Below are 288,358 nucleotides of genomic sequence, written 5' to 3' on the forward strand. Positions count from 1 at the left end.
AAAATCTCCACAATCACCACAGATAAAGCCACTGCAGCATGTTTACTTCTTCTGTTGTCCAATCTCCAGCTCACTTTTTGCCAGCACCAACGTTGGCTTTTGCAGTCCCCCTGACTTTCTTCATTCTGTTCTTGCATTCCTTTCGCTGTTTTCTTGACATCTTTTTCTTCTCATACAGGTCATGTTTGCAAGTCTATGTTTGGGTTCATTTTTCTTTGCATAATCCAAGGAATCATATATCATGCCAAAGCCAATTGTCTTGCCACTAACAAAATGGGTTCTGAATCCAAATCCAAATATGACATCTGATGTGGTCTTGTACATTTTGGCTAGTTTTTCCCAAATTTCTGTCTTAGGTACTGTTGTCTTTCCAGGGTGAAGGACATAATTGACCATCTGTTTCCGCTGAAGTAGTCGGTTGGTCATGAACTTCCTGGTCCGGATAGTTACTGTGTCGTTCATGATGGCGGCCAAGCTTCACGCAGTCGGGGAGGAAAAGGGCAGGCTTTTATTTATTTATTTGAGAGAGAGAGAGAGATAGCTAGAGAGAACTAAAAATGAGGGGGGAGAGGGAGAAGCAGGCTTCTCACTGAACAGGGAGCCTGATGTGGGACTCGATCCCAGGGCCCTGGGATCATGACCTGAGCTGAAGGCAGACACTTAAGCTACTGAGTCACCCAGGTGCACCTGTTCTTTTTTGTTAGCAAATTTTTGTTTCATGTTTGGGATATCTTTACTCTCTGAATGTAATAATGACAGTTAAGAAAAAAAAAATGTTTGTTTTCTTCTCCCTGTGTAGTTTGTTTCTTGTAAGTTGCCTTTTTGTTGTGTTTATTTTGGTCCCTATCTTCCATTGTGAAACTATCTCTTGGTTTGGGGCTGCCTGCTATTGGGCATTAAGTAGGTGATCGGTCTCTCCGGGTTCCTGAACAAGACTTGTAGGTCCTGGGTTTGAGGGTAAGGTGATCTGGCTTTTTCAATATCAACATTTTAGTTTTGTTTTGTTTTTCTTGGGTTGGTCAAATTCTTGAGAGATGGATCTTTCAGTCCCCTGCTTTCTAGGTATTCTTGCTTTTATAGGCCTGGCTGTCCACATTCTGGGAACCAAGGAAGGGGAAGATGGGAAACCTTACCATTCATGATGTAAACAGCTAATGAATTTCTCTGCTTGCAATAGGAAGTCACCTTCAAATGTACTTACTGTCCTGTACTAAGAGATTGTCCAGTTTCCTTCCCTAGAGAAATCACCTCAGTCTTCTGTGCAGAGCTAGGGAGGGAATTGAAACCTAATTCCTTTTTATTTTTATTTTATTTATTTATTTATTTTGAAAGATTTTATTTATTTATTTGACAGAGAGAGCACAAGCAGGGGTAGCGGCAGGCAGAGGGAGAGGGAGAAGCAGGCTCCCCACTGAGCAGGGAGCCTGGTGTGGGGCTCAATCCCAGAACCCTGGGATCATGACCTGGGCTGAAGGCAGACACTTAACCGACTGAGCCACCCAGGTGCCCCAACCTAATTCCTTTTTAGGTAGACTTTCAACCAATCTTCCTGGTTTGAACCTCACTTTCTGTATCCACAGATACCTGGTGTCAAGTCTTGAGGTTTTGGAAGTTCTGTAGTAGAATTAGGTTCTTCTTGGCTTTCCCTACTGCGAGCTTAGCAACCAGCTTTCTCAGATCTGCAAGATCAGTTATCACGATACAGCCTCTCAACTCCTATTTGTCCTTGTGGATTTATCTCTTTATTGTAATTTTAGTAGCATGGGGAGGAAGTAAGAATGAATGAATGTTCATTCAGACCACTGAATTATGTACTTTAAAAGGGCGAACTTTATGGTAGGTGAATTATATCTCAATAAAATAAAATTTTAAAGTGAATGAATGTGCGCAATGTGCCATCTTTCTCCCAATGCGTGCCTCCTAATTTTAGAGGTGTGACTAGTGAGCCTGAGAAGCCCGGAATGGTGATGGTTTTAAGTGATTACTTTTAAGTGAGAGTGCAGCTAAATCCACTCAGGTGTTCTGAGTTGTATCTGGCCTTGCAGAGTTGCATTTTTGGTGAAAGTGACACAGACTTCTGTTCCTTGGCCCTGACCTTGGGCACTTGCCATTCTAGCCTACACCATTTAGGAGAGGGGCACTGGTGCTCTGGAAAACTAACCATCCTTGCAGGGATGAAATTGTCTGCGGGTCACTGAGTCAGATGCCAGTTGAAAAATGTACAAATGGGGCGCCTGGGTGGCTCAGTCGGTTAAGCGTCTGCCTTTGGCTCAGGTCATGATCCCAGGGTCCTGGGATCGAGTCCCACATCAGGCTCCCTGCTCTGCGGGGAGCCTGCTTCTCCCTCTCCCACTCCCCCTGCTTGTGTTCCCTCTCTTGCTGTATCTCTCTCTGTTAAATAAATAAATAAAAATCTTAAAAAAAAGAAAAAGAAAAAGAAAAATGTACAAATGTTAAGTCACTTCAATATTGGATCTACATATAATTGATACAGTTTATACCATACAATAGTCTAAAGGACAGATGAAAATATTTGAGAACAGTGATGGCGGAGAGTCCAGGGCAAAAAGAACTATGGCTCCCCCTGTTCTTCCCTCCCCACCCAGCTCCCATGATGTAACTTGATAAACACACAGAGTTCAAAATGACTTAAAAAAAATACAAGGGGGCGCCTGGGTGGCTCAGTCGTTAAGTGTCTGCCTTCAGCTCAGGTCATGATCCCAGGGTCCTGGGATCGAGTCCCACATCGGGCTCCCTGCTCTGCGGGAAGCCTGCTTCTCCCTCTCCCACTCCCCCTGCTTGTGTTCCCTCTCTCGCTGTCTCTCTCCCTCTGTTGAAAAATAAATAAAAAATCTTAAAAAAAAAAAATACAAGGAAGATTAAGTGGTCTATGGCTTTTCTTAACATAGCCCAAATCAATAAAGTGAGATTACTTTCTGTTAACATTCAGGGATTTACACGTCTCCCTTCCATTAGTATGAAGTACTCTTTCCTGCCAATACCCACTTTTACACATTTTATTTTACTTATTTATTTTTTTAAAAAGATTTTATTTATTTGACAGAGGGAGAGCGACCATAAGCAGGGGGAGCATCAGGTGGAGGGCGAGGGAGAAGCAGGCTTCCAGCCAAGCAGGGAGCCCAATGCGGGGCTTGATCCCAGGACCCTGGGATCATGACCTGAGCCAAAGGCAGACGCTTAATCGACTGAGCACCCAGGCGCCCCCATTTTTACACATTTTATAAGGTGTTTATTTCATACTCACAGTCTGTCTTTTACATGGCTGAGAATATAGATGGTCATGATATTTTCTTAAGCAATTAAGTATTAATTACCAGACATTAAATCAATATTTCTCCAAGACTTGTTTTTGGTTTCTTGGGCTTCCAAACCCTCCCCCAGTATATGTATCTAGTTTACTTGCACAGTTCAAGCATTAAGAGTCTCTCTTTCTGCTGGAATATGATCACTTTTTTCAAAGTTGTGGTGTCATATGCCTTCATATGCCTTCAGTTATTTGACTAATCCGGGAGCCAGAACTGCCCTTAGGAACACTTTGGATTGAGAGAGTTGGCAAATAAAAGGCCCCCATGAAGAATTTCAGATAAATAATGAATAATTTATTTTAGTATAAGCATGTTGCAAGTATTATAGGGGATATACTTATACTAACAATTACTTGTTGTTTATCTGAGATTCAAATTGAACTGGGTGTCCCATATCTTACCTGGCAACTCTAGACCCAAGCTATTGGGGACTCCCTTACTGGGCCCCGGGCTTTAGAGACTGCCCACCAGTGTCCCAGCTCAGGGTGAGGAGTCTTTGGTGCCAAGTGGACATACCCATCCATTCCTGCACCCTGTTTATAGACCATGCACTGTGTACCTGCAGGTCCAAATATCTCCCATCTAAACCTATGTTTTCAGGGCGCCTGGGTGGCTCAATTGTTGAGCGTCTGCCTTCAGCTTGGGTCATGATCCAGGGGTCCTGGGATAGAGCTCCTCATAGGGCTCCCTGCTTGGCGGGAAGCCTGCTTCTCCCTCTCCCACTCCCCCTGCTTCTGTTCCCTCTCTCTCTCTCTGTCAAATAAATAAATTAAAAAAAAGAAATCTTAAAAAAAACCAACCTATGTTTTCCGGGCCTTTGGCCTTTTCCCCAAGAGAGTCTTTTTGAGTGCAACCCTAGTCCAGAGGTATGACCATGGGGTGGCTGATGGGAAGGGGTGGATAAAGAAGAGGTATGTGGTTAAGCTGCTCATACAGAGAAGCATGCCAGGCCCACATGGATATAGGACAGAGCCCTAGGTGAAAAGACGGAGCCCGAAGAGAAAGCCAGGGCCCTCCATTTGTACCCTTGTTCCAGGCCCCACAAATGAGAAGAGTGGGTCTACAGAGAGCATCTGACCACCCATACATTTTGTGTGCTTTCTGCTGGCTATCTGATGGGGAATGAGGACAATGAGGACAGAGTGTAGAAGTTTCCACTTATAATGTAGAGCTTCTATTTCTATCCTTTCCAATATTTTCATTTGCTTCATTCATCTGCTTTTGGGGAAGTTTCCTTGTATAAATTTCACCAATGGATGGATATTTGAAAAAAAAAAATCCATGTCACCATTAACAACAACACTACAAAGTAAATCTAGTGTCTCTCTCCTGTATTGAGTGAGCCTTTTAAGGGATGATTCAGCTAAATGTACCCAGGTGCTCTGTTTAAGTGCTAGCTATTCTCCAGAGATTCCTCAGAGTGCTAAAACATAAGCTCTGTTTACATCAGACGTAACACAGTGTGAGTTATAAGTGTAGATTCTGTTTGTCAGGGAACAAAAATTAAGTAGAAGGAAGACACAAGAGAAAAGCAGGCTTATGTGGAAATATCATTTGCTGGGTTGTTTATGGAGTGAACAGTGCTTATTTAACCTCATACAGAAAATTAAGTTAATATTTGCCTAAGGCTCAGGATTGCATGAAGCCACCTATGTTGGTGCAGGCCAGACAGGGATTTTTAAATGGCACATTGCATCAGTTAAGATTGCTTTTGTCTCCATGTAACAGGAAACTAACTATAATGGCTTTAAAAACTCAGGCATTTATTTTATTCCTGTAAGAAGCTCCACAATGCCACTGAAGACCCGGGTTCTTTCTGCCTTTCTACTCTGCCATCCTTGCTTGCGGCTTTCTTCCGCATGCTTGCAAGATGGCTGCTGCCCTTCTAGGTGGGAAGGGGGAGGGTGAAGAACAAAAGAAGACAAGTCTGTCTTCTTTTAAAATGATTTATTGAAGGTTCCAGCTGGCAAACCTGGCTCATATCTCATTGGTCACTAATGTGTCAGAGAGGCATGCCCAGCTGCAAGGGAGCCTGAAGTGACCAGTGAGGTTTCAGCTGTACACATTGCTATCCCAAACAATATTTGGGTTTTTAGGAAGGAACATGGGAAAACTGGATATTGGGTAGGCTATTAGCCATCTCTGCCACAGATGTGAACAAGCAACTAAATTCTTCAAAAAGAAACCAGGGCATTTTTTTCTTCCAACATACAATTAAAGTCATCTAGCATATTAAATAGATACAAATAGAATAAATACTGTTTTCAACAACACAATTTTCAAGGGCTGTTTATGTGTCTACAAGTTAGTCTATACGTTGAGAGTTTATCTCTCCAGATTTTTATCTCTGTACAAGAGATCTAAACAGCAGTGAGTAAAAAATTCTTTACCAGATTATAGAATTTTCTGCCAATGCCAAAATTTACCTTACATTTAAAAAATCACTTAAAAAATTTTTTTAAATTTACATTTAAAAAATCACTTAAAAAAAAGCCTATCATTGTACCTCTTTGTTACAAACACTAGATTGTTAGTGAATCCAATATAACTTGTTTTAAAATTTAAACCTGAAAGCTATACTTAAAATGTTTATTAAATGCATGGTCTAATGAAAGGGATGAAAAGGTGAGCAAAATGATCCTTGACCTCTTCTAGCTTATAAGCTACTAGGTTCTAACTTAGGGCCGTGAAACACGTAAAGCTATGGCCGTAGCAGGCTGGCTGGAGAGATGAATGCTAGGTCAGTGCCACCAGGGAGGCCAAGCGCAGTGGGAGTAGGAGAAATCAAAGAGGAGAGATGTCCTCTGGTTGGGGTACACAGAATAAACTTCACCGAGAAGACGTTGGAGACGCAGGCAAGGAGCTACACCTCGCTTACAGTGCAATGGCATGGAGGAGATGTGGAGTCGCTTCAGGTACCTATGGATAATTTTAAAGTATATTAATAAATGCCTAGTGCGTGTGGAGTACTATACTATGCTGAAAGATGAAGGTCAAGTCAGAGTCTCCAGGTACATGACACAAACGGAAGGTTGCTTCACTCGCAGACGTAGATGGCTTATGGTTACTTCGTATGACATTGTTTGGGCCACAGCTCGTAGGGCTCCGATTAGGGCGTATTTTGAGTTTGAAGCTCGACGTACCCCCCCAGAACGACATATTCAAAGTGGTTCTATGGGAAACGAGTAAATGCAAAAACCACTTTTTTTTAAAAAAGATTTTATTTATTTATTCATGAGAGATAGAGAGAGAGAGGCAGAGGCAGAGGGAGAAGCAGGCTCCCCGCGGAGCAGGGAGCCCGATGAGGGACTCGATCCCAGGACCCTGGGATCATGACCTGAGCCGAAGGCAGACGCTTAACCGACTGAGCCACCCAGGCGTCCTGCAAAAACCACTTTGAAGACAGAGTGCAGATGATAATAATTAAAAGTATTGGGTGCCTGGGTGGCTCAGTTGGTTAAGCGACTGCCTTCGGCTCAGGTCATGATCCTGGAGTCCCGGGATCGAGTCCGCATCGGGCCCCCTGCTCTGCAGGGAGTCTGCTCCTCCCTCTGACCCTCCCCCCTCTCATGTGTTCTCTCTCTCATTCTCTCTCAAATAAATAAATAAAATCTTTAAAAAAAAAAAGTTTTATTCCAGGAACTTCGAACTGTTTGTTGATCAGTGACTATGAAGCCTCAAAATACATTCCTAATTTGTCACCGAAAAACCCGCAATGTCTGTGAAAAGAGAGATTCTTTGTAATCTCCCCCTCTTTGCTTGTTTTGCTAGTTATTGAAGATATCAGAGGATGTTGTTTTCGGCAGTAGGAGACTACGAAGACTCTAAGCGAAGAAAGAGCCACTGGCATTTCTAAGGAACCTTCCAGCGTTTTCTACTCAGTAAGTACACAAGAGCAGGTGCTTGCGGAGGCAGAGAAAGGGCATCTTCCATGCCTCCGAGGGAACTTCTGATATTATAAATAACTTGAGGGTGGGACGTGAACGCCAGCCGGCTTCGCGAGCGGTCTGCACGCAGCCTCCATGCTCGATTCCACCTCCTCGCCACCCGGCTCTTCCCTCCCGGCGCCGGAGTTCCGCCGGGCGCGAGCCGGCCCGCCCAGCCCTCCTCGCCGGGCGCCGCCCGCCGCGCCGACGTGGCCGAGCGCACAGGTCGGCCGGGTCAGGTGGTTGGGTGACGCCCCGGGAAAGCGCTCCCCGCCGAGGGCGGGCGGCGCCGCCGCGCCCGACGCCTCCGGGGGAGGGGACTTCGCGGGAGTCGCGGGCGGAGGCGAGGAGGAGCGCGGCGCGGTGCGGAGCGGAGCGGCGGGCGTGCGTGCGATCCGAGCGGGACGGGCTGCAGGCGGCGGAGGCGCAGAGGACGCGAGGCGGCGGGCGGGAGACATGGACCGCGGCGAGCAAGGTGAGGGCGCCGGGAGCGCCGGCGCGGCGTCTCCGGGGTGGGCGCTGGCGCGGGGTCGGGCGCGGCGCCGGGCTGCAGGCGGCCCGGCGCCCGAACAGGTGCACCGCGTCCCCGGCCGGCGCCCCAGCGGGAGGCGAGCCTTCCTCAAGTTGCATCTTCCGGATCGGGTTCTGGCATCCTGGTGGGGCCGAGCCGCAGGGAGCGGCTCTGGCGGGCGGAGCGGGCTGATGGGGCCGCGTGTGCGCGCGCGCGCGCGCGCCTCTGTGTGTGTGTGTGTGTGTGTGTGTGTGTGTGTGTGAAAGAGAGAGAGAGAAAGGGGAGAGAGAGAGAGACGTGCAGACGGAGAGACCGAGAGGCAGAGGGAAAGAGACAGAGAAGGGGGTGGGGAGGGAGAGAAGGAAAGAAGGTTCTGGGTGGCGGCGGAGGGGCTGGCAGCAGGCTCGCGGAGCTGGGGCTGTGGACCGTGATGCGCTTTGGGTAGAAGGCAGCGCGAAGGGAATACTGTCCAGCTAGCTCCTGTAACTGGTGGAAACTGAGGAACTGACGACAGTGGGTCGTTTCGCCACTCAGGAGGGGAACATGACTACGCCCCCACCCTCCCTTCCAATATTGAGACTTTCTGCCCTCTTCTAGTTAACGTGGGTAGGATTTTTGGTGGCGTCTGATCCTGTGGCGATGGTTTTGGGCGTATATATGTAACATGAGAGGTGTCCCTAAATTATGTTCTGGTGTCTGTGGGTTTATTTTGGGGGAGGGGAGCTTTTCATAGTAAGGGTCGTCTTTTACTCATCAAGGTGAAACCCCATAGTCTCATTACTACTGCTTTGGATGCATTTGTTTCTGAAAACAGTATCTCAAGTCAAATTGTTTCCACTAGAATTATTATTATTATTTTTTAAGATTTATTTATTTGACAGAGAGAGACACAGCGAGAGAGGGAACACAAGCAGGGGGAGTGGGAGAGGGAGAAGCAGGCATCCCGCAGAGCAGGGAGCCCGATGCGGGGCTCAATCCCAGGACCCAGGGATCATGACCTGAGCCGAAGGCAGACGCTTAACGACTGAGCCACCCAGGCGCCCCTAGAATTATTGTTTAAGAGAGATGTAAACAGGAGGGCATGGCTTAAAGATTTAAATATTCAATATTTAAATATTGCTTCATCTTTGTGATAATAACCCAGTAACTGTAATACAGTTGCGTGGCACGCTTTTTATTTTTTATTTTTTTTAAGATTTTATTTATTTGAGAGGGGGCACGCTCATGATGGGGGGGTGGGGAGCGGCAGAGGGAGAGGGAGAAGCAGACTCCCTCTGAGCAGGGAGACCTATGCTGGGCTGGACTCGGGGCTCCATCCCAGTACCCTGGGATCATGACCTGATCTGAAGGCAGACCCTTAATCGACTGAGCCACCCAGGTGCCCCGCGTGGTCGCTTTTTAAAAGATACATAAGTGGTTAAAAAAAAAGGTTAACAATATTAAGGTAAATTTTAGGAAGTGGGGATAGGAATTGCTTATATTTTGAATTCAAACACAACAGTTTTAATTTTTGCTTACTACTCTTTGCATTTGCCTTTATGCGTACTTTTTATGTAAATGAAACCATATTCCATATATATTATTTTGTATTTTACTTTTGATAAGTTGTAGGGATCTTTGGAACCTTCCAGCCCTTCCTTTCTCCCCACCCCTCAAATTGATTCACACTTAACATATAAGTGCTTATACTGTAAACATTATATACAGTATGTAATTGTATATGTATATATGTACAATAAGTAATATATCATATTTCTATATTATATGCCCCCATGTTGTTTAGACTTTAAGCTTATTGAGGTTAGAAGCATGTACTTCATCTTTGTCCATGGTTGGGTAACATGGTGATTTGAACATGGTAGATAATTTAAATGTTTGAGTCTGAAAGCTCATCTCAGATCTTAAATGTATTTTTAGGAGAAGGCCTAGGAGCCACCATGTAAGCCAGTATTATTCTGTCTTTTAATGAGTGTGTCCGGGGTGTCAAACATGTAAACATGCATATTTGTATCTGCCTTACATTGTCATATTTAACATAATGGTGTTTTTAGAGTAGCTGTGTTTGGTACTTGTCAAACTAGATTAAATAGCTGTTTGACTAGGTGAATGGAGTGACGAATTTTATTAGATTTGGTATTCTAGTTTGGCTGGTGAGAATCACAGTCATTAGTACCTCTGTGCTGATGGCACCTTGTGTGGTTTTTGTAGGACTAGTTTTTCATGTATGTGGCTAAGACATATTTTATAAGTTCTTTGGCTTACAAGAGGAGTCTTTCTGTTTCTAACTTTCAGATGTTTTCCTTGGTAGTCGTGTTCATTCTTGTTTTTAATTGTTACTCCTCGAGGGCAAGGGAAGTCCATCCTCTTAAAGTGGGGAGTTTGGAGACTCAGCTCAGAATGAAAAATGAGTCACCTGCCTTGGGAAGGTCAGCTGGCTCACTCAGCTTTGCTGTGTTGCAGCCACGTGGGCTTTCCTTACACTTTTGGTTCCATCTGCCTATCTCTTTTGCATTTTCACCTTTATGTTCCCATGGCACAAAGAAGGTGCTCAGAAATGTTTGTGGACTGCCAGAGATGGAAAGGAAAAGTGACCAAGAGCACATTCCGGCTGTTGGAACCTCTGATGTCCTCCCTTGGTTCCCACTTACTCGTATTTTTTTCCCTCAGTATTTTTTTTTTTAATTTAATTTAATTTTTTTTTTAAAGATTTTATTTATTTGGCAGACAGAGACACAGCGAGAGAGGGAACACAAGCAGGGGGAGTGGGAGAGGGAGAAGCAGACTCCCCGTGGAGCAGGGAGCCCGATGCAGGGCTGGATCCCAGGACCCTGGGACCATGACCTGAGTTGAAGGCAGACACTTAACGACTGAGCCACCCAGGTGCCCCTTCCCTCAGTATTTTAAAGGAGCAGAACTCTGTGCTTAGAGAAAGTTGTTAATAAGGTCTTGTTGGACTTGGAGGGTAAGTTTACATCTAAGGTCTTTGAACTAGCAGAGTGGATGGCTCAGTCTTCATTGAATCCACAGTGAGACTTCTTGCTTAAAGGAAGAGGAAGTTGGGATTGTAAAACTGCATGTTCACTACCAAACAATGTTGGCTGAAAGAAGGCTTATGAAACTCTGTGATTGTCTCTTGCATTGTGATTTTTGTAAAGCACTTAAAGCCACATAAGAACATTTTAGGGTTTGTTTGACTTACTTTTTAGTATGCATGGAGTTGCATCTGTCTGTCCCTTAAGGAAAAAAAAAAAACCATACAACTCTATATGTAAAATTAAATACCCTACCTCTTGTCTTAACTGCATTTCTTTATTGAAAATGTCTCCTTGTATCTTCCTTATATGAAGTCATCAAAATCTATCCTTTGCTACTTTTTTTATTTAACAGAGCTATAAAGTTTTAGAAGTTTTCCTTGTGTTTTATATGATGTATTCTAATACTCTTCAGTATCTGGCTCAGATTCTTGTTTTCCCCACTTCTCCTGTACCCAGACTTTCTACACGATACTCTGTTTATTTATTTTTTAAAGATTTATTTATTTATTTATTTATTTGAGAGAGAGCATGAGAGGGGGGAAGGGCAGAGGGAGAAACAGACTCCCCGCTGAGCAGGGAGCCTGATGTGGGACTTGACCCCGGGACTCCAGGATCATGACCTGAGCCGAAGGCAGTCGCTTAACCAACTGAGCCACCCAGGCGCCCCATGATACTCTGTTTATATTGAGAGCTCAGTCCACAGTAATTGATTTAAAACATACCTTAAAAAAATAAAAATAAAAATAAATAAAAACATACCATAAACTGTGTAGTACCTCTCAAGAGTTTTTACCCAGAAACCCAGCATAGCACATTGAATGTGTCTGGTGCTTCCTACTTTGAAAGTGTAGTGTGGCATGCTAACTAGAGCGTACATTGTGTAAAAAACCTCCTGGCTGCCTATTATGGTGCTGAATCAATATTTATACTTGAGTAGTGTCTTATGTTAGTAGTAACCTGTAGTTTAACACCATATTGAAGTGGCAGTCCCCTTAACCGTTAGTGCATTTTATCTGTGTTTGAATTCACACACACACACACATACACCCCCCCCCCAAAACTTTTTGTTCAGGGAGAGGAGAGGAGAAGGCTGCAAGAAAAGTAACACAATGCTATGTCACTGTAATTTCAGCATTGTAATTATGCCTTCGAAATAATAGAACTGTGAGATGTCACTTATTTAAAAGTAAAACAAAGGTAGAGATGAATGGATAACAGTATGGAGGGTCTGCTCACAGATCCCAGGGTTTGACCCACCCCAGTTGTGGGTTTCCTTGGTCGAGTCTTGCTTTCCATATGGTGCTAATGTCTTTGTTGTTGGAATTCACTTCCTGTATTTATTTTTATGCGGCAGCCTGCCTGGTCTCTAGGGCACAAGCTGAGTGGTAGGAGGGGTTGTGATCTTTTAGCAGGATCTCAAAACAGAATAATCCATGCGTACAGTAAAAGCAAATATACTCTCAGTTTGAAACCAAAAAGAACAGCAAAATCTCCTGAATTTATGTGCTTCTAGTCCTTTTATTGTAGGCTAAGATTATTTTATTTTCCTTTGGGGTCCATTATTTCCGTTTTAATTGTTGACTGTTAAAGTCTCTCCCAAATTTTATTTGCATATGGTAGAGAAACCATAATCTTAGCAATGTATTTTTATTAGAAAAATAACCAAGGAATCAAATGATTTAATGTTTAGTTGAAGTTAAAAAAATGTTTAAATTAAAAATACTTTTTGTTAGCTGTGAATCGTTCATTTTAGAAAAATCAGAAAATACAGACAGAAAAAGGATAGATACATATATGGATGGGTATAAACCTATATGCTAATAATGATTTTTCAGAGTAGGTTTATGGGTGATTTTTTCTTTTAAACAAGTCACAAAATAATCTTATTGAATATTTCATATTATAACTCCTTTTTAAATTTTTTAAAAGTTTTTTTAATTTATTTAAATGATCTCTACACCCTACATGGGGCTCGAACTCATGACCCAGAGATCGAGTCGCATGCTCTTCCGACTGGCGCCAGGCGCCCCTTATAACTCCTTTTGAAAAACAAAACAAAACAAAAAGCCTCAATATATTTTAAAAATATACTTCTCCAACATCATTTTGACTACTGTGACCAGGTAGTTAATGCATATGATCAAAATTCAAATGGACTAAAAGATTGCAAAATGTAAATCTTCCTCCCATTCCTGTCTCCCCTGGGGCGGGGGTGGGGGGGGGGGGGACTATTTCCCTTGGATAACAGTGCTACCCTTGTAGCAGTTTCTACTCTTTCCACCCAGAGAGATTCTATGCATGTAGGTATCCATGCACTTATATTTGAATATATATGTGTGTGGATATATTATATAAACTGTAGCATACAAAGCCTTTAGCACCTGACTTCCTCCACTTAAATACAGTATATGAGATTATTCAACATAATGTTGTATAGAGCTGCTTCATTTTTAATGGCTGTTTGTAGGTGTACCATGTTATGTATCATAAAAGGTGATATTTGATTTGTTCCCTTTTTGATGGCCATTTAGGTTTCCCCTGATATGTTGCTTCTAAAACAAATCTGCAGCAAATACATTTGTATGCAAGTCATTCGATAAACGTACCAGTATGTCTATAGGAAGGATTCTTAGAAGAATGTGACTGTTCAGTTTGGATAGTGCGAAATCCTGCTTGGGAGACGTTCTGCCAGTTCTACTCCACCAGCGATGTGTGGGCATCTGCTTCCCTCCATAATTCGGCCTGGGTGTTGTCACACTTTTTCCTCTCTGCTTATCCTATACCGGGAAGAGGGGTTCCTTAGCATATGTTTTATTATATATATATTTTAATATGAAGGTGGTTTGGTAAGTTTAAGATTTATATTTCATATTCTGTGAAATGTCAGATCATATACTTTGCCCAATTTCTGTTTTGTACTTTTTTCCCTCGATTTGCAGAATGTAGCCCTCTGTCCGCGATATGAATTGCTAATGTATTTTTTCCCTCATTTGTCTTCACTCTTTTGACTTGATAGTGATTTTTTTTCCAAGTAGAAATACTAATGGATGGCTGTTTTCATTTTTAGCTTCTAGCTTTTGAATCATTCCTAGAAATGCCATCCTCACTTTGAGTTTCTGTTTTTATGGTTTTATTTTTTACATTTAAATCTTTCATCCATCTGGAGTTTATTTTGATAAAAAGTGCGAGGTATGAATCTTAACCCCCCCCCCATTGGCTACTCAGTTGCCCAATACCAGTCACTGAATAATGGATTATTCCTCTACTGATTTGAAATACTGCTGTTGTCATATACTAAATTTCTATTTTCTTTTCCATTGATCTATCTGTGCATTCCCAGCAACTAAACTAAGTTATTGTAGCTTCATAATATGTAAAAATACCTGGAAGGGCTTGTCTCCCCTGATTACTCTATTTTTCTTTCTTTCTTTCTTTCTTTTTTTTTTTTTAAGTAGGTCCCATGCCCATCATGGAGCTTGAACTCATGACCCTGAGATCAAGAATCACATGCTCCACCAACTGAGCCAGCCAGGCGCCCCTCTATTTTTCTTTTTATTGTTAGATTTTTTTCCCCTAGCTATTCTTGCCAGATTTCATTTCCAAAGGAATATTAGAATCAATTTGGATGAAAATTCAACAGAAATCCTGTTGGCATAGCTTTTCTCCTTCTCCTTCTCTACCTCCCTGTTCCCATCCCTATCCCCCATTTCTCTCCCTCCCTTTCTCTTTCTCTCTCCCTGCCTTTTTCTTTCTTTCTCTTTCTTTCTTGATTTCTTTCTCCTTCCTTCCTTCCTTTCTTTCTTTCTGAGGGAGGGGTAGGAGGGGCAGACGGGGACAGAGAGAGAGAATCTTAAGCAGGCTCCACCCTGCAGGGAGCTGATGCAAGGATTGATCACAACAACCCTTAGATCGTGATCTGAGCTGAAACCAAGAGTTGGTTGCTCAACTGACTGAACCACCGAGGTGCTTCCCACCAGTTGTTTTAAAGGGAAAAGGGAAGGCATGAGGAGGGGAGCAAAAAATGGATAGGGGAGGTTGAAAGGGTTCTTATTTCTCTGCATCCTCAGCAACACTTGTTATTGTTTTTTTGTTTTCATTTTTATTTAATTAATTAACTTACTTTTTTTTTTTTTATAGTGGCTGTCCTAATGGGTGTGAGGTGATAGCTCATTGTGGTTTTGATTTGCACTTCCCTGATGATGAGTGATGTAGAGTATTTTTTTTTTTTTAAGATTGTATTTATTTATTTGACAGAGAGGGACACAGCGAGAGAGGGAACACAAACGGGGAGTGGGAGAGGAAGAAGCAGGTTTCCCGCTGAGCAGGGAGCCTGACTTGGGGCTCTGTCCCAGGACCCTGGAATCATGACCCGAGCTGAAGGCAGATGCTTAACGAGTGAGCCACCCAGGTGCCCCTAGAGTATGTTTTTATATGCTTGTTGGCCATCTGTATGTCTTCTCTAGAGAAATGTCTGTTGAAGTCCTTTGCCCATTATGGATTGGATTATTTGTTTTTGTTACTGTTGTCAAGTTGTAGGAGTTCTTTATATGGTTTGCACATAATTTCTCCCATTCAGTAGGTTGTCTTTTCACTCTTGTAAGTTGTTTCCTTTGCTGCACAGATGTCATTGCCTTAATAAAAAAAATATTACGATCTTTGTGGGGGAAAATGCCATCTCTTTTCATTTAAAATTTCTCCATTTACTAGAGAGGCTATATATATTATTAGCCATTTTTCTTCCCCTCTTGAGATTGTTACTCACTTTTTTTACACTTGGGATCTTGGTGTGTCTTGGCCTTCTCATCATCCCCGCCTCATGCTCTTATTAAACCTTTGTGTTTTGTGGCAAATATTTATTTTTCCTGTTTTTATTTTCATTTTGGTTATATTGGACCTTCATAATGTTTTTACTAACAAAATACAGTATTAAGAGCAAATATTTTCTAGGGGACATTTTTTTTGGAGTAATTTGCATGGCTCTGAGTAGCTTTCAGTTCTTCCTTCTCTGTCTTTAAGTCTTCTCTTAAGACACTTTTGTAATCAGTCAGTACTAAAAATAGTGGTTTTAGTCAGGACTGTTAATTTACATGCCTGGGCTTATAGGCATGGTGTATTTCATGTTACAGCTATGCAAACATAAATGTCAGTTTAAAAAATTATATAAGGGGCGCCTGGGTGGCTCAGTTGTTAAGCGTCTCAGGTCATGATCCTGGGGTCCTGGAAATCGAGCCCCACATCAGGCTCCCTGCTCAGCAGGAAGCCTGCTTCTCCCTCTCCCACTCCCTTCCCTGCTTGTGTTCCCTCTCTCGCTATGTCTCTCTGTCAGATAAATAAATAAAAATTATATAAAATGTGACCTTGATAAAATTTTGGATTGGGAGTTTACTATTAGGATCAAACTTCAGGGGCACCTGGGTGGCTCAGTTGTTAAGCGTCTGCCTTCGGCTCAGGTCATGATCCCAGGTCCTGGGATTGAGCCCCACATCGGGCTCCCTGCTCAGCAGGAAGCCTGCTTCTCCCTCTCCCACTCCCCCTTCTTGTGTTCCCTCTCTCACTGTGTCTCTCTCTGTCAAATAAATAAAATCTTTAAAAAAAAAAATATATATAGGATCAGACTTCACCCATTGTATTCTGAGCATTGTTGGAAGCATTGTAGTGTGAAAAGGAACATATGGTGCAATCAACAGGGCTATAGGAATAGAGATAGTAGTTTATCCCACTGGGACCTGTACTTGGCTAGAAATAAAGTGTCACTAGAACAGAAGAATGTTCTTAAATTTGTATCCCTAGCATTCAGTTGCGTACGTAGCAGGCGCTCCATAAATGTTTGTCGTATTGTACATAATTGATCGGAAAGATTTCTAGCACAGATAGTCAGATGGGATTAGATAGAATGGGTAAGAACTTGGGAAGGATAATGGTTTGGCAGGAAGACAAGAATATATGTTCCAAATGTGCTTATAGTTTTATATAAAATCACTGAAAATCTGTAAAGAGAAGCCAAATTGTTACTTTACTTCTGAAGTATTATGTGGATTGTGTGTATACATACATGTACAGGTAGAGGAAGAGGCAGTGGGGATACAGTTCTGTTCCCTAAAGCATGTTGGAGGCAGTGCTCGATAAGTACTTTCATAAGTGCATTTCCTATGTTCTACCAAAGGTAGTGATTTGCTTTGACTGTATCCTGAGCTTAGGAGGCATGGATGGTCTCAATACATTTTAGAAGTTCTCTTTTTTTTTTTTTTTTAATTTTATTTATTTATTTGAGAGAGAGAGAATGAGAGACAGAGAGCACGAGAGGGAAGAGGGCAGAGGGAGAAGCAGACCCCCTGCCGAGCAGGGAGCCCGACGCGGGACTCGATCCCGGGACTCCAGGATCATGACCTGAGCCGAAGGCAGTCGCCCAACCAACTGAGCCACCCAGGCGCCCGTAGAAGTTCTCTTTGAATACAGTTGAGAAGGGCAAGGGGTATGTTGACAGTGGTGGAAAGTACATACTACTCGTTAACCGGAATGAGAATTCTGGAAAAAAAAAAATGCAGAAAAATGCAAACATCTTGGCTGTTGAGGCACTTAGCAAAAGGATGACCAGCCTGTTGTTTTGGTGTTGAGTGAGTATATCACTGTTCGTGTATCACCTTATTAGAACTCAGAATGATGTTGGTGATGATGCCACCACCTGGCTTTTGCAAAACTCTTATTAATTTTTCTACACGTTATTTCGTTTGAGCCTTTTAATGCTGCTGGGTGATAGGACTGGTATCATGTTCGTTATATACACGAGGAAACAGAGGCTGATTGATCACGACTTCCCCGTACAAAATGTGCCAGATGTGGTGAGTGGTACAAGAACTGCGTCCCACACCTCTTGTCTCTAAGAGAAGCACTGGGAGCCCCAGGAAAATTGAAGCTACATTTGTTAACCAGTTTAAAGCCCTGGGGATACTTCATACTTCTTAAAAATGTTTTTTTTTTTTTTTCCCCAACTAATTAAAATTGGAATCTGAAGGGACACAGCTTCAGCCCTGCATTATAATTACCTAAGTTTTCCAGCTGGGGTTTTTACTGGGTCACTGTTAAGAAATACTCCTCCTACTCCTCCTAATACCAGCGACAGGGTTTGCTGAGTGTATTTCATGTGCCAGGTTATGTTCTAAATGCTTTTCGTGTTTCATTTTTCTAATACCTTCACAAGAAACCCATGAGCAGTGCTCTTAATATCCCTGCTTTACACATGAAGAAACAAGGTGTAAAGGGATAGAAGAATAAATTCTCCAGGGGCACAGAGCTTTGATACAGACACATCTTGGTCTTAAATTTGGGATATTTGGCTACAGAATACATGTCCTTACACAACATACTATACTACCTAAAAGTTATATGCAGTCTCCTTTTTTCTTTCAAAGGGGTGGTTCAAAAGAGCAGTGTGCTCTGGGAGCTGCCATGGGAGTGGGGCGCTAAAGGGTGTATCTTTGCCAGAATATGGCCGTGTGTCTGTCCTTGTGCCGAAGCACTGATTGTAAATGTTTAGGGCAAAGAGTGCTGGACTTGAAGTTATATCTGGGTTCAAAATTTGGCTTCATCATTTTCTGGTTATGAGACACTGGATAGGTCACTACATCTCCTGGAGGCTGATAATACTCCAGATATCTTAGAAAATTAAGTTAAAATCTGTGACCAGCTCAGGTGCTGAATAGTATTGATTCTGAAACTGAATATTAGATATTTCTGTAAAAGGCTCACTTAGTGGTTTCCAGTTCAAATTAAACATTTAATTTATTTGGGGGCAAACCTGATAGGATGCCTGCCCTCAGGCTCACAGGCCAGACCGGAGGAACAGAGACTAGGTCACTGTAGTGAAATGGGTGTTGTAAGGGCTTGCATAACTGATGGCGGAGGAAGTGAGCAAGTCCGGTTGGGTCATCAGAAAAGATTCTCAAAGTACATAACCTTTGAACTTGGACTTGAAGGCTAAGCAGGATTCTTTGTAAGCAGGGAGAGAAAGAAGGATGAAGAAGGGAATTTACGGAGGAGAGTCAACATGTGCAAAGGTGCTGTGGCATGAAAGGGCAAAAAGGTGTTTGTGAATCCTCAGAAGTCCCTGGATCCAGAGTCTCGGGTAGTCACCCAGGTGGGGGAGGGGCGGTGGTGTGAACAGTCTTGTGTGTCAGGATCAGGAGTCAGGACTGTATTCTGTAGGCAATTAGTTGGTGGTTAGGTGTGCGGGAGTTCAGTTTTAGAATATTATTTTGGCAGTTGAATAGAAGGTACTAGCAAACCAGGTGAAGGGTGTCACTGTATTCCTAGCCAGTGTTAACCTTAAGAAATAAGACTACCAGTTATTTTACCAGCAAAAGATGGGTTTATTTGGGAATAACAGAGAATTGCAATCCAGGACAGGCAAACTATGGCAAAACCCCAGGCAAGTCCACCAAACAAAGAAGAAGAATACTCTTGTAGAAGAAAGTGGGAAGCTGGGAAGACTGTCATAAACAAAAAGTCTATTGGAGTAAACTGGAAGTTCCTTTTTTTTAAGATTTTATTTATTTATTTTAGAGAGAGAGAGAGAGAGAGAGAGAGCATGCGCGGGAGCAGGGGGAGAAGCAGAGGGAGAGGGAGGGGAAAGAATCTCAAACAGCCTCTGCCCTGAGCACAGAGTCCTGTACCAGGCTCCATCCTACCACCCTGAGATCATGACCTGAGCTGAAGCCAAGAGTCCGATGCTCAACAGACTGAGCCACCTATGTGCCCCTAAACTGGGAGTTCTAAGTTATAGTGGCTTTTCATTGGTTGAGCTGGGCCTGTCTCTCATTGGCTGGGCTGTTGGGGCAGGAGGAAGCCTTCCTTCTTCCTGCTGGAATAGTAAAGTAGTATCTGTGTGCAAGGTCCTGTCTCTTCCTGTTGGGTCTGCAATTAACTACGAGAGTGGTAGCGCAAGAGAGTTCCCCCTGCCCCCAACCCTCCCAACTCCCATTTTAGTGAGGTTTCCCTTTATTAATTTTCACACCAGAGGTGGGGTGCTGGGTTCCTGAGAGACCACTGGGTTACAGTGTGTCAGATGTCAGGGGTGGGGGGGATCTGAGGGTAGAGAACAGTAGAGAAGGACTTTCAGATTGCATGGAAAAGGAACTGGGATAGAAAATCTAGAAAGAAGACCAGATGAGGGAGGGAGATAATGAATTTAGTTTGGGGTATGTCACATTTGAGGTCTTTCCAGTTGTCCAGAGCTGTATAACAAATCATGTTAAAACCTAGTGGTTTAGGGGTGCCTGTGTGGCTCAGTCAGCTGAACGTTTGCTTTCGGCTCAGGTCATGAGCCCGGGGTCCTGGGATCGAGCCCCCTCATTGGGCTCCCTGCTCCGCGGGGAAGCCTGCTTCTCCCTCTCCTACTCCCCCTGCTTGTGTTCCCTCTCTCACTATGTCTCTCTCTGTCAAATAAATAAATAAAATCTTTAAAAAACAAACAAACAAACAAAAACCTTAAAAAAAAACTCAACCTAGTGGTTTAAAATAACAGCCTTTATTATGGTCATAGATCTGTCATTTGGGCAGGGCTTGGTGGGGACAGCTTGTCTCTGCTCAGCCTCAGCCAGGGCGGCTTGAAGTATGAGGCGGGGATCATCTGAAGGCTTACTCACTCCCTTGAGGGGCAGTTGTACTGGGAAGACCCAAGCAGTAGGGGCTTCTCGACATCCGTCTCTATCTGCATGGTCTCCAGAAAAAAAAAAAACCCTGTTTGATCGTTATTTGCTTGCCTACGTTGAGTATTGCTTTTCGCCAGAGGCTGTGCCGTAGACCCTGCCTTCTTACGTGTTGCCTACGGGCTCCCAAGGTGTGACTCCTAAGAGAGAGGCAGGCAGAAGCTGTGTGGCTTTTTATGACTTAGCCTCGGGCATCACCTCCTCCACATTCTGTTAGAAATGTGCCTCGAAGGCCAGCACATATTCAAGGAGAGGGAGGTGAGACTCCACTTTTGGTGGGAAGAGTGTCCGTGACTGTGTGCACGTGTTTTAAAACCACTACCCAGTTCTCCTGGGACGTTTATGTGGGTAGGTTTGGGAGTGAAATACGGATCTCTAAGAGAAGGAGTGGGGCAGGATATCGAGGTTTGGGAGACATGTGATATTGGAAGCTATTAAGTTGCTGAGATGGTCCAGGAAAAAAATGTGGAGTAAAAGGAGAGCAGAACTTGGATGTTGAACATTTCAGGGCTGGGAGAGGAAGGTGAGTTAAGCCACAGGGAGTTCAACTTTCAAGGTCTGTGGAGAGGCCAAGGGGATTGGGCGGAAAGAGTAGATATTGGCCTGTGCTTGACTACCCATGGTCGGTAATGCTGAGAGATTCAGGCTCCGTGGGTTGGGGTGGGGTGGGCTTTGCTTGCCTGTATTGAGTGTTGGTTTTTGTTTTTGAGCACAGAGGGGGTGGTAGCTTGACCTTTGTGCGCATTTGTAAAATGAGGGAAGAAACCAGAGGCGGGGGAGAGTAACTGGCTTAGCTGTTACTCTGTATATCACTGGTTTTAGTTAAGATGCTTTTAATGCAAAGTGTATTTTAATAGTCATATCCTAGAGTTTGACCTTCAAGGAGCTCAAGTCTGTGAGCAATAATTCACTTTAATGGTAACAGCCTTGCAGAGAAGAAGTACTTACTAAATATTTGCAAAATGAAAGTGTAGTATTACACATTCTCTGGGTGGTTTGAGAGCCAGAGAAGCAATTTTGCCTGGAGGTTACATTTGAGCCAAATCCTGATGATGATGATGATGATGATTTTTTTTAAACTGGTGATTTCTCAGGGCAAACCTGAAGTTGTGAGTGCTCACAAACCTGAAGTTTGTGTCTCAGCTATGGGATTCATGTGTGCAGCATGTCTGGATTTGTCAAATATTCTCACCCAGGTTCTCTTAAGAAACGATTTTCAGTCCAGAGTGGCAGGTCCCAAACTGGAGTCCATCAGTTATTTCTCTCGGATCGTTGTTGGAAGGGAAACCATACCTTTCAATCGGTTCTTCCGGTGATTTTTAAATGGATTGCTCATTGCTTCAGGGATTAAATGAAAATTTGGACTAATAGTAAAGATAACATAACAGGTTTCTCTTGGTTTAGGGGCTTTTATTTTTCCCAGAATTATAATCCGTTCTCAAATTTCCTCTTTTTAACCTCCAGAAGGGACTCCAGCCCTGGGACTCTTGCTGTTTTGCTGGTTTGCCTCTGGCTGGGGCTTTGGTCACTGCAGTTGGTCTGATGACGTTTTCCTAGTCTGATTATTCTATTTATAATGGCAACTGTAGCTGTTAAGTTTGAAAAGCAGTGAACTCTGCTGAAACAACCAACTTTTCAAAGTGCACTGGATAACTTTGATAATTCCCTAAAATCCAAAGTGAAGCGTAAACCTCAAATCACACATCTGTCTTTCAGCTCCTCTCAGTTTTCTCTTGGCATGCTGCATTTTTCTGTGGGTCTGTCATCCAGCTTTGCTCTTCCCCCGCCCTTTAGCTTTTCTCTCCTTTCCTGTCTTTCTTCTCCACCGAATTTCCATTTTCGTCTTCTCTTTTTATCTTTCCCTATTTAGGGCCATAAAATGGAACTCAAGAATTTTTTTGTTCTTGTTCTTTTTATTTTGCTTTTACTTAAGGGATTTATTCAAGATATTTTATGTTTCCTATTAGTGTTAGCTTTTTTCCTGTGGAAATAAAAAACCCCCGAGAAACAGATTTCCTAGTTTGTTCATTTATTATTAATTAATTTCATTGCTTTTGTGACGTTAACTTATAGGTCTTTCTCTCTTTTTGGCATGTGTAATGATTCAAAGCTTAGAAAAAATTTCAAATCATTAATTGGGCATTTTCAAAACTCACACTTTTTAACTCTTTGGGTCTCTGTATGGATGCTCGGCAAAGCAGAAACACTTAGAGGCTGCATAATTTTTAAAATTTACTGGAAGATGAAGAGGAACTTTTGATTTTTCTTTATCAATTAAAGGAATTGAGGGAAGTGGTTGTTCATTTGCGGTTCTAATCCTGTGCCATTCCAGGGTATGGGCATTTGTCACATTGTCACTTCCACCTTGGACTGGCCACCAAACATGAGACATGTTGGCTACCAGCAAGTGCTCCAGCTCCCTGAGCTGAGGAAGAGGCTGTGGGGTGGGTGGCCCCTCCCATCTGGGCTCCCGGGGGCTTTCACCCACGTTTGCCCACGTGGCACTGTAACAGGAGCCCCCAGGCACTCTGAGAACTCTCCTGCTTCTCTTGACCCCGGGTCCTGTTCACCCAGTCACTCTTTTGCTTTTGGCAATAAAAGGCAGTTTGGGGAAATTTTTTAAGTAGGCTCCATACCCAGCGTGGAGCCCAGTGTGGGACTTGAACTCATGACCCTGAGATCAAGACCTGAGCTGAGATCAGGAGCCGGGATACTCAATCGACTAAGCCCCCCAGGTGCCCCATTGGGGAGTTTTTAATGTGTGTTCATTTTCCCATTAATACCACTACCTCACATCTGTATTTTCTATGCTGAACAAAAGAAAAATGTTACTGGGCCCTTCACGGTGCGCCCCGCCACAGAGAATGTGGTAGTTCTGCCCTTTTCTTTAGAGGTCAGAAAGGTGATTGGAAGCATGCAGAAGGTGAGATGCGGATGGTTTGGGCCTTTTAGCTTTGGAAGAATTTGAAATTCTTAGTTCTTTTCAACCTGTATCGAGTGGGAAGGAGGAATTTTATTTGGCAGTGATGCTCACAATCTATTCAGTGCACCCCTGGTCCTGGCCCCAGCCAAGCAAGTCAGGGCAGCAAATGCCTTATTTGAGCCTCCCTTTAGCTCTGCTCAGATGTACTCTTCCTTTCCCATCTTAACCAGTGAGGGAGTGTGAAGTGTGGGGGGCTTAAAGAACTACCCAATATCCTATAGTTTACAGTATTTTACCACCTCTCAATCATGTAGAAAGACCTTATTTTATTTTACTTTAATTAATTTATTTACTTAGAGAGAGTGTGCACTCCCGGGAGGGGAGAAGGGGAGAGAGCATCTCAAGCAGACTCCTCGCTGAGTGGGGAGCCCGATCCAGGCCTCCATCCCAGGACCCTGAGACCATGACCTGAGCCGAAACCAAGAGTCGGACGCCTAACCCACTGAGCCACCCAGGTGCCCGGAGAGACCTTATCTTAAATGGATTTGTTACAGACATACCTTTGCTAAAATGCAGATTTATTTAATAATACCAGGATTTCAACGTATGGAATTTTGCCTGCGAATCTTTGTGCTCACCACGGGTGAGTGAAATGTTTGGATGCCAGTCCAGCAGAGCTTTTGGGTCTGTAGTTACAGTCTTGGCGATTGCTGTTCTGGGGAGAAGGCCACGCTGGGATGTGGAAGTGCTGGAAACGAAGCACTCCCCTCACCCCTGTCTGGCCTGCCTGGGGAAGCTGGAACACCTTTTGAGGAATTAGTTTTTCCCTTCCAGCAGAAGCCAGTGGGCAGCCCCCCTGGGGCTTATTGGGAAGCAGCTACGGCTGTCATTCACTTCCTTCTGTGACCTGGCATCTTGAGGTTCAAGCAGCTGTACTTAGTGTGTTTGGTCTTTTCTTGTGCTTTGTAGTAATTCTTCACCATTTTTTCCCCCATAAATTAAACATCATCTTAGTAGGTGAAAATGTGTAAAAGCAAAGCAGTAAAACATTTCTTTTAAGTAAAAAGGCCTAGAGATCCCTGTCATCTTCAGCACCCTTCTCCCACATTGATTTGTCTGTGTCCCAGCATCATCCTTTCTTTGAAAATACCTGTTAATTAAGGGACACATATACTACGGGAAACATAAGCACATTTTAATGAAAGTAAAAACCTAAGTACAGACCTCATTTCCTGTATTCACTAACATTTGTCCGCTTGCCCTCCCCCCTCTCCCCTGCACACACCCTGTCCAGTCACTATTCAGGTTCTTAATCACAAGCATGGACTCGAAACACAGGCTGCTTTCTTTGGCAGGCCTTCAGGATATCAAGTTTCCTCTGTTCAAAGGGAACCCGAGACCTGCTTGTGCCTGACTTCTTTCACAGAAGAGATCTTCTTTAAAGCTGGATTTGCCAGTCACAGTTTTGGATATTAAATGCAGTTGGTGTTGGGGGGGTGTGGGTGTTGAGGAAGGGAGCATTTCGGACCTTGACCGGGAGCTGCAGCTGCCTTCGGTGGCTTCATGGCAGCCCAGGGGCGGTTGGCTTCCGCCCGCGTGATTCTGTCAGTCACTGTTGCAGGCTGGCCTGGTCCTCCCGCCCTCCTCCCCCCCCAAGGTCAAGGCTGGCCCCTCATCTCCGGATGGAGCTGGAGCGGGGAGTGGGGAAGGAAAAACATGTTCAGGATTGACCTGCTTCTGAGGTGTGCAGCAGTGGGGGAGGTAGAGGCAGGTTCCTGAGTATTCAGGAATGTCTGTTCTAGAAGGTGCCCCAGGAAGGGAGAGGCCTCCCAGGGTTGCAGCATTCTGTTAAAGTAACAGAGAGGTGCAGGGCTCTTGTTTATATTGCAGGCTGCTTATCGGTCAGTGCTCAGGCCTTGAAGGCCATTCTACCCCGTCTGGCTTTTAACTGGCTTCCTAACTCATTTAGGAATAGATCTGTTACAGTGGGGGCATGTTACAAAATGATCTCTTCATATAACTTACACCTTACACTGTGGTCTTTTTCTCAAGTTTTAAATCTGTTCTCTTTAGAGGTAAATCATGTTTTTCTTTATTACTTTTGATGTAGTGCTAAATCTTTTCTTTTTAAAAAACTGGATATTTCTGTTATATGAGGCTATAACTTTTTGTTTCATCTTCTCTAGGTAAAGGACACAAGCTTCTAAATGGATGTAGCTAAAAATTTGGTCTTGTTAAAGGAAGAAAAATTGGCTGAATGGTGGGAGATGAGAAGGAAAACTGTGCTTGCTTTCAGGCTAAAAAGGGATGATTTTTCTCTGTACCATGGAGAAGCATGGCCCAGATAATTGAATGGCACACAGCTGTTTCTTTGTAGGCCTGCAGTCACTTTGAGCATGGGGTTCTGCTTGTGTCAAAGAACAAGTGGGTTGTGATGATCTCGCAATATCCAAGAGAATAAAGCTTGAAACTGAAGAAGCTGATGTTCCCAAAACCCAGGAGTGAGAATGTACTCTTATTTTGCTTTTTCTCTTCAGTGAAACTGAAGAGTACTTGCTATAGAGAGTGAAACTTCTTCTTGATCTCTTATCGCAAAGTTAAGGTAAGGATATCTAGGCTGTTTTAGATGTTGGCTTTTTAAGCTGTTCTAGGATGTGTGTCAAGGGTGAGGCCTGCATTTTTGACATCAGATCAGCTGTATTCTCACTTAAAAAATTTAGAAGTGGAAAATTCATAATTCTTTATAAAATACCACATATTTTTATTCCTAGTTTGGAACATGACTTGTAGCAATAATAGGGAGATTAAAAGGTTATCTCTTACTGACATCTCTCAGCTGAAAATTAAGTATAGCTGATCCTATTTTTATATTACAGGTTTCCATTACCTTATTTTAAAGTGGATTCCAGACTACCTTTGTGCGTTTATGTTCATAAATATTGGCAGTAATGGTTGATTTTACTTCTGTGAAGTTAATGAGAAATAAAATACAGGTGTGTGTGTGTGTATGTGTGAGAGAGAGAGAGAGAGAGAGAGTTTATGCATTTCTAGGCCCCGCAACCTGGAAAGGAGATGTCAAGGCTTCGAGGGATAGTGGCTACTATCATTTGTCCCTAACATTTGTTACTTAGATTTCAAAGCCCTCTTTTCTGTCTCCTTTTCCCTGCTGTCCAGGCAAACAGCCCCAGCAAATACAAGATGACAGTGTCGGCTGGGAGCAGCATTGGCCCCTGCAGTGTGTAGGGCTAAGGAATCAACAAAACAGGACAACAAAAGACTTTGTGACACTTTAGCTTTTCCAAAACAATGTCTGCATTATTCTTTTTTTATTCTTTGGTAGGTGGCTGTCCAGCGTACAGGAGTTGACTGTTGCGCACGCTCTGAGATCAGCTGAACTCACTGAGACACTAGTGAGAGTTCTGAAGTAAAATTCCTACTTGGCTTGTTTTTCATGATTTTTGTGACCTCCAACCTTTCAGTAGCTCACAGGGAACCTCCATTCTCCTATTCCATCAGCTTTTCCTCTACCGTAATTGCATGGCTAACCATTCCTCTAGTCCCCTCCTAATATCTGTAGTATCTAAAAAAAGTTACTTTTAATTTATGAGAGTGATGCCTGAATACACTCTCCTTGTCAAAAAAAGGCAGGGAGGAGAGTGAGAGAATATAGATAAAGATATTTGCTCAGAGACCTCAGTTGGTGACAGTCCTGTCCTTTTTTTAGGGACCTGAATACAGGTCTGTGTAGACCAGCAGTTCTCAAGCTTTTGCTTGCATCCAAGGACTTGTTCAAACATACTGCTTTATGCAGATTGCTGATTCAGTGGTCTGGGGTGGGGCCTGAGAATTTGCATTTTTAGCAAGTTCCCAGGTGATGTCAATGCTCTGGTTCTGGGACCACACATTGGGAGCACTCCTAGAATTGATTTTTGCCTATTGTGTGACTTTCAAAAAGGCAAATACTCTCATACTATATGCACTTCTGTATTTTTCATCTGGCTGTCTTAGGAGAGCTTTCAAATAGTAATTTTTTTTTTTTTAAGAGAGAGTTGGGGAGGAGGACAGGGCAGAGGGAGAGGGCGAGAGAGAATCTTAAGCAGGTTCCATGCTCAGCTCAGTGCAGAGCCCTATGTGGGGCTCAATCTCACGATTCTGGGATCATGACCTGAGCTGAAATCAAGAGTTGGACGCTTAACCGACTGAGCCACCCAGGCACCCCATGATCATTTCATTCTTTTTAACTGCTGCACAGTGTTTCAGAGTAGTATAAATATGCTTTAATTTAAATTCTGTTAATGGGCATTTTGGTTCTTTACAGTATTTTTTTTTTTTTAAAGATTTTATTTATTTATTTGTGAGAGAGAGAATGAGAGAGAGTACATGAGAGGGGGGAGGGTCAGAGGGAGAAGCAGACTCCCTGCCGAGCAGGGAGCCCGATGCGGGACTCGATCCAGGGACTCCGGGATCATGACCTGAGCCGAAGGCAGTCGCTTACCCAACTGAGCCACCCAGGCGCCCGGTTCTTTACAGTATTTTTAAAAACTGTTATAAATAAATGCTGCACTGAATATCTTTGTTTATTCCTCCTTTAGGCAAGCATGTTGGCCTAGGGTAATATGGAGAAGTGAAATTGCTGAGCATGTATATATTTTATTTTAGTTTTGTTCTGATTGGTAATGTCACCCTGACTCTTTATGATGTTCACCACATTAACACCTAGCCCTGAGTAATTTGTTTTATTATCCTCCTAAGCTGGGCCTAAACCAGAGTTGCTAGGAAAGTTGTAAAAATGTGCTGATTGGGTTCTTTGGAAATTCAGCCTGAAATGGGCTTTGGGCTGCTGGCCAGTCTTTTTTCATTTTTTGTAGACTTCCTAAAACTGATACTTAACTGTTTTTTCCGCTCTCAGTACACTCGATGGATGAGAATTGCCCTCAGTAACAATGGCTCACTTATGTCAAGTTTCTAGAGGATATAAGTCCAAAGGTGTCTTTTTATGTGAAGTCGTTGTTAGACTTCTCCATTCTGGATGTTCTTCCCTCCTGTCAGACTCTACATATTGATAACCAAATGTAGCATTTCTTGCGTCCTCCACTTTCTAAACCAGTTATTCCTCTTTTCCTGTTTTGCCCTGGGCAGTGATATGTGTTGCGTGAGTCTGGCAGGTGTCATGTGGGGCTGCAGTCATAGTTAGGTGGTGGCAGGGTAAGTGGGTGTTACATCTCAGCACTACCATTGCTAATACGTTTGATGGGTAAAATTAAAATTAGGGGTGGGGAGCTCACGCTGAGTTGTCAGTTCCTTGTTCTGCCAAATCGTTAAAATCAACCAACATAAAGCCCCACCATCTTCTTTATAAATATGCGATTTTTAACACCCCCTCTCAAATCAGGGAGGACATAATCTGAGAGTAAAGGACATTTACTTTTAAGTTCAGTTTCAAAAAAAATTTTTTTTTTCTCCTTTGTCTCTGGCAATTGAAAATACTGATTAGTCTGGAGTGATCCTAGTGTATATATATATAGAGAGAGAGAGAGAGGGACCTGCCATTTCTTGAGTAAAAAAATGTGATGTTGGGGCGCCTGGGTGGCTCAGATGGTTGGGTGTCTGCCTTCGGCTCGGGCCATGGTCCCGGGGTCCTGGGATCGAGCCCCATGTCGGGCTCTCTGCTCGGTGGGAAGCCTGTTTCTCCCTCTCCCCCTGGTTGTGTTCTGTCTCTCTCTTTCAAATAAATAAGTAAAATATTTAAAAAAAAAAAAAAAAAAAAAAAAAAAAAAAAAAAAAAATGTGATGCGTGCGTGAGGTTTTCCTAGTTTCCCATGCTGCTGCTGGTGCTCCCCAAAGTGACTGCTGGACGTGGGGGTGGTCCTCTACTGGGCAGCTCTCCTGAAGGAGAAAAATTCTTAGGATCCTTGGTCCCTTGTCCTCAGTCTTTGAGCACGTGCTGGGTGCCAGGCATTGAGCAAGGTTCTAGATAAAAGAAGCAGAGGAAGGAGTTCTTGCGTTTCAGCAGCTCCTGGAGAGTCCTGCTTCGTCTATACTTTGCAAACTGCTTTGCGTTGAAAATGTGTTCAGATTTGTGTGTGATGACAACTGCCATGTGTGCTCAGAGATCACTTGCCGTCCAGATCTACTTAGATCGGTCACTTTTGGCTACAAGCTGTGCTTAAACAAGGTTGCTGTTGTATCTCTGAGCTTCTTGGGAGCATCTCCTTTTAAAGCCAAGAAACTCTGTTGTGAGGACACCCGAGTTACCTATTACTTACTTTTGTGCTTTTCTGTTCTGGGATGTGAAAATACCCAATAAATGATGACAACATTTGTGCTGATTTTAACAGCAGGGCTCCCCCAGAATAGAGTGAACCTCGTCCTCCTCCTCCAGGAGAACTTCAGCAGAGCCTAAGACAGTTGTACCTTTGGAACCTCATGTGATGTGTGGAAACAAATTAAAAAGTAACCCACAGAGTAAGTCATTACGGTGTTAATTCTTTCCAAACAACCAAGATCTAAGGGGCTTATTAGGTTTTAAATAGATAATAGTGCTTTATTAGATTTTTTTTTTCTGTTACGACTTACTGGATGAGATGCTGAAGGGATTTAGATGACCTAAAAAAATTGAAAACCCTTCGGTTTGATTAAAACGGGCACTGAACACCATGTGGAAGGCAGTTCCACAGCCTCAAGGAACCAGTTGTGGGTTTATTTCAGTGAACCTGATAGAAAAGGTATTTTGAAGAAAGGGCAATAGGCTCTAAACCATGTGTGCATCCTGTAAACTTCCCCCCAAGACCACTATCTTGAAACCTAATAAATATTTAATATAAGGGGAGGCATCTGAGGCTTTTGCTAGTGCTAAGGGGCTTGCTGCAGTTGCTATGGAAAAGCTCGTGCTGGTCTCAGCTGTGTGACAAGGACACTGTAGACCTTTCAGGAAGGGGAGCAGGAGTGGAGGGTCAGTGAACCTCAGTGAGCTTGAAGAGCCCTGTTGGTTCTGATGAGTATTGATCAGTTTCTTTATGGTTTCCCATATTGTAAAATGTCTGCTGTTTTTTACTGTTCAGTATTTTTTAAAGTCCTTATTTTACTTGGAATTTGGCTTCCATGTTGCAGAATCCTAACCTTGTATGTTGGTAAAATTAGGATGTAATTTAGTTACTAATTATTTGTATTGTTATCATGATATTCTTCATAATAGAGAAAAGGACAAAATACTACACAAAACGTTTGCCTGACAAGGATTATTTTCATTTGAAGAAACATAAATGACCTGGTTGGTTCTGACCGTTCCTTGAACTTGTTTCTTTAAAGCTAATTACAGAATTTGTTATATATAACTTAAATATTGGAGTCTTTTCCATGGAATTCACCTTACAGAGTAGTCTGCAAATAAACTGTGACTTTTATGATTGTTTAAAAATTTAATATGTATGTTTCATGAATGAGAGCATAAATAACATTTTTTTGAAAAGTGTTTTGTTTTTTTGTCTGCTCTGGTGCTTAATACGGTGGAATGTATTAGAATCTTAATAAACATTTAACACGTGTACTTCATGTTGAAAGTGGAACTATCCAATCTTCAGTAGGTTTATTAATCTTTATATACTCTTAGTCCCTAGCGTAGGTTTTTGTGATACCTGTAAATTCTAGAAATGATAATTTTTGGTTGATTGATCAGTTGGTTGTTTTTAATGTGGCAGACATTGCTAACTATGAAGCTGAAAAAAAAGAATTAGCCTGGGGGCACCTGGGTGGCTCAGTCGTTAAGCGCCTGCCTTCGGCTCAGGTCATGATCCCAGGGTCCTGGGATCGAGCCCCACATCAGGCTCCCTGCTCGGCGGGAGGCCTGCTTCTCCCTCTCCCACTCCCCCTGCTTGTGTTCCCTCTCTCACTGTGTCTCTCTCTGTCAAATAAATAAATAAAATCTTTAAAAAAAAAAAAAGAATTAGTCTGGACTGTGCTTATGGGTGGCCTGTTGCTAAGTTTTAATGAGTTCAAAGGGGGGGATGTGTGTTCCAGAAATAACCAAACCTTTTTTTTTTTTTTTTTAAGACTTTATTCATTTATTTGAGAGAACAAGCCAGGGGGAAGAGGCAGAGGGAGAAGCAGACTCCCCGCCGAGCAGGGAGCCTGATGTGGGGCTCAGTCCTAGGACCCTGAGATCATGACCTGAGCTGAGGGCAGACACTTAACCAACTGAGCCACCCAGGAGTCCCCAAAGTAACCAAACTCTTAAATTGGAGCTGTATATGGTATATAAGTGAATTTGAAGGTTGTCTTTCCAACCCTAGAGCCTCTTTTTTTTTTTTTTTAAGATTTATTTATTTATTTTAGAGAGAGAGTGTGAGCAGGGGAAGGGGCAGATGGAGCTGGTGGGGGGATGGGTAGAATCCTCAGGCAGATTCCCCTCTTGAGTGTGGAGCCTGATGTGGGCCTGGATCCCAGGATCCCGAGATCATGACCTGCTGAAAGCTAGAGTTGGCTGCTTAACTGACTGAGCCACCCAGGTGCCCCACCTAGAGCCTCTTTTGGGAATTATAGCAACAAAGGCAAATAGAGATGACTTGACTTTGGGTCCTCGTGTTAGGGTTTAGACCCTCCTATTTGGGGCACAGCTCCTGAAGGCTGGCTCCGGTGAGGGGAAGAGAAGGGAATGAGATACCAAGCAGCCTTCTAGATGTTTCACATGAACTTGTACATTGTCTCATTTAGTCCTTTCAAAAGCTGCCTTAGTAAGTTACAGTAATTTGCAGGTGGGAAATGTGAAGGCCCAAGAAGTGGATGCTTCGTTCCTTGGTCTTATGGTTCCTAAATGTGGAATCAAGATACAATCCAGATCAGTTTGTGCTCTGTGACCACTGCCATCAGCTGCTGGGAGTCATTGCAGCTGACTTGGGGGGTGGTGTTCAGTTGACTCCTGAACCACCTGCTTTATCTCATTTCCTCTGTGAATGTGTGAACGCATGTTTCCATCAATTCCGTCAATGATTCCTCCTCCTCCATTCTCTTCTGGAGGGGTTATAAGAGAAAGTGTAGGGGTAGGGAAAGTTCTGCCCGGGACCAGTCTGTTTTTTGTTTTTTGTTTTTTTTTTCCTTTTTCCTCTTTCTCTGACTCTCCCCATTTTCCAAACGTGGTCCCTGACTACAGCAGGCCCTCTCCACAGTTAATCAAGTTTTTATTACTGGGGATCAGCCCAACCCTAACTAATGGCCAGTAATATCACTCCCTAGTTTTTTCTGTACACAGATGTGGGATGGCTGAGAATCCTTGATTTGACTAGGCCAGACTGGTGTTAATGAGAAGATGGAGACCTAATCTGTGCCTTGGGGAGCTAATGGCTTGTCTGGGATGCAGGCCTCTGAGCCTTCACTGTACCATAAGACGGACTGACCTCATTGTTAAAGTGACTCACACAATTTGAATTAAGGGAAAGGAGTAAGTAATTCTGGTGAGGGAGAATCCAAAGCATTTTCACAAAAGATAAGCCCCACTGGATCTCAAGCTTTAGAATTTTGATAGGTCAGCTTAGGAAAGAATATTCTAGATAAAGGTGATATGGAGATTGCCTTACATATGGTAACAAATTCATATATATTTTTTTGTTGCCTAACATATTATCCTAAAACTTAGCAGCTTAAAAAAAAAAACCAAACATTTGTTACCTTACACAGTTTCTGAAGGCCAGGAATCTGAGACTGGCTAGCTACATAGTTCTGGCTCAGGGTCTCTCATGGGTTTGCAGTAAAGCCGTTGGCTGGAGCGTTAGTCATCTCAAAGCTTGACTTGGGTAGTCTTTGGCAGGAGGTATCAGTTTCTTACTCCATGGGCCTTTCCATAAGGCTGCCAATGACCTAATTTTCATCGATCCTACAGAGAGAGAACCCAAGAGCTGTATTTTATTGGTCGTACAGATTGTCCCGGGTACAGGTGTGTGACTTCCAGCAATCAGTGAAGCCGTCTTGGAGGCCATCTTGTGGGTCACCATAGAGATGACCTGGTGTGTAATGTGTGTGTGGAAAAGGTGCAGAGCCTCTGTACCTGGAACTTAGGCAATGAGGAGTGATATCTGGGAGGTGAAGTTGATGTTGATGTGGTGTGAATTCCATGAGATTGAATGTGATGTGGAATTAACCTTCAAACAGCTTAGTCTAGTAGGAGTTATATTTTGTATGTATGATCCCAGGTGGAAGGCAAAATGCGTACAGAGGTATGAGTTATAAATATGAGAGTTCAGAGGTTATTGCTAGTGGGAAGCAGAGTCAGATTTGTTGGAGAGGTGGGGTTTGTGTTTGAAGGAAATGGTCCAGGTGTTGCTCACATTGAGGTGAGGTGGTGTGGTTCATCGGCACCTTATAATGCTGTGGACTGCTGTTAATCTCTTTATTGGTTTATTCTTCCTGCCAGGATGAGAGAACCTGTAATGAATACTGGATTTTAAGGTTAAATTTGAGGAAATTTCACTAGTTGGTTTGATAGTGTTGACCCCTCCAACTTTTTTCTATTTTTGAGGAAGAATGGCGGATGATAGAAATGGTTTAATTTCTTTTTTTTTTTTTTAAAGATTTTATTTATTTTATTTGACAGAGAGAATGAGAGAGAGAGCACATGAGAGGGGGGAGGGTCAGAGGGAGAAGCAGACTCCCTGCTGAGCAGGGAGCCCCATGCGGGACTCGATCCAGGGACTCCAGGATCATGACCTGAGCCGAAGGCAGTTGCTTAACCAACTGAGCCACCCAGGCGCCCCAGAAATGTTTAATTTCTTTGAGTACGGAGCACTAACCATTTTATTTATGTCGTATAAAATTTGTTACCATATGTAACCAGTGCATATAAAAATAGAGTACCTGTGGGGAAGTGTGTGTGTGTGTGTGTGTGTGTGTTATCTAACTGAGCATCAATGTTCTGTGTCCTGCACTGAGGTGGTTTTCTGTAACTATAGGGGGAACCTTCACCATCGTTACCCACAATAGATTACTTTTCAGAATTCGTTAATCCCTTCAAGGCCATTAAAGGCTTAGTGACTAATGAGTAAACCCACTGAATACTACCTTATTTTCTGAAAAAAAGAGTTAATGTTCCCGGAAAAGGTGAGCTGTTTTCTCTGGTTAACAAGGTGGAGCCGGGTGTTCCCAATGGTTCAGGCTATAATAAGCGCTTGGTGAATAAGAAACGATGTTATTCTGGAGACAGCTGTTAAGTAATTAGAATTTACCTCATTTTAATTAAAATATTCTAACTCTAACCTGTCTTCGCAACCGTTGAGCAAGGCACAGGTACTTCTTGTCAGTCAGGTTCCATTACCAACTCTGAGGGTGACCTCAGGGGAACCTAGGATTTGGGTTTAGAGAGGGCTCACGTTCTCTCCACTAAACAAAGAACATTTACCCAGGCCTTTGAATCAGTGTCCGTGTGTCACAGCTGGACCAGTGCTGACAAAATCTCCAGGGCCTTTGCGTAAAACAAAGGCATGTTTTGTTGTGCGGAGAACATAAATAGGCTTCTTTTCTTTTCTTTTTCCATTCAGATATGAAATTGGAATTGCTTAATGGTAACACACAGCCTTCTCATCGAGCTGCTTGTGTACTTCTCCCGTGACGGAATAGTGAGAAAGTGCGGGTCCAGGAAAAAGACGGAGGGTCAGAAGAGCTGGGCTGGGGGACCCGCCTAGGTGACTGGGTGGGTCAGGCACGTGTCCCTGAACTTCAGGCTCCTTCTTGTAAATGCTCTGTATGCCTGTCTAGAGGCTTAGAAAAAAACCATTGTATTTGAGTGCATTTAAAAGCCATGAGGCGCTTTCCAGATACAAACTGCTCTTTATTGTTGCTTGTTATCTTAATAGTTGTGCTGAATTTTTCCCCCAAGGGAAAACTTTACCTCTGTCCTTTAAACTGCATGGCCCCAACAGTGGGTAATTATTAACTGTATTAATCTAGATCACATACTATACAGTGTTTGGATAACATGAGCGCCTTATCACTTTAAATGTTCTAAAAGTTTGCAAGTCTGAAACTAAAAAAAAAAATTTTTTTTCCCACAAAAACACTACTCTAGATGCTAATAGGTATGAGACTTCTTTTGGGGCAATGAAAAGTTCTAAAATTAAATTGTAGTAATGGTTTCACAACTGTGAGTATATGAAAAATGTTAAAAAGTGTGGTTTTTATTGTATGCGAAGTTTGTGTCAGTGAAGCTGCTATTAAAAAACAAAACACTGTCCTTAAATGTTGTCTACAAGGGGCGCCTGGGTGGCTCAGTTGGTTAAGCGACTGCCTTCGGCTCAGGTCATGATCCTGGAGTCCCTGGATCGAGTCCCGCATCGTGCTCCCTGCTCGGCAGGGAGTCTGCTTCTCCCTCTGACCCTCCTCCCTCTCATGCTCTCTGTCTCTCATTCTCTCTGTCTCAAATAAATAAATAAAATCTTAAAAAAAAAAAAATGTTGTCTACAAAAATTCCATCGTTTCCTCCCTCCCTGTCAGTGTCCCGGACAGAGCAGGTGTGTACATATAGGTGACTGAATGTTGAATAGTGTAGTTGAGATCATCCAAGTAGCACCATGAGATGAGGATAGAAAAAGGGGCTGTAGTGGTGGGGGTAAAACTCCAGGGGGCGAGCTCTGCAGGGAGGGGCAGAGTGGGGGGTTTGGTTGGTAGTTGGGGGGCTTGTGGCAAGATTGGCCCTGCTGGTGGATGTTTGTCAGGCATGGCTTCGGAGGGAGGAAGAAGAAGATGCTCCACAAGCAAGTGAGGATCTGGGTGGGAAGGGGCCACAAGTAATCTTGGATGCAGGTTAGATGTGTCTTGGGTGTGAAGTTGGGAATGCTAGTATTTTGTGGTCCAAATTCTGGTGACCTTGGCCTTCGGAATCAGGAAGCCCTGTGATGACGGAGTGGGCTTAAGGCCAGAGGATGGCTGCATTTTGGGAAAGTGGGGCAGAGGGGGATTCAGGGAGCTACAGATTCTTAATTTTCGGAGTGTCTGTGTCCTTGAGTAGCAAGGTGAAGAGCTCGATCAGGTACTTAGATGAACAAAAGCCAAGAGATGAGGTGAGGCAAGAAGGCAGAAGCCAGGCCAGGATCTGGGCAGCTACCAGAGATCTGGTTACAGACTTTGGGAGTATGGTGTTCAGTGGCCCTTTGGGTTCATTTCTAGTTTTTTCACTTGTGTATTCTTTTTACTTTTAATAAATTTTGTTGAGTATATTTTCGATTTTCTAGATGCATGTGGTCTTGTGTTTGCTCAGAATGTATTGAATACCTTTCAGATGTATAATTGTGAAGCAGAAACCACTCCATTTTGTTCCAGCACCTGCAGAAGCTGACTACTAAAACTTAAGAAACCAACCACATTTTGCTCCTTAAAGGTCGTTCAAATTATCTTCCTGTTGGGTTTTGTGCACTGAGGTTTCAGGGTAGATTTCTGTCACTTTAGGTATCTTATTGTTCAAGACCGTCACCTTTTTAACATTGTCTTCTGAGAAATATTTAAATTCTTTTTTTTTTTTTTAAGATTTTATTTATTTATTCATGAGAGACAGAGAGACAGAGAGAGAGAGAGAGAGGCAGAGGGAGAAGCAGGCTCCCAAGGAGCAGGGAGCCCGATGCGGGACTCGATCCCAGGACCCTGGGATCATGACCTGAGCCGAAGGCAGACGCTTAACCATCTGAGCCACCCAGGCACCCAGAAATATTTAAATTCTGAAGGACAGTGCTAGCCCCTTCCTCAAAAGACAGTATTAATTAGCACCGTAATTAACTACTGTGAGGGTCCTCCTTCTGAGGGCTCCTAACCAACTTATTTTCATATGCTCAAGGCAAAAGAATTCAAACAATACAAAAGGGAATGCGGTTAAAATCAAATTTCTTGAAAAGAAAAAAAAATCAAATTTCTTCCGCCTTGACTCATTTCCCAGAGACACCTGTTATGATCAAGCTCCTTGGGTGTCCTTTAAGAAGTGTCGGTAATGGTAAATGTATAACCATTTAAAAATGCAAGTGGGAACATGTCATACACATTATTCTGCACTTTGTTTTATCTAACATGTATCTTCTTGGATGTTTTTCCTCATCTAACACAGATGGATAAATCTTTCTTTTTTTTTTTTTTAAAGATTTTATTTATTTATTCATGACAGACAGAGAGAAAGAGAGAGAGAAAGAGGCAGAGGGAGAAGCAGGCTCCCAAGGAGCAGGGAGCCCGAGGCGGGACTCGAACCCAGGACCCTGAGATCATGACCTGAGCCGAAGGCAGACGCTTAACCATCTGAGCCACCCAGGCGCCCAAATCTTTCTTTTTTTAAAAAAACAGCTTTATTAATTAAAACAAAACAAAACAAAACCGGGGCACCTGGGTGGCTCACTTGGTTAAGCCTCTGCCTTCGGCTCAGGTCATGCATGATCCTAGGACTCTGGGATCCAGCCTCATGGCTGCCTCCCTGCTCAGCAGGGAGTTTGCCTCTCCCTCTCCCTCTGCCTCTCCCCCGTGCTTCTGCCTCCCGGCAAATAAATAAATAAAATCTTGAAAAAATAAAAAAATAAAAAAAACAGCTTTACTGAGATATAATTTACAATAAATAATTGCCGTACAAATTACCTTGCAATTCAGTTATTTAAAGTGTACAATTCAATTTTTAGTAAACTTACAGAGTTGTGATACTACCACCACCATCCAGTTTGGGAACTTTTCCATTAGCCCTGTGCCTGTTTGCAGTCACTCTGCATTCCCACCCTTAGGCCACCGCTAATCTACTTTCTGCCTCCGCAGATTGATTTTACTCTTTTTAACTGCAACCAGTGGTCCGTTTTGTGGAAGTACAAAAAAATGTGTTATAGGTCTCTGTCCAGGCAAATCTAGATTTTTGCCGATGTTTTATTTTGCGGCCTTCTTAACTTCCTTTTAAAAAATTTGACAAGATTGAAAATTTGCCTTTGAGGCAGACTTGGTTAAGAGTGAGAAGGGGGGGCGCCTGGGTGGCTCAGTTGGTTAAGCGACTGTCTTCGGCTCAGGTCATGATCCTGGAGTCCTGGGATCGAGTCCCATGTCGGGCTCCTTGCTCAGCAGGGGGTCTGCTTCTCCCTCTGACCCTCCCCCCTCTCATGTGCTCTCTCTCTCTCAAATAAATAAATAAAAAATCTTAAAAAAAAAAAAAAAGAGTGAGAAGGGGATTCTAGGGAGGGTTGTTTGTGGATTTTCCAGTCATTAGCTGTAGGACTGGAGGAATTTTAGGGCCTGGGTAATTATCTGTATTTGAATAGAAACTGCCTGAGGCCATCCTGGACTAGGTTGAAACCTAAGCCTTAATGTGTATTTTATACATGTGGGGAAATGAAAATCTTGTTTACATAAGATTGAGGGGAATTTATTATTTTGGTCTTTTTTTTTTTTTTTTTTCATTTTGTCTCTAAGTAGGATTTCAGGAGTATGTCTTAGGGTATATTTTCAAACTATATTTTGGGACCCATATTGAGTCATGGATTCTAACCAGCTGTTATTTAAAAAAAAATGAAATAGAATAATACCAAAATGCTATGCACACACACTATAATGGTGAGTGTTGTTTGCTGAAAAATCAGTTTTAATTGTAAATTGTGTGTGTGTGTGTGTTTCTGGTGTAAACATTAGGAATGTTGAAAAGTCAGTGCCCTAGGAGTTCGTTTCTCAATTTCAGTCGGGGGAACAGATAGATTATACTACAGCTTTCTCTTCATTTGAACTGTACTAGAACTCTTCTTAGGGGCAGGTAGGATGAGAGGACTGAGGGAGGGTGGTTCACTGAGATAAACATTTGTTGGATATCAGCTGGGAAGGTGAGCCAAGCGGTCTGGGAGAGTAGGAGGTAGAAATGAAAATGTTCAGGGAAGCTTCCTGTGTCACCACTTTTCTCTGTCAAAATACTGAATTATTTCCAAAGTTCTAATGAGGAGGCTTTGGATACATTTTAGTCAGTTTATCAACTATCTGTTTATAGTTTATCAACTCTTCCATTCTGGCTTTTTTGAGACCAGTATATATATATATATACCTATATATATCTATATATCTAATCTAGATTGAGGAGAACTTTAGAACAATTACATTTGTTGGATGTGGTGGTTGGAAGTTACTTAAAGGTACCATACATACATCCCTGCTGTAATCTCTCCGACGCTTCTTCTCCCTACACTTGCCTACGTCTGCTAAAGGGGAGTTCGTTCTCTCTCCAGGCATCCCCGTTGTTCTCCAGCTTCTTCATGTGGAGGACCTTCAGGCTTCCTGTGTCTGTGGTTTCTGGATTGGGCAGTTGTACTGTTCTCTATTATTGTATGACACATTTCCTCAAAACTTAACAGCTTAGAATGACAAACGTTTATTATGTGAAGAGTAAGTCGGGAATCTTGGAGCAGCTTCTGTGGGTGGTGTGGCCTAGGGCTCTCATGAGATGTGGTGAAGTTGCGGATTGGGGGAGCCATTTGAAGGCTGAATGGACCACAGGGTTCATTTTCAAGATGGCTCACTCAGGGCGCCTGGGTGGCTCATTCGGTTAAGCGACTGCCTTCGGCTCAGGTCATGATCCTGGAGTCCCGGGATCGAGTCCCGCATCGGGCTCCCTGCTCGGCAGGGAGTCTGCTTCCTCCTCTGACCCTCCCCCCTCTCATGCGTTCTCTCTCATTCTCTCTCTCTCAAAATAAATAAATAAAATCTTAAAAAAAAAAAAAAAAAAAAAGATGGCTCACTCATACAGTTGTTGGCCGGAGGCCTCAGTTCCTGCCTGTTTGAATGCCAGCGTGCATCTGCTTGTTTTCGGGACAGCCCTCTGTGGGATCAAGAGAAGCAGAAAGACAGAAGCCAGAATGTCTTTCATGGGTTGTGGTAAGGATCAAGGGAGAGAATACCTGTCTGTCACAGAGCACAGTGCCTGGCACATAGTAAATGCACAGTTAACAGCTACTGTTACTGTTCTTGAAATAATTATGACCATGGATTAGGGTTCATATGTGTCTACTGTGTCATCAACTGTATGGAATACTATGTATAGGGAAACAGTTTCATTTGTTATTTTTTATATTTGGATGACTTAACCGATCTCAAGTCCAACCATAACTTCTAGACCCCTGTGTATTCATCCTCTTGTGCTGATACAAGATAACAGAAACTTAAGTCCTAAAAAAATAACAGTGGTCGTGTTGTTCTTCTTTGCTGTGTTTTAGCTGTTGTTCCCCCTCATTGCCCAGGTTCCTCCGAATGTACCAATGTCCATTTCTTTTTATAAACATCAGTAGTATTGGGCACCTGGGTGGCTCAGATGGTTAAGCGTCTGCCTTCGGCTCAGGTCATGATCCCAGGGTCCTGGGATCGAGTCCCGCATCAGGCTCTCTGCTCTTTGGGAGCCTGCTTCTCCCTCTGCCTCTCTCTCTCTCTGTCTCTCATGAATAAATAAATAAAATCTTTAAAAAAAAAAAAAAAGAGATAAACATCAGTAGTATTGTCAAGTTCCTGGACTCCAGGTTGGAAAATTCAGACAGTTTCTATAGATAATTCATTTACAATTGAGGAGGTGAAGAGGACTAGGGCTAAGGTGTGGTAGGAGGGATGGAAGGAAGAAATGGGCCCGAAGGAGCCTGAAGGATTCTGGCTGAATTGGTAGATGGATAGAAAGAAGTAAAAAGTATGGAAGTTTTAATTTTAAGCCTGTGAGTAGAGAAAGTGGTGGTACGATTAATAAGAAGTCAGGAAGGGGGCTCCTGGGTGGTTCAGTTGGTTGAGCGTCCGACTCTTGGTTTCTGTCAGGTCATAATCTCGGGGGCGTGAGATTTAGCCCCGCATCAGGCTCTGCGCTTAGCAGGGAGTTTGCTTGGGATTCTAGGCCTCTGCTCCTCCCCCCGCTCTCTCTCCCAAATAAATAAATCTTAAAAAAAAAAAAAAAAAAAGTCAGACGGAACACAAATGAATAGAAGAAAGAATATATGGTTTTGGAAGGAAGAAGTAGAATTCGGTTTCAATTTTGACTTTGAGGGAGGTTGGTATCCACCAGGGAGTTATACATGGGTTACCCATGGTTGGCCAGAGTGCTCCTTGCAGTCATCCCTGGAACCTCTCAGGGCCAGACACAGGGCGTAAAGTCTTTGTTTGCCAGAGTGTGCTGTACCCTAAGATAATACCTGCAGTGATTTAGGAAGAGGGACCTATAGTTTACTGAAGGAAAGTGAAGGAAACAAACATTGAGCGTCAGGGACTGGTGCTTTTAAATGTCCGGTTTATTCCTAGTAGTAGCCTATACAAGGTATATGTGCTTACCTCAGTTTTACAAATATAGGAAAAAAGGACCAGAGAGATCAGGTGATCTGTCCAAAGTCACGTAGCTACCAGTAGGTGCTGCAGCTAAGATCTGAATTTATCTTTATGAATGAATGTATCTTCTTTTCCCGTGAGCATCAAAGGGCATATGTATGGCTGGTTGAATTGCTAGAATCTGAATACCTATGAAGTAACTCAAAAGTGGCCACTGGTAACTAATTAGTTACTCAGGGTAACTAATTGCCAGGTTATGTTTCATGCCTCTTTTCTTCCAGCCCGTTAAGTTCTGTTGCTAGAGGACTTCCTCAAGTGGCACTGTATCTCCTTAAGCTTGTGCTTGTTGCTCTGATCAGTAGGGGGTGGCAGAGAACAGCACAAGAATATCTCCTTTCAAATCCTGTCCTTAAAAACTGAGGCTTCATAACTCCCCTTCCCTCTTGGCACCTCTCCCATCCTCACCATGGTGTCTTGTCCGCCCAAGCAGCACTAGTCTGTGGCCCCTGGCCATTGTGTGGTGTCAGCGTGGAGGTTGGTTTACAGATCAGTTTGCCCATAGGAACCCGAATCCTCCCAACAGTAGCCATCATAGCTCCAAGGATCAATTACGGAACACGAACCGTGCACGGAATGACTTGCAAACATGGAAAGATTTGATCCTCACAACAACCGATTGCGGTAGATTCTTAGTGCAGTTTTATTCATGAGGAACTTGAGGTTCAGAGTGTTTAAGTTGTAGAATTTCACACATCTAGTAAGTGGTAGAGCCAGGTTAGCATTCCTGGTTTTTCTGACCTGACAGCTCTGTTCTTAACTAGGATGCCGGATTGCTTGTTTACACAAAGCCTCTCCCCAGACAAAAGCTTTTCCCATCCGTCTCTACTCTTACGCCATCTGGGAGAGGTGGATGCCCCATGGAGTAGCTGGAAGGGGATGTATGGCTGTGAGTGGCCACGGAGGACCTGGTCGCTCTGGGTTAAGTCTTCTCATAGGCGGCACTGAAGGGTACCTGGTCCCAAGGAAAATTGGATGTGGCCAAATGTCAGCACTGTTTTGTGGGGCTGGAAGAAAATGAACAGTTTAACAGTGGTCCAAGGACTCTTTGTTTTGTTTTTGAAGATTTATTTATTTTAGAGAGGAAAGCATGTGTGAATCAGTGGGAGGGGGCACAGAGGGAGAGAATCTTCAAGCAGACTCCTCGCTGATTGGGGCTCATTCCCACGACCCATAAGATCATGACCTGAGCAAAAATCAAGAGCCTGAGGCTTAACCGACTGAGCCACCCAGGCGCGCCCTCACCCCCACCTTTTTTTCTTTTTCCCTTTTTTTTTTAAAAAAAGATTTATTCATTTATTTTAGAGAGAACAGTGGTCCAAGGACTCTTGCTACAAAAGCTATTTGTTGATAGTACCAGTTATTAACTCTGGAAAATTCAGCTAGAGTCTGGCCCCGGAGTAGTAGGAATGGAGGATTTTGGAGACCTCCTGATCTTTTGATGACAAAAGAGGATTCACCTGGATATTAGCTAATATCAGATTAGCACTTAAAAGAGCCTGTCTTCCTTAGTGTACCAGTTAGCATTTGTGCTAGGTGTTTTGCTGTGAAAAATGTATACTGGGATTAACAAAACAGATTTATCAGAATAAAAATTTAGTAATACCAAGGGAAACATAACAGTTGGGCAGAATGGAATCATTGGGCTGGTCAGTCACCTGTTTCTCCTCCAGTAGGAAGCCATTTTGGATATCTCAGTGGGTCCACTGAGTCTTCCTTATTATTTTAACACTAAGCTTTCTTCTTGGCCTTCCTCTCCTTTCTATTTATACTTTTTCTTTAGGTGATCCTTCCCTAAATGGATTTAAATGCCATTCAGTCATTGACTCCTAAAAGTATCACTCCTTTTCCCTCACCACCTTCAGCAGTTTCCGGAAGACACTACTCTGTATGTGAATGGAAAGGAAAAAAAAAACCCCACTAGGGACTTGGGAAAACTCTGGGAGAGGTTTTGGGAAAATACTTTTTTCCTCAATCCCTCCCTCCCTCCTTCCCCCTCTCTCCCTTTCGTCCGTTCGTTCTTTCTTTCTTTGAAAGTTAGACTTAAAAAAAAAACAACCAACCTTTTATTTGTTTATTTTTAAGTAGGCTCTGGGCCCATTGTGGGGCTTGAACTCATGACCCTGAGATCAAGAGTTGCATGCTCTACCAACTGAGCCAGCCAGGCACCCCCAATCTCTTTAAAAAAAAAATTTTTTTTTTTTTTTTAGTACTTAGATTGAATACTCATTTATTTTGATGGTGAACATAGTTTAAACATGATAAAATGGTTCTTTTTTTGGTTAACAGAATCATGGAATCAGATATTTATTTCCTGTCCTTTAGTGGAAACTGTAGTGAATTGAAGACTGTTGTTGGGAAGAAAATATTTCCAGTGGATTGGATTAAGGTCGAACTATCTTTTTTTTTTTTTTTTTTTTTAAGATTTTATTTATTTATGTGACACAGAGAGAGATAGCGAGAGCAGGAACACAAGCAGGGGGAGTGGGAGAGAGAGAAGCAGGCCTCCCGCTGAGCAGGGAGCCCCATGCGGGGCTCGATCCCAGGACCCCGGGATCACGACCTGAGTCGAAGGCAGACGCTTAACGACTGAGCCACTCAGGTGCCCCAAGGTCGAACTATCTTGAGGGCAGGCAAGGTTCAACTAGCCTCAGTTAGACATCTCTGAACGGTCCATCTGGTCACTCTACATTTTAATGTTGACTCATACCATAGACTGTTACTTCAAGCTATAAACTTGCAGTTTTTTTTCTAGTATCTTCTTGTGATTTCTAGCCTTCATATCATCCATCTCAACCTAAGGGAGTAACTAAAAATCCCTGCTATAGGCAAGAAGAGTGCTCTGGAAGGAACAGCATGTGTAAAGTCCTGAAGGTTAGTAGCTCTTTGGAAAACTGCTCACCAACCAGGATGGTTAGCATGTAGAAAGTGCTGGGATTGATATGCAGAAGCCAGAGGAATATAATGGGCTAAGGGTCTTATGTACCACATTAAAGGAGTAACCTTGTTCCTAAGAGTGGTGGGGAGCCCTTATAGAGTTTTAAGCTGTGCAGTGACATGATTTGGCTTTTGTTTGCCACTCAGCATTGCAGAATGAGTTAGAAGTTTTTTAAAAGTGGTTTCATGAGCCTGTAATACAGACCTTCTGTGCTTTACTTTGTGTCAGTTCTTGCCCTTATCCTTCCTTCTCATAGTGTCTATGCCAAACTTACATAACTTTTTCAAGCCCCATATTTAGTCTTTCCTTCTTCCTTTCAACAGATGCTCTTACCTCCTTTCACCCAAATTTGAGCCAATCAGGTGTGAGCTCCTCAGCTTTTTGCCTTTAAAGCTGAATCTCTTTCCTTCTTCAGAGCATGTATGAGCCGGCCATTCTCATCCGGGGTAAACATTTAGAAATATAGCAAGAGAATTGGGATTTGAGAGATATAGGGGAATTTCTGCCACTTCCAACCCTAGCTAAAATCAGCTGGACAAACCAGGGAACATAAATTGTGGTTCCTTAGGGAAAAATAAAACAATAACATCAAAAACATAAAGATAGAGTACAAGAGCAGAGAAAACCTGTCAGCACTTAGGTATATCTCACCCAACAAATTCCAATGTTGACATTTCTGTTTGGCATTCTGTTTGTAGTACACAGTAATTTGTTCATATTGGTGCCTCAACAGATTTTGTAATGCTTATATGTGAATTTCATGTAAATTTAGTGGATATATAACTTTTAAAATAATATTTAATATAACTTAAATTTTTTAAATACAAATTACATACTCCGATGAAAAATTTATGTAATATTTTGTGTGTGGTTTGATTTTTAAAATAATAGCAATTATTTAAAAATTGTTCTTTTTTTTTAAGGTTCATGTTCTGAGGCAAGCAGATAGGAGTAGTAGGAACAATCAAGAACTTTTCACTAGTAATAAACTCATGTATATTTAAGATAAATAAGGAGATGAGAATGAGGAAGTGTCAAGCAGGGATCTTATTTATACATTTTAATTACAAAATATAAATGAAGGAACATGTCAACCAAAATTTACTTGCTAGTTACAGGACATTAATGGAAGCCTCAAAGGTTTAAAGTTTTATAAAGTGGACACCTGGGTGGTTAAGTTGGTTAAGCGTCTGCCTTCGGCTCAGGTCATGATCCCAGGGTCCTGGGATGGAGTCCTGCATTGGGCTCCTTGCTGAGTGGGGAGTGCTTCTCCCTCTCCCTCTGCCCCTCCCCTCTGCTTTTGTGCTCTCTCTGACAAATAAATAAAGTCTTTAAAAAAAGTAAAGTTTTATAAAGGTCCTATAATTTATATTTTTTATAGTTGGAACATAACACTACAAAGGATGAAGTCATTCTGGTAGTATTCTGTCCTCTCTCCTTCCCAAAAAATCCAGATGGGAAAATGATCTGGAGAAATTTAGAAAACATGAAAGATGAAAAGGTGAATGTTTTAAAAATTATTGCAAGTTTTGAGAGAAAAAGTAAAACGTTCAATAAGTTATTATCTATTCATGTAAAATAGAAGAATCAGAATGTCCTCCTAGTTCACAAATATTTTATTGAAAACGGAATTTATCATTTTATGTCATGATATGTCTTTTCCTTCTTTGCATAAAGATAAGTATTAGAATATTAAAGGTAAAAATAAAGAAAGCTAAATGTAAAAAATTTCGTTTTATGAATCTTAAAATTCATAAAAGATTAACTTAAGCGAATATGTACAAAATGAAGAAATTTCAAGGGAAATAAAGGCTGAAATGTAGGGCGTTATAAATGAGATAACTGTTTCTTCTGTTTGTTTTTTTAAATTTTATTTACTTACTTGAGAGCATGTGGGCTCGTGTGCACGAGCGGGGGAGGGGCAGAGAGAGAGAGAGAGAATCTCAAGCTGACTCCACAACGTGTGCAGAGCCTGATGTGGGGCTCAATTTCATGATGCTGAGATCATGACCTGGGCTGAAATCAAGAGTCCCGGCGCCCCTCTTCTGTTGCTACAGGGATATCAGGCAGTCTGTAATACTGTGGACAGGTGGCAGTCTGTTTAAGATAACCTTTGACATTTCAACAGCTATCTGGTTTCATGAACTCTTTTTTAATCAGTGTAAAACAATAACAAAAGTCAAACAGCACAGAGAAATATAAAGGGAAAAGCAAAAGCACCCTTACCTACTTCCCTGATCTTTAGTCCCACTTCTGAGAGAGAAAAAGGTTTAATATTTATCTTTATATTTTTATACAATGTATTGGTGTGACCTCTATTTGTCAGGTTACAGTTTACAAGCTAACTCCTGTAACAAGCTCAAAATTTTAGTGTTTTCACATAATAAAATTTTAATTCTCACTCACAGAATGGTTCAATGTGTGGTGTCATTGGTTGGGTGGTACTCCTTGGCAGCTTTGTATTAAGTTGGAAACTTGGGAAGCCAGGCTCCTTTCATCTGGTATCTTTACTTGCACTGGTAGGGATATGAAAGCGCATCAGAGATCACAAGATCCCAGAACCCTGGGATGATGACCTGAGCTGACGGCAGCCGCTTAACCGACTGAGCCACCCAGGTCCCCCCTCCCCGCCTTTTTTTAAAGATAAAAACAAAAACAAAGAAAAAAAACCTTTCCCTTTGGAAGAGAAGAATAAAACCTGAAATAATAATAAATTTGGCATTTTAGAGTGCTCTTTTCCTTCTTACATACTCAGGGGACTGGGGGTGGTGGTTCTGAGAAAGGATTTGTTAACTCAACTGATAGAGCCTAGGGCCAGCAGTGGTTTTATGTAGAACTTTGCTGGATCACCTTAGAGATTGGTGATGTTTAACAGTTTATCTTTAAAAATTTTATACTTCGGTTGCTGATTGTCATATTTCATATTTAAATTTCAGTCATTAAGCAGTCTTGAGGACCTGAAACTCAAATAGGATGTGGTGTTGATGCTGTTGGGATGAGGTAAGGGAAATGAAAACTTACGGAGCACTTTGGTGGCTCAGTTGGTTAAGCGTCTGCCTTTGGCTCAGGTCTTGATCCCAGCATCCTGGGATTGATCCCTGCGTTGGGCTCCCTGCTCAGCAGGGAGTCTGCTTCTCCTTCTGCCGGCCGCTCCCCCTGCTCCTGATCTCTCTCTCTCTCTGTCAAATAAATAAATAAAATCTTTAAAAAGAAATGAACACTTACAAAAATACTGTATTTTATTGAATCTAAAATTGGAATAGGTACCATAGTATCTGAGATTAGATGAAATGCAGTAATTGTTTTTTAAACCAAAATTTCATAGAACTTTTGGCCTACTTATTAATAACCACTTGGATGGGGCACCTGAGTGGCTCAGTCGTTAAGCATCTGCCTTTGGCTCAGGTCATGGTCCCAAGGTCCTGGGATCGAGCCCCGCATCAGGCTCCCTGCTCTGCGGGAAGCCTGCTTCTCCCTCTCCCACTTCCCCTGCTTGTGTTCCCTCTCTTGCCGTGTCTCTCTCTGTCAAATAAATAAATAAAATCTTTAAAAAAAAAAAAACACTTGGAAAAAGAAACACTGATACTATGTCTCCCTTCCAATTCTACTAGATTTGCATCTTCACCTCTACCTGGGACTCTGTACTCTTCCAGATTCTTTTTCCACTTTAGCGTCTTTCTTGAGTCTTTGTTCTTCCATTCATCATAAACTGTTACCTCTGAGTCCAGTAGTTCTTTTTTTTTTTTAAGATTTTATTTATCCGAGAGAGATTGAGTGCGAGTAGGGGGAGGGGCAGAGGGAGAGAGAGAATCTCATGCAGACTCTGCACAAATGTGGAACCCTACGTGGGTCTTGATCTCACAACCCTGACAGCATGACCTGAGCTGAAACCAAGAGTTGGACACTCAACTGAGTGAGCCCCCCAGGTACTCCATGAGTCCAGGGTTCTTAACACAGTTGCACCTTAGGATCACCAGGGGAGCTTTTACAAATGACTGACATTGAGAACCTTTGCCTTAGTCTGTGAAACATGCCTGTACCCCTTCTTTGCTCATAGGTTCCTCTCGAGGATTGTCTAGATGCCTCCCCATCTCCTGCATGATTGTCCAGAGTGGGCATGTCTTGTAGTCTTCACTCCCTCACCTTTTGGTCATGTTCAGCCCACGTAATGAGGCTTCCTCCTTTCACCCCTTCATTGAAGTGCTGTTGCTAATGTCACCAGTCACCACCTGCCTGCCACTGATTTCTCCTTCCTTATTTTACCGGGTATTTGTTGCATTTTGGGTGCTGTTGCCCATTCCTTGTTGTGAAACCCATTCCTTGTTGTGAAGGAGGGAGGGAGAGGCAAATCAAGAAACAGACTCAGCTATAGAGAACAAACTGATGGTTACTGGAGAGGTGGTGGGTGGGGGAATGGGTTAAACAGACGATGGGGACTAAGGAGAGCACTTGTGGTGATTGAGCACTGGGTGATGTGTGGAAGCGTTGAATCACCATATTGTACACCTGAACTAATATTACACTGTACGTTAACTAACTGGAATTTAAATAACTTAAAAAAAAAGGTAACTGTTTCCTTGCCACTTCGCATATTCTTCCTCAGAGAACTTATGTGTCTTAAGTGTTCAGCTTAATGTGCTAATGATTTCTTGGTTATTCCCATCAGTATCAGAATCTTGTTTCCGCCTTCCCAAGCAGCATATCTATTGGATAACCCATGAACTTGACCAAAATGGAATTTATTTTTCTTCAGAGCTGTTTAACCTCCTGTGTTCTCTTGGCGCCACCATCCACCCAATTTTCTTTCTTTCTTTTTTTTTTTTTAAGATTTTATTTATTTATTTGAGAGAATGAGAAAGAGAGAGAGAGCACATGAGAGGGGGGAGGGTCAGACGGAGAAGCAGACTCCCTGCTGAGCAGGGAGCCCGATGCAGGACTCGATCCCAAGACCCCAGGATCATGACCTGAGCCGAAGGCAGTGGCTTAACCAACTGAGCCACCCAGGCGCCCCACCCAGTTTTCTGTGTTAGAAATCAGAGAGTCATCTTTTCTCCTTTTTCCCCCACTTCATGCAGTCATCTAATAAGGGCTGCAAATTTTATGTCTTAATATTTCTCAACATATATCTTTTTCTCTCTCACAGACCACCGGAGTACTCCCTAGCTCAGGACCTCATCCTCATGTGGATGCTGCAGGGTCTCCTGACTGGTCGGTCTCCCTGTCTCTTGGCTTGTCCCTCTCAAACTTCTCCTCCGTAGTCACCAGAGGGACTCATCTAAGATGCAGATCTGAATTGTCACCTCTCTACCTGGACATTTCTCTCCTTTCCCCTTATCTCCTTTCTCTCCTTTCTCCTCATTTCCCCATCTATTTGTCTGGAGTCTCAGCTGGTGCCCTCCTGCCCAGAGACCTTATTGGTGTTCCTGACCACCCGATGTGCTTGCTTTCCTTTTAATCCTGTCCTCTGTTTCTGCTCTTCACTGGCCCTCGGCAAAAGTCCAAAGGTTCCCTAAACCTTACTTTCTGATCTAGCAAATTCACTTACTGTTCTTAGTTCTTAGCTGTCCTGTCCTCGTTTATTGCCGTTCATTCAGCCCCGACCCTGCTTCTGATTCAGTGCTTATTCCCCTGTGTGCTCTAGCTTGGTTTAATCTTGTTTTCTGTTTCATTTTGAGACGCATTGAGTTGCAGTTAGAGAAAGCCCTAGTCATGGTGCCAGACCTGATTCCTAGTTGGATGAGAGAACTCTCATGAGATTTCAGCGAAGTAATTTATTTGATTTTCAGTTTTCCCATCTATAAGATGGTAATGATGATAAAACATCATTGGCTAGGGTTTTTTTTTTTTTTTTTTTGAAGCCTTACATGGGATAGTACATTGAAAGAACAAGGGGAATATGTAAAGTAGAAAATAACAGCAATGATAAACCTAATTCCTTTATTATTAATTATATAATTATTAATAATTGAAAAGAAAACCTTCTACTGTGTTTTATTACCCATAGCTCTATGAACTCAGCTGGAAACCAATGAAAATCTTCCGAATGAATAAAAAAAAAAAGGATAAAGTCAGACTGGAGCCTTGTCTGCAAACCAGGCTGCCTGTCTGCAAGGAGACAAGAAGTGATCAGCCAGTGCACCCTTAGTGTCTTTAAGGCAGCGTGGTTCGGTCTGGGCTTGGTGTGCTTTGAAATTAAAATCAGGGATTTATACTGCAGATGTAATCCCCATAGGAATTCCTTGCAACAAACATACAGAGTTGGGGGAGGGGGAGATTATTACAATTACATTTTTCCCTGTGGTTCCTGAAGTTTCAGGGGATTGATTTGGCTGGTCTGTTTGGAGTTGGCTACTTATACAGTGTTTTTGTTAGTTTTTGCAGTAAGGTGTTTATGAGGATTAATGACTGCATTAAATAAGAGTAAACCTAAGACTTTCTGAGAGCTCATTATAAAAACATTCAGTCAAAACCTCCACTCTTTGTGACTGTAATCTTTGAATTGAATTGAGTAAGAGGAGAGGCCCTCTCTTGGGACTCCTGTCATGTCTTGCCTTTTCTGGGGCTGTTGAAGGGTGGTAGTTTTTCTCTGTTCACTTTAAATAACACTTAGTATTCATTCATTCATTCATTTATGAGAGAGAGAAAGAGAGTGAGTGCAGGAGAGGGGCAGAGGGAGAGGGAGAGCGGGAATCTCAAGCAGGCTCCATGCTCAGTGTGGAGCCAGACTTGGGGCTCGATCTCACGACCTTGAAATCATGACCTGAGCTGAAACCAAGAGTCGGATGCTTAACCGACTGAACCACTAAGGCGCCCCAAATAGCACTTGTTTTAAATTGATTATTTGTTTTTAGTGGGAAATAGAAGAATGTTGATCTTAGTCATCTTGGTAATGATCTTGTACTTAGCTGGATATATTCATAAATTTGTGTGGATAGTGGAGGAAAAATCAATGTAAATTTGAATGTTTAGTGCAGATTTTTTTGTTTTTAACACCACATGAGTGTATCTTTCTGTTGTGAGGCATATGATAATTGAAGAAAACCTGCTTACTGAAAAATATTTCTCTTAGATTTTGTTTAGCTGAAATGATTGTAATAAACATTGTTTTATATTGCTCACTGAAGAGGGTCAGATGACAGTGTTGGTAAAAATACAAACCATTTTTAAAATTGTAGCTGCACTTAACTTGTATACATATATTGTATTTAAGTCCCATCAATAACTTTAACAATGAACCTGTAGTTCAACCCATCCATTTTGTTAAAATTTTTAATTAATTTTAATTTTATTATGTTAAGGTACCATCAACTGAATTCTTACTATATGTATGTGCAAAGTATGTAAACTTCCATCTATTGCAAATATTTTCTTGCAGGCTATGACTTGTCTTTTAGCTAATACTATCTTTTATCATAACAGAGTTTAAATTTGTATGTAACCAAATTTGCAGTCTATTAGTAACTCTTGGATTTTGTATCTTAGAGAAGCCATCACTTACTACTAAAGTAGTCTATAGTTACAGGGTAGAGTGCTACCCCCTACAGTTTTTCTAACATTTTTATTGGGCATATTTCATCTGGAGTTCTGGCGTGAGTTAAGGAACAGTTTATGTTTTCTCTGCTATACTCTTGTCCTATGTTAAATTCCTTTGTGTACAGAGATATATTTCTGGACTTCAGTTTGTTTCATTGATCTGTTGATTCTTAATGCCCATACTGTGTGGTTTTAAGTACAATACAAAACTCATACTCTTTGAATTTTAAAAAGTTTACATTTTCTTCTATATGGTGTAAAGCAAATTTTAAATGAACAGCAAGGGATAAAATGAAAATTGAAATTCTTCTTTCTTTAGTTCATTCATCATAGTCTCCCTTCCCATTGTTAATTATTGTTATATTTCTTGACCTTTTTTCTCCAGAAAACTTCTATCCCTGTTCCAGCACACACACTTATCCATGGGTAAAAATGTGTACAAATGGGGTCATACTATATGTACTATATATTATTCTTTACCTTGCTTTTTAAAAAATATAACCGTGTTATTGGGATAAAATTCTTATACAACTCACTCATTTAGTATACAGTTCAGTGTTTTTTAGTATATACTTGTGCAGTCTCTAACACAATCAGTTTTGGAACATCAACCTACAATAGACCTCCTACCCAGTAGTCACTCTCCACCCCTCCTGCCCCAGCCATAGGCAGACAGTAACCTACTTCCTCCAGATTTGCCTGTTCTGGACATTTCATAAAAATAAATTTATACATATGTGGTCTTTTGCCACTGGTCTCTTTCTCTTAGCCTGTTTTCAAGATGCATCCAGGGTATAGCATGTATCAGTACTGAATTTCTTTATTGTCAAATAATATTCCATTGTAGGGATATACCGCATTTTATTTATCCATTCATCAGTTAATAAGCATTTGGGCTAGTTCCACTTTCGGCTATTTTGAGTACTCCTGTATATTTATGTGAATGTATGTTTTCATTTCTTTTGGGGATATACCTAGGAGTGCAATTGCTGAGTCATCTGGTAACTCACTAACATTTGAGAAACTGCTAGACTGTCTTTTTAAGTGACTGCACTATTTTACATTCCTACCAACAATGTATGAAGAATCTGGTTCTCCATATCCTCACCAACACTACTTCGTATTGTCTTTTTGATTATAGTCATTCTAGTAGGTTTGAAGTGGTATCTCACTATGGTTTTAATTTTCATTTCACTGATGGCTAATGGTGTTGCCTGCCTTTTTCTGGACTTACTGGCTATTTGTGTATCTTCTTTGGAAAAATGTTTATTCAGCTCCATTGTCCGTTTTTTAAATTGGGTTGTCTTCTCATTGAGTTGTGAGAGATTTTTTATATATTCTGGGTACAAATCCTTTATCAGATACATGATTTTCAAATATTTCTTCCCATTCTGTGGGTTGGATTTTCACTTACATAATAGTGTTCTTGAAGCATAAAAGTTTTTATTTTTTATTTGGGTTTATCTTTTTTTACTTGCACTTCTGTGTCGTATCTAAGAAACCATTGCCTAATCCAAGGCCCTGTAGATTTATGTCTATGTTTCTTCTAAGAGTTTTATAGTTTAAGCTCTTATATTTAAGTCTTTTATTCTAAGTATGTAGTTTGAGGTAAAGTCCATCTTCATTCCTCTATATGTGGATATCTAGTAGTCCCAGTACCATTTGATGAAAAGACTGTAAGATGCTCCTATCACTCCCCCTCACTCAGGAAATTACAAGGGTTTTAGGAGCTCTGTGGCAAGAACTGAGGGTAGAGACCAAATATATATTTCTTAGTATGTCACACAGCCTTAGCAGGCTAATACACTGTCCTTATGTTTGTAGTAAGTTTTGAAATTGGAAAGTGTGAGTTTTCCAACTTATTCTTCTTTTTCAAGATTGTTCTGGCTATTATAGGCGCCTTGCATTTCCCTGTGATTTTGATAGGATTGTATGGAATCCGTAGATTGATTTGGGGGGAATATCACTCCCTTAACAATATTAAATCTTTTGACCCATGAGTATGGGCTATCTTCCCATTTATTTAGACTGGCTTAAATTTCTTTCAATACATTTTTGCTCTTAGAGTGTAAGTTCTATACTTCATTTGTTAAATTTATTATTTCTGCTGATATTTTTTTTAAGTGGCATTCTTTTTTTTTTCTTTAAGTTTATTTATTTTTTGGGGGTACCTGGGTGGCTCAGTTGGTTAAACGTCTGCCTTTGGATCAAGTCATGATCCCGGAGTCCCAGGATCAAGCCCCGTGTCAGACTCTGCTCAGTGGGGAGTCTGCTTCTCCCTCTCCCTCTGCCCCTTGCCCTGCTCTTTCTCTCTCTCTCTCAAATAAATAAAATCTTTAAAAAATAGTTTTATTTTTTTTAGTGATCTCTACACCCAACATGGGACTCAAACTCACAAGCCCGAGATAAAGAGTTGCATGCTCTTCTGACTGAGCCAGCCAGGTGCCCTCTGTTGCTATAATTAAAAGCAACTTTTTTTTTCTTAATTTCATTTTCAGGTTATTTACTATAATTATATAAATGTGATAATTTTTGTATATTGATCTTGTATCCTGCAAAGTTACTGAACTCAAGCATTTTTGTTGTTGTTAAATATTTTATTTATTTGACAGAGAGAGACACAGTGAGAGAGAGAGCACAAGCAGGGTGAGTGGGAGAGGGAGAAGCAGGCTTCTCGCCGAGCAGGGAGCCCGATGTGGGGCTCAATCCCAGGACCCTGGGACCATGACCTGAGCTGAAGGCAGACGCTTAACGACTGAGCCACCCAGGCGCCCCTGAACTCACTTAAGCGTTTTAATAGTTTTATAGGCAGTTGCTTAGTCGAGATCATGTCATCTGTGAATATAGATAGTTTTACTTCATTTTCAAGATGGATGTCCTTTATTTCATTTTCTTGCTTAAGTGTCCTGGCCAGAACTTCCAGTAGAATTTTGAATAGAAGTAGTGAGAATGGACATCCTGTTTCCTGATCTTAGGGGGAAACCATTCAGTCTTTCACCAATAAGTAAGATGTTAGCTGTGGTTTTTATTTTTTATTTATTTTTTAAAGATTTTATTTATTTATTCGACAGATATAGCAAGAGAAGGAACACAAGCAGGGGGAGTGGGAGAGAGAGCTGTGTTTTTTTCATAGGTACTCTTTATCAGGTTGACGTTCTCTTATATTCCTAGTGTTTTTTTCTAGAAAAGGGTGATGAATCTTATCAAATGCATTTTCTGTATTTCTTGTGTCTGTTGTGATGAATATATGTTTTTTAGGCTTTTTACTGTTGGCATAATAATAATATATTGATTTTTGGATGTTCAGCCAACCTTGCATTCCTGGAATAAACCCCACTTGTTAGTGTTAAATAATTCCTTTTGTATGTTGCTAGGTATGGTTTACTAGTATTTTATTGAGGATTTTTGTGTCATATTTATTCTGGAGATATTAATCTATAATATTTTGGTGATATCTTGTCTGATTTTGGTATTGGAGTAATACTGGCCTCATAGAATGAATTAGATAGTGTGTCTTCTTCTTCAGATTTTTTTTTTTTTAAGAAAAGTTTATAAAGAATTGGTATGAGTTCTTTAAATATTTGGTACAGTTCACCGGTGAAGCCATCTGGGCCTGGAGTTTTCCTTGGGGGTAGTATTTTGTTTACTAATTTAATCTCTTTACTTGTTAGAGTTCTTTTTCACATTTTCTATTTATTCTTAAATCAGTTTGAGGATTTGAAGTCTTTCCAGGTATTTGTTCATTTCATCTAAGTTCTCTAATTTGTTAGTATGTAATTGTACATAGTATCCTTTATAATCCTTTTTATTTTTATTGTTGGTAATAATGACCTTCTTTCATTCCTCATTTTAGTTCTGCCTTGATTTTTAAGCAAGCTTTTTAAAGCTTTATGTTTTAGAAATTTAAAATGATTGAGCTAATTTTTTAACAACCACATAGTATTCCATAATTAAACTATTTATGACCAATAACATTTATAAATAGTGCATCAGGTAGTATTTTTTAATATATTTTGGTATATTTTTGGTGATACTGTGTGTCTGAGGGGAAATTTTTAGTAGTTGATTTGCTAGGTAAAAAGGATGTCGTGTTTGTTATGATCAATATTAGTAGTTATTAACAAATCTCCCTGAGTTTACACCAGTGTGTTTGAGAGTTGTTTTGAATCTTGCCAGCACTGAGAATAATGTAACTCTTTTATATTTGCCCCTATGATTTGTGAACATTTTTGTCTTACTTTGATTTACACTCAATGAGATTAAAGATTTTTTCATATGTTGGCTATTTATATTTATCTAGAACTAATTTTTATATCCATTACTCTTTTTTATTGGGTTATTGATCTTAACAAATGTTTTGTTATATTAAGGAAACTAGACCTTTGTCATATGTCTTCTAAATATGTTTTCCCTGTTTATGGTTTCTTTTAACCTCGTTGGATATTTTTGTTCTGTAGAATTTTTATATTTTTATGTGGTTAGATTTATCTACCGTTTCCTTTCTGGCTGTGGCTTGTATCAAGTTCATGTTCCTTACTACTGTCCATTGCTGCCTCCTGTGTTATTAGGCTCTGTTAGGCTTAAAGAAACATACATGCTTGGTTTACCTCAGTTGATGGCTTTTATTGTAAAAATTCATAGAGAATAGGAAAAATAGGATCAGCCAGATAATCGGGTTGTGGTGTTGGGACATAGAGAGTCTGGGAATTAGTCCATAGGTCTCTTCTCTGCAGGTAGATTAATAGAATATCCAGAAATTGTCTCCTTGGAGTGGACCTTGTTATACCATGAACTCAGGGAAATATTTGAAAAAGACACCACTTCAGAAGCCTTGGAGAATGGCTGAAATACGTGTGATGTTGATGGATGAAGGTGTTGTAGGATAGGGCTAGGCATTCCTGGAGGGAGGGGTATTTGAACAAAGACAACAAAAGAACAAAGACAAATGCTGATTCCCTGGATTTCTGGGTCTGATTTAAGAGGATTAAGGATGGGGAAAGGTCAGTTAGTGTCCAGAATTCTTGAGAGGATGCTTGGACTTTATTTGATAACCAGTGGGGAGCTACTGGAAAGGTTTAGAGTCGGACATTCATTTAATAAAAATTCATTTGTGTCAGGAACTGTTATAGGCACTTAGGGATATATCACTGTGCAAAATAAACCAAACAAGGAAAAAAAAAATTATTCCTCCTGTGTAACTTACGTTCTAGTGGAGAAAGAGAATCAGTAATCATTATGCATAGTATGTATTTTTTTTTTTCTTAAAGATTTTATTTATTTGACAGAGAGAGACACAGCGAGAGAGGGAACACAAGCAGGGGGAGTGGGAGAGGGAGAAGCAGGCTTCCCGCAGAGCAGGGAGCCCGATGCGGGGCTCGATCCCAGGACCCTGGGATCATGACCTGAGCCGAAGGCAGACGCTTAACGACTGAGCCACCTAGGCGCCCCTGCATAGTATGTATTTTTATAGTGTGTTAGTTAATGTTTGCTATCAAAGCATCAAATAGAGCAGAATCAAGGAGAGTTGTTACGTGTGTGGGGGGGGGAGGGGTGGGAAAGAGCATAGTTGTGATTTTAAATGGGTAGTCAAGGTAGGCTTCAGTGAGAAGGTGGCACATGATAGAATCTGGTACTACATTAACGAGAACAGTCTAGGAAGCCAGGTTCTTTGGCACTGAATGGAGAGAGGGGGTGGAGAGTCTGGAGGTAGGAAGACCATCTGTATGAACTGATTCGATGCTTCAGTTGGAAGTGGAATTTCTTTTCCCCTTGGTTAGCAAAGAAGTCCAGTAGTTAACTAGCCTGATAAGCTCTACTTTGTTTTTTTTAGGTTTAGGAGAGATACAGTTTCTAAACTGTTATTCTTTATTACCAGTAGCCCAGTGTTTCTTTAAGTGTATTCATGAACTAACTATATCAGAATCACTTGGGATACAAGTTAAAAATGTAGGTGGCCGGGCCCTGCCCTAGACTGATCTTGGAGGTAGAACGGGATAATGGTTAAGACACAAGCTTGAGACAGTCTGTTTGGCTTCAAATCTTAAATCTGTTTCTTACTTGGCGAGTGTTCTTGGGCAAGATATATAACCTTTCTGTGCCTCAGTTTCCTCATCTGTAAAATGGGAATAATGATCATGGTAATGATAGTATTTATTTCATAGTGCTGTGAGGATCAAATACATTAATTTATGTGAAGCGTTTAGAACACTGTCACATTGTAAGCATTTAGTTTTAGATGCAGTTGTTTTTGTTTTTACCGAACTGTAATCTCTGAAGGTGAGGCCCGTAATCTTCATTTTCAGTAGTCCCCTTGTGTGGCTCATTTGCCCATGTTCTACAGGATATAATGTTAATACTTCCAAAGCTATAGTAATAATGTGTGGTGATTTTTGTTAGAATATGAGGCAATTAATGTTTTAACTTTCTAGATAGAGTGGTTTATTAGCAACAAATGCTATTATTTATGGGGTGCCTATGCTAAGCATGTTCTAGGCTATTTGCAACATCCCTGTGGAGAGAGGTAGATATTAATTAGCCCACTTTTACAGGCGAGAAAAACTGAGGCTTATGCTGGTGAAGAAACTTGCCAAAGGTGAGACAGCCAGTGAGCCATGGAATTGTCACTGATGTCCCCACTCTGCCTGATTTCAGAGCACTTGCACCTTCCATAACATCATGTTCTAGTTACTCAGCCTTTTTCTTTGCAAATGTATACTTTACACTCCGATGCATTTGTGCGCATACCTCCCCGCTGCCATACTGGAGATAAACCTCATTGGGCATGCTGTATTTGTGGTAGGTGAGTTGCATCATTCTGCATGATTGAGAACTGAAGAAAATTTTGTCTTTACGAGATGTGCTAGAAGCGTTTCTGTTTGCAAGTTTCGCACCTCACAGCTCATGACTGAGGTGGTAAAACGAGCATGCCCTGTGTGGTAGCCAGCCTCCGTGATGGTTTCCGGTGAGCCTGGTATTCAGTGTTCGTAGAGTCATCTCCCAGATGGCACCAGGTTTAGCATATGGCAGAAATGATGATATGTGATGTCCTTCTTTTTTTTTTTTTTTTAAGATTTTGTTTATTTATTTGACAAAGAGAGACACAGCGAGAGAGGGAACACAAGCAGGGGTAGTAGGAGAGGGAGAAGCAGGCTTCCCACGGAGCAGGGAGCCCGATGTGGGGCTCGATCTCGGGATTCCAGGATCATGACCTGAGCCGAAGGCAGACGCTTAACCAACTGAGCCACCCAGGCGCCCCATGTGATGTCCTTCTAAGATTCGGTTGTAAAAGACTGGCTTCTTTTTCTTTCTCTCTCTCTGTCTTTCTCCATCTCTTGCTCTAGGGGCAGCTAGCTGCCATGTTGTGAGTGGCTCTGTGGAGGGGTCCATGTGGGACCCCCAGCAGCTACGGGAGAGAACTTGGAAGCTTACCTCTCAGTAAGGACCTCGGAGGTTGCAGCCTGGCCGATGCCTTGCCCGCGATGTCATGAGACACCCTGAGTTAGAAGCACCCAGCGAAGCTGCTCTCTGATACCCAGCCTTCCCAAACTGTGACATAATGAATGGTTGATGTTTTAAGCTCCTGAATTTTGGAATAATTTGTTTAAAAAGCCTCAGATAATTTGTAGTCTGAAGTTCTGAGTTTTGCGCCTTTATTCCCAACATCCTGGAGCCCCTCAGCTGTCATACATACATTCACACACACATATTTCACGTGGTTGCCTAATTTACTTCTGTTTTGTGTTGCTTTGTTATCTAGATCATCTCTGCTTTCTCCCTTTCTCCCCACTAAGCATGTTGTTGACTGGCTTTCTGGTGCTAAGATATAGAAAGTATATCACTGTGGTACTCAGCACAGCACTCAGTAGACCGCTGGCTAGCCGGCTGGAACGAAGTGACTCTTACCCATTTCCAAGGTGCTGCATGGTGAACTGTCCTTTACCCAGCGGCCAGAAGGAGCCCTGATGCAGGTAGTTCCATAAAGTGGCTTCTGGTTTCTGTTGTAAAAACTCCATTGGTTTTTAGCTGAGAGTGTTGAAGGCATCACATTGTCTTCTTGCTTTTCTCCCTCTGCTAGTTCTTAAGCAGCAGAGTAAATCTAAAGAGAAGTCAGTTGGAACAGTGTTCCTGTTTTTGTTGAAAAGTAAGAGAATGTGGGACGCCTGGGTGGCTCAGTCGGTTAAGCGTCTGCCTTCAGCTCAGGTCATGATCCCAGGGTCCTGGGATCGAGTCCCCGCATCTGCGGGGAGCCTGCTTCTCCCTCTGCCTCTGCCTCTCTCTCTCTCTCTCTCTCTCATGAATAAATAAAATCTTTAAAAAAAAAAAAGAAAAGTAAGAATGTGGCAGAGAAAAATCGTTAGGGCTCGGATCAGCTTATTTAAAGCAGTCATCTGCCTGTTAAATCAAGTGTTACCATGGTGTCTGATCTTTCTGAGCTCGTCTCTTTGTGTCATCGTGCCCTGTACAGTGACTGCCTTTGATTCCTACTTCTCAAAATTCGGAGGCCAGCTTTCTCCCGAGAATTCTCTCTCTGAATCAGATCCTCTTACGGAGGAGAATCTAAATTTGAATCGCTCTCTGTTTTGATCAACATGCTGGTTAAATGTTTAGAACCCTACTTAATGGAGATATTGGGGCCTCGCTTGCCTCCTTAGAAACCCACAGAAAGCAACAAGGGCTGCCAGTGTTAATTGTATCATTGGACTGTGATGGGTCTGCCATCTTGCTAGGCTGTTTTCACTGAATTTTGCCAAGAAAAAAAGACTCTGAGGAGCAGGTATAGGCCTCAAACTTGGTGCCCTACTTCTGTATTGAATAGATTGTCAGTTTCTGTTTATTTTTATATATTTTTAAAAATATTTATTTGACAGAGAGAGACACAGCGAGAGAGGGAACACAGCAGGGGGAGTGGGAGAGGGAGAAGCAGGCTTCCCGCGGAGCAGGGAGCCCGATGCGGGGCTCGATCGCAGGACCCTGGGATCATGACCTGAGCCGAAGGCAGACGCTCAACGACTGAGCCACCCAGGCACCCCTCTGTTTATTTTTAGAAAGATGTTAGACCACTAGCCAGTTTGCGAGCCACCTTCACCTGTGGTGGGGGATTCTTTGATGGTGAAAGTACTCCATAAATTTGTAGCAGCTTTGGCTAAGAAGCCGATATTCAAATCACTATGTTTTTGTTTTTGTTTTTTAAATACATGAGAGAAGTTTAACTAGACTGCTTGTTTAGTTGTTTACTTTGCATTAATAATGGAGCTTTTAAGTCATTTCTTTTATCATGAGCGCAGCCCTGCCCTGGAAACTCTATATAAGTGTGCTTTGTGTGGTGGTCCTTCAGAGACTTATGAAGCCTTGATAACAGTCCAAGCAGGTGAGTTTCAGTGCCCTGGGTCTTTTTCCCTGGGCAGAATAACAGAGTAGGTGAAACATGTTTTTTTTAAATTTAAGTTAATAGATGATTTTTTAGTGCAGTAGTAGGTTTACAGAAATTGAGCACATAGTACAGAGAGTTCCCATATCCACCCTCCCTTCCCCTTTCCCTTATTATTAACATCTTGCATTTGTGTGGTGCATGTTCTAATTGATTAACCAATATTGGTACATTATAATGAACTAAAGTCCCTAGTTTACATTAGGGCTCACTCTTTGTGTGGTACAGTTCAGCGAGTTTGGACAAATGCCTAAAGTCATGATAGTATTGTACAGAGCGGTTTCAGTGCCCTGCAAATCCTCTGTGCTCTGCCTGTTTATCCCCGCCTCCTCCGGAACCCCTGGCAGCCACTGATCTTTTTAGTGTGTCCCTCGTTCTGGCTTTTCCAGAATGTGATACAGTTGAAACCATACAGTATGCAGTCTTCTTCAGACTGGATCTTTTCACTGAGCAATATGCCTTGAAGGTTCTTCCATGTCTTCTCATGGCTTAACAGCTCATTTATTTTTATTTTTATTTTTTATTTTTAAGATTTTATTTATTTATTTGACAGAGAGATAGAGAGCACAAGTAGGCAGAGGGAGAGGGAGAAGCAGGCTCCCCGCCGAGCAGGGAGCTGGACGTGGGGCTCGATCCCAGGACCCTGGGATCATGACCTGAGCTGAAGGCAGACACTTAACCAACTAAGCCACCCAGGCACCCCTCATTTCTTTTTAGTGCTGCGTAATATTCCAGTGTCTAGATGTGCCACAGTTTATCCACTCACCTACTGATGGACATCTTGACTGCTTATGGTTTGGGGCCATTATGAATAAAGCTTCTATAAACATCTGTGTGCAGGTTTTTGTGTGGACCTAAGGTTTCAACTCATCCAGGTAAATACCAGGGAACATGATTGCAGGGTCTGAAATAGGTTATTGGCCTGGCGATGGTGCACTCTTGTTCCCTGGGGACTGTTCTCTCACTGACCATGGCCTCCCTGCTGTGCCGGCCTAACCAGTCCACCTCTGCCAGGGACTTCTTATTTTTCACTGGAAACATTTTCTGAACAAGTGTGGACACAGAGGTCTTGACTGTGTTCTCAGGAAAGACTATTTAAAATGTTTAAGAGCAAATACTCCTCACTTGTGGTTGCTGTGCTATCTCCCCCAGTTGCTCCAATTCAGACTTCTTATTTTAGTCTTTCTGGTAGTAATTTGAAGTGTGAATGATTGTCTCAACCCTTAAAATTATATGATCTTTTTTTTTATTGTGGTAAAATCTATATCTAACACAAAATTTGTGATTTCTGTTAACCATTTTTTATAAAGTATTTTTATTTATTTTTGCACGAGAGAGGGAGAGAGAGAGAGAATAAGGGGGGGAGGGGCAGAGAGAGAAGCAGCCTCCCGCTGAGCAGGGAGCCCTACTCGGGACTCGATCCCAGGACCTTGGGATCATGACCTGAGCTGAAGGCAGACGCTTAACCAACTGAGCTACCCAGGCGCCCTCTATTAACCATTTTTAAGTGTACAGTTCTACAGCACTAATTACATTCATATTGCTGTGCAACCATCACACTGTTTTCCAAAACTTTTTCATCCAGGGATACAGTCATTTTAAAAGAGGAACTTCAAAAATCCATCTGAAGCTCTCTTTGGCAAAGTATTTCTATCAGTCAGCTTCCTCTAAATTTTGCTGCAGTAAGGACCTCCAAATCTTGGTAGCTATCAACAATTTTATATCTCCCTCATATTAGATAAATATCATTTTCATTTGGCTGGAGCTGAGTCACACGGCCACATGTAATGGTAGGGGAAGTTGGGAAATGTAGTCTATCTATGTGTGCAGGAATAAGGAAATTTATTCAGTGATTAGTCAGCGGTCTTACCCGTATTAAGTACAATTATTGAATCAGACGCATAGCTCTTTATTTTGGATCTCTCAGAGACAATAGAACAGAAATTGCATGATTTCATAGTTCTGGATACTTCTCAGGAAAGCATTTTTCTACTCTATGCTCCTTTCCCATTGCACCTTGAGTTACCCTATCCTTTTACCACTGAGACATAATTGGAATAAATAAAACTGTGTGCTGTTTTGATAAATACCTGTTTGGTAATGACTTTTTCTAAAACTGAGAAAAGTCAGTAAGAAGCCTTAACAGTAAGTAAAGTTGTTATTAAGTGAGATACTTTTTAAAAAATCCCTGGTTGGCCTCCAGTCTTGTATCAGAAGACCAGCTTGCTTTAGAAGCCTTCCAGCTACTGATTTGGTTTTAAGATAATGGGCTCTCCTTGAATTTACTTGTAGCATTGGTATTCTACTATTGTCTTTAAAAAAGGAAAATACGTGAAATTTGTAAATAGAGATGGCTTTTCTTAACCAGAGTAGCAAGTTCAGATAGAAATGCTATACACTGGGGCACCTGGGTGGCTCAGTTAAGCGTCTGCCTTCGGCTCAGGCCATGATCCCAGGGTCTTGGGATCGAGCCCGCATGGGCTCCCTGCTCAGTGGGAGGCCTGCTTCTCCCTCTCCCACTCCCCCTGCCTGTGTTCCTGCTCTCGCTCTCTCTCTCTCTCTCTCTCTGTCAAATAAATAAATAAAATCTTAAAAAAAAAAAAAAAGAAATGCTATACATTTTAGCATAAGACTATTTCTTAGTAAAATTTAGGAAAAAATGGGCAATATTTATGCTGTGTGCTTTTTTTTCCCCCTGGGTGCTTTTATAATGGTTGATCCATCAGATATACCTAATTAACCTATTATAGTTAGAAGCAAGCTCGGCTGCCTAAATGTCTGGCTTGGCGATAGGATATTTTGAGCATGTTTGGTATGCCTCAGCTTGCGGATGATTGAAGTTCCTACTCAGATATTAATTTTCAGTAAGTGTGTGCTGTTCTGAAGCAACTCTCATTCCCTTAAGGAGAACTGTTTCATTTGAGCCTCCAGTTGCTGAAAATAGCCGTGTAAGCACTGTGGAAGTTTTTCCAAATTAAAATTTGATCCATCAGTTCATTTATTTCTTTTAGGGTTCTGACCGTCGGTTGTGTTTATAGACCCCAAAAGAGCTCTCTTTAAACTCTCTCAGCAAATTGGAAACATTTAGCTTGGGTGCAAAACCTCTTTATCTTCCAGTACTCTGACTATGGAGACCACTGTGCTCTTACATACATCCTTAGTACTTACTCGTAGATGGAATGGCCTTTCCTTCCCTTATTACGGAGCCATTTTTCTAGGCTGGTTATACTATCGAAATTCCAGACTCAAGAAGTAATTATCCTCTTGAAAAGGCCCGGCAGGTGTACACCCTGTCGGTGACATAGCCAGTTCTGTCTTCTGTCTGAACCTGCTTGCTTTGTGCACTGGTAGAAGAGCAGGAAAACAGAAATCAACACCAAAAAGCAAAACCCCTTTGGCGACAAAGTCTCTTATATTTCCAAAATGTGTATTTGGAAAGTGCTAGGGCCATGTAGAGTGACAAATATTTAGAATTTGTCCAATCTTTTATTCTAAGGCCAACTTAGCAGCTGCTGTTTAAAGCAAGCTTCAGTAAACAGCTGATGTTGTCCATAGGGCAGAGTCTCAGGCCCCACCCGGACCTCCTAAGTCAGAATCTGTAGTTTAACATACTCCCCAGGTAGTTTGTGAACATATTAAAGTTTGAGCGGCACTGGATGGAGACCTTTTACCTGAGCCCATAATCCTAGACACCACTCATCATTGTGAGGGGCCATCAAACTTTAACTCAAACTATTTATAAAGTGAGAAGTCTGCAGTTAGAAATGAATTGTCTGGGTACGTGGAGCATGTTGAACTATTTTGTATTGTTTTCTGGCGTGCTTCTCATGAAGCCTCTTCAGTCTGAGAACAGTAGTGGCAGCAACACGTCCTGTGGATGAGAGATGACCTCCTTGAAAGAGTTGAGACCTTTTTGTACATTTAGGAGTCCCAATTTCTGACTCCTTGGTGATAGAAAATTCAGGCGTTCTTGAGATTTCTCAACAGGTTGTGGTGTTCTCAGTGAAGGGCTCACCCAAAACATATGTGTGGAAATAGGCTGAGAGAGGAAATGAAGTCTCACTGTCATTATAAGTGTAACTCTTGCTCTTTTAATATGTCAAAAAACATTTCTTAGGGAGAAAAAAAGGTCCCTGGCTTGTCTGTTGGACATGAACTTCAATTTCAGTTCTTTTGAGAGAGCAGAAAATCGTTCACCTAGAATATTAGCTCCTGCCACATGATAATTTCTTCGCAAGTCAGTGGGTCAAATACATGGATTTGTACTTTATCGGAAGTCGTTTATCACTTAGAGTATTTGCATTTAGGTCTCAATAATTTGGATATGTTTGCTGATTTATGCCTTTTTACTCTGGAGATGGGGTGCCACGGAGGATAGTGTTTTCTTTCTTTTTTTTTTTTTTTTTAAAGATTTTATTTATTTATTTGAGAGAGAGAGAATGAGAGAGAGCACATGAGAGTGGGGAAGGTCAGAGGGAGAAGCAGACTCCCCGCTGAGCAGGGAGCCCGATGCGGGACTCGATCCAGGGACTCCAGGACCATGACCTGAGCCGAAGGCAGTTGCTTAACCAACTGAGCCACCCAGGCGCCCAGGATAGTGTTTTCTTGTACTATGCTACAACAGACTTTTCTCCTCCTGGGGTAAAAAAGTAAAGTAGGGAGAGAGTAATGGCATTTCCATAGCGGAGTATTTCCTAAAATTCTCTTGTGGTTTCTAATCTGAGGGCTGACACCCGCGCCCCCCCCCGCCCCCCCCCAGGGCTAGCATTTGTAAAAGAAAGCCAGAATGATTCTGTTTAGAATTGAAGGCCCCTCCTTCTCTGGGGATGGGTCCCTGAGCTGCCATCTGTGTCTCTCCATCACAAACGCTACAAACACACAGGCCCTCCCTTGTCTTTGTGGAGTTCTACCCTTCTTTTCCCTCCTCTGGCCTCTACTTCCCTTATCTGTCTGGCACCATCACTCTGGCTAAAATTTCCTTGAAAAATCACCAGGACACCAGGTCCAGTGGCTTCTTTGTAAGTCTGTAGCATTTGGTCTTGTCCACTTTCTTTCCTCCTGTTGTCTGTGATATTGGTCGCTTGGGTTTTTCTTCCATGTTTTTTGCTTCTACAGAGCATTTGAGCCAGACTACCCAAGTTCGAAACCACCCTTCTCCATTGACTCGCTATGTGCCTGGGGGAGTTAATTAACTTCCGTGTGCCTTAGTTTTCTCATCTGTAAAATAGGAGTCAAGAAAAAACCCCTGCATCATAGGGTTGGTATGAAGGGCAAAGAAGAATGTCTGGCACATAGTAAAAGTTTTCTAGGGATGAGTCATAACTGTCGTTTCTGCCATCATCATCATCACCATCACCATCACCATCATCAAAGGGCATTTCTTGCCCTTTGCAGCCTCTTTGACCTGATTTCTACTTGCAGGTGTTCCGGCCTTTTTTCTTTCTTTCATAGGACTGCTCTTCTCTTTGGGCTTTTCCTTGACAGTCTTGGGGATTCCCACATGGATCTCTTTAGCCCTAACCTTTTTCTGAGCCCCCGAGTCTAATGGTTTACCTTCAGAAATCTCCTGAGCATTATAAACCAAAGCTGCCAAAATGGAACTCATTGTCTGGTCAGCTAGAGCCTCCCCACCCTCCTTCCATGGCTCCTCTTTTGTCATCCTCTTAATGTAGCCCCCAACTTCCACAACTGCTGGGGAGTCACAGAGTTTGATCTTTTCCCTTGCACCCCAGGCATCCAGTTGGATTGCAGCATCTGTTGATGATCCCTCTGTGGCGTCTTGCAATATGTCTTTCCTTTTCTGTTCCCACTGTTGTTCCCTGGAACATACTCTTTGTATTTGTTCAGGCTGCCATAGCAGATTACCTCCAACTGGGTGGCTTAAACAACAGAAATTTATTTTCTCACTAGAGACTGGAAGTCCAAGATGAAGGTGCCAGCAAAGTTGATTTCTGGTGAGGTCTCTCTCTGGGGCTCACAGATGGCTGTCTTCTTGCTGTGGCCTTATATGGCCTTTCCTCTGTGCATATGAGCTTTCCTGGTGTCTGGCCTCTTATAAGGATACTCTTCCTATTGGATTAGGGCCCTATGACTTCATTTAACCTTAATTAGTTCCTTAAAGGCTCTATATCCAAGATACAGTCACATTGGAGATTAGGGCTTGAACATGATGAAATTTGTGTGGGACATACTTCAGTTCCTAACACCCTTGGTGTTGCTGATGGTCTCACTGATTTCCCTTCTCCCCTCTGTAATCCATCTTCATACGGAGGCAGGAATGATCTTCTAAAGTACAGCTCTGACCCTCTCCCTCCCATTGCTAATAACTTGAAATGGTTCCCCATTGCTTTGATGCAGTATGAGAAGCATTACTGCTAGGAGACTTTTGGGCACTGTCTTTCATTTCTCAGTTCCTTACATTCGCTCATCTGGAAATGGGAGATCACCTACTCCATGTTGCTATAAGGATGAAATAAATGCAAATCAATAGTTTTATTGTTATAAAAAATCATGTTCACATTCCTCAGCCTGCCGTTTAAGGTCCTCCATCACTTACTCCAGGTGTGGTCCTGTGCTCCTTTTGGGTTCTCAGACCCTATTCCAGTGTGTGGGTTAGGTTCCCCACACACAGCACCAAGCAGTTCTCAAACACACCAGCAGGGTATCCAGGAGTTCAAGTCAGTTCTGATGCTGTCTACCCAGAGATACTGTCACTCCAGTAACGCGCCCCCCCCCCCCCCCCCGTCACTTTAGATGCCAGTTACAAGCCCCAGGCTGTTTCCTGTGCTTCTGACCTGGCTACACATCGGAGGTTCTGTTTGCCTTCTCCTTAGGTTTGAGTAACATGCTAGAGCAGCTTACAAAACATAGGGAAACACATTTACTAGTTTATTAGAGGATACAATATTAAAGGATACAATAAAGGATATGAATCACCAGCTAGATGATGAGATAAATAGGGTGAGGTATGTGAGAAGGGCGTGGAGCTTCCATGCTCTCTCAGAATGTGGCACTGTCCTCAAATCCATGTGTTCACCAGCCTGGAAGCTTTCTGGGTTTTTATGGAGGCTTCTTTGCATAATCAAGATTGAGTAAGGCTGCCCTATCCGATTCAACCTCCAGCTCCTCCGCACTCCCCAGTGGGCATGTGTGGGGTGCGGGCGGGACTGAAAGTTCCAACCCTCTAATCCCATGGTTGGTCCTTTTGGCAACTAGCCAGCTCCCCTTGGGTGGGGTCCTCAGTCACCTTCCTTAATAACGAGAGATATCCATTTCACCTTTATGGCTCTGTCTGAAGCATTTTCAGGAACTGTGGCTGAAGACCAGATACACGTACCTGGTCATGTGAGCGACCAAATACATATTTCTCATATCGCACGTGCTAGCAGCCTCCATCACCTGGAGCTTGTTAGTGACACAGACTTCTGCCTGGTAGTTAGATCCTCAGGTCATTTGAATGTGATGTCCTGGCTCATCATCTGGTTCTTAACCAGCTTTCTCCTGCTACAGAAAGGACACAGTCTTTGGAGGCACATCACTTGTTTAATTCCAGCGACTTCATCAGGTAGTTTTATGTGGGTATGGATGTTTATAAAACTCTCTTTGCTTTGTTTCCCATCAGAAAAATGGGCACAGTCCATAACACCCACCTCAGAGGTTTTGAGGCTTACTTCAGAAAGTATGTAAATAACGGAACATCTACCCTTGTGTTTTTAAATGGAGTTTTACATACAAAACTGAGGACTTTTTTTGTTCTTGGTTCATGTTACTCTTTGTGAGTGTTTTGGGGTCTAGGTTTGCTTCGGTGGCGCTGGGGGGGAATGAAGGTGGTGTTGTTCACTGACACTCCTTCCCCTCCCTGGGACCTCCCTCCTCTCAATGCTGACTGTGGAGCAAGGTCCTCCTGGCCTTCCTCAGGAAAGATGTGACCTACATAGGATGCAGCGGTGAGACTTTGTATTTCGTTTTGCATGGGAGAGTGTCCTTCCAGTTCTCCGAAGTGGCCAGAAACCAGGATGGGCCTGGATATCTAATCTGTGACCATAAGCAAGTCCTGTTATGCCACCTTGCCCTTACATGGTTGTGAGAAGGGTCCTGCTCCTTTCTGCTCCAGCCCCCTCAAGGCTGTTTAATCCTATGCAGAGTTCTTCTCAGTCATTAAAAAAAATTTTGTTTGGGGCGCCTGGGTGGCTCAGTCAGTTAAGCGGCTGCCTTCGGCTCAGGTCATGATCCCAGGGTCCTGGGATCGAGCCCCGCGTCGGGCTCCCTGCTCCGCGGGAAGCCTGCTTCTCCCCCTCCCACTCCTCCTGCTTGTGTTCCCTCTCTCGCTGTATCTCTCTCTGTCAAATAAATAAATAAAATATTAAAAAAAATTTTTTGTTTTCAAAGCTGCAGAAAGGTTGCAAGAATAAGAATGGTATTATTCCTTCACTGGTAACATTTTACCCCGTCTGCTTTATCATTCTTCGTGGTGTGTTTGCGTATGTATGTGTACACACACATAATAGTTTCTAAATCATTTGAGAGGAAGTTGCATACATCATGGCCCCTTACTCCTAAGTCTTTTCGGTTTGTATTTCCTAAGAATAGAGATACTGTCTTACATAACCCCAGGACAGTTTCAACTTTAGTAAATTTGATATTGATATAATGCTTTGATCTAACCTGCCTTTGTATTCCAGTTTTTCTAACTGACCCAGTAATGTCCTTCATAGAATTTCTTTTTTCCTTTTGGGGCAGGCCTTCAACAGACTGGATGAGGCACCTCCGTATTGGGGAGGGCAGTCTGCTTTACTCAGTTTCTACCATGCACAAACACCCTTGCAGATACACCTACAACAATGTTTAACCAAATCTCTGGGCATTTTGTGGCCTAGTCTGAATGACACACAAAGTTAAGCATCACATATGGACTCCTGGATGAAATTGTTGTTTATTTAGCCAGCTGGAGCTCCTTCCAGCCGTCTGCTGTGTCACCGTGACATGTCCACAGTGCCCGGTATCAGTGGCCTGCCTCTCTTACCGGTAATGACATCATCTGTCTGTGTGCCATTCAAGGCCCCTCCAAGTGAATTGTTGTATGTGTCGTGCAGTTTTTTTACATCAGGCTCTCTCTTAACTATCTCTTAAAATTAGGGAGAACCTACCCAGACATATTTGAGTGAAGTGTTAATAGGCAGGTAGAAATTTAATATTCTTTATAGTCATTTTTGCTTACTCCATTTCTGTTTGCAATAACATGAGTCATCTAATGGGTTATTGTTCTGTAGTATGCATTTTACTGGCAGCACTAAATTAACTTCTGAGCCGCCCATGGGCTCCCTCTGCTGGTACTACAGCGCATAAACACTTTTCTGGGGTCATGGGATAGGTTTCTTCTGCTCATTTTCTTTTGTTTTTTTTTTTGTCTCTCCGATTATTACACAGTTATGGACCATACAGTACCAACAGTTTTGGAACCTGATTTATTTACTGAATGTATCAAAAATATCTTTTCTTATAAAATCTATACATTTCTGCATCCTCATGTTGTCTGGATAAGTTCCTATTATATGAATTAAATTTAGCATTTAAATAATTCAGTGTTAGTAGGCATTTGTATTTATTTTTTTTCCCATTTTAGATAGCACTAAAATGAACATTCCTCATACATATACCGCTCACATGTGACTACAAGTTGAGCTTGATTAGTGGGTAGGAATTTGACAGGTATAAAAATATAGAGAAAAGACGTTCTAGTTTGAGAAAATTGCCTAAACCAAGCTTGGGATGTTTTCCAGAAACAGGAAAACCAAGTTCGGCTGAAACATGGTGGGGCCATAGTGGGAAACGGTTGGAAAGTAGGTATTGTGGGACTCTTTCCAAATCCAACCGTAAGTGAAGCAGAATAGAAATGTGTTGGTTTCGTGGGAAGCCCAAGGTAACTGGGTCAGGGGGCTCAGATGCTGCTTTTCCATCCCTTGTTTCGTTTCTCCTTTCCTCTCTTCCGAGACTCGGCAGTGTTTCTCTCCCCTGTAGGCATGAGGAGGGGAGACCCTTGGCCCCTCCCAACAGGCATCTGATAGCTCAGGTTGCAGGAATTGTCACTTTTGTCCATTACTCATCCAGTCAACCTCAGGGAAGACCTGTTGTTGGCACTGTTCGGGTCAGATATCTACCCTCAGGCCAGTCCCTGTAAACAAGGGGCCTGGGTATCTACCTGGGCCAGATCTGAAGCCCAAGTCCAAGCTTAAACCAGGGAGTAGGTGGGAACTATGGAGCAGGAGACATGAAATTCCTCAAGAGAAAGCGCTGCAGACCTGTCTTCCCCACAATGGTGGCTGGTCTCTACCAGAACACCCCAGGTAGGTCTGCAGTAGGGTGTGGTCGGTGAGAGAAGGAAGGCGGGAAAGCAGGAAGAAGGCAGACAGTGCGAGTTGGATGAACAGCTCCTGGCGGTGCCTCCTTATAGAGCAGGAATACTTGGCAGTGATGCTGTGAGGTCAGGCCGAGGGACTCGGGATGGCGCATTTAGAGGTGGGAATCTGGTAAGGAAAACTGGTGAAGTCAGTCTTAGGCTTGTTGATTTTGAAGTTCTTCTTGTTTTTTTTTTTTTTTTTTTTAAAGATTTTATTTATTTATTTGACAGAGAGAGACACAGCGAGAGAGGGAACACAAGCAGGGGGAGTGGGAGAGGGAGAAGCAGGCTTCCCGAGGAGCAGGGAGCCCGATGCGGGACTCGATCCCAGGACCCCGGGATCATGACCTGAGCCGAAGGCAGACGCTTAACGACTGAGCCACCCAGGCGCCCCTGAAGTTCTTCTTGAATACCCGGTGGAAATGTCCAGCAGGACAGAACCAAATCTCACCTGGCTTTTCCTTCCTTGGGCCAATAGCCCCAGCAGGAAATGAAGAGTAGTCACCGATACGAAGGCTTCCCTCCTCCTTGTTTGGGCTGTGCTGGTAGATGCTTTCTGAGTCCTCTCCCTTTCAGCCTCTCCCTGCAGTGCACCCTGTTCACCATTTCCAGAGTCATCTTTGTAAAACTTTTTATCCTGTCTCGACCTTGCTCACAGTGACCCTCAGCGGTTTTTTTTGGCATGTTCTATGAAGTATAAAAGTTGTCACTCAAGGTCTTTAATGGTTTGTCCTCAAGCTGCCTTTCCATCTTTTATGTCTTACAACTTCCGTCTACTTGGTACATGAATCTTGAGTCAACTGAATTTTTGCCATACCGTTCACATATCCTGTGCTTTTCCCACCTCTTGTCTTCCGTTCCCACTTTTCTTACATGCTAGAATGCCGTGACTGGGATCTGACTGGAGAACTCCAGCTGGCTCAGAGAAAAGGATGTACCAAGATTGTACCTAAGCAGGTACGGTAAATTCACATAAACTCTAAATCCTCATATTTATAAATACAGTATGCAGAGTCCGCATGAGCCATTATTGGCTTTCTTCATTCCACATTGATGAGAGCCCGAACTTCAGGGTAGGCATCACAATAGAAAATGCAGTGCCTGTCCTGAAGGGGAGGATGAGGAGGCACAAGGGGGACTGTCAAAGGGACATGTCACCGTCTTTGTGCTGCTGCTGGAACGTGTGCTGGGGAGCAGGGACAGAAACTGGGAGGGCTTCTGAGAAAAGGTGGCATTTCTGCCTGAGTCTTGAAGGAAGAATGATGTTAGCAGGCAGAAAAAAGGCAGCATCTCAGACAGAGGGCGTAACATGAATGTGATCACTGAAGGTCAAGGACGTGTGATCTTGGAGGGATAGTGAGAAGTGTGGAGGTGGCTTGGCTTGCATTGTATGTGTGTCTGTATTAAATTTCTGTCTTAGTTTGGGCTGCTATAATAAATTCCTGTGGACTGGTGGATTATACCAGCAGACGTTTATTTCTCACAGTTCTGGAGACCAGGAAGTTCAAGATCAAGGTGCCAGTTGATTAGATTTCTGGTGAGAGCCCTTTTCCTGGTTGGCACTTGATGTCATCTTGTGTCCTCACGTGGTGGTTGAGAGAGAGCTAGAGCGAGCTCTCTTCTTACAAGGATGCTAATCGCCTCCTGGGGCGATCCTCCTCCTGGCCTCATCTGAAGCTAATCACCGCCCAAAGGTCCCACCTCCTACTACCTACCATCACTTGAGGTGAGGGATTCAGCCCATGAATTTTGAGGAGATGCAAACATTCAGTCCCTAACGCTTTCTAATACTTGTGGCTCCAGGAGAAAGAATAAGCATTGAGAGGGAGAACTGTTTTTTCTACCAGTTACTTAGTGACCAAATGCAGAGAGTATTGAGAGGGCCATAGGCCCCATCACCCACACTCTAAGCCAGAGACGTGATGCCCATCCCATTGAGATAAGAAATACCTTGGATTTCAAGAAGCCAGACAATTCATTTTTTTTAAATAATAATAAAGAAGACATTATATTCTATTTCTAACTTAACAGCATTTATAGTTGTTCAAATTTTGGTAAATTTTAGAAAAAAAGGCAGATTTTTGTTGAAAATAAACTTTTAAAAACTTAAATAAGATAAAGGCTTGCCAAAAATAGAGTACAACATGAGAAAAAAATAGAAAATGAATCATAAGTTGAGATGAATATAGACTATCCTGGTGCAAATATGTATACACTAGACACAATTGTTTTTTTAATGCCTAAAATATTTTAGGCTTTATATTTGCTTCCAATCCAGGGGGATTATATACATATTTTTTGAGAGATTTTATTTATTTATTGGGGAGAGAGAGCGTATGTGTGAGCAGGGGGAGCGTCAGGCAGAGGGAGAAGCAGATCCCTTCTGAGCAAGGAGCCTGATGCGGGACTTAATCCCAGGATCCTGGGATCCTGACCTGAGCAGAAGTCGGATACTTAACTGGCTGAGCCACCCAGGTGTCCCAGGGAGAGTATATTTTTATCAGGTCAATTTGCAAAGGTAGAATACCACCTTTTTTTGTTATGCGGTGATAGACCATTGCCCACCTAGGAGAGGGGGTTGCCTTTATTTTTACCTCTTTAATAAATGAGCCATTCATTCAACAGCAGCAGAACTTTCCAGTGCTATCCCTTGAGCAAAGGCCATGGTTAACATAGAAAGGATCTGCTAATAGACTTGTGTCAAAGAAGGCAAATTTGGTGACTTAGAAATTTTGCTTCCAAGATCCCTGAGACCCAGGCGCTCAGCAGGGCGTGCTCTGCGAAGGGCAGTATGTTGCTCCTGCGTGTTTGCACACAGGTTCCTTGCAGACCTGCAGGGGCGTGGCCTTAAACCAGGAAGGGCCAGAATCCCTGGGAGCTTTCCCTTCATAGTTGACTCTTCTCTTGGCAGCATATGTCACTAAAACACCATCTTTCCAGGAAAGGAAAAGGAAAGAAAGAGAAGAGGAGGGAGGGTGGGAGGACAGACTGAAATTTTTGTTACACTAAGCCAGACATTACTTTAGATAAAGTAATAACAGAAATACAGCTTTATTTCTATACTTACAAAGCTGTATTTCTGTACTTACAAAGCTGATCGTTAAAGCAGGAAGCTTGGCTTTTAGGGCTCTGTTGTAATCCGGGGTGGAAAAAAGTATCACCCAGATGGCTTTTGTAGGAGATTACTGACTGGTAATCCTTCCTTGTCCTAGAAGATTAAGTCCGCCCTGGTGTAGTTGTGGTCAGCTGACTGGTTTAAGAAGAAAATTGTGGTTTCTTGTAATTGTGCCAGTGTCTGACATTTGCTTGAACTGTTTGTACATCTGGGAGATACTGCAGAACCTGGCCCTCCTTTGTTTACCAAAGAAGGCTCCGCTCCCCTGCGCCGGTCGCTCCACCGTTGACCGAAATTGACAGCAGGTGGTGAATAGAGCCCTAAGGTTGCTCCAGATAAGTCATTTATTAAACAGGCTTGCTTGTCCTAAGGGTGTGAAGGCTCTGAGAAAGAAATACCACTCCTGGCCAGGAAGCCAGGATCTTCAAGCTCTGGGGTTGCATGGGACTATGACCAGAGTGGCACTCAACTGAAGGATACCAGACGGTTATAAAACGATGCGTCTTCCATTTGTCTGGAATGGATTGTAGAGAGATGGATTTTTATGAAGATTACCAGTCCCCGTTTGATTTTGACACAGGAGTGAACAAAAACTATCTTTACTTGTCTCCTAGTGGAAATTCGTCTCCGTCCGGATCACCTACTCTTCAGAAATGTGGTAACTATTAATTTTCTAAGGTTAAATTTGCTGTAACAAAACTTGGACACAACCGGGGTTTGCTTGGCTTTAAAATTATTAGTGTCACGGTGTTTCTGTGTTGAAACTAGTGAAACAAAGCTGTTGGCAGAATCGAAGCAGAGAGAGATGGCTCGTTCAATATTTAGAATATGTTTATTTATACATAAAACAGGAACTTTGATTTTAAAGGTGGTACTCTTGATATGAACACTAGAGTTCTTCTGATCACTTTGAGTTCATTGAGCTGATAAATCACAAAAAAGGGAGAATCTGAAGGTCTTTGCTTGTTGCCTTCTATGTGTAATTTATTAAGCCCCCCCACCCCAATTTTGTCTTTGTTAAAATGAGGCTTAGGCATCTAAAGCCCTGACGACATTTAAGGCCCTACTAGTGGACGTCCTGGATTTTGTTCTGGAATCCTGAGCGTAGCAGACAGACAAATACTTAAGCAAGAGATTTTGTTTTTAAATAGAAGAACTCGGCGCCTAGGTGGCTCCGTCGGTTGAGCAACTACCTTCAGCTCATGTCATGATCCTGGAGTCTCAGGATGGAGTCTCGCATCCGGCTCCCTGCTCAGTGGGGAGTCTGCTTCTCCCTCTGACCCTCCCCCTTCTCGTGCTCTCTCTTACTCTCTCTCAAATAAATAAATAGAATCTTTAAAAAAAAAAAAAGCTCAGTGTTGCTGTACCTTGGGAAGCAGTCATTCCTTCACAGGGGCCAGTATGACCTCCTTCTGAAGCCCGGGTACCGGCAGGGAGCGTCTTAGTTTCTCTGCACAAGGCAGTAGGAGGCTGGAAGCAGCCTGAGCACATCTTCCAGGCCCGTTCTCTCATTCTACGGCGAAAGCCTGGAGACCCCTAGATGACCTGCTCTGTAACTTGCCAGGAGTAAGCAGATTTTCCTAGAAGTTAATTTTTTCCTTATTAATGAAGAATAGGTTACAGTGTGCTCTTTTTAAGTTTACAAGGTGGGTAATTGAGAAGGAATCGGTAAAGGATACAGCAGGAAACCTGCGTGTATTTTCGGTTGTATACTTAATTGCTGACAGTAGAGAGAGTGCTGAAGCTACGTTCCTCTAACCTTTGGTTGCAGCCGTGGCTACCTTTGGGGTATAGTTTGGATTTCCTGGCAGGGAAAAATGTTGAAGATACCAGGTTAGAGCTGGTTTCTAGAAGTGGGGACTGGGAGGCAGCCGTTAGAGGTCTGCCGGGAAGGCCTGTCCCCTGCTGCCCTTCCCCTGTCCCCAGGTCCCACCTTGGACCTCTGTAATATAGGGGATCTCCCCTATGCCTGGCCCCTAAAAGGATGACATCATCCATTCTAACTTCTAAATCCTACATACAGAAAATGCCTCAAGAGCAACACACGGGGCGGGGTGGGTGGGGTGCGCCTGGCTGGCTCAGTCGGTTAAGGGGCTGCCTTCTGCTCAGGTCAGGATCCCAGGGTCCTGGGATTGAGCCCGGCATCGGGCTCCTTGCTCAGGGGGGAGCCTGCTTCTCCCTCTGCCTGCCGCTCCCCCTGCTTGTGTGTGCTCGCGCTCTTTCTCTCTCTCTCTGAAATCAATCAATCTTTAAAAAAAAAACAACAACACACAGTAGGGAATTGGAGCTGGATGACAGAGTAAAGCCCAGGTGACAAGGGACCATGGAAGCAGAGGCCGCAGTTCTGTCACTTCAGGTAGATCTTGGTGATCAGTGTGTGAGGGTTTGAGATTCGTGGAAGGATTTACCTAGCTTGTTCTAGTTCTCTTCTATTCTCCTTGTATCTCTTTTCACCTCCTTTCACTTTTCCCAGCTGCAACAATTGCTGCCTTTGGATGTTTTCTGTTAAAAATAAAACAGTTGGGAAAGTTGAAGATGTCTCCAGGCAAATTTCAAACAATTGTCTTTCCAATTCCTAGTAGCAATCTGTAGGAGTCTGGGCTCATGATATTAAAAACAAAATTATTAAAAAAAAAAAAAGGCAAGTGAACAACAAATACTAAAAACAAACTCATGTACCCACTAGTGCTCAAGTTTAGCAGTTTGCTTTAATTGGAAAAAAGGAGGGGGAGGGAGCATTAAACAGAAACCACTCAAAGCAGTCATTTAGTAAGAACATGGTGATTCTAAAATAACCAAATAAAAGAGGATCTAGAACAGTAATCAGCAGGCTCTGTGCCCTGGACCCCTCAGGGCACAAGAAACCTGCCAGTCTGTTTGAACATCAAGCATGAGGTGTAGATGGAGGGAATACTATGTCTTGGGTGCGTTTGTACTCTTTGTATTTCTAAATAGGAGCTCTTAGGACAGATACATTATAAATACATTTAAAAGTTCATGTGGCTTTTGGTCACTATGCATTTTCTTTTTTCCTCTTTTTTTAAAAAAAGATTTATTTTAGAGAGAGCTAGCGGGCTGGGGTTGGGGGGAGCAGAGGGAGAGGGAGGGAGAATTCCATGCAGACTCTGCACTAAGCGCAGAACTCTTTGCAGGGCTCAATCTCACAACCCTGAGATCATGATCTGAGCTGAAATCAAGAGTCGACTGCTAACGGACCGAGCTATCCAGCCACCCCACTGTTCATTTTCTTAATCAGCTGACAAGTTTTGCACAAAAGGGACTGATGTTAAAAGGAATCCTACTCAGAAGGGTTGGGAACACTGATCTGAAAAACATATTCTTTGATATTTATCCAGGCCATCATGGGGCAAATGAGAAAGTAATGAGATTTAATCTGTGGGCAGAATGTTCCTACGAAGCAGTCTGAGTGAAGGAGAGAATGAGGGCCAGTGGCTGGAACAAAGAGAGGTCTTTTATTAGGGATTTTTAAACTCTTTGATACAACCAACCCACATTCAGAGCACCTTATACGTCTTGACCCACCCAAAACCCTCATCAATACAAATATCAATAACCGAAGCAGAATTCTGTGAAAACAGAATTTATCTTGCCTCTTCGTGATGTACTCTGATATCTTACACTGTTCCATTTGTTCTTTTTAAAATGCTCATTTGGTACCGCTAAATGGGTTTCACAGCCCATGGTTTGAAAAACTGACTTATAATTTTCAGAATCTGGGATGTAAGTTCCCTTAGGGATGTTAGTCTTTTTTGATCACGGTTCTTCCCTACCACCTGAAATAGTGCTTGACATCTGTGGCTCAACAAATACTTGATGAATGAAGGAGTGAGTGAGTGAGTGAATGAAATGAAACTGACGAGGACTAATTCACACTCTAGTTCGTTTTCCAGGTGTGAACATCGAGGCTGAGAGGTGTGGTGAAGCCCCCACATCACAAAGCTCAGTTAGCCCCCACTGGGTCTCACACTCCATCTGTCAGTCCTCAAGCCAGCGTTTTTCTGTTTTTTTGATCACACTCTCTTGGCCTCTTTGGTGACGGGTATTACAGAACAGGTTCATCATTCCAGGTGTAATCTTTCCTCCGTCATGGGCTTTACCGTGGGGGGTAGTGTATGTGTGTGGATTCTTGGCGTGTACGTCCATTCCGTCTTTGCCCTTGCCAGTCAGCACAGCACAGGTCTCTCAGCTAGTGTCCTTTGTCGCGCTTTCTCTTCCCTTCGTGAGCACCTACAAAGATAATTTCCCAAGCCCTCTTTATGTAGAACCACTCTTCCTCTTGACATTTTTAATGTACGGAAAGATGCAGCCCTGTTGTATAAAACACCTTTGGTTATTTCTGGTGACTTCAGGAAATAGGAACAGGAGCCATTTAAAAATCTGACATTTTAGTTTTATGCTGTCATATTTGAAACTCTAAAAACACTGAAAAAAATCAAACTGGAGTTCTCTTAGCTCAGAGTCCTGCTTTTCATTCTGTTTTATTACCCTTTTTGGTTTCTACTCTGTTGTCATTCTGATTTCTTTTTAGGGAAGTCATTATTACTTCTCGAAAGTTATGCGTAATTGTGAAGGTCTTAAATAGCAAATGTATGGTTTATAAAATAAAAATCAGAGCAGAATCCAAGTTACGAGGAACTTCCTTATTCCTGCAGAGGAAATTTAAGAATGGAAGTGACTTCCTCCCTGGGGATCCCCAAATTTCTCCATGGCTGACCTTTGATCTCTCTTTTGTGGAGTGCCCTAGTTTCTCATTTTACACTTGATTGGGGTTGGGAGGACAGATGGTTCTGAAGTTATCAGCTGAAGGTCCTCCCCCCCCCCCTTTTTTTTAAGATGGGAAGAGATTTAAGGGTCAGTTTAGGAATTTTTGGAGAAGGTGAGTAAAGCATTTGAAAATACTGATGTGTTCTGCCTTTGTGATCTTTCCTTCCTCCTCCATTCTTTTTGATGAAGTTTTGAGAGGGTGACCTTTTTGGGTAGGAGGTTGACCTCTGTTCAGGGCCCTGCTTTCAGAGGTGAGCCTCCAGAGCGCTCTAGGCCCATCTGGGTCCCAGTTTTCTTTCCCTTTTGGCCCTAGTGCTGCCCACCTACCCCCCTCAGCCTACTTCCATTCCTCTTCAGTGGCCCTGATGCTGCCCAGATAATCTCCTGGGTTCTGGTTCTTGCCCCAGATGGAGTGGGTCGAGTTTCCTCAGCTTTTTGCTCCTTGCTGCCTTGAGGGATGACAATTACTTGACTCCTTTTTTCTCTCCTACTGTTGTATTGTTACCACTGCGGGTGAATATGGGAAAATTATATCCTTAAGAAATACAAAGTTTTCGGGCGCCTGGGTGGCTCAGTTGGTTAAGCGACTGCCTTTGGCTCAGGTCATGATCCTGGAGTCCCTGGATTGAGTCCCGCATCGGGCTCCCTGCTCGGCAGGGAGTCTGCTTCTCCCTCTGACCCTCCCCCCTCTCATGTGCTCTCTCTCATTCTCGCTCTCTCAAATAAATAAATAAATCTTTAAAAAAAAAAAAAGAAATATAAAGTTTTCATGGCCTGTGCTACTGCATCTCTTTCTTCTGAAGATAATCTGTGTCAAATAGCAGGTGTCAGATTACTCCCTTGCCTTAAGTCAGTGGTTTCCAACCTAGGGCAGTTTTGCCCCCTGCAGGCATTCTGGCTGCGGCTAGAGCCAAGCTGATTCGGAGATGATTCTGGTTGTCACAATTGCAGTTGGCTTTGGGGAGGAAGGGGGGCATGCCCCCATGCCACGTGGGATGATGCACAGGACAGCCCCCACCACAAAGAATTAACCTGCTCAAAATGCCCCTCATGCTGTGGTTGAGAAGCCCTGTGTTAAGTAGATCCTTTGTTTTTAGAATTTCTTTTCTTTTTTTTTTTTTTTAAGATTTTATTTATTTATTTGAGAGAGAATGAGAGAGAGTGAGTACATGAGAGGGGGGAGGTCAGAGGGAGAAGCAGACTCCCTGCCGAGCAGGGAGCCCGATGCGGGACTCGATGTGGGACTCGATGCGGGACTCGATCCAGGGACTCCAGGATCATGACCTGAGCCGAAGGCAGTCGCTTAACAAACTGAGCCACCCAGGCGCCCGTTTTTAGAATGTCTTTTTTTTTTAAAGATTTTATTTATTTGACAGAGAGAGAGACAGCGAGAGAGGGAACACAAGCTGGGGGAGTGGGAGAGGGAGAAGCAGGCTTCCCGCTGAGCAGGGAGCCCGATGCGGGGCTCGATCCCAGGACCCTGGGACCATGACCTGAGCCCAAGGCAGATGCTTAATGACTGAGCCACCCAGGCGCCCCTAGAATGTCTTAAAAGAGAGAAGGGTCTCGCTTGTTTAGGATCTTACTTTGTTGTGGGGACCTCCAAATATTCCCCTGACTCTGCTGGGATTTTATTACATTCAGAAACGGAGAAGATCCAGAGAGTAGGAGCCCCAACCACAGACTTATACTAGGAAAAATAGCTTTGTCTTCTGACCTTTTTGTTCAGTACCACTAAAGACATTTCGAACTATATGTTGTATCTCTTTTTGTGTCTCTAGGTTTAAAAAGGCACACATTTCCTCTTGCTTGTGCTTAAGTAAAACAGTCCTTAGAGACTGAAGTTTCTTATTCCTACCCTGGTCCTAAAGCCATTGTTGCCTCTTTAAAGATTCTGTGAGAGAGGTGTATACAGTTTTATTTCCTAGAGAAGCTTCTAGGGCTCAGTTATACTCTACCAAATTCTCTGCTATTTAAGCCCAGTGTTAACTAAATAGCAGGTATCTTAGACTCCTCCTCTGCAACTTCTTCCCTTCTAACTGCATATCTTGGGAGCAGCTGACATCATATTCTTCCCTCTGTAATATCACTAGTGCCCCCCATAACCCCCCCCCATAAAAGCATGGTGCTTTCGGCTGTGAACACACTTTGTAACGTGAAGGTATATGACCTCCAAATGTAACAATCTTTGTGTAGATTATGTATGAGACAGAAGTTGTATTTCTTTAGAAAAATTTCATGTGTTTTATTTTTTTATTTTATTAAAAAAATTTTTTTAAGTTTTATGTCTGTTTTATTTTTATTTTTATTTTTTTTTTAAGATTTTATTTATTTATTTGCTAGAGAGAGAATGAGAGACAGAGAGCATGAGAGGGAGGAGGGTCAGAGGGAGAAGCAGACTCCCCGCCGAGCAGGGAGCCCGATGCGGGACTCGATCCCGGGACTCCAGGATCATGACCTGAGCTGAAGGCAGTCGCTTAACCAACTGAGCCACCCAGGCGCCCTTATGTCTGTTTTAAATAGAAAAACCTGTGTAGGTGAAAGCAGTGAAGTGAGAGTGAGATATAAAAAGCTCGAGATACAAGGTAGACAGTGAAGGGAGACCGAGTTCTTATCTCTCTAACTCAGCTGTGTACCTTCCTGTAATTGATTTATTCAGAGAGTGCTAATGAGCATCTGTGTACCAGATACCTCGCTGGGCTGAAGTTGCGGGATTAGAACACAGTGCTAAGGTCAGATGTCGCCCAGCCCAGCAGGCTGTGTTCTTTTTTTTTAAAAGATTTTATTTATTTATTTGACAGAGAGAGACACAGCGAGAGGGAACACAAGCAGGGGGAGTGGGAGAGGGAGAAGTAGGCTTCCTGCCGAACAGGGAGCCTGATGCGGGGCTCGATCCCAGGACCCTGGGATCATGACCTGAGCCGAAGGCAGATGCTTAACAACTGAGCCACCCAGGCACCCGCAGGCTGTGTACTAAGTACAGTAGACATTACAGAGTGTTATACCCAGAGCAGGGCCTGGGGTCCAGGGAAAGCCTCCAAGAGCAGGAGACACTTAAAACTGATTTATTGAAATGAATGGGATTTGGAAATAAGCAGGGGGTTTCCAGAAGAGAAAATAACATGTGCAAAGACACTTAAAAAAGAAAAAAAGAGCATGATTTGGAAAGAGATGATGGAGGTTGTTGTACAACATTGTGAATGTCATTCATACCACTGAATTGTATGCTTAAAAATGGGTTAGGATGGCAACTTTTATTTTTTAAATTTTATTTTATTTTATTTTTTTATTTTATTATTTTTTTAAAGATTTTATTTATTTATTCATGAGAGAGAGAGAGAGAGAGAGGCAGAGGGAGAAGCAGGCTCCCAAGGAGCAGGGAGCCCGATGCGGGACTCGATCCCAGAACGCTGGGATCATGACCTGAGCCGAAGGCAGACGCTTAACCATCTGAGCCACCCAGGCGCCCTAAATTTTATTTTAATATATTAATCACCGTACATTACATCATTAGTTTTTGATGTAGTGTTCCATGATTCATTGTTTGCGTATAACACCCAGTGCTCCATTCAGTACGTGCCCTCTTTAATACCCATCACCAGGCTAACCCATCCCCTCACCCACCCCCCCCGTCCCCTCTAGAACCCTCAGTTTTTTTCTCAGAGTCCACAGTCTCTCATGGTTCGTCTCCCCCTCCAATTTCCCCCCCTTCATTTTTCCCTTCCTAATATCTTCTTCTTCTTCTTCTTTTTTTTTTTTTAACATATAATGTTATTATTTGTTTCAAAGGTACAGGTCTGTGATTCAACAGTCTTGCACACTTCACAGTGCTTACCATAGCACATACCCCCCCCAATGTCAGGATGGCAACTTTTATGTTGTGTATTTAACCACACAAAAAATCAAATGGGCAAAAAATGTATGGGAGGCACTTTATTTTCCTTTTTGAATTAATACCTTACTTTAAAAAAAAAGCATGTCTTCGTAGGAACTGCAGGTTGGAAGATGCAGTGAGTTGTGTTGGGCAGTAAGGGTAATAGCGGGAGATGGAGAGGTGGGCTCCAGATTGTCAAGAGCAAGAGCTTTACTGGGAAGTGGGAAGCCCCAGAAGGATTTAAGGCAAGGGAGTGCCGTGGTCAGAGTCATACCTTAGAGGTTCACTCTGGTGGCAGGGTAGTGAATGGATTGGAGGGACAGACACCATTAGGGAGCTTTAGGGGCAAGAATCTGAGCAAGAAATTGCAAGAGCCCGAATCAAGGCAGGAGTGGTGAGTTTGGAGGGGAGGCATGAAGTAGATGCCTGGGAGAGTGAGATGAAGCCATATCTCAGGGGTAAGAAAAATCTGGGGAGGTATCACAGGAGAGGAGATTTCAGACCGGGGTTCAGTGCTGATGCCTTGGAGACGTCAAATGACGTCATGATTGACAGCTGTCATGTTGAAGATGCAGAGGAGAGGCGGATGCCAGGTGACCGGGGTTAAAGAGAGACGGGAAGGGCGCCTGGGTGGCTCAGATGGTTGAGTGTCTGCCTTCGGCTCAGGTCATGGTCCCAGTGTCCTGGGATCGAGTCCCGCATCGGGCTCCCTGCTCTTTGGGAGCCTGCTTCTCCCTCTGCCTCTCTCTCTCTCTGTCTCTCATGAATAAATAAATAAAAATCTTTAATAAAAAAAAAAGAGAGACGGGAAATGAGGGGACCTGTGAGCCATGCTTCATGGAAGAGGAGACAGGAAGTAACTGGGCCGACTTGTAGCACATGGAAAAGTGGGGCAATAGCGCATCCTTACTGAACATCTACTGTCTGCCCACTCTCCCTGTTCATAATCCTTTACACTGTTCTTACAAAAACCTGGAGAGCCAGGTGGTATTGCGTGCGTGTTGTTTTTTAAATACGTAATGGTTTTTTTTGGGGGGGTGCTGGTTTCCTAGGGCTGCCGTGACAAAGTGCTCTAAATTGAGTGACTTAAAACAACAGATATGTGTTCTGTCTCTGTTCTGGAGGCTGGAAGTCCAAAATGAAGGTGTCAGCGGTGCTCCTTCTGTAGGGAAATCCTTCCTTGCCTCATCCTAGCTCGTGGTGGTTGCTGGCAATCCTGACGTTCTGTGCCTTGCAGCTGTGTCCCTCCCGTCTGCCTCCGTTATCACGGGGAGTGGTCCCTGGGCCTCTGTGTGCCTGTATGTTTCCGTGTTGTTCTCTCTGGGTTTCTGTGTCTAAATTTCCTTCTTCTTATAAGGACACATTGGATTAGGACCCACCTTAAATTACTGTGATTTCATCTTGGCTATATTTGCAAAAACCTGTTTCCAAGTGAAAACACATTTGCAGGTCCTGGGGGTTAGGAAATGAAATGTATCTTTTGGGGGGACACAAGTCAACCTACAGAGCCATCTAATTTCAAAGTTCATGCTTTATCTACTCTTTAAAAAAATCCCCGACCCCAATGTCCTCATCTTATTGAATAAAGTGTTTAAGTAACATGATGCAAAATTTTTTCAGATCATTATATGAAAATGGCTAAAAAGTTTTTAAATGATAGTTGTAGAAAGTCTTGAGGAGAAGCAGTTGGTCTTAAATTGGATACAAGGTCAAAGGTGAACTGAAGGGAAATGTTTGGGTGCCTGCTCCAGGGTGCGGTGGCCTGGGCTGCATCTATAGCACCCGAGCAGAAAGGTACTCACCAAACTCAAAATCATGCCTTAATTTTAATTGTAGATTCAAAATTTGTATTTAAAAAAGGCTTTTTTGGGGGCGCCTGGGTGGCTTAGTCGTTAAGCGTCTGCCTTCGGCTCAGGTCATGATCCCAGCGTCCTGGGATCGAGCCCCGCGTCGGGCTCCCTGCTTGGCGGGGAGCCTGCTTCTCCCTCTGCCACTCCCCCTGCTTGTGTTCCCTCTCTCGCTGTGTCTCTCTCTTCAAATAAATAAAATCTTTAAAAAAAAAAAAAGCTTTTTTGCTTCTTTTTCTGGTTGAAATTTTTGGGAGTATATGTCGAATGGGGGGGTATGCATGGGAAAGTAAAGAGGAACTTCATTTGAATAAATCTTTAACCAGTAAATCAGTTCAAATAAAGCATTAACATTTACTCTGTTCTTGGCACCATGAGTACCGAGATGAAAAGACAAGGATGTTGACTTCAGGACTTTATAGTCTGGACTTAGGGACATATTCAAGACTGAAATCTTTTTCCATTCTTCCTTGTTCTTTCCCACCATGCTTGCTCATCACACACATTTCCACTGCAGCCAAAGACCCAAGCACTTCGTTTTCCTCACATTACTAATAAGTTCTCAGAAGTGTGGAGTATTATATTTCATCTCTTCCAAGACACTATGGATTTTAGGATGTACCATTATAATTTGTTCATTAAGGGGAGAAATTGCTGCAAGTTGAAAGATTAAGAGACATTGCTTTAATTTTACTTAAAATTTTTTATGCTTGTTAACATTCTTTTCGGTTTATTCAGACGTATATGTTGACCATAACACTCCTGTGCATATTTTTTAGAGTAAACCAACTTAGAGTTTTCCTGAAACACCTTCCCGTGCATTTCCTAACTTACTGGAATTGCTTTTCAACTGGGAATAATCCATGTCTTGCTTTATTTTCCTCCCACACAGACCTTGAAAGAGAGGTCTGTGATGTGCTCAGTCCCTGACACCCATTTTGCCAATTTTGGAGCATGTTTACAGGTGACAAACAACTGTGCCACAAGGACTGCTTAACCGATTGCCTGTTCAGTGCATCTCGAGTTCAAAGTTGTAAATATAAAGGAAAAAATTGTGTCTTAGGATTGATGGGGCGTGATCCCCCGGTCTCTGTTCATCTTCCCTGTCACTCCCCTGGCAGTGGGACTCTCACCTGGGCACCTAGCCATTTGCCTGTTGGTCAGTGGGCTCCAGGCTCTCTCTGCTACGTAACTCGAGAGGGGAGACAGGCAAACTCTTTGCACAACTACAGGAATTATGGAGGTGGCTAAAATAGGAACAACCAGAAGGAACAAATTATCCCCAGTTTTCTGTCACTAGGGCTCTACAGTTGTATCCATGACTTTTTTTTTTTTTAAGATTTTATTTATTTGACAGAGAGAGACATAGCAAGAGAGGGAACACAAACAGGGGGACTGGTAGAGGGAGAAGCAGGCTTCCTATGGAGCAGGGAGCCCAATGTGGGGCTTGATCCCAGGACCCTGGGATCATGACCTGAGCAGAACGCAGACGCTTAACGACTGAGCAACCCAGGCGCATCTGTGACTTTCAGCCAGGAATCCACATGGGTTCTTACACCCTCGGGGGACATTGGAAGTCCCTCCCCAGCCCTCTGCTTCCAGCTTGCCCTTCGTCCTCCCTGCTCCCTGGAATTTCTCTAAGAAAAAGTATTTGTGAAGGAGCAAGAGTTTGGAGTCCGAAAAACCTGCATTTTAATCTCACCTGTGATTCTGGGCAGATTACTAACCTCAGAGGGTCTCTCTTTCCTAGTGGAGATAAATTGTACTCCTTTCATCAGGTGTTGGTTCTAAGATGTTTTTTTTCAGAATGAGATAATGTGAATCTCCCTGGTTGGTGGATTAGACCTCAATAAATATTAATCATATGTTGTTCCTCTTGGCATCTTTTAAAAACAGTTTTCTATCAGATTCTGAGGAGAACTATTAAAATTAATGATCGAATAAGAATTTTTTTGGCGTACTTATGGTTTAAGTAATTATATGTTAAAATGCTCCTGCTTCCCAACTTGTGAATGAGAAGTTAATATTTTTTTTCTCCCCAAAGCCACACTCTGCCTCTACAATAAATATTACACTCTTCCTGAACATAGGGGGAAATTGGATAATATCTAGAAAAACTTCTAGGGCTCCAAGTTTGGAGAAACTATACATTTGGAAGGGAAGAGATTGCTTTTGTCCTACTCTGCCAGGTTCTTTTCCTTTGTACAGAGTCTTAATTACTATTGCTTCTAGATCTCTTACAAGTCGGAGCTTCAGCCCCCTACTCTTGTCCTCATTTGTCCTTTGGAGATACTGATTTTAAGCCTATACTTTCAGATCGAGCTGTCTAGGTTCAAAATTGTAACCCCACTATACATTCAGGTGTGTTACCATGGGCAAGTTGCTTAACCTTGGTAAGCTTCGTTTCCTCCCGGAACTGGTAGATCTCCGCATCACAGAAGTGGTGGACGTAAATGATACCATGTATTTGGACCACTTAGTTCTGATTTGAATATACATAGAATGCACTCTGTGGTGGTGGCTGTGGTTATTAATAATTTTCCTAAGTCGTGACTGTCATGTTTTGCCAGTGATTTTGGTATCTGCCTTTCTGTTCTTCCTTTGTGTTCTTCATTTTACATCCCCCAACCCTCCGTTTGATTACCCTTAAACAAACAACACCTTAAAATTTGAACGTTGATAATTTGCTGCCACCTACAGGCTAATATGGGAAAAACAAAACCTGTAATTACTAAGTTACTAATGATTCTGAATATAAAATCTCAAGGTCATCTTGGAAGTCCTGAAGCCAACTGTGGACAACTACATGATCCCCTTTTCTGAGAAATTTATGTTCCCTGGTAGCCTAACTAAATACTTGAATAGTATCAGAATCCCCCTAGATTCTTTCTGGAATTGGGCAGCTGTGCAATAAAGTGCTATTAGTAATTAGATATTACATTTTTCCCCTTAAGCAGATTCGCAAGCTAGTATTTATTAAAAAGCATGAAAGAGCCTTTGTATTTTAAAGCATGGTTTAGCACCAGAGTTTTGTTGGATTTTTTTTTTTTTTTTTTTTTTTGAGCCCTGTTCTGGTTGGAGACTTGAGAAGTCTGAACAAAACCTTCAAAATAAAACAAAGAATATTTATAATCAACTCTGTTGTGGTTCTTCCTATATTGTGTTATATGATTGCTCCATATACTCCTCTCCCATCCTCAGTCTCATACTCTCTCGTCACATGATCTGGCATAGGGGATGCATTTGCAAGCATACACGGGCCCTTCTCAGTGATTTCTGATAGTACATACCTTATCCACAGTTCGATTTGGCTGGGGTTGGAGTATGAGGGTTCCAGTGGCAGATACCAGGGCCCAGTAAGGCCTGTGTGCTAAACGACGGGGTTGAATTTTGTCTGGAAAACAACAGGGAACCCACCACTAAAGGATTGTAAGCTGGAGAGTGACATAATCAGATTTCTGTTCTGTCTCTAAGACAGAAGTCTTACTTGGGCAGTCTGAAGATATTTTAGAGGGGGCCTACAGAAGCAATTACTCATTGAGCTTTTCCATCTACCGATTGTACCCGTCACATACTGTCTGTGCATTAGAAGGCTTAATCATATTCTGTTTCCCACTCCGGTTTGTTTTTGAATTGTCTTATTTGTACTACTTTTACTCCTTTAACAGTTCTGTAAACACCTTTCAGGTAGGCACTGTTTTGGTGCTGTTACGCTCATGCTGTTATAATTATTAGGTGCCATTAGCGGTTAATATGCGATAGACCCTGTAACAGGTGGCTTCGTACCTTTTACACAGTGGGCATACAGGTTGTGTCATTGATTCATATACTTCCTTTAGGTTTGCCGTGGCACTGGCTGCTTGTTGAACAGTGTCGTTATTCTCCCTCCTGCCTTTCCACCTGCCTGTGAAGTCTGTCTTCCGCTGCCTGGCATTTTGATCTGGGCAGGATGCCATGTCCCTGCTATGGCTGAACTAGCGCTTCTCAGAAATGGACGTGGGGGTGGTGGGGGTCTGCGATTGCTGTAACGCCCACTGGCAGAAAGAGGCGAAGAGCAGGAAAAGGAGAGACCTTTCTCTGGTTCCCTACGCCAAAAATCTGTTGCCAGAGGAGACTGTGAAAACACAGACCTCTGTGACAGGGGGATGCATGGGCAGGACTATGACTAGGATAAGGCAAGTGAGGCCAGCAGCCACCTGCCTGAGTTTGTAAAATTTAAGGGGGCACCCAGATGCTCTGCAGTCAAGACCAATAGTATGTTAATGCAGTTTTCAGAAAAATCAAAATGAAAGCATGATAAACAAAATACTAAACTTTTAAACAGAGACAAGATCGGGAATGGTACTGTGCAAAGCCATTTTGGAGCCTGAGGCAGAAGGAAAAGTCATTGATACTGAGCCTATTTAAAATTTTGATATTTTGTTCATTATAGATTCTTTGAATTAACTTTGATTTTTTAAAAAAATATTGCATTGAAGTATTAAAATTATTTATATCGAGTTTTTGGTGCCATCTTAAATTTTACACCCAAGGTTTTGGGGGGTGCTTGTTGACTTCACCCTAGCCTTGTGCATGGGTGGTTAGGCAGCAGAGAAGAGAGTCGTTGAGGGCCAAATGCCTCCTTGGCCACTCAAGAAGTACCAGGTTCTTCAGGGTGAAGGACTCATAGTGGTTGGCTCTATTCCAGGGGAGTGACTGTGCCTAGTTGATCTTAAATAATGTGGAAAACTTCTGTGTTGCTGTTGGTCATTTCTTTTTTTTTTTAAAGATTTTTTAATTTATTTGACAGAGAGAGACATGAGAGAGGGAACACAAGCAGTGGGAGTGGGAGAGGGAGAAGCAGGCTTCCCACCCAGCCGGGAGCCTGATGCGGGGCTCGATCCCAGGACCCTGGGATCATGACCTGAGCCGAAGGCAGCCGATTAATGACTGAGCCACCCAGGCGCCCCGCTGTTGGTCATTTCTGTATACATTACAACTTTTCAGGGTTATCTGGATGAGATATATAGTTTTTTGTTTTGTTTTGTTTTTGTTTTTTTTTAAGCTACGGGAGTTTCCTACCTCCACTAACAATGGAAAGAAATGTAATACAATTTCTTTTTTTTTTTTAATAAAATTTCTGTAGGTATTGAGTTTGTTCAGCTCTTGACTGAGATTAAATGCTGGATTTGATTAGCAGAGGAAGCTAGAGACATTTACAAACCCCTTGTTAGTGTGAATTATTAGTCATGCTGATTTACTAGGGTGTAGCATTTAAAGCCTTGGCAAGATCCCACTCTTGGCCTCTTAACTCTTCTACTTTGCAGTAACTATATTGTGACTGAGCAAAAGAACAAGCTATGTGAATGCTCTCTTTTCTAAATTCATATTTTGGCAGAGTATAATTGGGTGGTTTTTAGTGGTAGCTGAGACTTTTCTTTTGTCCTTTGCAGGAAGAGCCGGGTCATTTGAAGGTACAGAAGGTTGATGTATGGGTCCAGTCTAATTGGTTTTTATTCTCGCTGGGGTGGTGGAGGAGCCTAAAGGAGAATTTTACTTAGCTCTCATACCTTACAGACTTTTTTTTTTTTTTTAATCCCCAACAAGGTCTGCTGAGAACAGACCCAGTACCTGAGGAAGGAGAAGATGTTGCTGCTACGATCAGTGCCACAGAGACCCTGTCAGAGGAGGAGCAAGAAGAGCTAAGAAGAGAACTGGCAAAGGTAAAGAAGCATTCCTTTTGGAACTTCATGCTTTGCACGTACAATGCCATTTGTGTTTCTAAAGCACATGGTAACATCTCATCCTCTGTTCCAGGGGAGAGAAAGCAACATATATTTACTTGTCCTAGAGGTCTGGAGTGGGGGAGAAGAAATAGAAGAGCGTGATAATCGGTTTCTTTTTATATGAAAAAAGGTATCTAAGGGGTGAAGTGGGTCTGAGAAGTAGGATGTGAAGGAGGAAACGAGAGGAGCCCTAGTGAATATCACCTGAGGGGCTGCACTAGGTCTAGTGCACTTGGCTTTTCAGCTGCATCAGTGGCTTTGTTCTCTCCCCTTTGCTGTGTTGTGGATATAGGTGGGCACTTGGAACCTTCTTTCCCTCCCTTCCTTTCTCTCTTTTTCTTGAAATTAACCATTTAAAAGTGCACAACTCCATGGCAGTGGGCACTTTCAGTCTTCTGCTGCTGTCACCTCTGTGTCGTTTCCATCACACCCAAGGGAGACCCACACTCATTAAACTGGCATCCTCATTCGCCCTTCCCTCATCCCCTGGCAGCAATAACCTGCTTTATGCCTTGTCTCTATGGCTTTACTTACTCTGGATATTTTATTTAAAAGGAATCGTATATGTTACTTTTTGTATGTGGCCTCTTTCACTTGGTGTAGTGTTTTTGAGGTTCATTCTTATAGCATGTATTGTGTATTGGTACTTTACTATGTTTTTAAAAGATTTCATTTATTTATTTATTTGAGAGAGAGCACGTGTGCAAACATGATCTAGGGGGAGGGGCAGAAGGGGAGGGAGAGGGACAAGCAGACTCTGTGCTGCACCCGGAGCCCTACGCAGGGCTTGATCCCACGACCCTGAGATCATGACCTGAGCCGAAATCAAAAGCTGGTTGGATGTAGGGGCGCCTGGGTGGCTCAGTTGGTTAAGCGACTGGCTTCGGCTCAGGTCATGATCCTGGAGTCCCGGGATCGAGTCCCGCATCGGGCTCCCTGCTCGGCAGGGAGTCTGCTTCTCCCTCTGACCCTCCCCCCTCTCATGTACTCGCTCTCTCTCATTCTCTCTCTCTCAAATAAATAAAATCTTAAAAAAAAATAAATAAAGCACAATAGAAAATAACAGTTTCCGGGCGCCTGGGTGGGTCAGATGGTTAAGCGACTGCCTTCGGCTCAGGTCATGATCCTGGAGTCCTGGGATCGAGTCCCGCATCGGGCTCCCTGCTCGGCGGGGAGTCTGCTTCTCCCTCTGACCCTCCTCCGTCTCATGCTCTCTGTCTCTCATTCTCTCTGTCTCAAATAAAATAAATAAAATCTTTAAAAAAAAAAAGCTGGTTGGATGCTCAACCGACCGAGCAACCCAGGAGCCCCTGGTATTTTATTATTTCTTATGGTTGAATGATAGTCCATTATATGTATCTACCATATTTTGTTTATCTGTTTGTGTGTTGATGGATGTTTGGGTGGTTTCTACATTTTTACTGTTGTAGATACTGAGCTAGGAACATTTGTATAAAAAAAGTATTTGTTTGAACACCTGTTTTTAGTTCCTTTGGGTATATACCTAGAACTGGAATTGCCGCAGCAAATGGTAATTCCATGTTTAACTTTTTTGGGGAACCACCAAACTGTTTCCCAGAGCAAGGACACCGTTTTTCATCCCAGTCAGCAATTTCTCTACATATTTGCCAACATTTGTTATTTTCTGTCTTTCTGATTATGACCATCCTAGTGATTGTTAAGTGGTATGTCATTATAGTTTTGATTTGTATTTCCCTAGTGACCAGTGATATTGAGCCTTCACGTGCTTATTAGCCATTTGTCTGTCTTCTTTGGAGAAATGACTATTCAAATCCTTTGCCCAGTTTTTCTTTTAATTGTTTTATTTTTTTTAAAGATTTTATTTATTTATTTTGACAGAGAGGCAACAGAAGCAGGGGGAATGGGAGAGGGAGAAGCAGGCTTCCCCCTGAGCAGAGAGCCCGACATGAGCTCAATTCCAGGACCCTGGGATCATGATGTGAGCCGGAGGCAGACGCTTAACGAATGAGCCACCCAGGCGCCCCTTCTTTTAATTGTTTTTGTTTGTTTTCTTTTTCTTTTTTTTTTTTTTAAGATTTTATTTATTTATTTGAGAGAGAGAATGAGATAGAGCATGAGAGGGGGGAGGGTCAGAGGGAGAAGCAGACTCCCCGCCGAGCAGGGAGCCCGATGCGGGACTCGATCCTGTGACTCCAGGATCATGACCTGAGCCGAAGGCAGTCGCTTAACCAACTGAGCCACCCAGGCGCCCCTGTTTTTGTTTGTTTTCTGTTGTTGTTGTTCTTGTTGAGATATAAGAGCTCTTTGCATATTCTGGATATTAGACCCTTATCAGATACATGATTAGCAAATATTCTATTCTCTATGTTGTTTTTTCACTTTCTTGATAGTATCTTAATGCATGTAAGTTTTAAGTTTTGATGAAATCTAATTTTTCTTCAGTTGCTGGTGCTTTTGGTGTTATATCCAAGAATCCCATTTCCAAAGCTCAGAGCATGAAGATTTACCCCTATGTTTTCTTCTAAGATTTTTAGCTCTTATATTTAAGCCTTTGATCTATTTCAAGTTAATTTTTATTTATGGTTTGTGGTAGAGGTCCAACTTTTTTCTTTTGCATGTAAATATTTAGTTTTCCCAGTGCCCTTTGTTGAAGATACTACCTTCAGTGAATGCTCTTGGCATCCTTGTGAAAAATCAATTGCCATTGATGTAAAGGTTTACTTCTGGACCTACAGTTCTATTACATTCATCTCTGTGTTTATCCTTCTGAGAGTACCACACCATTTTGATTACTATAGCTTTGTAGTAATTTTGAAATTTATTCTTTTTCAAAATTGTTATTTAGGGTCCTTTGCAATTTCTTATGAATTTTGGAATCTACTTTTCTACCCACGAAACGTGCCCTTGGGATTTTGATAGGCTTTTATTGAATCTGTAGGTTGATGTAGGGGAGTATTGGCATCTTAGCAATATGAAGTCTTCCAATCATTGAACATGGAATATCTTTCCATTTATTTAAGATGTCTTTAATTTTGCTTTTAGCTGTGTTTTGTAGTTTTCAGTGTACAAGTCTTATATTTCCTTACATTTATTCCTAAGTATTTTATCCATATGTTATGGATACTAGGTCCTTATCAGATATATTCTTTGTGCTTTAAAGGTCATTCTTTTATATATATATATATTTCTCCTATTTTAAAAATGTGTGTATTTTATATATATAATATGTAATGTATATGTTGAATTAAAGAATGATAGCTATGATGTGTTGAGCTAGGTATGTTGGCAGCACAATCTAACCAACAAAGGTGGGGAATGCACTGGGTCATGTATTGTTCAGTAAGATTTATAGTGGTCTTTCTCTTCAACTGTCATTAGGGAAAGGAAACTTCAGGGAAGTGTCAAGGGGTATTTATCTTTTAAGTCTGTTCTTTGGAGTATATGAAAAGTTGGAGTTGGGGTAGAGAAGGAGGTAATGGAAAGCTAATAGTGTGCAAAGAGAATTAGCCAGTAAACTGAGAAGTGGAGCCTGAAGACCTGGGCTTGAAATTCTGGTTCCTGCATTATTAGTTTGATGACTTAGGGCAAATCATTTAATTTACTTGATTTTGAACCTCATTCATTCATTGTTGCCTTTTTCTTTTCATATTCCACTTAAATGTGACTTCCAAAACTGGTACAGAATGAGAGGTCCTGTCTGACAAGCACAGAGGATTATTTTTGTACTGGACCTACCTTCTAATTAATGCCCTCTTAAGAACTGTTTGTTGGGGCACCTGGGTGGCTCAGTTGGTTAAGCATCTGCCTTTGGCTCAGGTCATGATCCCAGGGTCCTGGAATCGGGCCCCACATCAGGCCCTGCATCAGGCCCTGCATCATCCAGTTCCCTGCTCAGCTGGGAGCCTGCTTCTCCCTCTCCCTCTGCCCCTCCCCTCTGCTTGTGCACGCTCTCTCTCTCTCCCTTTCCCACTCTCTGTCTCTCTCGTGCTCTCAAATAAATAAAAATAAAATCTTAAAAAAAAAACAGCTATGTTTGTTTTGCTAGCCACTTCACATTTGATTTATTCTTCTCTCCTTTTGTTGAGTACTATTTTTCTTCATTTTGTGTTCTGTAAAGATTTAATCAGCAGTGAAGACAGTTTATTTAACAACGCTATATGTTGTTTTTATTTATTTTATTTTTTTAAAATTATTTATTCGGGGAGGGAAGGAGCAGAGAGAGAGGGACAAGCAAACTCTTGTCAACGTTGGGGCTCGATATCAGGACCCTGAGATCATGCATGACCTAAGCCGAAACCAAGAGTTGGACACTTAACCAACTGAGCCAACCAGGCGCCCCCACTATATATTGTTTTCAAAGGCCATGCTGTCTTTGGAATCATAGAAGTGTGAGATCGAGGCTGAGAATATGGCTTTGCAACAAGCCAAGAGAAGCCATCTTTCTTAAGGGTCTTGAATATTAATGACCGTCCCACTTTTTCAACTTCCTGGGACAGAAGGTCTCTTCCCAGTGAGCTCTCTTTGTCCTGGTGGGTCTGCCTCTTGCTCTCTGTTTTTCTGACTCGGGCTTTTCTTCTGCTAAGTCATTTTCTGTTCTCCCTAGCTTCTGCTTGGAGTTTTGGCCTCCTCAAATATTTTTAAGCTTCCATATCTCCTCATCTCACTGTGCCCTACCTGTACTTTAGGGCTTCTTTATCCAAGTCTTTCTAGCTTCTACTCCCAGTGTTATCTCAGTTTCTCAAACTGGATTCCTGAATGAGAGAAACCATGATTAGTGGAGCATCTTTTTACAGCAGGCACATCACTGGGTGGTAGCCACTCGATTGGTTGGCTGTCCTTGGGTCAGGGGCTTACCTCTCTAACTGTCCAGCTAAGGCTGGTCGGTCAGCATCAAGGGGTCCATGCGGGACTTCTGTGGGGCTCTCTGGGGGAGACAGTTTGATTTGTTTATGGCTGTGGCTTTGGCAGGCCCTGGGACAGACATTTCCAGTATAAACTCATATGAAATGTACAGGAAGGTTGGATTTCGATTTGGCTTGGCTGTGCATGTTTTAGGGGAGAGTGGTTTGATTTGGTACACAAATATGAGTTCTGTGGGCATTCAAGTGGAAGTGTCCATCTGGAAATGCAGACCAGGGGTCAGAAGAGTGGATGTTAGAATAATTTGAATATTATCTGCGTGGAGGTTTGAGCCCTCAGCTTCCATGAGATAGCAGAGTAAGGAAGTATAGAGAGAGAGGAGAAGACTGAGGACAACTCAAGATAGAAATAAAAAGAAGAGAAAAGACTCTTGATTTCAGCTCAGGTAATGACCTCAGGGTTGTGAGATGGAGCCCCATGTCAGGCTCTGCACTGGGTATGGAGCCTGCTTGAGATTCTCTCTCTCCCTCCGCCCCTCTCCCCCCACTTACATGCTCTCTCTCTCCAAAAAAAAAAAAAAAAAGAAGAGAAAAGAGAAGCTCTATAGGAGAGATCGGCATGTAACCAGTTTACTTAACAACATGCTATATGTTGGTTTTTTGTTTTTGTTTTTTAAAAATTTTATTCATTTGAGAGAGAAAAAGCACAAGCAGGGGGAGAGGCAGAGGGAGAGGGAGAAGCAGACCCCCTACTGAGCTGCGAGCCTGACATGGGGTTCGATCCCAGGACCTGGAGATCATGACCTGAGCTGAAAGCAGACGCTTAACCCTCTGAGCCACCCAGGTGCCCCGCTATATGTTGTTTTTAAAGAGACAGATAAATGAATCAAAAAATGGTTTTAAACGACTCTAGAATTTTGAGCACAGTTTGGCATTAATAATCTTCACTTATTGAATGACTCTTGCTGTATTTTTACCCCACCCCCTTTCTCATAGGTAGAAGAAGAAATCCAGACTCTGTCTCAAGTGTTAGCAGCCAAAGAGAAACATCTAGCAGAGATCAAACGGAAACTTGGGATCAATTCACTACAGGAACTAAAACAGAACATTGCCAAAGGCTGGCAGGATGTGACAGCAACATCTGCGTACGTTCCCTTGATCGTACCTTTTTCTAGAGAATGTAAAGGACACTTTTGCTCCTTTTGTCTGGGCGGGAGAATTGAAAGGGGATGAGGATGCTCCTGCAACTTTTCTTTGTACTACACAGGGCTCTCCCCGCCCAGTCCTCAAGTGTACCTGACTCTTCTCTAACTCTGGTCTTCCACACTGTTCTAGGGGATAGAAAGAAAACCCAGCCTCGTCTGTGAGTTGAAGTAATAACAAATAAGTTCCAACAGTGTTGTATATTGACTTGCCAAAAATGTGTCACGTAGTCCTCAAAATGACCAAATAGGGTGGGAGGTGAGGTAGCCTGAGATAAGGAAACAGGATCAGGTAAGGTTTGAGGTCACAAAACTCAAAAATGTGGGGGGCAGGATTCGAACTCCGGGTTGACCAAGTACAGAGCCAAGTCTTCCTTCATCTGCTCTATACGTAGCATAAGACTCTTGGCTCATCGCCTCTCATAGGTGCTGGTGGCAGAAGCCCCTTAATCTTCTTGTCTTTTTGATTACACAGATTTTGATATGGCATTATCACGATGCAGTTTTGTTTCCCAGCACCAGGAGGAGCAAGCTTCTAGGAACAGATTCTGAAGTGTGTTCTTTGTCATTTGTATTTTGAGTCCCCGGTGCTGAGCTCGTGACCAGCAGCAGTGAGGCTGACGGCATCCTGACAGGACAGCACTAGGGTGTCCATTCCCTTTGAGCCACTTTCTACCCGCAGAAGTCCAGGAAATGATTCTTTGTGTATCACCATAAACTTTTTGTTTTAGTGTTTCATCTTGATGGGATAAGTAAAAATGCCTGAGCATTCCTTTCTATAACGTGAGGATCTTAACCTCTTTGTGGCTACCATATTCGTTTGTTTTTATTTTCCCTTCACTGATCCCTGGGTAGATGGGGAGAGGGAGGTGGTAATGCTAGCTTTATGTCCTAGCAAATATCACACTCAAGTCATTTTGAGTGTCGCAGCTTATACGTACTCTGCCAAGAGTCTACAAGTCCTTATTTGGTAGCTCTGCAGACATGCAAAAAAAAAAAAAAAAAAATTCTTTATAGTCCATATAATTTATTTGAATAATAAGGTACACATGAGCCTTACCTTGCTTCTGGTCCCTTTTTAGGAGATACAGTTATAAAAGGCATGTGAGGAATTTGATTTCATTTTTGTTTTGTTTGGCTTCAGTGGAAGAGAGTAAGAGGTATAATTTCTTTCAGCCTCTGGCTCATTTTCATCTTTTCTCCATGAATGTTTTTGCCCTGTACCCTGATTTCCTTGGCCCTGCCTTTATAGGCATCTATCTATGTGGCCATCCTAGGGAACTGCTGAAGACAGCACCCGAATGAGGGGTAAGGAGCAGGCGAGTTGATGATGCCCACCTGGTGATTGTGAAGGAGTTTGGATGTTGTAAAAAAAAATTTGTTTAATTTTTGAGCGCTTTCCAAGAGCTGGTGATTGTGCTTTAAATAACTGCTATTAGAAAAGGTTAGCTTAACTTTTCTTTGTTCTTTTATAATTCAATGTAGATACAAAAAGACATCTGAAACCTTATCTCAGGCTGGACAGAAGGCGTCAGCTGCTTTCTCATCTGTTGGATCAGTCATCACCAAAAAGCTGGAAGATGTAAAGTATGTCCTCATTTCTCCTTGCTTATTAAGTAGCTGAGGCAAATTAAAGTATGTTGTGGTTGCATTTATTTCCCGACTTGGGCTGTGGATAATGCTGGATTCTCCTCTTTTCTGGTGAGGGAGCCCACTCCTTCAAACCAGACCTGAAATATTGCCTAAATTATTTTAGGTGTAGCCTTCCAACTTTTAGGCATAGCATTCAAAATAATCATCTTACGAATACATTTAAGGTTGTTGGAAAATTCTGGTTGTGTACTTCTGTCCTTTTAGTCCTTCCTGATCATGCAGGGTAAGTATGTCTCTTGTAGTTGCAAGTTTGTGGTTGTGGGCCGAGCCTGTTGTCCTGCTGGGGACACGTTCAGGAGCACTGACTGCACGCTTGGACTGAGACCTGCCTTCAGTTCTGTGGGACATTGTTACACCGTGGTGTGATTATGACATGCTTATCTGTGTACTGATGTGTATTAATTTGTAAGCTCTCTCTACATCCATGCTTAGGCCCAGATCTTGTTATTGAGCTTTGCTTTTCATTTTGCATTTATATTGTAGATTAGTCTGCAGAATTTTTGTGGCAGTTTCGATAAAACCACAGTGTTTTTGTGTGTTCCCCCTCCTGCAGCACCCCCCATGTTGATTAGAATAGCTCTGAAAGTGACAAACATGGTTTAAATTTGCTGTGCTTCTCTTGGCATGAAAGTTTTTTTGTTTTATCAACAAAACCCTCAGATTGCATGACTTTGTGTTTTCGTTTGTGGGGAATGATTGGTTGAATAAGTTTGGCAATCAATGTATTATTTACTCTGTACCAAAAAACCAAATGGCTTGCTTATTATATCTGAACTAGCATCATTTTAAGCATTGTGTAATAAACATAGCTCACTGGGATTCTTTTGACAATTTATATACATCTTGTTGGTGCTCTCATTTCTTTTTATGCCAGCTTGATTGTATAGCACTTTAGAGTCCAGTTAAAAACTTACACAACTTTTAAAAAAGTAGGTTATTTCATTGTTTTAGATTTACCAGAACTTCCTTTCTTTTTTAATGCTTACTGTGGCTTCTTGCAGATTGCAAGCCTTTTCACATTCCTTTAGGTAAGGAGAGCTTGAACCATCCCTGCAGCTTAGCCGCTGTCTAAGACAACAAGTGTGCTTAATTAGATTATTATCCACGTTCAATGGTTGTGTTTGTCTACTACATACTTCTTTTTGCATTTGGAATATCTTTTTCTCTAGTGCATACCTATTTTTAAGGGAGGGTTTCTTGTATCCCATGGGTAACGGATAAAATTAAAAGAATAATTTGACACTGTGGTTCAGGGATATGGAAATGATTTTGACATTTCTTACTTTTTTTTTTTTTTTTGGTAAAAAGAAGCAGCTTAACCATGGCATACAGAATTCCTCCCTTTTAATGTCTGACTTTGTTTGTTTTTGATGCTTTAATTTCTTTGGTGCTTTTGTAAGGATGTTGGAATTCTCCTTCACGTGGGGCCCATTAAGTATCTGTAATAGATTGCATATGTACTGTCTCATGATGTTAGTCTCCCGACTTATACAGGTTACTCTGAATATTAGTTTTATTGTGGTAAAATATACATAAGATAAAATACACAACTTTTCAATACTTGTTTTACTAGCTTATAGTTTTTACTATTTTTTAATTTCTTTACACTAGTTATATTCTTTATACATGTAAGGAAATTTCACGGTTGCAAAAGGAAAAATAATCTAGGCTGAAAAAAAGCACATTAAAAAGATGTCAGCCCAAACCATGCTATAATTATAGAAGGAATCTTTGTGATGTTAAACAGACCTCTTCTCTGTCTCCCATACAGACTGTTTTATCCAATTAATAGAGAAAACAAAGTTGGAGGAAGGATTAGGCGTAAGCAGGAAAGGCAACATGGTAGTCTCCATCTCTGTTCCCGCAAACGCGAACTGTCTTCTCAAGCAGTCACTAGCTATAGTCTGTCTTCTTAATTAAGGAAACATGTACTTAGAACTGAGGTTTTTCTGTCCTAGTGACACTTGGCCCTGGAAGTCAGAGGAAATCAACTCTAAATGCTGAATTATTTAAAGTTAAAACTGCTTTAAAAAAAAAATAAAATCAGCAATAGGAGGGGATTCTGTATCTTTGGTATTCAATTAAAAATGTCCCATGTGCTCTAGGCAGCTGTTAAGACCATGTTATCTAAGGTTGTTTGAGTTGAGTGAATAGATATTCAGTCACATAGTCCATCCTGCTCACGTCAGACTGCATTTTGTGGACAGGTCCAAAGAATATAACCATAAATCAGATATGGTTCTTGTATGGAAAGACCTTAAAATCTTTGAGCGGATGGAGTGGGGGAAGGAAGTGGGGACCTGGAGTGGGTGAAGCTGGAAGAGCCCTCTTAACACTGGATTATGTAAAACAATGTTGGATGTGATAGAAACAAAAATATAAGAATATTTATGTAAGTGCTATTGAGGAATGATTCATCAGTACGTGTCCCTGTTCTTGCTGTATATCTTTAAGAAGATTAAGCAAAGGTACATAAGATGGCTTATTAATTGACCAGAACAGATTGAGTATTGCCGATCTTTTCTAGCTCCTTTAGGCAGTCACTTTTTCATTTCATTTAAAAAATATAATTGAGGGGCACCTGGGCGGGTCAGTTGGTTAAGCATCAGACTCTTGGTTTTGGCTCAGGTCATGGATCCTGGGATTGAGCCCGAAGTTGGCTCCATGCTCAGTGGGGAGTCTGCTAGAGGATTCTCTCTCTCTGCCCTCCCCGCCCAAAATAAATAAATCTTTAAAAAAAAAAAAAAAAAAAAAAAAAAAAAAAATATATATATATATATATATATATATATATAACTGAGATTATACTCTACCATTTTTAGTCCTGTTTCTTTCTCTCTTATTTTTTTTAAAGATTTTTATTATTTATTTATTTGACAGAGAGAGAGAGAGAGAGCATAAGCAGGGGGAGCGGCAGGCTCCTTGCTCCCAGGACCCTGGGATCATGACCTGAGCCGAAGGCAGGTCCTTAACCGACTGAGCCACCCAGGTGTCCCGGTAGTCCTGTTTCTAATAATGTTTCAGGATTTCTTTTCCTTCAGTGCCCATGGTTCTTGGTCACACCGCTTTGAAGAATGAAGAGGTAGACCAGACGAAGAGTGGTGGGCACCAAAGCAAAGTTTATTGAGTGATAGTTAAGTTTATTGAGGGATAGTACAAAGCTCCCGAAGAAGAGGGAGGGCACCTGAGAGGGTTGCTGTTGGCGTTTCTAAGTTTAGGGGTTTTTATGAGATTGTTGGCAGGCTGTTTTAATCTGATTAACCCTCCCTGCATCTGTCACCCAATCAGGTTTTTGTCCATGTGCTCATCTACCTACCAGGGAGTTGTTCATGTGGGAAAGAGTGTAGGGCTCCTTCCAGGGTTGTGTAGAATAATTCTCTTAGGACGGGGCCCCTTGCCCCTGCCTGCCTTTCTTCTGACTATTCTCCATTAATAATATATTATGTATTGATACATGGAGGTTAAAATAAGGCTTTTGATTAAAACTTGGAAATCAGAGACGTGAGATTATCTTCTGAAAGCTATATTTTATAATTCTCACAGATTAAAAGTTGGCTAAAGACACTTAAATCATTTCTAGGCCAAGAAGCCCCGATCGTAATTTGATTTAATGTATTCATATATCATACAAATATATGAAAACATAGATAATAGAAATACATAAAAACATACATAATAGAAAACCTATATAAAGAAAGACCACATCTTTTAGATCACTGAGTCAAGGGAGCAAATACTGGCCCCAGAAACTGTCCAAGGAGAGGGAGCTTGGACAGTAGATTTTGAGGGTTTCAGTCCCAGCAAGGCCTTTGCTCCCATGGAGATGGATGCGAGAGGCTTTTGCCAAGTGCTTGAAATAGTTGGTTAATCCTGTCAACTATCCTTTGTTTTGAGTCCATGCTTACCCAGCAGGCTTGAGGCAATGATTTCACTCTCTGACAGGACTGTGGATGATTTGCTGACGTGAATTACTAGACTCGGCAACAGTTTTTATGCCACATTGTCAATTAATAAATTGGCACTTGGGATTTAGATATTTGTCTAACACCTCAAGTGGGTGTGTGAAGAGGAGGAAGCAGAGGAAACAAGAGAGACAGACAGATCTGTTTTGAATGCCCTGAGAGTTAGGTGTCTGGGGGCCAGACATGGGTCAGCGTAATGAGAATATCCTGGGAGGCCCTTTGGGGACAGCCAGCTTCCCCCCCCACCCAGGTAGTCTGTTCCTATCCACCCCTCTCCTTTTGCTTATTTTCTATACATACATGCTGAGCATTGACTCATGCCTTTAATTTTTTGAGAGAAACTTTGAAAGAGAAAGAGCCTTTTCATTTTCCTTGGTGCCAGTGTTAAACCTCAGAATGAATGTAATCATTCAGCAGCCTCGTTCGTCAAGTACCTTTGACATTTTAGGAGGAAGTGCTTATTAACTTTGCTTTTATTTCCAAAGGAAGTTTCTCCTTTTCATGTGTTTATTTCTTCATATAAACCTCTACATATTTTTTTATTTGTTTTGGGCTCATTAAAGTTACTCCAGACAATTCTCTTTTGCTGAAAATTTCCACCACTTAATGGGAAAAGAAATGACGTCTTCTCTTTCAGAGAGTACCTCTTGATCAGAATTTGGGAAGCTTTATTGAACTTTTCTACCTCTCATGCCCATATTTCCTACTTTTAGTTACCACAGTTGTTCATTCATTCATTCTTTCATTCAGAAGTATTTGTTTGAATGCTAACCATGTGCCAGCCTCTGGTCTGGACTGTGTGGTTCAAGTTGCCAGTGAAATAACAACTGGGTGCAATGTGAAAGCTTTAAAGAATATAATCTAATGTGAAATAAATGTTAGTATGTGTTTCCACTGAAGTCATCCGTAGTAGTACTAATAATGGTGAAAAATTATGTTCCAGGCAAGGCTCTGTATAGTCCCTCTGAAGTAGGTGCTGTTAGTTTTTTGATTGTGCAGATGAAGAAACTGAGCCACAGAGAGATTAAGTGATGTCCCCAAGGTCACACAGCTAAGTGGCTGAAGGCTGAGATTTGAACCCAGGCAACACCCTAGTTCTGGAGCCTGCATTCTTCTTCTCTGCATTGTTTTGCCTCCCCAAAGCAATGATAGTTGAAGAATATGCTTCTCTAGGCACTGCCCGGCAGTTACTTTGGTTTATTACTTTCAGTCAAGAAATTACTGTGAGGGCAAAACGGAATAATAATACACAGATAGAGCGCCTGGCACATAGTAAGCATGCTTACCGTTCACCCTTCCCTTCCTTTCTCTGTGTCCTACCTATTCCTTCCCTCCTCCTCCTTCCTTCTTTTATAACTCCTTCTTTATAGTGATTAGGGGTGACTGTGTAAGAAACAAGGAAAATACAAAAAAATCAATTCAGCGTTTAAAAAGAATAACTTTTCTAAAGTAAGAGGAAATATAAGGTAGAGAAGCATTTAGTGAGTGGTTTCTTTTTTGGTCAGTGTTTTGAGGAACCCAGATTTACATTCCTACTTTTGATACTATATTTAAGGGTTACCAACCAAGCTGGAAAAATTTTAACAGAATCTGCTGTATAGTTTTAACTAATTCTCATAATATATCTATTAGAGACGGTTCTGGTCCAACAGCAACATGGCTTTTTGCTTCTGAAGTTTTCTGTATTATATTTAAACTTCAGTGAAATTGGAGAAGTTAGGTAAATTGAGGCAAGTTGAAGCTTTGTGTAACTTCCCATAGGGAAGCCAGAAGTGCAAGAACAGCCGCCCTATAGTTGAATTACAAACTAGTCACCAACAAAATGGAATTTCATCTAAATATGGATTATAGAGAAGTTCGAATAACTGAATGGACTTGACATTGCTAGGAACTTCTTGTTCTCCCTACTAAAATGGCTACCTCAAATGCAGGGAGACCCACACTTTGTATGCATCTGTATTAATTTGATTTTGTTCTCTGTTCAGTGAGTGTATTTTGAATCTTACTGTGAAATGTAAAACACATAGAAAAGTGCTCACAACCAAATTCAACTCAGTGATTTATCCCAAAATAAATAGCTTATCGTTATCACTTCCTTGCTTTTCCTTATATATTCCCACGTAAACATTAAGTGTGTGTATTCTTCACTTTGTCTTTGCTGCTAATTGAAGTTCAGCACTAGCAAGTAGGACCCTAAAGTCCTTTACAAGAGATGCTGCATTGTTTCTTAGACTTCTCAGAGTGATCATTTTTAACATTCTTCTTTGAGTCACGTTGCAGGAATCATCGGGGCCTGTGAGATGCTTAATGACTTAAGTGCCCCAAATTATCAACTTCTCACTTGGTTTTCTGTAAAATTGAACATCTAAAATATTATCTGTATTTCCAGTATTACTGTTTTCTCCTATTTACCTTATTTGTCGGTTTCCCCTTTCTTCTTGATGTCTCCTTACATTGATGTTCCACTACCATCTATCTCTTACTGAATCAGCGGAGACCCCTTGATTAAACTCATGCATAGCTCTCCACTGCCTTCTTGTTTACATTCTCCATCCCCTGATAATTCCAGATGACGTTTACAATTCCGTTTTTCAACCTTTGTAACCCCAGGGCTGATTTCTTCTATAGGATAATCCTGAAGTAACTTGTGCCCCAGATGTTGAATTTACTGTGGTCAACTTGATGCATTTAGAATGCATTTTATGATTTCTTCCACTTTGCCTTTGACCCCGTTCCCTCTTAACTAGCTTGTATGCTGGTTCAGGGGGCACAGAGCTCCCCAAATGGCCATTGGAAGGAATGAGCTTTTACATGGGTGCTTAGGGACAGTGGCTAGAAATTAACTATGGGTTTCTGAAATTTGCCCTTTCTCTACCTTTTTCTTCATTTTGTTGATACTGTTGAATTCAGTCTGTGAGTCCCATGAACAAGCAGTTTATCACACATTCAGCCATAACTCTCCTTCTTTTGCCAGAATTTGGTAATTTCTACCAAAATGAATGTTCTTGTGAGGAGTCTTGGTTATGAGGAACAAAATATTGTGTAAATTAGCTGACCTAAGAAGGGGAATGTGGTGCACAGAAAGAGAGTTCTTTTGGAATCCAGGGAAGGAAAGGAAGCAAACCCTGGATCCACCCAGACTCGCCCTGCTGATTGGAAAGCTGGTAGAAATCAAGGTCGCTTCCAGAAACCAAGAAAACCACTGTTCCTCCCCGACCCTGCCCCCCCCCGCCCCCCATGTGGTCGTCTCTCCTTCCTTTCCTCTACCTCTCTCTCTACTTCTGTTCAGTCCTCTCTTTGGGAACTGGCTTCCTCTGCTTCCTTGCAGCTTTGCCCTTCCTGGTCCCAAAAAAGGTCTTCCTCAACATTTAAGCCTACATAACTTTTTAAGCTCTTGTACTTAGCCACTAACTGACCAGTGGCTTAGTGTCCTAATTACAAAATCCCAGGATAAGAACCTTAATTGTCCTCTTTTTTTTTTCTTTTTCTTTTCATTCAGTCCAAACAATTTATAGATGAGCAGGAGGTTAGTTGTGGTGGTTGGAGCTCTACTGATCCAGTTATTATCACTGATGATGATGAAAGTGGCTGTGGAAATGTGATTATGCAGACAGACTCTTTGGAAGGGTCTGAACTCTTGTAAACTACTGTAATTAATACAATTAGAATTGTAAACTAAGAAGGATAATTTTTATTCATCTCTATCCTTCAAATATGGATCGGGCCCACTGCAATAGATCAAGCAGGAAAAGAATTAGCAAATTCCTCCTAGAATAGTCTTATACCCAAGGTATCTACCACTCTTACAGTATAGAGAGAATGGTGAGCAATATGGATCTTTGCATGTGTCATGCACGACATTAAGTATGAAGATATCCAAATATTTTACCAATTATCTTGACTATGTGAACTGCCAGCATATTTTGATTTATATCAAGATCATACTCCCATGTCATTACATATTAGTGCAAAACTAGACTGGGGGAGCTTCTCTTGAAACATATTGTCATTTGTAACAACAGGTTTTTTTGAGAAGACTAAGTCACACACGCAATACTCGAATATAATTGAGAATACCTTGGACTGTCCAGCCTAACTGAAGGAAAGATTTCCTACCAGAAACGCTCTGTCAGTCATCAGAATATTTCAAGGGCAGCAACCATTATCATCAATTTACAGTGACTTTGTGAGCCCCCAAATTAAAGTGCTTTCATCTTGTGAGGTGGTCTCCATGGGAGATGGCTGAGAGTAGATAGCCTTGAACCTGAATGGTGGGTGAACTGCATTGCCCTAGAGAAAGAAGTTGGTCCCAGTAAAACAAAGGGCCAAATGTTATTTGAATGAGCATTAAGAACATTTAGTTAATTGGGATGAAGTACAAGTGTCTCTTATTAGAAAACTGTTACTACTCCTAAGGTGTGATCTATGAATCTCACTTGAAGTCGTCAAATAGGTGATTTATTTTGGTCTGATCACAAATCTGTGGGAGAAAGGCAGCTGCTGGAGCCCTTCACTGGCCTCACTTGTGCGTGTGTGTGCCTGTGTGTCTGTTTTGTTTTTTGAGGGGAGGCGGTGAACATTGAATTAGGAGTCCCGAAGACCCAGGTTCCATTCTGGATTCTGCTGTGACCTTGGGTGAATCATATAACTTCTGAGCCTTGGTGCTAGAAGCCCTGCAGACACAGAGGAAAGCACTGTAGAGTGTTCAAAGTGCTATAAAATGCAAGGGTGAATTATTAGTTCTATTAACTATGTGGGTTAAATTGGCTCATGAAGGGGATGCCTGGCTGGCTCAGTCAGTGGAGCATGTGACTCTTGATCTTGGGGTCATGAGTTCAAGCCCACGTTGGGTGTAGAGATTATATAAATAAACTAAAAAAAAAAAAAAAATTTTTTTTAAATTGGCTCATGAATAAAAATAAATTATGTTGGAATAACTTTGATCCCCTCCACCTCAAAAAGTAGATTAAGTCTTCATGGTGCCCAAAGAATAAGCTCCTAGAAAGCAAGGTTTTATAACGTCTAATCACTGTACTAACTTCATGTCTATCTCTTTTTAATGCTGCCTCTTAGTATCCGCTCCATTCAACATTCAATTAGCATGCCTGCTATGAGGTAAAGTATATTTTTACAAAATGTACTTGCTCTTATGCTTTCTTATTCTTTATTTAGATGTTTAACTTGAACTGTTCTGAAGTAGGGACCTGGGGTTCTGCTCTAAGTAAGCTGCGCATCCACACTGTGTCAGTATTCAGCCGCTCTTCCTATGATGTTAAGATGAGTGCAAGAGATCCATTAAAGATTTGTGATTAAAAAAAAAGAATTATCTCTATTGCATTTTGTAAACCCATAAAATTGTTTCATATCTTTAATCTGCTTCATTGGAAAAGTGAACACGACTCATCTAATAAAGCTGCTTTCGCCCAGCTTGTGTAAAAGGTGTCCCACCACACCTGTCTGCATTAGCTTTAGTTGCTCCACTTTTCTTCCATTTCTGCTTCCCTCATCCCGTTGTGACATTTGGAGCCAACTGCGATTTAATTCCACAGTCCGCTTTCATCAGGAAACACGTGCAAGTGGTGTATGTTATTACCGCATTTAACCTCTCTAGAGAGGCAGAGAGTTTTTAACAATATATGCTTGGCTTAACCTTCAGTATTCATCAGAACTATCTGGAGAGCTTGTTAAACCCCCTGCTTGCTGGGCCCCACCTCTGGTTTCTGATTTCTGTAGGCCTGAGGTGGGACCTGAGAACTTGCATTGCCGACAGCTTCCCAGGAGCTGCTGATGCATCTGGGGCCCCACCCCTTGCGACTGGCTGCCCATCACCACTGTGGGAGGGAGGAGACCCCTTGTTCCCTTCTTCACCTTTTTCATCTAGGTAATAGGAAGGATATTCGAGGTCCGGTGGATAGTCTAGAAGTTTTGGAAACCCAGATGTGAACAACATAGGAGCTATGATCTTCCTTAATTAGTATGGATGAATGTGAAGGCGTGGGAGAGGCTTCGCCTGGGCTCAGAGAGCTCTGTCAGCTGGGGCAGCCTTGTGATGCAGACAAAACCACCTTTCTTCGTGTCTCCCTTCCTTTTGGTCTCTTTCCTCGGCTCTAATGCTGCTCCCTGGGAACCAGGATCCCTGTTTTGGAACGTTACGTGGTCTGCTTGTCCTGTTTGGGGATGTGGGTTCGTGTAGGACTCTTGCAGGGCAACATGGGAATTTAAACTTGACCTTTAGAGTCTAGTACCTTCACCAAAATTAAAGTGGCACGACTAGATGGTTGAAGTGACAGAACTGATGTTTTACCTGCCTTTGTTCTCTCTCCTCACACATGCACTTGACTCTGTTATCCCATATGTCTGAGACAGGCTGTTTGTGGAACTGAAAGCATTGTTGTAGAAATCTTAGACCAGAAGTTGATCATCCTACCTAATAATGCAGATTTGTGTGTATGCCTGCACACATATGTACAGTTAAATATGTCTTGTCTCTTTGTTGATTGAGAATAATGGCGAAAAGGAATACAGTCAACTAATGATGTTTGCAAAACTGGTGAGTTTTTGTTAAGTGTTTGTAACATAACTCTTTTTCATTCTCTCCATAGAAACTCCCCAACTTTCAAATCATTTGAAGAAAAGGTTGAAAACTTAAAGGCAAGTAGAGATGAATAGTGATGTCTTACTTGGTACCTTAAATTTTTTTGCTGTGGGTAAATTATTCTCATTACTCTTTCTTTCTAAAATTATTTAAAGAGCTTTAATAACTTTATTCTCTACATTATTATGGGTGATACATTCTCTTTTAATCAGTTTTTTGAGTGTATGTTGTAGCATGGCAGATGCTAAATGCTGAAAGGAAATGTATAATTTCAAAAGCAGTGTAGTACTTGAGAACTGTGTGCGACTCAAATACTTTTATAACCAGATAAAATTTAATATAAATTTTATTGTAGAACATTAACAAGAACATTATAAAAGCACAAAAAATAACACACAGAAACATTGGTCATACCACCTAGAGTCAGTGATATGTATGTAGTAGGACTACACCTTTGTGCTTTAAGAAAGAATTAACCAAATACAACATATACATTTTCCTATGCCATTAAATATTCTTCCTCAAAATTATATTTAATGGTTGCTTGCATGTACCCTATGACAGGTATTGTTTGTTCAGTCCTTTAAGATGTTTGTTCAAACATTTAAGATGATGATGATGATACCATGGTGATCATTATTGATGATTTATGGTTTTATTTTTTGATGGCTTTGATTTCAGTGAAGGTGGGCATTTTTCCACGACTAGCTTTATTAATTTGTAAATTGTATTTTTTTCAAGATTATACTCAAAATTATAAAATCATCAACTCTTAGGATCACAAGTGACCAGAAAGGTTGTCTAGTTCCCATCCACTGCCCAGCCTTCTCTACAGAGTTTGTGCAAAGCCAGTATTTCCTTTCTTCTTAAACTAAATCTGATAAGTACTATAGATGTTTTTAAGGATTAAAGGCATTATCTTTTTTTTTTTTTTTTAAATATTTTATTTATTTATTTGAGAGAGAGAGAGAAACAGCATGAGAGGGGATAGGGTCAGAGGGAGAAGCAGGCTCCCCACTGAGCCGGGAGCCCGATGTGGGACTCGATCCCAGGACTCTGGGATCATGACCTGAGCCGAAGGCAGTTGCTTAACCAACTGAGCCACCCAGGCGCCCTAAAAGCATTATCTTAAAAGCTTTATATAAATCTGCTTAAAAACAAATACTCAGGGGACGCCTGGGTGGCTCAGTCGGTTAAGCGTCTGCCTTCGGCTCAGGTCCTGATCCCAGGGTCCTGGGATCGAGTCCCGCATCGGGCTCCCTGCTCTGTGGGGAGCCTGCTTCTCCCTCTGCCTCTGTCTCTCTGTCTCTCATGAATAAATAAATAAAATCTTAAAAAAAAAAAAAACAAAAACAAAAAAAACCAAATACTCAGATTTAGTCTTTCAGAACTGTAACTGAGTCACTTATTTCTAAATGCGTCTTTCTTAAATTGCAGAAGCAGGGGATGCTTATGGAAAGAAAGAAAGAAAACCAAACACTGTCCCATGACCTGGAGCTTTTTTCTTGCACAAACATGAATACACACGTTTTGTCTTTTTTTTTTTTTTTAAAGAGTTTATTTATTTATTTGAGAGAGAGAGAGAGAATGAGAGACAGAGAGCATGAGAGGGAGGAGGGTCAGAGGGAGAAGCAGACTCCCTGCCAAGCAGAGAGCCTGATGCGGGACTCGATCCCGGGACTCCAGGATCATGACCTGAGCCGAAGGCAGTCGCTTAACCAACTGAGCCACCCAGGCGCCCCACACCTTTTGTCTTAATACATTAATGTATAAACATTTTTTCAGAAAGGAATCACACTGCACACACAGTCCTATAACTTGTTCATTCAGACCCACTAGCATACGTGCTCTATGATCCTACAGACATGGGGACCTGTTCTTTTTACTCACTGATGCTTCTCAAGGGCCTAGAATAGTCCTTGGCACATTGAAGCTACTTAATACATATTTGATGAGCAAAAAATATATCCTAGTCGTTCTTCTAGGTCTGTATGAGACCTGCTTTATTCTTTTTAATGCCTAGTCATGTATTTGAAAACAAACTGTACATTGTAGAAGTCAAGGCTTACTGTAATTCGGTTCTCACTCTTTGAGGTCTATCGTAAGGCTCTCCTTGAAATCTGCGTTAAGCATTAGTTTTTGAAATGATTGGTTGGAAAACCAGACAACTGTATTCTTTTGACACTGAAGATGAGGAGAAACGTCCTGGTCATTTACTATATATTCTCCCTCCGAGTATTGATTCTATAAATTGTGGTGAAACTTGGCTTTTGAAACATGACTAGGTGCCATTCAGATAAAAAGTTGTAATTTTTTTTTTTAAAGATTTTATTTATTTACTTGACAGAGAGAGAGACAGTGAGAGAGGGAATATAAGCAGGGGGAGAGGGAGAAGGAGGCCCGCCAAGCAGGGAGCCCGATGTGGGGCTTGATCCCAGGATGCTGGGATCCTGACCTGAGCCGAAGGCAGATGCTTAATGACTGAGCCACCCAGGTGCCCCAAAACTTACAGTTTTTAAAAGTAAAGTTTATGAAACAGATATCCTCCCAAAGGACTGTAAAATATAGTTGTACACTTGGGATATAATTTTGCTAAATTACATTTATATTCAATTAAACATCAGGTCTACGTGTACTTTTAGGTTTGGATTTTGGATTGATTCATTGATCTGATTATTGAGCATTTGCCATGTGCCAGGGGTAGGCCCTGGAGATACCACAGTAATCAAGAGACAGAGACCCTTTCTGCAAGATGTGTAGACAGTTTAATGGCCAATGAAACTAAAGTGAGGTAAGGTGCCATGACTGGGAAACTCTGGGATGCAGTGGGGACCAGTACCAGGAATGTCTGACCTAGCCTAGGAGGGAAGGTAGGAGAGGGCTTCTCATAGGACACAATCATACAAATGGAGGTTTTTAGGTTGAGTGGAATGTTTGGAGCTTTGGAGCCCTTTTGAGGAATACCAGGAACTTCGCTGTGCTGTAGGTTAGTGAGCAGGAGATGAAGCTAGGGCGATGGGCAGGCCACACTAAAGAATTTGGACTTAGGGCAATGGGAAGCCTTTAAAAGATTTTAGACAATGTGGGTGGTTTATCCTGTGCATTTTAGAAAGATCACTGGTGCCCTGCAGATCTGAGGGGAGGAAGATTGGAGTCAGGAAGACTAGTTAGGAGGAAGGAGTTGTAATCCAGGCCAAAGATGGTGGTGGAGTGAATTAAGGTAGTGCTGATGTGATGGGTTGAGAGAGATTTAGAATTTAGAAACGGACAGCCCAAAAGTCAGTGATTGATTGGATGTGGCACAAGATGGGGAAGGATCAAGGATGACTCCCAGGTATCTGACTGGGCCAACTAGGTAGGTGCTACAGCCATTTAAAGTCTTAAAGAAGGCCTGCTTCTCCTTCTCCCACTCCCCCTGCTTGTGTTAATGCTCTCGCTATCTCTTTCTCTGTCAAATAAATAAATAAAATCTTAAAAAAAAAATAAAGTCTTAAGAATAGAGACCAGTTGTGGGAGGAGTTCAATGTTAGACATGTTGAATTGCAAGGGTCTTAATATTTTCCTCTAATTAAGACGTGTTTTAATAAATTTAATAAATATACAGTAGACACAAGTCATGCAGATTTCCCAAACAATTCAAAGATTCGGATGCGAAACCAAAGCGAGTGAGAAAAAATTTCAACTAAATTCCAACTGATAATGTGTTAAGATTGAACTACGAGCATCAAGTTAAACCTACTGTGAGTTGCATTGTGGGTTACTGACTGGTTTCCTAATGTTAACTCTCCTGTTGGTCAGTAAGGAGAGGTAACAGAGAGAGCATAGATATGTCGGTGTTATTAAGGATGAAGTGAAATAATAAGGGTTTTGAAAAGCATAAAGTATGATACAAATATAAGGCAGACCTATTCATGCAGACAGATGTTTATTGACAAAATTTCAGGCCAGATTTGGAGTAGTGTGTCACAAACTATAACTTGTCTAGAAGTCCCTGGAGACCTCTGTAGATGGGCGTGGGGAAGTTGGTCTGATCCTACATGTCTAACAAACTCCCAGGTGACGCTGAGTCTGTCTGGGGGTCCTTGCACCACACTTTAAGTAGCAGCGGGTTAAGAAATTTACACTGTAACTGGGAAAAATAGATATAATTCTTTCCTTTGTCATATTCACTATTTCTTGAATGAGTGTAGCTGAGTGAACAATCTGATGGAATACAAAGTGTTATCCAAATATAAAGAGACTTCGAATAGATATTTTAGAATAATAGGTCTTAGAAAGTTTTTTGGACAGATTTTTCTGGGAAGAACTATGAGCAGATGGGAAAAAAGAGGAGGGGTAGAATCTACCAATCTGAATATTTCCGCAGAGGAGCCCGCACGGTTTTCTTTATTAAACCGCACCAAAAACACTGCAACAGTACTGAATTCTGTACATATATGATCGTCACTGGGCTATTAGGTCCCGGATTGATTTGTTCTTCAAAGTAAAATTTGAGTTACTTTTTTGCAGAGTCAGCTGAGTTTATGTTTCATGATGTCTTGTCCTTTTTGAACTTTTTTTAAAGTCTAAAGTAGGGGGAACCAAGCCGGCTGGCGGGGATTTTGGAGAAGTCTTGAATTCAACTGCAAATGCCAGTGCCCCGGAGCCTCTTCCAGAACAGACGCAGGCGAGCCCATGAGGTCCTTACCTTTGTTCTGCTACCCACTGCCAGATGCTGCAAGCAAGATCCAAGCACATCTTGTCAACATTCGTTGCCGTGAATTTCCACCAGATGTGCTTTTAATTAGCTTTACATATTCATTTGACCAAATAGTTTGTGGGTTGAACAAAATAAAAGTATCTTCACTTCTGTTCCTGGGAAACACCCTTTAATGTGCATTTAAGGGCCCTGATTTAGGAAACACCATTATAAAAAACCACAGGTAATCCCTGGGGATCCTCATTAGAATGATCTCCGAAGCTTCAGGTTATCATAATTGCTTTCCTACTTTACAAAATTGCTCTGGATCTGGGATGCCACTTTGATCTTTGTCTTCAATATGATTTTCTTGTTTCCTTCTTGAACCTCTGTGTATTTGATTGCTAACTAAAATTTTCTTTAAAATTTCCTGAATCCTGGTTATTAAAAGTTTTGGCATAATTTTCTTTACCTCCGAGGGAAGAACGACCAGCTACAAAAAATATTTTTGAATAAGCATTGTTCCGATAGAAGGTATATCTTTTGTGTCTGAAGACAGCAGACTAAATAAATCAGATCTACATCCAATTTGTTAGTTTGGTAAGTGACAACGTGTGAGGTAGTTCAGAGTCCTAGGTAACTTGAGAGTGGAATCCTCACATCCTCGTCACCATTTGTGACAGTAACCATTTCAGTATATTTGTTATTATGCCACTTCTCTTAACTTACTTTTCATGAGACTGAATTTCTAGTTTCAGAGTAAGTTGCAAAATAACATTTTGAATCAGGCATATTGTAATTACCAGCAGGTTGAAATATGAACACTCTCATCACCTGTTCCATTCAAAAGCCTGAACGTTTTTTAGATCTCAGTAGCTGTAAAAATGCTAAGATCAATCACATTAGGGGAGACGTTGCTGTCTTCATTTAATTCATTTAGCACCATTTAAAAATAAGCACACGAAATTGTATGACTAAACTTGAAAAGATTTTACACTAAGGGTTGGTGGTAGGTAACTCCTGAGGATTTAATGCATTAATGAAAATCAACTCATTGTTTTCTACTTATTTGTTTTCATTGTGTTAGAAATTATAAAATGTAGACATTGCCCCCCTACTTTGAAAAAATGGCAGGGCTGAATGAACCAAAGCCTCTAGAAGTATCTGCATGGAGGCCACGGTACTCTCTTCTAATAGCTACTTACTCATCACTATTACCTTTTCATTATTCTGTGTGTGGTTATGGCCTATAATGTTGTATTTGTTATTTATCAAGTTGTGATTGTTTTAGTATTGTTTATGCCAAATGTTAATTGCCAAGCTTGGAGTGACCTGAGGCATTTTTTTTTTTAAAGCATGACTAGATTTAACTTCAGGATAAATTATCTTATGAAAACCAAATTTGAAAAGCCACAAGTGTTGATTGTTATGAGTAACATGCTGCCATTCTTGATTGCTAGAGCTTTTGTTATAGCACTTTAGATGCAACTGAAAATATGCTCTATTAAATGTGAAAAGCCTAATAAATTCTGTCTATCAGTAGTATAGGTCTCAATATTTATTGTGAGACCAATGGTCTGGAAACAGCTTGTATTAAATAATCAACTGGTGTCTATGCAAAAAAAACATTTTTTTTTTTACTATCTGCTTTAAATCACTACTTAATGGTGTCAGACTAACATATAAATTATTTCCTTGAAGAGGCTTTAAGGCAATTGTCCCAGTTGTTGAAGCACTGTCCTGGAGGACTGGATCTGTAAAAATTTGTCTTTTTATAGAAATACTGTGGTTACTCATCATAACTGTTAAATTATTTTTTTCCAACTAGTCTTTCATTTTTTTTTTAATCATCTTTTCATCACATTGTTTCTTGGGTGTCCTGCCCTGTTACTATCTTTCAACTTTGGCTGAGTGAAATATATTCAGATCTCTACTTTATAATGAGAAATGATAGAATAAGGAGTGGAAAATGGGATGGGAGTATGTGAGTATTGGTGATGGTCATGAAAGAAATTGGGAGAATTGCTTTTCCAGATATCTACCTATACTTAATTTTAAATGATTTAATCTTTTGCAAAGCACTCTGCATCTTAAAAGTAGTAGTAAAAAGTAGTGAGAGATTGAATTTAGAAAAACAAACATATGGACTTAGAAGTATTATTCAAAATAGTCTTTGTGGAAGATTCAATATGAATTCACAGATATTTAAGAAATTTGGAACATAGTAATTATTAAAAATACCAGAGAGTTCCTGGTCACTCTATTGAATTTTGTGTTTGACACTGTAAGAAAACAGTAACTTGAGAGTGAAATCTCAGATGTTTAAGTGAACAAGAGGTGTGACAGAAGGAAATAATCCCTAAAATTAATCCCTTTTTACAAAGGATTGTCTTCAATTTATGGAGTTTGTGGAAAATAAAGCAAGAATTCTCATGCTTATGAGGCCAAAGTAATCATTGGAAGAGAGAATTCACTGGATTATTCTTTTAGTAATTCAAACTACTGAAATAGAGAAGAGAAAAAAAACACGTTTAATTTGGAATCACGGTTTCTGGATCTGTTTATCATTAAATGCACACTGTATTTTTTTTTTTTTTTGTATAGTATTTGAAAACAATAAAAATTCTGTAATTTGGGTATGGGTTCTTTTGTATGTATTATGTGTCAAGGAAAGAGGTGAGTCCATTATTACAACTTCTCTCCAGACACTTCATATCCTAGATATGGAAAAACCCCCATTAAGTAGCAATATGGAATTAGTGTATCAAAACTGAAAAAGTTAAATGTTGACTATAAGTGACTGTTTGCTTGATGTATATAGAGGAGATGCTACATAAGGTCCTGTCAACATCATATGTGTTTCTTTATAGCTCTTAAGACTCCGATGAAAAATCAAATTTTTTTGCCCATAGCGAAGAAACATTTGACGATTAATTTGGGACTGTCCCATTGTAAGTGGATTAATTATAGAGACTGTGTTGGGTTAGAGTTAATATAAAATAGTATCACTTTTAAGTAAACCTGCATACCTTATACAGATAATTTCCATATTATTCAGACTCTGAAATCAAAATGAACCAAAATCAGAATGAGTGGAAAGAACTCTTAGTTTATAAGCCTTCAGAGGGCAGGGCCTGCATGTACCTATCACCAGCCAGGATTTCATACTTATATAAATGCTACTTGGTGACTAAATTTCTTGCCAACTCATATACAATTTTGATTACGGAGTAAGGTTGGTTGGTAGTGTGATTCTTTTAATTTGGTGGTCTTCCTTAGCATACAGTAAAAACCTAACACAATTTTGTTGTGGGAATATTTATAAGTGGGTATGATCTTTTGCTTTAACATTCTCCATGTCAACATGCTTTGGTCTTCCTGGTTTCTAGGATCAATTCTCTATTCTTATTTTCCACTTGGACTATTTTCTGATACTCTCTTCTTCCAACTCCTTAAATGTTACTGCCTGTCCCTATTGATCTTGCATACATGATCTCCTTAATGATCTTAGTCATTTCAGCCATAGAGATGAATATCTTTAGAGTAATACTACTATCTCCCCAGTGTATCACTAGTCCTATCCTTTTTTCTAGGTTTTTATGTAAGCTTTAAGATAGGAATTTCTAATCACTTCCTGGTCACCTCCACACAAACATTAATAGCCACTATTTATTAAGCTTTCAGTAAGTGTTGGGCATTTTGACTCATTTCTCTTAAGTCGTTGCTCAAGGTTGTGGCAGTGTAACCATTTTATAAATGAGATTAACAACCCTCACAGGTGGAGCCAGGACTTGAACTATATTCTGTTCACTTTCCTTGCCATCCACCATTACTAATATTTTTACAGAGTGTACTAACAATTTGCAAGCTACAGGGGAAAAAAAGAGGATTGTATTTTTAATAAAACAAGAAGGAAGGTGTAGTGCAAGGAGTAGAGCAGGATCAGAATCCCTAAGGTGCCATCAAGAACTGATGGTTACAGTTGGTGTTCGTATAGGCTAGGACAAAGTGTAGATATCTCCTTGTTGATTTGCCCAGTCCTTTACAGTTCCTCTCATTTCATACTTAAAATGTTCTACCCAAGGGAAAGAACTAAGCATAACTTGAAGTCAGTTGATACAAACTTTTATACATTAAAAACCTCAGGATTTGTCCCACAATGTCCACTGTCATAATCCTCAAGGAATTTATCATTTGGCTAAGGTAGGACATGAATGTATCTATTGAATTTTAGAGCTGGGACTTCAGTAATCCCATTTGTTCTGTAGCTATTGATTTAGTGAAATTTACAAAGCACTTAAAATTTAGCAGGGGGGCTAATGGCTTGGCTTTACAAGTGAGGAAGCCAAATCAACATTAAATTGGTTTGCCTGAGATCAGGATTACAGTCAACTAAAACTAAGGGGTTCATGAAGTCACTGGCCAATGCTCTTTACAAATTTACCACTTTTCCTGAAGGGAAGTATAAGAAGCAATAGCCACAGATAACAAGGCAAAAATGTCTCAGGTAAGACTTCATTAATGGTCAAATGAAATAGCTTAGGTGCCAAGAAAGAACACCCTGGAGTAGAATCTATCTTAAGCCCCCTACTGAATTTGTAACGATTACCCTACAGTTGGCTCGTAGTAATGTATGTGATTCATACAATTATGCACCATTCCAAGGTTAATGCACTTCTAGTTTTCTGTGTACTAACCATGCAATTGATGAGAACATCAGAAAGACACAAAATCTGTAGTCAGATACTATTAAAATAAGGGCTGTGGTCATACATAAAAATTCCTTCCATCAAAGTACTTGCAAATGAACTGTAAAGGGGCTTGCTGTGGATTAATATAAAACTGATAGAAGATCGATGGACAGCTTAGTTTGTGAACATTTTTAAAGTTAGGCTTGGTTTTGAAAGGGTAGGCAAATTCTCGGAATTAACATTGATGAGGAAAAGGGAGAAAATAGTGAGGGTGGGGGTCTCTGGTGGTGTCTTTTTAGGCACATTCCGAAATGTAATTACTTAGAAGGAACTGTAGCTATCTACAGGTGACAAAAACGTCTCAGATTAACTTTTGAACATCAGTGGACCGACCTGAGAAGAGGCGAAAAAAGAAACTTGGAGCCAGGATTTCACACACATTCATTGAACTCCACTGTGGGTCCGGTGTCAGGGATCCAACAGCAAGGAGTTTACAAATTCGGGAGAGCAGACGCAAAACAACATTAAAAGTAAACTATATAGCAATGTTAAGAATGCTAAATGGTACAAAGGAAACCCGGGGACTCCGATAGTGTGTTTGGGGTTCCAGTTCTAAATAAGGTAATCACGGAGAGCCTCATATTTGAGCAGAGACCCGAAAAACTTGCGGCCATCTGGGGTAAAAACCCAGGCGGGGGGCTAGCAGGTGTCGCATTACTAGAATTTGCGGCAGGACAAGGGCCAAGCGATGCTCCGAGGAACGAAATTCCTGCAAGTCAAAAACACTTTCCACGAAAAGCCTCGCAGATCGCTGCCTGTAGGGGACCGCTAGGCACCAACGACTTAATTCACCGATTTCAGCTCAACCATCTCTCCCTACCCCCGTCCCCTGCACCGACTACACCGCACTCCTGGGTCGCCAGCGCTCGGCAAGTGGGTGGGCCATCCGTTGCTCCGCCCCGTGGCCTGCGCGCTTGCGGAGAGGTCCAAGGTCAGAGGTTGCGGAGCCGTCATGGCGGCGCTGTGTCGGACCCGTGCCGTAACTGCCGAGAGCCACCTCCTGCGAGTGTTTCTCTTCTCTCGGCCCTGTCGAGGCGCGGGCACCGAGAGTAGCTCCGGGAGCGGGAGTTCCGACTCCACAGAGCCTAAAATGGGCCAAGGCGGCTTCGCGAGCGCTTTGGAGCGGCATTCGAAGCTGTGGCGGAAGGCGGAGCTCGGGCAGAAGACGGTGAGCGGCGGGAGCTCGCCAGAGACGCGGTGGACGGGGCTGGGGCTTGAGGGGTGCCCCGGCGTGGTGGGTGGAGTGGGAGTTGGGGCGGAGCCTGGCCTACGGGTGGGGCTAGGATCAGGGGTGTGTCTTGGCCTTGCCGCGGGCTAGTCCGCAGAGAGCTGGTGGTCGGTGTTTTTCTCCATTTGTTGCACTGCTGTGCGGCATTTACGTGCTGGACTTGCTTTGTCCGCACTCCTTTGCGCACACCTTCCTGGGTGAGTGCTGGACGGGAAACCAGCAGGGGGCGCTGCCAGCGAGGCGGTCTAGGGCGACTCCTGGGTCTCAGAGAGGAATTGGACTCTCCCACCGGGGAAGGCTGGGCGCTCTGCCGCCTACTTCTTTATAACACAGAAGTTCCAGCGTGGAGCTTGGTGTCTGGCGTGCAGCGCTTTTTAGAAATATTTGTTAATCCAGTGAATAGGTGAAAGAGAATTACTCTCTCTGAACTTGAGCAAGCGTTTAACCTGTCAGTGCTTCGCTTTCCTTTTCTGGAAATGACAAAAGTTTCACATGTCTCAGGCAACACTTTGTAAAATAGGATACAATAGATAAGTGAAATGGAACAGATAGACATAAATACGAGTCACTTTTTTTATTAGATTCAGCAGACATGAAATTGGATGTCTGGCAATGTTAAATTATATAAAAATAAACACTCTCAATTTCTGTGCTTATTTCTTTGGAGACCAGCCCCCAACAGTTCACAGACTGGTAGTGTCCTGGATTATAGAAAACTACCTGGAATTTAGTAATTGTTAATAGTTATTATTGACAAATTTTTCTAAAATCCAAGGATTAGAAGAAGCCTGCTGTATTAGATTTCTGTTTGCTCCCATAACAAGTTACCACAGATTTAGTGGTTTAAGACAACACAGATTTATTATTTTTAGTGCTGTAGGTGAGAAGTCGATTGATGTCTCACTGGGCTAAAATCAAGGTGTTGGAACGGTTTTGTTCCCCTCTGTATGTTCTGGGTGGGATCGGTTTCTTTGCCTTTCCAGCTTGTAGAGGATGCTTGCATTCCTTGACTTACTGCCCCTCCTTCTATCATTTTCAAAGCCCACAACAGTAGATTGAGTCCTTCTCACAGTTACTAGACTCTTGTGATTACTTTGGACTCACTCAGATAATGCAGGGTAATCTCCCTGTTTGAAGGTTAACTGATTAGCAACCTTAATTCCATCTGCAATTTGATTTTCCTTTGCTGTGGAAGGTAACATAATCACAAATTTCAGGGATTAGGATGTGGACATATTGCAGGGGGGGGGGGGAAGCATTTTTGTCTATCATACCTGGAGAAGTCATAAAGTCCTAAAAGGATGCCGGTGACTGACCTGAAACGGACTAATGGATGGATTTAAATCCATCCTTGGTGGATGGCTTTGAGGATTAAGTGCGGTAAAGTAGGGAAAGTATAAATATAATTCACATTTCCCTTCCCCAAAATATTTTTATAGGTAAGGGATTTCTTATTTCTCATCTTCCAGCATTTCTCACTTACACCCCTTCCTGCATGTCTTATCACCACATTCCAAACGCATTCAGAAACTACCAGCAAATAATTCTCATCTGCTGAGTTAATTGTGGCAAGTGTGAAATTATAACATCACAGGTAGAGTGTTTGAAACGCCATGTGGTGATCATACTTGGGGGTTTCACATGGTAAGCAATGTTTGTTTACTGAAGGAAACAACCAAGGTATTTGAGCCTGATCAGGATTCCATTGCCTTCCTTTCTCTTTGGTTTTTCCAAGAGGAGGCTGGAGTGTTTCTTGGAAGTCCCAGCACATCTATTAAAATTGTTCAGTCCAGCTCAGGCTGAAGAGAGTCTCTCTGAGCAGTTGTTCTCTGCCTAACACAGTTTAGAAAACATTATTCTACTAGATGGAGGTTAAATGTTTGATTCTGGGGTGCCTATGTGGTTCAGTCGGTTAAGTGTCCCGACTCTTGATCTCAGCTCAGGTCATGATCTCAGAGTGAGTTTGAGCCCCAAGCTGGGCTCCACGATGGGCGTGGAGCCTATTTTTAAAAAAATGTGGTTGTGACATGTGGTTCACATATTATTCAAAATTTTTCAATATTTCCGTTTAATGGAAGGAAGGAAAATTCCCTGGAGAGGAGGGTATCAGGAGGCTGGGTTGTAGTCTCCATTCTAAGAGCTCTTAGCTTCCGAACATTTCCAGGTATGTGGATCCCTTTACTCATTGATGCCACTGACTCCCTGATCTAGGTCATTATACACAGTGGACAGAGTTATCTTCCTAAAGTTGGCCTCTGTAATCAGACTGAATGAGGTGCTCTTTTTGCTTTGCTTGAGAATCTTGTAAGCCCTCCTTCCCACTGCCTACAAGATTAAATACACATCTCTCCATCATCAGCCTGCTGCCATTCAGGACCCAGTCCAGTGCAGAGATTATAGAGTTTAGGTTCCGTTTCAGAAGGCCAGGATTCAGAGACTGGTGCAGCGATCTTACTAGTTAACTTTGGGCAAGTTACTTAGCCTGTCTTAGTTGGCTTTCTTATCTCAAAGTGGGCATAATACTCTAACTGGGGTTATGGTGGAGTTTGCATGAAATAATACATTTGAAATGCTCTCAGTCCAGTGACTGCTGCAGAGTAAGCTTTAACTTAGTACATTTTAGCTTTGTGTGGCCTCAGCCATTTCTCCTCCAACCTCCTGCCTTCTGAGAATAGTTTCACAGAGAGAGATGCTTCCAGGGTTGCATAGTTCTTTGAATGAAATCCACTGCTTTCCTAAATAATTAATAATAATTAAACTTTAATTAAAAAAATATACACATGCCATTCTGTTTAATCCTAATTTAAGGTCATTTGTAATCATTAGTATGTTAGCTTGTGGTTTCAGAGAAACGTGTGCATACTTCAGAATAAAGCTTTTCCTGGCTTTTTTCCCCACTAGAATATAAATTTCAGAGGATAGAAACCTGGTTTGTCTTGTTCTGTTATATCCCCAGCACCTAGCACAGTGCTTGACGTAATAAATGGGCACTAATAAATGTTTGCCAAATGGGTGAATGAATGAATAGTACACATAGTGCATATTGGAACTTCATTATCCTGGGCTGTCTTTGTTTGTTTTCCTTCTAAATTTTTATTTAAATTCTAGTTAGTTAGCATGTTGCTTTCAGGAGTAGAATTTAGTGATTCATCACTTAAATCATAACAAGTGCCTTCCTTAATACCCATCACCCATTTTACCCATTCCCCACTCACCTCCCTATATCAACCCTCAGTTCTCTATTGTCAAGAGTCTGTTAGGATTTGCCTTCCCCTCTCTCCTCTTTTTTTCTTTCCTTCCCACATGTTCATCTGTTTTGTTGCCTAAATTCCACATATGAGTGAAATCATGGTATTTGTTTTTCTCTGACTGACTGACTTCGCTTAGCACAATACGCTCTGGCTCCATCCATGTCCTTGCAAATGGCAAGATTTCATTGTTTTTGAGTGCTGAGTAATATTCCATTGTATACATACACCACATCTTCTTTATCCATTCATCAGTCTATGGATTCGGGCTCTTTCAATGGCTTGGTTATCATTGATAATGCTGTTACAAACATCGAGGTGCATGTACCCCTTCCAATCTGTATTTTTGTATCCTTTGGGTAAAGACCTAGTAGTGCAATTGCTAGATCATAGGGTAGTTCTATTTTTAAGTTTTTGAGGGACCTCCGTTCTGTTTTCCAGAGTGGCTGCACCAGTTTGCATCCCCACTAACAGTGTAGGAGGGTTCCTTTTTCTCTACATCCTCGCCAACATTTGTTGTTTCCTGTGTTATTAATTTTGCTGTGTTGTCTTTGAGTTGAGATCTGTGTGTTATTGCTCAAAAACAGTTGTATAGCTAAGAATAGTAGGGGTTTCAGCATATCAGTTAGGTGTGCTTATCCAGAATAATAATTGAGCAAAACAATTTTAAGGGTGATGAAACTGAAAATACCACATTAGTTTTAATTTTAGTGCTATTGGGAGTTTTTAGTGCTTTTCTGACATATTTATGATGATGAATATGAGCAGTTGTGAGGTGTTGAAAGAGATTCAACTTTGTGAAGTTAGTGGGGATGCTCACTTTTTGAAGTTTCTGGATCCAGTTAATTGGAGAGTACCCTTAGTTTGCAAGATGAATCAAGTTCACTGTTGTCATATGGTCAAAATTTTTGAAAAAGTATAAAAATATTTGCTTACTTTAAAAAGGAAATTCAAATAGCATTGAAGATTATAATGGGAAAGGTAAAAGCCCCCCCTTTTCTTTTCCTTGCTTTCCAGGCTGGAGAATGTGTTTGTTTGATTTGGTTTTGGTTTTGGTTTGGTTTGGTTTGGTTTGGAGTTGTTACACAAAAGAAACTTTATGTGCAGCAAATAAGGAGATCATAGGGAATAACTTGAGAGTGTATTTTTTGTTGGTGGTAGTGGTGATGGTTATTTTTTGTTTTTTGAGAGAGAGAGAGAGAGAGAGAAAACAGGGGAGGGGTAAAGGGAGAGGGAGAGAGAATTTAAGCAGGCTTTGCCCAGTGCGGAGCCCAACATGGGGCAAGATCTCATGACCCAGAGATCATGACCTGAGCCAAAATCAAGAGTTGGACACTTAACTGACTGAGCCACCCAGGTGCCCCTAAAGATTTGATTTGTTTTGATATGATTTTTAAAGATTTTATTTATTTGAGACAGAGAAATGAGCAGAGGGAGGGGCAGAGGAAGGGGGAGAAGCAGACTCCCTGCTGAGCTCAGATCCTGCCATGGGGCTCTGTCCCAGGGTCCTGAGATCATGACCTGAGCCAAAGTCAGACACTTAACCAAATGAGCCACCCAGGCGTGCCTGAAAGATTTTATTTTTAAGTAATCTCTACACCCAAACACAAATTGGTTGGTACTGTTTTGAATTATATTATTACTGTTTAAGTGTGTAAGCTCTGGATTCAGATAGTCTCAGTTTGAATCCTGGTTCTTCTGTCATTTACTAGCTGTGTTTTCTTGGGAAATTACTTAATATCTATATATCTTTGTTTCCTTTTTTGTAAAAATTCTTTGTCATGAAGTTATGAGATTAAATGAATTTATTATTTAAACACTTAGCACAAGTGCCTGATGCTTAATAAGCACTCAGTATAGTTTAGTTGCTGCTGCTGAAAATTGCTGTTTTCAGGTTAAATATAACTTTGAATATTTTTCCTTATTGCATATGTGTAATGTGTATATACCTCATTGAAAAAAAATTGCTTGGTATTCCACGGTATGGGTGTAGCATAATTTATTTAACCAGGCCTTCATTAATGAACTTTAGGTTGTTTTCTGTTTTGTTCTTTTTTTTTTTTTTTCTTTTTTTTAATACAGACAGTGCTACAGTGAGCATTTATTTATTTTTTGCATACTTATGGGATATATGCTGGGTCAAAGTGTATAGATGGTTTGAGTTTTGATAAAGAAAACCTGTTTGTACCACACTCCCACTTGGAGTGCATGACAATGCCTGTTTACTCACCTCTATCCATGTGGGATATTTTTTTTTTTCCTCATGTGGGGTATTTCTTGATATTGAGCCCTCAAAACAAAATACAGAAATTGGGAACTAGGGTTGTTATTCCGAAATTGGGACCTGGGGTTGTTATTCCTCACCACTGATATCAACTTGTGCTTTTTATCAAAATAACTGCAGGTTCACATTTTTTGACTTCATAATAAGTAAATGCTATCAATTTGAACCATAAAATAGACTTATCCTAACAGAATACTACAGTTATGTCATATATATTGGGGTTCTATGTAATTTTCATTTATATATGGTTTCTGCTAAAAAATTTTTCTGTGTGAAAATAAATATTTCGCTGTTGCCCAAACAAATCATCGTTTGTCTTTGCTTTCCCCCCTGGAATTAGCTTCCCTGCCTTCAAATTCCATTATAAAAATCACCTCTTCCATTGGTGTTTATCCTCTCATCAACCAGACGAAACTCCTTTTGAAAGTCCTGGAGCTTTGTTTTATATTCCCTTTATGGTACACACACAACTCTTAAGTTATACTGAAGTCATTTAAGAACTTGTTCTAGCCTGTTTTTTAGATTGTAGTTCCTGGAGATCAGGGATCATTTTTTATTCACCCTTTACATAAGTTAGGATTTGAATATATATTTGTTGATTTATATTGGAATTAAACTTACACAGTTAAAATATCTTGGGTGACCTATTATTAGATTTAACAATATATATGCATAGTCAACAATATAGGTTGAAGTTTTACCCATTGATTTCATTCTTATCCTTAGAGTGCCAACTTCGGTATGTGTATGGGCACCTAAGAAGTAAGTGATACTCAGTAAGAGCTATGCAAGTTATCCTCAAAAGGAATCTTCCCCTGCAGACAGGAATTTTATCAAGGGCAGTTCATCATGAAATACTTATCCTAAGATTTCACTGAAGCTACTAGCTAAAGGGATCTCAAATTTAAATGACCTAAAATGCCATTGTTCGGTATAGGGGTTTGTAGGTGCCATACTCATCCCATGCTCACTTATCCATTTCTGTTTTTCTTTGGTTTATTACCTTTAATTCTGGTTTGTGCAGCTATCTCTTCAATTAGTTTTTTATTTGTTTGGTTTTTGAGGGTAGGGACCAATTCCTTTCATTTTTGTAACCAACATAACACATTCTTATGTATAGAGGACCAGGTAAATGTTTGCTAAGTATATTTTTTTAACTTAGATACTTTTTCTTCTTTTTTTTAAAAGAAGTACTTTAAAAACTCTGATGCTCTTATGTCTGTTAGACAATAGAGATTTGTAGAATCTGTTAAGCCAATTGGAAGCTCTGCAATAGCAGATGACCTATCTTATAGCCACAAGGGGGCGCAATAGTTGAGCAAATATTTGGTTTTCTGCTTTGTGACTAATACTCTATCTTAACGGTAGAGGGTAGCATATGACTTGCAGCTCACTGAAAAATGGTTTTCAAGAGTTTTTGAGACCACACAGTAGAACATTTTATTCTTTTAAGGTAAAGAATAACATTTTACTATTTTAGTTTATTTAGTTATTTATGTATTTGTTTATTTACTATTTAGTTTATTTATGTATAAACTGTTATAAGACAGTTTATAGTTTTATTTTAGCAATATATTACGTTTCATGCAGATTTTTAAAAATGTTATTTTTCACTTTTTCATGAATATTTCTTATTGATATTTTTTATTTCAAGATGCTGGGTATAAATCAGATATTTTTTTCTTTCAGAATATTGGGAAATTCTAAAATATAGCTTATTTAAAGGATTTGTCTTAATATCAAGGAAAAAATGCTTATTTTTAGTGTAAGTTTTAAGCCTACTATATTCATATAGTAGCAATGTTCTGTATTTTATTTAAACTTTTGTTTTCTTCTGTTTTATATTGACAACTTTAAGAATTATACCAATGTTTTAAAAATAATTATGTAAAGGAATGTTGAAAAATATTTATGGTTTTAGCTGTGGGGCCAGCTGGTTTTTACATTATGAAATTCTAGGTGAGTTATCCTGAGTTAGTAAGAAAAATCTTTATTTATTTTTTATTTTTTTTAATTTTTTTTAAAGATTTTATTTATTTATTCATGAGAGACAGAGAGAGAGAGGCAGAGGGAGAAGCAGGCTCCCAAGGAGCAGAGAGCCCGATGCGGGACTCGATCCCAGGACCCTGGGATCATGACCTGAGCCGAAGGCAGACGCTTAACCATCTGAGCCACCCAGGTGCCCAGTAAGAAAAATCTTTTGAAATGTTTAGTTTCACAGTGGAGTCTAACATTTTCAAAGCATATTTAGAGAAAATTACCAGTTAATATAAAAACAACGGAAGAGTGAATTGAGGTAGGTATAAATGTCTAGGGAAAAGTCAATACCTGTAATATACTTATAATTAATACTATACAGTTCCTAAAAGAAAAGATAAATATATTATATCCTGTATGTATTTTGTTTCATGGGTGGTCATATGATCTGATCATACCCTATGAGAATCTTTTATGACTTCCCAAATCAGCATTAACTTTGTGTATCTTTATTAGCTCTCACTTATGCTCAGAAATCTCTATTCTTTTAAGGTGTTTGGGTTTTATTTTTCTTTTAAAGATTATATTAAAATTTGCTCTTTTAATTATATAATAATAATTTTTAAAAATGTTTTAAAGCATTTTTTAAGATTTTTTTTCTCTGTGGGGGCACCTGGGTGGCTCAGTCCTTAAGCGTCTGCCTTCGGCTCAGGTCATGATCTCAGGGTCCTGGGATCAAGTTCCACATCAGGCTCCCTGCTTGGCAGGAAGCCTACTTCTCCCTCTCCCACTCCCCCTGCTTGTGTTCCCTCTCTCACTGTGTCTCTCTCTGTCAAACAAATAAAATCTTTAAAAAAAAAAAATACCTTTTTTCTCTCTTTTTTTTTTTTAAAGTAGTTCCACAGCCAGCGTGGAGCCCAATGTGGGGCTTGAACTCAGGACCCTGAGATCGAGACCTGAGCTGGGATCAAGAGTTGGACACTTAACCGACTGAGCCACCCAGGTGCCTCAAAGAGTTTTTTTATTTTAAGTAATTTCTACACCCAATATGGGGCTGGAACTCACAACCCCAAGATCAGGAGTCACATGCTCTACCAACTGAGCCAGCCCGGCGCCCCTATATTAATAATAATTTTTATAACATGATTATGTTCCCTTAAGTTTATTTTTATCTGTTGGCATTAAATAATAAAGGAAATAAACTATCACAGTTGAGTGGAGCCTGGTTTGTAGGGATTTGGGAATAAAATTAAATAGTTGATTCGTTTGGGTTTTGCCTTGCTTTTTATTTTTTATTTTTTTAAGATTTTATTTATTTGAGAGAGAGAGATAGAGATAGTGAAAGAGAGTATAAGCAGAGAGGAGAGGGAGAAGCAGGCTCCCCGCTAAGCAGGAGCCTGATGTGGGGCTCCATCCCAGGACCCTGGGACCATGACCCAAGCCAAAGGCAGATGCCCAACCAACTGATCCACCCAGGTGCCCCTTGCCTTGCTTTTTAAAGCACTCTGCTCTTGGCCACTGGCAGATGAGTGGTAGACTTCCATTCTTGGAGTCAGCAGTTCAGCAGCTCCTCCTCTTTGGCCAGTTACCCAAATTGAGATAGTTGGGTTCTACCAAAAGAGATACGTATACACAAGCGCACAGAGTATTTATCCCAGAGAGGTGAAAACTCCATATAAAAACCTGTACATAAATGTCTATAGCAGCTTTATTTGTAATAGCCAAAAACTGGAAACAGCCCATATGTTCTTCAGCTGTTGAATGATTAAAGCAAACTCTGGTACATCCATACCATGGAATACTACTTAGAAGTAAAAAGAAACAAACGATTGATACACATAACAACTTAAATGACTCTTAGGGGTGTTATGCTGAGTGAAAAAAGCCAGTTCCAAAGGATTATATAGTGTAAGTCTGTTCATAACATTCTTGAAATGACAAAATTATTGAGATGGAGAAGAGATCAGTGGTTGCTAAGAGTTAGAGATAGGGGTGGAGGTTAGAAGAAAGATGGGGAGGTACAAAAGGGCAACATGAGGGATCCTTGCAGTGACGGAACTGCCTATAATGTGACCGTGGTGGTGAATACATGAGTCTTCACATATGATAAAATTGTGTAGAACTAAATACACATACAAGTAATTGCATATAAAACTGGTAAAATTTGAATACTGTTGGTGGATTGCATCAATTGTCAGTTTCTTGGTTTTGGTATCTTACCTGGTCTTAGATGTTAGCCTTGAGAGAACTGGGTAAAAGAAAGGGATCTCTGTGTATTCTTTCTTTTAATTACATGGGAATTTACAATGATATCAAATATAAAGTTGATTTATTTTTTTTAGAAAAAGGATTATTTCATAGTCTGTCAGGCCCAGCACTGGTAAGACCAGTGAATTCCATAAAGATGAGCCCATTATCACACATCATTTCCTATAAAATGATTTCTTTGGTTAGAAGTGTGGAATACCATGACAATGAATAAAAGATTCTCTTAGTTTATGGTGGCTTTGAAAGAAGTTTTGTGGGTAGAAAGGCAGATCCATATTTAGAGTAAGTGTTTATTCTGGTGATACTACATCACTTTCCTTTCTATATAGAATGGCCTAGTGTAACCTGCTACCAGGTAGCCATCTGATCATTTCAGGGAATGATGCTATATTGGAAGCTTATTTTTGGTCTCTGCTGTTGGCAGATTGGTCATTTAGCAGTGGCTGTAGCCAGATCAGCATGGGTGAGTAGAAGTCAATGTTTCTGAATCCATGCATAACCTCCATTCCACAGAAATTCAGGGACCTGCCACCTTGGTGAAATTTTTCATTGGCTAACAGTCTGGGACGTGTTGAGATACCCCTTCTACCACTAAGACAGAAGCACATCCCTGCTGCTGTAGCAGCTTTGTTCTTGAACCCATTTGTGGGGACAGGAATAGCTGGGGAAAGAGGATGACATCCACAGGACTGGTTATCATTCCCTGATTATTAAGATTCCTTCTTGCTAAAGAAATCATTTACATGTGACTGATTTATTTTCTCACTCTGCCTATTTAGAGAGGTCTATCCACATATCTCTTTCCCAGACCTTGTCTTGTCATCTATTTCTCAATCATGTGCCTTCTAAATCCCTGACCATCCAGCAAAATCATTAGTCACTTTACACAAATTAATATAGACCTGTACCTTAGGCTGTCTTTCCTTCCAGGCAAAGCGATCACGTGCACTGCTCAAAGTTCTGCCCATTGGGAGGCTATTACTGTCCTTCAGGACCACTCTAGCTCTGCATTATGATTCACCTAGTGAGGTCTATCAAAGTCTCCATTCTACATCTTTTTCTGCTACAGATACTTGAAATACTACCACATCTGCCAGGTCATAAAGCCCAAGTGGTAGAGTAGCTTGCTTGGTAGTCTGGACCTGTTGTAGAACTTTGTCTTATTCTGGGCCCCCCTCAAAACAGGCAGCTTTTTGGGTTACTTAAAGAGTTGGAGAAGAATGTCCAAATAAGGTATTTTATTGCCTCCAAAATTCAAAGAGACCTAGTAAGTACTGTGCATTGTTCTTAGTGGAAAAAATGCACATCTCGACATGTCCCAGACCACTGGCCTCCTAGGAATTTCACCAAGGCCCAGCATTTTTGTGAGATTTATTCCCACCCTCTGGAATACATGTATCTAGAGTAGTTGCAACAACAATAAAGTTGCATACTTTATTCCGGGGCCAATAAGTATGTGTAATAGACCAACATGATATCCTGTGGAATGAAATGGCAAAGTCCTTGTCGACCAGTTTATGACACAGAACTGGTGAATTGGTATAACTCTGAGGTATATAGTCTTTACTAGCAGATCTAGAAAAAGAAAGCATTTGTCAGATCAGTTAGCGCATACCAGGTGCTGGGGGATATTTGATTTGCTCCAGCCATGAAACCACATCTGGAACAACAGCTGCAGTGGGACTTACCACTTGATTAAGTTTGTGATAAAAAATTGTCATTATCTAGGATCCATTTGTTTTCTTTAGGGCCACATAGGCAAGTTAAGTGGGGATGTGGTAGAAATCACCACCCTGCATCTTCTAGGTCCTTGGCACTAATCGTTGCAGTGCCTCCAGGAATGTAGTATTGCCTTCAATTTACTTGTTCTGTAGGCAGGGGAAGTTGTAGTATTTTCCACCTCTCCTTTCCTACCTTAATAGCCCTCACTCCACAGATTAAGGAACTAAGGTGGGCATTCTGCCAGTTGCTGAGTAATTCTATTCCCATTATGCATTCTAGAACTGGAGAGATAACCACAGTGAGTTCAGGGGATGGGCCTGAGCTAAAACTCCCATTAATCATGTGACCCCCACCATAAGCCTCTATTCTGACTGGAAGCAAATTGAGTCTGAAGAGTTATGTCAGTTCATGTAATCCTTGGAAAGTGTGATTATTTCTCCTTCCCCAGTGGACACCCTGGTAAATAGTCATCACTCTCTTTAGGAAAGCTAGTACGAAGATTGGCAGTATAAATTTTTAGCTATGCGTTGTGAATTGTGTAAGACTGATGAATCACAGACCTGTACCCCTGAAACAAATAATACATTATATGTTAATAAAAAAAATAAAAAAATTTTTTTTAACTATGTAGCAGGATCGTTCCTCAACGGGACATGATCTTCTCTTCATTCAGAGGACTCAGTGTCTGGGAATTTGTTCAGGTTTGGGAATTTGCTGAGTGGCCGTGACAGTCAGTTGTGGTGATGTAGGCCAGACTTCTGTTCATTAGAACTATAGAGTTTTCCCATCTATTTCATTTCTGGGACACCTTAATCAATCAGCCAACACCAAAAAGCTCTTCAAGTCAGACTGTTCTGATTACTGTTTAGGCGCTCTCGAATAATGATAACCATGCCCATCATATTATTGGCTGGTAAGTGCTGACCTGACTCCTGGAAAACCATGATCTCATTATCTCCACTGAATTCAGAGAGCTGTTATTGGAAGCAGTTCCCACCAATCAGTCCTAATGCGGAGAATAGTCACCACACAACAATTCAGAAAAGCTGGTGCTCCCCTCACCCCTTAGCTTCGGTGAACTGAGTATCTTATAGATCCTGCTAGGGACCAGTAAGGGCTAGGTGAAAAGGTCATAAATGATAAATCCACTTCAACATTCTATTATTTTCTCCAAGCATTTGGATACCTTCCTCTATGGTATACTAAGGAAGTTCTGGTATTTCAACTTCATATAGTGTAGTCTGTCTTTGGGTTCAGGTTTGATTCAGCCAACCAAGTAAACTATTAAAAGCCATGCCTAGCCTCTGAAGCTAACTTATTGTATCTGAATCTCTGCTGAGTAAGCCCATACTAGTAAATTTGGCCCAAGGCAATACTGTCTTCCCTTCATTCTGACTCAGTACCCTTAGGATCCATTCCCCTACAGATTCTTAGTTTATATTGATATAAATTAACAAAATCATGCAGTTCTTTTGGTGTGTACTGTACCTCTTCATGGACTATACTTTGTATCTCACCCCTTGGGGTCTGCTGAGAGTTGAATTTGGTGATAGATCTAGTGCTATCCAATAGAATTTTCTGTAATGATGGAAATCTCCTATACTATCTGGGCTGTTTGCTTATGGCTGTTGAGCATTTGAAATGTGGCTAGTGCAATTTAGGAACTGAATTTTAAATTTTATTTAATTTTAATTAAATTTGAATAGCTACATGTGTCTAGCGAATACCGTATCGAACAGTGCAGGTCTACAAGCAATGAGAAGTGGGAGAGATGGGTGCTTAGGAGGATCAATGAGCCCTTGCAACTACCTCAGGGTAGACCATTGCAGGTAATTCAGGAAAGGGAAGACTAACCTCCTCAGATTGGGATGGAAGGGCTTCTTCTACCAGCAAAGGATACTCGGCAGAGTTTAGGGGCTTAGGGTCTGCAGGTTCTTCAGCATCTGCCCATATTCCCATTCTGATTTTCAGGATTCACCACTACCTTCCTAATCAATGCCCCAATTTTAACACTAGAGAAACTGTGAAATTGGGAACTCAGTTTGCTTTGTCATTCAGCCATCGGCAGAATTAGACTTTGTGGGGTTTTTTTTTAAATCTTGGGCCTGAGGCTAAAGGAGATAAAGATTTCTTTTAGGACAGTTATAGATGCTTTCAGATCCCTTATGTTAACCTTTAGCTGGGAATTTAAAGCCCTGAGGTTATAATTTTCCAGTTCACTTAACAGCACACTTTATACTTTCGTATTTTACCCTAATTGATAGGAGGCAGAAGTTACTTCCCATGACAAAGCCTTGCCTTCTATAGGCACTTGGTTATAGGTGTCTATAGATGTTAATTTAAGAAACTGCTTTGCCAGTGTACCCCATGGACGAACAGTGTCCCTTATTGTGGAAATGGGATCACTAATGCCTTTAGGTTGAATCAAGAGAACCAACCCCAGATAGCTCAGAATTAATTTAGACAACCCTTCTTACAGTTGTATTCCTGTGGAACCATTTTGGTAGTCTCATCTCCTTGAGTTTACAGCCTTACCCCTAGGGACTTTTTGAGTGCCTATTTATGAGCCAATTCCTGTCCTGGGCAGTTCTTCTGGACTTTATTTATTTGTTGTCCCTGTGTTTTTGTTGTGCAGGGTTAGAATAAAAAGTAAAAGTAGATAGCAGTGCATTTTATAGCAGATCCCTGAAAACATGTTTTGACTATTGAGTTTGTTAAACATTGGAACTTGGGTAACAGAAAGGGATGGTGCCATGGATAGGATGAAGATTGATTTCAGAAGGTTCTTTTTAGAATAGTCAGGAAATACATCCATCCTATTTATTTGTCTTCCAGGAACTAAGATAATATATTTATGTAAACTTTTTTAGTAGTAAACAAGACAGATATCTCCTTTTCCATCTTGAAGTATAGCAAAGAAGACAGACATTTAACAATTGATTTTAAATGTGATGACTGTTATTAAAGAAATTGCATAATACTAGAACTAGAAGATGTAATGTTAAGTGAAATAAGTCAGAGAAAGACAAATACCATATGATTTCACTCATATGGAATTTAAGAAACAAAACAAATGAACAAAGAAAAAAGAGACAAAAAACCCCCAAACAAACCCAGACTCTTAAATACAGAGAACAAGCTGGTGGTTGCCAAAAGGGAAGTGGGTGGGGGTGGGGGAAATAGATATGTGGGATTAAGAGTGCACTTACTGTGATGCGCACTGAGTAATGTATAGAATTGTTGAATCATTACATGGTGCACCTGAAACTAATATAGCACTGTATGTTAATTATACTTCAATTAAAAGAAAGAAACTGTATAGTACTGTGTTAATTAGGATCTTAGAAGATGGCATTTAATTCAGTTTTAGAAGTGTCCCATATTCCAGAATGGGTGGAAGTACAGTTCCATTTGTATACCTGCATGCCTTATCTTTTGGTCAGACAACCTCTGTCTTACTAGAAACCTTTAAGGCATCCTTTGCGTCCCAGGTTGTGTCTGTTTCTCCACTTCCCTCCCAGCATCTGTGAGGGTGTGGCTCAAGCTCATCTCAGAGAGAGGGACAGACAGCCACTAACTGATTATCCAGCCTCCTCTTGTAATTCTGTTTCTCCCTATCTAATAGCATAATTATTCTTCTGCTACTATGATATACCTCTATTATAGAGATTTCTAGGCTTTTTTTTTCTTATCATGCCCCTTCACTAAGAAATTGTTGAGCATATGTTCCAATATTTACTAGGAAATTGTCTTCCATTTATAATGTTTATTTATAAAATCCTTTTTACATTTTAGAATATTTAAGAATTCCTATTACTAAAATTTGTAGGTATCCAATCCAATTTTTTTCTTTTACAAATAAGAAGACAAATTTAAGACTTAAATGACTTATTCAAGATTTTTTAGCTATTTAATGGCAGAGTTGGTCATAGAACTGAGGTTTCCTGAGTATTTCTGTTTTTCTGCCGTATGTTTCCTTCAAGTCTTAAAATAATGTTTCTATCTACTTTCCATCTTCTGAAGCAACTTGCATTTAAGAATCACTGTTTAGCCATATTATGTAGTTTTGAATAGCAGGTATGATACTCACAAGTAAAGCGAGGCAGTTGGACTAGTAGTTGATATTTCATGTTTCTTTTGGCACTGATAGCCTCTAATTCCAAGCTATATATTGAATGTCCTCATATGCATGAAAGTTATATATATTTAATATACATTGAAACTTTAAAATAATACATAGACTTTGTTCTAGATTTTCTGTAATAAGTAATATAAAGAAAACTTAGTCCTATCTAGAAATTATTGCAGTTAGCATCTGATATATTTATTTTGAAGAACTTGTATCTTTATATAATATCACAATAATCATGTAAATTTATGTTAGTATGTATATAAATATGTGCAGTTATTTCTTTTTTTTAAAGATTTATTTATTTATTTTGGCAGGGGAGGAAGGGAGCGGAAGGTCAGAGGGAGAGGGAGAGAATCTCAAGCAGACTCTCCACTGAGTGCGGAGCTGACACGGGGCTCGGGTCTCATGACCCTGAGATCATGACCTGACTGAAATCAAGAGTTGGACACTTAACTGACTGAGCCACCCAGGCACCCCTTTGCACCATTATTTTTAACTACCTACCAGATAGCCAGTATTCCCTGAAATTTTATGGGTATCACAACCTATTATGTGCAAAACTAACTTACTCTCTTGCCTTTACTGCACTCCTCTTACACCTCATTTGTGGCTGCTCTTCTGCCTTACTTTCTATAGCCAGTTGGAGATCAAGTCTTTGCTGTACTATTTGGTAAATAGCTCTTTAAAAAAAAAAAAAAAAGATTTTATTTATTTATTTGAGAGAGAGAGAGAGCATGAGAGAGGGGAGGGTTAAAGGGAGAAGCAGACTCCCTGCAGGGAGCCTAGTGCTGGACTCGATCCTGGGACTCCAAGATCATGACCTGAGCCAAAGGCAGTCGTTTAATCAACTGAGCCACCCAGGCGCCCCAGTAAATAGCTCTTTATTCCTTCTGCTATATTTCTATGGCCACTGCTTCAGCGTAAGCCCTTTATGATCTCTGTCCTAGCTAATTGGAGGAGCTTCTCAACAGTTCTCTTTTCATTTTTTCCACTCTCTCTGGTCCATCTTGCATACTGCTGTCAAAGTTTTTTTTTTTAAAAAACAAGGAGCAAGTACCATTACTCCATTAATGACACACCTCTTTTGAATCTGACTCCATTTAGCCTATGGTACAAGACTCTTTACACCTTTGTGAGGGTAGCAGTTGTTTACAGCAACTTTTTGGACTCTAATCTCTGTTGTCATGTTGGTTTAACTCTGTATTTCCCTACCATTTCACATATTTTCACATACAAATCTGAGCCCTGTGACTAATTCTTAAAGGAAGCAGTCAACTCTAAGGTACCTGCTGTAGCTATGATAACTCTGTGGATGAGCTTTATAGAAACATTTTCCGTAACCAGGGTTGGACACTAAGCTCCATGGTATGGCCAGCGGGTGACAGGGTGCCTACTGTCTCCGCTGTCTGTATCAGCGTAAGACGAGCTAAGAATGTTGTCAAAGTGGGTTGAGGGAGTTGGTACAGTTACTGTTTTTAGACATTGACAAGTAAATGAGGAATTCAGAAATGGTTCTAGATTGATTTTTGAAGGAGAGCTTTGTCTGATTACTTGACAAAGCTTCCAAACAGAATAGTAAGTGTACAATTTAAAAGCAAATTCAGGTGTTAATCTAGGGGTCTTATGCTTGTGGTAAAACTGTTTCACTCACTGAAAATACATTGACTTCCATTGTAAAATGTAACAAAGTGTAGGCAAAAATAATGGAACAAAAAACAGTAGCATTCTATTACTATTTGAATTTAAAATCTCTTTTAAAATATAATTATTCATACCATGAATAGCCAGAGCAGTCTTGAAAAAAAAGAACAAACCTGGAGACACCACAATCTTTGATTTCAAACTATATTACAAAGCTGTAGTAATCAAAACAGTATGTTATTGGCATAAAAACAGACATATAGACCAATGGAACAGAATAGAGAGCTAGAAATAAACCCACACATACATGTTCAGTTAATTTATGATAAGGAGCCAAGAATATACAAGGGGAAAGGATAGTCTCTTTAAGAAATGGTGATGGGAAAACTGTATAGCCCACATGCAAAAGAATGAAACTCGACCACTGTCTTTCAGCATACACAAAAAAGTAACTCAAAATGGATTAAAGACTTGAACATAAGACCTAAACCCATAAATCTCCTGGAAGAAAACATAGGTAGTAGGGACCTTGACATAGGTGATGATTTTTTTCATTTGACACCAAAAGCAAAAACAGCAAAAGCAAAAATAAGTGAGACTACATCAAACTGAAAAGTTTCTTATAGCAAAGGAAGGAAACCATCAGCAAAATGAAAGGCATCCTACTGAATGGGAGAAAATATTTAAAAGTCATATATCTGATAAGAGGCTGATATTCAAAATATATAAAGAACCCATATAACTCAATAGCAAAAAAAACCAAAAATGGACAGAAATTCTAAGTAGACATTTTTCTAAAGAAGACATATGGATGAGCCACAAGTATATAAAAGATGCTCAACATCATCAATTATAAGGGAAATACAAAGCAAAACCACAGTGAGATATCGCCTTACCTGTTAAAATAGCTATTATCAAAAAGACAAGAAATAACAAGTATTGGTGAGGATTTAGAGAAAAGGGAACCTGGTACATTGTTGGTGGAAATGTAAATTGCTACAGCCACTGTGGAAAACAGTACAGAGGTTTTGAAAAAAAATTAAGAATAGAACTACCATATGACCCAGCAATTCATATATACACACATATATATGTATATATAATGGAGTATTGTTCAGTCATGAAAAAGAAGGAAATCTTGCCATTTGCAACAACATTGATGGACCTTGAGGGTATTATGCTAAGTGAAATAAGTCAGACAGAGGAGGACAAATACGTATGACCTCACTTATATGTGGAATCTGAACAAACAAAAAACAAAAACAAAGCTCATAAGAAAAAAAGCTCATAGATACAGAGAACAGAATAGGGGTTGCCAGAGGTGGGATGGGGGGTGGGAGAGTGAATGGGGTCAGAAGCTACAGACTTACAAAATAGGTCAAGGGAATGCAGCATGGTGACTATAGTTAATTATACTGTGTTGTATATTTTAAAGTTGATGAGAGACCAGATATTAAAAGTTCTCATCACAAGAAAAAAATTTTTTGTAAGTGTATATGGTGATGGATGTTAACCAGGCTTATTGTGGTGATCATTTCACGGTGTATACAAATATCAAATCATTATATTGTATACCTGTAACTGTTATAATATCATCATATTATAAGTTGATTGTACTTCAATATAAAAATTATTTCATAATTTTATGAAATTTATGATATAAATATTTTACAACAGATTTACTAAAAAGTCTTAAGAGATCTTATTAAATAATTAGTTGTTAACACTTAATTATTTCCTAAAACTTAGGAGGAAATATACCTTTTACTGTCGTACTAATCTTAGCCCAAACATCTCTTCACAGTTATAAAGGAGATTATGTTATTTTAGGAAGAGGCCCTAGTGATGGCTAAGTTATTTTCAATAAATGTTTAACTATTAGATTTACTACTGGATCTTCCTGTCATCTAAGGCTGTTTTAATTAGACCATGGCTTCAACTGAAAGTCTTCCAAAGGTGGTGGGGGGAGAAGAAGAGAAGGAGGAAAAGGAAGGAGAGAGAGGTAGGAGGAGCTGTCAACCGTGGGGGTGGGGTAATGGGAAAGCAGGTCCTACGAAGAGGGGGGAAGGACCCTCTTTGACTGCAAGCAGGATGAGACCCAGAAGCTGATACTCTGCCTTTGAGCGGTGCTTTTTCCACCTGCTCTGGGGGCAGCTGTTCATGAATGGAGCGTCACAGTAGCTGTTCTTGGCACCGCTGGGTTGGTCTGACTCTGCGCTGCCTCTAGAGGGCAACTCATAGCCTGTGTCTGCATAGAGTGTGCTTCATCCTTGGCTCTGTACAAGAAAGAACTATTTTTTCGAGGTCCTTGTTTAAGGACCTTTAATATTATACTCTGTGGAGTTATAAAACTAGTAGTATGGCTCAAAGCATAATATTCCTGGCTACCTTTTCAGCTCTGTTTGGCATCTAGATCTACTGACTTGTTTTTGGTTTAGATGGACACTCAGGTGCTCAGGATTCCTTCCCAGTATGTTTCAACTCACTGAAACAAATCCATCGCCATACCCTCCTTCCTGCATCTAAGGGACTTGGCATCAGCCAAATGTTTTGACTTTCTTTTCCTTTGACTTTTTTTTTTTTTTAAAGATTTTATTTATTTGACAGAGAGAGAGAGAACACAAATAGGCAGAGTGGCAGGCAGAGGGAGAGGGAGAAGCAGGCTCTCTGCTGAGCGGGGAGCCAGATGTGTGGCTCGATCCCAGGACCCCAGGATCATGACCTGAGCCGAAGGCAGCCGCTTAACCGACTGAGCCACCCAGGCGCCCCTCCTTTGACTTTCTTTACCTTGAGGCAAAGGTCATAAGCTTTTGGTCTTTGGGCCAAAGTGTATTTTACCAGACTGATAAAATAAAAGGCTTTTTTTTTTTTTTTTAATAAACATGGAAAAATTGGGGATTTTACGTTAATACATGGATTTCTGGCTTTTCTTGGAGAATCAAAAGATGTGGCAACACTGGACTCGATTTGCAGCTGCAGCTGGAGCTGAGTAGTGGCTGTACCTTTTAGACTAGCACATATTCTTCTGCTCACCAAGTCCCCACCTAGCCTGGCATCTGAGTTTGTAATCCTTGGAGTACTACATGTATTAAAAATGAGTCATAAATATGGTTTTATAGTTTGTAAAGTAAGCATACTATCAGACTCTTAATAATTCTCCCTGAAATAACAGATGTAAAACTTATTCCAAATACAGGATGTAGGTAGATTAAATTGTTAGTATTCTTCTGTAATTAGCTCTCACAAACAGAAACTTAGTACTTCCCTTAGTTTGACCCAAAGAATGCACATACCACACCAGACACAAATTAAAGATGAGTAAAAGGTGCAAGTCTGTACTCATGGATTTCTGAAAAAGTGTGTGTTTGGGAAAAAATTTGTAAGTTAAAGAAAAAAAGAAGTAAGGAGCCTGCATTATATATTCAGTCATACCTCAAGTAAATTCAGTATATAAAAAGACTCCTAGAAAATGAGCAGCACAAAACAAGAAAAAGAAGAAAATTATGACAAAACTGTTTAAAAATATTATATAACAAGAACTCATGTTCACCCTGGTAATTTAAGGATCCTTAATCACTTTTATTTTAATCTGTATTTAAATTAAAAAAAAAACCTTATTGGGCTATTTTTTATTAAAGTATAATTAACATATAGTATTAGTTCGGATACATGATATGATTCAGCAATTCTATACATTAATGCTCACACGATAAGTGTACTCTTAATCCCCTTTATCAATTTCACTCATTCCCCCTGCCCCCCACTTTTCCCTCTGGCAACCACCAGTTTGTTCTCTTTATTAGAGTCTGTTTTTTCATTTGTCTCTTTTTTTATTTGTTCATTTGTTTGTTTTGTTTCTTAAATTTCACATATGAGTGAAATCACTAAATTCCACATTTGAGTGAAATTATTTAATAATTGTTTTTCTCCATCTGACTTATTTCATTTAGCATTATATGCTCTAGGTTCCAGCCATGTTGTTGCAAGTGGCAAGATCTCATTCTTTTTTGTGGCTGAGTAATATTCCATTGTGTATTTGTACCACATCTTCTTTATCCATTCATCTGTCACTGGACACTTGGGTTGCTTTCACACTTTGGCTCTTGTAAATAATGCTAGAGTAAACTTAGGGGTGCATGTATCTTTGCAAATTAGTTTTTATTTTCTTTGGTTAAATACCCAATAGTGGGATTACTGAATCATATGGTAATTCTATTTTTCATTTTTTGAGGAACCTCCATACTGTTTAGTCACTCCCACTAAACTTGGATTTGAAGGCTTTTTTTTCCCCCCAGATGATCAGTATTAGGAATAAAGTTAATCACTTTCTTGGATGCCCTACTCACATGCTCAGACTCTGACCTCCCTCTGTCCCCATGGTAGGAGGTTTTGTCTAAGGATGCTCCTTACTTTGCTCACATTCCAGATTCTACTCTGAGCCACCATATCAGCATCACTAAGCACTTTTCTTGGTTTCCTCTTCAAGAAGGAAAGGGAGGGGCGCCTGGGTGGCTCAGTCGTTAAGCGTCTGCCTTCGGCTCAGGTCCTGATCCTGGGGTCCTGGGATTGAGCCCTGTATTGGGCTCCCTGCTCTGTGGGAAGCCTGCTTCTCCCTCTCTCTCCCTGCTTGTGTTCCCTCTCTCGCTGTGTCTCTCTCTGTCAAATAAATAAAATCTTAAAAACAAAAAAAAAAAAAAAAAGGAAAGGGAGGAAGAGGAGGTTGAAGAGTATATCTAGTTTTTTAAAGCAAAATTCCATTTAAATATTTTTTTCATATTGCCACAAAATATAAATATACAGCGCATTCACTTTTAAAAATTTCCCCTGTAAGATTTTATCGTATCTGTCATATTATACCTTTATCTTGAATAATATACATATAAATCTCTCCTCTTTTTTTTAGGGCTCTCCAAAAAATGTGGAATCCTTTGCATCTATGCTGAGACATTCTCCTCTTACACAAATGGGACCTGCCAAGGATAAACTAGTCATTGGACGAATCTTCCATATTGTAGAGAATGATCTTTATATAGATTTTGGTGGCAAGTTTCATTGTGTATGTAGAAGACCAGAAGTGGATGGAGAGTAAGTAGAATCATTTCCACATGTTTTAAGAGTGTTGATAAAAGTTGAGATACCTCAAAAGTATTATTGAACTTTAATTGGTGATTTGCTAAAAGACAAAATATGTTTTATTTCTCTTCATTATGCTAGTTAGGGAAGTTAGGTGGGATTCATGTCATGTCATTTTAGTCACATTAGGCTAGATTCATATCTTCTCAAAGCAGTGAGAGCACTTTTGGGGAAGATTTTGATGTTCATCCTGGTAATAAACTATTCCCCACCATAAAATTAAAACCAGCTTTATAGTAATACATGCTACTCAGGGCATTTTACATATAACCTTTTTAGCCTCTTCCTCTGTTCCACAGTCTTCTGCTTTTCAGAGAAGCCTCCCTTTCTACTTCTCCATGCTCCTTTCTTCTCCTGCTACCAAATTCCGATGCTTTATCATTTTCTTTTCTTATTTTGTATCTTCTCTCGGGATTATAATTTTTCCTACTATAGAACAGAATTCATTCTGTTTATAGCCTATAAATAAAGATATTTGTGAGTATAAGTATGCACTGGGGAAACCTTTAAGGTGGGAGAGCTAGGAGTAGAATATCAAGAGTGAAAGGAGATATGGAACTAAGATTCTGGGATTGGAAAACAATAGTAAGCAGTATAGAAATGATTTTTTCCCATCAGTTTTTAATGTGCCCATTTTAAAGATTTTTTTTTATTTATTTATTTGAGAGAGAGAGAATGAGAGACAGAGAGCATGAGAAGGAGGAAGGTCAGAGGGAGAGGCAGACTCCCCGCTGAGCAGGGAGCCCAATGCAGGACTTGATCCCGGGACTCCAGGATCATGACCTGAGCCGAAGGCAGTCACTCAACCAACTGAGCCACCCAGGCGCCCTAATGTGCCCATTTAAAAAATTTCAGTATTGGGGCACCTGGGTGGCTCAGTTGTTTAAGCAACTGCCTTCGGCTCAGGTCATGATCCTGGAGTCCCGGGATCGAGTCCCGCATCGGGCTCCCTGCTCAGCGGGGAGTCTGCCTCTCCCTCTGACTCTCCCCCTCTCATGCTCTGTCTCTATCACTATCTCTCTCAATAAATAAATAAAAATCTTAAAATAAAATAAAATAAAATAAAAATTTCAGTATTTCTGATACCAGGATGTATCTTAGAGTTGATGTTATGTTGACTTAATTGGCCATGTTTTTTATTCTTAATAGTACATAAAGTAATGGTGAATCTAGTACTCAGTGGCATCTTAGGATGAATTACAGTGATTAAGAAATTTGTGATGTTTAAGAATGAGTCATATTGTAGAAATGAATAGGGAAAGAATCTGCTCTAGATCTAAGAGAGCAGTTATGAAAATGGGTTGCCTCTCTGCTGAGAGTTCTGGATATCTAGAGGTCCAGTTGATAACTGGGCTCAAATGATTGGAAGACATGAACTCATTCTTCCTGAATCTGAATTGGACCTGACAAACTTAGTACAAATTTCCTCAGATCAGTGGCATGGGAATATTTAATAACTAGTTCTCCAATAAAAAAGGCCCTGATTTGCCAATTTCTGTAGTCTAAAATACTCCCACCATGGCCAATCTTAAGTTACCAATGTAATGTCCCTGAATGCAGAGTTGGGAATATGTGTACACAGTCAGCTCCCGCAAGGTGGTGCAGTCTGGCTCCAGCACACCTCTACCTCAGATAATCACAAGCTAGACAGTGTCTTACAAGGTAAGTGCCATGAACCAGGTCATACCTGGGGAAGAAAACGGGCTGCTTATGCTACCCGGCATTGAGAGGTAATGGCTCAAGATAGCCTGTCTTGATATATCAAATAACATACATGCTTAGTCAAAAATAGTAAGAACTCAAGAAATTTCTAAGTAGAGTAAGTCTGTCAATGCAGATATTAACACTGTCTATCTGTTGTGTAATGGGTCATCGAAGGGATTAAATCAGATAATATATGTAAAGTTATGTAAAGTTAAAGATTAGTGACTGGCATATAATAAACAGATGCTACTATTATTACTATTCTTGAAATCCTCGTGATTTGGATTTTTGTGAACTAATGATGACATTCCTCAAGAATTCCTATTGAGGAGGGTTTATGCAGGAGGCAACTATGAAGATTTGTGGTCCTAAAGTTATCTTCAAGAGGGGCATCCTAAGCTCTTGGATACTGTCAGTAGTGGCTGTGGCAGATCATTTCTCATTAATAGAAAAATATATCATTTTCTATATTTAAAAGTGACGTACTGTTTTATTTTATGCAAAGAAATCTTCTCATCTCCTCCTTGCAATGGATAAGCTTTTCATCATGCTCCCATGGGTGCTACCCAGGTGCAATGGCCATCTTTATTTTTACAAGCTGACCTAACTTGCAGCCAGAACATCAGGTATTAACTTTACAAAAAATACATTTTACAGATAACTCTGCTGAATTATGAATATTTCACCTGCTCAGTCAGATTTATTACAAGTTGCAAATGTAGTATACATGTTTCCTTATGTTTGTGGAAGGAATTTTATGATATTTATTTCATGGGTATTTATTTCTTTGTGGATATTCTTTTATGTATGCTGTTCTTTTTCACCATTTCATTACAATTTTAAAACATTAGTTTTGTCATTATGTTATATGTTTGAGCATAATATTAAAGAATGCCTTAGGGACTAGAATGTCTGATTTGATTCTCAGGCCATACTTACTGCATCACAGAATTTTAAGTACCAGTGTTCGTGACTAGATATTTTTCTAGTAAGTGCCATAATATGGTTTGAATTTATTTTATGTACAGTATAGCTTTAAATGGTTAAATACTCGAATTTGTTGCAACATTTATTGTCTTAATTTTTCATTGACAACTAATGCCGTAGAAGCACGTGTTCTGTTACAGAAGTTACTATGTGCTTGAAGCAACCTCACCTCCACATGCATTCCTGCCAGCTAAGTGATCTGTTTAACAATTGTTTGTTTGGGGTCAGACGGATGGCTCATAATAATTTTGCAAGTAAATTGTCTAGCCTGTGGAGCAGTCACTGTATTAGAGTCTTTTTTTGTGTACTTAGCAGAGTTAAATGCCTGCATCTCTTTGTTTTGTAGTTACTTGCAACAGTTAACCTTTCAACTCCTGCTTCCATCTGACTGCCTAGGATCCAATCATTCTCACCAGAGACTCCCACTTCACCTTCCAAATAACTCAGAATCAGTACCTTCATGACTGAGGATCATGAAGAGGGGCAGTCTTACTGGTGCAGGAGTTGATTTGTTTGTTCATCCATTCATTGATTCATCATTCACTAAATATTTACTGGACCTCTTCAGTTTGGCAGGCACTGTCGTAGGGGCTGGTAAACTAGTCAGACTAGCTCTTTGTCTGCTCTCATGAAGTTGGGGCAACAACTTCTACTGGAGGGAAAGAGAATATATAGTAAAAAAGTACACAAATCAATTTTAAAAATTGGTAATTACATGAGTAAAAAGGGATACTATGGTGACAAAATGGCGGGTAGAAGATAATAGTAGTTAGGAAAGGGCTTTGACTTCTACTTGTATTGTTGAAAGTCTGAAATACCCTCAGAGTGCTTTTCTTTTTCTTTTAATAATAAACAAGAGTCAAGGCTTAAGTTCTAGTCATCTCTGGTCCTACAAGACCGGTCATGTTATTTCTAATAATGTGCTAAGGGGAGTAGTTCACTTTAGCCAAGAATTGAACTGAATAGTTTGGTGACTTTCATTCCCTTCCTGTCTATGTGTACATACCCTAATGGCTATGTAGGTAACAATTATAGCTCTATATCTGCATACATTGTTTTCTGGGGAGAAACTTTCTGTCTGAGCAAATCCTTTGTTGTCCAGTTTTTAATTCATCATGGAAAGAAGGTTTATACTTTTCACAGAACATTTATTAAATTTCTTGATTTCTATATGTAGAAATGCTTAGGTTATTTCCAAAATCCTTCCCTAGGTCTCTTATAGCTACCTGTCACTTATGCTTTGAAAGTATTGAGGCGCCTGGGTGGGTCAGTTGGTTAAGTGTCCGACTTTTGATTTTGACTCAGGTCATGATCTCAGGGTTGTGAGATTGAGCCCTGCATCGGGCTCCACGCTGTGCATGGAGCCTGCTTTAGATTCTCTCTCCCTCTCCCTCTGCCCCTTCTCCCTCTCACCCCCCCCCAAAATAAAAAAGGAAAGAATTATAGAAAAGTGTGTCAGATCAGCATAAATACTGTTTCAGTTACTTTGCTTTTCTACCTGTATCCAGGACAAATTGTAGGTGGGAAATAATTTTATTTAGATCTTACCTGTTATCTTTCTAGGTGACAGGAAGATGATAATATCGAATGAGAAAGTAAGGAGATCCAGCTAGGTCTCTGCTCATCCCCTTTTCATACTTACAAATTTAGATTATATGACTAGATAGAACAGCTTTTTGGGCTGGACACATGTTTGCTCTCTACCTCTTTGATGTCAGGCTGCCTCTGAGTAGATTTTAGGAGGGTAACTGAATAATGGCAGAACTTCTTGCTTTGATACATTTACTTAAGAGACTACAAATAAGATGTAGATATTTACATAATTTGTTCATCATTCATCAACCTGACCTGTTTTTTTAATCCCTTTTGAGATTAAAAATTTTTTTTTTCTCTTCAGTTTGACTTTCGTGTCATTGAATCTCTTCTACTTTAGGACAGTTTAAATTAATTAAGTGCAAAGAAAAATAACTCAAATTTAATAAAATACCCAGTTTAGCAAAATATTTTAATTTTTTCATTATTTTTAAGATTTTTTATTAAGTTTTTTATTTTAATTCCAGTATAGTTAACATACAGTGTTATATTAGTTTTAGGTGTACAATATAGTGAATCAGTGATTCTCTACATTACTCAGTGCTCATCATGGTAAGTGTAATCTTTAATCCCCATCACCTGTTTCACCCATCCTCCCCCCCGCCTCCTCCCCTCTGGTAACCATCCGTTTGTTCTCTATAGTGAAGAGTCCGTTTCTTGGTTTGTCTCTTCTCTCTCTTTTTTTCCTTTTGCTCATTTGTTTCTTAAATTCCACATGGGTCAAATCATGGTATTTGTCTTTCTCTGAGTGACTTATTTCACTTAGCATTATACTCTCTAGCTCTATCCATGTTGTTGCAAATTGCAAGATTTCGTTCTTTTTTATGGCTGAATAATATTCCACTCTATATGTATATACCATTTCTTCTTTATCCATTCATCTATCAGTGGACACTTGGGCTACTTCTATAATTTGGCTGTTGCAATACTGCAATAAACATAGGGCTGCATATATCCCCTTGAATTAGTGTTTTTGTGTTTGGGGGTAAATACCCAGGAGTACAATTACTAGATCATAGGGTAGTTTTATTTTGAACTTTTTGAGGGACCTGCATACTATCTTCCACAGTGGCTGCACCACTTTGCATTCCCTCCAACAGTGCACGAGGTTCCTTTTTCTCCACATCCTCGCCAACACTTGTTGTTTCTTTCATTATTGCTTTTACTATAGTTTCAAACTTAGAGCAGCTGATAAGAATCAGAAACTATTTTGGTTAACTGAATATTCTAATTAGCTAAGTAATATCCTTTTAATAAGTTCTATAACTTTTTTGTTTTAATATTTGTTTTTGATTATAGCTTGCTCTGTGCCCAACATGGGGCTTGAATTCACGACCTTCAGATCAAGAGTCACATGCTCTACTGACTGAGCCAGCCACGCATCCCTGATTATAGTTTAAAGGAACACTTTTCAGCCTTTGTCCCAAGAAGCTCTTGAGTTCTGCAGAAAGGCTTCAGAGACTGTTCTGGGGGTAGCTGGGAAGTTCGACCTTACTTTCAGAGTGGCTCTACCCTCATTATTTTATATATTATAATTCTGGGAACATTTTGTTTAAAGAGTCAGGGGGCACCTGGGTGGCTCAGTCAGTAAATGTCTGACTCTTGATTTGGGCTCAGGTCATGATCTCAGAGTCCTGAGATCGAGTGCCACCTTGGGCGCCATGCTCAGTCTGCTGGAGATTCTCTCTCTTCCTCCCCACCCCCCCAGTCCACTCACACACTCGCGTGCTCGCTCTCTCAAATGAATAAATAAATCTTTAAAAAAAAAGTGTAGGGGGGAAATGGTACTATTTCTACCACACACACACACAAAAAAAGGTTTGAAAAACACTTTTAAAAGAAAACTAATTCTAGAAAGACATTATATTAATAGTAACATTCAGAGTATAAGCTATGGTATTTAAGCATGAGTAGAAGTATTGTGATCTACTTAGACTGAGTTGCAAAATAGAAATTAGTAAATTCAGAGATTTTGGAGGTGTGGGTGGGCCTAATTCTAACAATACCAACCTTAAAAGTTTTAACCATTATATTGTTTTTCTTTCATGTCAGATTGTGACTTGAAATCGGAAATCAGATTATGACAATTTAGAATGAATGACTTGCAGGCATTAACTTCTTTGGCAATTATCACTGAATTAACTGACTTGCTAAATTAATCAACATTCTGTTCTCTAAAACCCACTGACTGATACCAACATTAACTGGAAAATTAGAAATTGGTGGTCTTCTGCTATATCTGGTACTTTTGCTTCTTCCAGTTCAGCTATATCTTTAGTTAAAGCTAGTTAGTTGTGTTTGTTCCAAAATCTATTTATATTATTGGTAAGTAATTTTTTGATTATTGTATAAATTCATGAAATATAAGTATGGAAAGTGTTTTTGTTCTTAAGAAAGCTAATTTTAATATTTTGGAAAGACCTTCATAAAGAAGAGATTTTTTGTTGTTGTTGTTAAAGAAACTACTATTGAATTAGTTTGGGCAAGTAAACCATAAAGATGGGGAGGGGGAATCATAAAAATATGGAAGGAATTACTTTCCAAATGCCTTTCTGTTCCTGTTTGGCTTTAAAGTGACTGATTCTGGCAATCCCAGACATTGTAGTAAGGGTATTGCTTATATAAAGACATCAGTGCAGAGCTCCAGTGAGTGGACCTCTCCTCAGCGAGAAGGCCTGGACCTCTATCAGAATATTTGCATTAATTGCTAAACTAATGTCTTCACAGTGTATATGTATGCTTTTTTAATGGATTCTCACTTTAACCTACTTTTCCATGAGCCAACCTACAAGTCAGAAGGCTTCTACTGTGACTTAAAAATATAAAGCACTTTCCTATCATGTGAAACCTGCCTGCCCTTTCTTTAGACATTTTTTCTTCTGTTATTAACACAGCACACAATTTCACAAGATTTGTCCTAGTGTGAATTAAAATTGTTCCCTTTCCATATTCCCATCTGATAAACATAATAGCTAGTTTTTCGAAAACCTACATTTGCACTCTATATGTATTGTCTGGTGGCCACTCTGGAAAACAGTATGGAGGTTCCTTAGGAAGTTAAAAATAGAGCTACCCTATGACCCAGCAATTGTGCTAGGTATTTACCCCAAAGATGCAAATGTGGTGATCCAGTGCCCCTTAATGTTCATAGCAGCATTGTCCACAGTAGCTGGATAAAGAAGATGTGGTATACACACACACATGCACACACACACACAGGAATATTACACAGCCATCAAAAAGGATGAAATCTTGCCATTTACATTGACATGGATGGAACTGGAGGGTATTATGCTGAGAGAATTAAGTCAATCAGAGAAAGACAATTATCATATGGTTTCACTCGTATGTGGAAAATAATAGCATAGAGGATCATAGGGGAAGGGAGGGAAAACTGAATAGGAAGAAATCAGAGAGGGAGACAAACCATGAGAGACTCTGGACTCCTGGAAACAAACTAAGAGTTGCTGACGGGGAGGTGGGTTGGGGGATGGGGTAACTGGGTAACAGGCATTAAGGAGGGCGCATGATGTGATGAGCACTGGGTGTTATATGCAACTGATAAATTACTGAACTCTACATCAGAAACTAATGATGTACTGTATGTTGGCTAATTGAATTTAAATTTTAAAAAAAAGGAGGAGATATTTTCTCCATTTTCTAAGCATACTGTGCTGCAGTGACACAGCTGGTAATTAATAAGGCAGGGATTCAAACCTTAGGCTGTGTGTATTCCAACACAGCCCTGGAATGTTCTTTTCACTCTGCTGTTCTGCTCTCTAGATCCCACAACATATAGTTACTGAGTATCATAGGACCCTCCTAAAATGGTCTCACATATGAGCCAGTTTTTATACCAGGGACCCTGAAGACAGTGTGGTGGGAAGGCTCTATGGAGGTCTGTTAAAGAATGGTAGGTAGCCTGTTATAATATCCTTGGTTGTGGTGTCCATGATCTAATATGTTTGGATAGTGTCACCACTGATAAGCTAATGACCAGTGGGGTCCAGGCTTTGTTTCAGAATGGATGTGTAACGTAATTATGGTGAGACCTGTAGTCACAGGAGCTGGTTAATGTTTGACAGTGATTCATAACTCAGAGTCACCTGGCTTGGGAATGCTTTATTTCAAAAAAGTTTATTCTTCAAATTGTAGAAAGTTGACTCTTTACATGTAATACTCAATTTTTAATTCTTTGATTCTTTTTATAAAATACGTCATCTACTTTCCTTGAACCTTGTCAGACTTAAAGTAGTTTAGCCTGTTTTTTTGGTCTTTGTTTTTGACAAACCAAGGTCATAATTATAAACATTAATTTCTGTGTTGTATCATAATTCAAATATATAGAATTATTGCTTTTTAGCTACACAACCCTCCAATTTTTGTAGTTTTTGTGTTTTGCCTTTAGATGTCATTATTCTTTCTCTGCTGTTGCACCTGTGTCTCCATTTTTAGCTTTTTTTGAACTTTTAAATTTTCTTCTTCTAATATTCTGATGCCCAGGAAATTGCCCACCAAATTCATTGTGCTTAAAATAAGAGCAGTTAGTATTTGAGTATGACCTCTCAGCCTCTTCTGTAAGTAAAGCGTATGTACTTTCAGTACATGAACTTCAACATGTATTTTGACAGCTTCTGAACTCCTCTGCTTAGTTCTCATTGAGTTCTGTGGAGACTTGATGTCACCAGATAAGTAACTTCCTGATAAATGAAGTGTAACTAGGTTGGGGTCTTGTCTGTGTTGATGGCCTGTTCACTGATGCCTTTGATAGGGATTGTCACATCTTAGGACAGTGTTTGTTGAACTAGTCAACATGCTGAGTGTCTTGGACATGAGTATTTATTGTTGTTGAGACTTTAACACCTCCAGTAGGAACACTAGTGAAAATAAGATGGGATTATTGGACCTCAAATACTGTTTGAGATGGTATCAATTCTTACAGTAAATTTGTAAGTAAATGGGTAAATTCCTTAAGAACATTATTAAACCCGAAGTATTGTTTTATATAGCATTGGTTAGTTTGATTGCTTGGATTGTACCTGTAGTACATTTTATCAGTCTCAAGAATTAAGCTGATGATTTTATTATTTTTATTATTTTTTAATTAAGTTTTTATTTTGATTCCAGTATAGTTAACATACAGTGATATGTTAGTTTCAGGTGTACAATATAATGATTCAGCAATTCCATACATCACCCAGTGCTCATCACAAGTGCCCTCCTTAATCCCCATCACCTATTTCACCCATCCTCCCACCCACCTCCCCTCTGGTAACCATCAGTTTGTTCTCTATAGTTAAGAGTCTGTTTTTTGGTTTCTTTCTCTCCCTCTCTCTTTTTTTCCTTTGCTCATTTGTTACTTAAATTCCACATATGAGTGAAATCATATGGTGTTTGTCTTTCTCTAACTTATTTTGCCTATCATAATGCCCTTTTGCTCTATCTGTGTTGTTGCAAATGCAAGATTTCATTTTTTATGGCTGAATAATATTCCATATATATCACATCTTCTTTATCAATTCATTTTATTTTTAAATAAACTAGGTCATGGTGCAGTTTTTCACTGAGTCAGCAAGCATTTAACGAGCAGCTGTCATGTGTCACCTCTGTGTTTAATGCTGTTGATGTTCAGATTAAAGACAGTGCCTGCTTTCAGGGAGCTGATGATTCAGTCAGGGGGATAGAGAAGTAAATCGATATATATTACACTGTGTAAGTTCTTTTTACTGTATCCTACAGGAATGGAGAAGAGGGGATCAGTGATTCTGTTAGGTTGTCAGAGAAGGTTTCCCAGAGGAACTAGCAATTGAATTGAGTTGTAAAGGACCGAGGGTAGGAGATACAAAGTGCAAAAAATGGCTGCACTTGGAAAAGTTTTAAGTGAGAGAGAGCCTGGCCTTTCTGGGAACTCAAGGGGATTAGTCGGCTTAAGTTGAGAAGTGATGAGAGAGTGGGGAGTTGGGCAGGAGGCAGATCTTCAAGGAATTTATATATCATTTTAAAAAATTGGGGCTTTATTCTGAAAGTGATAAAGAGCCATTAAAACATGGACTGGGTTTGTGTTTCAATGAGATCATTCTGGCATTGGTGTGGAACATATATTGGAAGAATGAAATGAGTTAAGCCAATAAAGAAGCTTCTGGAAAGAAGTCATGAGAATGTTAATTAAGTCTGAGGGTCAGGAGAGGAGACTTTCATTAGCAATTTAGGAGATAGAAGAAACAGGTCTTGATGACTAAGTATGGATAGTGAAGTAGAAGTTTTGAATGGTGTTTGATTTAAGATATGAATGACTAGGTAGTTACTAAGTCTGGTTGTTTTGGGTAGGTAGAAGGGGAATGGATTATATTGATATTTTTGTCTGCTTGAAAAATAAAAATTAAAATGCCCAAATTTAGGTCAGTTTTGATTCTCTCATTCCCATTCATAGTCATACTACTTCTGATAAGTATCAGTTAAGGAACATTTCTCTTTTTATTGAAATATAAAATCCTTGTGGGTCAGCCATGCTTATATTTTTGGTTAAAGAGCCAAATTCTCTAAATCTTACTGCATTATTATATTTTAATTTTGATTTTTTAAGAATTGTATATATTTCTGTAAAATCCTAAAGTCCAGTTTTACAGATGAAGTCTATTTATTTATTAATGTGTTAATGAAGATCACATCTTTTAAAGCATTATTTCTACACTGGCATCCCTATCAAAACACACATGATTGACAGTTCTGAAAATTGAAGAGTTTCAAAACAAGCATGATTGGCAGTTCTAAGGTAACTAGCACGTGCACTGAATATTATTTGTACTTTTGTTTGACATTAAGGTAGAAAAAACGAGCTAATTTCCCAGTCTTTGTTTCTATTTCAGGTTGTATGATATATAGGGTCAAATAAAGAGTGGGATGGATATTGAACGTTTCAAAGACTGAGGTTTTCAAGATGTGTTGGTGGGGGAAAAGAGAAAATAAGATTTTGAATTAAGTGGTTCTCTTATTCCAGAGGACATGGTACACAATTAAAAAGTATGAACATTTTGAAATAGATTTGTGATTGAAAATCATTCTATCATATTTTCTTAACAGAGCTCTGCTTATTTTTTTTAGGATAAAAGAGCATTTATTATATTTAACTTTTTAGTAAGAAGCCTTAAGAATATGTGTAAATTATAAATTATGATCCCAGAAGTGTTCTAAGTTCATGAAATACATGTAGTCAGGCTTTTGAATAGCATTAGACTTAATAACAACAACAAAACCAAGCTGACAGATAAAGAGAACAGATTGGTGTTTGCCAGAGGTAGGGGGTAGGGGGTGGGCAAAATGGGTGATGGGGGGTCAAAAGGTACAAATTTCAGTTATAAATAAGTCATGGGGATGTGATGTATTGCATGGTGACTATAGTTAATAATACTGTATTGCATATTTGAAAGTTGCTAAGAGTAGATCTTAAAAGTTCTCATCAAGGAAAAAAATGTCTTGTATAACTATGTATGGTGACGACGTTAACTAGACTTACCATGGTGATCATTTCACAATATATACGAATATCAAATCATTATGTTGTACACCTGAAATTGATATGTTACATATGTCAGTTATACCTCAGTAAAAAAAAAAATGTTTTTAATGAAGAGCATTAGAGGTTCTTTTTACCCCCCTCAGATATATGGCATAGCGGTGTTCTATTGGATTGATTTGTTCTATTAGATTCTATCTTTTTTTTAATTATTATTATTATTTTTATTGTTATGTTAATCCCCATACATTACATCATTAGTTTTAGATGTAGTGTTCCATGATTCATTGTTTGTGCATAACACCCAGTGCTCCATGCAGAACGTGCCCTCCTCAATACCCATCACCAGACTAACCCATCCTCCCACCCCCCTCCCCTCTAGAACCCTCAGTTTGTTTTTCAGAGTCCATCATCTCTCATGGTTCGTCTACCCCTCCGATTTCCACCCCCTTCATTCTTCCCCTCCTGCTATCTATTAGATTCTATCTTGATTGATGTATAAAATTGATTTGCTTCGTATAGCATATTCACATATGTATTAGTCTAGAGATTGTGTAAATTAAATATCTAATAAGTTTGCCATATATGCTTTCCCGGGACTGTAAAGGTTAAAAGTGAATCTGGAAACTACTATGGTGGCTGCTTATTAAGGAATGTAAGCAATTAAGTGTTCCCACAAAAGCTTTGAAGTTAATACCTTAATAGGATGAAGAGGAGAAAAAGTCAAGGCTGCACTCCCTACAATTGGTTCAGGCTGTAGTTCTATTGACTTAAGAATAGACTTTAGAAAAATTAAAACCTATCTTAAATAGAAAGTGTAAGTTCTACTTTAGTTTGTAGAATTTTGTATTAATTTAGATTGCCACTTTATAACATCTAGAAACTCTCAGGGACCCGGGATTTCAGTATGTATTCTGTAATTTGTGGTTAATAATAAGAACAATAATAGCTAACGTTTGTTAAGCACTCTATGCTAGCACATTACTCAGTTTTGTATGTATTATTTTCTTTAATCTTTTTATTACTCTATGGTAGATACTATTAGAATCTTCATTTAAAAAACACTGAAGAAACAAAGGCCACAGAGATTTTAAGTCATTTCCCCAAGGGCAGCAGCTAGTAAGTAAGCAGACCTGAGACAGTGTAGCTCCATATTGTTATCCACTACTTTATACTGATCAAATACACTTCCCGTGTGTGTGTGTGTGTATGATTTGTTAATTTTTTCAGCAAATATTTATCGAGTATCTTAATTACAGTGTGCTGAATGCACTTTAAATGCACTGTATGATGTCTTTAGGAGGAAGGGTGCATAGAGCACAGTAACACAGGAATTTAGGGATAAATGCCTACATGAATGATGTGGTTGAGCACAAAAATCAGAGGAGAAGCTGGAGAAATAAAAGTTGAAATGGTTTCATTAAAAAAAGGGCCTTCTCAAAGAGAGGAAACTTTAGCTAGATTCTGAAGGATAGGGGGAGGGGTGTTAGGAGATGGATAGTAAAAGGACATCTGTGGGGGAAAAGCATGAGTAATGGCATGGAATTGAGAATGAGCTTGGTGAGATCATGTTAGTTATCTCTACCTGTGTAACGTGTTACTCCAAAACTGAGTGGCTTAAAACAATAAAAATTTATTCTCTCACACAATTGCTGTGGGGCAGGAATCCAGAAGAGTTTTAGCTGAACAGTTATGGCTCAGAGTTTCTCATGAAGTTCAGACAAGATATTGGCTAGTGCTGCAGTCATCTGAAGGCTTGACTGAGGCTGGAGGATATGATTCCAAGGCGGCTCCCTCATGTGCCTGGCAAGTTAGTGCTGGCTGTGGGCAGGAGGCCTTAGTTTCTCATCCCATGGACCCCTCCATTGGGCTGCTTGAGTGTCTTCACAACATAGTAGTTAGCTTCCCCCAGAGTGAAGAATTTAAGAAAGGTTGAGGTGGTTGTGATACCTCTTATAACTTAGTCATGCATTGTCACTTCTGCCTTATTCTATTCTATTGTAAACCTAGCCCACACTCAAGGGGAAGGGAATTAGTCTCCACCTTTTAGAGGGAATTGTGTACAAAATATGTGTACATATTTTAAAATCACCACAGTGGTCAGGAGCCCATGGCTTGGTAAAGTTTTAGGGGGGTAATGAAATACTTGCTCTGATACACAGGCAAGGATCCTTATAGAAAACTCTGGATTTCAGGCTAAGAACTTAGGACAATGGAAAGATAGCAGAGTGGCATTTGGGACGCAGCAAGGACAGTTCTAGACTGTCATGATAGTCCAGGCAGGGGCTGGCCCAGAGTGAGGAGAGATGGGAAAGGAAAACTAGGAGGAACTGTTCACAAAAATGACTGGTGCTTGAGGTTTCCAGCCTGAGGGGCTAGATAAATAGAGGTCACAGCAATAGGAAGTTAGGCAGAGTTGCTGTTCACCGGACAGGATATGGAGCTCTGTTTTGAACATGTTGTAGTGGGGTGCCTGGGTGGCTCAGTCGCTAAGCATCTGCCTTCAGCTGCCTTCAGCTCAGGTCATGATCCCAGGATTCTGGGATCAAGCCCCGCATCGGGCTCCCTGCCCTGCGGGAAGCCTGCTTGTCCCTCTCCCACTCCCCCTGCTTGTGTTCCCTCTCTCGCTGTGTCTCTCTCTGTCAAATAAGTAAATAAAATCTTAAAAAAAAAAAAAAAAAACAAAACATGTTGTGGGTTTTCTGTAGATATTTGGCCATGTGGGATTGGATTGATGAAAAATTAGGCTGTAGAGTAACAGTTGGAATTAGCAAGTTCATACTGGACTGTAAGTTTCTATATCTTCTGTTTCTATCAGCAAAAACAAAACAAAACAAAAAACCCCCAAAACAAAGGCAACAAGCATCAGTGCAGATTTGAGTTAGTGCCACATTAAGGAAGAGGGACTGATTTGAAGAAACCTTGTAGTGTTCAGGTTCAGACATCGTTTTGGAACTGAAACAGCTTTACTTCTGAAAGTGGAATACAGATTTAGCAGTAACAGATGAGATCCTGGAGAAGTAGCATAACCTTGCCTGGTTAGAAGTTCGTATTATTCAACTTCAACCAGAGTTCTCAGAATTCTTTCACTCACTTTTAGAAGATTTCTTATTACTTTACCTTCTTCACTCTTGGGCCTCTTGTTCCTCTCCTCCACCTCCTTAGCAGATAACCTTATCTCCTTCTTTATTGAAATCAGGTTCATACATTAGTTTAATCCCTATGAAATTACTATTTTTTTAAGTAAAAAAGTTGAATATCTGATTCAACTTAATATCCCTCGATTTCCTATTCTTTACCTTAAATCATCTTTTCTAGAGAACTTGATAAAATTTGAAACAGTTTTACCTTGTTTCCCCCTTCAGACTATTGTTCTATTGCTCCCTGTTTTCCAGATTTCCATTCATACCTCAGGTAGCCCACCTGGCTTGCCCTCACCATCCTACTAAATGAAAACACTCTTTTAAATTTGGCAATGCCCCAGGCATCTGTCCAACAGTTTGCTCAAGCTCTCAGTCAACACCCGTGGCTCTTCCCTTTTCTGAAACTGCCATATACCTTCATATTCTTGGTGATCCTTCTATTTCCCTGTTCTTTTTATACATCCCTCTAAAAGTGCTTTATAAAATTTTAGGGAAGAAAGATGGTAAGGAGGAGATATAGTAGTTTTGGGCATGTGCAGGGAAGTTGAGCAGGGCAAATATCAGGAAGAATGTAGGGGTGGAGGTCAAGAGGCCGTGGTTCTAATTCTATATCATCATTGAAAAGCACTTTATATGCCTGTAAGTGACCCTTATAAATGTCTCCATTTATATGTATCCCTTTTTCTTTTATTTTAATTGTGAGTAAATTAGGAATTCAGGTTCAACATAGTCCCATACTTGAAAATATAATGCTTTTGTTTTTAGCTTGTTTTAATTCTTTCTTTTTCTGTTTTAGGATGCCAACACATCTTTTTTTTTTTTAGCTTGTTTTAATTCTTAAGGAAAGATATTTCCATAAATATACTACAGTTAAATTTCTTTTAAAGTTTTAATCCAGAACCTTAATTTTGGACCTAAAATAGAATACTTTGTCTTCTTTTTTAAAATGCAAATTAGCATTAAATAGGTATAATTAAATCCTTAATTAGTACTGATTGAGCACATTATAATGTTCATGTGGATTGTATGCTACTGACTGTGTCATTTTCGAATTTATTAAGCAACGACTCTTTCCTGGATGTATTATCCTTTAAAGCGTTTTTCTTTATATACAGTACTTTTTTTTGAAAATGGAATTATCAATTACTTGTTATGGCATGTAGTAGAGAGAACTATCCCTCTTTCAGTGTGGAATATATGATTTGAAGTTACTTGGCTTCAGGAATATATTGCTGTGAATGTATATATCTTGAGACTCAGCATTTTTGCTTGAGTTAAGCTTACCTCAGAACTTTTGTTTTACTCACCATCCATTTTGTTTTGGCCTTTACACTACATTTACTTTTTGTTTACTGGGATGATACAATGTGCCAAACTGGTTTTGAAAGTTAACAGCTAAACGTAAACTCTTTAAATCTCACAGTCTAATCCAGAAACTAAATGTCTTTTCCTGATTGCAATTGCAAATATTTTAGCCTGCCTGTTTCCTGAATGTAATTTATTTAGAAACTTTAATTTTGAATTTAGCTTGTTTTTCAAGTACTGTACCTTCATCATGAATTTTTTAAGTTCTTTGTTTCATCTGTTTCAGTGAAGGAAACATCTGAAGTTTGAAGGGAAATGTTCCAGAATTAAAGCTTAGCATATGCTAATTTGTGATAGAAGTTCTGTGTATGTTAGTAATGGTGATGACGGTGGTGATGGTGATGGCTGATTATAGTAGCAACCACTTCCTAATTTTTAGAACTGTTACAAAATTCTCTCTCCAAAGGAATCTTAAGTCACTTTAACAAAACAAACATATGCTATAGCTTCTGGCAAAAATAATTTTTAAGTGTCTGGCCGAGTGCCCTGCAGATGATAAATTTGCCATAAATATTAAGCATTTAGCTAACAGAAGGGTGTTGCAATTATTGGTTGAGATGTACTGTTCTTACATTCGTCGAGGAGGTGTAAGTATTCCTGTTTGATTAAAGTGCCAAGAACTGTTAGGAAGAAAAATAAAACTAATGTTGAATTCAATGAGCATTTATTATTATTATTATTTTTTTTTTTAAGATTTTACAGCATGAGAGGGGAGAGGGTCAGAGGGAGAATCAGGCTCCCCGCTGAGCCGGGAGCCCGATGTGGGACTCGATCCCAGGACCCTGGGATCATGACCTGAGCCGAAGGCAGACGCTTAACCATCTGAGCCACCCAGGCGCCCAATGAGCATTTATTATTTTCCAGAATTAGAAATTAGTAGATATCTGTTCTTATCTTCATAGTTGTCTAGTATTATCATAATCATTTTAGCCAGTAATTATCAGCTGTTAGCTCTTGCCATGTTTAGGCACTTCTAAATGTCTTTGTGGTTTAACCTCATTGGCCTTGAAATAAGAATTCCTGTATTTGAATCCTGGCCATATTACTTATTAATTGTGTGATCTTGGGCAAGTTGCTTAACTTTTTGGAGTCTCGATTTTTGTGTCTTTAAAATGGGTGAATGAATTGATAGGACTTTCCTCAAATGGTTGGTATGAGAACTAAATGAAGTTGTCATCGTCTTCGTCATCATCCTCCTCCTCAGCAGCAGCTGACATTATTGAACCTTTTCTACATGTCAAACAGATACTATACATACATAGCATTACACCTGCATTACAAATGGGGAAAGTGAGCCTCAGAATTTAAGTGACTTTCCAAATCACTTGGACTTGTGTCAGCTGCACATAGCAGAAAACCTGACAGCCTGTGGCTTAAACATATAGAGACTTACTTTTCTTGTTTAAGAATTCTGGATGTTGATGGCTTTGGAGGTTGCTTCAGCGACTTGAACACATCAGCACCGCACGGGCTCCACACTTCCTGAATCATGGGTGCAGTAAGGCTGCTGGATAACAGATCTGTATTCAAGAGAAGGAAGAGAATGGGGTGGACCTGTTAGCTTCTCTTTTTTATCAGGAAAACAAAAGCTGTTTTAGAAATCTCTTCCAGACTTCAGCCAACCTTTCTTTGATCAGACCTGTATAAGTTGGCCCCTCCCTAGCGGCAGGGAAAGCTCTGAAAACAAGCATTTAATCTTTTCATAGTGTAGTGCTGCCGGGGAGAAGGGGGAAGTAACTCTCCTGTTACCTAAGCCCGTGGGCTCGGCTCCTTTGCCTGAGCTCCAGCTGTTGAGCGGCAGAACTGAGCTACAGATCTAGTTATACTGCACTTCAGAGGCCTGTTTCTCCAATTCTGCCCCTCAGAAAAAATCAAGACACCCACATTGCAAACATTTTGAATAAACATTATCCAACATCTATATAGGTACGGTTCTTCTTCCTAAAATTTTGTATTTTTCAGAATAAAAAATATTTACCTCTTTAGGCTGGCTGAATTTTGAAGTTATAGGTTATGTGTCTCTCCCTATCTTCAAATAAAAATATAAAACAAAATAAAAATTAGTGACTGAATGCTTTGTATATTAGAAATAACTACTAAGATATGTTTGTTTCGGGGGATTTCTGATAACATTTTTCAACTTTCTATAGTAAAAAGAAAAGCCGTAATACATAATTAAAGTAATAAGTTTTTGCCTCTTTCCGTTCTAATTATTATGTTTTAACTCATGGCAAATGAGTTTGTTCTATGCTCATTTCCTAAGGGGTGGTTATCCACTGATTTCATTTTCTGGAAAATAAAATTATGTCACAATTCTTGGAAACTACATATTTATTTATTTATTTTTGTTTTGTTTTCAGAGATGGGGGTGGGGTGAAGAGTGGGTGAAATTAAGGACATAATTCAAATTCTCTTTTCAGTCCTCAGAGACATAACCATTGCTTACTCTTTTATTTTGTCTTGTTTATATTTGAGGTAAATTACACTGAATTTTGTAGAGGAAAAAGGGATAAGATAGAGTACCATTTTGAGCTAGGCAACATTATATCTACATTTTGTAGGCAAGAGGACTGAGGCCTAGAGAAGTATGAAACTTAGGTAGAGTCAATAAGCAGGTACACAGCAGAGTTTGGATTGGAGCCGGACCTGTTCCACGGCTCATTGTGAGCCTGAAATCTTGAACAGTCTCCACTTAAGACAGAGCTTTCTGTTTCTTTTAAAATGTTTAAATGACATGTTTATCAAATGCAATATACCTCTACGTATCACTTTTTACATTTCAACAACTTTTTGTTGCAATAATCTTTTGTAAAATAATTAAGAAACGTAGTTAACTGTAAGTCATAGTTTATCTTAGGCCACAATTTTCTGATTTTTTTCCTACCAAATCATTTTACCAGAGATGTTATCAAGTAATATTTATCTAAGTTAAGCTAAATTCAGCCATATCATTGTCAACCATGAACTGTCATTGACTAATAAAACAGATGGACTGTTACTTGTTTGACCTTTCTAGTCTGAATTTCAAAATATGTCTTTTTAACTAATGGCATGGTGATATGTCTATCTACAGTTCGGTGTGTAGAGCTCTATTTTCAGGTTCATCTTTTTAATTGGATAATTAACCAAGCAAAATATTTTAGTTGCATTTTTATAAGAAAAAGGCAAGTTTAAAGAAGTATTTATACATTTATCATTGTAAATACCATTAAATACAAATACTGTATTCTTTTACATTAAAATTTTGTCTTACTGAAAAATGCATTAGTTTTAATTTATGCAAGTTTTTGTTCTAATTTTACTGTATGCTCTTTTGTTTATTACAAAGATACACTATTGACCAAACCAAACCCAATTAATTCTGTTGGTTTCTTCATTTTATTTTTAAGATTTTATTTTTAAGCAATCTCTACACCAAACATGGGGCTTGAACTCACAACCCCAAGATCAAGAGTCTCACACTCCACCAACTGAGCCAGCCAGGCACCCCCAGTTTCTGAATTTTAGATTGAAACTTTAATTCACTTACTTATTCTATATATTAATCAATACAGTGTCAAAGCTAATATTCTTCAGTGATCAAGTCAAATTGCTAAAATTATAGTATGTTGGTATTTCTGTTATTAATTTTTTTCTTTTTGCTTCAACTTGTAAGAGTAACACAGTCTCATTAAGAAAAAAACACACACACAAAAAAAACCAATCAAAAATCTGTGGGAAATCCCCTAAGTAAGATGATTTTAAAATTTCATAGGCCTAGTTTTGTATGTGTGGTGATGGATGTTAACTAGACTTATTGTGATGATCATTTTGCAATATATAAATATTGAATCATTATGTTGTGCACCTGAAACTAATATGTTATATTTCAATTATCTCAATTAAAACAATACTGAAACTCTAAAACAAAAACCTTCATAGGTCCACCAATCCTTCCAGTCATTTCATGTAGATGTGGATTTTTGTTTTGTTTGTATATGGTTTTAATCATACTCTCTTATAGAATTTTGAATCATGAGTTCCTCAATTTTATAGCCTGGCATTTTTCACTGGAAAGGATGCTTTTGTATCTCACTGAATATAAGACAATTTCTTTAAGTGTTTGTTTATTAAATATTTAGGTTGTTTCTTCTCTTTTTATCTCTTATAAGTGACACAGCTATGGACAACTTCATGGATAAGATTTCTAGGATTATCTTTTTGTAAAAGATTAAGAGGAATAACTGTGATTAAAGATTATTGATATTTTTCAGTCTTATGTAAACAGACTGAACACTTTATATGTTTATTAATAGTAATTTTTTTTAATTGTCAGTTTCTTTACTTAGGTTATTTGTTGGGATTATAGTGTCTTCCTGATAAATGTACATGAGCTTGATTTTTTTTTTTTAAGATTTTATTTATTTATTTATTTGAGAGAGGGAGCAGAGGAAGAGGGAGAAGGGGAAAGAATATCAAGCAGACTTATTGCTGAGCATGGAGCCGACTCAGGACTCAGTCTCACAACTCTGAGATTGTGATCTGAGCCCAAATCAAGAGTCAGCAGCTTAACAGACTGAGCCACCCAGGCACCCCTCATCTTTTTATTTTAAAAATACTGTTTATTATGGAAGTAATTGACACTTCTTGCAAAATACAAATTAAGATAAACTAATGGAAGAAAACAAAGATCACCTTGTGAAAACATTTTAATATCTACGTAAAAAAGTTCATAAAAGATCTTATTTTTTTTTTTAAAGATTATTTATTTATTTGAGAGAGAGAGAGACACGGCAAGAGAGGGAACACAAGCAGGGGGAGTGGGAGAGGGAGATGCAGGCTTCCCGCGGAGCAGGGAGTCTGATGCGGGGCTCGATCCCAGGACCCCGGGATCATGACCTGAGCCAAAGGCAGATGCTTAATGACTGAGCCACCCAGGCATCCCGAAAAATCTTAGTTTTGAATACCATTTTATAACTACTTTCCCCCAATAGATCTGTAAATATGTCCTAAAATTGTTAAAGACTACATAGGTTTCCATTACTATAAATTATTTAACTAGTCCCCTATCTATCTATCTATCTATCTATCTATCTATCTATCTATCTATCTATATATATATATTTTTTAGATTTTATTTATTTATTTGAGAGAGAATGAGATAGAGAGAGAGAGGATGAGAGGGGGGAGGGTCAGAGGGAGAAGCAGACTCCCTGCTGAGCAAGGAGCCCGATGTGGGACTTGATCCTGGGACTCCAGGATCATGACCTGAGCCGAAGGCAGTCGCTTAACCAACTGAGCCACCCAGGCGCCCCCCATCTATATATATTGATGTTGTTTTCAGTTTTTACTGTTTTCGTGAATAATACTTCAGTGACAATTCTGTTCATAAACCTTGGTATCATTATCTGATATTTTTTTTTATTAAATTCTTTGGAATAGAGAACTAGACAGGAAATACCTTATTTAAAAATCTATGCATATTTCCAATTTGCCATGAAGTAACTATTTCTCTTTTTAATACTAGGTGCTATTTTATTTTTTATGTTTGTCAGTCTAACAGACAAAAATATTATATCATTGTTTTAATTTGCATTTTTGAGGCAGTGATGAACGTCTTGCCATTTTTTAATTTTGAAGTGAATTTTATATTCTGGTTTTATTAGCTCATTCCAGTTGCTCATTAACCTTTTGGATTTATCACTTTATTAATTTATACCCCTTTTCGTAATGATTGAAATTATTTACTTTCAGTTTATTGTTGGTTACTTTGGCCATACAAAGTTTTTCTTTTATTATATAATTCATTTTATGTATTTTTTTTCCTTTTACAGTTTCTACTTTGGTTGTCATACTTAGTCCATTGCCTCCATGGGAATATTGGCATGTTTCCTTCTAGTATTTTATAGTTTTATATTGCAGTTTTAACTTATTTTAAACTATTTGAAATTTATTTTGTAGTAAGTCATCTACCACCCCCAGCCCATCACAATAATTGCAAATATTCACTGAACTCTTATTACCTTCTTTCATTGTTCCTAAGATACATACTTCTTTGCATGTTAATCTCTTGTCTCCTTGAAGTCACTGTTTGGCCAGGTGACACTTGTGACATAGTTGTCATTGCCTGCCAGTATGCAAAGTTAGTCTTGACTATATTACATGTTTCTCCCTGCTACCCAAATGCAGATTGTTTCTTTGAAACCTATTGTAAGCTAAGATGGCATCAAGTGAGGAAGCAATTACCATTTCATAAAACTGAAAATCTTCAGGTTTCTTTTTTTTTTTTTTTAAGATTTCATTCATTCATTTGAGAGAGAGGGAGAGCATGAGCAGGGGGAGGGGCAGAGGGAGAAGCAGACTCCCCGCTGAGCAGGGAGCCCGATGCTGGACTTGATCCCAGGACTCCAGGATCATGACCTGAGCAGAAGGCAGACGCTTAATCGACCAAGTCACCCAGGTGCCCCTAAAATCTTCAGATTTCTTTTAGTTACTGAAAGCAGGTACTAATGTAGGTCTTTGGTAAAAGTGAAATGGTGTAAGGCAAATTTTTGCATAGTGTAGTGGGGGGAAACCTTTTATCATTTTGTTTTGTTTTGGTCTTTTTTTTGAGATACTGTCCTTGATAAACTATATCACATGTATTGGGTCATTCTTTGCTTTTTGTTGTTGTTGTTGTTTTTAGTAAAATAGATTAGGAAATATTAGAATGCACTATACAGAGCAAGACTATTGCTTTTGGGAAACTTAGTTGTGTGAATATGTGTGTGGAAAGGGATCTCTGTGAGGGAGCTGGGTTATGATACAAACTGTTTCTTACTTGGGTAGCCACTGTTGTTCAGAGATTGTAATGGTGAGGCCAGAGGCAATTATGGAAGATTGTAACCACTGCTGACAAGAAAGGACAAAATGGCTGGTGCTGGAATGTGATGAAAGTTCAGATTTCTATGTACCAGCTTCCTGTATCTTCTGAGGATCTTCACCCTCTCTTTCTGCTCTGTCACCCTTCCTCTTCGCCATTCATCTGCCTGCTGCCGTTACCAAAGTTCTAGTCTGTGCTTGGCAGAAACACCCATGGGGGTTAGTGATGCTTGACCAAAGTATCCTCCAATCTCTGCTTCATACTTAGTACTCCTAGATGCTAACTTGCCCTAGCCTTCCTAAAGCACACCCAGTAGATAGAAGCAAAGCCCCTTACTGTCCAGAATATATAGTTTACAGCATAGTTTATAAAGTTGTTGTTCCCAAATGGCTTACCACAAATCCATTGGGACAATAACTCTTTATTATCTTTACAAAATAGTTGTAGAAGCTAGCTTTCATTTTCTTTTCCAAATCAGCGTATTGCATTTACTTTGCACTGTTGAGCACCCATCAGTTTTCCCTCTTAAATACAGTTTTTTTCTTCTAATGAATGAAAGTATGTAGATATTACCTACTTAGATAAATTCTAATTTAGTTTTGAGAAAATTCGATCTATTCTATTTTATTCATGTTTAAGATTTTCCAATATTTTAGAATGTTTGCCATATATCTGTAGCCCATGTATAACATTTTCATATGGCTTAAATAATAAAGGGAATATTTACTACATGGTAACCCTTTTAAAGCTATCTTTCTGTCTGAGCTCTGCATCTGAATTTCATGTACTAATAGTGTGTGGTTTTTAAAAAAACATTTATTTTTTCTTCAGTTGCCTATTAGCAGAAAACAAGGAGTTTGTATTTATGATCTGATTGATTGTTATGATTTTTTTAAAGATTTTATTTTAAGTGATCTCTACACCCAATGTGAGGCTCAAACTTAACAACCCCTACATGAAGTGTTGCATGCTCTACTGACTGAGCCAGCCAGGCGCCCCTGTTGTGGTTTTAAAACAAGAACTTTTTGAATAGTGGGAATGTAAAATGGTTCAGCCACTATGGAAAATAGATTGGCAATTCCTTAAATACTTAGAGTTACCATATGACCTGGCAATTCCACTCCTAAGTATATAACAAAAGAAACAAAACAAGGCTATTCATAATAGACAAAAGGTGGAAACAACCCAAATGTCTACCAACTGATGAACTGATATATATGTATGGGTCCATAAAAGGGAATATTATTCAGTCATAAAAAGTAATGAAGTACTGATACATCACGATATAACATGGCTGAACGGTGAAAACATTATGCCAAGTGAAAGAAGCCAGTCACAAAAGTTCACATATTGCATGATTCCATGTATATGAAATGTCCCAGCATAGGCTAATTTTTAGAGGCAGAAAGTAGACTAGTTGGTTGCTTAGGGGTGGGAGGATGAGGAGAGGGACTTAAGGGAGTGATGACTAAGAGATACCGGCTTTCTTTTTGGAGCAATGAAAATGTTAAAAATTTCACTGTGGTATGGATGCACAGCTCTTTAGTGAGTGTACTTAAAGGCACTGAAGTGCTTACTTCAAGTAGGTGAATTTTATGGTATGTGAATTATATTTTAATTTTTAAAAGACTTTTGGGGGTGCCCGGCTGGCTCAGTTGGTAGAACATGTAACTGTTGATCTCAGGGTCTGAGTTCAATCAAGCCCCACTTAGGTGTAGAGATTACTTAAAAAAACAAAACAAAACTGGAAGTAAAAGAAGAACTTTTCTGTACAAGAATGGCAACATCAGGGAGTCAAAAGACACAGTTTCTTTGTTCTGCTTTGTGAACTTGAGCAAGTCATGTACCCTCTGTGGTTCTCATCCTGTTTTCTTGTTGATTTTTAGAGCCTTCCCAATTCTAAAAGCTCTGAATTTAATTTTGGGGGAAATGATCTGATTATAGCTGTCAACAAATACGCACTTACGCACACTGATTGCTCTTATTCAGTGGTTTCCCAAATTGCAGGCATGCTGGTTTAGTAGGACTAATCCTGCTGTCCTCCTCTCCCTTATCATGGCTTCTAAAGGAAAGTCCATTGTTTGTTTATATTAAAGGCAGCGTTTTCCCAACATTACTATACAGTGCAGTTTACCTCATTTTTTCGCCCAAACAATACATGTGGTGCCACTGAGTCTACTGTGTAATAGCTTTAGTTACTTCTTCATAAAACATGCTAAGAGTAGCCCTTGTCACTCGGATGTTAGTCAGAGTATCCCAGCAAATAACCGGACTTTATTTATAGCAATGTATGTTTTGGATTTATAACATTTTATCTGTTATAGACATAGTATATTATTTGCTTGGTTACTTTATAATTGTGATAGTTTCATTCCACCCACTATAGGTTGTTCTGCAGTGGTTATTCTAACCACAAATTAAGGAGTTATTTTTCTGTGGTGCAGTTATACACAAGAATTATATTGCAAGAGTTGCTGGAGCCCAAGTTCTGTAAACAGTTTTTTTGGAAGAAGTCTTTGTCTAAGAGACTGACTAGATTGTTGGTACTCAAACATTAAAGGGCAGGCTTTAGAGGGGCAAGCACAACGTGTCAGTGATAACTTTGTTGAACGTTGTACTGTAAAATGTCAGAGGAGGAATTTGCCAAGTGTTCTTAGTGTTGGTATATGGCTGCAGCCTTTTCAATAGGACAGATTTGGGGAATTTTCCTACACCTAGAACTTATATTTTTGCTCTTTGAGGTAATAGGCCCACTTGAGAGTGCATTGAGGCACATTGTCTGTCTAGGAAGATTTATAAATGTATGTCCATGCATACGTTTTGCATTTAGTATTAGGGGATTCACAGATTCCCCCAACACACCCATTAACAATTAGGGACCCATGAACCTACGTTAAAACCCATGATCTGGAGGTCTGGGAACAAGATAGGTTTTCTCTCCTGGAGTCACTAATGGTGACTTACGGCAGTGTATAAGGTATGCAAAATGTTGCTGGGCTTGTTGGAAGATAGCGGTTGTTCCCATGATAAGCAGCATAGGAATGCCTCACACATGCCTGGCTCTTTTGTTTACTGCTGTATCCAAGCATGTGTAATAGTAGGTGCTCCATAAATATTTATTGAAGGAATGAATGGGTTCTGCATAAGAGCTAATTTCACTCTTTTGTTTCTACCCTTTCTTAACTGGTATTTTAGAGGCAGAATAAGAAAAATAGATAGGAATACATCTAGTAATGATGTAACATTACAGAAGATGCTCATTTTGCATCTGAGCACAAAATTAGCTTTCCTGATTGCTTCTCACCTTGCACAACTGTAATTTGTTTTTCTTATTTGTAGACAACCAAATTTTTCTATCATTCTGTGCTTTCCATGTCAAGTATTACTTTGGTAATTAAAGAAAAAGCAGGCTTCATAAATAGTTTTTGTAGTCTTTCTTGTCTTCCTGTCTTTCAGTCTTCCTGAAAATTACAGGATTTCTTGAAATATGTTTTTGGCTAAAAGTTTGGTTTTTGGAAATTTTGTTCTGTAAGATTTCGTTCCAGATCTTTCAGTTCTTTTTCTATATATTTAGAAAATAATGGCCCAAAGCTAGGGTCAATATTTCCTTTCTTTTTTGAAATTCAAATAGATATCTAAGATTCCCAAGTTGTTTCGGCTTCCCTAGTGAATGACTTCAAAAGATTTCCCATATAAAGAACTTTTTTTTTCTTAAATAGGTTTAGTACATCATCCTTAGTCACCTTATGAGAAGTAAATGAAAAGAAGTTATATTGAAACTTATATATAAATTACTTTTTTTCTTTTAGTTTTGTACCACAACCAAGAAAAAAAATTCTTAAATTGATTGGCTTAATATAAAAGCCTGGTTCATAGTCTAAGAAATAGGAATAAGTTTTAAACAGGAAGCTAATATTTAATGACTAATTGCTACAATCCAGGCAACTGCTTTACATGAATTAACTCATTAACCCTCACAGTTATGTTGGACACACACTGTTTTTATTCCTGTTTCACAGTGAGGGCAACTGAAGGCACACAGAGGTTGAATAACTTGTCTCGGGCCACATGTTTCTCACTTGCTCATTAGTAATTTGCAGAGCCTGGATTCAGACATTCGCAGTCTGGTTGTAGAGCCTGTACCCTTAACCATCACACTAGACTACCTCTTAACCCCAATAATCAAGAATGAATAAATGTTAGAGGTAGTCAAGGAAGGCTTCACAGAGGAGGTCACATTTGAGCTGATTCCTGAAAAATGAGTGGTAGAAGTTCCCAAAGGAGAGAAGAGGAGAAGGCGGCAGATGTATGGATAGCTGGCAGTGTGAAAGGGTTGTATTTTGAGAGAAAGGCCAGGAAGGGAGAATTGCAAGGGATGAGAAGAGAAGGGGATAGGTTGGAATCAGATTGTGAATTGACTTTTGTTCTATTCGGGGGCTGGACTTTATATTATAGAGCAGTTCCATGACGCAAATCCAGAGATTGATGCAGGGCTGGTTACCTCAGAACCAAATGGGGAGTTCATTAAAAAGGCAAATTCCTAAGCCCCATTCTAGGAGACTCTGATTCAGAAAGTTTAGGATGAGGACTAGGAATCTGGGTGGCTCTGATGGATAGGCATGCTTAGGAGCTCTGCTATAGGCTGTGAGGAACCAGGAGAGACTTATAAATAGGGGCGTGACAAGGACAGGATTTTGCTTTAAAATGGAAATTATCCAAGCTAATAAAATACGTATTGGAGATTTAGAAGCAGGAAGATCAATTAGGAAGCTATACTAAAAATTCAGAAAAGATAATAAGATCTTGAATTAAGATTATGGTATTGATAAAATTGAGGGGACTGATTAAGAGGATGTTTCAGAGAAAGAAGTGATAGTGAAGCAGGAAGGAGATGGAAAAGAGAGAAAGGATAATGTTAGGATTTATAGGCTGAGCAAATGGGTGGATAATCATTCTTTACCTGAGAGATGAGCAAAATCATTTTGCCATACTAACTTTTGCTCATTTAAATCTGCACAGTCATGATATTGTAGATAATATGTACCAAATTATATGAATTGAGATGAAAGCACAATGTTTAGTATAGGAAATAAAAACTCAGGATAGTAGTAAAGGCTGCAGGGAGAAGAGGCTTAGCAGTTCTTTCAGAAGCTCTCTGTCCTAGCCAAATGTAGAGAAAGTAGAGAGGAAGAATTGGCAGCATCTTGGGGGTATAGCACCTGTTTCTTGCTCATGCTGAGTGCCTTTTGCAGTTGCCAGTATGTAACAGCACCTTTAGCTACCTCCTGCCCACCCAAGCAGTGGTCTGTGAGCCGCCATGTTGAAACCATGTGGCCTTTTCCATCTGATTTAGGCCAGAGTAGGTATCCCAGGCTGGAACCAATCCAAGTTTCTTCCTCTGGAGTTTGGAGTTTGGAATTGACAACAAGAGAAAGATAATTAGTCTCTTCACATGTGGGGCTTTACTATGTAAAATCAAGGGCTTTGAGCAGCTGTACTATATGCCATGCAGACTGGAGAACAGAGAAAGCTGATTCAAAGAAAGAATTATGCAGACATGTGGAGCAAAGAGAGGTGAGAATCAGGAGAGAGAGTGATCACTGTCCACGTCTCTCATGGCTTCTCAGTTTCTGGGCCCAGCCCTTGTTGAATCTGCTTTAGGGTTTCTTAAGGCACTCATGTATGAAGATCAGGCCTTCATATTATTAGTCCAGTTTAAGTGTTTGGATTGAACATTATCAGGATGAGCACTTTAGAGTGGGAAATGCATTGGTATGCATTCCAACACAATTTTTTTAATTCAGGTACGTATCTGGTATGTCTCTAAAACTTAATTCAGCGTTCTGAATTTTACTGTTCTTTTCCTTCTTTTTTAAAAATTAAAAAAAATTTTTTATTTTAGGGGGTGGGCAGAGGGAGAGAGAGAGAGAGAGGATCTTAAGCAGTCTCCATGCCCATCACAGAGCCTGACGAGTAGCTCGGTCTCAGGACCCTGAGATGATGACCTGAGCTGAAATCAAGAGTAGGACGCTTAATCGACTGAGCCACCCAGGCACCCCTGTTCTTTTCCTTCTTATTTTCAAATGATTCTTGCCAAGTATTGTAGCCAGTTTGTGAATATAGAGAAATTGGAACTTACTCAGTGTTTTAGTCCATTGGGACTACTCTGACAAAAATACCACAGACTGGGTGGCTTAAATAAAACATTTATTTCTCACAGTTCTGGAGGCAGGGAAGTCCCGTGATCTAAGTGCTAGCAGATTTGGTATCTAGGGAGGGCCCGCTTCCTGGTTCAGAGATGGCTGTCTTTTGCTGTATTCTCACATGACTGAAGGGGCAAGGGAGCTCTTTGGGGTTTCTTTTATAAGGTCAGTAATCTCCTTCTTGAGGTTCTACACTATAACCTAATCACCTCCCAAAGGCCCCACCTCCTATTGCCATCACCTTTGGGCGTTAGGATTTAACATATAAATTTTGAAGGGATAACATTCAGTCTGTAGCATTCAGGAATCAAGATAGCTTTTAAATGCATCTGTGTAATTGCTCAGCAATATTTAGAAAAGAGTATGTACATTGGAGTAAAAAAATCATAAATGCATACCTTCAAGATAGAAAATTTTAAGATGCCAAACTTAAACAAATTATACTTTGGGAGAGCCTAGTTGAAGAAGGTTCTTTAAAAAAAAAAAAAAGATTTTATTTATTTATTTGAGAGAGAGAGCATAAGCTGGGGGAGTGCAGGCGGAGAGGGAGAAGCAGACTCCCTGTTCAGCAGGCAGCCCGTCCAGGCTGGTCCTGGGATCATGACCTGAGCCGAAGGCAGACGCTTCGCCAGGCGCCCCGAGGAAGTTTCTTAATAAATAGAAAGTGAGCTAGAGTAGAGCATTGAACATTATATCAAAAACTAATGATGATACTATATGTTGGTGAATTGAATTTAAATTAAAAAAAAGAATAGAATTTATTATAATGAAAAAATAATTGGTCACATTTTTATACATAGCATACATGATTATACTGTGCTAACCAAGTATTCTTTTTAGACAATAAGAGAACTAAAGCCAAACTGCAGGCTATTAAATAAGTCACAAGAATTCAAAGTGCTCTGCTAGTGTGTATTAGGCTATTACATATTAGGCTATTACATTTGAGCTACTTTGCTAAGTTACGTATTTTTCATGTACTTTTTCATGCTATTTTCTAAATTCCATTATTTCTTCTTTGACTCATAGGTGATATAGAATCAGATATAAAATTTCCAAACAAGTGAGGTTTTTTTTATTACTAATTTTTAGCATCATTATACTGATCACAGGAGGTAACACCAATTTTTGAAATTTGTTAAAACTTCTTTTTTAAGTTGTGTCTGGTCAATTTCTGTAACTTACTCCATTTACAAAACAATTTTGATGGTGGGTTTGTCTTGTCTTTCAATTTTTACTGTTTGTAATGAGGCTGTCTCACCACTTTCATACAAGTTTAGGATTTTCCTATCTTCTGGGTAATTTTCTCCAGTGACCCTTTGTACCAAAGAAATGTTGAAAGAAGCTCACGTTTTATGAAACCTGACTTCAAGTCGTCTGTTTATTCTTTGAGTTCCAGCTCTCTTTTCGTTTTCTGCCTTTCTATAATCAATTCTAAATTACCGACTCAATGATACAATTAAAGAAAATTTTTTTGGTATTTAAACCACTCTGTTTATTTCTTTTTAGCAGAAGCTTTGGTCAGTTTACTTGATGTAACATACTGCTAGGTATGGAAGTCCGTTACCTTTATTTGTAATTTAATTGTAATGGAGACCATTCACGAATATTTGTATATGTTTATAGGTTTTGATTTTAAGAATATATTAAATCAGAGCCCCATGGAATGAACTTTTAAATAAGCGCAAAATTTTACTTCAACTTCTAACATGGTTCTTGCTTGGTATTGATGTTCCATTGACCAATACCATGAGAGATTTAAACATGGGGAGGCATTCTAAAAGTTATTGGAACGGGGACTTTTTTTTTTTTTCTTTTAAGTAATCACTTATATGCTTAAAGCATCTATCCTCAAGGTAGTTTTTTTTTCATTAATTAACTTTGTATTCTCAGAATCACGCAGATATAATTAACATATAAGATTAAATTCATAAGCATGAAACTAATTATGGTTGTGTGGTGATAAAGAATTATGAAAGCAATTAAACAAAGCATTTTACTTTTGACTCCTATTAGCCTGGCTGTGGTCAGCAACTGCCTGTTTTTCAGAAGTGATAAAAGGATATACCTTAAGCATATTCTGATTCACAGCACATTATTTATGAGGCTGTTATGGATATATGGCTTGACTCTATGCCAGAACCTTCTAAGAAAGTGAGTTCTTTGCTAACTGTAAGAATGATAGTACTACCTAGCAAGTTGTTAGAGCTGCTCTCATAAGAATATTAATGAGACAGTGTAGTGTAGTGTTTATGAACACAAGATCAGAAGTCAAATTGCCTGGGTTTGCTTATTTAACAGTGTAATCTTAAGTGAGTTGCTCAATGCCGTGTCTTTCAGTTTCGTCACTGTAAAAATAATAGTGCCTTACGTAAATCACTTAGAAGAATATCTTGCCCCTGGAATAGCAAGCAACTGTTTGCTCTTGTTTTCTCCTCTTATAATAATCATTGGGCTGTACACTGATGTAGATTTGGGGGAAAATTCCAATCATCTACATTTTTAGGAGTTTTAATATTAATAGGTTTGTCCTATATGTTTTACGTGTATAGCATCCATAAAGCTTGAATTTATCTGTTTACTAGAGACAACTAAAAACAACCTCTGGGTAAAGGGGACAATGTCAGGGACTCAAGGATCAGTGATCTCAGTCATCTGGTAAGACTTTCCATGGAGAGTCATGAATATAGCAGTTACCTCACTATGGGAGTGGTGTTGGTGTTTGCAGTGTTAGCAGCACTTGTGAAATTGTTGCAGCGGCGCTAAAGCAGTCGGGGCTCATGCTCACTGTAGGCAAATATTTATCAAACGTTTACATGGTACCAGGTCCTCTTCTAGGTATCTTGCATGTGTTAACTTACTTTCTCTTCACAGCAACTAGTGAAATGGGTCCTGTTATCATCTCAATAATTATTTTTTAAGTAAAGAAATGGGTGGACATCCCATTTTACAGATACAGGTATTAAGATATCAAGGGGTAATAGAAAGTCACAAAGCAGTAATTGGCAGAACTAGAATTTGAACACACTCTAATTCCAAAGCATGTCCCCTTAAATGCAGATGCAGTTCTGCCAATATGTTTGGGCTTAGGGCAGTGACATTTCACTCAGCACTGGAGCTTGTCCCTTGCTTGAGCTAGCTAGGTTTTCTTGGCCAGTGTCAAGCAGACCAGTCTTAAACCTATGGAAGCTGTCTGTTCATGGTCTCCACTGAATTGTCTTAGAGTTCTGTTTTATCCCGGGGTTCGGTTCTCTGTTGTTATACCCCCATTACCTTGGGAAGTAGGCATAAAGAGAGCTGTGTATCTACTTGGGACAATATGATATTTATATATACAAGGAGTGAAATGCCACTGCCAGTCTTGCTAGTGCTGTGGACACCCTGCCTGGATCTCGCCTTTTCACCTGCTTTCTGGCCCTGTTACAGTGGTCTCTGTTAACAGAGTCCTGATCTATATTACTTGAGCTCCTTACTTTAACCCAGTCCTGATGTCTCCTTGCACTTAATGAAGCCTTTGGAAGATAAAAATGACAGAAAAGAAAAAGCCAAGCAATAATTCAATCGATAGCTATATTAGTATCAGATTAATGATGACTATTCTAGACACTCTAAATAATGCCTTCTTTGTATTTTAACTCCGAAATCACTTTACTCATGGAAGCTGGGATAGGAGGAGTTTTATCTGGTGACTTCCCAGTTCTCACTTGACCTGTCATGTGCATATGGATACAAGTGCTGGCCACAGGGAAGAGTGTGGAGCATTCTTCCGCCTTCACTTCCTCGGCTCTTTAGCCCCCATTGAGCTGTGAACAGTGGCTGAGGACAAAAGCTGTATACACTGTACAAACAGGGCACCAAAGCAGCAGGACACTGAGTCATTCTTCGCTCTGTGTGAGAACTGAGGGGGACTCTAGTCATTTCCTTTGTGCTGGTGTCTGTCAACAGCGCTGTTCGAGGCAAGGCCTATTGTGCTGGCCAGTGTTTCGTATTGACCTAAGTCTGTGCTTGCTATGTTCCCAGGGTCGAAGTTGCGAGCGAGAGAATGTTTGAAAAGGGGTAATCATAGGCTAAATGCATTTTGCTGCATTGTCATCTGACCTATTAAATCTAAACTGTGGTCTACGGTAATGCAAACAGGTAATTATACAGTCACAGCTGCAGCTACTGACATCTGGTTACCGCCCCATAGGAAAGAAATATGCGTGGTTTTTTGGTCCTGTGCCTAGGTTCTTAGATGCTGGACATTAACGATTTTTAACTGAAGATACATCATGGATTAGGAGGACTAGAAGATCAACAAGGTGATACTTTAAAATAGCCTCTGCCACAGCTGTTGGCATCTGTTTTCCTTTGATAACACAGTGCTTTCCCATGACTCCAGATTGGGTCATCTTCGTTCAGTTTTAGTTTTTAAGGAGTGTAAGCAAAGATAATTGTTATGTCTCCATCCTATACGATCTCATCATCATACTAAGTCACTTTGAAAAGTTTGCCTCTCATAACTTCATTTTGCTTGCTCACCTACTGATTTTACCCATTGTGTTTCATTGCTCTGCTCCCCCAGCCTGGGATGGTATTTGCAAGAGATCCATGGTTCCCAGTCATGACAAGTACACTGGAGTGAGTTGAGCCTTATGGCTAGTGATTATGCTAATAAAGCCTATCCTTTCTAGTTTCAGTATTCTAATTTTTTTTTTTTTAAGATTTTATTTATTTATTTGACAGAGACACAGTGAGAGAGGGAACACAAGCAGGGGGAGTGGGAGAGGGAGAAGCAGGCTTCCCGTGGAGCAGAGAGCCTGATATGGGGCTTGATCCCAGGACTCTGGGATCATGACCTGAGCCGAAGGCAGACGCTTAACGACTGAGCCACCCAGGCGCCCCTAGTTTCAGTATTCTAAAGAGCAAAAGTTAGGAATAAATCAGTCCTGGAGAAGCACTACTTTTCTATTAGTAGAAGAACAAAACGTTTAGAAATATGTTCCCATCAGCCATGAAAATCCATTTACCACTAGAGCACGCTATTCATATATTTTCGTTCACCTCCACCCTTTGTTTTAAAAAAATTTATTAAAATCCTGGTAGGTGATAGAGTCTGTGCTAGGTATTGGGTGCAGTTTAAAAATAAAGTCTGTTGCCTTAGTTTTTCTAATTCACTGTCACTAGTAGCATTATGAGGTATATCAGGAGTGGATCTAATGCAGGAGATCAAGGAAAACAATTTTAAGACCTTGTAACTTCAAGGTTTTTATGTTTTGGCACTTTCTATCTCTTCAGGTTTTGCTGCAGTAGCTCATTAAGTGGATAGTTACAAATCCCACAGGGACCTTGGTGAGCAATCATTCAGGATGCCTGAGTGCCCGGATCATGCCGAGTTTTGAGTCAGAGTCTGGTAAGCTGGGCTCAGCTCATGCCTTCTTGCCGTGTGCCACTCAGAGTTTGCTAGGGCTGGTGGCGCTGGGCTCTTTGTGAGCTTGTGGTATTATTCAGAGGACGACACGACAGTTCATCATCACCTCCTGCATCCTAGGTCCTGGAGATACAATGATAAATAATAGAAAACCCTTACCCTCAGGGAACTCAGATTAAATGCCTTCTTTTTTTTACCATCCTCACCACGACCACAATTTTTTGGGGGAAAAAAGGCATAGTGATTAGATTTAAAGGAATAAGTAATATAATAAAAAATCAAATACTAAATATGTTTTACCTCCAATTAAAAAATGTTTTCTTTTAGTGTTCCTAAGTAAATTTGTCATCTTCTACATGGAACCTTATGTGGAATTAAAATATTTACTGAAATGCATGCCAGTCATTGTCTTAACCCTTAGAAGTGAAAACTATTTCAAATTTTTATAATGAAATCTTTTTTACAAATAGGTTTTTTTTTTTTTCATTTTTTCATGCTGCTGTTTCATACACAGAATTATTTTAACAGATACCAAGTATAATCACTTCAAAAGGCTTTTCATATTTGTGAGTAATAACAAACCACATGCCATCTTGCAGAAGCCTTGATTTGGAAAGAATGTGGCTCTTGGCCAGCAATTAATTAAGCATCTCTTTTGTTTTGGCCATCCTGTGGTGTTGCATAGGTGTGAAATTTTCTGTCTTCATCAGATAGGAATATTCCTATGTATCCACCGTAGTTATTAGGGAGAGCAGGCAACTTTGGTGTGGCTTCCTACAAAATAATAGGAATTGCAAGTACACGTAATCGAAGCACAAGAAGAAGGGGGAAAAGCTACTGGGATAAAATGTGAATATGAATTTGGCATGGGATAGCTAAAAAGAGACTCCTGTCACTTTGGTCCATTTAAAATTGTCTCACTGTTGACAGGAAGATGAAAGCTGAACATCTGTAGCAGATGTCTGTTGCTCGAGAATCTAGAATGAGAAGGAACTACTTAACTCTGTGTTGTGTATATAGTGGATACCCTGTTATCAAAGAGAGAAAATAATTAGCCTGACCAATCAGTTTCCTGCGTTTCTCCTAAATCGAGTTTATAAATTCTTAAATTATCTTCAAATACAGGTCTTCCCTGATAGCAGATCGTATGGGCTCAATTAGCTTACTTAGCGTTCCTCTTCTGTAACTTTACTTGCTTCTCACTTGAGCAAAATTAACTTTTTATTCAGGATATAGTAGTTAAACAGAGTTATGGGCCTTGGGTCTGAAGATTGCAATCAGGGAAGGCTGGCCTCAACAGAGAGTTTCCTTTCACCCATTTTGACCATTGTCACTGCTTCCCCTCATTCATCCTCTTTGCTGTTGATCTTAGCAAGAGACCCAGAGACACTATTGCTTTGCTTACAAATAAGGTTTTATGTTTGATCTTTTCATTTTGTAAAAAAGATAAAGCACCTACATCTTAAAAGGGTGCTTTCTTTTTTTAATGAACAGCAGTGGCTCTGGGAATTTCAAAAGCTCTAGAATGTTTTGTTCATATGGTAAAAAGGATTCACCACAGACATTGGGATCAAATACTTGGTTTCTTTTTCTTAATGGAAAATTACTTCCCTAAGATTAAACATGATTAAAATATAGAATTCTTTTGCACTTTATTCCAAACCCTAATAAATAAAACCAAAGTGCACATATATTTTAGAGCGGTTTTCTGAACGCTAGCTTCAGGTATTTGGTTTCTCATCTTTTACAGTAAGTTCTGGTAGCAAGTCCTGGACTCTGGGTACCTGCACGCACTCGCTCCCCAGCATTGTACACTGGTACAGTCTGGTACATATCTTTATCTTTGGTAAAAGTGAAAGCATATCGGAGTGCTTTGCAAATAATTATAGGTGGGTGTAGTGCAGAGAGGGTTAACCATCCGGCATTTTCAGTGGCTTAATTAGTCTCTGGCAAAGAGCCAGGATCAGTAGAAAATGGGACAACCACAGAAACCAGTGGGTTTCAGCATCTTGGCAAGGTCTGGAGCATTCAGCCGCAGTCTGTGCTTGTGCCTACCTGTTGTGGGAAAGTGAGAGGCCGTCCAGACAAGGGACAAAGCAGCCAGGCATTTTCCCATCCAGCTTTCCTATTGTATTTGTCTCTTTAAAAAGGAGGCAGGAGTACCTGTCATCAAGCACGACTTCTGTAGTGATTCACTGCTCAATGCTTTGCTCCATTCAGGAAGGGCTAGTTTAAACCCACTGAGGAAAGCCCTGTCGTCTCTCTGAGACTGCACCGTGTGGAAAGCAGTGTTCCCTGTAAAGCAGGATGTTGTCAGGATTTGAAGTTTGGGAAGGATCCATGGGGAGATTTGGCAATGTCGAGAAGTTTCAATCAGTCAACGTTTAGACTCCGTGTTTTTTCATGAAAGGAAAGTACTATGATTTTATTGTTGCTATTATCGATAAAATTAATATTGGTCATAAGATTAGGAGCCTTTGAAATAAAACATTATAAATATATTCTTTTTAAAACATATATACACTAGTTTTGTGAAGTTTACAAATCCAAAAGGTCAAGGATTGTAATTCAATATTTTCTACGTGTCTTACTAGGTAAAATAAATTGATTTCCTATTTGGATGGTTCATAACTGAAGTTTTTAGGAATAAAGCTTCTATAGTAACCTGTAAACCAAAACCCCTTCCTGTAAACGGGCTTGAATTTATATCTGCTGAAAAGTTTTTCTGGATAAAATTATTTCAGATAGAGGAAACCATTTTGTATTAGAAACCTCCATCTGTCCCATTTATTTAGAGGTGTACTATTTAATCTTTCAGGATGAAATCCAACTTTAAAAGACTATGTATATGCAACAAAATCTTATAGTTCTTAGAAAAAGCTTCAGTAGTCTTTTTATTTGGAAAAGCCAATTTTCCCATAACTCTTCAAAATAGGTGGAATATCTCCCTGAGAATAATAATTTTTTTTTCATGTTTTATAGCCTCTGTAGAACAAAGATTTCTAGCACTTATCCAGTGACCTGTTTTTTGAAGCATTACTTAATATAGTACTATTTCACTACCATAAGAAAATTAGTAACAGTATTTTGGAGCTGATTTACTGCTACAATTAAAGTCAACTTAACAATAGAATGTTCTTAGTTCAGTAAGCTTTGTTGCATTAAAATAACATGATCCTGTACATTCTGATGTTTTATATGCCTACATGTGAAAATAGAAAAGCATTTCATTTTAAAGTCTGTTTTGTAGCTGCAGTTGCTAAAGTGCATACTGCTGTTGTTCATACCGCGCATTTATTCTGGTACTCATTTGTAGACAACTTGTATTATTTCCTTAACTCACATAAGTCTCCAAAACCAGATTGTAACCCCATGTTTATGCTGAAGGCAGTGTTGGTATTAAGACTCAGAGTGAACCCTTATTAACTTCAGTTGTGTAATTTGCTTGAGTCAAGTGAGCTAAGCAAATCCAAACTAGTTTTGGTAGGCCCTTGGGGGTTAAATGTAACATTTCTTATAAGATCTAAGAAAAATTCACCTGATTCTATATACTAACAGAATCCAGTGTCTGCGGTGGAGAGCACACATGGCATTTGTTATTATTTTAGCTGTGTGGACAGAGTAGATAGAATAAGAGGGCACCTGTCATTCTCTAAATCAGTTTGTGTTGATATACGCTCATCAGCAGTCTCCAGCCTCCCTTTTCTCATTCAAGAAAAACTCAACTGAATCAGTTAGTGACTCTTTCTCAGTAAATGTCTTTTAAAAACTGTTTGGTGTAACAATTAAAATTAGTTAGCAATACAAATTATTTTTATTTTTATTAAACAGTTTTGATTTTTATTGAAGTATTGTTAACATATAATATTGCATTAGTGTCAGGTGTACAACAGGATTTGACAGTCATGTACATTACAAAATGCTCATCATGGTAAGTGTAGTCACCATCTGTCACCATACAAAGTTTTTACAGTGTTGACTACATTCTCCATCCTGTACTTTTTATTTCTAAGACTTACTTATTTTGTAACTACAAGTTTGTACCTCTTAATCTCCTTCCCCTATTTCACATATCTCCCTTACCCCCCCCCCCACAGCAACTACCAGTTTGTTCTCTGATTTATGAGTCTGTTTCTATTTTGATGTTGTTAGTTTTACTTTTTAGATTCCACATGTAAGTGAAATCATTTGATATTTGCCTTTCTTTGTCTGACTTACTTCATTTAGCATAGTACCCTCTAGGTTTATCCATGTTGTTACAAGTTACAAATGGCAAGATCTCATTCTTTTTTGTCACTAATATTCCATTGTGTATTTATACCACATCTTCTTTATCCATTCATCTATCACTGGACCCTTAGGTTGCTTCCGTATCTTGGCTGTTGTAAATAATACTGCAATAAACATAGGGGCATATATATCTTTTTAAATTAGTGTTTCTGTTGTTTTCAGGTAAATACCTAGAAGTAGAATTACTGGATTGTATGGTACTTCTATTTTTAGTTTTTAAGGAACCTCCATGCTGTTTTCCATAGTAGCTGTACCAATTTACATTTTTACTAACAGTAAAGCTGGTAACTTAACAACAAAATAAGGGTTTCCTTTTCTCCTCATCCTTGTCAACACTTGTTACTTATTGTCTTTGGTACTAGCCATTCTGACTGGTGCGAGGTAATATCTCTTTGTGGTTTTGATTTACATTTCCCTCATGATTATTGATGTTGAACATCTTTTCACGTGTCTTGGTACACATGTCTTCTGTATGTCTTCTTTGGAGAAATGTTTATTCAGGTCCTCTGCCCATTTTTAATCAAATTATATGTTTTTTGGTGTTGAGTTGTATGAGTTCTTTATATATTTTGGATATTAATCCCTTATCAGATAGATCATTTGCAAATATCTTTTCCCTTCATTAGGTTGCCTTTTTGTTTTGTTGATGGTTTCCTTTGCTGTGCAAAAGCCTTTTAGTTTACAGTAGTTCCAATTATTTATTTTTGTTTTTGTTTCCCTTGCCTGGGAGACATATCCAGAAAAATATCGCTGAGGCTGACATCCATGAGTTTACTGCCTATGTTTTCGTTTAGAAATTTTATGGTTTCAGGTCTTAACATTTAGGTCTTTAATTTATTTTTGCATTTGGTAAGAAAGTGATCGAGTTTGTTTTGTTTTGTTTTTTTTCTAAGATTTTATTTTTAAGTAATCTCTGCACCCAACATGGGGCTCAAACTCACACCCCTGAGATCAAGAGTTGCACATTCTACCAACTGAGCCAGCCAGCAAGTCACCCCAAAAGTGGTCCAGTTTTTAAAAATTATTTTTAAAACAGTTCTTGAGTTCCTCTGAATCTCAACATTTTCTCCTTCACTAACTGGGGGAGATTTTCAAAAATTAAGATAACCTGTTTCTCTTCTAGCTCTTACTTTTGAAAACATTGCAAAAGATAAAGAAGTTGTAATATAACATGACTGAACCCTGAAAACATTATGCTAAATGAAAGAAGCCAGTCTTCAAAGACTATATATTATATAATTTCATTTTTATGAAATGTCCAGAATAGGCAACTTACAGAGACTGAAAATAGATTTGTCATTGCTAGGGGGCCAGCAAAGAGGGAAATGGGGAGAGACTGTTACGGGTACAGGGCTTCTCTTTGGGATGATGAAAATGTTCTAAAATTAGATTTGGTAATAATGTTATAACTCTGTGAATATACTAAATCACTGAATTATATGTTTTAAATGGGTAAATTTTATGATATGTGAATTATATCTCAATAAAGAGTTTTAAAAAATTGTAGTAATGGGAAGAACTTTCAGTTAATAATTTTTAAAAATTATTAATATTCTATGCTTATAAACTTTTGTTTTGAAATTTGATTAGAATCATAGATTTATAAACTATATGCTTGTTTTTGTCTTAAGCCGCCAAGTTTTGGAGTGGTTTCTTATATAGGTGATAGGTGACTGGCATAGATTTTAGTACCTGAAAGTGGAATGCTGTTCTGAAAATATCTGCAAAATGTATAACCTCTCCCAAAGTGTACCCTACTTGAGAGTAGTAAATATGTTATATGTGAACTAAACCATTAGCCTAGCTTGATTTTAATATCTTACAATAGTACCCACAATATAACAGCGTTAATCTGTATAGTCCTGAAAGTTGACTGTTTAACAGCCTTTGTGGCTTCTTGGGCTACATTATTAGGAGAGTTAAAATGCACTTATTTAGCAAATATTTGTTGGTTTTCTAGTCTATGTCAGATGCTGTTCTAGATGTTGAAGGTACAGAGATGACCAGAGTATAGTTCCTGCCCTCTAGTGTCTCATCATTAGTAGAGTGGACGGACAAAAGCAAAAGCATGCCACAAAGTGTGGCAGTATCAGACTTGATGTTGTAAAGATATGGCTCTTCTTTTATAGCTGACTAGCATTTGGGGGATGGGGAAAGAAAGTGCTGTGCTCTACCTTAAGGTGTTTTTTTGAGATTCTTTGAGGACTTTGGTCTAAGTTGAAGGGAAAAGAGAATGTGCCAGAGAGAAAAGACCCTCTAGGTAGAGAGCTGAATAGACTATGCCAAGGCATAGGGGCCAGATGAAAACAAACAAAACAAGCCCAGACCGTTCAAGAATTGCAGGTAGCCCAGGTCACCTCTGAGCTCAGGATTCATGTGACAGGAGCTGCGGCAGGAGGGGAGCTGCCCAGGAAGGCAAGCACAGGCCTTTACTAAATTCATTATGGAACAGCTGTGAGAACTGTTTAATTATTATTTAATCTAATTAATTTATAAGTACCAAATGTAAGCACAGAAAAGAAATTAGGAAGTATTCAGTACAGCCTTTTATTTTTTAAATGACAAAACTAAACTTTGTCAGAAGTCAGATAATATGAGGTAAAACCAGGACTGAAATGTAGAACTCTTGAGTCCCATTCCAGGAACATTGACCCTATGTTGCTTGCCTTTGGAAAACTGGAGGCTGAAAGGCTTAGTAGCACTCAGTGAATGTTAGCTACTCTTAATTTTCAGAAATATATTTTTAGTACTGTCCAGTGATAACTAAGAAGTACTAAAAAATTGTCATCCTTATTTATGGAATGTCAGCTTTACACATAAAACAAATATTTCAACCAAAACGTTTGTTTTGAAATTTGATTGAAATCATAGGTTTATAAACTGTATGATTGTTTTTATTCTAAGCCACTAAGTTTTAGAGTGGTTTCTTATATACCAATAGAACTGGCACAGATTTGAGTACCTGGAAGTGGAATGCCGCTATAAAAGTAACCTAGAAATATGGCTTTGGCTTTGGAACCAGGCAGTGGACAGAAGCTGTAAGGACCTTGATATGTTAGCAGAAGCCCAAAGGGCATCAGGAAGGCTTAAATGTTATTGGAAGTTGAAGGGAAGGAGGAATTTGTTATACATTAGAGGAAAGCTTAGCAACATAATTATCTGCAATAATAGGGAAAGTAGAAAATGTACCTACTGAATCAGATGATCTTGCTAAGGAGATTTCCAGGCAGAGGTGACAAGTGCCACCTGGCTTCTTCTACCCTATCTGTAATAAAATGAGGAGAGAAAAGAGATGAACTAAAAAAACAAGATGTTAAATATAAATCAGCTAGGACTTCCTGGGTTCAAATATAAATTTATTTTCTCATTCCAAGCCTCTCTGGATGGTAGATGATTCTAAAATTAAGAAATGGCTATGGGCAAAGATGAAATCCAAGGGTGCTCTCAGGAAAACATGGTCTAAAGATGAAGATGTCACTGTAAAACCCTTTGTCAAGACCTCAGAATGATTTAAGGTGGTGTCATACAGACTTTTTCAAAAGGGCCCTCTTAAAAATCTTAAGGGTGTGCCTCACAGATTGTCTTTCGTTAGAGATTAAATAGAGCTTCTAATATTTTCAAGGACATTTTTCCATAGCAGTTGTAAAGGTAGAGAAGGGCTAATCTCAACAAGATTTGTGGGTGTTAACTTTGGTATAATGGAGTGAGCCCCTAATATGACTCATAGAAAACTCATGGAGTTTTTAAGAGAATTGTACTGAAGAAGGCACTGTCAGCTTTGACTAAAAGGTACAGAAATAGTCTAAAATGAAGATGTATTTGAATCCCTGAATTTCTGAAGAGAGGAAGCAGGCCGAGAGAACTACTGCTCAGCTGTAAATGCAGGCTACACTTTTTGAACAAGGAAGCATAATTCATAGGATGAAACCAAGAACCCCTAGGGCAGAGGAAAGCCCTAGAGAGTCATTCATTCCCAGACAGTAAGACCAAGTCCTAAGCAAGCAACTGGCAACACTGGCTGGATTTCAGAGTTGTGGACTAGAATCTGCTATGTGCCTCTTGGTTCCCCCTTTGTAGAACGGAGTGTCTTTGGCAGTTATCCTATGCCTGTCCCACCATTGTATGTTGGGTGTTTATGTATGCAGGCATATGGTTTTTTAGTTTATAGATCTTCATATCAAGAGGAATAGTAATAAAGGATCCGTTCCCATGGAACTATACTCAGGGAGCCTCATCTGCACCTGGACTTGATTTAGATGATAAGGTCTTGGACCTTGAACCATAGTCTGGTGCCATGATTATAAAAATGAGACTTTGCGAAGATCTTGGAAGAGGGAATGAGTGCATTCTGCTTCTGAGAGGAATGTGAATAATTTGTGAGCGGCATCAGACTGGTGATTTTAAAACATGTCCACAAATTCTTTGATGCTCCTCCCATCTACAGGTGGAGTCTAATTTCCTTCCTTTTGAATAGGCTTGCTTTACTCTTCACAAACAGAATGCAGTGGAGGTGACTAAGGAAGTGACATGATTTCTGAGGCCAGGTCATAAGGCAGTGCAGCCTTTGGTATAATGGACAAAAGACACCTTTTTGTCTTTTGTGATTTAGCCACCTTGCTGTGAGGAATCCCAGACTACATGGAGAGGCCAAATATAGGTATTCTGGGTGACAGCCCCAGCTGAGGGCCCAGCCAACATCCAGTATCACCTGCCATGCCTGTGTCAGAGGAAGCCTTTGAAATGACTTTAGGTCCAGCGACTGACTATCACCATGTAAGGAACCTGGAGTGAGAGCTGCTTGCTGGTTTTTCATTGATAAATTGCTTGGTCAGAGTAGCTGTTAGTTTTGGTTGACAGTTCTTCTTCTTCTTTTTTTTCTTTTCTTGAACATTTTAATTGAAGAATATCATATATACAGAAAAGTGTACCAATCCTAAGTATCTAGCTTAACAAATTATCCCACAGTGAACACACATATGTTACCACCACCCATTTAAAAAAATAGGAAATTACTAGTACCTCACATGACTTGCATGTGCCCCCCTTCCAGTCACTACCTCTTTTCTCCTTTGCAAAAATCTTCCTTATCCTGACATCTAATAACATAGATTAATTTGGCTAGTTTTTAACTTTATTTAAGTGGAATCATATAGTAGGTGTTTTTTATATCTAGATTAGTTTGCTAGCCTATTGAGATGAGCCATGTTGCTGTGCATGACCGTAGTATATTCATTTTTGTTACTGGATAGTATACTAGTGTATGAAGATACCATAACTTATTGATGAACATTTGGGTTATTTCTTATTTTGATTATTATTGCTGTTAAAGTTGTACATGTTTTTTAGCGTACCTGCGCACACACACATAGGAGTAAAATTGCTGCATCGTAGGGTATGTATATATTCAACTTTAGGAGATAATGCCAAATGTTTTTTTTTAAAAGGCTATATATAACAATTATACTCCTACCAGGAGTGAATGCGAGTCCCAGTTACTTCACATAGTTGTTATTACCAGTCTTTAAAATTTTAGCCACTCTGGTGGATGGTAGTGTTATTTCATTTTAGTTTTAATTTGTATTTCCTCGAGGTTGAGAACTTTCCATATATTTATTGGCCATTTTGAAATTCTTTTTGTGTATATGTGTGTGTGACACTTAAGTCACTTGCCTATTCTTCTATAGGATTTTCTGTCATTTTGAAAAAAATTATTTGTAGGATTTCTTTGTATATTCTGCATATCAGCCCTTTATTGGTTATATAGGTTGAAAATATCTGTGGCTCTCCTGTTCACTCTTTTAACAGCATCTTGGTAAATAGAGGTAGTAGTTCAATGTATTCATCTTCTGTATGCAGTAATCTTTGTTTTCAGTTTAAGAATCCTTCCTTACTCTGAAAGATATGATCCTATTATATATTCTAGAAGTTTCCTTGTTTAACCATTTACATATAGCTCTAAAATCCACCTGGGATTGATTTTAGTATGGTGTGAGGTAGAAGTCAAATTTTATTTTTTTATATGATTACCCAGTTATCCAGAGTCATTTCTTTTTTTAAGACTTTTTTTTTTTTTTTTTAATGTATTTATTTGACAGAGAGAGACACAGCGAGAGAGGGAACAGAAGCAGGGGGAGTGGGAGAGGGAGAAGCAGGCTTCCCGCGGAGCAGGGAGCCCGATGTGGGGCTTGATCCCAAGACCCTGGGATCATGACCTGAGCCGAAGGCAGACGCTTAACAACTGAACCACCCAGGCACCACCCCCAGAACCATTTTTAAAAACACTTTCCTTTCTCTAGTTCTATGCATGTTGCCTTTTTCAGAAATTAAATGCTGTAGGTGAGTGGGTCTGTTTCTGGATTCTCTCTTCTGTACTATTGGTCTGTTTATATGTCCTTGCACCAGTACCCTAGTATCTTAAATATTATAGTTGTATTGGTTGAAACTTACTTTATAGCCTAGCATGTGGTCAGCTTTGGAAAATGTTTCATGTACATTTGAAAAATAGATGTGTATTCTTAACTCGTTGGGTACAGTGGTTTGCATATGTCAATTGGTAAAATATTGTTTATTGTGGTTAGATCTTCAAATCCTTTAAAAAAATCTTACTTAATTTTAAGTTGCTTGGTATGTTAGGTACTGGTAAAGTAGCTACTGTGTTTGTATATTTGCCATTTCTCTTTTTATTTGTGTCAGTTTTTGATTTACATTAGTTTGAGGCTATATTATTAAATGCCTAAAAATTTAGAACATTTTTATCTTTCTGGTAGAATTGGTCTACTTGTTATTATGAAACATTTTTATCTCTACTCATGCTTCATACCTTGAAGTCTATTTTGTCTTTTATCAATATGCTACACCAGCTTTATTTTAGTCAAAATTCATGTGGTATATCATTTCCCATGCTTTTACTTTCAACCTTTCTGTGTCTTATATTTATTTGAAGTATTACTCTTTTAGCAGCATTTCCTTGGGCTTTGTTTATCCAGTCTGCCAATCTTTGACTTTTAATTTTACCTTTTACATTTCATGTAATTACTCATATATTTCTGTTTAAATCAACATTTTACTATTTGCTTTTCCCTTCTCCTTTTCTGTTTTTAAATATGTCCAACAAAGAAAGTAGACATTTCCAGTAACCCAGGAAATTCAGTTAACTGGGGCCCCATCCTCTAAGTTTTTGATATAATCAAGGTTTTGCTGCATATATCTTCCTGTTGTATTTTCAAGAAAGAAAAGTACCACACTTTTTTTTTCTTCTTCTTTTTTTATTCATATGTTAATCCCCATACATTACATCATTAGTTTTAGATGAAGTGTTCCATGATTCATTGTTTGTGCATAACACCCAGTGCTCCATGCAGAATGTGCCCTCCTCAATACCCACCACCAGGCTAACCCATCCTCCCACCCCCCTCCCCTCTAGAACCCTGTTTGTTTTTCAGAGTCCATCGTCTCTCATGGTTCGTCTACCCCTCCGATTTCCCCCGCTTCATTCTTCCCCTCCCGCTACCTTCTTCTTCTTCTTTTTTTTTTTTTCTTAACATATATTGCATTATTTGTTTCAGAGGTACAGATCTGAGATTCAACAGTTTTGCACAATTCACAGCACTTACCAGAGCACATACCCTCCCCAGTGTCTATCACCCAGTCACCCCATCCCTCCCACCCCACCCCCCACTCCAGCAACCCTCAGTTTGTTTCCTACAATTAAGAATTCCTCATATCAGTGAGATCATATGATACATGTCTTTCTCTGTTTGACTTATTTCACTCAACATAATACCCTCCAGTTCCATCCACGTCGTTGCAAACGGCAAGATCTCATTCCTTTTGATGGCTGCATAATATTCCATTGTATATATATACCACATCTTCTTTATCCATTCATCTGTCGATGGACATCTTGGCTCTTTCCACAGTTTGGCTATTGTGGACATTGCTGCTATAAACATCGGGGTGCACGTACCCCTTCGGATCCCTACTTTTGTATCTTTGGGGTAAATACCCAGTAGTGTAATTGCTGGATCATATGGTAGCTCTATTTTCAACTTTTTGAGGAACCTCCATACAGTTTTCCAGAGTGGCTGCACCAGCTTGCATTCCCACCAACAGTGTAGGAGGGTTCCCCTTTCTCCGCATCCCCGCCAATATCTGTCGTTTCCTGACTTGTTAATTTTAGCCATTCTGACTGGTGTGAGGTGTATCTCATTGAGGTTTTGATTTGGATTTCCCTGATGCCGAGCGATATTGAGCACTTTTTCATGTGTCTGTTGGCCATTTGGATGTCTTCTTTGGAAAAATGTCTGTTCATGTCTTCTGCCCATTTCTTGATTGGATTCTTTGTTCTTTGGGTGTTGAGTTTGATGAGTTCTTTATAGATTTTGGATACTAGCCCTTTATCTGATATGTCATTTGCAAATATCTTCTCCCATTCTGTCGGTTGTCTTTTGGTTTTGTTGACTGTTTCCTTTGCTTTGCAAAAGCTTTTTATCTGGATGTAGTCCCAATAGTTCATTTGTGCCCTTGCTTCCCTTGCCTTTGGCGATGTTTCTAGGAAGAAGTTGCTTTGGCTGAGGTCAAAGAGGTTGCTGCCTGTGTTCTCCTTTAGGATTTTGATGGACTCCTGTCTCACATTGAGGTCTTTCAACCATTTGGAGTCTATTTTTGTGTGTGGTATAAGGAAATGGTCCAGTTTCATTCTTCTGCATGTGGCTATCCAATTTTCCCAACACCATTTGTTGAAGAGACTGTCTTTGTTCCATTGGACATTCTTTCCCGCTTTGTCAAAGATGAGTTGACCACAGAGTTGAGGGTCCATTTCTGGGCTCTCTATTCTGTTCCATTGATCTATGTGTCTGTTTTTGTGCCAGTACCATGCTGTCTTGATGATGACAGCTTTGTAATAGAGCTGGAAGTCCGGAATTGTGATGCCGCCAGCTTTGCTTTTCTTTTTCAACATTCCTCTGGCTATGCGGGGTCTTTTCTGGTTCCATACAAATTTTAGGATTATTTGTTCCATTTCTTTGAAAAAAGTGGATGGTATTTTGATGGGGATTGCATTGAATGTGTAGATTGCTCTAGGTAGCATTGACATCTTCACAATATTTGTTCTTCCAATCCATGAGCATGGAACGTTTTTCCATTTCTTTGTGTCTTCCTCAATTTCTTTCATGAGTATTTTATAGTTTCCTGAGTAAAGATCCTTTGTCTCTTTGGTTAGATTTATTCCTAGGTATCTTATGGTTTTGGGTGCAATTGTAAATGGGATCGACTCCTTAATTTCTCTTTCTTCTGTCTTGTTGTTGGTGTATAGGAATGCCACTGACTTCTGTGCATTGATTTTATATCCTGCCACTTTACTGAATTCCTGTATGAGTTCTAGCAGTTTTGGGATGGAGTCTTTTGGGTTTTCCACATAAAGTATCATATCATCTGCAAAGAGTGAGCGTTTGACTTCTTCTTTGCCAATTTGGATGCCTTTGATTTCTTTTTGTTGTCTGATTGCTGTGGCTAGGACTTCCAATACTATGTTGAATAGCAGTGGTGATAGTGGACATCCCTGCCGCGTTCCTGACCTTAGGGGGAAAGCTCTCAGTTTTTCCCCATTGAGAATGATATTCGCTGTAGGTTTTTCGTAGATGGCTTTTATGATATTGAGGTATGTACCCTCGATCCCTATACTCTGAAGAGTTTTGATCAAGAACGGATGCTGTACTTTGTCAAAAGCTTTTTCTGCATCTATTGAGAGGATCATATGATTCTTGTTCTTTCTTTTGTTAATGTATTGTATCACATTGATTGATTTGCGGATGTTGAACCAACCTTGCAGCCCAGGGATAAATCCCACTTGGTCATGGTGAATAATCCTTTTAATGTACTGTTGGATCCTTTTGGCTAGTATTTTGGTGAGAATTTTTGCATCCATGTTCATCAGGGATATTGTTCTGTAATTCTCCTTTTTGATGGGGTCTTTGTCTGGTTTTGGGATCAAGGTAATGCTGGCCTCATAAAATGAGTTTGGAAGTTTTCCTTCCATTTCTATTTTTTGGAACAGTTTCAGAAGAATAGGTATTAATTCTTCTTGAAATGTTTGGTAGAATTCCCCTGGGAAGCCATCTGGCCCTGGGCTTTTGTTTTTTGGGAGATTTTTGATGACTGCTTCAATTTCCTTAGTGGTTATAGGTCTGTTCAGGTTTTGTATTTCTTCCTGGTTCAGTTTTGGTAGTTGATACATCTCTAGGAATGCCTCCATTTCTTCCAGGTTATCTAATTTGCTGGCATAGAGTTGCTCATAATATGTTCTTATAATTGTATTTCTTTGGTGTTGGTTGTGATCTCTCCTCTTTCATTCATGATTTTGTTGATTTGGGTCATTTCTCTTCTCTTTTTGATAAGTCTGGCCAGGGGTTTATCAATCTTGTTAATTCTTTCAAAGAACCAGCTCCTAGTTTCATTGATCTGTTCTACTGTTCTTCTAGTTTCTATTTCATTGATTTCTGCTCGGATCTTTATTATTTCTCTTCTCCTGCTGGGTTTAGGCTTTATTTGCTGTTCTTTCTCCAGCTCCTTTAGGTGTAGGGTTAGGTTGTGTACTTGAGACCTTTCTTGTTTCTTGAGAAAGGCTTGTATTGCTATATACTTTCCTCTTAGGACTGCCTTTGCTGCATCCCAAAGATTTTGAATAGTTGTGTTTTCATTTTCATTGGTTTCCATGTATTTTTTTAATGCTTCTTTAATTTCCTGGTTGACCCATTCATTCTTCAGTAGGATGCTCTTTAGCCTCCATGTATTTGAGTTCTTTCCGACTTTCCTCTTGTGATTGAATTCTAGTTTCAAAGCATTGTGGTCTGAAAATAGGCAGGGAATGATCCCAATCTTTTGGTACCGGTTGAGACCTGATTTATGACCTAGGATGTGATCTATTCTGGAGAATGTTCCATGGGCACTAGAGAAGAATGTGTATTCCGTTGCTTTGGGATGGAATGTTCTGAATATGTCTGTGAAGTCCATTTGGTCCAGTGTGTCATTTAAAGTCTTTATTTCCTTGTTGATCTTTTGCTTAGACGATCTGTCCATTTCAGTGAGAGGGGTGTTAAAGTCCCCCACTATTATTGTATTGTTGTCGATGTGTTTCTTTGCTTTTGTTATTAATTGCCTTATATAATTGGCTGCTCCCATGTTAGGGGCATAGATATTTACAATTGTTAGATCTTCTTGTTGGATAGATCCTTTAAGTAGGATATAATGTCCTTCCTCATCTCTTATTACAGTCTTTGGTTTAAAATCTAATTTGTCTGATGTAAGGATTGCCACCCCAGCTTTCTTTTGGTGTCCATTAGCATGGTAAATGGTTTTCCACCCCCTCACTTTCAATCTGGGGGTGTCTTTGGGTCTAAAATGAGTCTCTTGCAGACAGCATATCGATGGGTCTTGTTTTTTAATCCAGTCTGATAGCCTGTGTCTTTTGATTGGGGCATTTAGCCCATTTACATTCAGGGTAACTATTGAAAGATAGGAATTTAGTGCCATTGTATTGCCTGTAAGGTGACTGTTATCGTATATTGTCTGTGTTCCTTTCTGGTCTATGTTGCTTTTAGGCTCTCTCTTTGCTTAGAGGACCCCTTTCAAGATTTCCTGTAGGGCTGGTTTTGTGTTTGCAAATTCCTTTAGTTTTTGTTTGTCCTGGAAGCTTTTTACCTCTCCTTCAATTTTCAATGAATGCCTAGCTGGATAGAGTATTCTTGGCTGCATATTTTTATCATTTAGTGCTCTGAATATATCCTGCCAGTCCTTTCTGGCCTGCCAGGTCTCTGTGGATAGGTCTGTTGCCAATTTAATGTTTCTACCCTTGTAGGTTACATATCTCTTCTCCCGAGCTGCTTTCAGGATTTTCTCTTTGTCTATGAGACTTGTAAGTTTTACTATTAGATGTCGGGGTGTTGACCTATTTTTATTGATTTTGAGAGGGGTTCTGTGTGCTTCCTGGATTTTCGGGCCTGTTTCCTTCCCCAAATTAGGGAAGTTCTCTGCTATAATTTGCTCCATTATACCTTCAGCCCCTCTCTCTCTTTCTTCTTCTTCTGGGATCCCAATTATTCTAATGTTGTTTCGTCTTATGGTATCGCTTATCTCTCGAATTCTGCCCTCGTGATCGAATAGTTGTTTATCTCTCTTTTTCTCAGCTTCTTTATTTTCCATCATTTCATCTTCTATATTACTGATTCTCTCTTCTGCCTCATTTATTCTAGCAGTTAGTGCCCCCATTTTTGATTGCACCTCATTAATAGCCTTTTTGATTTCTACTTGGTTGGATTTTAGTTCTTTTACTTCTCCAGAAAGGGTTTCTCTAATAACTTCAATATTTTTTTCAAGCCCAGCTAGTATCTTTATAGTGATGATTCTGAACTCTAGATCTGACATCGTACTAATGTCCGTATTGAGTAGGTCCCTGGCAGTCGGTGCTACCTCTTGTTCTTTTTGTTGAGGTGATTTTTTCCATCTTGTCATTTTGTGCAGAGGAGAATAGATTAATGAGAGAACAAAATGCTAGCAGAGTAACAATGTCCCCAGAAAATATACTCTAAACAAATCAGAAAAGACCTGAAGCAGTGGGTAAAGAAAGGGAAAGAGAGAAAAAAGAGAAAGAAAAAAAAGAAAAAGATAAAGATAAAAACAAAAACAAACAAAGCAAAACAACAACAACAAAAAAAAAACCAGAATGTGATCAAATATGATCAGGCTGGTATATAGATCAGCGCCACACACTAGATTTGGGGTGTATTTTGGTCTTTTAGAAGAAAGTGCCTCCCAAAATTTTAAAGAAAGAAAAACTTATATATGTACAAAAATAAGGGTTGATATGATGAAGGGATGGAATATGACTGTAAAGATGGAAATTATAAAAAATTTTATAAAAGGAATTGATAAGAAGTTGTTTGAAAAAAGAAAGAAGAGGATTTAAAAAAAGAAAAAAAAAGGGAGAGGATGTGATCAGGCAGGGGAATAGAAAACACCATATACTAGAGATTTAGGGTATATTTTAATCTGTTAGAAGAAACTATCTCAAAATTTTAAAGAGAGAACAACTTATATATATAAGCCAAAAATACTGGTAACTACTATGAAGGGATAGAATATGACTCTAAAAATGAAAAATAAAAATGTTTTTTTTAAAAAAAGGGATTGATAAGATGTTGGTTGAAAAAGGGAAAAAGAAAAATTCAAAAAGAAAAAAAAAAGAAAAAAAGACAGTTAAAAAAAAATTAACTTTGAAAGACTAAAGAATCATGGTAAAAAAGCCATGAATTCTATGTGCATTATTCCCCTAGCGCTGGCGTTCTGCCGTTCTCATTGATCGGTAAACTTGGTCTTGGCTGGCTGTTCTCGCTGATCTTCTGGGGGAGGGGCCTGTTGCCATGGTTCCCAAATGTCTCTGCCGGAGGCGGAATTGCCCCGCCCTTGCCCCCTCCCGGCTAAGTCATCTGCTCGGGTTTGCTCTCCGGGGCTTTTGTTCCCTGCGAGCTTTCCGTACAGCTTTGGAGGCGGAGAGTGAAAATGGCGGCCTCCCAATCTCCGCCCCTGGAGGAGCCAAGAACTCGGGGCCCCGCTCCTCAGTGAGCCCCCAGAGAAAAGCCGTCAGTCACTCCCGTCTCCCCGGTCTCCGGCCGCACTCCGTGCTCACCCGGCCTGTGACCGCGCGTTTCTGTCTCTGGCACCGGACCCCGGGTGGAGTCTCCAAACCCAGCAGATCCCTGCGGTGCGCTCCCGCGCGGCTCCTCCCGGGGGAGGAAGGTGAGTCTCCCCGGATCTGCTGCTTGTTGGGTCCCTGCTGGAGGAGCAGGGGCCCGACTGGGCCGCGGATCACGGTTTATGGCCACCCCGAGCTGAGAGCCCACGCCTGGGCTCCGCCTCTGCAGCCGGCTTCCCTGCTCCGATACCTGGGAGCTCTGCCACACTCAGGCATCCCCCGTCTTTCTGTGACCCCGAGGGTCCTGAGACCACACTGTCCCACAAGGTTTCCACCCCGCACTTAGCCACCGGAGTGACGTCCCTCAGCGGAGCAGACTTTTAAAAGTTCCGATTTTGTGCTCCGTGGTTCTATCACTTGCCAGAAGCGGCCGACGGAGGCCCCTCCCCCGCCGTCTATCCTCCCAAATATCGCCTCAGATTCACTTCTCCGCACGTCCTACCTTCCAGAAAGTGGTCGCTTTTCTGATGAGAGAGTTGTTGCTCTTCTTTTCTTCGATCTCCTGTTGAGTTTGTAGGTGTTCAGAATGGTCTGATCCCTATCCAGCTGAATTCCTGAGAGGGGACGAAATCCAGGTCTCCTACTCCTCCGCCATCTTGCTCCGCCCCCCAGTACCACACTTTTTAAGTGTGTGTATTTTTAAAAATTAAAGTATAAAAAATATATACAGTTGACTCTTGAAACAGCCCAGGGGTAGGGGCACAAACCCCTATGCAGCTAAAAATTCGTGTGTAACTTTTGGCTCCCCAAAAACTTTATGAATAACCTATTGTTCCCTGGAAGCCTTGCTATAACATAAACAGTCAATTAACACATATTTTGTATGTTACATGTATTATGTACTGTATTATTACAATAAAGTAAGCTAGAGAAAAATGTAATTAAGAAAATCATAAGGAAGAGAAAAGACATATACAATACTATACTGTATTTATCAAAATAATCCACATATAAGTGGACCCACACAATTTAAACTGGTGGTGTTTAAGGGGTCAAGTGTATATTATATATAACTATGTTTATTTAATATATAGTTAAATTTAAATATATATATGATATATATTTAGTATTTATATGTTATTTTTATATATTTATATATAATTATATATAATTTTTATTATTTAAATATCTATATTTTTATATCTGATATATATTTATATATCATATGTATATGTCATATGTATATGATATATACTTTTTTAGCTTTAATTAGAATCAGATATAGCAAAGGATATGGAGGAAAAGGGAAAGGAAAGGCCCTTCTTCTCTGCAGTTTTCCAGCCAGGGGGAATCCAGCTGAGATGGCACAGTAAGGAAAGCTGCCGGTCAGGCATGAAAGGTTCAAACCTTCATCAAACCTTAAGGTAGTGAACCTAGTCCCCATGAGACTGGAGCCTGTATGCCCCTGAGTCTCTTATCGCACCTGGAATCAGTATCCCAGCCCTGACAGGATACCCATCATAGACTGGAAATTTAGGTTTTCCACTCACAAAATAGAAGTTGGTGTTACCATCTCTATGAGTCAGGCTTCCCCAGAGAAAAAGAACCAATTGGAGATACAGATACAGCTGTAGATGATTTATTTTAAGGAATTGGCCCACACAATTGTGGAGACTGGCATGTCTAAAATGCGCAGAGCAGGTCAGCAGGCTGAAAACTGACGCAGGAGTTGATGCTGCAAAAGACATCATATATGTCTTTTCCTTATGATTTTCTTAATTACATTTTTTTCTCTAGCTTACTGTATCTTGGTCTTGAGGCAGAATTTCTTCTTCAGACAATCTCAGGGTTTGCTCTTAAGATCTTCAACTGATTAGATGAGCCCCACTCACATTTTTGAGGGTAATTATAAACTGGCGGCTAACCCAATCTCTACACAATACTTTCACAGCAACACCTAGATTAGTGTTTGATTAAATAACTGGGTCCTAGAGGCTGGCCAGATTGACACATAAAACTAACCATCTACTATATATAACACCAATCAGTGTAGAAGAAGTAAAGCCACAGGTATTTTTAATAGCATTATTGCCTACGAGATAAGAGAAATGACCACTTTGGGGGGGGCAGGGCGGGTAGTAGTGAAACCTGGGAAAGAGACCCATGGAGCGGCCATTCTGGGTCAGGCATTGTAAAGGGTTTGTGTAGTCGTATCAAGAAGAATTCACAAGCATGTTAATTCCATTATTCTTCATCATGACTTTCTCACCTTCAACTGGCAAGTATAAAAGGGATGGATCAGAGAGAAACCATTGGAAATGTTGCCACTGGGGAGAACATACTCAACATATAGCACTGTTACACAAATGACCATCCCAAATTAAAAGGACGTATCAGCATGTCTCTGTCATGCTTCTCTAAATTGGGGATATCTGTCTCTTTATATGTATCAGTCTGTCTGGCTCTCTATAGTATATGATTGACCTCTCCGTCAACCTTTTTTTATTTCATTTCTTTCCTCAGTTGTCCTAAAAGGAATTTTAAAAGTCATTTTTGTTTCAGTTGTGTAAATGAGATCTAACCTCCTGGGAAAGGATAGTTCTCTTACTGCTAACTACTCTATAGCTAGAACTATATGCATCTACAGACAGATGCAGCTCCAGATCCTGAAGAGAGTCTGGTAGACACCCTGCCTTGGGAGCAGTGTACCGATGGAATTGAAAACTCACTGTCCTCCGCAGCCGCGAGGACTGCGCAAACGCCTGGTATCATGAATCCACAACCAGAGGGGCGCTGTGTTTTTTACAAGGGAGGGAAAGGGCTGCAGCCCGCGAGTGCAAGCAGCTGCTGTTTGTTGTCTTCTACTGTGAGAGCACCTTTCTGACAGGTTCTCAGGCTTGAATCTGAGGTCAGAACAGGCTTACAACAGGAACCCCCTTTGCACCGACAGCTGCTCTGTTAGTCAGTGCACTGACTTCAGCTCCATGGCTTCTGAAGAATGTTTAATAATTTTCTCACTACCAAAAGTTATCTCGTAGAAAGCTGTAATCGTGTGTTTTAACTGGTTTTGTTTTTTCGCAAGAGATTATAATGCCCCCCCCCCCAAATCTGATGAAATTTTTGTCCCTGGCCTGCTCTTGTGTGCTTTACCTAACAAGTTTATCAATTTTATCTAATTGTAACTGTTACTATTCAATCTTCTCTTTATTATTATCTGGGAATAGATAATTTGCCTTCCAGAACTAGTCAGCTCTCAAGAGAGGCCCTATCATTGTATTGAACAGCTGGTTCTTATAGCAGAGAAACTCCCCATGGAGGAGGTAGGAAGAAATCCACTAGTGAGAACTGGGATGTCTTTGTTGGTGCACTTTCTGTGACGGTTATTTTGCCATGTGGTGATGAGGTTCCAGCCCATTTGGATCTTTTTTATTGTATTTTTTAAGGTTTTATTTATTTATTTTGCGAGAGAGAGATGGAGAATGCAGTTGTGCGAGGGAGGGGGAGAGAGAGAATCTCAAACAGACTCCTTGTGGAGTGCAGAACCCAATGTGGGGCTGGATCTCACAACCAGAGATTCTGACCTGAGCGGAAATCAAGAGTCGGGCACTCAACCAACTGAGCCACCCAGGCGCTCCCCAGCCCCTTTGAATCTTGACACCAGAATATTCCATAGGAAAAACATTTCTACCTGTACATGAAAACTATTTCATGTCATTCTCTTGCCAAGTAGAGTGTGGTGACATTTCTGTTTCCAATGGAAATATGTTTGTTCCTATTCTCCATTTATATGGTATGTAGTTCATTGATGATGAGCTGGATATTAGAAGGCTGGGTAGGAAGAGAAAGAAAGTAGGCTTACTAAAAATGTAGTTTTCTTTCTAATATTCCATGTTAAGTCCATCATGATAATATATCCCAATTTGAATGAATAAATTTTATCTGTGGTCTTAGAAACTGCTGAAAATAATCTTAACACGTTTTGAAAGTAAGTATTTTTAAATGGTTTGATTTTAAAATATGGGCTATGTAATATATAAAATTCACTTGGGGAAAGGGAGGCTGGGAACATGTCAAAGGGATGGACAGTTATTTTCCAGAGTTGATAAGCTAGGTTTTTTTGAAATCTGTATTACTATTAAAAGTATATTATCATATGTATCAAGGTGTTTTCAGCATTTACAATGCTTTCAGCTGCAATTAACAGAAAACCTCACTTTAACTATCTTAAACAATAAGGGAATTTATTAACCAGCATAACAAAGAATCCAGAGATGGGGCAGTAATTTAGTTGTGAAAAGAGCCCTAGGTCCTCCTCTTTGTAACTCTAGTCTAACCAGGCCCTCCTACCCAGACAGGTTATACTCAGGCTTGATCTCTTACGGTTACAAAGTGGCAGTGGATGTCAGGCATCACATCCAGAATTGACAACTTACAGATGCAGAAAAGCAGGCCTCTCTTTCTTGCGTCTTCTTTAAGCGTAAGAAAACTTTCCTAGAACTTCCCCTGCAGATATTTTTTCATATATTATGGCCAAAATTTCATCACATGCCTAGGTATAAAACAGTCATGGACTCGGGGAGAGACCACCATAACTGATTCAGACACTATCTTCTAAGGCTCACTGCAAAATTAACAGGGTTCAGTGCAAACTGAAAATGTGGTGCCCAAGCCAGGGGGTAGGGAAATTAATCTACTCTTCCCTTGAGCCCACCACCCCACTCCACACAGGGGAGGGCAACCATGAGGGATTGCTGCCTGCCTGCCAGGATGCACAGAGATACCTCTATTGTGCATGAGTGGGAGGTGCCAGCCAGTTAACCCATGGGACGTGGCACCATCAGCTTGAGGTAGGAATGACAACCTACTCTCCTTGCACTGAGATTCTTAAGAGTAGGTGTCCAATCTACGCATGTGCTCAGGCCCCCATTATGGACTGTGGGTGACAGTGAAACATGGGCTTTCCCCACCCATCTTGGGATGGAAGAAGGTAGCTGAGGGCTACCTTCACATGTAAGCCAGGGCTCCAGTCCATGCACCATTGTTCCATCATATTTCACTTATAAAACACAAATGCAAAGATAAAGTTCTTAAGAATTTCAGGTCAGCGACCACAGAGCATTAAACTGCAAGCACAGCGCCTTTTGGTGCATGAGGCCCTGAGTGACTGCACTGGTCATACTCTTACTAAGTATCATACTTACTAAGGTCATACTCTTACTCCTACTAAGCTAAGATCTCCTTGGGATTGGGACTATAGCCAGCCACCCTGACAAATATCAGGGTGGCTTCCTGAACATTCAAAATGGGGCTTTGTCAGAAAGGAAGAAATGGAAGTGAGAGAGAAGAGTAGGTAATAAGTTGGGAATCAACAGTGTCTGCTGTAAGATGCCATGACCAGAGAAAATGCAGTGATTTGGAATATTAGCCCCAAAGTACAACTCACAAGGGCAGATGTCTGAATTCACATTGGATACTCCAGGATGGTTAGCGGCAAGGATTTATTTATTTAACATTGGTTAGCACTTGTCATTTAGTCTGATAAGGAAAAGCCCCTACACTCAAAATTTTACTTCAGATAGCACAAGACATTTATTCTAACTATATTAGTAAAGATACTTTTAGATTTTTGTGAAATTATTCTTATTTTCACTCATATATCTAAGACACTTAATTATTGTTACATATATTACAGTTTACAGATAAATCTTATTACTATATTACCTAGGTCATTTTGAAAGAATTACCAGGTAACTTTTTTCAGTAAAGGTTTTGCTAGAGAATTATGCCCTAATGTCCTAACACATTTTATATAATGAGTTAACTTCTTATGCTTATCATCCTTGGGAGAATTGAGAAGAAAGTCATTGAAGTCATTTTCTGTGGGGCTTAATTGTCTGGTGAACCCCAGTTGAGAAAGGCTGCCAGAGAAATACGTTGAAGACCAGGGACTTTGTTTAATTCAAGCTCCTTAAAAATAAAGATCACCACCAAAAAATTAAGTAAGCAGATGTTTTATTGATAATATAAAAGTATTGTTTGAAAGAATGTATGAAGTATGAAAACTTTTATAGTTGTACCCTTGGGGTAGAAGAATGAGATCAAGAAGATGAAATAAGGAAACGCTAATCAAATTTTATGATCATATCCAGTATTTTATTTTTAGTTGGTGATTCCATTAAGTCAGGCTCCCTCCCATCCCAGAGACTTGGTGTTTGTTGACAAATCATTTTCCCATCAACAAAATGAGAGCCATAAAAAATGATTGTTTTGTCATTTGAGGAGAACAACAATTATTGTGAACTAGCCCTTATGTAAATATATTATGCCAAGAACTATAATACACATATTATTATACTATATAATATCTGATCTTAAGAGATACCTGAGAAGGTGGAATTCAAGGATAATATTTAATAAAATATAATTGTGGTGACAGGATCTGTATTAAAATTTAGGGGTTTGTTTTTGCTTCCAGAGTTCAACCAAACTACTACTTTATATTGATTCGTTGATGTAATTTTTTTACTCGGCTACTGATGGTCAAGCACAAGCAAGCTTATCCTGCCCTGTTTGATTTCCTACTCTTTGTCAACTCATAAGGATAAGAGAAAATAAGTATCGGGTACCAAAATCAGACAAAAGTGTCACCAAAAAAGAGAACTACAGACTAATATCGCTCATGAACTTGGATGCAAAAACCCTTAACAAAATGCTAGCATTCCAAAAATAATTTTTTTAAAACAAGTTCATTCCAGAGTCTGCTGGTTGGTTTTCATGGAGATCTTGTACGTGTTTTATGTTTATTCCCAGGTATTTTATCTTTTTGTTGTTATTATTGCCAGTGGTGTCTTATTCTAATTTTTGTTTGTATATTATGAAGACTGCTTGATTTTGTATTAAATTTGTATCTAATTGCCTTCCTAAATTTATAGTTTGTATTACTTATTGTTTTGATTGTTTTGGATTTTCCAGGGCCACCATCATCTGTGAACAAAACATATCTGCCCCCTTCCTAATTTTTATGCTTTTTATTTCTGTTTTCTAAATACATTGGCCAGAATGGCACTTCTGGGGAGAACATAACTTACAGGAGTATGCCACACTGGAAATGTAAACTACAATAAAAATACAGTGTTCCTATAAAATATTAGAGGAATGGCCAACTCTCTTGAATCTTTCTTAATAAAATTTCTTTTTAAATGCAAAACTACAGAAAATAGTATAACAGCTGCCTGAATGTCCACCACCTAGAATTAACAGACTCTGACATTTTGGTGGTTGTGGTGGTGGTGATTTTACTTCAGACTTCCTTTTAATCAAAGAAACAGATATCAGTAGATTAAAAAAAATGGAAGTCCCCTTTTATATAGTTGGGTGAAGCTAAACTGAAACAAATCCCAGAATTCTACTGGCTTACCACTATTTCTCACTCACATGAGCACTGCCATGTAACTATTCCTGGTTGGTAGCTGGCATTTCATGTGGGGATATAAAGAGCCAGACTCTTTCCATTTTAGGACTCTACCACCTTCAGCACATGGTTTCCAAGGTCATAGTGCTCATGCATAATAAGCAGATGGAAAAGCAAAGAGAGATTGTGGAAGGCGCTCCCACTGTTTCAGGTCCTTGGTCTTCATGTGACAATGCCTCATTTCTGTTCATATTCCATTAGTGAGGAAAAGTCACAGGACCACATCTAGATGTAAGGGTGCTTGGAAATAAAATCCTTGGCCTCCTGGCAACAGCTTATGAAGAGGGCATACAAATCTTTGATGAACAGCTAGTTTTCTCTGGTATCTTTACTTTGTTCAGCTTCCTTGTACTATTTATATTTACCTTTCTCTCCAGAGGCGGCTACCATCTTGAATGTGTAGCATATACTTCAGGTTCTTATATTTTTGCTATGTGTATACATAACCATAAAAAATACATACTGCTTTATATGTGTTTTTGTTTGTGTTTAATTTTGTGTCACTTTGTAACATTTTGATCAACATGTTTTTGAAATCTAAGAATCTACATTGAGATCTAGTTCATTCATTTTAACTGCAATATAAATTCCATTCTATAAATATATCCCAGTTATTATTTATACTTTTCCCTATTGATGAACCTTTAGGTGGTTTCTAATTTTTAATTATTTATGAACATTATGAACATTAGCATTCTTTATACATGTCTCCAGGGACAAATGCATTTGTTGCCTGTTATTACCTGGAAACTTAAATGTTGGGTTGAAGACTGTGTATACATACTCTATTTTATTAGATACTGCCAAATTACACTCTAATGTTTTTACTCCATTTTACACCCAGAGTTTATGGTGGTCCACATTTTCTCACGTACTCACTAAACTTGAGGAAATTTTTAGACTTTATTTTGACAGTCTAATGTGGGATATTTTGATCTGCTTTTTCCTAATCTCTATAAAGTGATATTAAACATCTTTTTCATGTCTGTTGGCTGTTGAGGTCCCTCTCCCATGAATTGACTGTTCATAGTCTTCATGCATTTTTTATTTGATAGTTTACCTTTTTCTCACTGATTTATAGTTTTTGTGTATTCTGCATATTAATTCCTTCCTACATGTGTTACAAATTCCCTCTTTTCAGTTTATCTCATATTTTACCTTTTTCACAGTAACTTGTCATGCAGGGGTTTTAAATTTTGATATAGTCAGCTGTGCTATCTTTTCCTTTATGAGTTGCTGTGTAGTCTTAAAACATGGCCCCCAAACCCTTTGACATTCCTCCATCAAGAGAGTCTGTATCTCCCCTTAACACTGGGCTAAGTGATTCCTTGAATAATAGAATATAGCAGAGGTGACACTGTGCCAGATGTGGGGGCCCAGGCTTTAAGAAACCGGCCTTTTCCACTTCCTGTCTCTTAGGATGTTTTTAGAATATAGCCATCATACTGTGAGGGAGCCCAAACCCTGCAGAAAGGTACACGTAGACAAGAACCAACAGCCAGTACTAACTTGCCATCTACATGAGTGAGCCACCTTGGAAATGGATTCTCTAGTTCCGGTCAGACCATCCCAGTGACATGGCATGGAGCAGAGATGAGCTGTCCGTGCTGAGCCTTGCCCATATTTCAGATTCTTGAACAAAATGAATGATTGTTGTTCTTTGAAGTCACTGAGTTTTAGGGTAATTTTGTTATGCAGCTGGAATAATAGTATTTTGTGTCTTATCTGGAAAAGCCTTTCCTACCCCGAGGTCAAACAGACATTTCCCTTGTGTTTATTGTATTCAAAACTTGATTTTTCATTTTGTAATATATCTGCAACTTATTTTTCTTATTGTAATAAAAAATAGAATTTAACATTTTAATCATTGCAAAGTATACAATTTAATGGCATTTAATATATTTACAGTGTTATGCAACCATTACCACTGTCTAATTCCAAAAGTTTTCATCACCCCAAAGGAAACCCTGTACCCATTAGGTAACTTATTTTTATGTATGGTTTGACATAGGGATCTAATTTTTTTTTCCAGATAAATAGCCAATTTTCCTAGTATGATTTATTGAATAGCCCATTCTTTCTTTCACAAATGTAAAATGCTTTCTCTATTTTTTTTTTTAAGATTTTATTTATTCATTCATTTAGAGAGAAGGGGAGAGTGTGAGTGGGGGGAGGAGCAGAGGGAGAGAGAGAATCTCAAGCAGACTCTGCTCCGAGCACGGAGCCTGATGCGGGGCTCAATCCCATGACCCTGAGCTCATGACCGGAGCTGAAATCAAGAGTCAGATGCCCAACTGATTGAGCCACCCAGGTGCCCCAAAATGCTTTCTCTATTGTATACCAAGTTTCCTACATATAGTTAGGTGTTCTCTTAAGGGCTGTTTATTCTTCTCAGTTCTCTCTAATATTTATAAAATATATTGCTTTATTGGCCAGGCTCTATCATCTCTTTAGTTCTTGTGTGTTTGTGTGTATTCTTTTCCCTAATAAGCTATAACAGATCTCTGAATGGCCTTCCACGTGACCAGGATGCTAGACTTTGCAAAATTACATACTGGCTCCATTGAAACTTACTATGCTTTATACATTTTGGTGTAAAGTCGTATGTTCTTATGCAGATCAATCTAACTATATTATTAATAAATGTGCTTTGATAGTAATAGTCATATGTTGATTTGAAATTTTGTGTTTGGCAAGATCGTGGCTTTAAATAGGATTATTTTTAAGTGTTTAATACATACCTTACTACTGTTCCACACTGACCTAAGCCAGTGTGGTCATGCCCTGTTTTTAGCAAAATCTCAAGACAAATTCTAAAAGCAAGTATCAGACAAATTCTGTTGCACATATGGACACATATATAGAGATTTATTAACCAAATATTAACAAGCAGGCACAAGGCAGTTTTTGGAACCTGAGGAAACCCCATCTCTGAGTCCTCAGAGAGGCTTTGACCAACATGGCAGAAAGGGGTCACATAAGGGAAAATTCTGCTCTCTTCATACCAGCAACTGGCAAATAGAATCCTCCACATTCATGGCTGGATAGAGAAGTATTTAATTTAAAGGGGGGCATCATCCATAAGGGAAAAGGATCCATGCTCTAGTGAATTCCTATGCTTTTTTTATGAAAGGCTGGGGCAAGTTGTTAAAATACTGTTTAGCCAGTCCATATTTTGCAAATGCTTTTTATTTAAAAAATGGGGCCCTATTTTTAATATTCATGCTAGTTATAGCCCACTGTTTTCACCAGTGAGACCTTCTCTGACATTTAATGTAGTAATTAGCCAAGGTTCAGTTGTCTACATAAATATAGACAACAGAGGCACTTATAGTAGCCACCCCTAGAATATGGATTTTTATTATGACTACAATTGACCACCCTCTGAAATGTATATATTTTAATATGTCAAAGTAAGTTGCAGACATCATGATCAAGTATAGTCAGTATTTTTTTAAGTAAAAATATTTCCTAAAAGAGAAATACAAATATCAGTTCTGCCTACAAACTTTATGTAGGCTTTTAATCCATTCTGAATGTATGGAAAGAGGTCCATTTTAATGAAACAAAACAGTCTTTCTTGGAAATGTTAGTTCCCACCAGATCATTGCCAGCCTCAAATTCTGTTGTATCTTGGTATGATTCTCAGATTTTTGAAGCTTTATAACAATACTAATGTTAGAAAAATCAATTGCTGTTAGTAACTTAAAATTTTGGATACAAATCTTCAAGATGCTTTATTGCTTAGTTTGTTAAAGTAGAAATTAGGACTTACATAAGTGTTTATAAATAGTAAGGTTTTGCTTCTGTGCATAGAATGCTGAGCAATCTAAAAATAAAATTGTCAAAAATAATGTCATAGCCCATAAATAAAATAATTTGGAAATATGTGTTATCCGTAAAAATTAGTTGTATTTATTCTTTTCTTCATTTCTTATGTCTGTTGTCACATAGCACACTCTATAACAGTATGACAGGCACGCAGCTGCCTTCACAGCCATTGCCAGTGCTGGAGATTTTTCTAGGCCTTTAGCACTCTTCTTTCATCTGTAAGGACAGGCAAGGCAGCTGTCTTTATGTACTGGTGTGGTGTTGGCATGGTTTGCTAAGGCAGCTGCTGGTCTGACTTCACAGCTGGGGAAATAGCACTTGGTATTAGCAACAAAATTTAACAGAAGTATGAAAAAGACAATTGGCAGGGGGAAGTCTTTTAATCTTAGATCTTGGCCAGTTCAAATGAAATGGGGCTATTGATTCCTCCTAAAAATATAGGTAATTAATGGAAGGATATTGAAGTAGTTTTAATTGAGTTTCCTGGTAGCCTTTTCTTTTCTTTTTTTTCCTTTTCTTTCTCTCTTTCCTTCTTTCTTTCTTTCTTTCTTTCTCTGTTTCTCTCTTTCTTTCTCTTTTTTTCAGAATCTCCCCTTCCTGACTAATTTAGGACTGGGACATACAGCTGTGGGTTTTTTGTTTGTTTTATTCAAAAGTGGGCTACAGAGTCAAACCTTTTATCTATGGACAGCATATGACGGGTTTTTTATATATTAACTATGGCTATAATACCTTATTAGAAAATTTAAGAATATTTATTAATTTTTTAATTTTTATTTATTTATTTATTTTTTTTAAGATTTTATTTATTTGCGAGAGAGACAATGAGAGACAGAGAGCATGAGAGGGAGGAGGGTCAGAGGGAGAAGCAGACTCCCTGCTGAGCAGGGAGCCCGATGTGGGACTCGATCCTGGGACTGAAGGATCATGACCTGAGCCGAAGGCAGTCGCTTAACCAACTGAGCCACCCAGGTGCCCTCTTTATTTTTTTTAAAGATTTATTTATTTTAGAGAGAGAGAGAGAGCATGAGAGGGGGAGGGTCAGAGGGAGAAGCAGACTCCCTGCCGAGCAGGGAGCCCGATGCGGGACTCGATCCCGGGACTCCAGGATCATGACCTGAGCCGAAGGCAGTCGCTTAACCAACTGAGCCACCCAGGCGCCCTAATTTTTTAATATTTTAAAAGACCAATTTAATTAACTTTAAATGATAAAAGTGCACAAATACTGGTCTAGTGTTGTCCAGAGATCAGTTTTGATGAAGTCCGGGAACGCACTTGAGAACTGTTGGGTAAATTCACATTGACCTCGTAACAGCTCTGACTTTAGGCTTCCAGGACTGGTCCTCTCAGCTTTGTTGACAGAAATTTCATGAGAGAAACTAGTGTTACAGAACCAGATGGATGTGGACATTGCCTGCAGTTGCTCATTTAGCCAGAAATTTGGGGATAATTCTGGGATTTTGAGACTCGTCCTCATCCTCAAAATCCCAGAGATGTCAGTCATGTCTTTAATTTGAGCATAGTCAGTTCTTGCAACTGAGCTATCCTGAGGTAAGTATAAAGCACTGTTCCTGCTATTGACAACTTGTGAATCTCTTGAAAATGTGACTTTATTTCCACCTTTTCCCACCACACTTCCTTGAGTGTGCAGCCTGGATCGGCCAGGGAGTCAGTGTGGACTCTGTTGCCATCTATTTACCCACTTCTGTGGAATTAAAATATAGTCCCTGAACCTCCTCAAGCAACTCAAATATGTTCTAGTTTTTACTCTGCAATTTTAAGTTCACTGTGCTCAGATCTCTTGTCACCTCAGTAGGAAGCTGTGTGCACTAGTTGAGTCTTAGATCTCCAGGTGATTTATCCGATTTAGCTTACTTATTAACCTCCTCAACAAATTTCCTTGCCAGCTGACCACATTAAAATAAGTTAGGGACGCCTGGGTGGCTCAGTCGGTTAAGCGTCTGCCTTCGGCTCAGGTCATGATCCCAGGGTCCTGGGATCGAGTCCCGCATCAGGCTCCCTGCTCCGCGGGGAGCCTGCTTCTCCCTCTGCCTCTGTCTCTCTCTGTCTCTCATGAATAAAAAAAAAAAAAAAAATCTTAAAATAAGTTAAATGCACATACTATGCTTTACCTTCTTTTTAAAAATTTTTATTTATTTATTTATTTATTTATTTATTTATTTATTTATTTATTTATTTATAGAATGCATGCACACAGGGGAAGGGACAAAGGGAGAGAAAATTTCAAGCAGACTCTGCACTGAGAGTGTGGAGCCCATCCCACTCGGGGCTTGATCTCCCAACCCTGAGATCATGACCTGAGCCAAAACCAGGAGTTGGATGCTTAACCAACTGAGCCACCCAGGCACCCCATATGCTTTGCCTTCTTCCATAGCAGCTGGTCAGAGTAATTAGCATGAGCATGAACATGAAAAATGTTTTTCATCTTAATCTCTTTCTCTCTAATTTATAATATTCAAGTCATAAATTATGCTGAATAATAAAATGGAAGATATACATATCTACCTTCTCTTTTCAGATCTGATTAAATTGTTGAAACAGTTTTCTCTTTCATTCCAAGTGACTTACCTTTTGTAATGAATTTAACTTTTTTTTTAAGATTTTATTTATTCACTTGAGAGAGAGAGAGACAGAGAAAGCATGAGCAGGGGAGAGAGGCAGAGGGAGAAGCAGACTCCCTGCTGAGCTGGGAGTCTGACATGGGACTCAATCCCAGGACCTGGGATCATGACCTGAGCTGAAGGCAGACGCTTAACCATCTGAGCCACCCAGGCTCCCCTGAACTTAATTTTTTAACACTTAAAACCAAACCTTTCAAAATCATGCTAGCTAATTTGACTTAAAAAGTTGAGTCTAAAATCTTGGAAGAGTCTGAGTTTCATTATAAGCAGCATGTTGATTTAGGAGGACTAAGGGCAGGAAGTTTGACTAGGTGACTTCTCAGAGAGCCTCAAGAATGTAATTTTTAGACTACATTTAGTTTGTTTTGTTCCACAGATGTCTTTCTTAACAGTTGTGTAGTGTGGGGAAGTGAATGTTGAAGATCTCTGGCTTTAAGTTTATACAAACACAATGTGTTATATACAGAGAAAATAGAATAGTAGTTACAGCTTTGTACTATTTGAGCATCTTTTTTCAACTGGTGATCTGAAAGAATAGAGGGAGTAATGGATCAAGATGTTATACTGCCTCATTTGGGATTGAGGAAGGACTAAAAGATTTGAGGATTTTCATGTATTACTTTAAGATTTTATTTATTTATTTATTTATTTATTTAGTTAGTTAGTTAGTTAGTTAGTTAGTTAGTTAGTGTGAGCAGGGGAGCGGCAGAGGGAGAGAGAGAATCTCCGGCAGTCTCCGTTCTGAGCATGAGCCTGATGTGGAGCCTGATATGGGGCTCGATCTCACAACCCTGAGATCATGACCTGAGCTGAGATCAAGAGTCTGAGGCTCATCCGACTGAGCCACCCAGGCACCCCTTTCATGTATTTCTCTAAATGATTAAATTTATAAATTAACTACCAAAGATTATATGTCTCACTTTTTCTCAAAGACATATTTTTTTCTAGCATCTTGGGACTAGCATCTCGTTAATCTGATTTAAAATTTAAATTTTATTTTTAAGCATAGGTTTATATCACTGATTTGTCTATTAGTAAGAAGAAGGGATTATACCTATTTACAAACGATGGTTTCGTTTCAGGTATTTCAATACTGGGTCCAAAAAATCATGAAATATAATCAATGTTGTGAGCTTCATTGCCTTTTCATGTGTGAGAAAACTCTTTTCAACAATTCTTTCTACCCAAGGGTACTATAGATTGCTTGTACTGTCAATACTTTCCTCCATTTCTTTTGTCCAATACAATGCACCTCCTTGTCCCCTTTTTTTGAGAGTGGTGGTAGAATTTCACCTAGCATTTAAAATGTAGATGATGCATTGTTTGGAAAAGTCGGCTTTGAAGAAAGTAGTTTAAATCTAAGTGAATTATCACCTAGGTTGTGTGTGTACCTAAACCAGCAATCCGATACTGTGGGAAAACTACACGCAACTTTGGAGATGGTGAAGAAAGAAAGACTCTGCTGTATAGATGCTTTTGCTGTGAAATAAAGGCAGGGCTTCTTAATCACTTGTCTGTTGTTCTTTCAGAATTTTGTAGTATATAACCATCCTGCAAGACTGAGGTCGAAAGCATACTATATAAGAGAAACCTTAGAAGTAGTTTGTCTAGAGTAGGACTCCTGTAGTGACAGCTTTCCAAAACAGAGGAAAGAATCTGAAAATAATGTGGCGTTCTAAAAACAGTGGCCACAGAACCTCTGAATTAGAACCCGGTATCTTCTTACCAGACATTTCTGCTTGGTATGTAATCCATTAATCTCACTCCAAATGTAAAGAATCAGAATATCTGCGGATGAGGCCCCGAAATCAGCCTTCAGTACATCCCCCAACTACTTCAAGTACTTGCTAAAAATTCAGAATTGATGTTTCTGACCCTTTTTATAAAGAGCTTTATCAACCCTCATTAACATGTATTTCTTAATAAGATTATTTGGTTTCCCAACAAAGAGGAGTACTTCTAAAAACTATGTGGGAATCACAGACCTGTACCTCTGAAAAAATAATACATTTTATGTTAAAAAAAAAAAAAAGAAGATAGCAGGAAGGAAAAAATGAAGGGGGGGAAATCAGAGGAGGAGACGACGAACCATGAGAGACTATGGACTCTGAGAAACAACTGAGGGTTCTAGAGGGGAGGGGGGTGGGGGGATGGGTTAGCCTGGTGATGGGTATTAAAGAGGGCACGTACTGAATGGGGCACTGGGTGTTACACGCAAACAATGAATCATGGAACACTAAAAAAAAAAAAAAAAGCCATGTGGGAAATTGAGGCAGGTTCCAGCATGGCAGGAGGAATTGATAACATTGTGGAAAGAGACCAGAAAACTAAAAGGTGTCCTCCTTAAAAGGAATTTCCTTAAAAGAATACTTAGTAACAGTTTCTTAATGATGATGGAACCTAGGCTGATTTTTTGTTTATTTTTATTACAAAAATAATTTATTGCATGCACAATAAATTTTTACATGCAGTTATGGTCACAGCGACCTAAAAGGGCAAGTAAGTATGTGTATCTCTGATTAGGTAAACTTTTTGCGTTAAAACCATCATGTAGGCAAAAGGATCAATAAAATAATGGGCTGATTGATGACATATGAAATGTTTGATTGCATGACTGCATCATGATGATACTTAAGTAATCAGTATGTCGCTCAGCCAGCAACAACTTTGTCAAAGGAGTGTGTCCTGCTTTCAAATGTGTAAGGATGAGGTGTGACCACAAAAGATTTTTTTTTTCAGTCTGAACAAAGTTTTCTTGAAGGGAAGGATGAAAGTCATTAGTGAAATCAGGTGAGGTAAACGAATCCATTCTTAGGAATTTGTAGAGAAACTCTGCCCTGATCTTTCAGTAAGTGTCTCTGAAACTGTGATTGCTAGTACATGTGGATAGAAACGGAAAGTCAGAGCAATAGTCAACACAGAACACCCCAGCACGCTCCTCCCCACTCTCATAGCTGGCTTGGCATATCCTAAGAGTCCTCCACTCTTAGATTTTATGTTAAATGTTTGGCTTCACTTAATATTTGTAAATGCATATAAACACTATTTTGTTTCTTTTTTAATTTATGTGTGTGATTGTATCAGAGTTCCCCGAACAGAAAACCCATTTATATCACTGAACTGATAGTCCAGCTTCTCTAGAAATCAATTAGGTCAACTTGACAGTCAATTAATGTACCTTTTTGACAGATTTGCAAAAAAAAAAAAAAAAAAATTGTCCAGTTTCCTATCAATTCTCCTCATTAAATTTTTATGAAAAAAATGTTTAAGTTTATATTTAAATTCTACTTGGTTAACATACAGTGTAATACTGGCTTCAAGAGTAGAATTTAGTGATTCATCACTTATATACAATACCCAGTGCTCATCACGAGTGCCCTCCTTAATACCCATCACCCATTCAGCCCATCCCCCACCCACCTCCTTCCATCACCTCTCAGTAGAGTCTCTTATGGTTTGCCTCCCTCTCTCTCTCTCTCTTCTTTTTTTTTCCCCCCATTTCCTCTACCAGTTTTCTCATGTCAAACACTTTAGTTTGGATTTAACTTGTCTGAACAAATGGACTTTACCAGTGTCTTTGGGGAGAGAGGAAACACTGGCAACAAATAGAGATTCACTGCTAAAACTTCAACCCATAACGTGTCACAAAATGTTAGCATTCAATCATTTTACTTCTCTTGACCCAATAACACAGTGAAAAGAACACAGACTGGAATCAGAGAGATCAGGGTTTGAATCTTGAGCTGTACTATTTTTTATCTGTATGACTTTGGGAAAGTTTTTTCACCTGGAGAATTGTGATAGTAACATCTATCTTGAAAGTTGTTTGTGTGAGATAAGTGAAATAACATGTAAATAGTAGGAGTTAAATAAAGCTCCATTAAAAAAAAGTTCAGTGTTCAGTGAAGGCATGTGTGTATCTATGGCATATCCCCCACCTTGTCTTGGTAATGTGGCATTACATTTCACTTGATAGACAAGCATTCCCCCACAGTACGTTTATTTAGTAATTAAATCAGAAGGAGTCTATATGTTCTTAAAAGTTGTATTATTTGTTGACAGGTCTTCATTTGTCTAGTTTGCCTTTATTTATGAACATGATTTGGTGGTATACTACTGAATACAGAAAACAGATTAATTGGCTTCTATAATAAGAATACTCTAAAAATATAACATGAATAGGGGCAACTGAGTGGCTCAGTTGGTTAAGTGTCATCAGGTCATGATCCCAAGGTCCTGGGATCGAGCCCCGCATCGGGCTCCCTGCTCCGTGGGAAGCCTGCTTCTCCCCCTTCACTCCCCCTTCACTCCCCCTGCTTGTGTTCCCTCTCTCGCTGTGTCTCTCTGTCAAATAAATAAATAAATAAAATCTTTAAAAAGAAAGAAAAATATAACATGAACTCTGCTTGTGTACAGTGAGGAGAAATCCAGATCACAAACCAGGTACTTTTTTTCATTGCTTTTTTGGTGATGGTTTTTAATTTTTTTTTTTTTTTTTTTCTGAGAGAGAGTGCCAGTGCGGCAAGGGCAGAGGGAGAGGGAGAGAATCTCAAGCACGCTCCCTGCTGATCATGGAATCTGACAAGGGCTCTATCTCAGGACCCTGATATCATGAACTGAGCCAAAATCACGAGTCGGATGCTTAACTGACTGAACCACCCAGGCGTCCCTCCGGTGATGGTTTTTAAACACCATGTAGTAAATCAGTATCACTTAATAGAGTACAGCTCTGTCTCTCTCATTTATTTAATAGCTGCTTTGGAAACACTTTTTTTGGCCATTTTAAAAAAATTATTTTTTTCCAAAAGAAATACATGGACAGGTTAGCAGAATCACAGACAGCTATGTGGTTTAATACTAGTTTACAAAATGTGTCATGGAAAAAGAACAATATAAATCAAGGGATTAAGTCCACATTTTACATGGTTTCAGAACTCATTAGATCTTCTCTTTGTAGCTTCCTGGCTCCTATGCAAGATGTCAGAGGAGAGTAAGCATATTAAATGTAAAGTATTAGAGAATACCTTTAAAAAAAATAAATAAATAAAAGCAGAAAGTGATTCCTTTCTAACCCAGTTTTATAGTGTAAGGCACTATCAAACTATGAAAGGTAAAAATACACTCTGTATTATCTTTGATTTAAGAAATAAAACATTTCATTATTTTCCACTTACTCCATTTCTATCAGTGATGACACACACAAATTATAGTTATCTGTTGTTGATGTTTTTTCAGTCTACTAAAACTGAGAGATGCACGTCACATGGACTGGTCTTTCAGGCTATGTAAAGTAGTGTAAGTCAGCTCTATCTTCATTAAACTTTCTGAACTATAATTTTGTGATTGTCCACTACTACTTAAAATGATAAACTATGAGATTTTTCCATTCCCAGTCCCTTAAGTACTAATTCCCTCTTCCTACTTGTCTCTTGCTATAGCTGTCATGTGAAGTTTTATATGATTTTCAGTGGAACAGGTTTTGAAAACACATAAGGTATCTTTTTAAAAAAAGATTTTATTTATTTATTTGAGAGAGAGAAAGTGTGCGCATGCACGAGTTGGGGGGAGGGGCAGAGGGAAGGGGATAAGCAGGCTCCCCACTGACCAGGGAGCCTGACACAGGGCTCCATCCCAGGACCCTGGGATTATGACCCGAGCTGAAGGCAGATGCTTAACCAACTGAGCCACCCAAGCGCCCAAACACATAATATATCTTTAAGAAGAAATGAGTTACCCTTTATTTCCATTATTATTAGTGATAATAAATTAAATTTTGGCATCATTTAAGAAGGCAGTAATTTAGGGGCTTTTCACTGGTTCTGAAACTAAGAGCATATTTATTACAAAATAGAGAAATTTGTCATGTCACCATGAAATAATACTATTATTAACATTTTAATTTTTTCTGGGCAAGGATATTTTTTAAAAGATTTTTTAATTAATTTATTTTTGTGAGTGAGGGGAGGGCCACGGGAGAGGGAGAGAATCTCAGACTCCCTGCTGAGCATGGAGCCTGATACGGGGCTCTGTCTTACGACCCCTGAGATCATGACCTGAGCTGAAATTAAGAGTCAGATGCTTAACCGACTGAACCATCCAGGCGCCGTAGCAAGCATATTTTTTAAAAGGTGGGTTACCATCATATCTCATATTTTATAACCTATTTTCATTTATTAACTATACAGTAAAAATACTTTTATCATATAGTCTCTTAAACTATATTTTTTCTTGGTTGTATAGTATTCCTTGTAGAGATGTATCCTAATTTATTTAACAAATCTGCTATGGTTAGATACTTGGCTCTTTCTAAATTGTTTGTTCTTAAGCTATGGTAAACATCTTTTTTTTTTTAAAGATTTTATTTATTTGAGAGCGAGAATGAGAGACAGCATGAGAGGGAGGAGGGTCAGAGGGAGAAGCAGACTCCCCGCCGAGCAGGGAGCCCGATGCGGGACTCGATCCCGGGACTGCAGGATCATGACCTGAGCCGAAGGCAGTCGCTTAACCAACTGAGCCACCCAGGCGCCCTATAGTAAACATCTTGATGTCCATCTCTTCTCACTTGTTTTGGTTAAAATCCTAAAAGTAAAATTCTGGGCCAACTGGTATAAACACTCATATTGCGGAATTGCTCTCTAGAAAGGTAGTAGTACTGGTTTAAAATCCCAGCTAGTCTGTTCCTTTGCAAACATAGGTATTCCATTTTCAAATATTAATCATATCAATAGCAAAAGTATCTAGATTTAATTTGATTAATAATAAAATTGAGCATTTTTTTTCTTTTGTTTGGGGAGCAGATAGAAGTTGGGGGCCTAACATGTCCTTTATCTCTGGGAAATTGCTAATTATATTCTGTGTTCATTTATGTCTTGGTGTGCCTTAATTTTTTTTTTTTTACTTCTTTAAGCCCAAATATTGATTTGAGGTAAAGGTAAACATAACAGAAGTCTTTTGTGGTATAAAATACCAAAATGTAATATTCTTAGGGAACTAATAGCTTATATTGTAAGTTTTCTACAGGGAATGTGTAGTTTACACGTTTTTTATTCTTGAGACTATATTGCCGTTCTTTCGTATTTTATTTCAATTTATGACTTTCTAAATATAAATAAAGTTCTAGAATATTCTGAGAATTGAGTGGCTTTTTATTAGGGTTCTCAACTTTAAAGTCAGCAATTTTCAGAGGATCACAAGTCTAAGATCAAATGAAGTCAGAAAACAAATTAACTTTACTACGTGTTCAGGATTTGGACTCAAAGTAATAATAGATGGCAGATGTAGTTGTTTGCCTGTCATGTTAAGCAAACAAACAAACAAATAAATAAAAGGAAGAGGAAAGGAATGAAAGACAATCTCCTTACCAAGCAATCACAAAGTTTATTGTCTAGGAGATAAAAAAGAAGAAAACAGAGAAAAAAGAGCCAGCGCTGTGTACTGTGGAGCACACAGATGTTCCTCTTGGCAGCCATACAGTACTAGTCAGGACTGGGGCTTTTGCAGACATAGAATGTGAGCCCTCTTTGTTGGAGACAAAGTGTTGCCTGTGGTGGGAATTGCTGCAGTGATGGGAAAGTATCGTCATGTATTGTTGGATTGCTGTGATTTTCAATAGAGACAGTACATTAAAGTAGCTTTGTGGGCAGCGGATTGTTTCACCCAAGCCTGGCTAATAACACACTCCTCTTGGCAAACTGTATTTAAAAGGTAGAACTGGCATCATTTTGTGGTCATGGAGCTTGTCCCATACTTGGACATCAGAATTACTTGTTGCTAGCACTAGTTTTTAACAACCAATTTATTTAATGTGATCTAACAAAGGAGTTTGCCACTATAAAGTTAGAACTGTAACCACTTTTCAAATGGAACGATTTCTTTTTTTTAATTTCTTTCATTTTTACAATTACTAAACTAGTCTATTTCAGAATTGTTGGAGAAAATACTTTTTAATTGAATTGCTTCTTCTTAGCCCACTTGTTCTTTTAGGATAAGGTTTTGTTACAAAATAGAAGATGCAAAACTTAAATGTTTTACATTAGCATTGGAGTATTTTTGTTTATATATAAATACTGTATTGTGAAATGTTTAAACCATATGTTTAAATCTAATCACTAGAAAGCAAAAGTTAGTATTTTTTAATTTGTTTGCCAGTGTTACCTGTCCTAGTCTTCCCTGTAATTTACTTGAAGTAGAACAATTAGTTGTGCTGTACTAGATGTTAACAAAGATTTTAACTGTATTTTAAGGTTAAAATTTAAACTTTAAGGATTGATCATTGAATTGTTTTTAGTTACCCTCCCTCTCCCCCTTTTATGTTAAATATAATATTGAATGAATTTTTATGGCCTTTTAGTTGTTATATAAAGTCTGAACAAGAAAGGAGACTATCAAAAGTAGTAGAGGGCGCCTGGGTGGCTCAGTTGGTTAAGCAACTGCCTTCGGCTTAGGTCATGATCCTGGAGTCCCTGGATCGAGTCCCGCATCGGGCTCCCTGCTCGGCAGGGAGTCTGCTTCTCCCTCTGACCCTCCCCCCTCTCATGCTCTATCTCATTCTCTCTCTCAAATAAATAAATAAAATCTTTAAAAAAAAAAAAAGTAGTAGAGACTGGAACCCTTAACAATCACCCCTAATTAGATGGGGTTGTTGAATAAGAGTTTGAACTAGTATGTTCATGGAGGTTTAGAGCTTGTAAGAGCCAGAAAAAAGTGAGACCCAGAGAAATTAACCAGTATTATTCTCTTCATTAGTGAGGAGTCAGAACCTAATTGATTGTGAAGCTCCGATTCTCACATTTAAGCTCTCTTCTGTATCCTTTAGTCTCATCAAATCAAAGCAACATTTATTATCTAGGCTCCTACTCTGTTGAAGGATTCATCAGATATGATCCTTACCTTGAAGAAACCTACATTCTAGTTAGAAAACAAGGCATGCACTCATTCAAAGTTGTTGGTAATGAAAGATTTAAATAGTTCAATAGTAGAAGTCATACCTCTGAGCACTACTTAAATGGCCAAATGAACTATGTCAACAATAATTATTCTTGAAACTCAGTAAAAGGATATATATTTTCAGGCTAAGGTAGTCAGAGGGAGACCTTTTTCATAGAAATTGGGTTTTGAGGGCACCTGGGCGGCTCAGTCGGTTAAGTGACTGCCTTAGGCTCGGGTCATGATCCCAGGGTCTTGGCATTGAGTCCTACATCAGGCTCCTAGCTCAGCGGGAAGTCTGCTTCTCCCTCTCCCTCTGCCCCTCCCCCCTGCTCATGCTCTCTCTCTCTCAAATAAATAAAAATCTTTAAAAAATAAAAAAAGAAATTGGGTTTTAAGGTAGTTCTTGATTTTCTTGTCTGCCTCACTGGTGAATTTCCACTTTATAAAATTTAATATAAATACCAGTTATTCTCCCTAGGGCTCCCTGACATTTTTTCCTTAAGAGAACTGTTTGTATTTACGTATACTTCTAGTGTAGTATTCCGTATTTTGTTGTAGTTGTTTGTCTCTCCTGCTAGACTCCTAAACTCCTTAAGATCACACTTATTCTTCATATCCTGAGTATCTGTGTGGTACATAATTATAACAAATATATGTTTCAAATTGATATTTGCATGTACTCATACAAATAGGAATTCATATGACAATAACACATTGTTATGGACTGAATTGTGTTCCCCCAAAGTTTATATGTTGAAGCCCTAACCCTTAATGCGACTATATTTGGCAATAGGACCTATAAGGAGGTAATAAAGGGTAAGTGAGATCATTAAGGTGGGATCCTAATCCAACGGGATTGGTGTCCTTGTAAAAGGGGGAAGAGACACATGAGCGTTCTCTTGCTATGTGTGCACTGAGGAAGGGCCATGTGAGGACATAGTGAGAAGGCAGCAGTCTGCAAGCTGGGAGCACAGTCTCTTCCAGAAGCCAAATTAACCAGAACCTTGATCTTCCAGAACTGTGAGAAAATAAATGTCTGATGTTTAAGACACCCATCCTGTGGCATTTTCTTATAGCAGCCCAGGCAGACTAAGACACACATATATAAATGAGTAAGTACAGGAGTAAATACTGCTTTAGAAAATTTTGAAAGTTCTGCATCCCTAGATCCTACTGCACATCTTTGAAAGCTGTCAACTGCTGTCTGTCTTCATAAGGATCCAACTCTATTGCCAAGTCAGTTGGCCTGCCCCAGAGAACCTTACAGCCAGGCCTATGCCAATTATGATAGGAAATAGATGGTTGTGCACCTGCCTAAATTGTTTGTTAAACTAAGAAGAATACAAGCAGTGTATTAAAGAATCAGCACAGCTCTACTGTGATCCTGAATGACTTATAACCAAGACAGGCAGTATTATCGATAGAGCTAGATCTGGTTGTTGTAAGTCTGCAATTTGGTATGCCAGCACAGCCTAGATCCCCCTGCAATGCATTTGCCTGTGGATAAGTTCCTGATTAGCCCTTGAGCCCTCCCCACCCAGCGTCTTTCCATCCCTGTCCCCTACAATTCATTTTCCCAAGAGCAGCCAGAGTGGTCTTAAAAAGAAATCTAATCATGCATTCCCCTTCTACTCGGGCTCTTCGTGAGCATCTAAAATAAACCCCAAACCTTTTACATTGGTATATGAAGCACTATCTGGCCTCCCTCCTGCCTTCCTCTCTGCCTCTGGCTCCTACCCGTCTCCCTGTCACCCAGGGCTCTCCAGCCACGCTGGTTTTCTCTTGCTGCTTCAATCATGCCAGCTTTGTCTTACCTTTGAGCCTTTGAAATAACTGTGCCTCTGCCTGAAATGCTCTACCCCCATCTTTACACAGCTGACTCTTTTGTCATTCAGGGATCCATTTACATGTCACTTCTTCAGAGATTCCTTCCTTCACCACCCAGGCTAATGTCATCCCTCTCCGTCATACCACCTTATTTTCATTTTCTATACAGCACTTACTCCTATCTGGTTTGTTTATTGTCCTTTTCTCCCTACCACAGTGTAAACTGTGAGTGCTGGAACCCTGTCTTAAACACTGGTTACTCCAGCACCTAGAAGAGTACCTGCCACAGATGGGCTTTTAAGAAATACTTGTTGAATGAATAAACCAGTGAAAAATTGACAGGTTGGAGCACCAGATCCAGAGCAAGCAGTCATGCCAGGCCCATCTCCCTCAGCGCTCATACTCTGTTCCCATATGCTTAGTCACATGGGTCCTGCTCTCAACAGAGAGGCCCTCTAGGGTCTAGAAACACACTTCCTCAGAAGTCCAACTGCTTTTGCCTATCTGGTAGATTAGCTGATTGACATCCATCAAAAGTTAAATCCAATTTCTATGAACAGGGCATCTTTGGAAACTTTTTGTCAACTGCTCTCCGTCCCCAACAGGCATCAACCTCCTGACACATCAATTTGCCAGCCACAGTAAACCTTACAGCCAGGCCTACATTAATTGTGACAGAAAGTAGCTAGTTATACTTGCTAGTTATACTTGCTACGTGTGCACTGAGGAAGGGCCATGTGAGGACATATTCTCTTGCACAGTCTCACCAGAAATCCTAGTAGGGTAGGTAATCTGGTGATTCCCATTTCACAAAAGAAGTAGCCTTGCCCGAGATTGCATAATGATCATAGAATTGTTCGCATAAAATGAGAAAATTGGGAAACAGAATTGTTCTTAAACGCTGTCAGTTTGTTATCCAAGGTTTTAGTTATCTAGTCAGTAAACCAATAAACTATGGCTTTCTTTAGCTATTAATATGACGTGGCATTTGTTCTCTGAACAGAATTTAGCTGCTCATTCGCGTTTTCTTGGCAAGTTAAAAAGCTCCAGGATCTTGAGATTTTTTTTCTCCCATTTTGTAAGCACTGATTTAGGAAGTGCATTTACATGGCCAAGGGAATCTAGATGCAGGTAAATAGAATTTGAGAGGGGAACTGAGTACTTGTCAAAGTTAAGAATTTCTTTTTTTTTTCTTTTTTTTTAAGATTTCATTAATTTATTTGACGGAGAGAGAGGGAACACAAGCAGGGGGAGTGGGAGAGCTCGGAGAAGCAAGCTTCCCGCCAAGCAGGGAGCCTGATGCGGGCTCGATCCCAGGACTCTGGCATCATGACCTAAGCCAAAGGCAGACACTTAACGACTGAGCTACCCAGATGCCCCGAAGTTAAGAATTTCTTATTAAGGACCACTAATCCCTTTTTATTGTAAAGGGAAAAATTAAGTCACTATTCTATCTTGCTTTGCTTTACCTTAAAAGCATAAGAATTTATTTAGAGATACTTACGTTAGTCAAAATGCTAACCTAACACTGTTCTTTTGGAATTTTAGTATGTTTTGAATGTTGTGTTCTGGGTAGTAATAACTTTAAAATAATATCATTACCTAACCCCAAGGAATTAACCACAGCCTCCTACTAAATAAAAGCAAAAGCAAACAAAAAAGCTTTTATTTATAATTTTAATCATAAATAGGTGCTTTGATTTTGATTCAGAGACTCTGAACTATATAATATTTCTTTTTTTTTTTTTTTTTTTCAGAATTCCATTCCAAGATTTTTGAGTCAACAGTATTTTACTCTGTTAGCATTTAGAGCAAAATCACTCTAGAGATACCAATGTTCTCAGAAACAACTTAAATCAGAAGGAAAAAAATTCCCTGTGATTTCCTCCATTAATACACAAAACAACCGATTCTCTTTCTGGCCAACTCTGTTAGAAGTTCTTCCTCATAGTACACTGAAATGTGCTAAGTTGGCCATCCTGTAATTTCTACCCATTTTTCTTATTTCTCTTTTTTGGAGGTACACAAAATAGATGCACGAAATAAATATTGTGACCTCTTTAATATTAAAGCCTTTCAGATTCTTCACTCATGTAATAAGGTCCTTTCTCTTCTTTTGTTTTCTTTTGTTCAACCTGCTGCATGTTTTCCTTCCCTTAATTCATCATTCAACATAACATTATTTTACTGTCTTCTTCGGGATAGACCTCAAATAACAAGACCCTATGATTGTGTTACCCAGATAGATGACAATTCTCTAGATATAGTCAGAGAAGTGAAAGGAGATTGGGATTATTATGTGGAATATATATTTGTACTAATTCTGCCGAAAATTCCATTAACTTTTGGGGGAAGCAAAGCCACATTGTTGACTTTTATTGAGCTTGAACTTAATCTAAAACCACCTTATCACTTGAAATGCCTTTAAACTAAAGTTAGTTTTATTTTTTATTTCTAATTTCTAACTTCTCTAAGCTTCTGTGACCTCAGTTTTTAATTAAAGGGCATGAACTAGAGTGTTTAATAAATATGCCCAGATTTGGAGGTGTGAAGGGCAAGTATCAACCAAGGCTAATCAGTGTCAAGTCACAAGCTCTATTCCAAGTCTGAGGGTCTTTTTAAAACCAACCTAACTTCAGTATTGGTCTGTGATAGGAGTTTTATGTCCCACCCCCTGCACCTTCTACTCTCCCTCCTCCTCCCCCTTTCATCTTCTCTCCTCATTGACACTGGTTCTTGGCCTACATCGGAGACTGTTTAAAAATTAAAAACACTCTGGATTGCGTGAAATTTGCAGTATGGGTCCAATTCTTTTATAAAAGATTTTCCTCTCTCACCCTTGCCAGCCCACATAAGCTTCTGCAAGAATCATCTTTTAAGTATTTGGCTTTCCAAAAGGCATCTGAGAGTCTCATCTCTTGTTGAAAGGGCACAGAAGTCAGGACCAACCTGCTAAAGTAGTTCTGTGTCCCGCCAAAGTGAAATATAGCTCTTCACTCTGTTTTTGACTCTGTGGGTTGGGAGGGGACAGGATAGTTTCTCTCTTTCTTGTTAGTATCCCCTTACCTCATAAAGATGTTGAGTAGGTATTTGTTGAAAATTCAACAATACTTATTTAATAAGTAATTAATTTAGAGAGGTAGAAACAAGATTAAAAGAAAAAAGGAAACTCTGAAAATGCGTTGGTACAATGAATTTAGAAGTCTTCTGTTCTCTTAATGTAGTCAAAAGTGCAGAGAATTAGGAATCTGGAGACAGAGGTTCTACCAGTGGAGGAAATAATCAAAGATGTTTTAGAGCTGAGGTAATGAGGAGATAACCTCCGCCATAAGGTAATTTTTGAGCTAAATTTACTCTTGTTGTATATGTTAGTAAGTGTTAGGTTTTCAAGCACTGTGGAAGTGATTTTGAAAATCTTTTGGTCATGAAAATATATCCTTAACTGCAGTAAATCTTATATAGCTAACATAAGATGATTCAGCCCTTTGCTTAGATGAAAATACATATTAATCTCTTCAGTATTCATAATGGCAAAACAACTTTGCTGATCTTATATTTGACATTTAAAAGTGCAGTTCTAATTTTGACCTTCTACATAATATCTGTACTGCATGCACTTGTTAGGAAATTAAAGCTTGAATTGGGCAAGATTCAGCTTGGCCCAGAAACTACCATGAACGATTCATTTGGAATTTGATTGAGACAAAGACTCAGAGAATCTAACTTACGAACACATTAACCAATGCTTTTTGAACAAGGTCAGGGACCAAACACATTTTGAAGAGCTTTTTCCCAAATGTACATGTATCTCCAGCTCTACCCCATTGATTTTGATGGGGTAGGTCTGGGTTGGACCCCTGGCATAAGTACTCTTAAGAAAAGAAAAAAGAAAAGAGAAGAAAAGGGAAAAAATTGTAAAAAGCTTCCAGGAGCAATTCAGTTATGCCTTCCAGTTCTGACTCCCTGTAGAGTCAACAAATCTGTCCCTATAAATTGTAAAGTAATTTCTGGATTTTATTAGCCCCTTCCTTCAGCTCCAAATTCAAACTCAGAAGAATGCCTTCAATGAGTTTTATGTTCCTTTGTTTCTTTTATATACATTGAAGATTGCTACTAGACTTGTTCATTTGAACAGTGTTCTGGTGTCTTCTATACATCCATATTTGACGTTATTATCCTTTCAGTTGTCTGTTATACTTTATAGAAGTATGAATGTGGTGAATTTCATAATGGCTAGTATTTATTGAGTATGTATTATGTGCCAGGCACATTCCATACCTTATAATGCATGAAGCTTCACATCAACCTTGCCAGGTGGTATATATTAACCTCCTTTTACAGATAAATTAACAGTCCATTCAAGGTAAGTTTCTTGTACTCAATCACAGTCAAACCTAGATCTTTCTCTAACTATATAAAGCTCATACTCCTTCCTCTGTTCTACACAGACAAAACTTTTCTCTGGCAATAAATACATTTATTTGCTTAAAAATTATATACCCCAAAATGTATCCCTTTTTGCTTTGCTGTCATAATACTTGCTCCAGGTTTGATCCCAGCGTGAGTCATCAGCATATTTCAGGTGTCTCAAATCTTGATACATCTTATTTTGTAGCTCTGAGAAAAGATTATTGATTCTATATCTAATATATTACATTGTATGCATATTCCACATTATTAAAAAGTAAAGTTATTATAATTTAAAGATGTTTCGTTTTCACATTTCATAAAATAAATCAATGCTTGAATGAAACAAAACTTCTGTTTATGGTGACACAGAATACTGGCTGGCATAGTAAAGGTTAAAAAGAACTTGGTTAAGGGGAAAAACAAAATCATACATTTATATTAGAATTACAGAAAAAAATGAAAATCCTTATTTAGGACGATTGCAACTGGAGGGCAGTTTGGTATTAGGAACACTATCTGTTGCTCTGGCCACAATGGCAAGTAGGTTTCCAGTTGCCAGTTGATTTGCATTGTTTATTTTGGCCTAGCAAATAAGCACATTCACTCTCTAGTTTTTTTTTTTTAAAAGGGATAATCATTAGTTTTTTCAAAGGGCTTTTGGTAGCAGAAGTACTAGTTACAATTTTTGTTTCCCATTTACATCTTCTGATGACCTGGGATAATAAATTAGAACTAAAGATTTGTGCTGCATTTTAAATTTTTTTTTTTTTTTTTTTTGACAGAGAGAGACACAGCAAGAGAGGGAACACAAGCAGGGGGAGTGGGAGAAGGAGGAGCAGGCTTCCTGCGGAGCAGGGAGTCCGATGTGGGGCTCGATCCCAGGACCCCGGGATCATGACCTGAGCCACCCAGGTGCTCCTGCATTTTAAATTTTAATGAGTGGAAATATTGGAGAGCTGTAGAACTTTATGAACACTTACTACCTTCATTTTGTTAACCATAGCTACTGTGCTTGATAATACAGTATGGATAATATGGTGGTGAGAAAATCTTGAAGGACATCTAACAGACTGGACAGAATGAAGCAATAGACCAGATAGGTCAGGGAAACATGGCAGATGGTATTTTGAAAAAGTGAGACAAATTCAGAATGCACCAAGTAGTTTGCATAGGGTTCACTTGTTAATTGAATATTTAAGGCTATAATAACATTTTATATATTTTACATAGCTAATAAAATTATTAAAATCTTGCATTTTGTATATATGTTTTGCACTTAAAGTCATTTAACACTATATCAGTTTTCAAATACTTAACATTGTATAAAAGTAGAACAAAATCATAGAACTGCAAAAGATCTTAGATCTTTTCTAACACTGCTTTTCATTTTATTTAGTTATTTATTTATTTTAAAGATTTTTATTTATTTATTTGACAGAGAGAGAGAGAGACACAGCGAGAGAGGGAACAAAAGCAGGGGGAGTGGGGGAGGGAGAAGCAGGCTTCCCGTGGAGCAGGGAGCCCAATGTGGGACTTGATCCCAGGACCCTGGGATCATGACCTGAGCCGAAGGCAGATGCTTAACGACTGAGCTACCCAGGCGCCCCATAACACTGTGCTTTTTAAAGATGGGAAATTGATGTCCACAAAGTTCATTTGAAGAACAAAGTACACACATTTCCACATGTGCTCTCTCTCTCTCTCTCTCTCTCTCTCTCACACACACACACACACACACACGCACACGGACAAGTTTCTGGCTTCACATAGAGATCAATATTACTGTGAACATTTGTATAAATTTGAAAAAATCAAATAGGTGTTAATTGAACCAGTAGAAATATTTTAACTTTTTCTTTTCAAAAAGGAAAAGAAAAAATTTACTTCTAAAGTCTTAAAACTTTAAATGAAGAATTATATGAAAATCAGAGAAAGTTCTAAACTATTTTAATTCATTGGAATAAAAATGTAGATGTCTAATGATTTCAAAAGAACTATTTTTAAAAACCTCTGAGAATTATGATTACAACAAGACAGCTAAATTGACTAGCAAAGGCAGAATTCCTCACAATATTCTCTTTAGATACTGAGGTTTAATCCAAGCCTTATATTTGTCAGTTTTGTATTATTAATATATTTATATCAAAGAACTAGTCACAGGGATTCTCTCTATTTTAAGTCTGTAAGAACCATCACTAGCATGCACTGACAGATGTTAAAGAATGTCTATGGAAAGAATGTCAAAAACCTCTCCAAAGGAAAGTCTTTAAAGCATGTCCTTAATAAAGAAATGCAAAACCAGATTTAATTGCCCTTTTCCTAAACAGCTCAGCCATGCAGGCTCATTTACTAGAGCATATGGTCTGAGAAAGCACACAGTGGAAGAGAGCAGTCATGGTGAAGGCTGGGATTGAATCCATTTAGGCTGGAGTTCACAAAGATCAGTCAGAAGCAAGCACTTGAAGTTAAAAGAAAGAAACACACCAAGCAGTAGAAACACAGGCTATTTTTATTTTGAATGTGCTCATTGGAGACATCCTATTTGCCTTTCAAGACAGCAGTATTATTCAGTGGTTTTATTATGAAATAAAAGATTTCTGAAAAATAATATCTGGGATGTTTTTCCTAATTAAAAAAAAAAGTAAAAAAAGAGACAAAATTGCATGAAGCCACAGAGATTTCTTTTTTTTTTTTTTGGATGTTATTATTTGTTACCACTGAAAGTCATCATTTTTCTAATGGGGGAGCAGTCAAAATAATGAGTCAGATGACAACAGTGTGTTCTATGTTTTATTTAAAAGGGAAGACATTATAAGCTTATATGAAGTGGTAAATTCTTACCACCCCTAAAGGGATTAAGTTTATAGTTCTTGCCAGAAGTCACAGGTAATTGAGAACTTGAGAAAAGGAAGAGGAAAAAAAAATCTGTGAATCCTTTCATACCACTTTGTAGCATTAGGCAAGTGATTTTACTTCCATGTATCTTAATTTTATGGCTGTAATATGGGGAAAGCTATCTTTATGGAGAACTTAACTATAACATCAAAATATCTAATAAGACAGTTGAGCTGCTTATGGGTCTAGTACAATGTCACACATGGAATTGAGGAAGAATACAAAAGGTAACAGAAAGGAGAGAAATGTTTGAGGGGTTAGTGATGGCAAACAGGTATCTGACTTTATTATTGCTGAATCTAATTAGTGGTATTTATTATAACAAATTATTTCAGAATGCTATTTTGCCTGCAAAACTAGCCTTTCTGCCACAATGTATATTTATATATTGTGGGACAAGTATGCTTACTTGTCAATTTGAAATGGTCTGAAGTGGCACTGTGATGTGGCTTTTTAAATTAAATTTAAATTAATTAAGTATAATTTAAAAGTTCAGTTCCTCACTCAACACTAACCATATTTAAGTGCTCAAGCCTTATCTAAAGTGTTTCTGTTTTCACAAAAAGTTATGTTGGGCTGTGGCGTTTGGTATTATTGATATTTTTGTTAAGTTTTTATCGTTCCACTTCAGTGAAATATAAGAACATAAATCATGTATCTTAGATGGCAGGTATAGAGGGGACTAATCTACCAATGCAAAGAGTAGGCCAAAGGTTAAACTACAAAGAAGATACACTTACCACATGTAGCAAAACACAAAAATGAAATGGCGGTGTTGTTTATGGTGATGTGATTTTTCTGAAACAGTGAACATTCTGAACAAAGTCAGTCTTCTCTTCATTTACACAGTAATCACACTTCTGGAAATTTAGTGTATACTTAAACTTTTATTTAGAAAAATAACTTGTTATCTTTAGCAGATATAGTTCTAGGCTTAGATAATTATAAGTAGGTTTTCCACCCACATCAGTGTCTAGCACAGATGCAGGACAACTCTGTTGTGCAGAGAGTTCTGTATATTACAGAATGTCTCCATTCCACCCACCCCCTGCTAAATGTCAACCTGATCATTGTGACAACCAAAAAGTACCTCTAAGCATTTCTGACACATTTTAGAAAATCTGTGCTTTATGGTGGGCCCAATATTCAAGACAGTGAGTCCATCCAGCCTCTTAAAAGATAATCATCTTAAACCTGTTTTTTGTTGGATACTTTTTATTGATTTATCTTTCTTCTTCCATATTTTTAATTTGAAAACATAATGCTGCTGTGCATCTAATTCTTCTTTTAGAACACCTGCCCTTATTCATTCCTAATAGGGTAGACTTTATTAAGTGACCAAGGATAATAAAAGAAAATTTTTTCCTTACATTTATTATGGATTTTTTTTTTTTAAGATTTTCTTTATTTATTTGACAGAAAGAGAGACAGCGAGAGAGGGAACACAAGCAGGGGCAGTGGAGGAGGGAGAAGCAGGCTTCCCGCCGAGCAGGGAGCCCGATGTGGGGCTCCATCCCAGGACCCTGGGACCGTGACCTGAGCCAAAGGCAGACACCTAATGACTGAGCCACCCAGGTGCCCCTATTATGGATTTTTATATCCCTTAGAAAATAAAGCTGTATGGCTTTGTATGGCTTTGAGCATTAGCTCCATGAGCTTGTGCAGTAAAGTCCTGGGTTTCCTTAAGAAGCACTTTGGAAATAAAACAGAAGTAATTATCACAGGGCCATGATGTGTCAATAAAATGAGATCCCATTTCTTTTCCTTCAAGAAAGATAAACAGACTTAAAATCTAGAGCGGGGCTGCTTAATCTTAGAGGTCCATGGTTGGCCTTCAGGTAATCTGTGAACCCCTTTCACATTGTAGTAAAATTTTGTTATGGGTATCTGTGCAATTTATAGAAGAGTCCATTGATACAATCAAAAGAATGAGGAAGAACTAGATAAAAGAATAATAAAACTCCATTATAAAAAGAAGACAGAGGAGACAGATTCAGGTTTAGAAAAATCATGAAAGGGGATGGTTGATTAGGTTAGAAGTTAAGGCTACTATTGAATTTAAAATGAAGCTAAAGATTGCTTCTTGGAGGAACAAATAATGAATCTATAGAAATTGTTGTCTTCCTCTTCTAAGAAATGGTATGTGCTAAAAATACAAATAGATTGATAAAAGGTTTAACTCCACCAAAAGTTAATGAAGCAAGAGGGATAGCAGATAGGTAAAATGAGACACCTTTTCCTGCCCCTCAGTCTTCCTGAGCCCCTCCCGAAAAAAGTACAAGAGTAGATAAATCAATGTGACCCTTTTGTGACTGACAGTATATGTGGTTTTCTTGTTTTTAGTTATGTTGTGGTCAGTGCTGGGAAATGACCGTTCAGTGTGTAGTTCTCTGAATTTTACTTGCTTTTGTTCAGAGCTATTTTGCCTCACATCCTTATTGGAAATTCAACATTCATTTCAAAACAAATGGTTTTCATTTTTGTAGAACATTTTTGTTATATTTTAAAAGAAGAGTGCTTATACCATTAAAATAAGTAAAATTTGAATCAAAGCAAATATGGGAAGAAAACCCACCTCCAAATTTCCCTTCTGTATGAATCTTTTATTGATTCCATTGTAACTGAAAGTGCTCTTGTACTCTGCATCACTCCAACATAGAGGATCAGTTTTTACTGGGTTCGTGTTGATGATGATGATGCTGGGGGTTGGGGGTGGTGAGTGATGGTGATAGCTAACAGTTATGAGCATTTATAAGGGCTCAGCATGTGTTAATTTACTTCATGCTCACAAGAACCTAGGACATGGGTTCCCATTTTACAAATGAGGACACTGAAACAGAGATAAAGTAGCTCAGAGTTATATATCTATAAGTGATAAAACTTCACATGTCTAGTTTTCTGACTCCAGAGTCCATGTTCTCAATCACTACATTGTCTTTTCTGGATTTTTATACTTAGGCCAAAATATTTGAATAAAGTGACCATTTAAAGTCTGCGTAGGGGCACCTGGTGGCTACTCTTAAGTGTCTGCCTTCGGCTCAGGTCACGATCCCAGGGTCCTGGGATCAAGCCCCGCATCGGGCTCCCTGCCCAGCGGGAAGCCTGCTTCTCCCTCTCCCACTGCCCCTGCTTGTGTTCCTTCTCTTGCTGTGTCTCTCTCTGTCAAATAAATAAATAAAATCTTAAAAAATTAAAAAAAAAAAAAAAAGGCTGCGTAAACAATCTGAGAAAAGAGTTTACTGGCATATTCCTTTTATTTTCTTGTTTATTTTTTTAAAAAGATTTTATTTATTTGAGAGAGAGAGAGCACGAGCAGGCAGGATGGGCATAGGGAGAGGGAGAAGCAGACTCCCGGACTGGAGGCTGGATCCCAGGACCTGGAGATCATGACCTGAGCTGAAGCCAGACGCTTAACAGACTGAGCCACCCAGGTGCCCCTGGCATATTCATTTTAAATATTGTAATGTGGAACAATGGAAACCCAAATGGGAAGACTAAGTAATATTAGTGATTATCAGAGACTACAATACTGAAGGTTCACCTCGAATTACATTGGAAGAAATGGAATTCTCAGAAATACATTAGTTATTTCTTTTTTTTTCTTTAAAAAGTGTTTCAAAGTTAAAGTAAGGATAAACTCCATATTAATTGTATGCTGCTATTTCTGTTGGGGAAGTATGCTGACCTTTCCATGTCCTGGATTTTCCAGAACGGATAGTCTTGAGTGCAGGGGAGGCAGCCCCACTCCAGGCCGTCAGTGGGCTTTGTTCAGGGAACTCTTTTTAGGTGCATTTCTCCATGATACATTCCTGACTTTCTTTTTTTCTTTCTTTCTTTTTTTTTTACCTGTCTAAATTACCCTAGAAGACTGTCGTCACTTATGGAAAACATCTGTTACTCTTGAAGCTTGTTAATGGTGGTCACAAAGTTTTGTCACAGGTCCTCATTTTACTGGCCTTTTGTATTTATGTAGACTGTCCTGTCCTCCTGCACTTGACTGTATATAATAAACATAATTCTAGGCCAGATTTTTTTCAAGTGGTGACCAGAGGAGCCTGAGTAAGAATCACTTGAGAAGCTTGCGAAAAAGGTAAATTCCTAAGTTCCACCTCAGATTTGCCACCTCACTCTCAGGGTTGCTTCCCTCTATTTGCATTTTTAACCAGTACCTCAGGTGTTTCTGATATACTGGAAAGTGTGAAAATCACTGTTCAGAAGGCTACATTATGTGAAATGTCGTCATGGTACTGTAAGAGACAGATATGAAATCCCCACCCTGAAGGATCTTATAGTCTGTTAAAGGAGATAACACATGGAAGTAACTGTAATAATACAGAGTAAAAATGAAGTACCATAAAAGTAGAAACAGCTACTCTAGATAGCAGAAGTAAGAGAATCTTTTAAAGGTTTTGTTTTGTTTTGTTTTATGTAGTGCACAATGCATATATTTGGATAATTCTTCTTTCAACACACATAAAGGCCTGCAGTTTGTTTTTCATCTCCCATTTCCATCTCACTGGGTAATTCCCAGAATTTCCATATTTTTTAGAGATGAAGGCAAAGCATTAAAATCATTAAAAGCTACTGCATCTGGGTGGCACAGTTGGTTAAGTGTCGTATCCTTGGTTTCAGCTCAGGTCGTGATCTCAGGGTCTTGAGATCGACCCCAGTGTCGGGCTCTGTCCTCAGTGCGGAGTCCGCTTGAGATTCTCTCTCCCTCTCCCCCTCCCACTCATTTTCTCGCTCTCTAAAATAGGTAAACAAATCTTTAAAAAAAAAAAAGAAAAAGGCTACCACATCTAAAAATGGGAACAAACTTTTGCCTTCCATAAATTACCAAGCATACTGGGCACTCATGGTGTTTCTGTTTTTATTTTAATTGGAGATTTTTATCATTTACAGAACCACTTATACTGTGAACTTCTTCTTTACTATGACTTTGCCCAGAATTTTTTGTCCCTAGTGTTTGTGGCGTGTTCAACTGTTTTTATAAAAAGCCACTGTTCATCTCCTCATGATTAGTTTATAATCTACCGATGAGTAATACTCCTAAAACTAAGTGAAAAGAAAGAAGCCAACAATTGAACAATGGAAGAAGAAAACTAACATTTATTAACCACTATATGCTAGGCACAGTGCCAGGCAAATTTCAGAGAGGTTGAGTAAATGTACCAGTAAATGTACACAGCTGCTAAAGCCAAGAAAATAGAAATTCTAGATCATCTGTGACCTGGTGGCTTTTTTTTTCTTTTCTTTTTTTTTTTAAGATTTTATTTATTTATTTGAGACAGAGAGAATGAGAGAGACAGAGAGCACATGAGGGGGGGTGGTCAGAGGGAGAAGCAGACTCCCCGCCGAGCAGGGAGCCCGATGCGGGACTCAATCCCGGGACTCCAGGACCATGACCTGAGCTGAAGGCAGTCGCTTAACCAACTGAGCCACCCAGGCGCCCCCTGTGACCTGGTGGCTTTTATCATACTAATTTATTGGCTGACATTTGAGTACCTGCTACATCAGTACTGGAAGGATCCAGAGATAAATAACGGTGCCAGACCTTGGGGGGGCATACAGACTGATGAGAAATCAGAGACTTAAGCAGATAACCAACACAAGTATGTGAGGCGCGCTAACATTTGCGGTCATATGCTAAGTGTTTTCAACATATTATCCCATTTAACCTCCAGCTGCAAAGTAGTTGGAATCACTATCATTGTAGATGAGGAAATTGTGGTTCAGAGAAAGCAAGTTACCCAGGATTACCCAACCAGTAAGTAGCAGGGCTCAGATTTACATTAAGTCTATGACCGCAAAACCTCTTTCTTCCATGGGCATTCCAGTGACAGACTCTTCATTCCAACAAGGAGAAGATCAAGGTTCTTGGGAGCTACATTTGATATATCCAGTTCTGCCTAGAGCTTAAGAATCAATGGGATAGATGATAAGTTCAAGCAGTGCTGGCAACAGAAGCAAAAGTACAGAGGAATAGAAGTATGTGGGAGCGGGCATTAGGCCAACGTATGGAACCCATCTTGAGAAGCAGGCTAGAAATGTGGCTCTGAGAAGATCACATCAGGCCTCAAGCTTCAGCTAAGGGGTGACGAGACTAGGGCGCCTGGGTGGCTCAGTTGGTTAAGCAACTGCCTTCTGCTCAGGTCATGATCCTGGAGTCCCGGGATTGAGTCCCGCATCGGGCTCCCTGCTCGGCAGGGGGTCTGCTTCTCCCTCTGCCCTCTTCCCTCTCGTGCTCTCTGTCTCTCATTCTCTCTCTCTCAAATAAATAAATAAAATCTTTAAAAAAAAAAAAAGGGAGTGACGAGACTTGAAGGATTAAGTTCAAGAAATATCTGTTAAAGAAATGAACTAAACTTGCTAACTGGATGTTGCAGGAAAGGAGGGGAGGAGGGGTCAACATGAATCAAAGCTGATTGGATGAATTACTGTGAGTCATGCTGTAAGGACAAATGAAAGAATCTATTAGAACATAGAGTATAGTTCCAAGTAATATAGAAAATAGTGTTCAGTTTTACCTTGTCTATGCACTAACCTTATTTTCCCAGTGGTTAATTCATATAGAATATGTCTTATAATTGCTGTTTTCTAAGAATATAAAGCTATGCCTCAATTAATATTCTAGGATATCTTCAGTTTTTTAAACAAAGTAAGATCTATGCTGTCAAATACACACTCATGTATACATACATGTAAATATACATATAGAAGGACTAGAAAATATGACTGACTTCACTGTTTTACAGTTTTACAAAAGAACGTTTGCTTCTACAATCAGAAAGAAAAATATGTTTTTTAAAAAACCAAGAACCCTGGGGCATCTGGGTGGCTCAGTCGGTTAAGCGTCTGCCTTTGGCTCACATCATGATTCCAGGATCCTGGGATCAAGTCCTGCATCAGGCTTCCTGCTCAGCGGGGAGCCTGCTTCTACCTCTGTCCTGCAGCTTCCGTTGCTTGGACTCTTGCTCTCTCTGTCAAATAAATAAATAAAATCTTTAAAAAAAAAAAAACAGAAAAAAAACTGAATAGCCTTCATTTTTACCTAATGGACCATTTATAAATTCCTTCAGAACACCTAATCAAATATCATGTGGAGACTACTCGTTATATGTTCTACAAAATTCCTTTTCCAGTGACTTTTTTGGTGTACTTTGTTTCTTTACTTTCCATTTATGTAAAATTATTTAATTTTAAAATTAACTTAGGACGCCTGGGTGGCTCACGTCGTTATGCGTCTGCCTTTGGCTCAGGTCATGATCCCAGGGTCCTGGGATCGAGTCCTACATCGGGCTCCCTCCTCGGGGGGAAGCCTGCTTCTCCCTCTCCCATTCCCGCTGCTTGTGTTCCTGCTCTCGCTATCTCGGTCTCTGTCAAATAAATAAATAAAATCTTTAAATAAATAAATAAATAAATAAATAAATAATAAAATTAACTTAGAATACTCAGAGTGCACAGGCATACCTCAGAGATAATGCAGGCTTGGTTCCAGACCACCACAATGAAGCAAATATTGCAATAAAGTGAGCCAAATGAATTTTTTGGTTTCCCAGTGCATATAAAAGTTATGTTTACACTATACTTTAGCCTACTAAGTGTGCAATAAAAGCATTGTATCTAAAAAAGCAATGTACAATTCACCCTTGAACGATGAAGTAGTTAAGGGCACTAGCCCCCATACAGTAGAAAATCTGTGTATAATTTTGGACTTCCCAGAAACTTAACTACCAATAGCCTACTCTTGACTGGAAGTCTTACGTCTTACTGATAATATAAATAGTCAGTTAACGTGTATTTTGTATGTTATGTATATTATATATACTGTATTCTTATAATAAAATAAACTGGAGAAAAGAAAATATTATTGGGGGCACCTAGGTGGCTCAGTCAGTTAAGTGTCTGTCTCTTGGTTTCAGGTCAGGTCATGATCTCAGGGTCATGAGATCAAGCCCCACCTCGGGCTCAGTTCTGGGCATGGAGCCTGCTTAAGATTCTCTCTCTTCCTCTCCCTCTGCACCTCCCCTGCTTGTGCTTACTCTTTCTCTCTAAAAAAAAAACAAAAACAAAACAAAATGTTATTGAGAAAAATCATAAGGAATAGAAAATATATTTACAGTACTGTACTGTATTTCTTGGAAAAAATACACATATAAGTCGACCTGTGCAGTTCAAACCCTACTGAAAGGTTAGCTGCATATACTTTAATTAAAAAATACTTTATTGCTAAAAACTGCAACTATCTTCTGAGCTTTCAACCAGTTGTAATCACTGATCACAGATCACCACAACAAATATAATAACAGTGACAAAATTTGAAATATTGTGCAAATTACCAAAATGCGACAAAGAGACACAAAGTGAGCAAATGCTATTGAAAAAATGGCAGCAATACATTCATTTACACAGGGTTGCCACAAATCTTTGTAAAAAACGTAGTATCTGCAAAGTGCAAAGGGAAGCACAATGAAACAAGGTATACCTGTATATTTAGATCTTTAAAGATTTTTGGATTTCAATCAGTAGCAATATTTTCATTCTCCTGCACCTTTTCATAATGTTGGTATTGCACTCTTAAAATACTTGATCAGGGAAGAAGGCAAGTGACTTTAGGTTTTCATTTGGTATTGTAAAATATGATTTTATTGATCAAAATGAGCCATCGTGCATATTATGGCTGTCATCACACTAATTACAGTGTGGTCAAGCCCCAGCGCTAAGCTTCACATTTTGACTTTTTTCCATTTTGCTTTTGTACAATTTCCTTTACTTTAAAAGAAGATTTTTAACGTTAGAAGAAAAAAATGTATCTGAAAATCTTTTTTTCCCCTTGATTTCACTCTCTGATTTTAAAAAATGAATGACATATTAAAATAAATATCAATTTCAAGAATTGACTTGTTTGAATTTTGGTTTGGACTATGTTTTTATTTTGCTTATAAAATCTTTAAGAGGCACCTTAACATAAAAATTCTGATACATCTAAATTACTTTTCTGTCAAAAACAACTATTTTTCAGATACTGGTATAAAGTTTAAAAAAAAAAGAAAGATGTATTAACTTCTTTATTTTGAGCCACCACATTAAAATTAGAATTTGAGTTTTACTTTAAACTAGTTGTTCATATTGTGATGTGCAGAATTCATGGAATTGTTTTTCTTACTATTTAGGAAATACCAAAAGGGAACCAGAGTCCGACTGCGGCTATTAGATCTTGAACTTACATCTAGGTTCCTGGGAGCGACTGCAGATACAACTATACTAGAAGCAGATGCAATTCTCTTAGGAGTCCAGGAGAGTAAAGACGCAAAATCAAAAGAGGAACATCGTGAATAAGAAACAAACTTTGTCTAAAACTAATGATGTAATGTATGGGGATAATATAAGAATAAAAAAATTAAAAAAAAAAAAAAGAAACAAACTTGGCTTAGTGCATTCACTCCTTTTTTGTTGAACCCAGATACTCATCAAGAATGCAATTAGAAAATTGTGAATAAATGATTGAAAGAAGACATAATAAATGAAAGCTATAATTATAGCTCTTACTCGTTAGAATTTTCTTTAGCTGTTTCTCCCCTCCTCCCCTCCCTTTTACACCCATTCTTTCCTTTGATTGGGGTAATATAGACTATTCTAAGAAATTCTGTCATTCAATAAATATGTTTTGAGTGCTTGCTATGTGCATGGCACTATTCAAAACAGCAGTAAACCGATTAGACAAGATTGCTTGCTTTGTGGTGTTTCCCTTTGACTTGGGGAAACAGAAAATAAATGGGTAAAGTATATAGTGTGTTAGACAGTGATATGTGCTAAGGACAAAATAAAGCAGGGAAGGGAGAGGACCTGAATAGACATTCTTCCAAAGAAGACAGTTGGCCAACAGGTACATGAGAAGATGCTCAACATCACTAATCATTAGAGAAATACAAATTAAACCACAGTGAGATCACCTCACACCTATTAAAATGGCTGTTATCATGAAGAAATAACCAGTGTTGGTGAGGATGTGGAGAAAAGGGAACCTTCTTGCACAGTTGGTGGGAATATAAATTGCTCCCACCACTACGGAAAACAGTATGGAGTTTCCTCAAAAATTTACGAATGGAAATACCATATGATCTAGCAATTTCACTTTTGGGTATTTACCTGAAGAAAACAAAACACTAACTTGAAAAGATATCTGAACCCACATGTTCTTTGCAACACTATTTTCAATAGCCAAGATGTGGAAGCAACATAAGTGTCCATCAGTGGATGAATAGATAAAGAAAATGTGGTGTGTGTGTATAAAATTCAGCCATAAAAAAGGAAATTTTGACATTTGTGACAACATGAATGGACCTTGGAGATACTATGCTAAATGAAATAATAAGAAGAAAGATAAGATAGCATATTATCTCACTTACATGTGGAATCAGGAAAAAAAAAAAAAAAGAGCTCATGGATACAGAGAACAGACTAGTGGTTGCCAGAGGTAGGAGTGGGGTATGCAGAATGAAGGTGGTTAAAAAATACATACTTCACACTTCCAGCTATAAAATAAATAAGTCATAGGATGTAATATACAGCATGGTGACTATAGTTAATAATATCGTATATTTGAAAGTTGCTAAGAGAGTAGATCTCAAAAGTTTTCATAACAGACAAAAAATTTTGTAGCTATGTATGGTGATGATGTTAACTAGACTTATGGTAGTGATCATTTTGCAGGAAATATCTAATTATGCTATACACTTGAAACTAATATAATGTTATATGTTAGTTATATCTCAATTAAAAAAAGTAAAAGGGAATGGGGTTGTGAGGTATCAGAGTGACAGATTGAAATTTAAGTGTAGTGTCAGTGGAAATCCTCACAGAAGAATCTGCTTTTTTGTACTGTATAATTTTTATTTTTCCACTGATAGAGTATTTAGAAAAATCTCTCCTTGGGGCAGCTGGGTGGTTCAGTCGGTTGGGCATCTGACTCTCTTGGTTTCAGCTCAGGTCGTGGTCTTGGGGTGCTGGGATCGAGCCCAGGCATCAGGCTCCATGCTCATCGGGAAGTCTGCTTGAGATTCTGTCTCCCTTTGCCCCACCCCATGCTTGCATGTGCGCTCTCTCTCTCAAATAAATAAATAAATAAAATCTTAAAAAAAAAAAGCTCTTCTACGAACTTGTCTTTTTTTTTTTTTTTTAAAGATTTATTTATTTATTTGACAGAGACACAGCAAGAGAGGGAACACAAGTAGGGGGAGTGCGAGAGGGAGAAGTAGGCTTCCCGCAGAGCAGGGAGCCCGATGCGGGGTTCGATCCCAGGACCTTGGGATCATGACCTGAGCTGAAGGCGGACGCTTAACGACTGAGCCACCCAGGCACCCCCGAACCTGTCTTTTTAATTGAGTTATAATTGACACATAACATTGTATCCGTGTCAGATGCACAACATAAAATGATTTGGTATTTGTATATGTTGTGACATGATCACCACAATAAATCTAGTTAATATCTGTCACCATAGATAGTTTCCAGGAATTCACTTTTGAATGATATCTGAGGGAAATGAGGGAGCTAGCACATGAGTCTCTGGGGAAGACTATTCTGACAAAGGAAATGGCTAGTGCAAAGGCCCTGAGGCAGGACTGTGCCTGCCCAGCTTAAGGAACAGGGAGGAAGCCATTAGTAGCTGAGAGTAAGAGGAGTAGGAGATGAACCTGGAGAGTAGGAGAGGCCTTGTAGGTCCTGCTATGGACTTTGGCCTTTACTCTGAGATGGAGGGTCTTTAAGGATTCTGAGTGGAGGAGGGATATACTCTGACATTATAGCAGGATCCTGAGTAGATTGAACACAAACAGCAATAGCAAGACTTTTGAGGAGACTTGCAGGTAATCCAGATGAGAGGTGATGGCAGCTTGGATGAGTGTGGTAGCAATGCAGGCAGTGAAAAGTGGTTACTATCTGGATATATTTTGAAGGTAGAGACAGTGGTATTTCCTAACATCGGATATGGATTGTGAGATAAAGAGAGCAGTGAAAATGCCTTTTCATCTCTTAAGACACCAATCTAAAGGCTAGTTTTTAATCACTCAAGTTCCCAGCTATACTGGGTTGAATATTGCCTCCCCCCAATTCATGTCCACTCAATCTGTGAAGGTGACCTTTTTTGAAATAGTTTGCAGATATAATCAAGATGAGGTCATGCTGGATTAAAGTGGGTCCTAAATGTAATATGACTATTGTCCTTATAAGAAGAGGCAAATTTGGACACAGAGAATCAGAAACACAGGGAGAATGTCACGTGACAACTGAGGCAGAGATTGTAGTTAGGCTACCACAAGCTAAGGAATGCCAGGAATTGCTGGCAACCACTAGAAACTAGGAGAAAATTCTAGAACAGATTCTCCTTCTGAGGTCCCAAAAAGGGAACAACCCAGTGACACCTTGATTTCAGACTTCTGGCCTCCCAAACAGTGAGAGAATGAATTTTTGTTGTTTTAAGTCACCCAATTTGTGGCAATATGTTATGGCAGCCCTAGAAAACGGATACACCAGGCATATATGAGAAGTCTGATGTCAGGCACTGATTTCCCAGCCTGACTCAGGCAAAGCTATACATCACTCCTATGCTTTGACCCTACGATCCTATTGGCAGCCTGTATTGTATCTCTAGTTTCCTCTGCTCCGTATTGTAATATTCTTTCTTGCTTCACTTCTTTATATGGCATGTCCTCCATTTGCAGCCTTGGTGAAAACCTCCATCAGGGTCTTAACCTAGAGAATCAGTCCCCCCAAACATCAGTCACCTAATTAAAATCACCCAGGTTGAGATTTCCAAGAAAATCCGTTTTCAGTGAACAATCTTTGTTCCTTTAATATTAAAGTAAGGTAAATATTTGAATCAAGTCAATACTCCTTTTATAAGTCAACTAATCATGCCAAACAAATGAACAGTGATGATCTCAGCGTTTGTGTCCACTCCGGTCCTCTGGGAAGCAAAGGCTAAGAGTAGGAAGTGCAACTGTGGGAGAAAGGTCTGTGAGGGATAAAGGGTGAAGGGGCAAGGTTTTATAGATTTTCAGGCAAGATTTGGTTGTGTAGCTATTTACATATTCCTGAGCAGCTGAAATATGATTAATCAAGAGTTTATGTCTTTGATCAATAAAATGTTAAAGAATTTTCTCTAATAAATACCGACCATGGTACATCCTTAGAAAAATAGATGATATTTTCTGTATATCCCTGAAATTCTTTCTAAATACTAAATCTGGCCTATACTGGGGAAAGCATTTTGCATAGAATCTATATAGATGGAGAGATGCTAGGGAGAAAGGAGACAGCAATAGAAACGGTATGCAGAATATGTGGTGACTTGGACATTCGCTAACGCTAGTATGAACTGACTACACAGAGATTTTGTGGTGGAAGAAGGAGGCAAGACACCACAGGCGAGGCCAAGGGGTTTGGAGAACATAAGATAATGACTCCATGCCTCTATATATCTCTCTGCAACAAAGGTGAAGATTACTGTTTTGTCCCAGTATGCAAATCCTGCTCAGACCCTAGGACAGGCCCTGTCTTTCATGTGGAGGGAGATGGCATCGGAATAGGAAATCAGCCCTACAAACAGGACCTTACAGAGGGGAGAGAGAACACCTAACTTTCTCTAGACCTTGACTCGGAGCCATCTAGAAATGCTTGAGGGAACACTGATGAAAGCCGAAGCTGATCTCTGCCTTGAGGCAGGAGGGCAGAAACAAAGCCAAAACAGAACCTAGGGTCCTATAAGGATGAGCAAGCCTTATCTAATTAGCTAAAGCTCTTTGTTAGAGGTGAGCTCTGTGTCTGTAAACACGTGTCTCTGTGTCTGTAAGAACCATGGAAACTGTAGAGTCTTCCTTGCCCATTACAGCCTTTTCTCAAGTGGTCTGTAAGCATCTATGACAGGTAACTTCCTACCTCCCTGAGGCAGGCTTAGAGAATTATTTAGAAGATAACCATTATAATGTTAATTCACCTCACGTGAGTAAGTCTTTAATTTCTGGTTTACCAGAGAATTGAACTTTATAATCGCTCTCCTTTTTGCTTTTTGTGGAATGTCTTTTCTGGTTTTTCTAGTTCTTTCTCTACACCTATCAAGTAACATTTAAGTTAGATTGTGTGGAGGCTGATTATAATATCCATTTGATAGATTTTCCAGGACGTTTTTTGGTCCATTAGTCATTTCAAATTTCATTAACACCTGCACCAGAGGGTGAATGGGAAAGGGAAAGGTGTTAAACAAAGATAGGAGTGACTAATGGACCAGGCTTTTTTTAAAAAAACAAAATTATAGGCATGGAATTACCCTAAATTGTCATCCATTTTGTGGTTCTGTTTGGAAATTTACTGGTATATTAGGCATCACTAAATATATCTAAAAGATAGTTAGACAGTAACATAACTCAGACATACCATTATTTCTGAGCAATGATGAGTTTGCAGCATATTTACCCACAGTCCTTGTCTCAGCTGCCTGCCTGAGTGGAATTCCCACTCCTTTTGGTATGGTTTTGAGAGTTGGGACACCATCTTTATCTACTGGCTTCTGTGGTATTTACTGCATCTAAAATGAAAGACTTTGCATTTAAATGTTGCCTGGAAAAAACACAGTATCTTGCTTTCTTTTATTCATTCATTCGAAGTAATTATTGCTGTCACGGTCTCATGTGCATTGTTTCCAAACCATAATGATTTAAGACTTATAGAGGATGGTAAAAGAGTTGGATTGTTTGTTCAAGCAGGCAATTTTGTGAAGCAAATGGTAGTAATCTGAGCCACTTTTTGGTTTCTAAAGATTCATCTGTCCCCAGGATGATTTCAGGAGCCATACAGTTCCTTACCTGGAGGCTAAAATCCCATGTTTAAAATCCCGTTTTTCCATTTCCTACATGTAGAATGCAGGTGTGAGAATGTAAAATAAGTCATGTTCATTCACAGAATTTCCTACATCCCTTGGCTCAGGGCATCTCTGAGTTCTTTGTAATTAGTTTAAAAGAAACATGGGGAAAAGTTACAGTCTTTTCAAATAAACTGCATGTTTCCCTTAGGAATTTATACTAAAATGTGTATTTATTTTTAAAAACCAAATGATATGAATATAAGAAATGCAATACTGGGTCAGCCCAATGGTCTACCAGCCTGTGGTTTCAGAGTCTCATAATATTCCATTAATGTTGGCTTCAGAAGTTTGGGGATTTGTTTCAAACTCCCTGGGGTTTTTTTTAATATGCAAATCTGGATTTACCATTCATAGATTAATCTAAACCTTTCCTGAATTTACTTATATATCTTCAATGTACATCAACTAAATAAACCACGAGCTCCCCGGTGGCAAGGGTACTATACCTTATTCATCCTGAGATCATAGCAAGGGTTCTACCAGAGGGCAGTGAAGAAATGAGTTACTCAATCGGTCACAGTTGTCCTCTTGGTCATAACTATTTACATCCCTCCTGCATGCAAAACTCACTCACTCCTATACCAAGCACTGCCTCCCACCCCCTAAAAGTTCCTTTAATCATGGTATCTGCCAAAAGTCCAGGATCTTGTGATCCTTATCAGTATAGGCCAGGTTTGTATTTAAAAATAATTATCGGGTTATATGGAAAATATAATCTATTTTTCTAATGATACAGCACAGTCAATATTTATCAGAGAAAATTCTTTAAAAATTTTCTTGATCAAAAACATTACAGGGGCGCCTGGGTGGCTCAGTCATTAAGCATCTGCTTCCCAGGGTCCTGGGATCGAGCCCCTCATTGGGCTCCCTGCTCGGTGGGAAGCCTGCTTCTCCCTCTCCCACTCCCCCTGCTTGTGTTCCCTCTCTCGCTGTGTCTCTCTCCGTCAAAAAAATAAATAAAATCTTGAAACAAACAAACAAACATTGCACACTTGCATAATCAGAGAGATTTCAGCTGCTAAGGAATATGTAAATGTCTACCCAACCAAATCTTGCCCATAAAACTCTAAAATGTATTACTCAGTTGCCTGTCCCCAAAACATTTCCTGCTTTTTAAAATAGAGAATACCGAACAGGATTTAAAGCCTTCCTTGATGACTCAGGGCTACCATTATGGAAAACAATTTCATGATGATGTGATTTCCTAGGGATTTTTAAGGTGGGTAGAGCCGCTAGCTCCTACTGAATGGCCCCAGAACTTGGTGCTCTTTGAATTTTTTATAACTCGTTACCCATTACCTCCCTTTTGCTTATCAGCTGATACTTTGGGCTTATGTTGGTATACCTGCTTCTAGTTCTTCCTTTACGGCTCTTAATCGGTGTTAATCTAATTTGGGGTCATAGACTAATTGACTCGCAACAACTATTCTTTTTTTAGTTCTTCTGTTGGCTTTAAACATTTTTGCCACCTCTTTTCTCTGCTGTCAGCTGCCACTTTTATTAGTGTCTGTGTGCTTTTCTGTGCCTAACTTAAAAGATTGCCTTACAGTAGTCTGGAAGAGGATTGGGAGTAACTGTGTAAAATTGTAGACGTGTGCATAAATTTTGTGATATCTATTTTCTATTTTGGAGCCTTTTGTCCATTATTTTCAGAACTACAGCTGTGTTTTAGATGTTAAAAGTTGTTTCAGGGGCACCTGGGTGGCTCCGTCGGTTAGGTGTCTGACTTCGGCTCAGGTCATGATCCTGGGGTCCTGGGATTGAGTCCCGTGTTGGGCTCCCTGCTCAGCGCGGGGCCTGCTTCTCCCTCTCCTCCCTGATCTCGCTCTCTCTCTCTCTCAAATAAATAAATAAAAAGATTTTTTTTAAAGTTGTTTTCAGTTTATCACTGAAATGAAAGGCTTTAGAAAGAAAGAGAAAACAAGAAAATAGACTATTTTTAAAATCAGTTTTAAGAGTGTCCTAATACAATTTCCTTGACCTTAAGCATCTAAATAAAAAAGTAGATGAAAGGATGGTTGGAGTCATTGATTATTTCTACTTTGAAGCCAATTTGTACTCTGTAGATTTATCTGTTAGAGGGTCATTTATACTTTCCTAATCAATTGTAAATATCTCCAAGAAAGGAATTGCTTTTTACTCATTTTTTTAAATCTTCTGTGCCCAAAACAGTGTCAAATACAGAGAAAATATTCATTAATATTTGTTGAGAGTAATTTGCTTGATTCAGTGGCCATAATTGTACAAGATTATCTGTCAGTAAGAGAAAGATTAATTGTTTTGCAAATTCTTCTCCGTCAGGTAGGAAGCAGACATCTTTAGCAATGAGATGGCACAAATCTTCTAGATGACCTCCCATTTCTCTCTTCCTTTCTTCCAGTCTTCACACCCACTCCTCACCTCTGCTGCCACCCCATGATTTCTGAGTAAATGATGTTTCACGAACACTTTGTTTTAGAGCTTTGAACAAAAATTAAAAGATGGTGCTACATGAACAGATTTCATGCATACAGATTTCAAGTACCCATCTTAGTCTGGTTCATATCTCCTGGTCATTTTAGAGCAAAAACCTGATGGCTGGGCCTGTGTCTCCACGTTTAGCATTTTGCTGACCTACAGGGCAGGAACAGGAGGTGCCTGTGTGTGTAACTCAAAAGGAGACCTCATTATTTTATGTTAACTGTGCTCTTTTTATCTCTCTGTTTGTACAAACACTGGAGTATTCACTGCAGCCAGGAAAGAATTTCTTGAGTCTAAAGATTGTGGGCAGTTTGAGGAGACCAAAGAAGGGAAGGCATAGAATTCCATTTTCCTTTTTTAGCCTTCTGGTTCTTTCATGAACTGCATGCAGGTCTTACAGACTTTCAATGCCCACTGCTTTCCTGCCTCTGAGTTCTTTTCCTTCCATCACTCATAGATATTGTTTACACAAGTGTTGACAGGCAGCTTTTTCCTCAAGGATGCTGGAAGGATGGCTACATTGAAGCTAAACATTTGGCTCCCTGTCTAGTACCACAGAAAGTGGACAAGGGGTGCCTCTTAATCAAATTTGTCCTCACAAAGAGATAATCTCTGCTCTTTGGTTTGAGAAGCACTCATATACCCCCATTCTCATAGTAACTGATGGCTTGTTAAACTTTTCTCCATGTATATACACAAAACAGTGTCACTCAAACAGAATGAATAATCACATTGTCCACACAGTAAAACTTCCATCACTTCCATCTGTTTCTTCTAGCCCAAGCCCCACAGATTAAACTGTGACATAACAGGTGAAAGATTTCTATTTACCTAAAGATGAAAACACAAGCAATGGAAACTGACAAAGGCCCAGCTAGACTCAAGCATCTAACATTGGGCGCTAGCCCTCTTATGTGTACTTTCATGGGAAAGTTCTAGGAATTTGTTCATTTAGTTACTTATTAGGACTTAAGAACAGAGAAGTAGAGGGTGCCTGGGTGGCTCAGATGGTTAAGCGTCTGCCTTCAGCTCAGGTCATGATCCCAGGGTCCTGGGATCGAGTCCGGCATCAGGCTCCCTGCTCCTTGGGACCCTGCTTCTCTCTCTCTCTCTCTCTCTGTCTCTCATGAATAAGTAAATAAAAATCTAAAAAAAAAAAAAAAAAAAAAGAACAGAGAAGTAGATCTGCTCTTTGTGATGTTCATTCTAAGTTATAGTTAAAACAGCAACAGTGATTTAAAAAACATTTTCAACAGTCCTATATCCTTTATTAGCACCAATGTAAGCTCTATGCTGGAAGCTACCCATTTTTCTGACCTCCAGTTCAGCTTTATGAGGCTGATTCCCCAAAGAATAGATAAGTGAAGGCACTAGTACACCTTGTTTTTGTGGACTTGAAAGTGACATTCATGGTAAGTCATCACTTCCAGATGAATATTGTGGCCCCATGATTTTTTTTTCCAGTAGAATAACATTCAAAGATAATATTTCTGTCTCTAGCAAAGGTAACACCTTTTTTCTGGCTCTAAACCTATTACCCTTGTTATGGTGATACAGAAAGTACAAAAGTATGTAATTCTCTATCTTAGATTTATTAATTCCATGTTTCTGATATTTTCTGGTCAGTTATTTTTTTAAAGTTCCTTATTTATTTATTTAGAGAGTGAGCATGAGTGGGGGAAGGTCAGAGAGAGAGGGGAGAGCATCTCAGTAACTTGGGGCTCGGCCTCACAACCCTGAGATCATGACTTGAGCTGAAACCAAGAGTCAGACGCTTAACTGACTGCACCACCCAGGCACCCCTGGTGAGTTACGATGAGTTACCTCTGTGTTAGATAACTTACTAGTAAACTTTCAAAGATCTTGTTTAGAAGGCGTGGAAAAGTATTATGAATTTTAAAAATGACACTTTCTCACAGTACTTTTAGTGTGAGAGTACTTTCCTGGTTTTAAAAACCAGGAATAATATATATATATATATATGATACATTCCCTCCACCCTTAACTTGGGTATCTCTCAAATAATGACTAAAGGATTGTTAAGTTCATTTGTATCCTTTCTCAGTCTACTTTTATATTAATTTTATTTAGTAATTTAAAACATTAATTTTTAAGGATTTATATCCTAATTCCAGTAGAAAATGAGTAACTTACAAAAATTGTACTTTCAATTAAATCACTGCCGAGTCGGAGATATATTTGTGCAATAGAAATCCTTCTACCTGACTGCTTTGGGACCTGAGTAATCTGGATATATAGGCACCCAGATATTACAGAACCCTTGTCTCCGGCTGACCTAATGTCACTGAGGCTACAGAATCCCCCAGTGTAGACTGTGCTTGGAAATGCTTCCAGCCAACCTCTCTGTACCTCCCCACCTCTCTTATCCCACTTCCTGCCGCCATGTCATTCAAGCCCCAGACAGTCTGGCTTAACCAGCTTTCTGGGTAGGCAGGACTCACTACAGGCATTTCCACTGAAACAAGTGCTTAAAGGAAACAAATAGAACAAGCCGCAAACTGTAATATATTTTACAAGCGAGTATTATATTTTCAAGTTTTCTTATGACTTGTTGGATTTCTTTCCAGTTTGTCCTGGTCTTTTCATTTTGGTTTGTCCCTGGTTTAATATTCTCAAAATAGCTTATCTTGAAATCTTGACTTCCGTTTTGTATAGAACTCAGAAGGAGAATGGCGCCTTTCTGAGAAGCCAAATAACTTTGTGTCATATTGTAACAAACAGAACCTCTACTTGGGTGCAAAGTATCACCATAGTTAAATGCTCTCCAGATGCCTGCTTTGCCACCAGAGTGTAAACAGATATTTTCCAGTCTGTATTTACCTCTTCAAAATGCAGCCCTTAAAAAAAGAAAAAAAGAAAAAAAAGGCATTAAGAGTTTCTCACCTCTTAACTGTGGACAATTAGTATTTTCCTCCATTTAGGGCAACTAAGAAGGATTAGAACCTGGCCTATCATTCTGGAAACTCTATTGTTTGGCTTGACAGTGTGAAAGTTCGCCTGGACTGCGAGGGGGGAGGTTGCAATCCCTGGACCCATTCCTACTCCCTAAAAAATGAGAAGCAGAAAAGCTTAAGTGTTTAAATTAGCATAATCCAGTATGGGGATCATTCTGATAATGTCTAAAAATTCTGTAAGTCCTTAGAGCTCTCCACTATGGACTTTCCAGGGGCTCCTTGAAAGACACTGTGGACATAACATTTCATCTAGCACTATTCTGGGGATGAGGACTACAAGGGGGAACACGGCCCTGGTCTCCCTGAGCTTACACTTCAGTGAGGAAACAGATAATTGTACACTTACTCTCAAAAATAAATATATAAGCATAAATTTGGTAAGTTCCAGAAAGAAAAACTCAGTTTACATGGGAACGTAACTTGGTTTAGATTGGAGGAATCAGGGGAAATTGGGGATGGGACAGGGAGAGGGGAAATAGGGAATAGGAAGAAGGGGCAGACATCTAGATAGAAGCACTGCTATATGAGAAGACCCAGAAGTGTGTGATAACTTGTCCAGTCCCAAGGACTGAAGAAAATGCTAATATGCAGAGGTATCAGGACCATCTTGGGGCTAAGTCAACAATGATGGTTTTACAAAGTTGGTGACTTTGAAACTGCTTCTTTGAAGATAATGAAAAATTTGAAAATTTAACAATCCATGCAATAAAATTACCACTTGGTTAGGGATAATCCAAAAATATTTGTGTGAGCTGTATTCACTAGGAATTGAGTTCAACTGCAAGTAAGAGAAAAGCCAATAACAGTGGCTAAAGCCATGGAGTGGCTTCTTTTTCTCACACAAGTACAAAGCGAACCAGTGGCTGGCTGTTGGTGGCCTAAGGTTTCCGTGATTTTCTAGGCCTTTCCCTCATGACTACAAGGTGGCTACTTGGGTTCCAGTGTCAGTCACTATCTCAACTTTACAGGTAGGGGTAGGAGTAATGTGTGTATCAGAAAAGCAAAATCTTGGAACTCCAAGAGACTTCACATGAATTGTATTGGTCAGAAGAGTGTCATATGGCCACTCCAAGTTGCCAGAGAAGAGGAAAAGTGTTTTTTAAGCAGGGCATCAAAATTGGTTTCTGTTAATAAGGAAAAAGGGGAGTATGGATATTGGATGGGCAATTAGTTGTCCTTGCAACTTAAGGTTTTTTAGCTTACTCTATGGTTGGAAATGCTTTTTTCTATATCCATGCAAATCATTTTGTTACATGTGTTTTATTTCTTTTTTATTTTTTAAAGTTTTTTAAAGATTTATTTATTTTAGAGAGACAGAGAGTGCACAGGATCAGAGGGAGAGGGAGGAGAGAAACAGACTCCTTGCGGAACAGGGAGCCTGACGGAGGGCTCGATCCCACAACCTATGAGACCATAACCCGCACCAAAATCAAGAGTTGGACACTCAACCAAATGAGCCATCCAAGGGCCCCCTGTCACATGTATTTTAATAAATCATGACTTTGAGGAATGTGTTCTTCATCCCTTATAGTCCAAAGAAGTCTGTTGTAATATTAACTGCAGTTAAACCAAAATGAATCTTCTTGTGGTGAATGCATTTGATTGACGTTCGTGTTTAACACAGATTAGTTTCACTCAGGGCTGTATCTTGTCCTGTTCCACAGAACTGGAGCATCTGATGTGTTCTGTTCCCCTGTTAAAAGGCAGACAGTCATGTGTTGGCTTCTGTTGTGGCTTGGGGGTGAAAGACAACCAAGAAATAAACTTTCTAAATGATTTAATCAATCCAAGCTGTATACCATCTATTGTACTTGTGTTTTAGAACTCTAGATTAACTTTTCCCATCAGTATTTTCTGAAATCCTCATTTAATTGAACATCCTCCTGGGTTGAACTTGAGGAGCCCAGGCAATGATTGAGTATGAATGGTAAAAAGCATGCAGTAGGCATAGCTCAGCCAGGCGTCTGGATTGCCATGACTTACATCTTCATGTATTATTGCAGCTGTTGTTGGGGTGGATGCTTCTGTATGGGTTTTGGCACAATTTGTGCTGACAGTGCCCCTTAAGCACTTACCCACATATGGGTATATATGGTAGCCAGCCCAATTATCTCTACTTTCTTGTATTCCCATTCTCGTATAGGCCCTCCCCACATTGTGTCAAGTTTGGTCTGTGTGACCAATAGCATAGATACTGTTGGCTAGGACAGAAAAGACATTGTGGCTTCTGCTTGCTCTCTTGGATCACTCATTCTGGGAGAAGCTGGCTGCCATGCTGTAAAGACACACAGGCACCTCTGCCCTATGGAGAGGCCCATGTGATGAGTAAATAGAGCCTACTGTGAACAGCCAGCAAAAAACTGAGATGTTCTGCTATCAGCCATGTGAATGCACCATCTGGGAAGCAGATCCTCCATCCCCAGTCAAGCCATCAGAGGACAGAAGCCCAGGTTGACATCTTGACTGACACATCATGAGTGACCCTGAGCTAGAACTACCCAACTGCTCCTATATCTCTGATGATTCACAGAAACTGTGAAATAATAATTGTTTGTGGTTTTAAGCCACTAATCTTTGGGGTTATCTATTATGCAGCAATAGATAATATATCACATATTTGTGCTTTCTACCCTGTGGCACCACAGATATGATGAGTGTTGGCTTGGCCCAAGCATCTGGATAGATCAGAAAGTTAACACTCCTGAGGATGACCTTGACCAATAAGATGGGAGCCAATGGATATATGGACTTGCTTCCTAGGTTTCAAGAAGACAATTCTGGAAGGCATTTAGTGGGCTTCTCAGGTGGTCTTTGGGAGGAATCAAGCCCCTGCTTCCCATAGTAGGGTGTTTCCCGCCTTTGCTGTCCTACTCTCCCTGATCTGTCTTTTCCTCCCTAGGATTAGCCAAATGATCTCATCTGCACACAAACCCTGATATCAGCCCTTCCTTCAGGGAAACCCAAGTTAAAACAGTGAGAGTGTGAATATATACTCCATGCCCCAGGACTGTTCTAAATGAGAATGTGAACATTTAACTTAATAGATGAGAGCAACGGGCTCAGCCTAGCTCAAGTGGAATGTACAAATAAGAAGCTTGTTTTATTGGAGGTCTTCTTTAGCAGTATAATGCTAAATTCTTTTTTTTCTTTTTCTTCTCTTTTAAAAAAAAAATTGTGAGCATTTTAGATGATGTCAGCTTTGAAAGTTTCCTAATTAGACGTTTACATGTCAAGGGCCCTTATAAGCCCTTTCTCTTGCCATTAATGAGGAATAAAATAGCTCCTGAAGAAAAAAGGTAAATTGTTCATATTGCATTCCTTGGTCCTCAGAAAAGAAAGTTCATTCACAATAGGCATGATTGTCAAGTTCAGGCACAGTTAAGAAGTTCCTTAGGGCTTTGGTGTTCACAAAGGAAGCACCCCCACCTGCCAGGCTGCATGGTGGTCTGCCGAAAGAATGAGGGTTCATTGGAAAAGTATTTTCCTAAGAATGGGGAATTCAAACTTGTTTCACTGTATAGGGGTATCTTTCTTCATCTCTGTCCACATACAGTCATTTTGTATATGGCATGTTTTGGGGTAACAGTGGAATGAGTTCTTTGAATTTCACATCAGCCATTGAGCTCCAAGATGGTGAGAGAGAAAGGTAGCTCTTTTAATGGGTGTTTTAGTCCATTCATCTCTTTCTGATGAAAAGAATTGTTATTATGCAGTAGGAGTTCTCATGCATTAATCTAATTTCATCAACCATCTGAAGTCTGAAGGAGTACCTTAAAGCCACTTGACTTCAAAAATTTAAGGAAGCAAAAAAATTCATCTGGATTCTTTTGGCCAAGACAGTGTTCTTCACCTGCATGAGAGATGGTCAGCAAGAAGACAACAGAACTTCAGTCCAAGTCCATTTCCACCTGACTCAGACCCAGGTTTATATAGCATCCATTTACTTTTCATAACCCTAACCAATCTTACAAGTTCAAATTCAGAGCTGTAATGAAGCTAAAAGCTATTCTGGCCATGAGCAAAGTTTTGCTATAAATTTGGGTTTCCACATGAAGATGACAGAATGAGAGCCCATCAAGTGGGAATGAGACAGAAATAAGGACCACAACAGAGGATAGTGGACTTTGGAATTACAGAAACTGAGACCTTACCGAAGGGCTATTGGTCATTCATTCAACATTTATGGAGTGCCATGAGGTGCCCGATGCTATGCTAACTATATAAAGATGACAAAGGCACTATCCTCAAAAGCTCAGCCCAGCAAGAAATAGGACTTTGTTTTTTAGAAAAATAAATGATTCTTAGTTGGTATCATTTTTGAAAAATTTTCAATGGGGTATTTGTAGACAAGGATCCTCAGTAGACTTAGAGATTGATACCTTCCTATTCCATACTCCTTTTTCCTAGTAAAATAACTATATAACAGAATGTAATTGAAAGCTTTTTGGAAAGTGCCTGACAAATGTTAAGTCTCCACTAAGCTAGGTGCATATAATGGCTCAAGGTCTCCAATTCCAACTCAGTTATTTTCCCTCAAGACACAAAAGCCTAGTTTCCTAGGACTTGCTCTCTTCTCCTTTTCATTCAGTGTTTTCGTCATGACTCCCACATTTACTTGTTTCTTCTGAGGGCAGGGGAGAGAGGGCTACACTGGAGCTTACCCGTGAACTGAGACTATTGAGAGCTGGATCCTTTTGACCAAAGTATCAAAGCAATCCAGCTATGGATTAAGGAAACAGAAGGCTCTGAAGCTTTGGTTTAAGAGGTCATGGAACTATTTGAAGAGCTTGAGCTTTTGGAGAAAAAGTGCAAGGCAAGTTCCAAATGCACATTCATATTTAGATGGAAGACACAGAAATATAAAGTCAAGTGACAGATTCTTTAGCAAATATAACAACATCCATATCTTAATGAGTGGTATATCCTTTGATGCAAGTTTCCATGGTAGACAAATGCTTATTTCAGTTGCTCAAAGCAATTTCCTTTAGGAATTTCCTTGAAGGTTGGCAGAGCATTCTTTTGCATATCCTCAGTAGAAGGAATTTTATCCTTTAAGAGAGGACTTAATTTTTTGTTAAAGAGTCAAAAAGCCATTTAAAGCCAAATATGATGAAACACCCCCTCCCCCAAGTGATCAAGCAGAGTAATATTGCTTGTGACTATAAAGTAATGAGGCTGGTTTGGGTGCATGGCCTCAAACTGATGCTGAGGCCATTCCATAAAACCCAAAATGGTTTTTTTTTGTAGCCAGTTGTGTTAGTTTGCTAAGGCTGCCATAACAAAGTATCACAGGCTGGGTGGCTTAAACAACAGAAATTTATTTATTTTCCCACACTTCTGGAGGTCAGAAGTCTGAGATCAAGGTGTTGGCAGGGTTGGTTTCTCCTGAAACCTGTCCCTTGGCCTGCAGATGGTCATCTTCTTGCTGTGTCCTCACAGGGCCTTTCCTCGGCCCTTGCATCCCTGGTCGGAGACATCCCTGGAGTCTCTGTGCGTCCAAGTTTTTTATTCTTATGAGGACAGCAGTCAGATTAGATTAGGGCCCACCCTAACAGCCTCCTTTTAACCTAATCACCGCATGAAAAGCTCTAGCCAAATGCAGTCACATTCTGAGGTACTTGGAGTCAGGGCTTCAACATATGAATTTTGAGGAAACACAATTTAGCTCCTAATACAAGTCATCCCTGAGTAAGTGTTATCATCTTCTAAGTGCCCTCTTCTGAAAGGCAGTATCATTTTCACTAGTAAGTACTGGTGTGCTTGTTAGAAGGTAATTTACTTCCACCTATGGATGAATGGATAAACAAAATGTGGTAGATAGGTACAATATTACACAGTCTTAAAAAAGGAAGGAAATTCTGACACAGGCTGCAGTGTGGATGAAACTTGAAGACATTGTGCCAAGTGCAGTCAGCCGGACACAAAAAGACAATATTGTCTTATTTCCCCTACATGAGGCACCTGAAACTGTAAAATACATAGACACAGGAAGTAAACCAACGGTTACCAGAGGCCTGGGAAGAGGAGAATGAGGAGTTATTGTTGAAGCGGTACGAGTTTCAGTTTGGGAGGCTGAAGTTCCGGAGGTGAATGGTGGGTGGTTGCCCAACAATATGAATGTGCTGAAGGCCACTGAGCTGTACACTTTAAAAATGGTTAAAACGCAAATTTTAGGATGTTGTGTAGATTTCACCACAATAAAAATATTTAAAAAAATTAATCTGTAGTTGCTGGTCAAGAAATAGAGCCTAAGCTTCCCAGTAATAAATGTGGCTTGGGGCGCCTGGGTGGCTCAGTTGGTTAAGTGTCTGTCTTCGCCTCAGGTCATGATCCCAGGGGTCCTGGGATGGAGTCTCGCATCGGGCTCCCGGCTCGGCAGGGCGTCTGCTTCTCCCTCTGTTCTCTCTCAAATAAACAAATAAAATCTTTAAAGAAAGAAATAAATGTGGCTTAATAGGGCCTATCTATTGAGACAAAAGATAAATGTATAAACCTAGGGTATAGATAGCCCAGAGACCCAGGAAGTGGAATTGTTATAATATAGTATGCAGGGTTTTAATTATTTCTGAGCAGTATTTTTCTCAGTCATGCATAGTAATAGCAGTTTAGTGACCTCTATTTCTGACTTAATAGTGCTGTGGGCCACATGAACCGTCCTACCAAGAGTTGGCCACATCTCAGGTTTGTTGTACGAGATTGCTGCCCACACTCAAGACCTAATCTGGTTAGAGCAAATTAAATCTAGTTTCCAATTCCCTTTGTGCTCCTTATCGACCTGCTGAAATCTTATTTCCCCTTCCCACTGGGCAGTAAATGCCTTCCAGTCCTGAAGTTTTCAAGCCCTAATCCTCTTGCCATCAATTCCCCAGCCCACCCCCATGGTTGCTATCCAGGAAGCCTGGCACAATCAACCAGAATTATCCCTATTTTCACCTCTTGCTCTAACCCATCAAACCTTCCAGTGATCTAATGACTGTTTTCAGAGGGGCCCTGGATCGTGGAAAGAAACCCTCTCTACTATAGAACATACAGTGATTTGTAAATCCATCACTTAAAAGGAAAACAAATTCATACTAAGATGTAAATGACCAAAGGATTTATTGGCAGAAGGAGGCGATTCCTTAGGCCAGTACTATAGTTGTTATTTCTTCTTGTGCATGGCCACTCTGGGTCTAGTGCATCATTTTTCTTTTCAAGGCATGAAGGTCAGAGAGGAATTTTATTAAAACTTGGCAGTCCTCAGTTCCTAGCTCTTTACCACAATTAACCAAACCCACACAAATGTTACTAGAAAGTGAATAGGAAATAACGGCTCTGTTGTCCCTATATTTGACCAAGATAAGGCTTCTCAGTGGGATTATTCCTTCATATATAGAGAAAGGTAATCAAGTTCCTGATCAATCTGGACTCCCTGGACTTGTTTTTCAAATAAATGAAAACCATACCAAAACGGCATTCTTCTGATACATTGGCTTAAACAAAAATTGTTCTTTTAAAGAAATGATTAACTTTGTAAAAATATTTGTATAAGTTGCTTCTAGTTATGAGAGAAACTTTTTCAAATACAGTTCCCTATAAAGTAGATCTTCTTTGACTTTCCTGAAAGAAGTTCTAATTTTTGAAGTGTCCAAGGCATTGTGATACAATTCCATTCTGAAGATGGTCTCATGGTATCAGACCCAGAAGATGGCACCATGCCTCAATTAAGGTATATGCAAAATAATGAATATTGAGTCATGCATTCTAAAATATAAAATTATTCTATGGCAGCAACAGGGCATGATTTTTGTTCTCTCCTTGTTACTCCTACCCCATTTCCATTAATATCAATGCATTAATCAGTATCTAATTGTTTGTTGCTATTGAAGGTACCACAGCTTTGAATTTGGGAACTGTGCTGAATTTTTAGCCTTTCCAATATTACTAATGCTATGGACTGAATTGTGTCTCCCCTCCGCCAATTTGTATGTTGAAGCCCTTACCCCCAGGGTGACTGTACCTAGAGATAGGGTCTTTAGAGGGTAAGTAAGGTTAAATGAGGTCATAAGGGTGGGGTCCTAATCTGACAAGGCTTTATGAGAAGAGGATGACAGAGTTCTCTTTCTGCCTTTGTAAGGACACAAGGAGAAGAGAGATGTCCGTAAGCCAGGAAGAGAGTTCTCACCAGACCCCAGCTATGCCGGCATCCTGATCTGATTCTTCCAGGCTCCGGAGCTGTAAATTTCTGTTGTTTAAGCCACCCGTTCTATGGTATTTTGTTATGGCACTCAAGCTAATACAACTCGTTTCACACTTTTCACTAGCTTATCTGAGTCTTGGGTGAAAAATGAAAGCAGGGATCTTCCCTGTTGAGTATTTAAGAAACAGAAGCGCCTCTGATGCTGGTTAAAATCTCAAGCCTTTGAGAGAATCCTTCAGAGGAAAAAGCTAATGCAGGGTCCCTCTAGTGAGAATGTGAATATTGCTTCTACAAGCTGCGTTTCTAAACTAATATCTAACAAAAAATAAAATGCCCTCTCCCCTCTTGCTTCCCCTTCTGTCCTCTCTGCTGCTTTGCCACGTCCAAGACTGATTCTACTTTATCTAGCCCAAGTCTGAGGAACCCTTTTGAGCACGGAGTCAGACAAACTTGACACCTACTAACTGCAGCTGGGGCAGCCTTGGGAACCTCCAGAAGCTCGCTTTACCATCCATAAAATAGATCGTTGTGAGGAATAAATGAGGTAATAGTAAATGCACGTGGTGGGTACGAAGTCAGAGGTGTTGCCCTGTGCTTGTTATTAGGTGATGCAGAGTCTGGGGCCTCAATTTGGGATGGGAGCCCCGATTCACTCAGGCCTACCAGCTATGCCCTGTTGCCGAGGTCATCACACGGGTTAGCAAGTCCAGATACCACACAGCAATTAGTCGTGACCCCCTGAGCCCCGAAGACTGAGTGACGTTGAGAGGGGCAAGGACCTCGTGTCTTTCCCAAGAACTCAAGCTCCCTGTCCTGAAGCGGAACGAGGGCGATGATGAAAGAAGCCATTTTGCTGGTGCGCGGATAGACGGGAAAGCCCTTGGCAATTCACTGATCCCTGCACTGGGAGCCACGGTCTAGGCGGGGCAGGCTTGAAGGGTGATCCGCGTGCTCCTGCTCGGCCAGTTTCCCAAGGAATGATTCAGAGGAAGGGATGAGGATCTGATTAAATTGGGTGAACATTCCCCCCTCCAGGTGCACGTTATAGAGCGAAAACCTAATCATCTGCGACGATGAATGTCATGATCTCCCGAAGGCTGACTTAGACGCCTGGGTGGGAATCCCCGCTACGGTTCTCTCTCCGGGGCTCATCTTGGCCTCTGGGTTTCAGACAAGTTGCGCCCGGCCAAGAGACGGCGGGGGTCCGTGGCGTGGGTCGGGCGCCCCGGGGAGGTGATCCGAGGCGGCGGGGGCGCGCCCCGAGGCCGGGCACGGAGGCCCTCAGCGGCCCGCGGGCTGCGCAGGCCCCGGGGCCGCGAAGGAGCAGCGGCGGCCGGCCGGCCTCGCGCCCCGGCTCGGCATCCGCCGCCGCCCCCCACACGCGGGATCACAGGGGAGCTGACGTTTCATTTGCCGACTGAGCGACTCTGAAGAAGGCCCCTGCGCCCAATCGCGGCGGCACGCCGCCCCCTCGCCGGTGGGCGCCCCGCGCCGGGGCCGCGGCGGAGGAGGGTGCACGGCGAGGAGGCCCTTCCAGGGGAGCGGCCGGCAGCGGGAGGCCCGCGTGCGCCGCAACAGCCGCCAGGGCCACACCGCCGCGCCGTCCCCGCGGCACCCCTGACGCCGCCGGAAAGCGCCGGCCGCACGCCGCGCTGCGCCGCGGAAGGGCACGGTCTCCCTCCGCGCTCGCGCGTTCCGGCGCCGGGCGTTTCGCAGGACTTTTTTCCTTTTCCTTCTTGCTTTTTCTTTCTTTTCTTCTTTCTTTTTTCCTTTCTTTCCTTCCTTCCTTTTCTTTCTTTCTTTCTTTCTTTCTTTCTTTCTTTCTTTCTTTCTTTCTTTCTTTCTTTCTTTCTTTCTTCCTTTCCTTCCTTTTCTTTCTTCTTTCTTTCTTTTTCTTTCCTTCCTTCCTTTCCTTTCTTTCTTTCTTTCTTTCTTTCTTTCTTTCTTTCTTTCTTTCTTCCTTTCCTTCCTTTTCTTTCTTCTTTCTTTCTTTCTTTTTCTTTCCTTCCTTCCTTTCCTTCCTTCCTTTCCTTTCTTTCTTTCTTTCTTTCTTTCTTTCTTTTCTTCTTTCTTTTTTCCTTTCTTTCCTTCCTTCCTTTCTTTCTTTTCTTCTTTCTTTTTTCCTTTCTTTCCTTCCTTCCTTTCTTTCTTTTCTTCTTTCTTTTTTCCTTTCTTTCCTTCCTTCCTTCCTTCCTTTCTTCCTTCCTTCCTTTCCTTCCTTCCTTCCTTTCTTTCCTTTCTTTCTTTCTTTTTCCTTTCTTTCCTTCCTTTCTTTTCTTTTCTTTCTTTCTTCCTTCCTTCGTTTCCTTCCTTTCTTTCCTTCCTTTCTTTTCTTTCTTTTTTCCTTTCTTTCCTTCCTTCCTTTCTCTTTTCTTCTTTCTCTTCCTTTCTTCTTCCCTTTCTTCCCTTTCTTTCTTTCGCTCTTTCCTTTCTTTCTTTCCTTTTCTCCTTTCTCTCACTCTCTTTCTTTCCTTTCTCCCTCTTTCTCTCTTCTTTCCTTCCTTCCTTCCTCCCTCCCTCCCTCCTTCCTTTTCTCCTTTCCTTTCCTTTCCTTTCCCTTCCCTTTCCTTCCTTACTTAAGGAATGTGCCAGGAGCATATGAAAGTACCAAAATTTTTTTTTTTTTTAACAAATGAGGCTTGGTTTTCTATTTCGGCCGGCGCCGGAGTCCCCGGCCTTGACCGGTCTTCCCCTCCCCAGGAGCTCAGCAGTCTCCCGGCGGGCTACCCACCGCCCCGTCTGCGTGTGGCCAGTTTTCTCCACCTGAAGACGGTGTCTGAACCCCTCGCTTCGCTGATTGGTGCTTGAAAATGGATAAGGAAATGCAGCACTCCACGGGTCAGGGCGCGTAAGCAGAAGGCAGCCTACTCCCCGGATCGGTCAGCCTGTTCACCGGCCACCTGACGGGAAGGTGGCGTGCTTGCGTGGAAGTGACAATGGCCTGGACGTCAGGAGCCCTGGGTTATGTTTCCAGCTTTACCACAGACTTAACCAGCTCTCCTCACTGGGCCTCACTTTCTGCACCGAGAGAGCCTGGATAAAGCCGCTTTGAGAAGGCTCCACCGAGGATTAGTGAGCCGGTATCTGTGTGGAGCTCTGCGGTTCTTGAAGGAAAATGCTGTGTCGATGCAACTTGCTGAGCTTGTTGTAATCATCACCATTCTCGCGGCTGTTAATCCTGACTTCCCTTCCTTGTCTGTTTTGGCACCATTATATAACCCGATGTGGAAGTGCGTGTGCCCGCGGGCATGCGTGTGTGTTTGGGGCCGTGCGCGGAGGATTTAGATTCAGAATAAACGTCAACCCCTTCCAAACTAGTAAAGCCGGGTAAATTCCAAGCTGGGAAACCCCTGAAGTCTGACAGATTTAAGGAACGTCTCAGTTTCAACTCGGCCGCCCCATATTTCACGTTTGTTTCTGTCTGTGCTACATTAATTTTAAGAAGACATTACTGAATGATCAAGAGCATCAAAGTGAAGATTAAGGGGGTTTTTTTCTTTGTCTTTGTGCTTGCTTGCCCATATCCAAATAAATAGGTCTATGCTTAAATAATTGTAAGAGACTTGCGCAGAATTAATGTAAAGAGATAAATAATTGCACTGAGTGAAGCTAACAGTTCACTGGACACTATTCCTAAGAGTTCACCGATTCCCTCTGTCCAATACTAAAAGTTTTAGTGTGGGACTGAGGACAATGAGGTCCTCTTATCCAGATAGCATTCCACTCAGCCTGGGAGAATCTCTGACAGGGCTCTCAGTAGTCACCTTGCTTTCAGCTCCCTTTCTACTCCTGGAACCTAAAGCTCCCAGATCAGAGTGGTGAAGGGCAAGGAAGAAACTTCTGGGCTGATAATGTCTTTAGTGTATATTCCTGTCGTGGCCTATGTGGTTGGTGCTTGCATTAAAAAAAAAAAAAAAAAAATATATATATATATACACACACACACACACACACACAGACACACAGAGCCTGATAAATTTGTAATAATCTTACATTAACACTGCTTCATTTCTAATAAAAACTGTGTTCTAAAGATTTGGGCTAAAAGGGCTGTTGGAGGTGGAGGGATGGGGTAACTGGGTGATGGACATTGGGGAGGGTATGGGTTGTAAGTATCACTGGGTATTATATAAGACTGATGAATCACGGACCTGCACCCATGAAACAAATAATACATTATATATTAATTAATTGAATTTAAATAAATAAATAAAAGGGCTATTGGGGGTACTTGGGTGGCTCAGTTGGTTAAGCCTCTGCTTTCAGCTCAGGTTATGATCTCGGGGTCCTGGGATCAAGCCCTGCATCCAGCTCCGTGCTTCTCCTTCTCCCTCTGCCCCTCCCTCCCACCTTGTGCTCTCTCTTGCCCTCATGTGTGTGCTCTCTCTCTCTCAAATGAATAAATAAAATCTCTTTAAAGATTTTATTAAAGTGAGAGAGAACACGAGCAGGGTAAGGGGCAGAGGGAGAAGCATAATCCCTGCTGAGCAGGGAGCCCGATATGGGGCTCTATCCCTGGACTCCAGGATCATGACCTGAGCTGAAGGCAGACTCTTAACCTACTCTACTGAGCCATCCAGGTGCCCCTGAATAAATAAAATCTTTAAAAAAATTTTAAAAAATAACAGGACTGTTGATTTTTGTGATGATTTTATCCTCCTAAAAATCAAATAAGTCAACCTAATGCCTTCTATGTATCAGGTGAAGTTATAGGCAGCTGACAAGAAACATACCTCCTTTGACTTTATTACATATTCTTGAGGGCCACATGATTAGCAGTAACTCTCACTTTTAAAAAGTCTAAATTGGGTTCAGATCCCTAAATCCCAAGTGGCAGAAACAGGCACCATGAGGCATCCACTCCTTCAACTCGACTGATAAAGCTCTATCCTCTCTTTTTCTGTAAAGCCTCCTTTAGCCTTTCCATTTATGAAAAGTAAACATTTAGGGAAATCACTAAATATAGCATTGTTATGACCAGGTACCATTCTATCCACAGCATTTGACATACCAAAAATATTCAATTGAAATTTGAGGTGAGTCGTATCAATTATTTTGAGTTTACTGAATTGATCAGAAAAGTTAAAAGATAAAATTGCTGTATCTAGTTCTGTCCCTAGTGTTCCCGGCCTTGTACAAATTGCTTCACTGGTCTGTCCCCAATAATAAATGCAAGAAAGCAGGGCTTGTCAAAAAACTGGCTGGAGGTGATGAGGACTAAATACCTTGTGTTCTTTTATAAGGAAATGCTCTGGTGCAGTAATACCTCATTCAAACAATGATGCCAACCTTAATTCTCAGACACACAACTATCAAACTAGGAAGCATTAAAAAAAGAAGAAAAGCTCAAGAAGGCTGTGCACTAAAGGTTGCATACCTTATTATTAGGAGGTTCACATAGGCTTCTGCTCAGAGCCTATTTGCTTTTTCTTGAAGCATGATTCTAACGGTCTTGGTTTTTTGGTCATCCACCACACAATAAACAGAATGGGGATGATGGGATACTGACTGTAACTGAATCCTGAAAGGAAGTTTAAGACCCAAAAAAGAAGTGATAAAGAATTTAAAACACAAATACTCATCTGGACCCTTTGTGAGTGTGAGCAAACCTTTCAGCACAAAAGATCTGGAGTTCATCAGTATGTATCAGTATAAATAACAACAATTATGAACTTTAATAAGATAAGGTGAAATGATGCCTATTGCACTCTACTTAGAAAGGCAGGGAAGTAGATCGTAATTTTCATGAAGATTTTGATATAAAATACAAAGTTTTAGCACTTAAAGGAATAAGCTTCAGTTGGTTGTGAAATATATTAGTAGAATTCCTCATTTTTCAAGAATGTTAGACAAAAGAAGCATTGCAATACAAAAAACTAATAGTACCTTAGGTTTATATGTTATTCCAGTGGATGCCCTCCAGATAAACTTCAGACTACATGGGGTGATTGGTTCAATGATGATTGTAGGGAATATTATCATCTACTAAATAATTCAGCTCACATCATTTTTCCTTCTGGTTCTCTATCCAAGAAGCATCAAAACCTTGTTTTGCTTAGTTTGTGAGATCTCAATCCAGAGGAGGTTGGCTAAAGACCATGAGGTCTAGGCATGTTAAATGTGGGTCACCAAGTTGTCTGTGTAAGCCATTAAGGGTTGGGAGGCAGTTCGATAAAACTACAGAAAGCATCTGGGAAATGCAAATTAAGAACTAGCCACAAGAATTACCTGGAAAGTTACACTGGAGGTGCATAGAGCACATCAGACCATGATTGGTCATGTTCCAACAAATACGAAAAAAGCATATCTGGGTTTCTCTAGAGAACACAACAATAAGGAGACAAGATCAGAAGAACTTGGTTATTCCTGAGCAATACAAAGAGGAAAAGAATTTCTGTGAATGGAAATACGGCTTCAGAAGTGAAATTTGAGATTAAGATTTCATTTGGATGAGTTCAGTTGCAAGTATAGTTGATGGATGTTTCTAAAATCGATTCTAATGTTTGAATTTAGAAATATTGTTTTTGTTTTGTTTTGTTTTTACCTGATGTCTAATTTAGAAGGGAAAGAAAGCTCGTAAGCTTGCCCTGGAGCGATAATCACAAAGCTATGTTAATAGATTTGCTAATGCCAAAGGTTTCCTTACTTTCAGAAAAGATAGATGCAAACCACAATATGTAGCCACTTGAAAAATTATTTTGTGCTTTCCCTTTAGCAGGTGATGTCTATTTCAAAACACACTCAAAATATCTCCTTTCTCCAATAACTATGGCTGAATCTATCTCCTTTCTCCAATAACTATGGCTGAATCTGCCTTGCTAATGTGGTAAGGGTTGAACACCGGCCCTGTTATAGGTGCTTACCTGAGTTATCTTGGTTAATATTCATAATAATCCAATGAGAAAGGTATTTATTATCTTTTTTTTTTTAGACGAAGCTAAAGCTTAAGGAGATAAGGTAACTTGCCCTCGTTCACTTGGGTAGTGAAGTGTTGGACTTAGTCTTCAAACTTAGGTCTGTGTTTTCCAAAGCCAGTGTTCCACCATCTGCCTTACCATAAGAATGAGATTCCATTTGCTTGTACTGGCTTATTCATTCCAAGGTCTGGATGCATACCAGTCTTTAAGCATCTAAAATTTATGGAATATGTTTTGAGACTTTGAATTTCAGTGAAGTGTCAGAAATTTGGAATTCTTTTTTTCCTCCTTTTTCAGCAAAGATTCAAGCTTTTCAAAGTAAAGATCAATCCAGAAATTAAGTCAGGTGTCTGCTTCTCATTTATTATTGCTAAATTGCTTAAAATGCAGTCAGATTTGCCTGATGAACATAAGTGCAAGTAAAGAAACGTGACTGTGTTCTTTCTGCAACTCAAAGAGGAATAGTCCCATGTAATTGGACTAGTGGTTGGTATTGTATTCTGACATAGAAAAAGGATTTGGAGTCTTTTGTAGTTGTGTACTTTCTACTCCTTTGTTTAGAGGTTTGAGAAATTCTGAGAGGTACAATAAGGTAATAACAAAGTTTAGGTTTGTGAAAAAGAAAATTAGGAAGCACTTAACACATAGTATCAAGTTTCCTTTTTTAAAAAACAAAAAAACCCCACTACATTCCCCCATGATTTCTTTCCAGATAATAGTGTTTGTTCTTCAGTGAGCTAACATTTTAACTATTCACACCTCAAAAATAAATAGGGCTCCTTTTCTTTCCACCTTTCTCTCCTTCCAGTGTGTGGTGGGAGAAAATAACTTACAAATTTTATTTAATGTAATTTTTATATTTAAAAAGGTGTCTCACGGTTAAAACTGCAAGAGTGAGGCATAAAACACACTTATGAACAAATACCTTTTAAAAGGCCTCCTTTGAAATAGAATTTCTTGTTTGGTTGGGAGCTTACTTTTGAGTAGGATTATCAATATCTATAATACTACATGAGGGAGATAAATACTAAAAAAACAGAAGTCATGACAATACATATAGCTCTTAGGGTAGAGTGGATAGAGCAAACATTTCCCATAACAATGGCCGAGAAAAGCTTTATGTGAGAACAGACATTTGAGATGAGCCTTGAAACATGATGAGGATTTGACAGGTAGAGACAGATATTGGGATACCGAAAAGCTATTAGCTGAATTTGTGAAAGTTTATCATCCTTAGAAAGTTTTTCTTTGGTGGTGGTGGGCAGGGGGGAGGAGTAGTTTTGTTATGTTTTAGCCATCTTTGCTTTATTGTAAGTTCAATTTGGCCACAAAGGGTTATCTGTCCTGAAGAGGAAGCTTTTTAGTAAGAGAAGTAGGGTTACTTTCAATAACATTAAGTATAAAATAATTCTTGGGCAATCAAAAATTCAATTCCACAAATGCTGATGCAGGGCCTAATCTGTACAGGGCTCTGAACAGGGAAGTGAGAAGAGAAGGGTAAGTCCTCCGGGAGCCAGAGGATTACAGTTTGTTCTGAGAAAAGAAAGCCACCTTTTGTTGAGCAGCAAGGGTGCAAGACAAAGCAGTTAAGGTGCAAGGGAATGGTGTGGAGGGAGAGAAAGGCAGACTGGTTTTCCCAAGACCTGTGTTGGTAAGGGGAGAAAATTGGTTTAAGACAAAGTAGTAGCTGGAGGAGTTAGCTGGCTTTATTGGGAGCATTTTCCTAGAAGCATTCTATCATCTATCTATCTATCTATCTATCTATCTATCTATCTATCTATCTATCTATCTATCATCTATCCATCCATCCATCCATCCATCTATCAAGATAGGAGAGGAAGGGAGAGTGAAGATGGGGGAATGGAAAATGCAATGTCAGAGTATCTGGTCTTAGAGATTTTCTACATTCCCCTGAGGCTAATACAAGTCACTACCAAGACCAGAGAGCAGACCAGAGAAGTGATAACATATGTCGGAAGCTACAGCTATATAAGAGTAGTTTTCATCCCTTCCCTGTGGAATCATCATCAGAACATGTTAAGACTAGAAGAGGTATTAGACAACATCCATCTACTCCAGTCTCCTCCCCATAAATAGGGAAATGGAGGGCAGAGGTAAAGCCAAATAGCCAGCTTGCTGGAGTGGACTTGGGTCTCTGGCTATAGTCTGCTGCTATTTCCCCTGCACTGTTCAACAAAAGCTGTCTCACTTCATATTTTTCAGTCATGATAGTTTTGCATTCTGCTTCATAACATATACATTTTTGTTCTAATATCAAAATATCCAGTAAAACTGACGTTCATAAAGATCGTGTGGTTGCACATAATTCTAACGTGTTGTTGCTGCTTTGGACCCCGGTTTGAGAAGCCTCGCTCTACACCAAGACACTCCTTCCTGTTCTGCAACTGGAGTTGTTACTCAGACTCTTGTGCTACCCATGAAGATAAAGAATTTTCTTCTTGGTGAAATTTCAGTTTTCATGAAGGCCTAAACCTTGCCTTTGATGAGAGAAGGAAAGCCTCCTGTTCTCTCTGTATGGCGTTTGTTCCCAAACATTCACTCTTCCAGTCAACAAATGTTTATTGAGAAACTACCATGGGACAGGCACTGTGGAGTGGTGAACAAGACAGGGTCCCTGCTCTTGGGGAGTCTTCATCTTTGTCAAGAGAGAAATAATAAACTACAAGCAGACATCCCTGCCTTCTCATCTCATTCTGCATGAGCTCTGCATCATGAAAATTTTATGAATCCTTCTGTCTATGCAATTTAGTTGGAAAGCAAGAAATGATCATAAAATGAAACCCTCAAAAGTAACACATTGATCTGCATGTAATTTTGACTGCCAAGAGAATTAAAGCTTTGCCGAACTTTGAGATAAACTTTGAGAGGAGATAGTACGCTCCATTTCATCCCATGTTTGGAAAGATGAGACAACCATGGCCCAGCAACTTGTTCAAGGTCACCTGGCTTACCAGAAGCAGGACTAGAACATGGGCAGAGTCTTCTCACTATATCTCCCCTTGGAATTCTACAGCCAACATTAGGTTTGGGGCACTTTAAGGACACAGCATTATCTGCGTCTCAGGCTCGCAGGTGAGGCTATGCTGATTCTGTAGGTGGGGGCTGGCGAAGAGTTTGCCGTTGCCCTGACTTCTTCAAGTAGCAGGAAGACTTCCTCCTTACGACTAGAATCTGAGCTGCTCCTCCTTTGAATCTTGAATCCCTGCATTTTCCTTTTAACACTGTGTTAGGTGTCAAACCCATCGCCAAGAGTAAACAGCTACAGTAGGTGAAGAGGGATTAAGATAACCCAGGCAAATCCTGAGGCCCACACTTTTCATGGCTGAACAGAAAAGTAGAAGGGAAAACACATTGCGTAATGCTGCGGGAGCTGCCTAATGCATTATCTATAGACTAGATGCTTATCTTTTCATCGAAGTGTGGACAATAAGTGTCTCCAAGCCCAGAGTACAGCCTGTGCCTAGACACTCAAAGGCTGGTTATTGTTGAGGATTATGTAAAATGGCTGTTGGGAGCTCAAAAAAAAAAAAAAAAAGGCAAAAAATCAAATCACAGAGTCCTGTTTCTTCCTGTTGTCAGGCTGAGATATGAGCCGGGGAAAGAAGGAAGGAAAGAAAGACTAACACCCTGCCAGGTAGCCCTTGAGAACACATATGAGCCAAACGGCTTGACCTTTTAATTCCCACAAACCCAGCTACTGTCAGGGAGCAGGGTCCTCACTGTGCTATGCAGGGCTGGACTGGGGAACTGGGATAAGGTTTTCGGATTCATGCTTAGCTACTTCGTGGCTGGAGAAGGAGGTCCTCCTCCCGTGTTCCTGTGTTAGTTAATGGCACGTTGTACACTCACTTGCCTATTGGTGACCACTTCTCCCTCCTCTCCCCGTCCTGCCCATTATCTGATCCTGCCAGTCTCCCTGCCAAACCTCTCCCAAGCCCATCTGCTTCTCTCCATGTCCAGGGCCACAACCAGTCCAAACCACCCTCATTGCTCATGCCCTATTTCTACAACAGCCTCCCAACTGGTCTCCCAGCATCCAATCCTGACTGCCTCTCAAATCCATTCGCCAGTCTGTAGGCAGAGTTCCTTTTTCAAAGCGCAGTCTGATCTGTTCAAAACCATCAGTGACTTTTCGCTGCTCTTAAGACAAAATCCAAACCCCTTAACGTGACTCACAGAGCCCCGCATCTGGCCAGTCCTCATCCTGCTGTCATTGTCCTTGTTGTGGGGATGCCAGCTACTCTGGTATCCGCTCGTTTTCTCAAATGCCACATTCTTTACTGCTTCGGAACCTTCAGCATGCACTTCTCCCTGCCTGGGAGGCTTCTCTCACTATCTGTCTGGCTTCAGTAATTCCTTTATGTCCTTGAATTCCTGAGAAAGAATCTCTCTGACTGCCTTGCTAGGTCTGTTACATGCTTTCCTAGCACTCAATTTTTTCTTTCTGCATTTATGAGTTTATAATTAAATAATTGATTGGTATTTGCTTAATATATGTTTCATCTAAGAGAAACTCACTCACGGTGAGGGCACATACTATTGCTGTCTACAGCGACAAGGGCAACATGCTTGGCATATCGTAGCATGCAGATTTTGTTGAATGAACAGAAAGAGAGCTCTTCCAGTACGCCACCAGTGGTCTCTATAACTCAAGGAGTATAGAGACCACCTTCTCTCCTAGGCCCCCACAGGACCTAGTGTATCAGAAGTGCTGGATAAATTTTCCTCAATGGATTTTAGGTCATCCGGTTACTAATTTGGAAGTACAACTTCTAAAAGTTTCTCCCAGAGAGCTGCTTATATTTTAGGCAATCTAACTTAATAAGTGAAACTTCCTAGTGACTTTTTCATAATTCCTGGTTCAACCTGAATCTGTGGTTCTGGGTCTTAAAGTTGCCTCTGTTGCTAGTTTTGTTCTTTATTTGTGATTGCTTAGTTACTATGGACTGGGGGAGTCCAGCTGAGAAGGGGCACAGGCAGGACCTCACGAGGTAACTTAACCTCTGCACGATCCTTTTCCGCTCCGCTAGCTGCTCCAGACCTCTCTCCCCCCTTAAGCCTTGTAGGTCTTCCCTTGACTTTTCTACTTCCAGCAGAGACTACTTATTAAGAAAGTATATTAAGGGGCGCCTGGGTGGCTCAGATGGTTAAGCGTCTGCCTTCGGCTCAGGTCATGATCTCAGGGTCCTGGGATCGAATCCCGCATCGGGCTTCCTGCTCCTTGGGAGCCTGCTTCTGCCTCTGCCTCTGCCTCTCTCTCTCTCTGTCTCTCATGAATAAATAAATAAAATCTTAAAAAAAAAAAAAGAAAGTATATTAAGGTGAAGCTCTGATTTCCACTCAGTTGTATTTTCACTTATATTCTTTCTTCCTCTTCATTTCTTCATCTTCTCCTCCCTCCTACTATCTCAGAACAAGTGGCATTTTATTCTTTTCCAAAATTTACCCTCCAGCCATACTCTTAATCCCAGCTCCTCCTGCCTGGGTTAAGACTTTGATCTCTTCATTGTGACTTCTTTTATCTTCAGTCTCTCTCTCTACTGGTCCCCCTTCATAGCCTACACACATGCTCAGTCCTCAAAAATCCCTCAAGTCTTTACTTTTATCCAAATTCCATCCTCCACCTCTCTCTTCCACCTCCATTTTTTTACAATCAAATTCCTCAAAAGAGTTGTCCCTCCCTTACCACTGCTACTTTCTTTACAGCCGCTCCTCTTGTACTCCTTTTGTTTATGCTTTATTATACTCACTCAATATTGTTTTTGACTTCTCTACTTTAATGAAAAGCAAAACAAAACAGGATGTCCATGATGACCTCCAAAAAGATAAATTCAATGAGTGGGTGTGTGTGTGTGGTTATCTATTGTAAACGCCATGTAAGGGATTGTATCGGTACGCAATGGGGCAGACATCATTCCTGCTCTCCCGGAGCCCAGAGACAGAGGAGCAAATAAGCGCCTACAATATAAGAAAATAATTGCTTTATGGAAGTACCCATGAAGTATGATGAAATCATGGGGAGTCTACCTAGAAGAGGTGATATATGCTTCACTGAGAAGTCATACCTTCAACTGAGAGTTGCAGGAAGAAAAGGTGATTGATAAGGTTGGACATGCTAAGTGCTCTGAGAGAGTAGAGTACAAATGCAATGACAGAGGAAAGCAAGAGAACTTGCAAAAAGGTGGAGACAAAAGGGGCAGTTAGAGAATTCTTGAGCAAGGTGATACTTGATCAGGAATCCTGACACATGGATGGCATGTGGACATTTTGGAAGTCAGATGGCTAAAAAGCTTGAAGGATTCCATCTCTAAAAGACTGAAATATGGAAGGCAAGAAGAGCACTGATCTCCCAGTACGAAGGCCCCACTGGTTTTAAGGAATCAGGGTGGATGGTAACAGCACCCGAACAAATGGTGTTTCCAGGGGATTATCAATTAGGTTGTTGTCTACCTTTAATCACATGTGGTAAGTGTTTTTACTGAACAGGGAGCGCGCACCAAAGGTTAGAGGGGAGGTCTAAGTGTTAGCTCTTCCCTTGCAGACTCTCTCCATCTGCTCCACGCGATTTAATCTGCCCTAAATGAGGGAGGAACAATGTAACTGAACACGTCTTTTCCCCCCTCTCTCGTTTCTATGTATTTTACGCATAAAATGAACCATTTTATAAACCCTTTCCCTGCTCCATTTCTTAAGCTCTCCCTCTCCTCTCCCCTCTGGGTCTGTTGGCAGACAGAAAGGGAACAATATTCCATTTGTGAGTGAAAAGAGGACACCGATAGAATGGTTTAGAAATGGAAACAATGCCCCAAATAAAGGACTTGTTCTTGGCTTCTCCCTTTCTGCACCCCACAGAGTCGTTTTTGAACTATGTCAGGACACTTCCCTTCATCCACTGACCCAGGGAGCCAGGAATGGTTTCTGTTGAGTGGTTTTTAAGTTTTGGCCAATGTCACTATCAATTAGAACATCACAAATGAAAAAGCAGGATTGCCCTAAGATAAAAATACAGAAAGCTAATGTAAGAACGAAACTGAAAGAAGAGAAAAACTATTCGGATTTTTGCTTTCTGGCCCCAGGACGAAGAGTGTGGAGTGTTGGGGAGGGTTGCTGTTTTTATTAGCCATATTGTGACCACACTAGGATCAGTAGTGAAAACATTACCGAGTGTTGAGTGAGGGCTAATCCCCGTGGGGAGTACACAGAGGACAAGGGCCTGCCTTGGGCTGGCAGCCACAGATAAACAAGACAAAACAATAAACAGTGGAGGTGAACAAGGCCAGAGGAGGAAGAATTTAATAACCTAGGGCTCTTTTGCCCAGAGAATGGCCCCCTTCACAGGCACCTGCCAAGTCCTTTTCAGTAAACCACAAGAACTAGTGGCAACGAAGGCCAAAAGAGGTTCTTTATGCATTAAAGCCTCGTCCAGATCACACAGTTTCCTGGCTTCACAGAAAACATTTTGTTGTGTGTCATGCAAGATGCTGTTTGAATGAACTAGGCTTCACAAATACTTTATAAATGTAATTTAATTTCTTTAATAATCTGAATGGGGCAATACCTTTTGTCCTCAGCATGGGTGCAAACTCTGTGAGGTCAGCAACTGTCGCTTGGCCTTGTGGGTGAACGTATGTTTAGATGAGGTATGATTTAACAGATATCAACATACAGAGATCTTCAGTGATCAATCCTTTGAGTTTTGACAGTTGCATGCACTCATGTGACCACCACTCAAAACAAGATCTAGAGCATTTCCATTATTCCAGAAGTTCCCCTGCCCCTTTCCAGCCTTTCCCTATGCCCCCATTCCCAACAAAACCACCGCTTTCTGACTTTTGCCACTATAGATCAGTGTTGCCTGTTCTTGGATTTCATATAAATGGAATCAGATGGCATGCAGCCTTTGTATCTGGCTTCTTTCCCTTCACAGGATGTTTTTGAGATTCATCCACACTGTGTGTGTATCAGCAGTTTGTTCTTTTGTGAGTGGTATTCCACTATATGAATATATCACAGTTTATCCATTGTCCTGCCGATGGACGTTTGGGTTGATATGCCCATGATGAATAAAGCTCTTTTTTTGCGGATATATGTTTTCATTTCTCTTGGGTAAATACCTAAGAGTGAAATTGTTAGTACATAAGGTAGATGTAACTTTAAAGTCATAAACTTCTAAACAGCTCTTCAAAGTGGCTGTAACATTTTGATTCCCACCAGCAATGCATGAGAGTTTCCAGTATTCTACATCCTCAACCGCATGAATTGTTAGCCTGTTTTGTTTTGGCCTTTACTGGGTGTGAAATTTGCATTTCCCTGGTGACTACTGACATGCACTTTTACTTGTGCTTATTGGACAGTCATTCTTATTTTGTGAAGTGTCTGTTCAAGTCTTTTACCCCTTTTCAAAGTAGATTGCTAATTTATAGGAGCTCATTATATATTCTAGATATGTCTTTCATCAGATATATGTATACAGTTACTTTTGCTATTCTGTGGCTTGTGTGTTAATTTTCCTAATGGTGCAGAAAATTTCAATTTCAATGTAGCCTGATTTATCATTTTTTATAGTCAATGCTTTTTATATGCAGTCTAAGAAATTTTTGCCTACCTCGGAGTTGTAAAGATAGCCCATGTTTTCTTCTAGATGCTTTATGGTTCTAGGTCTTATGGTTAGGTCTATTAAATTAATTTTTGTTTATGGAATAAAACAGATATTATTATTTTCCCTATGGATATTCAGCTATTCCAGCAACACTTGTTAAAAAGACTTTCCCCATTGGATTGACTTGGCACCTTAATTTGGAAATCAATTGTCCATATATATGTGGATCTATTTCAGGACTCTCTATTCAGGTGCCTTGATCTCTCTACCTATGCCTATGTTATTACCTGTATGTTTGTTTCTAAATTCAGAATTGCATTGCCTACACGCCAAACCCAAGCATATGATTATCAGTAGTATTTTACAGTTGTCTAGGGCTTGAGACTTTTCAAGGCCTTCAGTATACTTGCAATAGTATATTAGTAGCAGTAATAGTTATTAAATGCCTATTTATGTGCTAGCATTGCTATCTGCTCCTTCTATACATTTTTTTTTCATTTAATCCTTACGAACCCTTTTACATAGGTATTATCTCTATTTTACTGATGAAGAAACTGAGGCATGGAGTAAACTGCTCTAACTTACCTAAGATCACATAGCCAGTAAATCTTAGAGCTGGATTTCAAACCAATGTTTCCATCTGTACATTGGTAGAACCTTCGAATTAATGAGTAAAAACTATTTGGGCATGAAATCTAATTGCTTACTATGTAGCAAAGAATGAACAGAGCAGCAAATGGGAATTGGTGAAAAAGCAGGAACTGTCCGCATTTCTCACGAATCTCACTGACGATGGAGAGTTGGAATAGTTTCTTAGGGGTGTCCTTGCTCAGCCTGGTTCAGGCCCTCTTTCCACTGCCCCACCCTACCAGTCTGTGTTTAGCGTGCCCAATAAAATGAGTAAATGCTCTGAGCTCCCCCTTGCTTTCTTGGGTTTACAAATGACTCTAGTAAAGTGGAAGGTGGGGGCTCTTAATTGTCTCTGCTTAGAGCCACCGACTCTGGAATTTTAAAAAAACGAAATACAAATAGAGCACCAAAGACACTTTCAAGAGAAGCCTTCTGTAGGTATGGAGTGTATTGTAATGAAGAGTTTACCTCCTTGTGTTCTTTGTGAGTTTGGTTGCCTAGAGAAAGAGTGGCCGCCTTGGGGTTCATTGCTGGGAACAAACAGCAGCTAGGGTGGGATGGTGGGATTGCTCACACCTCTTAATCAGTTCCAGCAGCCAAGAAGGGCAGGGGTCAAGTGCACAGGAAGAGAAAAACCAACCTGGTCAAACTAGTTTGACTTTTTAAAGGAACCTGAATCATATGTTTCTTTTCACTTTGAAAATCATTTCTGGACTGTCATTTAAATGCCACCTTAGAGTGAGGAAAGTCTTCTGAGCTACCAGACTTTAAAAAAAAAAAAAAAAGAAAAAGACCAGATACTGTTTTAGAATTTTTTTAGCAACAATCACAACAGTTGGATTTTCATTCATTCATTCATCCATTTATAATTCAACAGGATTTAATGAATAGTTTTGTGCTAAATGCTGTCCAGTAAGTAGTTATAATCTCTGTATTATTGTCCAAGTTATTTTCTTCTCTTCTTAGGGAAATAACATTATCACCCTGAATGGAATTCAGTTGGGGGATGGAGGAAGGACAGATTGGTCAGGATGTTTTAACTGTAAAATATATCTAGAAAGCATAATATAATTCTTATGGTTCTATTTCAATGTTGAGCTACCTTAGAATAGTATCCCATAGATTTTGATGATATATTTGCTTTTATAACTCATCAACATTTTTTCATTAAATAGATTGTTACAGTACCTTTTGACTACGTCTGAGTACATTATAATAATTTACTTCTCATGATATGGTGAATAGTTGGGGTACTGCAAGGCCAATATTTATAGACACTTCATTTTTTTTTAGTTTAAATATTAACAGTATTCCCGGGGCGACCGGGTGGCTCAGTCGGTTGAGTGTCTGACTCTTGATTTCAGCTCAGGTCATGATCTCAGGGTCGTGGCATCGAGCCCCACCTTGGGCTCCCTGCTCAGTGGGGAGTCTGCTTCTCTCCTTCTCCCTCTGCCCCCCTCCCCCTGCTTGCACGCATGTGCTCTCTCTCTATAAAATAAATAAATATTTTTAAAAATATTAACAATATTCTCAATTTTACAAGCTGGTCAACTGTGTGTGTATATATATATATATATATGACTATAAGCCTGACTGGTAAACATCCCTGACTTTTTCTTGGCGGGGTGGGGGGTGGGGGGTGGGCAGGAGCAGTCTTAAAAAACTTCTGCCAAGTTTTCTCCTACGTTTCATCAAATAACAGGATGCCAGGTCTGTGGGTCAACACTGCTGGTTTGTGGAACTGGCTCTACTCTTTCATATCAGCTCACAGTCATTTTCAAAAATACTTTTAGGTTTCTAGTTAAAGTACGGCTACCATGCCAGGACCCTGAATTGTGGCAGATACCAGAGGCTGGGACCAAGGGACTGCCAAGGCTAGGCTGGGAATGGAATAAGGGAGAGCCAGACCCAGGAGCTGGCAAGACATGGGAGTGCTTAGAAACTAGCAGTTACAGATGGAGCCTGGGGAACAGGGAAGAGTCGGTGAACACAGTTAGAGGGGCCCCAGCCTGCGCCAGTGGTCTGGAGAACAGTCCGAGAACTGGCTTGCCAGGAGCCGATGTCTTCCTCTGCCAGAAAGCGTTTCCTGTGCTTCTCCCTGGGTCTGAGGCTATTCCCAGGTGCACAGCCGGGTGGGGGGTGGCCTGCCCGTGAACCCCTGGCAAAGGGACATGTATGAACCTGCCCGGGGCCACCAGGGCAGGCGTCGGGTGGACAGCAGCTTAAGTCCTTTTACTCCTGGTTCTGGCTCCTTTCAATATGCCACGCTGCTGCATCTGACCTGGAAAGTAGTTCTGATACAATGGTGCCCCTCATCTTCATCCAACTCTAAGTAGATTAGTTAGTTACAAGGCAGGAAGTTGAATAGCTTCAGGCTTTAATCTCCTGGTTTTTCTGGGGCTGTTTGATGTTAGCCCTTCCTTCAGACCAGGCTTTGAAAAGGGCTTATTCTTCTTCTGTGACAGAGAAGTGACCAAGACACAACCGTATTTTAAGTTCCAAGGGCTCTCACATCTGTTTGCTTCGCGCATTCTCTATACAAACACGCATGATGGTTTTTAAAGGACGTGTCTCTCTTTATTCTCTCTCTCTTTAATGTATTTTTGTTTCTTACTCCTGTTCCCTCTGAGCTCATTTTTATTCCATTAGGATGTAAGTGGGCTGATACTTCAAGTGTGCATACTCAGCCCGAGGGGTGAATATAGGATGAAGAACACAGGCAGAGCCTGACAGTCACATTAATTGTTTACTTATTTACTACTTAACACCCAGTATCAGTCTGCTTACTATTCTCAGTAGCAACTGGCGTGATACCCTCTAGCCTCATTGTAAGACCTGACTGCCTCAGCCTAACTTGGGCAAATCCAGTCGCAACTGTAGAATCTTAAAAAAAAAAAAAAAAAGTGCAAATTTAATGCTTTGAAGAGTATCCAACTAGAGTAATAAAATACTGTTTAGGACAAGTTCTTAGGGGATCTATTTTACTAAAAGGAGAACAATCTTCATAATCAGCATATCAATGGTACTTAAATGGCACATCAAAGAAGTTCATAGCATTGAGAATCTCATGCTTTTACTTGTCTTACAAATTCTCTGATCAGTTTTATATCATTCATTTGCTTAGTAAATTCTTTTTTCATCCATAACGCAAAAGTAAAATTCATTTCTGTTTCTATCCACATCACACATAACTAGATTATAAACGTAATTGTGTCTTTAGTTCCCATAGGTATGCTATACCCATCAACAATCAAGGTTTTCTTTACTAACATGATCTGTTGTTTTTTTTTTTTCCTAACATGATGTTTTTTGTGGATGGTCATATTCTTCCTAAATAATCAATTGAATCTTTGTATTGTCCAACAAAGACAAATGCAGTTTTAGGACTTTAGCTTGGCTGAGTAGAAGTAGTAGAATGTTTTGCTCATGGGCTTCTAAGTTTCAATTTGATACTAATTTTAAAAGAGATGATGGGTATATGGTTCTGGGCTTAATAGCCTCTATCTTGCAACATTTCCCTTAGATTGTCAGAGAGCTCCAATCTTTTTACGATGGGGGACCCAAAGGAATTTCAGCCTGTCTGTCTGGGGCTCAAATCTGAATAAGGCATTTTAGAAGGAGAAGAAAGAAAAGTCGTACAAGGATGCAGATTCGGAAGAGGAGAAGTGACGTGTGAGTTGGGGGCATCACGCCTGCGTCAGTGTGTTTTAGGGGAAACCTGACAGTCCCACCGCAAAAGCATGCTTCCCCAAAGCCTCCAATTAAGTCTCAAAGCACAATCAATTTCCCTCTTATCCAGAGAGAATATTGTGTCTTTCTAAGGAGGCGGCATATGGGAGCTACTGGGAAGGCCGTCCAGTCCAATTAAAAGGCAGATAGATCAGAGAGCACAGGACTCCTGAAGCTGTCTGATCTTTTGCCTATGATTTGTCTCAAGTGCCATTGACAGCCCCAACTTGCAATTACAATGCAGAGGCCGGTATAGCTGGAGACAGGTCCAACAGGGAGGGAGGGCTTGACCATTTACATGCAGTTAATTATTAAGGGCTGTCAGATGTCAGAATGGGAATTGGTAATATCGTAGTTAAACGCCCACCACATGTCTAATTTGAGCTGTGCCCACTACCTTCAGCACCAGTTCAAATTAAGTCCACATTAATGTCTGATGGCTCACAGCTGTGTAGCACACAACTCTGTGCCCTGGGGGGGGGGGGGGGCGGTGCAAGGGGGGGTTTGCATATCAGTTAGTGCCAGATAACCATTATGAAAGACGTGCATTTCTCTTTGTGGGAAAAGGCATCATATAAGCTAGAGCCACAGTTCTTCTTATTATCTTTTAAAACCATCATCATGCCAAAGAAAATCTTGATCTAAGTTAGCTTCTTGGTGCACTTAATCCAGTTTTAAAAAGGCAGATCCAGGTGAAACAATATGCATGTTGTCCGTGGGTCCCAAATAGGCCCTAAAGACATCAGAATATGGCCAAATGAGAATTGAAGTAAAGCCTGTCTCTATAATCATTCTCTATTAAACTTGATGAGAGTTTGTATATTGGGCTGCCAAAATACTTTTTTTTTTAGGATTATGATTTTGAATATAGCACTCCAAGTCAGCCCCTGGAGCGCTGGCCTTGGTGCCCACCTGCCTACCATTTGGTTAAGGGAGTTCTCCGGGGGTCTTCCACTGTGCCAGTGATCTCGCAGCAGGCTTTTACCCATCCAGACAGGCAGAGAGCAGGTGTCACTCGGCTTGGAGGGGCACACTCTGGTGTCCAGGGACTTCGGAAGCTTTGAGAGTGATGGCCGATTTCCAGCAATCCAGAGGGCTGTGCAGGGAACCCCTCATGCAGAAATATTTTGGGGTCTTGGGCGTACATATGGTTTTGGGATATGTGGTAAGCGGTAAGCAGAAGGAAATGGAAATTGGTGGTTGTGGTAGGGAGCCAGGTGGGCATATTGGCATTCTTGCCCGTGGCCATTCCATGGGCTGGCTTGCAAGAAACACCTCGCTTGGAGTGAAGCTAGTGTTAGGCACTCTTTCTTAAGTTCTGAGAAGAACCAAAACATGAATCCTTTATTTATAAAACAGATGGCATAGACTCTTTAATCAGAAATCATACAGTCCCACCAGTTATAAGCAAATCGGCATGAGGTCATTCCGTAGAAACAAAGCAAAGCTTTAAAAAAAAAAAATTCATGCTTGCTCTTGGCACCAGAGGTGTTTCATTTTACTGAAAGAAAAAAAAAAAAAGATACTGTGAAAGAGAGACAGATGAAGGAAAAACAGGACTTTGATAAGATGTAAACATTTTTAACACTGACCGGAGAAGCATTTAGGAAACACAAGTGGATGTGAATGTGTCACCCGCTTGGGTTTCTTGCTAACCAGATAGCAGGAGCGGTGGAATGGAGACCTCGCTTGGGGCCAAGAGACTATCAGACTGTTTCCATCAGCGTGCCTAAAAAAAGCCTACGTGGGGAGGCGGCCTCCAGCCGGGAGCAGGGGGCCAAGTGCAGGCCACAGCCTGGTCACTCTGGTTAGTGTTCTCTTTCTGTCCTCCAAGTGGGCGATTGGGAAGCCCAAACATAATGATCTGTTAAGGACAGAGATCACAGCTTCTGAGGTTTCCAGAGGCTGCTGCTGACATCATTTTGACAAGAGCCCCAGCTCAGGGGTCACTTGAGTTGGAGCTGTGGGCTTTGTGTCCTGAGAAAATTTCAGAACCAGGGACTGTGGGGCATAATGCAGAGTGTGAGGTTGCTTGCTTTCATCAGGTTTTTTGTATCTGAGCTGGACTGGTGCTTCTCTGTCCATCACTTATTGAAAGCAAAGTTATTTTGTGCCGGAGCCCAGAGACTCGGCCATGAATGTGCAAACTGCAGTGCTCTCTAACTGATAACCAGGCGTGATGCCTCTACAGTAATCATTCGGCCACTGGGGGCTCGTCTGAAATCCACCATGTGCGGGATGACTAACACTCGGATGACGGTACCTCTGTTGGCAAGGTCTTTTTTCTTTTCCGTCTATTCCTCTGATTTCCTGTTTTCAGAAACACTGAATAGCCCTGCCTTTCTGCTTTGATAGCAATTTCTCTGCCTTTGGAAACCATAAGTTTGATGAGTTTTTCTATATTCAATATCACATTTCTTAAAAGGCCTGGTAGTAAACGCGGTGGAAAGATTAAGAAATTACATTTGTGTTACAACGTCTACCAGGTCTTAGGAAAAGGGTCTCATGCCTGGGAAAGTGTAACTATTCTTCCAAAAATGAGACAAGCCCATAACTTTTACTAAGTGAGAAGGTAGTCTGCAGGAGCCTCGGAACGTTCCGGTCAGGCTGGCTCTGGTCCTATGCCCAGTGGAAACCAGGTCCCCAGTCCTGGAGAATGAAGTCCAAGGACTTGCTGATGGGGTTGCATTCCTGGTGGGTAGAGATGGAGAGATGGTGTCACACTCCACCCAGGCCTTACCATTCCCCTCTTTAGTGAGTTATTTTTTTACCTCTCTAGCATCTCAGTAACTTGGTTGGCAAAATAGGGGCAATAGGGACACCCTCCTAAGTTCGTTATGAGAAACCATCAGCAGGGTATGTGTAACGCGCTAGCCCAGTATGCCCAGTACCAGACAGGCAGCAAGAACTCAGCCCATGTGCCCTTCTTCCCTGTCTTTTCTCCAGGACTTCATGTCACAGATCTCTTAATGGCAATATCTTTCATTTCAGTTATTACATATAGTTTCCAGACAGTTTCATTGCAGATGATTTTTGATACGGCACTTCCTAATTTTTTAGCACTTACTGCCCAGAACATTAATTGATTTTTTTTTGTATAACAATCTGTTTCACATCTGTCTTCTTAGAATATGCTAGCTCTTCAAAGACAGGGGCCATGCCTGCCTTGTTCACTTCAGTATCCTTGGTGCCCCCCATCACCTGGCACAGAGGACACACTCAACATTTCTTGTATAAATAAGTTAATCCTTATGAAAACCCAGACTCACATGTGATGGGGGAGAGGGAGTCGCCTTGGAGAGATAGGTAGTTGGTGGGCATATAACTGTCCTTGTCTACTGTCCCAGGTCTTCCGATTGCTGCTCTCATACCTAATAACCATATTGCTTTCCCTGGCAGTTTTCCTGACATGGCCTTGCCCAGTACTTAGGTACGTAGAGTAAATCCCCACTGGATGAAAGAGATAGCAAGGATGAATAGTGAAATGTCCATTAAACTAGACGCCTTATACTTTTTACTTAGAAAACCTTTGGATGAATTAACCATCAGCCTTAAATGTCAGCCTACTCGAGGCTTCAACCCTGCTAAATTCTCTCCCACATCAGGTTTGGAGTACATGACATTTCCTTTATCTTTTTGATCGTCTACCACCACACACTCCCTTCTGTGCCTGTCTACATCCTGGTTATTCAGATCTCGGCCTGGAGGTCACTTTCCATGCCACACAAATGTAGGTTAGGTCCTCCTTCAGGTGAGATCTTGTATTTCACCATACCTTCCTTACTTTCTAAGAGCTTTCTAAGAGCAAGAAATGTGTCTGTCTCATATGTCCAGAACCCAGCACAGTGCCTAGCATTAAAAAAAGGTGCTCAAGGGGCGCCTGGGTGGCTCAGTCGGTTAAGCGTTGACTCTTGATATTGGCTCAGGTCATGATCTCAGGGTCTTAAGGTAGAGTCCTGCATCAGGCTCTGTGCTGGGCATGGAACCTGCTTAAGATTCTCTCTCCCTCCCTCTCCCTCTGCCCCTGCCCCCACCTCCCACTCATGTGCACGTGCACATGCTCGCACGCACTCTCTCTAAGAAAAAAAAGGTGCTCAAAACATGTTTGTTGACTGGAAGTAGAAAGTAGAAAGGGAAAGTGCTATATAAACCCCTCTCCCGCATTAGTAACCACTTTTATTATCGGCAAGGCAGATCCAGTCACCAACTTAAAGACAATATACCTGTGTGGGTCACTTACTATAGAGATACATGAATATTAGAGAAAATATTTTAAAATAATTTAAGGCAGTAGGCTTTTGAGTCCATGTACTGACCTTCCCCACCGTGGACTGGCTTTCTGAAAGTGAGATGAATGAAGCCAGCTTGCCCTTCTTGAATCCCTTCTTGCACCTACCTTGGTTGTTTGGATTTCGCTTCACTCCGTCATTTTGGCTACATTTATACAAGGCGGTAAGCCCCAGCCTCTGCGATTTCTTTGTCTTTCTCTGGTCTGCAGCACACAATACCAGCACTGGGTCTTAGAAAGGATATTTAGGAACCTTTCGAGGTATGAGAACTTTCACAGGTTCTGGGATCTAAGCAACCAGGAACAATTCCCCCTGTTTTCAACTAAGATAAACAGGAAAAAAAAAAAAAAAAAAAAAGGATCAGAGGGAGGAGAAGAAAACCCTGGTCTCTGATAAATAACCTTTCCATATGAAGTGCACATCAGTCTGACATAAGTAATTAGCTGTCAGGTGCAGGGCTTTGCTGTCAGAGGCCAATTTTCAGATTAGTGTTAATTGCAGGGGGGCCTGATAACCTTGGCTCCCCCCGCCTCACCCCTTCAGTGGGCTCCCTTCCCCAGCTTGCTGCCAGTTTGACTGGAGCGCGGAGTAATGGAGCCGGCAGGGTGGAATCAATTACTGGCCAGTGAAGATTTTCCCACAGGTCTGGGCTTGGGAAAGGAGGGCTCTTCCTGCTGCCTAGACAGCTGGCCTGGCTGTCCACCGGGAAGGGAGCCTGCAGAAGCCGAGGGAGGGGCCGTGCTCGGTGACCCACTGCGGACAGCCCGTACATCGTTGACAGGATTTGGCAGGGGTGCCCTTGCTGCTGCTTCTTGTCCTCTCTCCCCGTTTTCTGCCTGTACTGACTCCTGGTTTTTCCCTACATCCTGTTGTCCAAATGAAAGCACAGACAGACAAAATCCAAATCCGATTTGTTTATGGGTCTCAATTCGAGAGGAAAAAGAGACATGAAGATGGCATGGCACTATTATAGCCTAAGAGTGACACTTGGACCCACGTGCTCCTTGCCTGATTTTTTTTTTAATTTGAAATTTTTATTTATTAGGGGTGTGCTCTGTATGATTTTGGTTCAGTTGTGATCACCACGTATAATTCATGATGGCACCTGGATTTTATTGTCACTTCCAAAGTTTCACCACATTTCAGGCTTTAGTCAACAGACACATTTTGAAAATCCATTCCCCACCTCCGCCCCTGAGGTTTTCTGCTCGGCAATAATAATAAAGTCTACATAAAGATGTTTTGCTCTCAATTACCTATTATGGTTTATGCCTTTGTCTGAAATTTTGAGCAAGAATAACCATTTGAATGATGGCAAACTATGCCTTATCTTTTTCCTTCTACTTAATGGTTTTTTATTGTGCAGGTCAATCAACCAAATAATCCAACACTGTTTTATCAGTACTATCGACTTTTTGAAAGCAAAGAATTCATATTAGATAATGTGCCAAAAATCCACTTGCCAATGATGTAAACATTTCAAAGAAGTTTTGGTGTTTGAAAGATGGCGTTTAACAATTCAACTTTCCATAAAAAGGCATTAAAACAAGACAAGTGCCCTGGAAGAGGGATGTAGAATCTAGTGCCAAATTATACAAAATCAAAATATTTACACATGAAGATATTTTCTTAATAACCTTCTATTTAATTTTCCTTTCGTTGTTTTTCTTCTCCTTTAACGAAACTAACGTTCAGGCTTAATTCTTTCTGTGTGTGTGTGTGTTGTATGTAAAACTTATGCGGATTTTAGAGGGAGTTTAGCTGTATAATTAAAATAGTCTTGTGGGCGCCTGGGTGGCTCAGTTGGTTAAGCGACTGCCTTCGGCTCAGGTCATGATCCTGGAGTCCCGGGATCGAGTCCCGCATTGGGCTCCCTGCTCAGCAGGGAGTCTGCTTCTCCCTCTCCCGCTCCCCCCTCTTGTGCTCTCTCTCTCTCTCTCTCTCAAATAAATAAATAAATAAATAAAATCTTAAAAAAAAAAAAAGTCTTGGGACGCCTGGGTGGCTCAGTCAGTTAAGCGTCTGCCTTCAGCTCAGGTCATGATCCCTGGGTCCTGGGATCGAGTCCGGCATTGGGCTCCTTGCTTGGCGGGGAGGCTGCTTCTCCCTCTGCCTGTGCTTTCTCTCTCTCTCTCTGACAAATAAATAAAATCTTAAAAAAAAATAGTCTTTGGTGACTATGACTCAGTTTAAAATTTAAAAAGACATGGATATTACAGTTCAAACAGGTCCATACCCACTGCGTGACAAGTTTCAGATACTAGGCCTCAAAGGTCTCTTGGAAACATAACATTTGGGATGAGAAATACAAATCTGAGATCCACCTGGCCATACTTCCTGTAATCACAGAAGTGTGATCATGGGAGGACTCTCCTTTCTCCCCTCCTCTTTGCCCTAGAGGAAGGCTAGAGGCAGGGGCATAGGAGGTAGAGACAGGAATCACAAATCCTCTCTCCTATTCTCTACTTGGGGCTGGGGGGCAGCATGTAATTTCTTTCAAACCACACCTGTGACAATGTTAAAGGATTCTAAATTCCAACAATGACTGGTTTGCGACCAAAGTCCTGTTGTGAGTGTCGTGCTCATCCTCTATGGAATCTTGAATCCCTGGTCACTGAAATTTAAAATAATGTCAATACTCACTTTTTAAGGCCACTACCAAATTATTCTGCCTATATTTCTAGCATGGAGCAGTCTTGTATTAATTAGGGCATAGTAGTTCTCTGATGCGATTCACTAATCTAATTTCTGCTTCTAGAGCATTCACCAAGTTTGTCTTATGATTTTGTTGGCTGGAAAATATTACTGTCTTTATTTTGAAGAATGGAGATAAAAGGCTGGGCTAAGGGGCTGCTCCGCTGTGCTGTCGTGGTGTCCTGACCCATCTACAAGAGCATTTAGCACATTTTCAGTTCTTTTTCCTCTATGCCTTTGGTCTGTAAGGTCCTCAAGACCAGGGATTTCCTATTTTATTTTTATTTTCAAAATCTAGTACACAGAAGGCAACCAGGAAATGTTTGGCAAATTTTAAAAAAACAGAGGGAGGGAAGAATGGAGAGTGAAGACAAAATGACATTGAAAGGCAGAACCCCTGCTCAACAATTTTGGCATGTTGCAATGCATAGACCAAGTCATCACGAAGATTGAGTTTATTAATGGTCTTTGTACTCCTAGCATTGCCATTAGACATAGAATTTAAGCTTAGCTCAGAGAGATCCATCACAGATGCAGTGATTTTAAAAAAAACAATAAAGATGGGGCAGCTGGGTGGCTCAGTTGGTTGAGCTTCCGACTCTTGGTTTCAGCTCAGGTCATGATCTCATGGGTCACAGGATCAAGCCCTGTGTCAGGCTCCATGCTGAGCAGGGAGTCCACTTGAGATTCTCTTCCTCTGCTCCTCCCCCTGGCTGCACGCTCTCTCTCTTTTTCTAAAAATAAATAAATAAATCTTTAAGAAGACAACAATAACAACAAAACAATAAAGTTAACCATCAATTATATGATTAATTACGATTTGTTTCTATGACTTTGCAGCACTTCTCCTATGAATGTAATGGATAAAAACTGTTCCATGACCCTGAGACTCAAGAAATGTCACATTTATTTTTATAAATACATTAAATGACGTTTAACCCTCAACAATCTAGTTGGACATACCTCCACTTTCAGTTATTATTTCAGGGTTCTCAATTCCTCTCTCCTGAGATCATACAAGTTTCTTAGAGCTTATACAAGCCAGGGAAGAAATAGGGAAGAGCCTCCAATCTGTAGCTTAACATGTTTGCTGAAGAAAAGTTCATTACTGAAGCCCCTTCATCTTCTCCAAGGAAGGTGACTCCTCTAGTGTGGGGCCAACTAAGAGTCTCAGATATTAACCACAGCCCCCAAAGCCAGGGAGCTCAGTGTTGGGTTCCCAGACATTCATTCACTCTGTCAGAGGTGCTGCCCCTCCTGGGGGCACCTTTTGAGGTGGGCCCAGGGTCCATCGAACTATCCATTGGACAACTTGCCCTCTAAATTTTGAATGATGGTGTGATATTGGGGGACATTTCCCTTCCCCCCATTCCTGGGATGGGGATCAAGAGCTATATTACCTCCAGGGCTCTTCTTTCAATAAGGAAGAAGGAGAAATTAACTTTCATTCACACATTTAAGAAAAAATCCTTTGACATGCCAAGTACTTCAAACTTTGATTCAGATGATATGGTCTTGTACAGAGAGAAGTTAAGTGAAGGAAAGAGCTGATCTCCAGAAATACTGAGTAATTTTGATAACTTGGAAGCATTTTGAAGCAGAAACTGTTTCCAATGGAGATTTATATGAGTCATTTACAGTGTGGCCATTCAGTGCTGTCAACTCATCTACCTACAAGGGAAATATTTTTACAAATATTAAATTGATGCATCTCGATTTCCCTCTCTGCATTTCCCACTATCTGATAGCTTCCCAACCCTTTAGAAACCAAGCCAGGAAAGTAGATTAAGGTGAATCCTCAACCACACACTTTACAACCAAGAGGAAAGGAGGATTGTTCTAGGTTCTTCTATTAGGTTATCCAGAGAAACAAAAATGATCTGTTATAATCTATCTATCTATCTATCTATCTATCTATCTATCTATCTATCTATCTATCATAAGGAATCGGCACACACAATTATAGAGGCTTTAAGCCCCAGAATCTGCAAGGTGAGTCAGCAAGTGGGAGACCCAGGAGAGACAGTGGTTTAGTTCTAGTCCAAATCTGAAGGACTGAGAACCAGGAGAGCAGATGGTGTAGTCCCAGTTTGAAAGCCAGCAGGCTCAAGACCCAGGAAGAGTCAATGTTACAGTTCAAGTTCAAGCAGAAATAAACCTGGGGTTCCAACCCAAAAGCTGTAAGGCAGGAAGAATTCACTCTTACTTGGGAGAATTGGCCTTTTTGTTCTATGCAGGCCTTCAATGGATTAGATGAGGCCACCCACTTTAGGAAGAACAATTTGCTTTACCCAATCTACTGGTTAAATGTTAATCTCATCCAAAAACACCCTCCCCAAAACATTCAGAATAATGTTTGATCAACTATCTGGGCACCCTCGTAGTCCAGTCAAGTGCAGTTCTTGGCACCCATATGCATCTTCTCAAACCATACTTAGTCTTCAAGTAAAGACAATACCATCATAATTCTGCCTAACATGACACAACTATCCTACATACAACTGAAAATGTACTAACTTCTTCCTCAAAGGAGGAGGTAAAGTCCTTGAGTGATGTTTATTCTTCTCCTTAATATCCCATAACTTAAGTACTATGACATAAAGTTAACGATACTTAAATACTATCATATAAAGTTAATACATCTTATGTTACATGATAGGGGATAAAAGAGAGAGAAAAAACCCCAAAGATATTATTCATATCAACACAAGAAGGAAATACCCATGCAAATTATAGTCCTCAATTTTGTAACTGGCCACAAAGCTGTAGCTGGTATTTATAACTATCTTCTTCTATTACCCATTCTATATTCTCTTTGCCTTCAGTAAGCACCTCAGTTGATCATAGTTCTTTACATGGTAGAATGACTCAAACCTTTATTCCTAAAGGCTCTAGGCCATTAGTAGTCCTGTGTGGATTGGATTATTATAGTTTCCGTTGACTTTAATCACAGGGCATGATAATATTAAGAGATTTCCCAGGAGATCTCTTGTATTCTAGACACATACTCTTCCTTTCCTCCAGTGTGGAATAGTGCTCCAATTTCCCCTTGGTGGTCAGGATCAATCACCCCAGCAGCACAGTGACTCCCTTCTTTGCTGTTGTTCAGAGGCGTGCAGAGTGCAAAGTGGTGGACAGCAGTCTTCACTTCCAGTTCAATAAAATCATTGCTCTGTTTCCTGGTGAAAGCATTCTTCTCTTAGAACTAAAACCCTTAGGCCAGCAGAGCATAAGATTGTGGGAACAGGTAGCAAACATTTTGCTGGTGGGTCACTAGGGTAATAGTAAGTGATACAACTGCCATTTCCACCCCTTTGTTCTTGGACCCATGAACCCTGGCAATGGGACAGAACAGTATATTGGATGCTAATTCTGAGCATACCCTGCTGGGGAACCTTGCCCCAGGCCTGAAAGTTATTACCACCTAACAGGTGCTATAACTGAGACTTCAGAAGGCCGGTCCATTGTTCTGTCGGGTTAGATGCCTCAGGATGGTGGGGAACATGATAAGAACAATGAATTCCATGAGCTTGGGCCATTGCCTCAATTCATTTCCTATGAAGTGGGTTCCTTGATCAGAAGTGATACTGCGTGGAATACCATGATGGTGGATAAAGCATTTTGTAAGTCTACAGATGGTAGTTTTGGCAGAAGCATTGTGTGCAGGGAAGACAAATCCATATCCGGAATGTCTATTCCAGTAAGAACAAAATATTACCCTTCCATGGTGGAGGCGGTCCAGTATAATCAACCTGCCACCAGCTAGCTGGCTGATCACCCCAGGGAATGGTGTCATATCGAGGACTCGGTGTTGGTCTCTGCTGCTAGCAAATTGGGCAGTCAGCAGTAGCTACAGCCAGACCAGCCTTGATGAGTAGAAGTCCATGCAGCTGAGCCGTTGTATAACTTCCATCCCTGTCACCATGGCCACTTTGTTCATGAGCCCATTGGGCAATGACAGGAAGGTTGGGGAAAGAGGCTAACTGATGTACACAGAATGTGTCATCCTGTCCACTTTATTATTGAAATTCTCCTCTACTGAGGTCACCATTAATGAAAATTCACATGGGACACAGACATCTTCATGTTTTTGTTGTTTTTTTGTCCAGAGAGGTCTGTCCACATACTTCTTCCTCAAATTTCCTTGTCACAAATTTCCCACTCATGCTCCTTCCAAGTCCCTGACCATCCCCCAGCCAAAGCATTGGCCACAGCCCACCGATCAGTATGTAACATCTGGTCATTTCTCCTTCCAAGCAAAGTGAACACCCGGGTCCACTGCTTGAAGTTCTCTGCCCACTGGGAGAATTTACTTTCACCACTGTCCTTCAAGGATGTCCCAGAAAAGGGCTGTAGCGCTTTAGCCATCCACTTTTGGGTGGTGCCTGCATATTATGCAGAACCATCTGTAAATTGGGCCGAGTCTTTTCTTCTGTCACTTCCCTGTGAACTGAATCCCCTATGAAACCACAGGTATAGGCTAGGAGAGAGAAGATAGTGTAACAGGAGTGGGGACTTAGGTATTTGAGCCACTTCTTCATGTAACTTACTTGTGCTTTGCGGGCCTGCTCAGGCCCTATATATATATATATATATATATATATATATATATATATATATATATATATATATATATGTATATACCACTTCCATTTGATGATCAAGTGCTGCTGTGCGTGCCCAACTTTATGGCTTAATGGGTCAGATAACACCCAGTTCATGATGAGCAGCTCAGGTTGCCTGGTAACCTTGCAGCCCATGGGTAAGTGTTCAGTCTCTATGTAGGCCCAGGAGCAGGCCAAGATCTGTTTCTCAAAAGAAGACTAATTATCTGTAGATGATGGCGGGGCTTTGCTGCAAAATTCTAAGGGCCTGCACTGAATTTCCTATGGGGGCCAGCCAAAGGCCCTACACAGCATCCCTATCTGCCACGGCCACTTGGTTTGGCTGGATCATATGGCCCATGTAGCAGAGCAGCTGGTGCGGCAGTGGGACCTTTTAGAGCCTCCCTTGTTCTGGGCCCCACTCAAAACTAGCACCCTTTTGGGTCACCCAGTAAGTGGGCTGGAGTAACACAACCAAATGAGGGAGATGGCCTGCTAGGTGATTGTAAGATGGGCTCGATACAACAACTTAGCCTTCATTTTAGAAGGGATATCTTGACGTGCCCCACAGCACTGGACCCTGAGGCATTTCACTGAAGTAGAAGGCATCTGAACTTTTGTCTAATTTAATTCCCACCCTTTGACATGCAAATGTCTCTCCAAGAAGTCTAGAGTAGTTGCTACTGCTTGCTCACTAGGTCCAATCAGCATAATTTCATCAATGTAATGAACCAGTGTGGTATCCTGTGGAAAGGCAAGGCAATCAAGATTCCTGTGAACTAAATTATGGCATGGGGCTGGAGAGTTGACATATCCCTGAGGTAGGACAATGAAGGTGTATTGCTGGCTTCACCAGCTGAAAG

The 288,358-nt window shown here is 40.1% G+C and overlaps 2 protein-coding genes, 1 long non-coding RNA gene and 1 pseudogene across 5 annotated transcripts; 3 read left to right on the plus strand and 1 right to left on the minus strand.

Moving 5' to 3' along the window:
- Window positions 1–55: 55 nt before the first annotated feature.
- On the minus strand, window positions 56–466 carry LOC123860526 (small ribosomal subunit protein eS24-like; annotated as a pseudogene).
- Window positions 467–7,370: 6,904 nt separating this feature from the next.
- Window positions 7,371–116,991, plus strand: TPD52 (tumor protein D52). 2 transcript variants are annotated; one of them, XM_045896332.2, is made up of 6 exons: window positions 7,371–7,727; window positions 91,245–91,360; window positions 97,261–97,409; window positions 98,952–99,053; window positions 109,684–109,732; window positions 114,241–116,991. In XM_045896332.2, exons 1-6 carry the CDS (start codon window positions 7,709–7,711, stop codon window positions 114,352–114,354), a joined length of 549 nt encoding a protein of 182 aa, XP_045752288.2. In that variant the 5' UTR covers window positions 7,371–7,708; the 3' UTR covers window positions 114,355–116,991. The 2 variants fall into 2 exon arrangements, with proteins under 2 accessions (XP_045752288.2, XP_045752290.1); XM_045896334.3 differs by lacking the exon at window positions 7,371–7,727 and adding an exon at window positions 75,657–75,810.
- LOC129046423 (uncharacterized) lies at window positions 16,024–35,036 on the plus strand. Its single transcript, XR_010410631.1, has 3 exons — window positions 16,024–26,027; window positions 26,766–26,849; window positions 29,764–35,036. It is a non-coding gene; the product is annotated as an uncharacterized LOC129046423 (long non-coding RNA).
- Window positions 116,992–119,991: 3,000 nt separating the features above from the next.
- MRPS28 (mitochondrial ribosomal protein S28) lies at window positions 119,992–236,894 on the plus strand. 2 transcript variants are annotated; one of them, XM_064588170.1, is made up of 4 exons: window positions 119,992–120,273; window positions 142,509–142,690; window positions 144,948–145,068; window positions 236,652–236,785. In XM_064588170.1, exons 1-3 carry the CDS (start codon window positions 120,058–120,060, stop codon window positions 145,042–145,044), a joined length of 495 nt encoding a protein of 164 aa, XP_064444240.1. In that variant the 5' UTR covers window positions 119,992–120,057; the 3' UTR covers window positions 145,045–145,068; window positions 236,652–236,785. The 2 variants fall into 2 exon arrangements, with proteins under 2 accessions (XP_064444240.1, XP_045752292.1); XM_045896336.3 differs by lacking the exon at window positions 144,948–145,068 and having other exon boundaries at window positions 120,014–120,273; window positions 236,652–236,894.
- Window positions 236,895–288,358: the final 51,464 nt, after the last annotated feature.

This window comes from Mirounga angustirostris, unplaced genomic scaffold, assembly GCF_029215605.1.
Source record: "Mirounga angustirostris isolate CCGP_5_RB_7025 unplaced genomic scaffold, mMirAng1.0.hap1 SCAF_4, whole genome shotgun sequence".
Classification (NCBI taxonomy): domain Eukaryota; kingdom Metazoa; phylum Chordata; class Mammalia; order Carnivora; family Phocidae; genus Mirounga; species Mirounga angustirostris.

Excerpts from the sequence above, each read along its gene's own strand:
- TPD52 (XM_045896334.3), top strand. The coding sequence starts at position 75,672 with ATGGATTGTAGAGAGATGGATTTTTATGAAGATTACCAGTCCCCGTTT. Across the intron at positions 91,361-97,260 it reads TAAGAAGAGAACTGGCAAAG|GTAGAAGAAGAAATCCAGAC; the intron begins GTAAAGAAGCAT and ends CCTTTCTCATAG. Across the intron at positions 99,054-109,683 it reads AAAAAGCTGGAAGATGTAAA|AAACTCCCCAACTTTCAAAT; the intron begins GTATGTCCTCAT and ends TTCTCTCCATAG.
- MRPS28 (XM_045896336.3), top strand. The coding sequence starts at position 120,058 with ATGGCGGCGCTGTGTCGGACCCGTGCCGTAACTGCCGAGAGCCACCTC. Across the intron at positions 120,274-142,508 it reads CGGAGCTCGGGCAGAAGACG|GGCTCTCCAAAAAATGTGGA; the intron begins GTGAGCGGCGGG and ends TCTTTTTTTTAG. Across the intron at positions 142,691-236,651 it reads AGACCAGAAGTGGATGGAGA|GAAATACCAAAAGGGAACCA; the intron begins GTAAGTAGAATC and ends CTTACTATTTAG.